The 225,398-nt window shown below is 34.4% G+C and overlaps 10 protein-coding genes and 3 long non-coding RNA genes across 18 annotated transcripts; 7 read left to right on the top strand and 6 right to left on the bottom strand.

Moving 5' to 3' along the window:
* The first annotated feature begins 24,621 nt into the window (after positions 1-24,621).
* On the top strand, positions 24,622-25,348 carry LOC18094981 (uncharacterized). Its single transcript, XR_002979704.2, has 2 exons — positions 24,622-24,853; positions 24,959-25,348. It is a non-coding gene; the product is annotated as an uncharacterized LOC18094981 (long non-coding RNA).
* A 10,655-nt stretch (positions 25,349-36,003) lies between these two features.
* On the bottom strand, positions 36,004-48,251 carry LOC18094979 (myb family transcription factor PHL5). 3 transcript variants are annotated; one of them, XM_024592970.2, is made up of 7 exons: positions 47,718-48,251; positions 47,401-47,614; positions 47,233-47,309; positions 47,090-47,129; positions 36,711-36,780; positions 36,530-36,599; positions 36,004-36,442 (listed from the first exon to the last, which is right to left on the bottom strand). In XM_024592970.2, the coding sequence occupies exons 1-7, from the start codon at positions 48,249-48,251 to the stop codon at positions 36,254-36,256; spliced, it is 1,194 nt and encodes a 397-aa protein (XP_024448738.2). In that variant the 3' UTR covers positions 36,004-36,253. The 3 variants fall into 3 exon arrangements, with proteins under 3 accessions (XP_024448738.2, XP_024448741.2, XP_006369451.3); XM_024592973.2 differs by having other exon boundaries at positions 36,711-36,768; XM_006369389.3 differs by lacking the exon at positions 36,711-36,780 and having other exon boundaries at positions 36,306-36,442.
* Positions 48,252-60,681: 12,430 nt separating this feature from the next.
* LOC18094977 (G-type lectin S-receptor-like serine/threonine-protein kinase LECRK3) lies at positions 60,682-63,306 on the bottom strand. Its single transcript, XM_024592946.2, has one exon. It carries the CDS (start codon positions 63,289-63,291, stop codon positions 60,757-60,759), a length of 2,535 nt encoding a protein of 844 aa, XP_024448714.2. The 5' UTR covers positions 63,292-63,306; the 3' UTR covers positions 60,682-60,756.
* An 18,172-nt stretch (positions 63,307-81,478) lies between these two features.
* On the bottom strand, positions 81,479-84,199 carry LOC18094976 (G-type lectin S-receptor-like serine/threonine-protein kinase LECRK3). Its single transcript, XM_024610233.2, has one exon. The coding sequence runs from the start codon at positions 84,075-84,077 to the stop codon at positions 81,648-81,650; it is 2,430 nt and encodes an 809-aa protein (XP_024466001.1). The 5' UTR covers positions 84,078-84,199; the 3' UTR covers positions 81,479-81,647.
* Positions 84,200-92,396: 8,197 nt separating this feature from the next.
* Positions 92,397-97,283, bottom strand: LOC18094975 (uncharacterized). The gene is made up of 8 exons (XM_052454249.1): positions 96,956-97,283; positions 95,322-95,813; positions 94,675-94,840; positions 94,533-94,583; positions 94,257-94,439; positions 94,028-94,121; positions 93,046-93,767; positions 92,397-92,956 (listed from the first exon to the last, which is right to left on the bottom strand). Exons 2-8 carry the CDS (start codon positions 95,783-95,785, stop codon positions 92,636-92,638), a joined length of 2,001 nt encoding a protein of 666 aa, XP_052310209.1. The 5' UTR covers positions 95,786-95,813; positions 96,956-97,283; the 3' UTR covers positions 92,397-92,635.
* Positions 97,284-100,192: 2,909 nt separating this feature from the next.
* On the top strand, positions 100,193-103,305 carry LOC18094974 (putative box C/D snoRNA protein SPCC613.07). The gene is made up of 5 exons (XM_006369384.3): positions 100,193-100,534; positions 100,833-101,037; positions 101,549-101,617; positions 101,731-101,863; positions 102,167-103,305. Exons 1-5 carry the CDS (start codon positions 100,291-100,293, stop codon positions 102,788-102,790), a joined length of 1,275 nt encoding a protein of 424 aa, XP_006369446.2. The 5' UTR covers positions 100,193-100,290; the 3' UTR covers positions 102,791-103,305.
* Positions 103,306-106,800: 3,495 nt separating this feature from the next.
* Positions 106,801-107,681, top strand: LOC112328897 (uncharacterized). 2 transcript variants are annotated; one of them, XR_002984180.2, is made up of 2 exons: positions 106,801-107,155; positions 107,383-107,681. It is a non-coding gene; the product is annotated as an uncharacterized LOC112328897 (long non-coding RNA). The 2 variants fall into 2 exon arrangements; XR_002984181.2 differs by having other exon boundaries at positions 106,801-107,255.
* A 1,336-nt stretch (positions 107,682-109,017) lies between these two features.
* LOC112326604 (uncharacterized) lies at positions 109,018-109,781 on the top strand. The gene is made up of 2 exons (XR_002980352.2): positions 109,018-109,184; positions 109,400-109,781. It is a non-coding gene; the product is annotated as an uncharacterized LOC112326604 (long non-coding RNA).
* Positions 109,782-110,351: 570 nt separating this feature from the next.
* Positions 110,352-112,357, bottom strand: LOC112326603 (tobamovirus multiplication protein 2A). The gene is made up of 5 exons (XM_024595218.2): positions 112,134-112,357; positions 111,456-111,555; positions 111,264-111,344; positions 110,836-110,940; positions 110,352-110,591 (listed from the first exon to the last, which is right to left on the bottom strand). Exons 1-5 carry the CDS (start codon positions 112,355-112,357, stop codon positions 110,352-110,354), a joined length of 750 nt encoding a protein of 249 aa, XP_024450986.2.
* A 3,262-nt stretch (positions 112,358-115,619) lies between these two features.
* Positions 115,620-117,964, top strand: LOC18109157 (beta-glucosidase 16). Its single transcript, XM_052455665.1, has 6 exons — positions 115,620-115,674; positions 115,854-115,960; positions 116,134-116,203; positions 117,253-117,409; positions 117,619-117,833; positions 117,939-117,964. Exons 1-6 carry the CDS (start codon positions 115,620-115,622, stop codon positions 117,962-117,964), a joined length of 630 nt encoding a protein of 209 aa, XP_052311625.1.
* A 2,535-nt stretch (positions 117,965-120,499) lies between these two features.
* LOC127904374 (D-3-phosphoglycerate dehydrogenase 1, chloroplastic-like) lies at positions 120,500-121,096 on the bottom strand (the record flags this gene model as incomplete). The annotated part of the gene is made up of 1 exon (XM_052447635.1): positions 120,500-121,096. A coding segment is annotated over one exon (420 nt), but the record flags the coding sequence as incomplete, so codon positions are not given.
* An 18,604-nt stretch (positions 121,097-139,700) lies between these two features.
* LOC18094967 (vicianin hydrolase) lies at positions 139,701-206,447 on the top strand. 3 transcript variants are annotated; one of them, XM_006369379.3, is made up of 13 exons: positions 139,701-139,922; positions 140,051-140,120; positions 141,219-141,277; positions 141,389-141,464; positions 141,549-141,626; positions 141,712-141,799; positions 141,900-142,152; positions 142,328-142,446; positions 142,621-142,838; positions 142,944-142,975; positions 143,170-143,272; positions 143,391-143,499; positions 143,762-144,144. In XM_006369379.3, the coding sequence occupies exons 1-12, from the start codon at positions 139,764-139,766 to the stop codon at positions 143,480-143,482; spliced, it is 1,347 nt and encodes a 448-aa protein (XP_006369441.2). In that variant the 5' UTR covers positions 139,701-139,763; the 3' UTR covers positions 143,483-143,499; positions 143,762-144,144. The 3 variants fall into 3 exon arrangements, with proteins under 3 accessions (XP_006369441.2, XP_052303590.1, XP_052303588.1); XM_052447630.1 differs by lacking the exons at positions 140,051-140,120; positions 141,219-141,277; positions 141,389-141,464; ... (7 more) ...; positions 143,391-143,499; positions 143,762-144,144 and adding exons at positions 202,217-202,286; positions 203,521-203,579; positions 203,692-203,767; ... (7 more) ...; positions 205,694-205,802; positions 206,065-206,447 and having other exon boundaries at positions 139,703-139,922; XM_052447628.1 differs by lacking the exons at positions 139,701-139,922; positions 140,051-140,120; positions 141,219-141,277; ... (8 more) ...; positions 143,391-143,499; positions 143,762-144,144 and adding exons at positions 201,869-202,088; positions 202,217-202,286; positions 203,521-203,579; ... (8 more) ...; positions 205,694-205,802; positions 206,065-206,447.
* Positions 206,448-213,333: 6,886 nt separating this feature from the next.
* LOC18094966 (vicianin hydrolase) lies at positions 213,334-218,494 on the top strand. Its single transcript, XM_006369376.3, has 13 exons — positions 213,334-213,509; positions 213,690-213,759; positions 215,366-215,424; positions 215,509-215,584; positions 215,953-216,030; positions 216,119-216,206; positions 216,543-216,795; positions 216,904-217,019; positions 217,141-217,361; positions 217,456-217,487; positions 217,625-217,727; positions 217,826-217,928; positions 218,146-218,494. Exons 1-13 carry the CDS (start codon positions 213,357-213,359, stop codon positions 218,312-218,314), a joined length of 1,521 nt encoding a protein of 506 aa, XP_006369438.2. The 5' UTR covers positions 213,334-213,356; the 3' UTR covers positions 218,315-218,494.
* Positions 218,495-225,398: the final 6,904 nt, after the last annotated feature.

The raw sequence follows: 225,398 nt of genomic DNA, 5'->3' as shown, positions 1-225,398 counted from the left end.
ACCTTAGGGTTGGGCGTTGACCCATCCACGCCCAACTCGGGTTTGGGCGAGCACACATCCAGACCCAACTTGGGGCCCAACTAGGGTGTGCGCGTGGACGCGTTCAGGCCCACCTTGGGGTTGGGCGTGGATGCGTCCAGACCCAACTTGGGTGTGGGCGTGGCTGTGTCCAACCCCACGTGGAGTTGGGCGTGGACGCGCTCAGACTTTTAATTATAATAAAAATAAAAATAATTATAACACAAATAATAATGATGAAATAATATTATTTTTAATACTAATACTTTTAATCATAATAAAAATAATTATATTACAAATAATATATATTTTTTAATATTAATAATATTGTGTTTTCAAATTTATTAATTATTTTATTAATAATATCAATTATAATAAAAATAATAATATTTATAATGTAAATAATTATATTAAGAATTTCAAGGATGATTACAACACAAATAATAATTTTTTTGATATAAATACTTTGAATAATAATTTCAAGGACCTAACTTGGGGTTGGGCACGAACGCGTTCGGACCCAACTTGCTGTTGTTATAGGCAATCAAGCCTTTTGCCAAGACCCAAACGCTAGATGGCGCTTGGATCTGCCCCTCGCATTGGAGTCGCCCAAGCGCCAGGTGGTGCTCAGGTGTACCCAAGCGCCACGTGGCATATAGGTCATAGTAAAGGGCCTGATTATCTTGGGTCTGAGGCAGGACCTGATTGTCTTAGATGTGGCATCATATGCCAACTCAATGGGTCTGGTGTGACCCAATTTTATGGGGTCTTGATAAAAGATTTTAAATATTTTAATTTTTATTATAATTAAAAGTATCACTATAAAAAATATTATTATTTTTGTTATAAATATTTTAATTTTTATTATAATTAAAAGTATTAATATTAAAAATAGTTTTATTTGTATAATGAATAGTATTTGCATTAAAAAATATTATTATTGTTATTAAAATTTAAAATATTCATATAAAAAATAGTATTATTTGTGTTATAAATATTATTATTTTATTTATAATTAATAGTATGAATACTAAAAATATTATCAGTTTTGATATAAATAATATTATTATAATAACAATGGAAAGCGCCACGTGGCGCTTGGTCTACCCTTGCGCCACGCGGCGGTTGGGCTGCCATAGTCAATCCTGCCTTTTGCCAAGACCTAGACGCTAGGTGGCGTTGGGGTCTGCCCCTCGCATTGGAGCCGCCCAAGCGCCAGGTGGCGCTCGGGTTTTCCCAAGCGCCACGTGGCGCTGGGGCTGCCATAGCCAATCGGGCCTTTTGCCAAGACCCAAGCGCCAGGTGGCGCTAGGGTCTGCCCCGCGTACTTGAGCCGCCCAAGGGCCAAGTGGCGCTCGGGTCTGCCCCGCACAAGGGTAGGGTCGCTCATGCGCCATGTTACACTCGGTCTGCCCCGCGCAAGGGCCGGCAGTCGAAGCGCTGACGCCAGGTACCCGCTCCCCATGGCCTGCAGCCCTACCAAAACTTGTGCTGGCAATTTTCTCCCCAACCATCCATTCAATGCCAAATGCACCCTAGCGAAAAAACAACCCCATCTCTCCCCTGCTGCCATTACACCTTAGTGTTTTGTGTCAAGGGCTGAGCTGTCATTACACTGCTCCTATACACAGTGTTTTGTGTCTATGTAAACAGTAACAGGGACATTAAGCCCTTTTAGTATATTACATAATATTTTATTAATTAAATTTTAAATATTCAAATAGATATTTATTATTCAATGTAAAATAAAATAATAACATATATTTGAAGTGTGTGTGTTTTTTACATAATAGAAATATATATTTTCAGTTATATTTGAATTGAAATTGATGATATTTATATTTTATTTATTATTCATTAAATAAGATAATTATAAAAAATAAACTTCTGTAAGTTACATCTTGATTCATCCATTAATAAACAAAATCATCAAATTGGTCATGTCGACAATCCCATGAAAATCAACTTTATTTTATTTTCTTAACTTTCAATTATCTTTCTCTCCACTTTTTTCTCTAACTTTCTCTTTTTTCTTTGAAACTCTCTCTGTTAGTTCTTTTATGCAACTCTGAATTCTCTCATTTACTGCCTTTTCTCTCCAACTTATTCCATTCTTCATGTCCAACTCTCTCTTTCCAAAAAAATCTTTACCGAATTAAACCCATTAATTGTAATTTCTAAACCCTAATTAAAACAAATATTCCTATAATCATATTAAACATGCCAATTCATGTATTGTCAATCCTGTCAGGTTTTGATTGTAATCATTAGGGCTATTCATGTTTTGGTTTGAACTAAAAAAATTAACCGAACAGAGTTACATTGATTTTGAAAAATATAAACCGGACCGGACTGAAATTCAGTTCAAACCGAACCAGTTCGTTAGGTGAAATTCAGTTTTTTTATTGTCATAAAACCAGGAAACCTAATCGGTTTGATGAAATGGGCTTTTGTGCATTTTTAGTTGATCAATAAAGCAAGAGATTATTTTAGGCTATCGAATCTTGAGAAACATACTCAAGCTGGTGGCATACTCCGTCTTGTTGTGATGATGCACTATGTTCCTTGGAAGATGATTCTGGAAGATATGCTAGTGAGGGGGATAGTGACCTGTCTATTTTTCTTTAAAGCACACATGCAGGATTTGCTTATTTTCTGATTTTATCTGTATAGATGTTTGGTCAAGGTATAAATACACTTCATTTCAAGCAAGATTCCTTGTGGTAATCGGGGAGATGAAGATGTGGGTTTGTGTTCAGCCAGAAGTAAAGAGAGAAGAGAAGCTAGGGATGATGTGAGACTTGTGGGTGGCTTAGCTTTTAAGTTTTGAGATAGAGAAGTGGCTGCAGAACGCAGAGCAGTTGAAAACTAGAAAGGAAAAAGAAGAATGAGATGAATTTTTTTTTTTTTTTGGGTGTTTAGGTTAACTTCAGCACTTAACTATTTATACCCTCTTGATTTTTAAAGCTTCTAGGGTTTTTTGTTGATCTGGTTCGGTTTGTCAATTTTAGTTTTAAAACTGAAACCGGACTGGACCTGTTAGAATTTATGGTTTTGAAAATCAATTTAATCGGTTTTTCATCTCAGTTCAATTTTTACGGTTAATTTTTCTTCAGTTTTTTTGGTTGATCAGTTTTTTTAAACACCCTTAGAATCATATTCAAACCATCTACAAATTGTAAAATTGCAAACAAATGTTGATGCTCCTATCACGAGAGAGAAGGTGAGACAAATCACTAGCACAACCATGTTGCAATTCTCATCGTGTTTCATCCTCTATATTGCTCTTTCTAAGCAGATATTTTGGAACAAAGTATTTCTTAATGTGCAGACACAAAAATGATTATGTTTGCACCCTTGCTGCTTTTTTTTTTCTCCTAAGACTTGTTTGATAATCTTAACATAACATGTAGAGAATGGCAAGAGTAGATAATCAAACCACCTACCCTAGTAGAGCTCATCAAATTGCTGGAAGCGGGTGCTTTTTTCTTTCATGATTTGTGATGCAAGGAAGAGAAAGATAAAGATAAAGAAAAAAGATCCAGATACAGAGAGAAATCTACAGTTTATTAATTGGAACCAAATTAAATATAGAACCAAATTCAATTTTTTATGTAATTTAAATTCAATTTGGAATTGTTGTAGGAAATCAAAGGGTCTCCTCTCTAATTTGTTTTTGACTATTTTTTATAATTAGAATTTCATTTGGAATTCAAATCCATACCTTTAAAAGGATTCTTAACATGAAAATTGATTTAACCCTTAAAATTGAATTTAATTTTAGATTCGAACAACTTGTGAGAGTTGCAAAGAATAAAAGAAAAAAAATTAACCAATTTGATCGCGTGGCTTATTAATTGATGGATCAAACTGTAACTTATAAGATGACATTAATTATAGCTTCGGCATCATATTTAAAAAACAAAAAACGTGTTGGATAAAATTATTGGTTGTGTATGCTTATAAATACTTAAATCAATGCTATTAAACTAGGCATCTCTTGGCAGGTTAACTTGGTGACTCTATGATACAGGTTGTGTTTTAAATTAAATTGGATGAGAGTTGATTTGATATAATTCATTCAACTAGATCAAAACCTAATTTGAGATTTTTTTTTTCAAAAATCATCGTTTTAACTTTAAAACAAATTTATATTGTTTTAGATTGATTTGAGTTAACCTGTTCAATTTGTCACTCGAATCTTGGATAAGTTGTTTGACTAAATTTTTGTGATTTTAAAATATAAACAATAAATAAGGAATGTAATATATATATATATATATATATCAAAGGTAAAATTTATGCTTTTATATAATTAAAAAAATTAAACAAAAAAAAAGTTGTGTTTTTAGTTAAAAGTAGAGATGCTTCTCTTTCTCACATATTAGAGTAATATTTTCAAAGAACACTTGATTTTCTTTCAAAGTAAAATATATGTCAACGAACTTAAAAAACAGTTGTGCTTTAATCTTCCTTTGATTCTTAAACCCTTGTTAATATCTTTCTCTATTTTTTAGGGTTAATTTGTTTTGCGTAAAATATTTTAGAAATAAAAAATATTTTACATGAAAATGTTTTCTTGTAATATATTTTTTTAATATTTGACTTAAAAATATTTTTCTATAAAATATTTTACATGCAAAATATTTTTTAATGATGGTGGTGGCGGCAACGAGGTGGTGATAATGGTGAGATGGTCATGATAGTGATTGTGAGATGGTGGTCATGGTGAGGTGGTCATGATGGTGATAAAAGAAAAGGTGATGAGATGATCGTGGTAGTAATGGTGATGATGAGGTGATGATAGTCATTGTAAAAGATATGATGGTGGTGAAAAGGGAGGTGATTGTGTATGAGAGGATGGTAGTGGTGGTGAGATGGAGGTGGTGGTATACATAGTTGGATAATATTATAAGTTGATTATTTTTCATAAAATATATTATGAAAATTCATGAGCTGAAAATATTTTTCAGTAAATGAATTAAGTTAGAAAGTTGTCTATAAAATATTCTATTTTGACTAATTTTTGTATTTTTCTATAAACTATTTTGCAGGAAACAAACATAAAACAATCTAAAAAATATTTTTTGTAAAATATTTTATATAAAATAAACATACCCTTAACATTATAAGAATTTTGAAAAGATTTTAATTCAAAATTAATCAAATATCAAGGAAGGCATTGTTGTATTGAAAGATGGAAAAAAATATCTTGATAATTAATAGTTTTGTTTTTCACTAAATGGAAACTTCAATACTTCATTATTGCTCGTAAGATATGAAGAGACTGTTTGGGAACGCGGTTGAAATGGCGTTCCCTCAAATTTTAATTTTGTTTTTTACTAAAATATTTTTATGTTTTCAGATCATTTTGATGTCTTGATCTCAAAAATAATTTTTAAAACATGAAAAAAAATATTATTTTAATGTATTTCTAAGTAAAAAGTACTTTAAATTGCAACCGCTACCATAATTCTAAATAGGCCCGAATAAAGGGTGTGTAGCTAAAAAAAAGTAAGAGACCGTTTGGGAATGCAGTTGAAACGACGTTCCCTTAAATTTTAATTTTTTTTTTTACTAATTTTTTTTTTATGTATTCAGATCATTTTGATGTGATGATCTCAAAAATAATTTTTAAAACATGAAAAAAATATTATTTTAATATATTTCTAAGTAAAAAGTACTTTAAATCGCAACCGCTATCATAATTCTAAATAGGCCCGAAGAAATGGTATGTAGCTAAAAAAAAGTTATAAAAAGAAAAGAGTACTCGTGAAATGGACCTATGAAAAAATCCCTTGCATCTAGAATGATTTGATGATTTTAGGCGATTCATTACAAAAAATAATAATTAAAAAGTAAATATAAACAAGTTAGACAATGGGCTTGGATATATGGACACGTCGTCGAATTCAGTGAGTGTTTGGGATTATGATTTAATTTATTTTTTTATGGAAATTTGATTTTTTTTCTTTAAATTTTGTTTTTAGTATTTTTGGATCTATTTAATATATTGATATCAAAAATATTTTTTTAAAATATTTTTTTTGATATATTTCTAAGTCAAAAACACTTTAAAAAGTAACCACTATCACACTCTCAAACACCTTCTATGTGGTGGCATGAATCGTTTTATAGAACTTGTTATATCTATATAAGGACACATTGAAAAATCAGATATTGTAATAAACACAACTAAAAATAGAGATATATTTAATATTTTTTCAATTATATAATTGATGGGTCAATATTTTTTTTGTTTTTACATGTATCATCTTTTCTAAAAGAGTATTTAGAGATAGAGTAATAATCTAACACCATCAGGTTCAAACCCTAGATATATATGGGTCTAGCGAGCTGCCCGACACACCATCTTCAAGTTTAGCCGAGCGCCTAGCCCAAACATATGTTGGTTTAGTGAGCTGCCAGACCTATAATTTCGAGCCCATGCTCTTTTTAACTCATAAGATTCTTAGGCTCCATGATTAGACTATGAATTAGAGATATTTTACCCCCTGATAAGTTAGAGATATTAACACTTTAACCTATTCTTTTCAGAAAAAGATAAGTCTCATGAGCTATAAAAGAGACTAGGATATCTCTCAAAGGCAAGTTCTTTTTTTTCTCCACTCCTTGTTGCATATCTATTCTTAGAACTCTTTTCTAAAAAATTATTGCATTTTCTCCAAAATGATATTTGCAGAGAGTTTCTAAATTCACAAGATGAGATCTTTGGCAGATATAAGGTATTACTCCCTAGCCACCTTGACTAGGAAAAACGGTTCAGATTATTAGAATCAAGAGATTAACTCATTATCCAAGATATCAGCTTGCTCCTCAAGTCTATTGGATTAATATGAACCTCGATAATATAGATAAAATTATTTACCCTTTGTTTTATTTGTGTGCATCTACTTATCATTTATAGAAAAAAAGGAAAAAGAAAACTAATAGAATTAACTTATTAATTTTATGTTACTCATTAGTTAGAGTTCTTAAGCTTCTATTTTATCTAAAATCAAATCCTAACTAATGTGTAGGAAAAATATAAATTCACCTACTTAATTACTTTTTTTTTTTTTTTAAATTTTCTGTTATTTTTGTTTCTTGACAGGAAATCAAAAACATTCAAAATAGCAAAATATATGATGATTATTTTGACCATATGAGTCCATGTATTGTATTAAAGATAACTGATATATAAATTGATTTGTAACTGAAGCTTATAAAAATATTTAATTGAATAAAATTTATCAATATAAGTATTAAATAAAAAAAAATAATGTATAAGTACTCCATATAACATTATATTTAAAAAATGAAAATAAAATAATATCAACCTAGTCACACTTAATGAAGAGTTAACTATCACGTCAATATTTTAATAAAAATATTTGACTGAACAATTTTTATGGGTACAAATATTAAAATAAAAAAATTAAAAGAGATAATTAATTGAAAATGGCTTAGCGCATCCAAGGCCTGTACAAGTGATAACCAAATATACAAATCGAATAATAAAAAGAAGCAAAAAAATGCCATTTTATTATATTGTTGGATGCGTTGCTGTGTTTTCTTCCTTCTAATGCGACATGTGTCAATAATTGTTGAATAATTTCACGATGGTCAATTTTTTTTCTTTTTCTCTCCTACTCGAAAAGTATAAGCTCATCCTTTTTCTTTTTAATATTTTAACTTTAGTCCTTTTTCTTTTGATTTTTAGTTTTTGTTATTGGCTCTTTTATTAAATTTTATTTACTTTCAATTTAATTATCAATTCTAATTTGTCATATATAATTTTTTCAATTTGGTCCTTCTTCTTTTAATTTCTTTTTTTTTCTTGGCTCTTTTATCAAGGTTTTTGTGGTTTTTAATTTTATCCTCCGATCCATGTTTGTGGTGTTTTGTTTTTTCTAATATGATTCTCATTCTTTTGATTTTTTTTTAATTTAACCTTTCAATCAAAAACATTGTTCTTGACCTCTAATTTATTTTTAATTTTGATTTTCACTCTTATTATTTTAATTACTATTTTCTTATTTGAAATCCTTTCATGTAATTGATTTTTTCTCTATTTCATCATTTGACATTTGATTTGTTAATGATTGGACTTCTTGTTTTCTCCATGCATATTGCTTTCGGTCTAATAACTCATGTCATGGGTTTTAAAAGTTATCTATTGCATAGTTTTCAAATCTGACCCAAGGCTAACCTGGGACAAGTCCTGTACAGGTTAGGTGGAGTCAACCCAATTCCTTTTATTTTATAAAAATATAAAAATAACATCATTTAAAAAATAATATTGTTGCAGTTTAAATTCAATTCAATTTGGAATTGTTGCAGTAAATCAAAGGATCTCCTTTCTAATTTGTTTTTGCCTATTTTTTTATGATTTGAATTTCACTTGAAATTCAAATCAATACCATCAAAAACATCCTAAATATAAAAATTAATTTAACCCTTAAAATTGAATTTAATTTTAGGTTCAAACAACTTGTGAGAGTTGCAAAGAATAAATTTTTTTTTTGATTTTTAGGAATCATTGACATGACTAATTTGATGTCATTGCTTATTAATTGATGGATCAAGCCATAACTTATAAGAATTTAAAAAATAGTGTTGGATAAAATTAATGGTTGTGTATGCTTATAAATACTTAAATCAATATTATTAAACTAGGCCTTTCTTGGCAGATTAACTTGGTGACTCTCTAACATGGTCGCTGGCTCAGGTTGAGTTTTAAGTTAAATTGAATGAGAGTTGATTTGATATGATCCATTCGATCAAATCAAAACCTGATTTGAGATCTTTTTTTTCTTTTAAAAATCATCATTTTAACTTTAAAAACAAATCTTGAAATGATATTATTTTAGATTAACTCAGGTTAACCTGTTTACTTTGTCACCAGAATCTTTGACAAGTTGTTTGACTAAATTTTTGTGATTTTAAAATATAAAACAATAATTAAGGAATGTAATATCTATATAAAAAAAATCAAATGTTAAATTTATGCTTTTAATTAAAAAAATAAAAAAATAATAATTTGTGTTTTTAGTTAAAAGTAGAGATGCTTGTCTTTCTCAAAAAGATTAGAGTAATATTTTCAAAGTATGCTTGATTTTCTTTCAAAGTAAAATATATGTTAACGGAAAAAAAAAACAGTTGTGCTTTAATCATCTTCCTTTGATTCTTAAACCCTTGTTAATATCTTTGTCTCTATTTTTTAGGGTTAATTTGTTTTGCATAAAATATTTTAGAGGTAAAAAATATTTTACATGCAAAATATTTTTTAATGATGGTAGTGGCAGCAACAAGATGATGGTGGTGGAGGAGATGGTGGTAATAGTGAAATGGTCGTGATGATGATTTTGAGATGGTTGTAATTGTTGTAACCCATTTTTGGGTCCCCACAAAATATATATAAAAATATATAGCCAAATGAGGTTAGAAAAATAACAGGAGGCAGAAGCGCTCAGAAAATGGTTGGAAAATTGGTCGATAAGGTTAAAAATACAAAGATGGAATTTTTGATAATATATTCTTGAAGGAGGAGAGCCCTGTTGACAAGGAAAATTTGAAATTTGAGGAGAAAAGCTCAAATTTAGATGTTTATGGACTTAATTTGATTTTTAAATGAATTTAAAGGGGATTTGATTGCAAGAAAAATTGATTTTTAAGTCAATTTGGGCTTTAATTAGAAGAAATTTAAGTTCTGGGGCCAAAATATATTTTTTAGGAATTTATTAGGTCAAATCAGGGGCTTAATTGCATAAATATTGAAGTTTAAGGGCCAATTGGGGACTTAATTGAAGGAATCCGAAACCAAGGACCAAATTGAAGAAGGCGCGTAAGTATAGGGGCTGGAATTAATTGATTCAGGGGCCTAATTGAAGAAATTGGAAGTTTATTGATCAATTAAGGGCTCAATTGCATAATTCAAAGGCCAAGGACCAAAGTGAAAAACGCGGCCAAATATAGGGACGGGGTTCGAATTCGGCAGGGATGCAATTGAAGGGACAAAAGATAATTGAGGGCTGCTTTGCATATTGACGCGTTTTGGCGTCTTGCAGGATTTAAATGAAACGGCGCGTTTTATCCAAAACGACGCCGTTTCATCCATTCAAAAAAAAAAAAAAAAAAAAAGGGAAAAGGACAGAACGGTGTCGTTTTGAACGACACTGTTCATCTTTCTTCTTCTCCCCGAACATGCAGCGGGGAAGAAGGGAAAAATGGCGCTTTTTTTTTTGAAATTTTTGCCGGCCCCTCTCTCTCGCCTGGAGCCCACCGACCGAACACAATGGCCGACCACCCACCGCGCACCTGCCAGAAAGCCGGGGAGGGGGGCCGAGCGTTGGCAGTCGCGCCCAATGGCCGACCGGCCGGCTGCTCCCCATGCTCCACAGCGAAAAGCCACTCACTTGGCTCTATAAATAACAACCAACACGACAGCAGAAGGGAAAGAGAGGAGAACAGACGGGGGAAGAAGGAGAAAACGAAAAACAGAGGAGAGAGAGAGGAACGGAAAAAACCGAAAGAGAGAGAAAGGGGAGAGGGAGAAGAGAACCGAAAGAAGGGAAAACAGGGGGAAAGAAAACCAAAGAAGGAGAAGAAAAGGGAAGGAAACAGAGGAGAAGGAAAGAGGAAGAATCCCTCTTTCCGCCGCTTGAGACAGCAGCGCCGCTGCTTGGAGTCGCCGCCAGGGAGCAGCGACACCGCTACCAGCCTCCACCACAGAACCGCCAGAAACGCAGCCAGCCACCGCTTCCGCCTCCGCGCCAGGTAACTTTTCTTCCCCTTCTCCCTCGCGTTTATTTTCTCGTTTCGTTCCCTGCATGCAGAACGAGTAGCGTTCTGCATGCAGGGGTGGGGGGAAAATAATTCCCCCCCCGCCCCGTTTTGGCTTGGGCCAGGCGGATCCTGGCCCAGCCCTGTCTTCTGGGCCGGGTCTGGCCCAGAAGATAATGTGTTTTTTGTTTTGGGCCGAGATCGGCCCAACCCATTTTGGGCCGAGATCGGCCCAACAATTTTGGGCTGAGTCCGGCCCAGTCGGTTGGGCCGGACCAGCCCAGCCCATTTAATATTATATATTATATTATATATATTATATTTTTTATTATTTATATAGATATATATATATATATATATATATATATATGAAAAAATTACAAAAATTCTTCAAAAATTATTTCAAAAATATGTGATTTTCTGTAATTTTATTACTGTATTTTGATTAATATTGGTTGGTATTTTATACTGTAAAGATACAAATCCGGTATTAACATACCCGGTTTTCATCAAAACATCAAAGATTTTCAAAATAAAAAATGTCTTTTGCTTTCAAAAATTTTCTAAAATATCTTTGAAAATATTGTTGATTTTTCTGCATTTGCTTTATCAAAGTAGATTAATATTTGGTTGTATTTTTATACCGCAAGGATACAAACCCAGTATTAAAATACCCGATTTGCGTCAAAACGTACAAAATACATATTTAAAAAATGTTTTGTTTTAAAATACGGCCTAGTCTCTCCAACGTATATATATAAATATCATAACATCATATTTTCACACAACAAAAGAAATTTCAAAACGATATATGTATTAGCATGCATTTTGGCTTTAATAACCAGTTTATTCAAGCCATGAGAACTAGGCCAATATTTCAAAAATTCTAAAAAAATCTTTTTGTCTTCTCTTAGTATTTGGGATTACGAATTTATACATAAAACGTATTCTTGATATTAAAAGTATGGTTTTTTACATAGATATTAGAACGGTTAGGTTTTACCCGATAAGATAAGGACCTCCTTATTGAGGAGGACTTTTCTTGAACCGTAGACGGACCAACAACTAGGAAACACAACGAGACCTTGAATTTTATCAGACAAATAAACAATGCAGCTTACCTTAGGTAGGGCGTATTTGGGGTGCTAATACCTTCCCTTTACGCAACCAGTCCCCGTGCCCGATCTCTGAGACCAGTTAGGGTTCCTAGTGACCAAAATACTAGGTGGCGACTCCCACACCATTTTTCACTACTAAGAGACAACGAATTCCTTGTCTCCCCACATTGACCAGATATATATCCCCCATGTTACATTTTTTGTGGGTGGACGATCGCCGCGACGTCGCTCACGTGCGACAGAATGGCGACTCCACTGGGGACCTTATGGACTAAGCTTTGTTTTTGTCTGATTTGTTTTTGTTTTCGTGTGTTTATTGTTAATATGCCTTTCCTTTTGTTATCTGCTTATATGCTTTAAATATTTTTACACATATTGTTCATGCATTTGTATAGAACTGTCTCATACATCTTATAGAACTGTCACATGCATCACATACTTTGATTATTGAGAGCACACACAAACTTTAAGTTAAGTGGGGGACTAGCAGCTTACCTTACGACTGTTAGTCAAGGTTTAAGTTTGTGTAAACCCCAACTCTTTGCTGAGTGCTTAGACTGGTAATAGTTGGTACATGTGACCATCTCATTGCCTACAAGCCCCCATATTGCCTCCACGAGGGCAATCACTGGGACAGCAAGAGACCCTTTTTAGAGACTGAATAGCCAACCTACCCTCGTCAAGCACAAAAGAATTAGAACCGGCTATAGGGTGTATGCTCCATAAAATATATTTTTGCATAAGACAAAACCTAACCATAAGGCATTTTGGTTTTCAGGTCTTTTCAGCTCACATTATATATGCATCATGCATTGTTCTTTATCATACATTCATTTACATTTTTTCACGCATACCAGACCGTGAAACATAGGTCCCACATCCAAAATCCACAACACCCGGTCTCGAGCAAGAATGGAGAACGAAGAAAGAGCTCACTTAGAGTCACATTATCAGACTGAGTTGGAGTCTGTGAAAAATGAAGTTTCTCGACTGACCAATCTGCTTGAGCAACTCTTAAGAGCCAAGAACGGGGAGGGAACGTCTACCCAACCACCTATAGGAGCACCGTCAGTTCATGTCCCGGGGGTATCTCAGAACTTGGGGGCAGATTCAGTGACGGGGCAGCAATTTGCGCCTGCCATTCCCATTCAGCCCCCTCAAGCTCACATCACTGTAGAGGGGCCTTCCGATAATAGGTCCACTGGATTTATGAACAATGACAAGATATCAGCCTTGGAAGAAAGGTTAAGAGCGGTCGAGGGAAATGACTGGTTTGACCCCATGCGAGCGTCTGAAATATGCTTGGTGCCAAACATCACGGTACCAAAAGATTTTAGGATACCGGAGTTTATAAGGTACACTGGGTTGGAATGCCCAAACACTCACCTTCGATCTTATTGCAATAAGATGGCTGAGGTGATTCATGACGATAAGTTACTGATCTACTTTTTCCAAGACAGTCTATCGGGGTCGGCGCTAAGTTGGTACATGAGGCTGGATAATACCAGGATTAAGAAATGGAAGGATTTAGTGGAGGCTTTCCTTAAGCAATACAAGTTCAATTTGGAAATTGCTCCAGATCGAACAAGCCTTATGTCAATGGAAAAGAGAAGCCAAGAGTCAGTAAAGGCTTATGCGCAAAGATGGAGGGACGAGGCCACTCATGTGCAACCTCCTTTGATAGAAACGGAGATGGTGACTTTGTTCGCCAATACATTCAAGGCACCCTACTATGAGCATTTAATGGGTAGTTCAGCTCAGCATTTCTATGATGCTGTACGCATAGCGGAAAGAATAGAGCAAGGGATTAAAGCTGGACGCATAATTGAGCCATTAGAGACAAAGGGTTTTATTGAAAGAAAAATGAAAGGTCCCGTTAACAACTTCGAAGATGGGTCCAATGACAAGATAACGGATTCATATAACCCACAAATACCTACCTCTCATGTGGCCCACATAAACTTTAACAAATCTTTTTCCCCTAATCGAGCAAATAACCAGTCAAACATCCAAAACAACGACCAAAGACCAAACACAAGATACATTGCAGAACAACTACCGCCATTACCCATGCCTTTGAAGGAAATGTATGCCAAACTACTGAGCATTGGACAAATAGCTCCTATCCCTACATTACCACTACAACCACCATTCCCCATCTGGTATAAGCCCGAGTTGACTTGCGAGTACCATGCTGGTATTCCCGGACATTGTCTTGAAACGTGCTACGCTTTCAAGAGCATGTTGTTGAAGCTCATCAAGATAGGATGGGTGTCGTTTGAAGACACACCCAATATCAATTCAAATCTATTGCCTAGTCATGACAAAAGTAATAGGGGATAAAGGGTTGGAAAACCTTGGTCAAGAATCGTCAATAATGAAGAAGGCGAGATCGAAAGAGTAGACAAGGAAACGCAAATGGGGAAGGAAGATGAAGCATTGCCTCGGTTGACTTTCCAGAACGGGTTGACCCAAGAACTTCTCGTAGATTTCAAAATGTAAAACAACTTTATTTGCCTTAGCATGTTTTTGTCATTTGCTTTTGTCATTACTTTTATTTTCTCTATTGGGCAGTCAGGGCTCATGTTTTCAGCCATATTTTATGTTCGTCTTTGAGCCTACCTTTTTTTAATAAATGATGAGATTATGCACTTTTTGAACAAGTTTGAGTGGTTATAAAATGGTTTAATATGAAATTTAAGAAAAGCTAACCCTAAAGTACATCCCTACCTCTGATAGCGTAATGAATGATTAAGTAGTCACTTTATAATCATCTGTAATTGTCTTTATCAACCATAACAATGTGCATTTTGAAAAAAAAAAAAAATCATCATTATCCCTTCACGCACTAAAAAAGTTTATCATTGGCTTAATGAATTTCTTCTCTATAAAAGCCCAGACTAGGATCACACCCCTACACTGGGGGCAAAATGAGTTGTTTTTTGAAAAGTTTTACGTGTTTAAAATTGGTTGGAAGCCCATAGATTTGAAAACCAAGCTAAAGCATTTGACAAAAGCATGACAAAGAGGCAAATACAAGTCATACATTTTGAGAAAAGGACTACTTAGAGAAAGTCGAAGACTTCTTCTCAAAGATATGAGAGGCAGCACGAGAAATGAATCCAGCATACAACTTCAAAAGCAAGCTCATATCAAGAGAGAGTTTCATGAAATAGAAGAAGATGATGGGGCCTATGTTTCAAAACCAGGTACAAATGCATGCATGGCATCTAATCATAAATCATTGCATATATGTTTTTTGGATCATTACAGGAGGAGACCTTAATGCATTCCAACAAAATTGGAGATGAAGAAAGAATCATTGAGTTGATTCTAGAACAACGAGAAGAGAAGATAATAATTTTCAAACCCTGCCATCAGGAGGAACGACATCGAGCAATTGGTTAAAGGGAATCGCCAGATGGGATTCCAGGTTGACCAATTTACAAAATAGATTTTTTGGTTTTTGATTAAAGAAGATCGCCAGAAGGGATCTCATTATTTCAGCTTCGGAAAAAGGAATCGCCAGATGGGATTCCAAGTTGTTTGAGATCGCCAGAAGGGATCTCGTATTTCGATATTGGTTAAAGGAGGTCGCCAGAAGGGACCTCATATTTCATATTGAATAAAAGGAATCGCCAGATGGGATTCCAAGTTGTTTGAGATCGCCAGAAGGGATCTCGTATTTCGATATTGGTCAAAGGAGGTCGCCAGAAGGGACCTCGTATTTCAGCTTTGAATAAAAGGAATCGCCAGATGGGATTCCAAGTTGATGAAGGTCGCCAGATGGGACCTCATATTTCATGTTGGTTAAAAGGAATCGCCAGATTGGGATTCCAAGTTGATTAAAGGAGATCGCCAGAAGGGATCTCGTGTTTCGCTATTTGGAGGTCGCTAGATGGGACCTCGTATTACATGTTGGTTAAAAGGAATCGCCAGATGGGATTCCAAGTTGTTTGGATAAAGGAGATCGCCAGAAGGGGTCTTGTATTTCGATGAAGGTCGCCAGAAGGAACTTCATGTTTTAGCTTTAATAAAAGGAATTGCCCGATGGGATTCCAAGTTATTTGAGATCGCCAGAAAGGATCTCGTACTTCGACATTCATCAAGGAAGGTCGCTAGAAGGGACCTCGTATTGAAACTATTTCTTAGAAAAGCATGGAGTTTACTAAGAATTCTTCCCCTGGGTAGGTCACCCATTATAATGAGACCGCACTTCATCATTTTTCCTGGGTTAGTCACCCATACAATGAGACCATCATTTTTCCTGGGTTCGTCACCCATACAATGAGACCATCATTTTTCCTGGGTTAGTCACCCATACAATGAGACCATCATTTTTCCTGGGTTCGTCACCCATACAATGAGACCATCATTTTTCCTGGGTTAGTCACCCATACAATGAGACCATCATTTTTCCTGGGTTCGTCACCCATACAATGAGACTATCATTTTTCCTGGGTTAGTCACCCATACAATGAGACCATCACTTTTCTTGGGTTAGTCACCCATACAATGAGACCAGCATTTTTCCTGGGTTAGTCACCCATACAATGAGACCATCATTTTTCCTGGGTTCGTCACCCATACAATGAGACCATTATTTTTCTTGGGTAGGTCACCCATACAATGAGACCATTATTTTTCCTGGGTAGGTCACCCATAATAATGAGACCACTCTTTCCTTTTCCCATTCGGGCAGGTCACCCGTCATAATGAGACCACACACGTGTTTTTGTATTTGGGTATGGGTAAAGGAATCGCCAGATGAGATTCCAAGTTTTTGGGGTTAAAGGAGATCACCAGAAGGGATCTCGAGATGACTAAATTTTGATCATAGTTTTTGGGTTAAGGAGGATTGCTGTAAGGACAAAGTTTCAGAGCAATCGAGCTCCGACTAGATCAGTTTCGGGAGCTCAGTTTTGGTTTATCTTTATAAAACTTACTGCGCAAAACCTTTGCTTCGTAAGCATTATAAAGAGGGGGCATCTGTTGTAACCCATTTTTGGGTCCCCACAAAATATATATAAAAATATATAGCCAAATGAGGTTAGAAAAATAACAGGAGGCAGAAGCGCTCAGAAAATGGTTGGAAAATTGGTCGATAAGGTTAAAAATACAAAGATGGAATTTTTGATAATATATTCTTGAAGGAGGAGAGCCCTGTTGACAAGGAAAATTTGAAATTTGAGGAGAAAAGCTCAAATTTAGATGTTTATGGACTTAATTTGATTTTTAAATGAATTTAAAGGGGATTTGATTGCAAGAAAAATTGATTTTTAAGTCAATTTGGGCTTTAATTAGAAGAAATTTAAGTTCTGGGGCCAAAATATATTTTTTAGGAATTTATTAGGTCAAATCAGGGGCTTAATTGCATAAATATTGAAGTTTAAGGGCCAATTGGGGACTTAATTGAAGGAATCCGAAACCAAGGACCAAATTGAAGAAGGCGCGTAAGTATAGGGGCTGGAATTAATTGATTCAGGGGCCTAATTGAAGAAATTGGAAGTTTATTGATCAATTAAGGGCTCAATTGCATAATTCAAAGGCCAAGGACCAAAGTGAAAAACGCGGCCAAATATAGGGACGGGGTTTGAATTCGGCAGGGATGCAATTGAAGGGACAAAAGATAATTGAGGGCTGCTTTGCATATTGACGCGTTTTGGCATCTTGCAGGATTTAAATGAAACGGCGCGTTTTATCCAAAACGACGCCGTTTCATCCATTCAAAAAAAAAAAAAAAAAAGGGAAAAGGACAGAACGGTGTCGTTTTGAACGACACTGTTCATCTTTCTTCTTCTCCCCGAACATGCAGCGGGGAAGAAGGGAAAAATGGCGCTTTTTTTTTTGAAATTTTTGCCGGCCCCTCTCTCTCGCCTGGAGCCCACCGACCGAACACAATGGCCGACCACCCACCGCGCACCTGCCAGAAAGCCGGGGAGGGGGGCCGAGCGTTGGCAGTCGCGCCCAATGGCCGACCGGCCGGCTGCTCCCCATGCTCCACAGCGAAAAGCCACTCACTTGGCTCTATAAATAACAACCAACACGACAGCAGAAGGGAAAGAGAGGAGAACAGACGGGGGAAGAAGGAGAAAACGAAAAACAGAGGAGAGAGAGAGGAACGGAAAAAACCGAAAGAGAGAGAAAGGGGAGAGGGAGAAGAGAACCGAAAGAAGGGAAAACAGGGGGAAAGAAAACCAAAGAAGGAGAAGAAAAGGGAAGGAAACAGAGGAGAAGGAAAGAGGAAGAATCCCTCTTTCCGCCGCTTGAGACAGCAGCGCCGCTGCTTGGAGTCGCCGCCAGGGAGCAGCGACACCGCTACCAGCCTCCACCACAGAACCGCCAGAAACGCAGCCAGCCACCGCTTCCGCCTCCGCGCCAGGTAACTTTTCTTCCCCTTCTCCCTCGCGTTTATTTTCTCGTTTCGTTCCCTGCATGCAGAACGAGTAGCGTTCTGCATGCAGGGGTGGGGGGAAAATAATTCCCCCCCCGCCCCGTTTTGGCTTGGGCCAGGCGGATCCTGGCCCAGCCCTGTCTTCTGGGCCGGGTTTGGCCCATAAGATAATGTGTTTTTTTGTTTTGGGCCGAGATCGGCCCAACAATTTTGGGCTGAGTCCGGCCCAGTCGGTTGGGCCGGACCAGCCCAGCCCATTTAATATTATATATTATATTATATATATTATATTTTTTATTATTTATATAGATATATATATATATATATATATGAAAAAATTACAAAAATTCTTCAAAAATTATTTCAAAAATATGTGATTTTCTGTAATTTTATTACTGTATTTTGATTAATATTGGTTGGTATTTTATACTGTAAAGATACAAATCCGGTATTAACATACCCGGTTTTCATCAAAACATCAAAGATTTTCAAAATAAAAAATGTCTTTTGCTTTCAAAAATTTTCTAAAATATCTTTGAAAATATTGTTGATTTTTCTACATTTGCTTTATCAAAGTAGATTAATATTTGGTTGTATTTTTATACCGCAAGGATACAAACCCAGTATTAAAATACCCGATTTGCGTCAAAACGTACAAAATACATATTTAAAAAATGTTTTGTTTTAAAATACGGCCTAGTCTCTCCAACGTATATATATAAATATTATAACATCATATTTTCACACAACAAAAGAAATTTCAAAACGATATATGTATTAGCATGCATTTTGGCTTTAATAACCAGTTTATTCAAGCCATGAGAACTAGGCCAATATTTCAAAAATTCTAAAAAAATCTTTTTGTCTTCTCTTAGTATTTGGGATTACGAATTTATACATAAAACGTATTCTTGATATTAAAAGTATGGTTTTTTACATAGATATTAGAACGGTTAGGTTTTACCCGATAAGATAAGGACCTCCTTATTGAGGAGGACTTTTCTTGAACCGTAGACGGACCAACAACTAGGAAACACAACGAGACCTTGAATTTTATCAGACAAATAAACAATGCAGCTTACCTTAGGTAGGGCGTATTTGGGGTGCTAATACCTTCCCTTTACGCAACCAGTCCCCGTGCCCGATCTCTGAGACCAGTTAGGGTTCCTAGTGACCAAAATACTAGGTGGCGACTCCCACACCATTTTTCACTACTAAGAGACAACGAATTCCTTGTCTCCCCACATTGACCAGATATATATCCCCCATGTTACATTTTTTGTGGGTGGACGATCGCCGCGACGTCGCTCACGTGCGACAGTAATATTATTAAACTAGGCATCTTTTAGCAGGTTAACTTGGTGACTCTCTGATACAGGTTGGGTTTTAAATTAAACTGGATGAGAGTTGATTTGATATGATCCATTCTGTCAAAGAACCATCTAAACCCAATAGCTTAAGCTGTTAGGTAAGGTCATAGGATATGATTTATATTATTTTCTAACACACCCCCTCAAGTGAAAACCCTTCGGGTTTGAAACTTGCACAGGCCCACATTACATTGTGCTTATTTTTATCAAATAAATGGGGGTGGTGAGATTCAAACTCGTGACCACTTGGTCATCAAGGCTCTGATACCATGTCAAAGAACCATCTCAACGTGAATTTGATGCTTACTAGCAAATACCACATGGTCTCTCTATCCTAGAACTTCACATACATATGTTGTCAGAAATAAATGGGTGTATAAGCTTAAAAGACATCCTGATGGCAGTATTGATCGCTACAAAGCAAGACTTGTAGCTAAGGGGTTTGAACAAATTCCTGGTATTGATTACTTTGATACTTTTTCCCCAATAGTGAAGCCTACTACCATCAGGTCAATCCTCTCTCTTGCAGTCTCGTTCAAATGGAATATTCGGCAATTGGATGTTTCCAATGCCTTTCTGCATGGTATTCTAGATGAAGAAGTATATATGGAACAACCAAAAGGTTATGAAGATCAAACCTTTCCTGATCATGTATGCTATTTACACAAGTCTATTTATGGCCTCAAACAAGCTCCTCGAGCTTGGTTCAAACGCCTCTCACAACAGCTATTTGACTTTGGTTTTTCAGAATCCAAGATGGATTATTCATTGTTTACATACAATTCTGACACTTTACGTGTTTTTGTGTTAGTATACATTGATGATATAATAATCACAGGATCCGACAGTCAAGCAGTTCATTATTTTATTGATCAACTACAGAATGTGTTTCCAATTAAAGACTTGGGTGAATTGAGCTACTTTCTTGGTGTTGAAGCACTTAGGAACCAAGCTGGTTTACATCTGCGACTGACTAAGTATATCACTGATTTGCTCAACAGAACCTACATGCTTGGTGCAAGGCCTCTCCGTTGTCCATCATCTTCTGGCTCCAAACTCTCATCTACTGCTGTTGAACGGTTAGAAAATCCAACTGAATATCGACGAGTTGTAGGGGCTCTTCAATACTGCACAATCACAAGACTAGATATTTCCTACTCAGTAAACCAATTATGCCAGTTTATGCACTCTTCGCGTGAACTGCACTGGATAGCTATCAAGCGTGTCTTACGCTATCTAAAAGGTACTATCGAGTTTGGTCTTCTTTACACTCCAGGGACAATCACAATGCATGCCTACTGTGACTCTGATTGGGCAGGCAATCCTGATGATAGGCGGAGCACCACTGGTTATGGTGTGTTTCTTGGCACTAATCTTATATCTTGGTGCAACAAAAAGAAGAGTGTTGTCTCTCGATCTAGCACAGAGGCTGAATATAGAAGCATGGCTCATACAACTGCTGAATTGTACTAGCTTCGCATGCTTCTTCAAGAATTACATATCACGTTGTCTACTGCCCCAAACTTATGGTGTGATAATGTCAGTGCTATTGCATTAGCTTCTAATCCTGTCTTTCATTCACGCACGAAACACATCGAAATTGACTACCATTTCGTCAGGGAAAAGGTGGTTAATCATGATATTCAAATTCAGCATACCTCAACACAGAACCAAATTGCCGATGTCTTTACAAAAAGTCATACTGCAAATCGATATTGCTTTCTAAGAGACAAACTGTGTGTCTGTTTTCTTCCCCACAGTTTGAGAGGGGATGTTAGAGTATTGAATACCATAACAACCTCAACAAAATCATGAACATAATCAAGCATAGGAGAAAGATCAGAAGAAGATAAAGGAAGATCAGAAGGATGAATAAAGATAATCTGTTATAGTTTAAAATTCAAATACCTGCACTTATTCTATTTTCAAGTTGTACACATATATATGTACATTGTAAAACATTATGAAGAATGTAAAGAATAAATTTCTTCATCTTCTGTCAGTGTATATTTGTTTAATCTTTCACATTCAACCAAATCAAAACCTAATTTGTGATCTTTTTTTTTCTTCAAAAATCATCGTTTTATCTTAAAAAAATAATTCTTAAAATGACATTGTTTTAGTTTGACTCGGATTAACCTGTTCAATTTGTCACTCGAATCTCGGAAAAGTTGTTTGACTAAAGTTTAAATAAAGGAATGTAATATATATATCAAAGGTTAAATTTATGCTGTTAATTAAAAAAATTAAACAAAAAAAATAATAAGTTGTGTTTTTAGTTAAAAGTAGAGATGCTTCTCTTTCTCACAAAGATTAGAGTAATATTTTCAAAGGACACATGATTTTCTTTCAAAGTAAAATATATGCTAACGAACAAAAAAAAAAAAACAGTTGTGCTTTAATCTTCTTTGATTCTTAAACCCTTGTTAATATTTTTGTTTGAAGGTCGAAAATATTTTTTAATAAACATACTAAGTTTGAAAATTAATTATAAAATATTTTATATTAATCTATTTTTATATTTTTTAAAACTATTTTATAAAAACAAACATAAAAAAATTTTAAAAATATTTTTTGATAAAATATTTTATGCAAAATAAACATACCCTTAATATTATAAGAATTTTGAAAAGATTTTAATTCAAAATTAATTGAATGTCAAGGAAGGCATTGTTGTCTTGAAAGGTGGAAAAGATATCTTGATAATTAATAGTTTTGTTTTTTTATATATACTAAATGGAAACTTTAGAACTTCATTATTGCTCGTAAGATATGAAGAACGGGTGTGTAGCTAAAAAAAAGTTCGAGGAAAAAAAAAAGAGTACTCGTGAAATGGACCTATGAAAAAATCCCTTGCATCTAAAAAGATTTGATGATGGAGGCGATCGATCCATTACGAAAAAGAAAAGAAAATAAATTAAAAAAATTAAAAGTAAATATAAACAAGTTAGACAATGGGCATGGACATATTGCTGAAATTAAGTGTCTATTTAGTGCTGCGAATGAACCTATTTTTTTATGAGAAATTGATTTTTTTTATTTTAAATTATTTTTTTAGTGTTTTTGAATTGTTTTAATGTGTTGATATTAAAAATAAATTTTAAAAAATAAAAAATATATTATTTTAATACATTTATAAGAAAAAAACATTTTGAAAAGCAATCGCTACCACATTCTCAAACACCTTTACATGAAACAATTTTTTTTTGGAACCTATTATATAAGGACACATTGAAAAATTAGATATGGTAATAAACACAACTAAAAATAGAAATATATTTAAGATTTGTTCAATTATATAAAATTATATTATGGATGGATCAATATTTTTTGTTTTTACATGCATCTTCTTTTCTAAAAGAGTAACTAAAGATAAAATAATAATTTAACATCATTAGGTTCAGCCAAGCGCTAAGTTCAGATATATATGGGTCTGACAAGTTACCTGACCCACTATCTTTGAGTGCTGAGCCTAGGCATGTATTGATCTAGCGAGTTGTCAGACTGATCATTTCCAGGCCCCTGCTCTTTTTAACTCTGAAAATTTTTAGGATCCATGATTATACCATGAGTCAGAAATATTTTACCCCATGACGAGTCATAATTTTTTTTTTATCATGATAAGTCAGAGATATTTTGCTAATACTTTAACCCATTCTTTCTAGAAAGAGATAAGTCTTGTGTGCTATAAAAGAGATTATGATATATCTCAAAGGCAAGTTCTCTTTTTTCTCCACTCCTTGTTGTATATCTATTCTTAGAACTCTTATCTAAAAAATAATTGCATTTTCTTTGAAATGATATTCATTTAAGTATCGGAAAGTCCCTAAATTCATAAGATATGACCTTTTACAAATATCATGTATTATTCATCAGTCATCTTAACTAGAGATAACGATTCAGATCATCACAATCAAGAGATTTACTCATTATCTAAGATATCGGCTTGACCTTTAAGTCCAAGCTCGTTCATAAGAATAAATAAAGTTACTTACCCTTTGTTTTATTTGGGTGCATGTACTTGTATTTATAAAAAAATAACAAAAAGAAAAGGAAAAGGAAAACTAATAGAATTAACTTATTAATTTTATGTTACTCATCAGTTAGAGTTCTTAAGCTTCTATTTTATCTAAAATCAAATCCTAGCTAATGTGTAAGAAAAATATAAAGTCAAAAGACTACATGCTGCGTGCAAAGACTCTGGCATATTTCAGGTAACATATACTATTTATCATCCCATTAATCATAGCTTTTGATGTTGTTCTCTCCATGCTTGTTTCAACCATTCAAGCAATTATTAATTGCTGAATCTTGCTTGAGTTAAGATTATTGAAGAGACCATTTAAATTTGATTGCTAGAAGGTGGGATATCCTCTTTGATTATCTCCCAACTGTTCAGCTCTGCCCTTTTCTTTTCTTTTTCGAAGAATAGTATAAAGCTCTGCTTTTACTCTTTTATTTATGGAAAAAAGACGAAAAAGAAAGGAATTTTGCAGTTACTAAACCATGGAGTTTCAGATGAACTAACAAGAAATACAAGGAAGCAATTACAAGAATTCTTTGAAATTCCTTTAACAGGGAAGAAACGGTGGAAACAGAAACCAGGATGTCTTGAAGGCTAGGCCAAGCTTATGTTATCTCTGAAGAACAAAAGCTTGATTTGAATGACATGATTTTCCTCGAAGCTCTTCCTATCCAAGACAGAAATCTTGAATTCTGGCCTGCAAAACCTCAAAAATTCAGGTACTAACTATGTTAGTACTAATTTGCAAGCTATCTTACTACATAATTAAGCTATAGCTTGACACATTCTAATGATGTCCTAATTCAAAACAGTCCACATTTTGTCTTTTAGGGAATATTTGGACAAGTATAAGGCAAGTTGTAGTTGACTTAACAAGGTTCATGGCCATGGGGCTTACAATTGACGGTCAAGAGCTTTGCGAGGCTTATCAAGAAGGACTATATCACATAAGGATGAATTGCTACCCTCCTTGTCCTCAGCCAGAACAAGTTATGGGGATAACTCCACTTGCTGATAACTCTGAATCACTCTCTTGCTTGAGGGGGGCAACACACAGGGATGGCAGGTTCTGAAGGATGGTAGTGGGGTATTTGTTGAACCAATACATGGTGCTATTGTTGTAAACACGGGACATATTACTGAGGTAAGGATCTGTTATATTTCACCTGACAGCATCAAAAAGATATAACGTGTTTTGATGAAACTGGAACAGAAGCTTATAAGTATTTAGTAGCTATAAATCATGCAGATAATAAGCAATGGGGTATACAGAGCACCAGATCACAGAGCAGTAGCAAACAAATCAAAGGAGAGGCTGTCCATCGTTACCTTCTGCTATCCCACATCATCGAAGAACTTACCACGTCTGGAAGTGAACCTCTTTACAACACCCTCACCGTGGAAGAGTATTTTCATTCTTTTTACAATCGAAAGCTTGAAGTTTCTGTTGGCGTGAGCTGTCATTGAGAAATTATAGTATCAGTAGAGAAATTATAGGAATCCCCTGATTTAAGGGCAAAACTTTATTCTTGCCTTTAAACGTGTATCGTAAAAAATATAATAGATTTTTGTGCATTAATAAACTTCCAATCTCTGTAAAGAACGATTGTATAGAATATATATTTTCCAAATTCTGTCATGGTATCAGAGCCTGGTTGGCTCTGGGATTTTTCTTTTACTGTTAACCTTTGATCCACATATTCTCAGCTCCCTTCCTTCCTCCCTGTACACCCATGGAGATCATGACTTGAACAACTTTGGTAGTCTTCCAACTCTTTCATCACTGAATTAACCATAAAAATGGCAAATATTTTAACCAAAACTTCAGCCCTTCCAACCGAACTTTCTGCTGTTCCTATTGGGATAAAGCTGGACGACACCAACTATGGACCCTAGTCTCAAGTTGTTGAGATGTATATCTCTGGCAAAGATAAGTTGGGATATATTAATGGTGATTTTCCTCAGCCCCCTTAGACAGATCCTTCCTTTCGAAATGGTGCACAGACAATGCCATTGTCAAAGGATAGCTGATCAATTCCATGGATCCCTCCCTGATTGGTAACTTTATTCGGTTTCCAACAGCAAAATCGATGTAGAATGCTATTGCTACTACCTATTTTGACGGCAGTGATAAATCTCAAGTTTATGCCCACTTAAGATGTGTGACTCGTCTAAAACAAGCTGGTGGTTCTCTGGAAAAAAACTACAATGATCTTCAAGGTCTCTAGCTTGAAATAGATTTTCGCCGTCCAAATCCCATGGAGTGTACTGCTGATATACAAAAGTATAATACAGTACTTTAAGAAGAGTGAGTCTATGTTTTTTTGGATGGTCTCGATAACCGACTTGACACAATTCGAGGTGGTGTATTGCAGATGAGGCCATTTCCCACGGTTGAACAAGCTTATGCCCATGTCCGTAGGGAAGCTGTCCGTCAGGCTGTCATGAACAAAGAAGGTGCTGATGACACTCCAGGAGTTGTGCTGGCTTCAAATCTGGACACCTCAAGACACTCTCACTAGGCAGTGGAAAAATCTGGTATGACAGCTAAGGCATGCACCTCTCATACAAATAAATGCTCTCATTGAACCATCTAGGTGGTGGCCCAGTGGTAAGAGCTTGGGACCAAGAGGTTTGCTCCCTCTGTGATCTCAGGTTCGAGCACTGTGGTTGCTCATATGATGGCCACTGGAAGCTTACATGGTCGTTAACTTTAGGGCCCGTGGGATTAGTTGAGGTGCGCGCAAGCTGGCCTGGACACCCACGTTAAACTAAAAAATAAATGCTCTCATTATGGCAACCAGAGACATACTCGTACAACTGCTTCAAATTGCATGGATATCCTGATTAGTGGACTGAACTCCAAGCCAAGAAAAAAATAGGATACTGCCGGGACAGATGGAACAAGAGGAAAGGCTGTTGTTGCTGAAGCTGCACCAAATCTTTCGTCGATTCCTATTCTTGAAACTCCTTAAGGAACCACGTCAGTCATTGATCAAGGTATTACACTATTTAATTCTCCTCCGGATGTCGAGAACAATGAGTGGATTCTTGACTCTAGGGCCACCGACCACATGACCTTTGATGCTACTGACTTCACGGAGCCTTCCTTGCCACAACGAACCAGCATTGCTAATGCTAACGGAGTTATATCCCCGGTTACAGGGGATGGCACAATCACATTATCCCCTGCGTTGCCTTTATATAATACCATGCTTCTCCCTTCTCTCTCACATAAATTGTTATTTGAGTTACTACTGATCTAAATTATGTGTTACTTATTTACTCTATTTTTTGTTTACTTCAGGATATTCTCATCAAGGAGATAATTAGGCATGGTACTAAAAAAAAAGGGCTATATTACATATATGATTTCAGTACAAACAGGGCAAATCACATGCATCATCCAGTAAGCATCGAAGGGCATCAGATTTGGCTTTGGCATCAACGGTTGGGGCATCCATCCTTTGGTTATATGAAACATTTGTTTCATGAGTTATTCGTAAACATGTCAGATTCTAATCTTAAGTGTGATACTTGTATTATTGTAACGCATCAGTGTTTTACTGTGGACTAAACAGTGCAGTCCACAATAAAACATTATGATTTATTTATTTATTTTTTGTTTGTTTTTACACTATGCCTTTAATTTTTTTTTTGGCTGAGCTGTTTTTTTTGTTTTTAATTTTTTTTGTTTTCTTTTTCATTTTTAATGTCTTTCGGGTTTTTTTTCTTTTTTTCTTTCAATGAATTTTTTTTGTTTAATTTAGTTTGTTAATGTTAATTTTTTTTATTTAGTTATCAGACTTTCATGACACGGATCCCGAGTTTAACGGGTTAACCTGATTTGACAAGTTAACCTGAATTTTTTTTTATGCTTTTTTTTTCGTTTTAATTAATGTTTTTCGTTTAGTTTAGTTTGTTAATGTTGAATTTCTTTCTATTTAACTATCGGCTTTCATGACTCGTATCCCGGGTTTAACAGGTTGACCTGGTTTTGGACTGCACAGTGTAGTCTGCAGTCCAAAGGCTGAGTTGTCTTTTTTTTTCTTGTTTTTTTTTTTTTTCATTTTTTATGCCTTTTGAGTTTTTTTTTTTTGCTTTTTTCTTTGTTTTTTTCTTTTAATGATTTTTTTTTCTTTAATTTAGTTTGTTAATGTTAATTTTTTTTATTTAGTTATCAGACTTTCATGACACAGATCCCGGGTTTGACGAGTTAACATGGTTTGACGAGTTAACCCGAAATTATTTTTTTTTGCTTTTTTTTCGCTTTAATTGATTTTTTTGTTTAGTTTAGTTTGTTAATGTTAAATTTCTTTCTATTTAATTATCAGACCTTCATGACACGTATCCCGGGTTTGACGGGTTAACCTAGTTAATTATGGGTTAACACGTCAATTTGTTTTCCTATTTAGTTATCAAACTTTCATGACGCAAATCCCAGGTTTGACGGGTTAATCTGATTTGAAGGGTTAACCCAGTTAATTCAAATTTTTTTTCTTTTTCTTCACAGTGCAGTCCACAGTAAAAAGGCTCATGCCTTTTGTTTGTTTTTGTTTTTTTTTTCCTTTTTAATTAATTTTTTTTGTTTAATTTAGTTTGTTAATGTTAAAGTTTTTTTCTATTTAGTTATCAAACATTCATTACATGGATCCCGGGTTTGACGGGTTAGCCCAGTTAATTCTGGGTTAACCCGTCAATTGTTTTTTCCTATTTAGTTATCAAACTTTCATGACACGAATTCAAAGTTTAACGGATTAACCTGGTTTAAAGGGTTAACCCAATTAATTCATATTTTTTTTTCTTCATTAGTTTTTTTCTTCCTGTTGGTTTTTTTCTTTGTTTTTTTCTTTTTAATTAATCTATTTAATTATCACACTTTTATGACACGACCTTGCAGCCAGACCCACATCCAAGGCTATTGAGTCTGGTATTGCAGCCAAACCCACTTAAACTTGATTCATGCAAGTTTAATGTTATTATTAATATTATAAATATTACTCTTGGGTCAGGCGTTGCAGCCAAACCCAAGACTCTTGGGTATAACTTTGCAGAAAGACCTAACACTTTTAGATCTTAGTATTTTTTGATATTTTTTATACAAAAAAAATTGACCCGCGGCATCGCGCTGGTCATGCAACTAGTAACAATAGCTAAAAATGCTCAGTGTTTCACTGTGCAAGTCCACAGTGAAACGCTGAGCTGCCTTTTTTTTTTTTTCTTTTTGCTTTGTTATTTTAAGCTGTTTTTTTTTGTTTTTTTTTAATGAATGTTTTTTTGTTTAATTTTTTTGTTAATGTTTAATTTTTTTTATTTAGTTATCAAATTTTCATGATACAGGTTCCGGGTTTGACAGATTAACCCAGATTTGTTTTTCTAGTTTTTCTTTTTAATTAATTTTTTCGAGTGCAGTCCACAGTGAAATGCTTAACTGTCTTTTTTTTTAAACTGTTTTTTTTCTTTTTTTTCTTTTTTTAAGTTGTTTTGTTTTCTTTAATGAATATTTTTTTGTTTAATTTTTTTTTGTTAATGTTTAATTTTTTTCTATTTAGTTATCAAACTTTCATTACACGGGTTTCGGGTTTGACGGGTTAACCCGGATTGTTTTTTGGTTTTTCTTTTTAATTAATTTTTTCGTTTAATTTAGTTTGTTAATGTTAATTTATTTTTATTTAGTTATCAAACTTTCATGACACGGATTCCGAGTTTGACGGGTTAACCCAGCAAATTCCGGGTTAACCCGTATTTTTTTTTCTATTCAGTTATCAAACTTTCATGACACGAATCCCAGATTTGACGTTTCACTGTGCAAGTCCACAGTGAAACGCTTAGCTGTCTTCTTCTTCTTCTTCTTTTTTGCTTTTTACTTTGTTTTTTGAAGTTGTTTTTTTTTCTTTTTTCTTTGTTTTTTTTAAGCTGTTTCTTTTCTTTGTTTTTTTTTAATGAATGTTTTTTTGTTTATTTTTTTTTGTTAATGTTTAATTTTTTTTTCTATTTAGTTATTAAATATTCATGATACAGGTTCTGGGTTTGACGGGTTAATCCAGATTTTTTTTTCTGGTTTTTCTTTTTAATTAATGTTTTCGAGTGCAGTCCACAGTGAAACGCTTAACTGTCTTTTTTTTTGCTTTGTTTTTTTAAGCTGTTTTTTTTTCTTTGCTTTTTTCTTTGTTTTTTTTAATCTGTTTTGTTTTCTTTGTTTTTTTTTTAATGAATATTTTTTTTGTTTCATTTTTTTTGTTAATGTTTAATTTTTTTCTACTTAGTTATCAAACTTTCATTACATGGGTTTCGGGTTTGACGGGTTAACCCAAATTGTTTTTCTTTTTAATTAATTTTTTCGTTTAATTTAGTTTGTTAATGTTAAATTTTTTCTATTTAGTTATCAAACTTTCATGACACGGCTTTCGGGTTTGACGGGTTAACCCAGCTAATTCTGGGTTAACCCATAAATTGTTTTTTTCTATTCAGTTATCAAACTTTCATGACACGAATCTCAGATTTGACGGGTTAACCTGGTTTGAAGGGTTAACCAGTTAATTTAGATTTTTTTTTTCTTTTTCTTCATTAGTTTTTTTCTTCATGTAGGCTTTTCTTTCTTTGTTTGTTTTTTTAAAGTAATATTTTTTTTTGTTTAGTATTTTTGTTTTTTTTGCTTTTTAATTATTATTTTTTTTAAATTTAGTTTGTTAATATTAAGTTTTTTTTCTATTTAGTTATCAAACTTTCATGACACGAATCTCAGGTTTGACGGATTAACCTGGTTTGACGAGTTAACCCAGTTAATTCAGATTTTTTTTTCTTTTTCTTCATTAGTTTTTTTCTTCCTGTAGGTTTTTTTCCTTTTTTTTCTTTTTAATTAATTTTTTTTGTTCATTTTAGTTTATTAATGTTAATTGTTTTCTATTTAGTTATCACACTCTCATGACACGAATCCCAGGTTAACCTGATTTGGTGAGCTAACCCAGTTGATTCAGATTTTTTTCTTTTTCTTTATTAGTTTTTTTCTTCCAATTTCATCTTTAAATATTGTAATTAACTATAACTAAAATACATCAATCTTTTTTCTTCCAATTTCATGACACGAATCATAGGTTTGACAAGTTAAACCAGTTGATTCAGATTTTTTTTCTTTTTCTTAAGTAGTTTTTTTCTTTCAATTTCATTTTTTAATATCGATTTGATTAAGAATTAAACTTTATGATTTGTTTTGTTTACTGGTCATTAAATTATTGTGATCTCATGAGGGGATTTTACTGTACCCCTCCTTGCAAAGCACTATTCATCGGAATAATGCTTTACTTTATTGTTTTTTTCTTTTCAATTAATCTTTTTTTTTTAATTTCATTATGTAATATTAAATTTTTTCCTTTTTAATTATCACACTTTTATAACAAGTCCTTGCAACCAGACTCATATCAAAGGCTTCGGGTTTGATGTTGCAACCAAACTCACTTAAACTTGGGTCATGCAAGTTTAATATTATTATTAATATTATAAATATAACTTTTGGATTAGGAGTAACAGACAGACCCGATGCTCTTAGGTATAACTTTGTAGAAAAACTTAACACTCTTAAATTTTAACTTTTTTTTATATTTTTTATACAAAAAAATTAACCCGCGGCGTAGCACGTGCCACGTCTCTAGTTTTAGCTAAGAGTCATCAAGTACATTATCCTTTGAATATGAATAAAAGCGATGTTTCATTTGCTTTAATTCACTCGAATGTGTGGATCCTTCCCCAGTTTCTACTATGTCTAGTATTCAATGGTTTGTGATCTTTGTAAATGATTGTACTCACATGACGTGACTTTATTTACTGAAACACAAAAATGAAGTCCTCAATGTGTTTCAATATTGTCAACAACATGGACTTTAATTCATGCCCTCAGACCCCTCAGCAAAATGAAATTGTTGAACGAAAAAATTAACATATTCTTGAAACTACTTGGGCACTATTACTTGGCACAAACATGCCTAGCCGATATTGGTCTGATGTGGTTGCCACAATAGTGCATCTCCTCAATCGAATGCCCTCAAAGTATTAAACTTGAAGACCCCGTTTCAAGTGCTTTCGACCCATGTCTCATTGTCTTCAATGTTGATGATCCCCCTATGAATCTTTGGATGTGTCGCCTTTGTCAACCTCCATGAGAACCAACACACTAAATTAGATCCTTTGCGCTATCCGAGGTCTTTTTTCGGGATATGGCTCTCATATATAAAAGGATATTGGTGCTATGATTTAGTCAGTAAACACACTTATGTGACTATGGATGTTACATTTCTAGAGTCTAACACCTTCTTTTCAAAAGCCACGTCAGGGGGAGTACTTAGAAGAAGTGCCAAATTGGTTATAATTTGAATGGTTAATGAAGAAAACATAGATTCTGAGACAAAATTAGATGTGCCAATTACTTCACTAGATGATACAACTACAACAAGCATACTGGGAGATACAACTAAAGCAGATATACAACCTCATCTCTACTTAGTACCTGACTATCCTTCTTCTAAGAATATTCCTGAGGTAAGCTCTCCAACTACATCTCCAAATTCTCATGATATAGATACCACTATTGGTTATACTTTACCTTTCAAGCATAATCTACGCAAACCACCCAATAGATATTCTCTAGAATTTGAATAACGAAGGTCAAAGTATCTAGTTGCAAATTTTATATCTATTAAAAGGCTTTTTGAACCTCTAAAAAAACTTTGTACATGCATTTTCCTCATGTCATGTACCTACAAGTGTTCATGAAGCATTGACTGATCCCAAGTGGACTAAAGTTATAATAGAAGAAATGGATGCTCTGCTTAAAAATGGAACATGGACCTTGGTACCCCTACTCGAAGGAAAAAAGCTGGTGGGGTGCAGATGGGTGTTTTCTATCAAACACAGAATAGATGGATCAATTGAGAGATACAGAACACGACTAGTAGCAAAAGGCTATACATAGACATATAGTGTGGATTATCAAGAGACCTTTTCACCAGTGACCAAGTTGAACACAATTAGGGTGGTGTTATCTCTTACAGCTAATATTGATTGGTCATTACATCAGTTTGATGTAAAAAATGCCTTCTTCCGTGATGATCTTAAAGAGGAAGTTTATATAAATATTCCACCAAGCTACATGGCAACCTTAAAATCCAAGATATTGTGCAAATTGTAGCGAGCACTATATGGATTAAAACAATCACCTCGAGTATGGTTCAGGAGATTTATCTTAGCAATGAAGAAACATGGTTTTCAACAAAGCAACTCAAATCATACGCTATTTCTAAAACATCAACGAGGCAAGGTGATTGCACTAATGGTCTATTTGGATGACATGATTACTACATGAGATAATCCAAAATAAATATCAAGACTCCAGGAGGAGTTGGCTACTAAATTTGAGATGAAGAATCTAGAAGGACTAAAATATTTTCTAGGAATTGAGATTTCTAGATCAAAGCTAGGTATATTTCTTTCCTAATAAAAATATTTTATAGACTTACTATTTAAAGTTGGACTACTAGAGTGCAAACTTGTAGACGCACCAATTGTTTATAATCATAAACTTGGAGAATACACTAACCCAGTACCTATGGATAAAGTGAGGTACTCGAGACTTGTAGGAAAACTTATTTATCTCTCTATCACATGCCCAAATATTTATGTAGTAAGTAGGGGTGTTCAAAAAAACCGACCAACCGATTAAACCGAAAAAACCGAGAAACAATTAACCGAAAATACCCAACCGATAGAAAAAACCGAATAAACCGATTAAAAAATACTCAAAACCACTCGGTCCGGTTCGGTTTCGGTTTCAAAAAGCTTAAGCCGATTGAACCGGACCAAACCGGACCGGTTCAATTGAATCTGAAAAACTTAAAAAACAAGGTATAAAAGCAAACATCCCTAACCCTAATTCATTTCATCACTTTCCAGCCGCCTCCCTCTCCTCTCTTCTCCTCTCTCTCATTTTCTCTCGTGTTAACCTAACATTAAATCCTCTTTTTGAATTTTTACACCAGAGCTTCTCACCTCCTCCTACCATCACTCTCTGGTCTTCCATATGGTAGCGTCATCCACAACCTTCACTTTACTCCTATCATCAACCACAAACAACAACCCACACATCAAGAACCGGTTTCAGTTTTTCAGGCCCGATCTAGATCGTCTTCCATATAGCAGTGCCATCCACAACCTTCACTTTTCTCCAATCAACAACCACCGACAACAACCCACACATCAAGAACCGGTTTCAGTTTTTCAAGCTCGATCTAGATCTTTTCATCTGAATGGAGTCCTTTTTTAATTGAGTGGAAAGTAATAGAAATTTGTGTTTGTGGACTTTATCTGGTGTTGGAAGAGCAGGGATTGCACCTTTTTTGGTGGTTATAATGGCTCCACATGCATTTGCAGATCTAAGCATCTCTTTGATCTTTGATTCATTGTGAAATGAAGAAATTACAGGGCTTTGGTATAACGACAGCAGTAAAAAAAAAGCCTATTTAATTGGTTTCCGGTTTTTCCGGTTTTTAATACTAAAAAACCGACCCGAACCGCACAAAATTAGTTCGGTCTGAACCGGTTCTCGGTTCGGTCTGGGTCATATTGATAAGGAATATTATTTTCCGGTTCGGTTGAATTTTTAAGTTAAAACCGAACCGAACCGAACCGTGAACACCCCTAGCAGTAAGTCAATTCATGCATTGTCCAAATAAAGATCACATGGAAACAATGATTAAAATTCTTCGATACTTGAAGTCTTCTCCTAGAAAGGGAATTATGTTTTCAAAACATAACCATCTAAGGGTAAAAGGATATACATATGTAGACTGGGTAAGAAATATTTTCGATAGAAAATCAACTTTGAGATATTTCACCTTTGTTGGAGGGAATCTTGTTACTTGGAGAAGTAAGAAACAAAAAGTGGTGGCATTGTTGAGTGCTGAGGCTGAATTCCATGGGATGACTAAGGGTCTTTCTGAACTTCTCTTGCTTAAAAGATTGTTAACAGAAATCAGCTTTGCTCCTAACTGTGAAATGGACTTGTTTTTGTGATAATAAAGTTGTTATTGATATCTCATATAATCTAGTTCAACATGATCGGACAAAACATATAAAGATAGATCTATATTTTATTAAATAGAATCTTCAGGCTAGAATCATTTGTTTCTCGTTTGTCAAATTTAAAGACCAACTAGCATATTTACTCACAAAAGCTGTTTGTAGTAAGAATTTCTATAACTCACCTAACAAGTTGAACATCTAAGATTTGTATGCACCAACTTGAGAGGGAGTGTTGGCATGAGCTTGAGAAATTATAGGATCAATAAAGAAATTATAGGAATCACCTGATTTAAGGGTAAAACTTTATTCTTGCCTTTAAACGTGTATTGTAAAAAATAGAATAGATTTTTTTGTGTATTAATAGACTTCTAATCTCTGTAAATAATGATTGTATAGAATATACATTTTTTAAATTATGTCAGTTTCATTCATCGATAGCTTAAAAATCTAATGCCCAACACAACCAACACCAAGTAACCGTTGAATAATTACATTGCTTGTCAAAGTATCGATTTTGTTGCTCTACAGGGATGATTATCTTTCTTATTGTTGTTAAACAATATTAGTCGGTATATATCTCTTTTTCAAAACATGATATACATTGTACGTCCACTGCAAGACCTCAGACTCCTCTTTAGTCTGATGAGATGTACGCAGGGCGGAGCAAGAACAAATTAAAAAAATTATTTTAAAAAAATTAAAATTTCAGTTATTTTTACTAAAATTATAAATATTTACAAGAAAGGAGCTGAGAAAAATATTTTCTTGTAGAGGCGGAGGCCCCTACCAGCCCCTTGCCTCCGCCACTAGATGTACATAAAGACATGCTTGATATATACTTGTGCTGCTAGGTTGATGGGTATCCTCTAGTCCTTCTATAATAGAAGCATGTATGTCTTTAAAATCATTTGAAGGTTGGATGGAATTTTCGGTTATTTTTATGCTTGCAAGATTATTTTTGGTTTAACATTTGAAGGGTAGAAATCCCAGGTTTTAACAGCTTGAACTTTATTTAATTTCAATTTTTGAATTAATGTTTAGTCTTTGAATTTTAAGGGGGGTTTTCAATTTTATTTCCCTTTAGTAATAAAGGATATTCTCGATTAGTTTTTATAACTATATTCATAATTTGAATTCAAGGTATAAGAAAAATCGAATTCAAATATTAGATTATAATATTAAAAGCCTTGGATCAAATTGAAAATAAATCTAAAAGTTTGAGTATCAAAGTATAAAGAATAAAATAGAACATCTGGTTTGAAGTTCTTACAGGAGATGTAAAACATCCAGTTGATATGATAACCAAATAAATTAAAATCCGTAATTAAGAAAGGACAACATGAAAATATATGTTTTTTTGAACAAGGTTGATTATTTCTATCTTTATATAGAAAACCAATATATTGTACTGTATCTGATGATTGAACGACTGCATGGTGAAGACATAAAACATATTGTGTACTTGGGTAGAGGGTTAGTGTGCATCCTCTAGTCGTTTTATAGTTAAAACATTCTTGAATTCAAAATCATCTGATGGGTCGATGGGATTTGAGTTATTTCTGATGCTTCCAAGATCAGTATTTCTTGTTTTTAGTTGCTGGTCTAGCATCTGTTTGAGCTGCCTCCCTTGTTCTTCAATCTGGGACCTTAAATTTCTTTGTATCTAAAAAAGAGAAGTGTAAATGTGAGATCATATCAATGTTTGACAAGAATGAGAAAATAAGGAAAAAATAGAGAAAGAAATGCAAACCTCCAGCTGTTCATGCATGCGCCTCTGCACATCGAGTTGCAGTTGCAATGCTTTAGCAATGTGAGAGCCTCTGAAGATCAACATAAGGAAAAGATTAGCCTAGGTGCTTTAATTGGTATAAGTTTTTTAAAAGAACAATTTTATATGAAAATTTTGGTAAAATATGGATGCAAATACTAACATTTTTTGGTCGAATTTTGTTACTACAATTTTAGGAGTTTTCTCCAATCTTCCAGCATCTGAATCACAAACTGCATGCATGTAAAATATATTATGCAAGATAATTTAATGAGAAAGTGGATATTTTTTTGGTGATATGTAAATTTTTATTAGAAATTGAAGAAGCCAATCGGTGCTTTACAACTATAACAATAATGAATTTTTTAAAAGAAAGAGAATTATGAATAAATATTCCAACACAAGTTAGGGTTGGTTATTTATGATTTGGATAAAAACTCATCCAAATCACTTCAATATCATGCAAATAACATGTTATAACAATATTGATGTGATTTGGTTGAGTTTTTATGTAAGTTGAAAACTAATTAGGTTTATGTGAACTTAAGTTTAGTAAGTTAGGGTTTCTTATTTGATGATTTAAATATGAAATTGTTAGGATTGTTATTATTAATATGGTATTTTTAGTTTATTTTGATAGGTTTTTGTATAATCTAAAAATTAATTGGGTCTAGGTTAAGTTAAAGAGGATAATTTACAATTTTATGAATTTGATGATTTAGTTGTGAAATAATTGGTTTGAATATTCTTGTTAATATGAGATTATCAATTTAATTCTAATGGGTTTTTATGTGATTTAAAAGGTAATTAGTTTTATGTTAAATTAAATTTAGCAATTTGAGGGAGAGGGGGTTTGGTTTGATGTATTAATTGTGAAATTAACAAGGTTATTGTTGTTAATATAAGATTGTAAATTGATTTTAATAGTTTTTTTTATGGGTTTTTGTATAATTTGAGAAATGTAGAGGTTTATGTTATGTGAGATCAGTTGGTAACTTTAGAAGTTCGTTTTGTTTTGATGGTTTAATTATAAAATTGATTAGGATGTTAAGGTTTATTAGAAATCATTAATTGATTTTTATGGGTTCTTATTTAATTTGAGAAATTAATAGGTTTAGGTTATGTGAGAATAGTAATTTTTGGGGTGCTTTTGGTTTTGATTTTTTGGTTGTCAAATTGATTATGAAGTGAAGATTAATTTGGAATTGGTTTGTATATACTTTAAAAGTTAGTAATTTTAGGGTTTTTTCTATTGGTTTGATTGTGAAATTGGTTAGAATGTTGAGGTTTATTTGGAATTGTTACATGAAGTTTATAGATTTTTATTTAATTGAAAAATTTGTTGGTTATATTATGTGAGAATAATATTTTTTTTTTAGAGAGGAGGGGTTTTGGCTTTGATTCTTTAATTATGAATTTGGTTAAGATGTTAAGGTTGATTTGAAATTGTTAGTTCGTTTTATGGGTTTTTGTTTAATTTAAAAAATTTGTAAGTTTATGTTACATAAAAATAATAATTTTAGGAGGTTTTTAGTTTTGATAGTTTAATTATGATATCGGTTAGTATATTAAGGTTTATTTGAACTTGTTAAATAATGTTAATGAATTTTTATTTAGAGTCTGTTTTTTTTGTGAATTTTTTTTTCATATTTTAATACAAAACAAATAATAAAAAAAATCAACGAAGAATATTTTAAAATATTTTAACTTCATAAAGGAAGGAAAAATATTTTCCTCGTACTACAAACTCATTATATTCACCTATATTATCACCACCAACACCGCCACCACCACCATAATTATCACATTGTCATCATCCCATCACTACTACCATCACTATTATTGACAACCACAAACTCCATCTTATCATCACCTATTATAACTAATGTAGGAGATTTTTCTTAAATGCACAATCTTATATTAATGAGCATAATTTTGAATCGGGCTATTGGATTGAATTAAAACTTTGCTCAAAGATTTCAGAGGCCCTGTTTCCTACAACATTAAATCAAAGATTGAGAATGCCTTCAAATAAAATCCATAAGTTACTATTTGGATTTGCAATATTTTCCTAGTTGATTTATAATTTTTTTTAACTATTTGGTTTAGATTGTTTTTTTAATTTTTTTTAGCTTTGTTTAAGATATTTCTCTTAGCATAAATAATGTTATTTAGCTTGTATTTTAACAGAATACTTGAAAAAAAAATTCATTAATAAAATTTTGAATTAAAGTTTTTGTGTGAAGACCTTCTTCACCCAAATTTTGTATTCTTATACTTGCTATTTTTCTTGAGTTATTTCTATCTATGTTAGTTGATATCAAATCCAAATGATTCTTGATGGTTATTTATTATGTATTGTTGAATAACCATAGATGAAAGAGGTGGTCACCAAATAAGATGTGCTTGTGTAGTAGGGGATGTAGATGTTTTCTTTTGGAAAGAAACATTTAGGAACTGGTAATAACAGATATGCATAAATAATTTATAAAATTAACTTGTCGACTAACAATAATAAACATACATAGGCAATTTGAAGAACTATCCCATCAATTAACAAAGTTGATCATGAATCGATGACTAGTTTTGAGAAATTATTTTAGATGCATGAGTAGATGAGACAAATTCTTAATCATGATGAGATGATATTGAAACTAAATTTTTTTAATGATTCTAGTTCATTTATAGATTAGAATCAACCATAAAAATTAAATGAGAATGGGTAAGATGATGCTAAAAGAGAAGATTTCGATGCAAAAATCATGATCTATGATGACCCTGAGTATGCATAAGATGTTCATGCTGATGAGCATAGTGAATTTGGTCTTAATAGTGAAATCATCAAATATAAGAAAACCAAATTAAATGTGGTTTCAGAGGTGATTTTTTATGAAGCATATTGCAGAGGACGTGCCTTACATGTGCTTGAGAAGAATTCTGGAATTGATGAGGTTAAAATTAATGTTTTTGGACTTCAAATAAAATATTTGAAGCAGATGTTCAAAAGTTCTTCATAGTACTAGTAGAGAAACCATCATGCATCTTGTTGGTGATGATATAAAAGATACAGAGGTGTTTGGTCTTTATAGTACTAAGTCTCAGGTTGAGTTAAAGATTGGGAAGGCTATTGCAAAAGTTATTGTAAATGATTTATAAGATTGGTTTTGTTACTAAGGAGCCTAAACATGTTGCTGGTATGTATGATGTTTTTAATATAAAGTATAAGCATGTAAAGGTTAGAAGCTTTTGATTGGATATCCACAAGATTGAGGTAAGTGTAATTTGAACTCAAGAACAAATTCTCTTTAACCTAGAAAGATTGATGCATGAGATTTTTCCCAAATACGCAATCTTATTTTAATAGGCATAACTTTAGATTTGACAGCTTGATTAGGCTAAAATTTGGTCAAAGATTCTAGATGTTTGATTTTCTATAGATTTAAAATTTTATGGTAATCGAAGATTGGAAAGGTCTTCAAATAAAGCCTAACAGTTACTATTTAGATTTGTAATACTCTCCTTATTGATTTATGATTCTTTATTTTATTTGGTTTAAAACTCTTTTATTTTTTTTGGCTTTGTTTAAGATTTTTTTTCTAATATAAATAAGGTTATTTAAATTTTATTTTAGCAAACTACTTGAAAAGAAGTATTTTGTAATAAAATCTTGAATTTCGGTGTTTGTGTGAAGACCATTTTCATCTAAATTTTGTGTTATGCTTATTGTTTTTTTTTTTTTTTATCTTGTTTCCATATACATCAATAACCCTTCGCCACCACCACAACAACCCCATCATGCATCACCACAAACAACTAGCTTATTATCAATATAACCACATTTTATCACCATCTCACTATAATTCTCTAACACCATTATCCTTACAACAACAACTAGCATTACTACCTTATTGTTATGGTTGTCACCACCATTATTTGGTTATTAAAATAAATATTAATTCATCATTATTGTCATCATCTCTACTATCACAACATTTATCATCCTATGATTCATTATCACCAATATTATTAGTATCACAAATATTATAACCTTAACCATCATTAATGTCACCATCATAATTATCATGACCACTATTTTTATTACAAACATTGCAATTTTTTTCATCTTATTACCATCATTAAAAAACCATTAATAAAAAAAAATTTATTTTACATAACTATTTTTCTTGAAACATCTAAACAATAGAAAATAACTTATTTTTTTAAAAAAATATGTTTTCCATAAGAAAAATGCTTTCCTTGAAAAAGAATTTTCCTCAAAACAAACACCCTTATTTGAAAATTTTGTAGGTTTATGTTATGTGAAGGTTGTAATTTTTATAATTTAATATGATTTAGAGAGTTATTAAGTTTAGTTATGTTAGTGTTGTTATTTGGGTTTTTTTATGACTTAATTGTAAAATTGGATAAGATAGCAAGGTTAGTGTCAAATTATTAATCGTTTTTTATAGGTTTAATGTGGAAATTAATTATGCTTTACTTATTCATTTTTTCTACAACTTGAAATTTTTTATTACGATAACGTGTTACATTTAATTTGTCATAGTCAATATGATAGGTCTTGGTCGATGTTGAGGATGAGGACAAGACAAGGTTGAGGCATGGTCGCTGATGCTAATTAAAACAAAGATAGTCATTGTAACAATTTTTATAAGGTTTTAATTTTAGTATTTTGTTTATCATCATTACTTGATTATGTTTATTTTGAATGATGTTGTGTGTGGTCCCGCACCATGTAATCAGGGGACCACCACATTAATTGGCAAGAGACAGCATGGTTGCCTCTTTGACTTAAAACAAAAATGACCACTGTAGCGGCAGAAGTGAATTAAGAGAAAAAAATAGAACAAGGAGCACGAGAGAAAAAAAGAAGAAGAGGCAATTGAATCGTTTGTCTTCATTCTTTGATTTCCAGCTTGTTAATCGTTGGATCGGGCTGAGATTTTGACAGCAGCTTCTAGACACGTTACACTTCATTCTGGACAGTTGGATCGAAGATTGGTGGTGTGAAAGCTAGTTGTTTTGATAAAAAACAAGGTTGTTAGTGTTGTGAGTTTTTCTCAAACACTTCTCTCTTTAATCTTGTTGTATTCCAAGAATAGGTTGTTCTTGATGATATGCATGTTGTAGCCCTTAATTAAATCTGAGGAAGAATACTTATGAACCCATTATTTTTTTATAGTGGAAGTTTTTAGGTGGACTACGGTCTCGTGGTTTTTCCTGCATCGGGTTTTCCACGTAAAAGATTAGAACTTGTGAATTGTGAATTGACAAGATTGGTGTCTGGTTGTTCTTTTTTTCCCCAACAAAGTGGTATTAGAGCACTGGTTGTGTAGATTGAATTTCTTATGCAGTTAAAATGGAAAAGGAAGATTCGGGCATGATAAAGCTCACTTCCTCCAATTATTTTCTATGGAAAACAATTATGGAGGATCACTTATATTGCAATGATTTGGCTTTGTCGCTTGAATGTAAAGGAATAAAGCCTGATTAAATAGATGAAGCAAAATGGAATGGGCTTAATAAAAAAGTGATTGCTAATGTTAGAAAATGGGTTTCTTCTAACTCCATTAATCATATTTCTTAAAAACATGACTGCTATACAGTTTGGAAGATGTTGGAAGAAACCTTTGCTAAGGAGAGTGCACAAAACAAGGTTTTTGTAATTAGAGATTTTGTGAATTTAAAGTACAAAGATGGTGAAGATGCTTCAGTGCACATAAATGAATTCCAAGGGTTCTTGAATCAGCTGTCATTGATGAATCTTGAGTTAGCTGATGAGATGGAAGCACTAATCTTATTGAGTTCATTGCCGGATAGTTGAGAGACTTTGGTGGTGTCACTTAGCAATTCTACTCCGAATGGAAAGATCACTTTGAAGAAAGTGAAGGATAATATTCTCAATTAAGAGAAAAGGAGGAAAGGGACAAGCACTTCCCAGTCCATGCACTTATTACAGAAAGTTGAGGAAGAAGTCAAAGTAGGTTCTCTCATGGTAAGCAAGATAGAGAATCCGACAATAGAAAAGGCAAATAAAAGCCAAGAGGAAGATCTTAGTCAAGGAAGAGAATTAAATGTTATTATTATGACAAGCCTGAACATATTCAAAAAGATTGTAGAAAGTATAAAAGAGATAAAAATGGCAAAGACGAAGATAAGAATGAAGAGAATGGTACAATTGCAGTTGTATTTGATGGTGATGTTGCTATTGTTTGTGATGATGGTTGTGTTAATCTTGTATGTCAGGATACCACCTGGGTTGCAGATTTAATAGCTTTTTATCATGTTACACCCCGACTTGATTTTTACACATCCTACACTGCTAGTGACTTTGGTCAAGTTAGGGTGGGAAATCAAGGGATGACTAGTGTTGTGGACATTGGAGACATTTGATTAAAAACTAATACCGGGTGCAAGTTGCTACTCAAAGATGTTAGACATGTGCATAATACACGCCTACATTTGATCTCTACAGGTACTCTTGATAAAGAAGGCTATCACAATTACTTTAGAGATGATAAATGAAAGCTCTCCAGAAATTCTTTAATTGTTGTTAAAGGGAAGAAAATGGGTCTCTACATGTCACAAGCCAAGGTGATCAAAGGGGAGGTGAATGCAATTGAAGATTTCTCTACTAATTTATAGCATAAACGACTTGGACATTTGAGTGAGAAAAGCCTTGACATCCTTGCCAAGAAGAACTACCTTTCATTAAAAGGTATGAACTTGAACACATGTACTCATTGTTTAGCTGGTAAACAACATAGAGTTGCATTTCAAAGATCACCTTCACATAGAAGATCACATGTTTTTGATTTAGTTTTATTGATGATCACTCAAAGATCATATTGATATTTGCTTTATGATTGATAAGTCTCTTAGATGTGCATTGTACTTTGTTAGTTTTATTGATGATCACTCCAAGAAAATTTGGGCCACTTGTTTGAAATCCAAAGATCAGATGCTTGATGTCTTTAAGAATTTCCATGCCAGAGTTGAAAGAGAAATTGGTAGAAAGCTGAAATGTATTCGAGTTGACAATGATGGTGAATACAGGGGTCCTTTTGAGAAGTACTGCAGGGAACATGGTATCAAGTTGGAGAAAATAGTTCTTAAGACTCCACATCAGAATGGAGTGGCTGAGAGAATAAACATAACCATTGTTGAAAGAATTAGATGTATGCTCTCTCATACAAAATTGCCTAAGTCCTTTTGGGATGAGACAATGAAGACTACAGTTGCCATGATCAACCTTTGTCTGTCAGTTCCTCTTGAATTTGATGTTCCAGATAGAGTATGGAAATGAAATGATATTTCTTATGCATATTTGAGAGTGTTTGGATGCAGAACATTTATACATGTTTCCAGGGATGAAAGGTCTAAGCTTGATATCAAGACAAAATAATGTATTTTCTTAGGCTTTGAAGATGATGAGTTTGGCTATAGGTTGTGAAATCCAAAGGAGAAGAAAATTTTTAGAAGCAGAGATGTTACCTTTTTTGAAGATCAAACTATTGAAGACTTTGAACAGAAGGAGAAAACAGAGTCTACTATTTTTATTCCATCTAATTCGAATCCAAGACCTACTTCACAATTACCTTTGATGCTTGCTAATCATGGGAGGAGATTTGCAAAATCATGATAATGGTGATTTTCTTATTGAGCCATTAGTTGGTGATCCTGAATCAGCTAATGATGATATTGATGCTTTTTTTGAACAAGTTATTCAAGAAGCTCTAGATGAGCCACAATTGAGGAGGTCAACTAGACCTCGCCAACCTTCCACCAAATATTCTCCTCATAAGTATGTGTTGGTTACTGATAGGGGAGAGTCAAAATGCTTTAATGAAGTTATGTCACATGAGAAGAAAAATGAATGGTTGAAAGCAATGCAAAAAGAGATGAAATCCTTGCATGAAAACCATACTTTTGAGTTAGTTAAGCTTCATAAAGGTAAGAGAGCACTAAAATACAAATAGGTGTTCAGGTTGAAAATTGATAAGCATTACTCATAACTAAGGTATAAGGCAAGATTGGTTGTGAAAGGTTTTGGTTAGAAGAAGGGTATTGATTTTGAAGAAATTTTTTCACTAGTGGTCCAGATGTCTTCAATCCCAATTGTGCTTGGTTTAGCTGCTAGTTTGAATCTTGAAGTTGAACAACTTGATGTGAAAACTGTTTTTCTCCATGTTGATTTAGATGAGGAGATCTAAATTGAGCAATCTGAAGGGTTTGAGGCAAAAGGAAAATAGTAGTTAGTTTGCAAGTTGAAAATGAGTTTATATGGGTTAAAGCAAGCTCCAAGGTAGTGGTACAAGAAGTTTGATTCTTTATATATAGGACCACTTCTGATCATTATGTATTTATGAAAAGATTTTCATATGAAAACTTTATTATTCTCTTGTTCTATGTGGATGATATATTGATTGTTGGCCATGATGCTAAAAGGATTCAGATTTTGAAGGAAGAGTTAAGCAAGTCTTTAGCAATGAAAGACTTAGGATCGACAAAACAAATTCTTGGCATGAAGATTACACGTGACAAGAAGAAGGAGAAACTTTGGCTATCTTAGGAGAGATATGTTCAAAAGGTACTTGAGAGATTCAGCATGACCAACTTCAAACCTGTTTGTTCACTTGCAAGCCACTTTAAGCTAAGTTCGAAGCAGTGTCCTTTAAGTGATGAAGAAAGAAATGAGATGAAAAAGGTTCCATATGCATCCGCAATTGGTAGCTTGATGTATGTTATGGTTTGCACAAGGCCGGATATAGCTCATGTTGTTGGTATGGTTAGTCAGTTCCTCTCTAATCCTGGTAAAGAACACTGGTCAGTAGTGAAATGGATACTAAGGTATCTTAAAGGTACTTCTAGTTTCAACTTATGTTTTGGCAATAATAAACATGTGTTAGATGGATACACAGATGCATATATGGCTGGTGATGTAGATTCTAGAAAATCCACATCAGGATACTTGATGAAGTTTGCAGGGGGAGCAGTCTTATGGCAATCAAGGTTGCAAAAATATGTTGCTTTATCTACTATAGAGGCTGAATATATTACTCTTACTAAAGGGGGCAAAAAGCTGTTATGGATGAAGAAGTTCTTATATGAACTTAGTCTAGTTCAAGAGAACTTAGTCTTGCACTGTGACAGTGCAATCCATCTCGGTAAGCATCCTACTTTTCACTCTCGATCAAAGCACATTGAGGTTAGATATCAATGGATTCGAGATGCTATGGAGATGAAGTCATTTGTTGTTGGGAAGATCCATAATGATAACATTGCATCAGATATGATGACCGAGCCTTTATCGAGAGAGAAATTTGAGTTTTGTAGGATGAAAGTAGGTTTGGTAGAGCCTTCTAAATTGAAGTTTACAAGATGATCGCCAGTATGGCGAATTCCTCACATAGTGCGTGAGGGGGAGATTTGTTGTGTGTGGTCTCGCACCATGTAATGAGGGGACCACCACATTAATTGGTAAGAGATAGCATGGCTGCCTCTTTGAATTAAAACATAAATGACCACTATAGCGGCAAAAGTGAATTAAGAGAAAAAAAAAAACAGAACAGGGAGCACGAGAGAAAGAAAGGAAGAAGAGGCGGCTAAATTGTCTGTCTTCATTCTTTGATTTCCAACTTGTTAACCGTTGGATCGGGCTGAGATTTTGACAGCAGCTTTTAGACACGTTACTATTCATTCTGAACGGTTGGATCGAAGATTGGTGGTGTGCAAGCTGGTTGTTTTGACAGAAAACGGGGTTGTCAGTGTTGTGAGTTTTTCTCAAACACTTCTCTCTTTAATTTTGTTGTATTTCAAGAATAGATTGTTCTTGATGATATGCATGTTGTAGCCCTTAGTTAAATATGAGGAAGAATACTTATGAACTCATTATTTGTTGATAGTGAAAGTTTTTAGGTGGACTACGGTCCCGTGATTTTTCCCGCATTGAGTTTTCTACATAAAAATCTTTATGTTGATTTATGTGTTTGATTGCATTATTTTATTTGTGATTTTATTTGTGATTGCACAAAGTGGAAAAATAATTGGGATTTGTGAATTGTGATTTGACTAGATTTGGTTAGATTGGTGTAAGTTGTTCCTTGTTTTCCCAACAAATGTTTATATTTGAAGTATTTTAATAAAGTATATATTCTAATAATTATTATATATATATATATATATATATATATATATATATATATATATATTAAAGAATCATTTATAAAAAAAAAATGAATTTTGCATTGAAACTTGTACATTTCTACTGCTAAATTCGAAACTTGTAAGAGGCACAAACAAAATAACGTGAACAGTAAAATCTACTATAGAATTATACTCCTAAAACTCTATCAACATACCTAAAACTAACCTCCAGAATTAATCCAAAAACTCAGTATGATAATGCATTTATGTTGCTTGTCTTTGGCAGCCGGGGTGTTTTATTTAACATAACATGGAGCAGAAGCATACAAAGGAAATTAATTTAAGAGATCACAAAGTAGAGCTTTCAAGTGAATATACCTTCTTTCGATTCCGGAAGGTATCTTACTGTACGATATTTCTATAAAAAAAAAAGAAAAGAAAGAAATCTACAATGAGATAAGGATGATCGAGAATTCAACAATTAAATTCATTAAAAACTAATGAAGGATAGAAATTCAAACCTGTAAGTGACTTTTAACATGCAAGATTGTCAATCCATGAACGTCCATTTCTCTCAGAATACCCTTTGGAGTAGCCTCTACGTAAACAAATGCCAATAACCAAAGATTATCAATCAATTATCATTGATACTGTTATTTCCTTGTCAAAACATATCAAGTTCCTCTTACTTTCTGCACCTCCAAGTCGATTTACAGATTCAACAAATCGCTTGTGAAGATCTTGAGTCCATCTAACACGTATTTTTCTTTTGATTGTTGCTCCTAATGAAACCGAATTGTTAGCACCGGATGTCATGTCATAAGGAGAATATGCAGGCTGCTTCTGTGGCTGAAAGTGAGAGGTTGGTTTTGTAACTTGAGAGGTGAATGGCTGGTAAGCAACCTGTATAAATAGGAGATGTATATATTGCATCATTCTCCCATCAAGATTAGTCCCAATTCACATGACAGGAAAAAGAATTAATGACAACGTTGAATAAACTTACTTCATGGTTTTGGTGATCCTTGAATCTATTATCAACATGCATTATCCTTCGATTCAAGGCGGCTAATTTATTTGCTGACTTCTGCAGGATAGGAGGAAAAAGGCTACTTCCCGACAAATTCCGATACAAATCTTGGTACGTGTTTTCTGTACTTCTTGGATCTTGATTGTTGTGCAAATTGATCAAGTTGACAGATGATTTAAGATCAAGAATGCTGTTTTGTGGATTAACAACTGAACATTGAGTTTTGCCGACTGGAGAACATGTAGATAAGCTACTTGTATCACATGAAAGGCCCTTGTAGCCTTCTGGTGCATAAGGAGCAGAAGCTGATGATGCAAAATGGCTAGAAATGATGGGTGCTGAAGGTGTACTGGAAGTCCCTGGACTGAACTTGGGTATTGAGCCTTCATGAAGGACTGGTAAATTAAACTGAAAGCAAAAGCCCATGTTCCCATCGGAAGCCATCTGCTTAGAAGTAAATGTTTCCAAACTACAGTTCTGTTCATGAACTTTTCTCTTTTGAGTGTTCATCTGTGATTTATACCAAAAGCACAATATGAAAATATGAAATAAATTTCTGGCTGCAGCTTCGTTTTCTTTCCTGAAAGGACACTAGAGTGTTTGTAGTTTAAATATTATGTTACTTGCCTAGAAGATGAAGAAGGTAAGTGTGGCATACAAGTAATGTTTTGGATTGGGACAGATCAGAATGAGAAATAAAATAGGGCATTAATTACTTTATGAAAAGGATATTCTGTGTCTCTAAACTAATGAGCCAAAGCTACAAATACACAACAATGTATGTCAAGCAATCCTTTTACTCATTCCAAGTCGGATAGGGACGAACAATATTGATTTTGATCCATCCAAGGCACAAACGCTTCAGATAATATATATATAGGCCATGTAAAAGTGGATCTTCATGAACACTATTAGGTGTCTATTTCTATATATATAAAAAAACATTCATCGTTTTTTTCAATCGCTCCAACCCAAAAGAGTTTGAATAAATTTTGCTTAAGCGGAGATATACGTGTTGATTTGAGTTAAAAAGCTAGAGTATACATATTCAAGACTTACATGTAGTTATGACAAAGTCTTGAAATTTTTTTTGTAATACTGTTGGTTAATCTATACTATTTATTGCGATTTTAAGTACGAAAAAAGCCAGTTAATTAGCCCTTAAAAAAATTAAAATCAAACTATTTAGATGATTTTTTCATGATTTCGTAAACCAGAAAAATGGCCAGTATCACCTTTTTGTTGAAACTCAATTGCTAATTAAGCCAATTAGCTAGTTGTTATTGTTAGGTCAAATGGTCAGTATCACCTTTTTTTGGAAACTCTTCTCACTCCTGATATGCTCATGATATAAAACTCAACGTTTTCATCCTTTTTATAAACAATATAAATTATATTTTAAAATTTTACTTAAAAAATTAAGTTTAAATACTTACTCATATAGTGTTAGAATTTTAATAATTAAATAATAATGAATTTAAATTTTATTATTTCTATTTGTTCTTATAATTAAAATTAATTAATAATAAAAAATAATACAAATCTATATAAGTTTAAAATTCAAAATATTTTTAAATAGACACCACGTAAATTGGTTGTTTTAATGATAATAATCAAACTTTTTAAACTATATTCTTGCTTTATAAAGGACATCTCTTAAGCATGTTATCCTTTAACTATAAATAAATTCTCTACGCACGATCCATTTATAATTTTTTTATTTTCCTCTCAAAATAACCTTTAGGAGTTTGAAGAGACAATCTACATTGTATTTGCTCCATTGATGCTCAAGTTGGGTGGGTTTTGAATTTTTATTCATTTTGATCGGCTGGCTATGTATGCATGGCATGTTTTGCTATGTCAAATAGGTGTAATAATTTAATTCAAATTTGATGAAAATCGATTTAAATTAATCTAAATTAATAATATTTTTAAATAATTATTTTATTTGATAATTAAATAATAGGATATGAGTATTATCAAATTCAATCCAAACCTTATCTGAAATATATATATTTTTAATATATATATATATATTGCTATTTTTTTATATTGAATAATAAATACTACTTGGATAATTAATATTCACATCAATATGAATATATAATTTTTTTACTCTATTTATAAATATAATAGAAATCCTATCCGTAAATGTCAATAAATTTAGAGAGAGAGAAAATACACCACACACTCAATAAGTTTATTAAATACCAAAACAAATTACCAATTAGGTATATTAAGTTATTATTATTATTTTGGTTGCAAGAGAGGAGCCCAAGGCATAAGCACAAAACAAACTTATCTGACAATTCTTAAAAACATACAATATCTGTACCATTATTTACACCAAATTTGGGCATGAGAGTATCCCTCTTCGATATACAAGTGAGATTTCCTCTTTCAAATCCTTGTGAATGAACTTACTAATGAGATTAACAAGCATAGCAATCGGCCCCAGATCCACTTGATCCTTGGATAGAACGAGTTTAAGCACTTGATCCTTGGTGTTTAATTTTTGAAGAAAACTTGGTGTTTTTTTTTTTTATTAAGAAAATAGGGTGGTGAAGTCATCTGAAGATTTCTTTAAGGTACATTAATTTACATGCAGCATTTAGGAATAATTTGACAAGCTATGTGTCAGCATACCCTATGGCGTGGCTTGCTAGGTTAGATGAAAGCTCAGGTGTTTCTCCCTCGGACAAATGATGGGTCATAAGTTCCTGGAAATCTGCCGTCTAATCAAATTGCACCAACATCGGTCTAATCTTTGGACCAAAGAAAAGAAATAAACAGTAACTGTTGTGGATGAATGCAAAGCTGCAACTTACAGACAAGAAACTAAGCACGGATTCTTGAAAAGCTTTAATCAAAATGGTTGGACACCATTTTTGTTTGGCATATGTTCTTTGTCGAGAGGAAGTTGTAATATTGTTGGAGGATGGTAGCCAGCAAACAAGCATAGGCAAATCAGAATTATTCAAGTCGATGGCAGCAGTCCAAATCTGTCCTTACCCCATTAACTCATTACTAAATTTGCAGTACAATTTGTCCAATTGTATAGTAAATTTTGCAGTACATTTTTTTTTTTTAATTGTTAAGGCTAGGTTCAGTGTATCTTTACAATGGTCTAGATTCATTGAATTCTATAGTGCTTATTATTTTTCCAATTTTTGTTTAGTGATTGGCTTCTCTCCTATATATATATATATATATATATATATATATATATATATATATATATATATATATATATATATTTCAAATGTTGCTATCCATGTGCGTACACTACAAAATAACTTTCAATGACAATTAAATAATTTAAATGTACCATTAAAATATGAGATTACTATAATAACCCAATTGAATTTAACAATGACATTCGAACCCTTATGAATTTGCCCTACCCTTCTAAAAGCTATGTTGTTTGGAAGTAAAATAATAATTTTATTATGTAAAATATATAATGAAATATTGAGCTCCTTTAACTTTATATATAATATATAATGGATGTGGATTTAAAAGCATGCCAAACGTTAAAAAATAAATATGGAGGAAAAAACATTTATATATAATATTGAATTAGTGGAACTTATAAATGACGTGATGAATTATTCTAATAAATAAATATTTCAGTTGTTTTTTTTATATATTTTGTCTTGATTTTTTTTTTAAAGTGCCTGTATGAATCTTCTCCTTACCCCATTAACTCGACGTGCTTGCTTCTTTTTTTTTTTTTTTTTGCTTTACTAATTGTTTTTACTCATTTCTCATATAAACAAATAGAGACAAAATAAAACTTAGAATGCTTAACCTGTTCGAAGAGTGGCGTAGAGAATGGTTAAGTTAATAAATTAGATACAACCAAAAAAATCTTATAAACCGATTATGAAAGAAAAATAACATGCATTTAGTTTTGGATAGTTAAAATTAATTTTATTAAACACACCTAATAAAGTGAAAGTTCATATACAATGTTAATGAAAAAAAAAATTAGTTAATGTTTGAAGACGTTTTTTTTTTATTTCTAATTAAAATATTCAAAACATATAGCTAGCAAAATCCAATAAAAAATGAAGATATCATATTTTTTTTTATTTAATTGAAATAAATGACGTGTCAAATTAATAAAAAAAATGCCTCTAAGACTTGGAGAAAACTGAGATTAGATTGATGAGATTCATGATAACACAACTATTTGTTTTGAAGTGAAAGATTGAGTTGTGTTAATATTTTATTTTTATATCTATTTTAATTAATTATAAGATGTGATTTTTATAGGCTATATCTTAGAAAAAGTAAGAGACATGTAATATACTTTATTTTAATAATTAATTATCATTAAATATTACATTTTAGCTTTTTTTATTTTTTTTATTTATTGGAATTGATGATATGACATTATTTGGAGCTGATAATGTGTCAATTGTCTATAATTTACCATTATTATCTTTGACTTTTATATATAAGTAGTAGATACATGCATTGTTGTTGGACCTACGTTGAGATTTATCTCAAGAAAAAGTCTTTGTTATTAGGTTATAGGATTAAATTGCGGGTCAATAAGTTAATTATTTTTATTAAAAATATAATTGGGTCAAACTGGCTTGACTGAGTCGATATTATTATTTTGTTTAATTTAAAACTCATCCTACATTAAGCTACAAATCACAAATTTCAAGAATTAATATGGTTTAACATGAATATGTTGGTGAGACTTAGGAAAGGATTTTGTTGATGTTATCCATAATCCCAAGGAAAAACAATGACCGTGAAGGTGAAGTGAGTCTTGAAAGAGGAAGTGTAAGGCTTAGATTTGAATCTATGGGAAAAAGGGAGGTGATTTTTTTTTTAATGATGGCAAACCCTTGTAAGCTCCTTGATGGTACCAAAAATATACCCTTTAAGGTGTGAAAAAATACACATAGCCCTATTAATTTATTAGAAAGTGATTTTTTTTTAGAAAGTGATTTTTATGAAAAGTTGATTATTTTTTTTAATGTTTGGTAATGTTATAAGAAATAAGTTAAAAAATATTTTTAAATATTTAATTATAAAATATAATTCTTAGGTAAATTAAAACGTACAACACATAATTATTTGTTTTGAAGTGAAAGATTGAGTTGTTTAATATTTTATTTTTATATTTATTTTAATTAATTATAAAATGTAATTCTTATAGGTTATATCTTAGAAAATGAAGAGACATGTAATATACTTTATTTTTTTATTTTAATAATTAATTATCACTAAATATTACATTTTAGCTATTTGTTTTATATTTTATTCATTGAAATTGATGATATAACATTATTTAGAGCTGATGATGTGTCAATTGTCTATAATTCACCGTTTATATATATATATATAAAATTGCCTCTCTCTCTCTTTTATTTATAGTTTAATCCAGCTAAAATTCTAATTGTGGGTGGTTTTAGTTATTGTTTTTCATTATCTTTGAGCTATAATTTCTCACTTTCTATATCGACAAATTCCACATTCCACATTCCAAGTAAATTTTATTTAAACCCCTTATCTTTCGATTTAAAATTTTTTTCTGGATTAGTCCTCGAACCAAGTCTAACAACAATGTATATATATATATATATATATATATATATATATATATATATAAAAGATAGAAAAAAATAACCCCTCTCCTTTTTATGCCTAAGATCAGCAGCAAAAATGGCAAAAGATGTTGACCTTTAGGTCATATATTAATATTTATATATTTTAATGATAATAATTAAATAAAAATGGACTAATAATATATTTGGTTGAGTTTAAATTTAAACAGATTTATAAGAAGATCATCAATAAGCATAAATAATTAAATGAAGAAATAAATCAACACAAAGTAAGTGAAAACTTAATTCTTAAGCATTCATTTAGTGTTTATTATGTAAATCTTTATATCTTATTTGATAGCACAAATTAAAATGAATTTACATACTTCACATTATATGCATTATAGAATTGATATGCATTTAGTCAGTTTAAGATTCATCAGGCTTAAGACTGTTAAAATTAGATATTAAGTTGAACCGATCGACCGCTTATTTATCAGGGTCGAACACTTAGGAATCTGCTGGAATCGATCAACCGATTGAATTAACCATTCTGAACTGATCGATCATTTTAGCTGTTAGAGGAACAATGATGGCTATAAAACAACTTTTTTTTTTTCAAAAAACATATATATAGTTTGTCTAATTGAAAAATTAAGCACAAAATTTGAATAGATATCATATAAAAGCTATTTTAGGAGCAAAAAACTTTAAATCATCAATCATAAATCATACTCATATTTATGCATTAAAACCTTCATATTATTCCATAAGAGTATAAATTCACACACTTACTACACTTAAATACATTCATACATTCTAAGTGTTATTGAGTGAGTTATAAAGATATAAGCTTCACTTGTATTATCTACTCTTTGAGAAAGTGTTGTTATATTTCAAACAATTGTAATTCTTAAAGAGTTTATGTGAAAAATTATTGGTCATTGGTGAGGTACATTACCAAGGTGAAGATTCTTGAAGAGGGTGTTTCTTCAAGTGGTGAAAAGGAGTTTGGTGAGGATTCATCAAGGACATTGTAATTTTAGCTTGGATTAGTAAATAATACAATACTCAAGATCGGTTTGGTGCTTAAGGTGTGGATATAGATTTGCCAAACCACGTTAAAAATCGAGTTTGCAATTTCTATCCCCATACTCTTTACTTTAAACACCTTAATTATATTGGTGGTTAGTTATGTTAATTGTGTTTAATTGAGTTAATTGCAATAATTATTATTATTAGTAAAACATCTAATTCACCCCCTTAGTTGTTATTGTTGCCTTAATTCTAGAATAACAATTGGTATCAAAGTATAATTCTTATTTATATAAGTTTTTTTGGATTTTGAGTAGAATGACAACCATTAGTTTTAATGTTCAAAATGAAGGATCATCAACCTCTATGTCCTTTTTCTTTGACGGTAATGACGATGTCTATTGAAAACCTAGGATAATTATATATCTTCAATCTATTAATTATGAATTATGATTTATGACTATCTATTGAAAATGGACCTTACAAGCCTACTAAAATTGAAAATAATATAACATTTCCTAAAGCTATAAGTGATTATACCGATGATGATAAAAAGTTGTTATATATGGATGTTAAAGTTATGCATACTTTGTATTGTGCATTTAGTAGAAGTGAATTCAATAGGATTACATCATGCAATAATGCTAAAGATACATGACATGCATTAAAAATAACACATGAAGAAACGAATCAAGTAAAGGAATGAAAAAATGACATGTTAGTGCATCAATATGAGTTATTTAAAATGCTTCCAAATGAATCCATAACTAGTATATTTGCTAAAATGACAACTATCACTAATAATTTGGATGCTCTTGATAGAACTTATACTAATGTTGATATTGTGAGAAAAATCCTTAGGTCTTTGCCAAAGACTTGGGAAGTAAAGGTGATGGTAATTCGAGAAGCTAAGGACCTCACCAAACTTTTATTAGAATAACTCATTAAATCACTTATGACTCATGAAATCACCATAAAAAAGCAAGAACTAGAAAAAAAGCCAAAGAAGAATTTGGTATTCAAAACCATATACCATATTGATAGTGATTGTCGCACGTGTGCGGCGTCGCGACGATCGTCCTTCACACTCATTGTGTGTGTATCTATCTGGCCAATATGGGGAGACAAGGAATTCTTGTCTTTTTATCAGTGGAAAAAAAAAAAGAATGGGAGTCGCCACCTAGTATTCTGGTCACTAAAAACCCTAACTGGTCTCAGAGATCAGGTACGGAGACTGGTTGCGTAAAGGGAAGGTATTAGCACCTCAAATACGCCCTACCTAAGGTAAGCTGCATTGTTTTATTGTATGATATATGCTACGGTTGTATCATATTTCTAATTATTGGTTTGTCTACGGTTTAAGAAAAATCCTCCTTGATAAGGAGATCCTTATCTTATCGGGTAAAACCTAACCGTCCTAACGTCAATAAAAAAACTACCTTTTTCAATATCGGGAATACGTTTTACAGGAAAATTCGTAATCCCTGATATTAAAAGAAAACAAAATAATTTTTTTAGAATTTTTGAAATATTGGCCAAGTTCTCGTAACTTTAATAAACTGGTTATTAAAGCAAAAAATGCATGCTAAAATATTTTTTTTTGAAGTTCTTCTTTGTTGTATGAAAATACAATATGAGTTTTTTTTAGCTTTGAGAGACTTGGCCGTATGCATGAAAACAAAAACATATATTTTTTTTTAATGTTTTGATGAAAACCGGGTATTTTAATACCGGATTTGTATTTTTACGATATAAAAATACAAACTGATATTAACCCAAAATGGATAGAAAATTACACGAGAAATTCAAAAATGTTTTTAAAAATGTATATATTTTTTTAATTAAATTTTTTTGAACGAGCCGGACCCGGAACAAAATTGGGCAGGAACCGACCCAAATAAAACACAAACTACCTTATATTGGGCTGGACTCAGGCCAGCCGCGTGGACTGGGCTGATGATCCAACCCGTAGCCACCACCATTGGTTACTGTGCTCGCACGCAGAGTAACCCATCAAATATAATTAGCCGGTTACTGTGCATGAGCACAGTAACCGGTTAATTATTTTGCTTGCTTGCGGAAACGTGCACAGTGCACGTTCTGCATGCAAGCAGAGAAACGAAGAAACAAAGATGAGGGGAGGGTGTTACCTGGAACAGAAGACGTTGGGTAGATTAGCTGGCAGTGGAGAGGTGACGGTGGTGTTGCTGCAACGACAGACGGTGGTTGCTGCCAGTGGCTGCTTCTTCTTCTTCCTGCTGCCTTCTGCTTTCTCCGCCCCTCTCGTGTGTTTATTATGTTCTTCGTTGTTTAATCTCTGGCGGTGGCGGTTCTGTCGGTGGTGGCTGGGAGGAACGGTGGAGGCGCTGGTAGAGGTGCAACGGTGGCTCTTCTCCTCCCTCTTCTGTCTTGCTCTTTCACTCTCCTTTCCGTCTCTTTCTGTTCTTCTCTTTTTTTTTTGAAAGCTTCCCCCCTCTGTTTTGTTCTTTTAGCTTCAGTTTTTTCTGTTCCTTCACTCTGCTCGGTCTCCCCTCTCAAGTCGTCCTCTCTCGTTCCTTTTCTCTGTTTCTTTTAACTCTCAAAACCTCCTTGTTGTTTGGTTCTCTCTTCCCCCTGTTTTTTATTCTTCCCTCCTTCTCTATCTTTCGCTCCTTTTCTTCTGTTTTTCCCGAGCTTTCCCCCCTTAAATCTGTCGTTTGCTTCTCTCCTTCTCCAAAATTTTGCCCCCCCTTTCATTGCTAGTTCCTCCTCTGGTATTTATAAGCAGAGGAGGAGAGGATCACCTTACCCCTGCCATGGCGCAGGGTAAGGTGGGTGATGGGAGCTACTGGCAGGGCATGGTTTCCTGTTTTCTTCATCATGGTGGCATGAGGTTATAGGTATGGGTTTTGTGCAAGTGGGAGGGGAAAGAGAGAGGGAAAGAAAAGCGGGAATTTTTTTTCAAAAATCTTCTTCACCCCTGTCACTGCATTCGCAGGGGAGAAGAATATGCACAATGCCGTTTAACGGCACCATGTCTTTTTTTTTTTGGAAGAAAAGGAAATGGATTTGGGAGTGACCCAACATGGGTTATGACAGTGATGATAATGATGATAAAATGAAGGGGAACATTTCACTTATCACAGGAAAATTCCAAAATTTTCTAGGAAAAAAGCAAGGAACAAAAAAATCTCAAACTTTCATTTGTTTTCCCATTCTAACAGGGTAATATTAGTCTTTGTGCACATCATATTTGAACCCTAGTTGACTAGGAAGTCACCAACTTGTGTAGACTGATCATCCTATAGTACAGAGCCTCATGCTGATTGCATTTTGATTTTCTAACAAGCTTTACCTTATGATATTGTTGTTATGGTCTATTTGATAAACTTTTATATAAGAACCTAAGCTATATTTTTATATAAATTCCTCATTGTTGTATTACCTATTGTGTATTTATTGAACGTTATCTACTCACTGAGTTATTGAACTCAGCTTCTTATTATTTATTTTTTTCATTCTTATAGCTTGTTAGCAGGTTAATTTTGTTGGATCTTTAGAACCTGTTTTTTGTTGTTGTAATTAATACTTTTTCTTTACCTCTAGTTAGTTTTCCACAACTACAAATTTGTATTAACTCTTGTATTAAGATAATCAAATTATATTATGAAGTTAGTTTTATTATTACTGTTACGTTGAACTCTGATTGAGTTATTTAAATAATAAATTCGTATGCGAGTTTGGATTCGCATGGATATGAAACCTTGAAGGGGAACCTTATTTATGTGTTAGCTATGGATCCGGGAATCGGGTCGTGATATTAAATAAAACCTCATCTTGACAGCCCAAATGTGATAGTCTTCATCATTAAACACTGGAATTACAGATGAAGCACTGCTGGAAATAGACATGTCTGCACAACAGCTGCCTGAAAAATAAATCACTCAACCTCACTAGTGTTTGCACTCAACATCACTGTGTTTAGCACTCAAACACTCAAAAAACTTGTCTCACCACCCGTAAGAATCCAGCTCTGATACCACTGTTAAATCTGCAGAAAATAAAAGACTAAAACTTGCAGGGAGAAATACATAATTTGAGACTTAAGAGTTGAAGAAAGGCAGAGTACTAAATGAGAATGCCTATTTATAGGCTTACAACCAAACTAAAATTACTAAAAAATCTCAACTACTATCAGATTTTATTGGCACTACATCTACCAACTGAAAACAGAAAATTAAGGAGCAAGAATCTGATTTGAAACAATAACAAAGACTAAGTCTAACTGAGACTGTTTCAAACTTCAGAGGCAAACTCTCATGAGTTCTAACAATCCTGAAAGGTAAGTTTGAAAAACATTATGACATAGTTTGTAGCCTATCTTTATGTCTATAGAGTTTTGGTTGTTATTGTTAAAGGGCTTATAGAAATTCCGTTCTTTTTCTTTCCCTTCATCTGTATACAAGATATTTGCTGAAGGTCATGTCGCAAACTCCTCGAGCACTGAAGCAGCAAGAAACCTTTTCACAGGGTGTGGCAGCACCATAAGTTCTGCACGATACATTAAAGATATATCAATTAATCTTATTTGCTTGCTTAATCAACTGCTGTACTCTTACTTCTAGTTCATATAATTGGGAGTTCAATGGGTAGGTGAGAAGAGTTGAGTCTCTAAAAACTTGTCTTTGAGGTGGTCCATATGTTTTTCCACCCTTAGTTCTTTGCTATAATACCTTCTTGCTCGATTTTGATACAATTTTGACCTTTCATTTCAGCTTTCTTCTATTAATCTCTTACGTTTAAAGACTAAACTTATGGCATACCTGCCCCCGCAGCACTGATGCCACCATATTGGCTATGTAAGGCCAACCAAGACTTGTTTATGGAATCAGAGTGGTAGTTCATCAGCTAACCTTCCTTCTTATTCTTAGATGGCATGACTACTATCCCTAAGCCCACTCTGATTACATGGGATGCATTTCCATTTTGAATTGCTTATGTTTTACCATTATTATCATGAATAACTGCAGAAACACTGGCATCGAGTGCGAGACCTAACTTTCGAGTTATATCCATTCCATATCTCATGCATAGAGAGGATCTTGGGGATGCCACTAATCCCACCATAAATAAAAATCCCTCCTGTTGCCATTAGTGTGCACAGTGATATATATACCAAAGCATGCTTCCTAACAGCCATGTGGAATTTGAAAGCCCCAAATACGGTGAGACAAGATAGAACTACAAATTTTAGAGCATTCATAGTTTTTTTTTTTAATATATCCAAATGCTCTTCTATTTTATATATAGATAAATATACTGCTAGACAAATAATTACCAATAGCCCCAAATAGAAGCTATGTGATTTAATAACTCTAATTATCATGTTAAATGCTAAGATTTATTATCCAAGATTTAAGAGGGGAAAAAAAGGGAGTTTTTCTTTGTGATATATGAAATGACTTTAATTTTTTTAGTTTTCAGTATTTTCTTGCTTTTAATATTAGTAATTTTCTATTTTATCTTGTCTCCTTGGTAATATTTGCTATAACTCACAAATGCATGAAAGAATCTTAGAATATAGTGAGTAAAAGAGAAACATAGTTATTAAACCTGGATCGGGTCGCCCAGTGGCTAAACCGATCCAAGTAAGGTGAAAGACTGACAAGAAAAAAAACGGTCAAGCCCGGTCAACGCGCCGAGTCGACCCATGACTCGGGCAACCCAGCAAAACCTGGTAGAGACCTTCTTTTTTAAAAATGTATTTTTTCTCCTAACCAAATACCTTTTTTCATATTTTTTTAGTTGGTTATTAATCTTTTTCAAAGTTTACTATATAAATACTAGAAGAATGTTTTATTTTTTTAATGTGGGATTTGAAACCCTTTAATATATATACTATATGTTCACAAGAAAAAATTATTTTTTCAATGTGGGATTTGAAGCTTTAGCATATATACTTTATGATCACAAGAAAAAAGTTATGTTTTTTTTAATGTAGGATAAAAAAAAATTTTGGTTTAAATACTTCAACTTAAAAGGATAACATAGTATCTTTTCAATATGGGATAAAAATCTTTTGAAATAATCTTTTAAATTTTATTATTTATAAAATATATAGCCTATATTCACATGGATTTTTTTCTTAATTTTTTCATATGAAATATTAAAACTTTAAATATTTTTATTTTTATTTTTCTGGGTTGATTTGGGTTGACTAGGGTCAATCCATGTAACCCGAGATTCGATTTCTTGGTCAGATCAACTCTTGAGTCGGGTTTGATAACTAAAAAGAAAATAAATAAAATATTATGCAATGCAATGCAAGACTCTAGAAGAGAAGTAAAGCAGGGTCAAAATGAATCTTAGAATATAGTGAATAAAATATTAACCCAAATAAAGTTTACAATAAATTGAATGATGAATGATCAGGTTCATGTTGAACAATAAATTGAAGGGCGTGGAGGCACAGAAACATCAACAACACCCTCAAGCATTTGAGTAACCTTCTTCATGGATGGCCTGAGTGAAGCATCCTCTTGAACGCACCAAATTGCCACCATTACTAACCTCTCTAGCTTCTTCATGTCATTTCTTGCATCCTCGTCATTTTCAACCAACTTGTCCAATTTCTTCTTGCAGTAGCAAGCGTAAACCCAATCCATAAGTGCCTCCTCTTGATCTCCCATTCCAAATGCAACACTTGACTTGCAACAAATCATCTCTAGTAACAGAACACCAAAACTGTAGACATCAACCTTAACTGTGATTGATGCTCTACTAAACCATTCAGGCGCAAAGTACCCGACCGTGCCTCTTATGTTCGTGCGAGCCACTCGAGTTTGCTCTGCCACCAAGAGCTTTGCTAGTCCAAAATCAGAAATCCGAGGTGTATAGAACTCGTCTAGGAGTATATTCTGAGGCTTTATATCACAATGGATGATCTGAGTGCTACACTCTTCATGTAAGTACATTAGGCCTCTTGCAATGCCAAAGGCAATCTGTACTCTTTGGTTCCAATCAGGCCTGGTGATTCCAAATAGTAAGCTTGCCAAGGAACCGTTGGTCATGTACTCGTATACTAGGAGCCGGTGCTCCCCCTCATCGCAGTAACCAAGCAGACGGACTAGATTCTTGTGGTGAGTCTGACCAATCACACTCACTTCTGTCTTAAATTCCTTCTCGCCTTCTTGTTCAAACTTCTCTAACTTCTTGATTGCAACAAACCTCTTGGGATGGGATGCTAATACACCTTTGTACACCGTTCCAAAAGCACCTTTGCCCAATATCTGTTTGAAGCCACCAGTTGCTTGTTCAAGCTCTTTGTATGCATAACTTCTAATATTCGTCGAAGCAACACTTGAAACCGATGAAATGTTCAATAACTTGTTGTGATACGAGAAGTATATGGCAATGCAAATAGCTAATGTCATAACGATATTAATGAACACAGAGCTTCCTAGGAGAATTGACACAATGAGGACCGTTGTCGACTGGTCCTTGTTATTTTGGCGTTGTGATACGAGATAGAGCTCTGTAACATTAACTTTAGGAACCTTCACAAGAGCTGTTCTATTCACATTAGGCTCGCGTCTTCCATTTGACAGAGGATACTTCTTCTTCCAACAACTATTACCATTATGAATAGCAACCGTACAAAAACAGTCATCAAGGCATAGTTGTTTACACGTCTGCAAGTCCACCCCACTTCCAATCTGAAGATCATAATCATCTAGTGGCCAATCTGTATTGTTGTACTCAACAAATTCTACTAGCCCAAGGTTTGATTCCCATCCATTGGGCCGGCAGCTTGGCAGTTCAAAATTCGGCCTGCAACCTTGATTTTTAGCAAATTCATTTAAGTAAGAATAATTTTCTGGGCACAAGCAAGCAGGTTCTCCATTTGTTTCAACACAGATGCTATTGTAGCCACAAGCTCCGCTTCCTACTTCCGTCAGGATTACAGAGCAAATATCTTCAGGAAATCTTTTCACCACACTCCACTTCAAGCCACAATTTTTGCTCTTTGGGCAATGATATTGCCTAAATACTCCATCATAATCAATCCTTGCCATGTGGTAGAAATCTTGACTTGACCCAGTATCATTTTTGGTAAGGTTGTAGACCCATCGGGTGCCATCTGTGACATACATATATCCATTCTCATTAAATACTAACTTAGAATTGCCAGTCATTGTCCCGGTGGCCCAATAAGCACCACGAACAGCTCCAGTTGGCATAGTTACAGTATAAAGGACCAGGTTTCCATCCGGCTGCAAGTGTAGCTGGAAGCGCCCATCAACGTAACTTTCTCGAGAATATCGAGCAGTGAGATTGCTTCCCATGTTAAGCGTTTGACCAGGCAAGATTGTATCAGTTGTTTCATTGAAGGTCTCCCAAATGGGATTATTGTCTCCATCCAGGAGCATAAAGTTGCCACTATCATTCATAGAAGCGCACATAGATTTTGCGCCACCTGTTGAAGGCCGCTCCCATAAACTATTTCCTTGAGGATCATGGAGTACAAGCTTCCCTTCATCAGTCAGTTTTAAAGTAGACCCTTGTGGTGCTGGTTCTGTATGAGCAAACCACACAATGGTTGTTTCAGGTATCTTATTGAACCAGATGGCAAGAAAGAAGTGGTTCTCATTATCGTTGGGCAGTTTCTGAAATCCAATGGCAAATTCTTCATTAGGAGAAAGCCATGAAGGGTTTGCCTCAAGTGAAGATAATGATGAGCCTTTAGGTTGAGAACAGTCAAAGGAAAAAACTTTTGGAATGAAAAGCAGAAGAGAAACAAAGAGAGCTTGAAGAATACGGAGATTTGAGGAAGCCATGCATTCCTTGGTTTCTCGAGAGAGAATTGATTTGGTGTTGTGTAGCTGCTTTGCAGTTTCTGAAATGAAGAGGTGGAACTTCAAGAATTTTGAATTGATCAAATGCTTGAATAGAAAAGTCTTGCAAGACATTTCTAAATTTTCAATAGAAAATGTAACATACAAGTTTTTGTTTCAGTCAAAATGAAATGAATCATCACATAAAATAGAAGGTTCTTCCTTGACATGATCATTAGTAATATCTCATCATTGCTTACATCATCGCCATTTTAATAATTGCAGAGTAAAGACTACCGATATTATGAGCTACTGTCAGCAGGAAAAACATGTAAACCCCTTTAATCCAAGTCAAATAACTATTTTTCGTGGTTATAATAAATACTGAGTCTCTGTCAACTAAACAATTTGTAATTGCGGTCAAACTATTTGTTAAAAAGAAGTAATATTATTCAAGAGCTCACAATTGAATTTTCAACATATTTTCATTGATCCTTAGATGTTGTTTTATATTAACCTTACAAATCTATCTCAGAAAAAATACAGCTATCAAAAGTTATCTAAGGACATAATATATTTTCTTAAATGTATCAACTTACAAGGCATGATTGTAAACTTGGTTGTTGCTGCAAATCACTTCCAGTTTTTTGTGAATTTGAAATTGATTATTGCTTTATGTCACCTTCCTTAATATGCCCTTGCAAAATTGAACTTCCGTCGGCAAGATTAATTTTGGCTTGTAAAGACTCTGTACGTTCCCGGGACAATGGCTTGGTTAGTAAAGTAGCCAGTTGATCTTGAGTGTGTACATGGCTCATTTTAAGAGTTCCTTTCTGAACTTGATCATGAACAAAGTGAAGATCAATTTGTATAAGCTTCATTCTTGAGTAGTGAACCAGATTAAAGCTTAGATGGGTCGCGCTAAGATTTATCACATAGAAGAGAAGGAGGCACTTTTAATGGAAATCCAAGTTCGTGAAGAAGTGCAAGTAGCCACATTGTTTCTGATGTGCCATTTGCAATGGCGCGATATTCTGCTTCCGTAGTAGATCGAGCAACAACTCTTTGTTTTTTTAAACTCCATGAGATGGGATTGTAGCCTAAGAATGTAATGTCATCCAATGTAGAGATTTTATCATCAATGCTGCCAGCCCAATCAGCATCATTGTAGGTTGTTAAACAATGTGCAACAACCTTCTTGATGTAAATGTCGTGGAATATTGTTTTCTTAAGATATCAAAGAAGCCTCTTAGTAGCAGTCCAATGGGTGATTGTTGGCTTGTGCATAAATTGAAAAAGCTTATTCACTACAAAAGAAATGTTTGGACGGGTTAAGAAAAGATATTGTAGACTTTCAATGATGCGCCTATACTCTGTATTGTCCATTGATGTTGTTCCATCCAACAAATGAAGAGATTGAGTAGTTCCAAGATATCATGAACATACTTATGTTGAGAGAGAAATAAACTTGCAGTTGTAGGAATGACATGATTGTTGGCTTGTGCATAAATTGAAAAAGCTTATTCACTACAAAAGAAATGTTTGGACGGGTTAAGGAAAGATATTGTAGACTTTCAATGATGCGCCTATACTCTGTATTGTCCATTGATGTTGTTCCATCCAACAAATGAAGAGATTGAGTAGTAGACATGGGTGTTGAGACATCCTTTGCACCAGCTATTTTTACTCTCCAAGATATCATGAACATACTTATGTTGAGAGAAAAATAAACCTGCAGTGGTAGGAATGACTTTGACTCCTAAAAAGTAGTTAAGTGAGCCTATATCTTTCAAGAAAAAAAAAAAAAAAGAGCACCAAGTGTGTTAACAACATGCACAAATTGATTGTCACTCCCTATAATGACCAAGTCATTAACTTAAACAAGGAAATAGCATATAATGGAGTTATTGCGAGAAACAAATAGCAAAGAATTAGTTGTAGAATTGTGGAACCCGATTTGTAGAAGAGCATTTCATAAAATTGAATACCACATCCTAGGGCCTGTTTGAAACCATAAATTGCTTTCCTTAACCTACGGACATAATCAGGTCTGGACAAATCTTTGAAACCCGGAAGTTGCATCATGTAAACAATTTCAAACAAAGTTCCATGTAAAAAAGCATTGTTTACATCCATTTGTCTCAAAAGCCACCCATTCATGACGGCAATACTCAGCATTGTCCTTTTGGTGGCTAGTTTAACAACCGGGCTAAAAGCTTTCTTATAATCAACTCTAGGACGCTTAAAGCCCTTTGCAACAAGTTGGGCTTTGAATTTATCAACAGAGCCATTTACTTTCTGTTTTACTCTAAATCATAGTTATCAAACCTGACCTGGGGGTTGACCCGGCCAAGGGGTCGAGTCTCGGGTTTCATGAGTCAACTCGGGTCAACTCGGATTAACCCGGAAAATTAAAAAAATATTTAAAATTTTAATATTTCATATGAAAAAATTAAGAAACAACTCATGTGAATATAGACCATACATGTAAATAATTATAAAATTTTATATTGTAAATAATAAAGTTTAAAAGAATATTTTAAAAAGTATTTTATCCTATATTGAAAAGATACTATGTTATCCTTTTAAGTTGAAGTATTTAAATTAAAAAACAATATCCCACATTGAAAAAATATAATTTTTTTCTTATGAACATAGAATATATATTAAAGAGCTTCAAATCTCACATTGAAAAAATAATTTTTTTCTTGTGAACATGGAGTATATATATTAAAGGATTTCAAATTCTATATTGAAAAGATATTATGTTATCTTTTTAAGTTGAAGTATTTAAATAAAAAAAAATTTATCCTATTTAAAAAAAACTTAATTTTTTTTCTTGTGAACATGGAATATATATATATATATATATATATGAAAAGATTTCAAATCCCACATTAAAAAAATATTTTTTTAGAACATAATATATATATATATATTATAAAGGATTGCAAATTCTACATTTAAAAAATAAAATATTTTTTTAATATTTTTTAAAATAAAATATTTTTCTAGTATTTTTTAAATTAAAACATAAAAGAAGACGGTAAAGTGCCATTGCCGGCACTGTAAAATACAAAAGACTTGGTGCCAATAGCGGCCGATGGAAGGGGAAGCTTTTCAATAGTGTAGGACAGAAGTCTTGGGTAAGGGCGAGTATTCAAATAATTCAAGTAAAAAAAAAAAAAACTATTTTAGGAAATTATCTGAACTATTCGTAATTTTTTTTCCATTTATTCAAGTCTTTTTTTTTTTCTTTTACTCGAGATTGTATTATCCAATCGAACACTTGGAGGAAAACTGATTTGCCATCACCATCTCATTAATGTTTTTACCTATTTATTAAAAGAATTACAAATAATCAATTAAAATCAGGCCCAGCAAAAGTTTTGACTAGCCCAGATTAAATAAAAAAAAAAGTTATAAAAAAAAGATAATATATAATATAATTCAGGTAGCCTTGAATTCTTTTAATAATACCTGAATTACTTGAAAAATTACTCATTTTTCATCATTTTTAAGACACGTTACCCAAAATAAATAAAAAGATATTTCAAGTTATTTTATTTTTTTAATAGTACTCACTCCGAGTGAGTTGAAGGAATGGGAAGACAAGAAAAGGAAACAAATATCATTTCCAATGTAACATGTGAGTGATGGGAGTTTTGAGACACATGCAAAGTACTCCATAAAGTACGGACATGTATTTATAGCCAGAGTAGAATGGCATGGTGTATGCGAACGTTCAGAAACAGGTTAAAAAAAAAAAAACAAACCCGGGTCTCGTCCGGATTTGGCCAGGTCAGCCGGGTTCTGAATCGACCCGTCAGGTCAACCGGGTCTAACCAGGTTTTTATACTGGATGATTTTTTGTTTTACCCGGACTAGTCCAGCCAAAGAGTCGATCGGGCCCCGGGTCGACCTGTCGGGCTGATCCGAGTTTATAACTATGCTCTAAATACTCACTTACAACCCACTGGTTTACAATTTTTGGGTGGGGGAATTAAATCCCAAATACCATGGCTTAAAAATAAAAAGAAATTAATTTTTTAAATAAAATAATAATAATAATAAAATCATTAAAAATAATATTTAATCTCATAAATTAAATAGAATAGAATAAAAATAACTAAAGGAAATATTTGTTCTTACCATAAAGCGATAATTTCAGGTTATGTTTTTGCAGCTTCAAAAATAAATAGTCACTTCATTGCTTTGGTGTAGATGCTGTTATTGAAAAATCTCAATTTAATTATTTTTATATACAATCCCATCAATAATTGTGTAAACATGTCTTTGATTAAATTTTTTTCAAACCTAGTTATGCTAAAAAATAAGCCATTATTTAATATTGATGATCTATAATAAATATCGATGATTAATAATAAATTTTATATAATTTGCTCAGGATTTTTTTATTCTCGCTAATTAATCCCAAAGCGAGGTTCCAAGAACTTAAAGAAGGATTTTGTATAATTTGCACAGGATTTTCTATAATTGAACTTAATTAACTAAAAAATGTTCATCATCTTTCTTGGAAATTATTAGCAATGCAATAATCATAATCATAAAAGGTAAAAGGCAACACGTAGAGCGGTAGAGGGAAAAAAGCAAGGAAATTTCTCAAGCGTGTATCGGTAAATATTGAGCTGGAATTTGGAGCGCTAATTTCGTGGTGGTTGCAACAACTGGGTCCCACGCGTTTACATTATTGTTCTGTCGTGGACCGTTCTTCTCCTACACAGTATTTTGTTTAATTTTTAAATATTAAAAGAATTACTCCACTACTATTGTACGTAAACTTGAAAAGTACGTAGAAGTTATTATATCCCTAACATTTGAATGATACTGTTGTCTTGATACATACAAAGAGAATCTTTTGGCAACAGTATTTTAAAATACAGAGTTTGTCGTACTCGAATAATTAATAAACTCAATTTTTTATTGAAAATGAAAAATTATTGTTGATTAAATTAAAGAGAAAATCAAGCTGTACAAGCATGCATATAAATTCACTTGTTTAGATTCAAAATTTATTATAAAAAATGACTGAGAGACAACATCAATCCATATATATTTAAATTGCGGTAAAAATTATTTTTTAATTAAAAATATTTTAAAATAATATTTCAAAATTTATTATTTCTCTCTCTCTCTCTCTTCTATATATATATATATATATATATATATATATATATATATATATATATATATATATATTTGCAGATAAATGGTTAACTCTTTTTACGAAATTGTAATAATTTTATGACAGTTGTTGCATAAAAAATTAATGTAAATTTCAAGATACATTTCATATAAATTACTCACAGTTATTCAATAAATATGGAAACCAAAATCCTTAGCCAATTTCTTACAAAGAAGCAGCATACGAGGCTTCCTAACTAAACACATTTAAACGCATAATAAAATTAATTCTAAATTAAATAATAAAAATAAAACTTGATAATAGATGATCAATATTTCTCAAATATATATCAAAAAATATCTTAAAAATTGTTATTTACAACCAGTGACTAAACTATAATTTTTTTTAGAATTTAGAGACAAAATCATAATTTCCGAAAAGTAAGGATCAAACTGTAATTCTTCCACCTTCAACCCCAAAACATATTTTTCATAATTTCAATATGATTCTTTCTATACAATTCTTCAATATTTACCTACTATCTTTCAAATATTCAAATTTCTTAAGGTATTTACTCATTACAACAAAGAGAGAAGGAAGAAAATGACTAACAATGTCCTTACCTCTATCTTTTTTTTTTTTGATAACCCGGGGTGTTCGGGCCAGCTTACACGCACCACGACTAATCCCCGGACCTAGTGAACACCTTGCAAGCCCAATAGACAGGTAAGGCACCGCGAGAGTGACAGACGTGCACAGAGAGGATCGAACCTGGGTGCAGAGGCAAGGAATTCCTTGCCAGGACCGCTAGGCCACGACCTCAAGTGCTTCCTTACCTCTATCTTTCTGTATATAACAAATGGGCTAGCTAATTAACGGGCCAACATATAAAACATTAATGGGTTATATATTATGGGTGGGGTTTACATTTCCTCCTCGCCTGTTAAAATAAATTCATCCTCGAATTAAAACTTACTAGCTTGATTGAATGAAGAAATAACGATATTTATTACGTATCATCTTCTCAGGTTCTCGTGTTGCTTCATCACTCGAATGAAGCAATCTCATTAGAACAAAGTTTTCTAATTTGTCTATCCACAATTCTCTCCAGTTGAATCTCACATGACATATCTTCTTAAAATGCTACTGTTTATAGCTCTAATATATGTGATGGAGCATGGAGATACTTCTAATATATGTGATGGTGCACAGAGATACATGGAACATTGGATGTTTAGATGAAAAAGCTGGGTGGAAGAGCTAATCCATAAGCAACTGCACCAATTCTCTTCAAAAATTTTGAAGGCCAATATATGTTAGGAGGAATTCTAAAAAAATAAATAATCACCATCAACAAATTTCAATTGCAGTCGTATATGGTCAACATAACTCTTCTGTCTACTTTGTACTTCTTGAGCTTAGTTTGAATTATTTTAATCTTTTCAGAAGTTATTTGCACTATTTCTAGCTTAGTTTCATGTGAGTCATAAAGAGGAGTAGAGAGAGATGGAGATATACCTGGAGGTAGCACAGAGATGACAACAACAGTTTCCAAGCTCGTTGATGACTCCGATGGTCGATCGAAAGGAAGGATTGTGCAGGAACAAGAGGAGCAGAGGGAGAAATATTAGGGCACGTGTTTGGCTTTAGGAAGAAATGGGTGTGGTCAAGTGGATGGGCTCTGGATATTGGGCGGGCGGGCGGGGGGGAGTTTTGTGGAAACTGGGCTTTGGGTTTCATTAAAAGTCACATTTTTGGACAAATAGATCGGATCTGTTAGTGGGTCCATGCATTTATATGCAATTTGGGTTTGTGAGTATCCTATGAAAACACAAGGAATGGACTTTGGCTGAAATTTATAGGTGTTGTATGGCTTTGTGAGGGGATAGCATAAACATCCAAATTTTCACAATTTGAGATAATTTGGTTGTTAATGAAAAAGAACTTCAAATGGGGACTTGTTTTAGAGGAGAGGAGTTGGTAGGCGATTTATAAGATAAGTGGCGGTTTGGAATGCGTGAGGCCAATAAGAGAGTGGTAAGGAAGTATCATGGAGCAAGGTAAGGCCCGTCTCTACAAGATGATGACAACGTCTTTTAGAAACACCCTTTTGTTGGGGGAGTGTAGGGATCAGTAGTGTAGTGGCTTATACCATGATCGGGCAGATAGTTTTTTAAACTTAGAAATTCCCCACCATTGTCCGAGTACAAAGTTTTGATGGTGGACTGAAACCGTTTTTCAACAAGCATTTTAAATTGGGGGAAAATGCTAGAAACAAGAGATTTTGCAAACATTGGATAAAACAATATATATTTGGTATAATAATCCACAAAAATGAGATAATAGTGTGCACAACTGAACCTAGTGATGTGAGCGGGACCCCAAATATCAGTGTATATAATTTCAAGCGGAGAATGACTTTGAAAACTTGTAGAACCAAAAGGTTGTTAATGCGCTTTATTTGTTGAACAAGAAATGCATGAAGATGGGAACTTATTTGTGGAAACATGAAGAGATAATACATTGACAAGATGTTGAACAATTTTAATCGAGGGGTATCCAAAACGCTTGTGCCACCCGCCGATTAAAGTTCATTCATGCACATAAGCAACCTATTTTGGAGTGGAAGAAGCTATCAATGAGTTTGGAAACATGTAAACGTCATTCTCACACGCACCTCTTAGAAGTATTGCCCGCGTAGATCGTTCCTTCACAAGAAAATAAAGTGGGTGAAGTTCAAGAAAAATATTATTGTGTCTGGTGAAGTGATGAATTGAAATGAGATTCTTATGAATATGGGGAACACATCAGATATCATGTAAATGAAAAAAAATTTAGGTGTGGGTGAAGCTAAAGAACCAATATGTGTAATCGCTAAACTTGTACCATCACCAATAAGAACTTCATCAGTGTTGTCATACTCAGAGTGAATGGATAAGTTTTGTAGATCACCCAAAATATTATGAGAGGTTACGGAGTCAATTAACCATTTATTTTCTTGACCATCTAAGGTGCCAGCACAGTTAGTAGTCATTTCAGAATATTGGAGTTTTGGGCAGGTCTTTGTTGTGTGGCCCATTTGGTCACAATATTGACATTTTGGCTGGAAACGTATGTTGTTTGAGGTAGGACAACCTGAAATGTTGTTACACCGTTGGTCTTGAGATGGGCCATTTGAAGAACGGTGCTGGCCTTGTTGACGTGATGGTCTATTTCCTATGTTACTTCCCCTCGGTTGCTGGGTTGGAGAGAAACCAGAACGATGGCTGGTGAAATTTGCAGCAGCCACGAGCCACTATGTAACATCCTCCATCCTCCTCAAGTAGCTCTCTTGCCCAACAAGCAAATTATGGAGATCTTCAAAAGCAAGAGATTTTTCTCTTGCTCGAATAGGAGTGGCGATCTCACGGAATTCGGGACCTAACCCGTGAAGGACATATAGGGTTAAGTCGTCGTCGAAGATGGGGTGATCAATGAGAGCAATCTCATTAGCCAAGCTTTTAACTGTATGAAGATACTCTGGGATCGGTTGATTTTCACGCTAAATCAAGGTCAGTTCTTCCTTGAGTTGCATTGCCCTTGTATGCGATTTGCTTGCATACAGAGTTGATACTTTTTTCCATGCCTCATATAAGGTTTTGGCTATGACAATGAAGGGCGTGATTGTGGGTGAGGTAGATGCAAGAATAGCACTAAGAATTAGCTTATCTTACCTAACCCAACGGTTTTTCATGGCTAGACGGTGGGGTGTCATCGGAAGAGGGGCATTGTGATTCTCCATTGACATAATTCATTAGATCATAACCAATTAGAAGGGCCTCAAATTGCACTCGCCATTAAGAAAAAGATGAGGGTGTGAGTTTTTTATTGATCTGAGTTGTGATGTTGAAAACAACAAGAGGGGGTTCTGGGGGGGAGATAGGTTGATTTGCGAAAGACATGTGTGAAATGAGGATCAAATTCTCGTTGATAGTTTTTAATTTTTTTGTTGATTAAGAAATCAATTGTTTTTCTCTTCATTTTTGCAATTCCATTTTGTCATTCATGAAAATGCAGTCCCAGAAGCTTAAGATATTCTTGAAATGTTGATCTTAAGCATGTGGTCTTCTCTAAGGATGTGGTTCATTCTATTAGTGTTATCTTTGTAAAAAGCAACCACAAAACAGATTTCGAAGATCAAGTTCCAATGTGTTTGTAATAAACATGTCTGGTGCCTTGAGTTTGTTTCATTTCCCATACAAAATGTATATAGATAATTATAGATATGAAAAAAAAAAAAAAAAAAAACTCTATGTGATTACCGTTTGTATATAGTACCACCATGGCCATTACTTAAAAAAATAAAAACAAAATTTCTCTTTTAAACTTTGCACATGGCAAAGTCATTCCTAAAAATCATTTTTGCAAATTCTATCATCGTTAGAAAACATATTTGTCTTAAAAAATTCAAAAAATATTTTTCACATTTTAAGTATTTGATAACAATATTTTTTATAGCGTTTAAAAAAAATAAAAATAAAAATTATATTCATATTTGAATTTAATAATAAGTTTATTAAGTCTGTCCAAAATCAAAACCCCTATCCAGCCGACATACACAATAAACTTGAAAACCCAATCCTGATTTTCTAAAAAAAAATATTTTGTTATTTATTTTTAATTTTTAAATAATATGGGACTTTAGAAATAAAATTCAAAGAATACTAGGTGTTAACTTATAAATTAAAAATTAGAACTTTAATTTAGCTTTTTTTTTTACAAGTCTTTTTGTTTGGAATCAAATCAAAATTTTCATTAATAAATTTTATTTTAAAAGGAATCGATGTTAAAATTCAATTTTTATAAATAATCAAATCGTCAAATCTCTAAAAAGAGAGTAGCGTGGGAAAACTAATTAGAGTCCCTTGGAAATAGCGTGAGAAACAACAATTAAATTATATGTTGCAGTTTGTGTCGTCAAGGCACAACTTAAGTCGTCCTGTATAACAGCAAACTGAATGTCAATTCAGTCCCTATGCTTTCGATTCGAGCACAATTTCATCCCTAAATTGTTAGAGTCAATCCCACAACAGGGAGGATCAGTCTCTGAGGTCCATCCCAAAAGTTCAGCACACTGCTGCCCAACACACCCAAAATAGAGAATAAGCCGCTCCTGATTTGGTGGTTTGGTAGATAAGCAATGCAATTAATTACCTATTTTCCTGTTTAATTAAGATTTTAGCAAATTGTATCAATTTAAAAAATGCTTAATCAATTTTGTTACCAGAAATCAAACCCGAAAAGTGAAGTTTTCATGAAACCTCTGGCTAGAATTATCAGGCTATGAAACACAAATGCTATTTTCTAGAGCTATTAACATTTGTCAATAATATATGTATTAAAATGCCATACCATTAAAATTATGGATATTTTTGATAAATCTAGAAAATAATTTATAAAAAAATTATAATCTCTGAAAATATTTGAGAAATTTAAATAGTTTAAAAAACTGTCAACAATTAAAATTTAAAAAAATCACACAATAGAGAATTCTTAACTGTTGATTTTCTAATATCTTCCTTTGGACATAAGTATAGGCCTACTCAACGGTTGGAAATGGTTGTAGTAGAATTACATAACTCCTAATTTTATAAAGTTTGTCATCTAGTCCATCAAGAAAAATATAAACTCAATCTTCTTGAAGAAGGATGTTATACTTCTGTATATCACTTGCACACTTCGTTGGATTTGGGTAGCGAAAATCAATTTCCCTCCATAAGCCTTAGAGATTATTGTAGTATAATTAAATGGATTCTCCATTTTGTCTCATTCGAGTGACGCGTCTCTTTAAATCATATATCTGAGATTTGTCATTACCATCAAAATAGGTTGTAGCAATTGATTCTCATACCTGTTTGGCAATTGAAAATCAAATATAGTTGCCGATTAGAGAGGGGTCGATCCATTGAGTTAATCAACCAACCCTTCACAATAGAGTTCTCTATCCTCTATCTTCTGAATGTAGAATCATTCGAATCCAGTTGCAGAAGGTCACCATTTATATATCCTAGTTTATCTTTTCCTAAGATATATATTTCAACAATTTGGGATCATAGAGCATAGTTTGTACTATTAAATAATATATTTATCTTGTTTTATTTATTAAGGGTAGAATAGTATTTTCAGCTTAACCTATATATAAGCCTTTTGTATTTAGGTTAAAGCAAGAACAATAATACAAATCAATTGAGGAGAATTCTAGCCTCCTTCTCTTTCATGTTCGTATTTATTTTTGTGTTAATTGAATTGTTTTAACATGGTATCAGAACTGATTTTATGGAACGAGGCTTAATCCCAAACACAGCTTTTGCAGATCCAACTCTGAAAAAAAAATTTGGAGTGGTATTTTGCTTTCTGCTTCTGCAAAATCTGGTATTTTGACTTTCCTTCAGCTTCTACAATTTGGTATTTATGTTCTGTCTTTGCAATTGTTTTGGTATTTTGTCTACTGCAATTTGTGTTGTGTTTTAGAGTAATCGTATAATTTCGAAAAGATATTTGTTGAGTATTTGTGATATTTGGTACTTTGTCTTTCGCTGCTTTTGCATTCTGGTTCTGTTTGTTTGTTAATTATGGCTACCGAAAAAGATGATTCGCTTTAGTCTGTGAGTGTGAGGTTGGACGGAAAGAATTATTCGTACTAGAGTTATGTAATGAGAAATTTCCTTAAGGGTAAAAAGATGTGGGGGTATGTTAGTGGAACTTATGTGATACCTAAGAATACTGAGGAGAGGGATGTTGTTTTGATAGATACATGGGAAGCAAACAATGCAAAGATCATTACTTGGATCAACAATTCTGTTGATCATTCCATAGGTACGCAGTTGGCGAAGTATGAGACAACAAAGGAGGTTTGAGATCATCCGCAAAGGTTATTCACGCAATCAAATTTTGCAAAACAATATTAATTAGAGAATGACATACGAGCTCTTCATCAGAAGAATATGAGTATTCAAGAGTTTTACTCTGCTATGACAGATCTTTGGGATCAATTGGCTCTTACAGAATCGGCAAAATTAAAGGCATGTGGTGCCTATATTGAGCGTAGAGAGTAACAATGTTTGGTATAGTTTTTAACAGCACTTCGCAGTGATTTTGAATGACTTAGAGGTTCAATTCTGCATCGTTCTCCATTGTCTTTTGTTGACTCTATTGTTAGTAAGTTATTGGCTGAAGAAATACGTCTTCAGTCTTCTTCTGAAAAGAAAATTCTTTCTGCTTCAAATCCTTCTGTACTAGTGGTACCCTCTAAGTCATCCTCTAATCATCAGAATAAGCCTTACACAAGAGTTGGCTTTGATGAGTGCAGTTTCTATAAGCAGAAAGGTCATTGGAAGGCTTAGTGTCCCAAGTTGAAACAACAGAATCAAGCTTGGAAGCATGGTAGCCAGTCACAATCTAATGCTCATAGACCACCTCAGAGTTATAAACCACCACACCATAATATTGTAGCAGTAGCTTCATCAAGCTCTATCACCGATCCTAGTACTCTTGCTGAGCAATTTCAGAAGTTTCTCTCCTTACAGCCATAAGCAATTTCTGCTTCTTCTTCCATAGGTCAGTTGCCTCATAGCTCCTCAGGTATGTCACATTCTGAATGGGTCTTAGATTCTGGTGCTTCCCATCATATATCTCCAGATTCTTCATCTTTTACCTTTGCGTCCCCTTCATCCTCCATTCCTGTTATAACTGTTGATGGCACTCCCATGCCTTTAGTAGGTGTTGGTTATGTTGTCACACCTCATTTGTCTCTACCTAATGTTTATCTTATTACGAACCTCAAATTGAATCTTGCTTCTGATGGTCAAATATGTGATTCTTGTGATTATTTAGTCATGTTTTCTGGTTCTTTTTGTTGTGTACAGGATTTGCAAACTCAGAAGCTGATTGGGACAGGCCGTAGGGAGTATGGACTATATATTTTGGATGAGTTAAAAGTGTCAGTTGTCGTCCCCGTCGCTACTACTACTACTGATTTGTCTTCCTTTCGTTTGAGTTCTTCATCTTCTAGTTTTTATTTATGGCATTCACGTTTAGGTCATGTCTCGTCTTCTCGTTTAAGATTTTTTGGCATCCACGGGAGCTTTAGGAAATTTGAAAACTTGTGATATTTCTGATTGTAGTGGATGAAAACTGGCAAAATTTTTCGCTTTACCTTTTAATCGAAGTATTTCTGTTTCTTCTTTACCTTTTGATTTGATTCATTCTGATGTATGAGAACCTTCTCCTATTGCCACAAAAGAAGGGTCTCGATATTATGTTTCATTTATTGATGATCATACTCGTTATTGTTGGGTTTATTTAATGAAACAACGTTCTGAATTCTATGAGATATATACAGCATTTCGAGCTCTTATGAAAACTCAGCATTCTGTTGTAATCAAATGCTTTATGTGTGATTTGGGTGGGGAATACACTTCTAATAAATCAGTTGTTTGCCTTAGATAAAACAATTCACCAAACTTCATGTACAGATACTCCTGAGCAAATAAGTGTTGTTGAAAGAAAATAGAGGCACATTGTTGAAACTGCTCGTTCTCTCTTATTGTCTGCTTCTGTTCCTAGTGAGTTTTGGGGAGAAGTTGTCCTTACTGCTATAAGTTTGATTAATACAATCTCATCTTCTCATACTTCAGGTTTGTCTCCTTTTGAAAAGTTATATGGGCATGTTCCTGATTATTTCTCCTTTAGAGTTTTTGGTCGTACTTCTTTCGTTCTTCGTCCTCATCCAGAACGTAGTAATTTGTCCTCTCATTCTGCTATTTGTGTCTTTCTGGGTTATGGTGAAGGTAAAAAGGGGTATCGTTGTTTTGATCCAATAACTCATAAACTTTATGTGTCTCGTTATGTTGTCTTTCTTGAGCATATACCTTTCTTTTTTATTCCATCCACTACTCATAACTTGACATGACCTGATATTATTCGTATATATCCCTTTTTTGAGGATTCTGATAATATATCATCACAAGTTCCTAATACCTCAGATACCCTTTCTCATGTTCGACCAATTTGTACTCATCATCTTGCATATACTAAACTTTATTCTCTAGCACACCTGAAGCTTCATTCTCATCTACAGCCCCCCAAACTTCATCTAAGATTGTGGATCCACCTCTACATCAATCCATACGCATTCATAAGTCTACAAAACTACTAGATTTTGCTTATTCTTGTTATTCTTCATCATTATTTCCTTTTTAGCTTCTATTTATTGTCTCTCTGAGCCCTTTTCCTATAAAGAGGCAATTCTTGATCCTCTTTGGCAGCAAGCTATGGATGAGGAACTTTCTGCTTTTCATAAGACAGATACTTGGGACTTGGTTCCTCTACCTTTTGGTAAAAGTGTTGTTGGTTGTCGTTGGGTGTATAATATCAAGACTAACTCTAATGGGTCTATTGAGCGATACAAAGCTAAGTTGGTTGCAAAAGGATACTCTCTACAGTATGGTATGAATTATGAGGAGACATTTGCCCCTGTTGTAAAAATGACTACTATCCGTACTCTTATTGCTATAGCTTTGGTTCGTCAATAGCATATCTCACAACTTGATGTTAAAAATGTCTTCTTAAATGGAGATCTTCAAGAAGAAGTTTATATGGCACCTTCTCCTGGTGTTTCACATGACTCTGGGTATGTTTGTAAGCTCAAGAAAATGTTATATGGTCTCAAACAAGCACCTCGTGCTTGGTTTGAGAATTTTCTATTGTGCTCTCATCTCTTGGATTTGTTTCTAGTAGTCATGATTCTGCTCTTTTTATTAAGAGCACTGATGCAGGTCATATCATTTTGTCCTTATATGTTAATGACATGATTATTACTGGTGATGATCTTGATGGTATCTTAGTTTTGAAGACATAGCTGGCTAGACAGTTTGAAATGAAGGATTTGGGTTCTCTTTGATATTTCCTAGGTATTGAGGTAGCTTACTCACCTAGAGGTTACCTTCTTTCTCAATCGAAATATATTGCAGATATTCTTGAGCGAGCTAAATTTACTGATAACAAGACTGCAGAAACTCTCACTACAGTTAACATAATATTCTTCTTCTAATGGTTTGCCTTTGACAGATCCTACTTTATATCATACTATTGTTGGGAGCTTGGTATATCTCACCATTACTCGTCCAGATATTGCATATATTGTTCATGTTGTTAGTCAGTTTGTTGCTTCTCCTACTACTGTTCATTGGACAACTGTTCTTCGTATTTTACAATATCTTCGAGGTACAGTCTTTCAGAGCCTCTTTCTTTCATCCACCTCTTCCTTAGAGCTGCGTGCATACTCTGATGCTGATCATGGCAGTGATCCCACATATCGCAAATCGGTTACTGGTTTCTGTATCTTTTTAGGTGATTCTCTCATCTCTTGGAAGAAACAATCTATTGTTTCTCAATCATCAACCAAAGCAGAATATCGTGCTATGATATCTACTACCAAAGAGATTATTTGGTTACGTTGATTACTTGCGGATATGGGAGTTTCACTTTCTCATCCTACTCCTATGTATTGTGACAACCAGAGTTCTATTCAGATGGCTCACAACTCAGTTTTTCATGAACGAACTAAGCACATTGAGATTGATTGTCATCTTACTCGTCATCATGCAAGCATGGCACCATTACTTTGCCTTGTTTCTTCTTCCTTGCAGATTGCAGATTTCTTTACCAAGTCGCATTCCATTTCTCATTTTCGTTTTCTAGTTGGCAAACTCTCGATGCTTGTAGTTGTCGTATCATGAGTTTGAGGGGAGATATTGAATAATATATTTATCTTGTTTTATTTATTAAGGGTAGAATAGTATTTTCAGCTTAACCTATATATGAGCTCTTTGTATTTAGGTTAAAGCAAGAACAATAATACAAATCAATTGAGGAAAATTCTAGCCTCCTTCTCTTTCATGTTCGTATTTATTTTTGTGTTAATTGAATTGTTTTAACATGTACCATCAAATTTGATATCAATCTATGTAGAAGCAACATCATATGTCACTGCTGAGGTTGGGGTCTGATTCTGAGTCAAAGCCTAAGTTATTCTTGTAGTTAAATCTTCAAGGATAGCAGTAACACCTTGTTGATTTTGTTCCACTAAATCTGTAGGTGTTGTCATCGTCTTCTATTTTGTTGTTATTGTTACAATAGCAACTTTTATTAATTTAAAGGAAAAGAAAGAATGATTTTACATATCACTCTGATGTTAAGAAAAAATAGAATTTTGGAATCTTTCAATTTCACTATACACACACACACACACACACACACACACACATTAGATGTCATGCCCGCGCGATGTTGTGGGCTTGTGACATGCTTGTGTGTTGTTGTGGGTTTGCGGAAAAAGAATATATGGAGAAAAACTATTGCAATTCACAATATTTTCAAGGAAAAAAGTACAAAGCTAAATTCGCAACCAGCTTAATATTAAAAAAATAAAATCGACAAAAGTAATTTTGGAAAAAATTATAAAAAAACGAAAGGGAAAAAAACCAAGCAGTGAAACACTGTAGCAATCTATAGTGTTTCATGAGGAAATCTAAAGTTGTAATTCTCAACCAGCTCAATATTAAAAATAATAAAATCAATAAAGATAATTTTGAAAAAAATCATTAAAAAAAATGTGGGGAACACTGTAGCAATCCACAGTGTTTTAAAGAACAAACTACGAAGCTAAATTCTCAACCAGCTCAATATGAAAAAAAAATCGACAAAGACAATTCTAGAAAAAAATCATAAAAAAAGAAAAAAAAACCATGTGGTGAAACACTGTAGCAATCCATATTGTTTTTTAAAAAAAAAACTACAAAGCTAAATTCTCAACCAGCTCAATATTAAAAAACAATCGACAAAAACAATTCTGAAAAAAAAACACAAAAAAAATGAAAAAAAGAAGAAGACAATTTTGGGAAAAAAATAAAAAAAAAATAGGAAAAAAAAACATATAGGGAAAGTTAAAGCTAAATTCTCAACCATCTAAATATTAAAATCATTTAGGAAAACACTGTAGCAATCTATATTGTTTTGTGAGGAAATATACAATTGTAATTCTTAACCCAGCTCAATATTAAAGAAATAAAATTAACAAAGATAATTTTGAAAAATATCACAAAAAAAACGAAAGGAAAAAAAACCATGCAGGGAAATACTGTAGCAATCTATAATGTTTCATGAGGAAATCTACAGTTGTACTTTTCAACCAGCTCAATACTAAAAATAATAAAATCGATAAAGATAATTTTAAAAAAAATCATAACAAAAAAAATCATGTGGGGAAACATTGAAGCAATCAACGATGTTTTAAAGAAAAAAACTACAAAGCTAAATTTTCAACCAGCTCAATATGAAAAAAATAAATTCAATAAAGACAATTTAAAAAAAAATTGATGAAAAAAGGCATATGGGAAAACACTGTAGCAAGGCAAAAATCATGTGGGGAAACACTATAGCAATCCACAGTGTTTTAAAGAGCTACAAAGTTAAATTCTCAATCAACTCAATATAAAAAAAAATGAAATCGACAAAGATGATTCTGAAAAAAACAAAAAAAAATCATTAAAAAAAACCATGCGAGGAAACACCGTAGCAATCCACAATGTTTTAAAGAAAAAACCTATGAAGCTTAATTCTCAACCAGCTTAATATGAAAAAAATAAAATCGACAAAAACAATTATGGAAAAAAAATAAAACAAAATAAAAAAAGAAGAAGAAAATTTTGGAAAAAAAAGAAAAAAAAAACATGTGGGGAAAGCTAAAGTTAAATTCTTAACCAGCTCAATATTGAAAAAATAAATTCGACAAAGATAATTTAAAAAAAATAAACAAGTGGAGAAACACTGCAGCAAAACAAAAATCATGTGGGGGAAACACTATAGCAATCCACAGTGTTTTTTTTAAATTACGAAGCTAAATTTTCAACCAGTTCAATATTTAAAAAAATTAACAAAGATAATTTTGAAAAAAAAATTAAAACAAAAAAAATTAAAAAAAAAAGAAGAAGAAGTGAATTTTGGGGGAAAAAAAAGTAAAAAAAACATAAGACAAAAAAAAAAAAAAAAAGGGGAATGCAAAAAAAACAAAAGGTTGCGTGGGGAAAGCTACAGTGCTTTCCCCACGCGTTTTAGAGTTTTTTTAATATTAATATATATATCCATAACAAATGAAATATGTGCAGCTATAATGTAAATCGAATACTAAAATCTCTCCTAAAAACTCTCAACTAAATCAATGTACAGCTAATGCCAACATACATTACTTGCAAAGCAAATTTAATGATGAGAAAGCGAGGGGAGAATAATTTGGAACTGGTATTTCTTAGCAGATTGAACTGAAAGGGGAAGGACATGGGGGAGCAGAAACCTGAACGATTCCTTCAAGCATTTGTGTGACTGTCCTCATAGAAGGTCTAAGAGAAGGATCCTCTTGTATGCACCAAATTGACACCATCACTAACGTCTCCAACGTCTTCATGTCATTTTTTGCCTCCTCGTCAGCCTTCACCAGCTCGTCTAATTTTCCTCCTTTATAGCAGTCATGGGCCCAGTCTGCTAGTATGATCTCCTCTTCTTTCTCATTTTCCATATCAAGGCTCTTTCTGCAACAAATGATCTCCAATAGCATGATCCCATAACTATAAACATCCACTTTTGCTGTAATTGGCATGTTCCTGAACCACTCTGGTGCGACATATCCTCGGGTCCCTCTAATAGCTGTATGTGTGCGTGTTTGTTCATTCATTAAGAGCTTTGCCAGTCCAAAGTCTGAGATTCTTGCTGTAAATGTGCCATCAAGGAGTATGTTTTGGGGCTTGATGTCGCAATGGATAATCTGTGTGCTACACTCCTCGTGCAAGTATGTAAGCGCACGTGCAATGCCGAATGCCATTTGAATGCGTTTGTTCCAGTCAGGTCTGGAAATTCCAAATAGGAAACCAGCTAAGGTGCCATTGCTCATAAACTCATAGACCAGAAGCCTGTTTGGCCCTTCATCACAGAATCCAAGCAATCTGACCAAATTCTTGTGGTGAGTCTTTGCTATCGCGCTTGCTTCTGTTTTGAATTCCTTCTCGCCTTCTTGCACCATCCTCTCCAACTTCTTAACTGCAACATAGTTTCTTGAACTCTGTGATGTTAAAAGTCCTTTATATACAGTTCCAAACGAACCTCGTCCAAGCTGCTCTTTAAATCCATCCGTGGCTTCTTTCAGGTCCTTGTACGTAAAACTGCGTAGATTTGTTTCCAGAATGCTAGATGATCTGGTAAGTTTCCTTCTTCTATGGTGTGGTTGGAGCAGAAACAGAGATACTGCTACTATAAATAGGAAAATAAGTAGTGCTGAGCTACCTAGAAGAATTGCTCCTGCCAGAAGTAAAGCTCTTTGATCCTTGTTCCCCGTATTTGACTTTCGCCGAGAGGGTTCGTCTAAAGAAACAGCAGATTTACTTACCTTAACTAGAGCCTTCCCATAGATACTATAGTCTTGTCTACCATTTGAAAGTGGCATTTTCTTCTTCCAACAGGTCCCCTCTTTGATGACAGCAACAACACAGTTACAATCAGAGAGGCACAATCGTCCACAGTCATCTTCATTTAGTGACTGCAATTGTTCGTAGTTTGATGAAGATGGCCAATATGTATTTGGCACCTCTTGCAGTGCATATAAATCCTCTGGCTTTGATTTTCCTTGCTCACAATTTGGCATTAAGTTCAGCTGGCAGCCACCGAACTCGTTGCTGGTATCGAAGAGGGAAAACCCAGGAAGGCATTCACAGATAGGCCTTCGGTTTGTGCCAAGTTTACAGTAGCTGTTATATCCACAAGGACCACCACCCAAGTCACCATTACTATCAGTACATATATTGTCCGGGACAGACCAAATAGCAACCCATGTCTGTCCCCATCTACCATTTGTTTGAGCCCTGGGATGAGCATACAGAGTAAAAGGTCCATCAACATCAAGCGTCGCCCTGTAAAAGTAATCTCCGGCTGGAGACTCTCTTCCCTTGGTGAGGTTAACAACACTTCTACTGTCTAGGAGAACATTGAGTTGACCTGACTTGTCAAAGACTAACTGATAGCCAGAATTCTGTGGTGAAGCACCATCAGAAGTATTGCTCTTAAAATAAGCCTCATATTCATAACCTGTTGGCAAGGCAAGTGTTTTGAGCAAAACACTCCCATCATTTGGTTGCAAGCGAAGCAGGAACCTTCCCTTAGAGTAGCTACTTTCCTTTAGCCGGGACGATAACTTTCCACCAACTTCAAGTATTTGAGTTGGCAGCATGGTATCACGGGGATCCTTGAAGGTTTCCCACAAAGACTTGGAACTATTATCTGTGAGAATAAAGTTGCCGTTGTTGAGTAGGGCAGCATAAGCAACTCCATCTACAGAAGATTGAGGCTTCCATATTTCTCGCCCTTGAGGACTAGTAAGTCTGAAACTACCATCAAGAGTAAGCTCAACCTTCGATCCTTCAGGTGCCATATCATCTCCGTTTGCATACCAAACTAATGTTTTCTCCGGTATTGTATCGAACCAGATGCCAAGCAAGAAAAGTTTTTGATTGTTGATTTGGTGGAATCCAAAAGCAAATTCACCAGAAGGGGACTTCCATGGAACTGATGTATCAGAAGCAATAAGGTATGAACCCGAAGTAACATTAGGAGGAGTTTGGGCAAACACAGAAGGTGTCAGGACAAGAAACAGCAAGAGGTTGAGGGTAGTCCTAAAACAAGGAAAAGCCATTTTTAGAGGAGTTTGGACTTAGCAATGTATCAGTTTGAAGAGCTAATGCAGAATACATATAGAAGAAGCTCTTGAGCTGAGACTTTTCTCCTGAACAGCTCATTACATAATGTTGTGAAGAAAACATAAACTGGTCTGTTAGAGCATTCAAAAGACACATCGATAAAATAACATTTTGAATAGTATATATATAATTTTTTTAATTATGTATATTTTAATAAAATAAAACTATTTGAAAAGTCAACTGTAGAATAATTATTTTTTTAATGATTTTGATTTTTTTTTTCTACATTACTAGATTTAATTAACTTATTCTTTTGTTGGTTTTATTTTGTTAGTTTTGACTCTTTTAAAAGAAGGAATAGCATTTATAAAAAAAAAAAGAGATTTTAGTATTTTGTTTGGCTTTCTCCTTAAATTATAAAAACAAGTAAAGAAAATTTAAAATATTAATTTTTTATTTTTAATTATCGATTTAGTTTCTCCATTATAGATACTCTTACTGTCAGAGACTTGTGGAAAAAGGCAAGGAATCATGGAAAGCCTTTCTTTGTTGACTCATAAGAATGATTATTTTTTTTCCTTAATTTTCAAGAGTTTCTGATTCCTTTTCATACCTTCCTACTAATTTTTTATTATTATTTTGATATACTAATTTTTTTTATTTTGAATTGTTTTAATGTGCTTTAACAAAAATAAATTTTAAAAAATAAAAAATATATATTATTTTAATATATTTTTAAATAAAAAATATTTTAAAAAACAATTATTACTACAATCTTAAATACTTCCTAAAAAAATCATAAGCACGAAGCTTAATATAAATTTAGAATTGGTCTTGTTTCCATTTATGAAAAGCAATTTTTTTTAATTATTTTAATTTTTTTTCATATTTATTTACTATTAAAAAAGTCATTCAATCAAAAATATTTTCCAGTTAAAGAAAATTTATGAATAATTTATTTCTCAATATTATTTAAATTTGATCACTAATATTCTGATCGGTATATATTTTGTTTTGATTTTTTTAATTTTATATCTTAAAAGTTAATTTTATTTTATTTTTATATCAACTTTGATCCCAATTTTTTTATTATTATTTATTTTTTCTCTTATCATTTTTTTAATTGAAATTTTTTTAAATATTAAATTTGGTCCCTATTATTTTGATTTCTATTTATTTTATTTATTATTTATGAAAATATTTTTAAAAAAGTTTATTGAACATAAGCATAAAAATAATTAAAAATATATTAAAACTCATTAAAAAATTAAAAATATATAAAAAATTAAAATAATAAAAATAAATATTTATTATAAATTTAAATATTTTTAGGTTTAAATACAATGAATTTAAAATAAAAATAGTGGTAGAAAAAAAAAAGAAGATAGTCGTTATCAATACCATGAGATATAAAAAGACTACATGTATCATCATAAGTGGTCTCATATCACCAAGGACTAGGTCAAGAGAATTAAAAGGCCATGTGAACCCACTTGCTGTCTCTTTGACGATTATATCGAACAATAACTAATGTCTGGATTTTTCATCGAGAACAATAGTCAAGGCTTAATTTTTTACGAAACTATACAACCTTCTGGACAGCTAACTAATGTCTGGATATTGACCCCTGAATCTATGAAACTATACACTCTTTGTTCCTGACCAATGAATTGCCGGCAATACTACTTAATTAATTACGAAAAAACAAGGAAAGGCCCTAATAAGTTCTGAGAAAAAGCACAAACGATATCTCACTAGTTACATTTCCAGTATTGTCTCGGGGGGGAAAAAAGACACTGAAAATAGAAATGAGTTGTTTTATTTTACCTCTTATTTTAAAATGATTAAAATTCACTCAAAAACTAAATTCATTTTATTATGAGACAATAATCAACACAAATGTGAAACCCAAATTTTTAGTCTAAATTCAATCTAAGTTAACCAAAGATTGTAAGAGAATTGTTTTCCTCTATTCTAATTCTTGTGATTGTCGTGACCTTCCCCTCATTAAACCAAAGATTTTAGTTTTTTATCTTGAGTTTTTTGGATTTAAAAAAGGAGGAAGTAATAAGTACGTGGTTCCCTCTCATGTTACTTTCGATTATGGTTTGTTTATAGAATGATTAAAGAAGAGATTATGGTTTATAAAGATTTGAAGTTTATATTGTTAAGATTGATTCATGATTATTATGGGTTTAAGGTTAAGCCATTGATTTTAGGTGTGTTGTTAAAAATAAGAATTTGTAAATTGATTTGTTACGGGTTAAGAAATTTGTTTCAAATTTGCTGGAAAATCTGGACAGAATGGTCTTGAGGTTGAAGATGACAATTTTATTTTGGTCCTTGATTTATGAAAATTACAATTTAGTCCCTAAACTTTAGAAAATTATAATTTGACCCCTGAAATATATTTTGGAATTTTGGGAAGTATTCTTACGAGGTTAAGGATAATGAATCTCAGTTTGATAATTGATTTATGTAATTTTCAGTTTAGTCCCTTAATTTTGGATATTTACAGTTTAGTCCTTGAACTTTAAAAAAATTACATTTGGTCCATGAAACGTAAATTGAGATTCTGGACAGAATTAAGGATGAATTATGGGTGAAATTTCAGTATGGTTATGTATTTTTGACATTTACAGTTTGATTATCCAATTCTAGTAAAATTATGTTTTGGTCCCTGATTTCTAAAAATTATCATTTTAGTCCCTAAACTTAGGAGACTAAACCTTGTTTTCTTTTATGCATTGGAGTCTTTTATTTGTGTTGTTTTAAGTTGTTTTTTATTATATTTTGTATGTTCATTGTAGGTACTTCTAACAATCCTCAATAGGTTTTTCAAGTCTTTCATCTGATATTGCTTTTACTTCTATATTTTTCGAGTGAGTGAAATAATTTTTAATATGCATGTAGTATAAATAAGTATGTATGTTGATTATATGATGAGTATGACTAATTAATGTCTTCTATATTTATATTTGTTGTTTTTTTTTTCTAAGTACTTATCTATTCTTGAATTTGCACTCGTATTATATTGAACTAAATTCTATTCAGTATGATATACATTGCTTTGATAATTATGTAATATCTATTATGTCTTTATATAGTTCTTGTTAGTAACTTCATGCTAATGAATAGTAGCTAGTCTATGTGCACATAACATTTTGTATACCTAGCTGATGAGGGAGGCATTAGCCTGTGGCGACTGATCCTCCCACAGTGAACACCTTCGGGTGTCATCCAGTCCCTGACATGTATTCTACTACTTTATGATAAGTATGTATATGTATATCAAGATAAATCTACTTGCAAACTATTAATATATAAAATGTATATTAAATGTTATTCCCTCACCGAGTTGGTTGAACTCACTCGTCATTTTTTAATATTATGTTAGGTTCTTAGTTTCTGTTAGCATGTGTACTTTGTCAAGTATTCCTACTCCTTTAGTTTTGGTCGGTATATCTTACTTGTTTCGCGAAGCTTTTTTTTTTTTTAGTTTTGATTCGATGTCTTAGACACTCCACTATTACCCTGTTTTAATTAAGTTTGGATTTTGATAATGTAATCAGTATTGTGAATTATTGTTTTTGTTTTAATTATTGATGAGAAGTTTTGAACTATCATTTAGTTTCATTACTTTTGAATAATATAATATTTTGGGAGATTATGAAATGTTGTGTATTTTTAAATAACTTATTCTTCTGATATGTTCGTTTAGAGGCTTAGTGTAGGTGGGGTGTCCTTACAATACAACTCCTGCGTTACCGATCATGAATCCGAAATTCGGACAGTGACAGCAAACGCATGCAATCGCCATTAAGAAGGTGTTTGGGAATGTAGTTGCGATTGTTTTCAAAATATTTTTCATTCGAAAAAGCATCAAAATAATATTTTAAAAAAAAATCATTTTGACATCAACACATCAAAATGATCTGAAAACACCAAAAAGATATTAATTTGAAGCAAAGAAAAAAATTAAAAAAAATTAAATTTTTTTCAAAAACGATTTTAATACGCAAAAATAGACAGGAATTAAGTAGTTATTGGCCAAATCCAACATTGTTGAAAACCATGTATGAGATGCATCTGGATGCTGGCTGCAGCACACTTGAAGAAGAGATCATTTCAATATGTGCTGGCTAGGATTGCAACTATATATGGCATTTGGAAGTAGTGGAATCAGAGAGTTCATGGCAGCAATACTTTTATCTCCTGAAAGTTTGATCAAAGAGTATCTATCAAATGGTATCATACAGAATGTACTAAACTAAGATTGTTAGAATTAAGCCTTCTTTATTGACCTTTTAAAAATGATTGTTTTAATCTTAAGGAGTTTATGGTTTCTTTCCAAATCCAAACCCCTCATTTTCTTTCTTTTTCTTCACCCTGTCGCACGTGTGCGGTGTCGCAGCGATCATCCTCTCTCAGGTATCGTTGTCTATCTGGAAAATATGAGGAGACAAGAAATTCTTGTCTTTTATCAGGGAAAAATAAAATGGGAGTCGCCACCTAGTTTTTGGTTACTAGGAACCCTAATTGGTCTCAGAGATCAGGTATGGAGACTGGTTGCGTAAAAGAAAGGTATTAGCACCCCAAATACGTCCTACCTAAGGTAAGCTGCATTGTTTAATTGTCTGAGATATGCTAAGGTTTCATTGTATTTCTAATTGTAGGTCTATCTACGGTTTAAGAAAAGTTCTCCTCGGTGAAGAGGTCCTTATCTTATCGGGTAAAGTCTAACATTTCTAATGTCTATAAAAGAACTCTTTTTTTAATATCGGGAATACATTTTACGTATAAATTCATAATCTCAGAAATTAAAACAAAACAAAATATTTTTTTTGGATTTTTTGCAATATTAGCCAAGTTCTCGTGACTTTAATAAACTGGTTATTAAAGCCAAAATGCATGCTAAAATATATTGTTTGAAGTTTTCTTTGTTGTATGAAAATACAATATGATTTTTTAGCTTTGAGAGACTTGGTCGTATGCATGAAAACAAAAAAAATATTTTTTTAATTTTCAATGTTTTGACGAAAACCAAGTATTTTAATACTAGATTTGTATCTTTACAGTATAAAAACACAAATCCATATTAAGCGAATTTCAGTAGAAAAAATACGCGGGAAAAATCACAAATTTTTTTGAAATGATTTTTTTCTTTTGGACTGGGCCGGACCCAAAAAGAAATCAGGTCGGGACCGACTCAAATAAATTAAACACTACCTTATATTGGGCTCGACTCAACCCACCGCGTGGGCTGGGCTGATGATCCAACCCGTAGCCACCATGGTTGGTTATTGTGCTCACACGCACAGTGACCAATCAATTATAATTAGCCGGTCACTTTGCTCGTGCACAGTAACCGGTTAATTATTTTGCTTGCTTGCAGAAACGTGCACAGTGCACGTTCTGCATGCAAGCAAATAACGAAGAAACAGAGACGAGGGGAGGGTGTTACCTGGAACAGAAGACTTTGGGTAGATAAGCTGGCGAGGGTTTATGGTGGCGGTCGGGCGTTGATTCCAGGCGGCGCTGCTGCTGTTTCAAACGGCGGAGAGATAGACCAGAGAGTGAGAGGTCACTGTTCTTCCCTTCTCTCTGTTTTCTTCCCTTTTTCCTGTTATACTTCCCTCTTTTCCTTGTTCCTCTCTTTATCAACAAATGATCCCCTTATTTCCTTCTATCTGTTCTTCCCGAACGTAAAAAATAAAGTGCCCCTCTACCTTCTACTTCCCACTGTTCGTCTCCGTTCTCTCTCCTTTCTCCCTACTGTCTCTTTCGTTCTTTTTTTTTCTTCTCCTCTCCCCCTTCTGTTCTCACCTTCCTCTCCCTTTTTTTCTCTTCTTCTTCTTCAAAATCCCTTCCCCCCCAGTTTTTTTTTCTGTTTTCAACTACTCAAAACACCCGGCCCTCTTTTGTTTTCTCCACTGTTTTTTTCCCTTCTTTCCCTCTGTTTCGGCTTCTCTCTTCTAAAAAACCTCCCTCTGTTTTTCCCTCTTTTCCCCCTGTTTCGGGTTCTCTCTTCTCTCCCAAAATCCTCCTTGTTTTTTTTTGTTTTTCTTCCTCTGTTTGGTCTGGTTTCTTCCCCTCTCAAACCGTCCCTTCTTTCTTTCTCTCCATTCTCTTTCTCTCGGTCTCTTCCTCCTCCACTCAAAAAAAAAAAACCCCTTTCTGTATTTATAGGTGCACAAAGAGAGGGGCACCTTACCCCTGCCATGGAGCAGGGTAAGGTGGCTACCCTGCCACTGTCTTAGCGCAGGGTAAGGGCGAAGCATGGCTGTCCACAGGGCAAGGCTCTCCTGGTTTTTCATCATGGTGGCAAGGTATGTGTGGGTATGGGTCGTGCCAGGTTCCTGGGCAAGTGGGGTGGAGAGAGAGGGAGCAGCGTTGCAGGGGAACAAAATTCTTCTTCTCCTGCCTCTGCGTGTGCAGGGGAAGAAGAAGCACAGTGCCGTTCAAAACGGCACTGTTTCGTGCTCTTCCCTCTTTTTTTTTGAAGGAAACCCCGTTGTTTTGACAAAAACACGCCGTTTCATTTAAAAAAAAAGGCACCAAAACACTATTTTTCAAAACAATCCCTCTATTCGTGCGCTTTTTTCAGTTTGGTTCTTAGTTTCGAATTTCTTCAATCAAGTCCCTAATTGGTCATTAAACTTCAATATTTATGCAATTAAGCCCCTGATTTGACCAAATTAGCTTTTAAAAATTAAAATTTGACCCCAGCACTTTAATTTCTTCAAATTAAAGCCCAAATTGACTTCAGAATCAATTTTTCTTGCAATCAAACCTTCCATAAATTCAATTGAGTCCATAAACATCTGATTTTGGACTTTTCTTCCTCAAATTGAATTTTCTTCATCAATAGAGCTCTCACCAGTCAACGATATAATGTCAAATTCCATCTTTGTATTTTTGAACCTCCTCAACCAATTTTTGACCATTTTCTGGGCGCCCTAACATCTTCTTTTCACTGCTATTATTTTTTTGATATATTTTTTAATTGATTTTTTTCTTTTCTTTTTTTATGCGGGGACCCAAAAATGAGGTTACAACAGATGCCCTCTCTTTACAATACTTACAGAATATACAAAACTAAGATTGTTAGAATTAAGCCTTCTTTATTGACCTTGTAAAAATGATTGTTTTAATCTTCAGGAGTTTATGGTTTCTTTCCAAATCCAAACCCCTCATTTTCTTTCTTTTTCTTCACTCAAAGAATCTCATTTTTAATTTTTATTCTATTTTTATGACACCAACATCCTGTCAGTACATGAACTCTAAATTAGCTAGAAGTTGCGTATTGATTTCTTATGGCAAGAACAGAAGCTAAAATATCACATGATCTCAACATAAATTTAGTGGGTGTATTTGTTGATGGTGTTAGATAGCACGGTAGAAATTATTTTTTAAAATATTTTTTTATTTAGAAATACATCAAAATAATATATTTTTTATTTTTTAAAATTTATTTTTAATATTAGCATATTAAAATAATATAAAAACACTAAAACACTTAATTTAAAACAAAAATAAAGATCAAATTTTAACGAAAAACAAACAAAACTTTAATTACAAACCCATGCACTCCACACTTAGCTCGAAAACAGTACACAATAGAAATGAGGGCAACGGAAATGGGAGTGGGAGACGAAGGTTTTCAGACGACTGCAGCATTTAATCAAGTACAAGCATTCTGCCTTTATACCCCTACCTTTCTAATGCAGCCATTATTGTATCTATGCAAACTAAGAGCAAATAATGATTTATTCCCCAAGTTTTTCACCGAAATAATAATTAATCCGTCTAGTTTCATTACCACAACTCGATAAAAGCTGTGTTAGTTTTCTAGAAAATAGCCGCTTAGGTTTCTTTCAATTAATATATAGACAAAAATATTTTGGAAAGAAAAGTAACTAATTATTTTGCTAAAAAAAAACAGAATAAATAATAATTTACTCAAAAACTAAATACATCCTTTTAATAAAAACATCAAGGAGCAAAACGTTTGTCTCCATGTGTCTGTGTAGGACCATTAAGCATAGCATTCTGGTTTCCTGACCTGCCAACTTCCCTCCATGCAACTTTCATTAACTTGAAATGCAAACCTAGGTTATGACCACAAGGAACTATCGGCCAAATCCACCACTGAAAACTAGCCACTCGAAGAGGTTAGTCCTTCCTCTGCATATTCAGTCTCATAACTGAAGCAATCCCATTTTGCACACGAAAGAGTAAAAATAAAATCTGACAGCTTGCAACAGGCCAAACAATAGCAACAAAGGCAAGCAACAAAAGAACTGACAAGAACATTTTTCACCCAACAATTGAGACATGCAGAAAAGTATATATTTGTAGTTTGCCTCTAATCCAGAGAACATGTTCAAATGCTTTATAGAAAAATGTGAATCTACAAACAGAAGCGCTCAATACAACAAACAAGCCCAGAAAGCCATATATTTCTCACTTTTCCCTGTATTTATCTCTTAGGAAAAACATAATGGTTCTAATGTAAGTATACCTTCTTATATAGCTTCACAAATGACTTGAGCTAGAAACCAGCCCATCCAGCAGGTTGAGTAGCTGGCTTGCTCTCCATAATCTTTGACCCGCCTGAGTGTGCTTCAGTATTAGACCCTGAAATTTGAGAGCTGGCAGCAGGTACAGCTGTAAAACTCTCCGATCCAAAACCCCACGAATCAATATTAGATGTTAATTCAGCAGCCTGCTTATTCTGGTGTGCGTTTCTGGTTCTAACAGACTGTGGACTGTTGCCTTTTGAAACAGGCTTCTGCCGTGACTTGTTATCATCTGCAAATGCTTGCCATGACTTTGACTCTGGGCTTGGGGTACTCCAGTCAGATTTTTCTTGCTGGGATGAGATTAAATATTGTAAAAAAAAAGAAGACAAATGGATCTCTATAACAACTACAATGGTGAAAACATCAATGAAAATAATACCGGAGGACTTGCAGATGGTTGAATTCTAGATGAGGCTTGATATTTATTCGGCGAAGGAGTTCTTGCGGCTAGTGTTTGCTTGAGCTCCTGTATCTCCTGTCTCTGAGATCGACAAATGGCAGATAGCTTTTCAAATTTCGAAGTTATTTCGGCCTTCTCAGAGTTTACCTGCTTCAGCTGCTCTTTAAGCCTCTCTATTTCAGCCTCTAGTGCTTCTTCTTTTCCTTCTTTGTCATTGCTAACTCTTGAGTTGAGCTTATTGCTATCAAATTCAGCAACAAAAGTACTAAAAGCCTCATCTTGAAATAAATGAGTAGCAGCCGGTTTTGATGCTTTTGGCCTCTCCATGCCATGATCCATATCTTTCTGAGAGAAAGTTGATTCAAAGTCCTTGGAAGCACCATCCTCAGGCACATGTGATTTATTATGCACATTCCTCCTACCAGCCACAATGTTATGTACATTTTCCTGCTTTGCAGGGCTAGCGTTTTTGGGAAAACTGCGATTCTCTGACTGATTCCTATCTTGTTGTGATGTGTTATGGCTAGGTTCTTCATCAAATTTAGGTCTGCTCTTGTCTTCGACAAACAGTGAATCCTTTGCGTGAGGCGTTGACCAGAAAGCACCAAGCTGTCCCCCACCTCCCCCACCCCCAGATGAAGGAGGAGGTGGTGGACTTCTTTGAGGCATTGGAGGCGACCTATTTGCAGCTTTTGCAATACCTATTATATTAATCATTTCCACATTTAGCAAGGTCTAAACCAAAAACAATTTGGCTATTCAATTAAAAAAACATCTAAAACTTTTCAAATTTACTCAAATGTAGTAACCAAGATATCGTATATTTTAAAATTCAAAAGTTCAGAATGAATTCAACCAAGTTCAGAACTGATACTTAATTTCATATCAGATAACTCAATCAGGGAAAGGATAACTCTACAGAAAAACAAAACTTTGATTTATCCATGGGAAATGCCCTCACCTCCATGTATACCAGCAGATTGCATTTCAGGTGGTCCGTCAGGCAATGACTTCTGCATATTAACTGGTAGCTGCTCATTAACACGAAACCATACCTGCTTCCATGGGAAAATCCCAGGATCAGTAAGCAGAATGTTAGAATCTCTGCACCAGAAACTTCCATGGATGTAGATGATCTAAAACTAACCTAAGTTTATGGAGATGAATATCCAATCAAGCAAAGCGCTTGCCTGCGTGATGTCTGGTCGGTCATCTGGTGATGCTTGAAGCATGTCTCTGATCAAGTCTGTCACTGGCGAGCTGTATTTGGGTAAATCTGGAATGCGATAGTTCCCATTTAATATTTGCAGCTTTGATTCTCCGTCAAATGCACTCTTGAAGTAGCATATGCGATAGAGCAGACATCCAAGAGCCTGTGTAACGGCAGAGCAACTTTGGATCAGTTGGGAAGGGAAAATTTAAAGGTTACCAAATTTCAATAGAAATATAAGGTCCAATCCACTTACCCATATGTCTACCTTCTCATTTATAAGATCTCTCCGCAACAGATCCCACATCTAAGTCAAGAAAAGGAGGAAAGACATAAATCAAACACTTAAAACACAAAATTTCAGAAATTTTTGTTTCAAAGCACAGATCTCCTTCAACCTCAGGGGCTCTATAGGCAGGTGTTGTGTGCTTCCGAATGTTGTCTTCTTCAATACCCATTTCTTCAGGCTTCTCAAAGCGTTTATGATTTGTAGAGGTGCTCCCAAAATCACATAATTTCCACAATCCATCAGGCCCCAGCAAAAGATTCTCAGCTTTCAAATCTCTGAAAATTGTGAAGAGTGAACTGGTTGCTAAAAACTTACTTAGCATTATCAAATAAGGTAACTTGGAAAGGGGTGAATATTATTAATACAGGATACTTCGATAAAATATTAAAATCTCAAACTAAGGCTTGTTGAGTTCAATGAGTTTATCAAAATTTAGATTACATTCCCAGTTTCTCAGGTTATAAGAACACAGACACAAGTAATAAAATATGGTCAGCCTCGGAGATTGCACTCTCATATCTACAAGTATTTAAAATCAAATTTACTTAATCCACATTAAGCTAATGGATACCAGAGTGCCAACTACAAACAAAGTGTCCACCCAATACAGCCAGAAACAGCAATAGCTACCATTGGTGCAACCATCGGTGCAAGAGAACAATATAAAGTGGAATGCAGATTCTCTAAAGACTAAATATTTTTGGAAAGACGAATTCACACTAACAGACATTAAAATTAAATATCTTAGAACTTTACCGGTGAGCGATTGGCAGAGATTGAGAGTGCATAGCAAAAACAGCATTGCAGACATCTCTAAATATGGAAAGGACTTGTTTCTCCTCAAAATATGCTGCTCCCCTGCTCTCCAGCACATTAACCAGAGATTTTTCGCAAAATTCCATTACAAGGAGTGCTTCCTTTGTTCTTCCCATATCTAAGATGGTATGTGCATAAAGTGTAACAACATTAGGATGCCCTTTGAGCGCCTTCATCACATTGATCTCCTTCATCACCAAGTCTGACAATTCTTCATCATTGTATATCATGTGCTTTAAAGCGTATTGCTTTGATGCATGCACAGCATCTCGAGCTAAATATACACAGGAAAATCCTCCCTCCGCAATGGCATTTCGAACATGAATCTTAAGATTGCCAACATCAACATAGCGACCTTCAAGGCCAGCTGGTTCTTTTTGAGTAAAATGTTTGAACCTCCACATGTTCAATAAAAAAGAGCAAGAAAAAACACTGCACACATTTATAAGAAAAAAGAAATTAGAATTTAACATTTATATAGTGTGAAAACCAAATATAAGCAATCCAAAACAAAGTGCATGATTGTTGTTTGAGAAACAGCATTAAAGCCACAGAATTTCTAAAGATAAGAATAAACCAAAAGACCATGAACTTCTAAGCATAATCCACACATATAACTCCAATCATGCTGTGAGGCATTTCTAATGTCTGCAGACAGACACTTCCAGCTCAACCACAGTAGTTCAATTCAAAATTACATGGCTAGACCACCACAGAAAACACTCAATGAGTATTATGGTAATGGCTAGACCACCACAGAAAACACTCAAGCATAATCCACACGTATGATTTAATTCAAAATTACATGGCGAGCGTGTGTAAATTTGAAATCAACTGTTTACACAGACCATGTTGCCTAAAAAATATTTGAGATGACAACCATATTAAAATTGATGTTAGCACTAGTTGATACAAATATAGTTTTTCCACGAGGTAATTCTCATGCTTACACAGCGCCACTCTCAGCTCAACCACAGTAGTTCATTTCAAAATTACATGGCTACACCACCACACAAAACCCACAATGAAAACGAAAAAAAAACAAGATGCCAACGACGTTACATTGATGATAGTACTAGTTAAGTTGAATAGATTGAGTTGACTAAAGAAAAGAAGCAAACCCATTGATAGATAATTAAGCAAAACAATGACATGCATTTTTAATTTATTCAAATGATCATCACCATCACATTAATCATAAAGGTCCAATTTTTGCATAATTCATGATTGAGTACACAATTAAGAAAAATACAATCTTTCAATATTGATCCCACAAAGACACATACATGCCATTGTTTAAGATCCAACAGTATAACTCTCAAGCTCCAACTCACTAAAAATTAAATCATACGTAAATCATGTACTAGAAAATGGATCTGATATATCCCAATTCAAGATCTGCCATTCAACTCTCAAAAAAGCACATATCACTTTACACAAGATCGATCCATTTACCCAATTATAAATCAAAGATCTCAAGCCCTATACTGCTAAGAAAATATTTCGAAAGAAAAAAACACTACACATCAACGAATAAAACAGAAAAAAGAAACCCAGAAAAGAAAAGAATGTACCTGAGAGAATCAGATAAGATTGTTAAAGAATATTAGCTTAAACTGACTCTCTCAACTTAAAGATCTGAGACTTTTCCTTCTTGGATCTCAAAACATAAGAAACATAATTTCTTTTTTCTTTTTTGGAATTTTGAGAGAGAGTAGACGGAAAATGGGCAGCTAAGGCTAGCCTTTGGAGGGGTATTTAAATAGAGAAAAAAGAGATGTGTAGATACAGAAATAAGTGTGTGTGTGTGTGTGTGTGTGTGTGTGATGGTGGTGGTGAATGGTTGTGGGCGGAGAATTTGACTGAAGCTTTCGGGTTATTAGGAGTGCGTAAACGTGACTTGCCCGCTAATGTGAATATGGTGGTATTTGCTTTCATGTTGGAGTTAACGATAATTTAGCCACTATAATTTATCAATATTAACTAATTAGTCCCCGTCATTTCTTATGAACATGATGAGCTTTATCTTATAGACATTGTTATTAATCTCAAGCTAACCCGACGGATTAACTCGGTAATTCATTGACTTCAAGACTTTGTTCAAACTAGATTTTATATCAAACTAGATTGGGAGCTAAAACTCGATCAAGTAAGCTTGATAGGTCAACTTATTATATTGTTGACATGAAAAAAACTCGGATTGATTTTTAAAAAACTCTAAAATTATTTTGATTTTTTCTTTAAAAAAAACTGAAACAACATGATTTTAAATTGATTTAGGTTGACATGTCCATCAAATAATGAACTATATCATGTTTTTAACTATGTTTTTATAATACTCTCTTTCTAATTCATGAAACCATTTTGAAATATCTTTTCTTTTTTGAAATTGAAAAGCATAGTAGTAAAACAATCAATTTATTGATATTGAAAAACTCAAAAGTATTTCTATCATCTTTTAAATGGTGTTTATGGGTATCTTTATTCCAAACTTGCAATTTTCTTCTAATGAAAAAGAAAAAGAAATAAATTGGAAAGGCATAGAATTGACAAAGGGACTAGATAATAAGCGAATTTAAGAATAAAGGGACAATATAAAAAAAAACACCATAATGATTAGTTAACTAGGTTTGGTAAACTTCAAGGACTAGAAGTCACTCTTCATGCTCCTACTTCTTTAAGACACATGGCTCGTGTTTTTGGGTTGCAAGTTAGATTGTCAATTTTAACGTTGAGTACAACGATGATCAATGATTGTTAAGTATTGTGATATTAATGATTTAAACGTTAATTTGGAGCAATGTGGTCTTGGTGATTAATTAAAGTTCATGGAGGAGATTACAATTAAGCAAATTAATTTGCTTTAAGAATTACAACTATGCAACTTAATCGAGGATGGCTATATTATGGATCCGTAAAAAGAAAGAAATTATTGGGCTTGGGCTATAACTAGTAATACTTATTTAATATAAAAAATAAACATAAAAAAAAATTAAATTTTTTTTTTAAATATATAAAAATATTCTGATCACCCATTTAACATTTTTTTTTGGTTGGTTATCTTTGACAATTGTTAGATCCTGAATTCCTTAGCTAACCAATATGATATTTTTGATTGTTTCTCTAGATAGCTGTCTCCTTGTATTTTTTTTATGAATGAAAGCATGTTTTTTTTTGCTTTAGATTTTGTATATATGTATATATGACTTGTCAGCTTCCTGCCCTGTTTTATTTTGATCTATTATATTTTTATATTTCATCAAAAAAATTAATTATTGATAGTTATTATGCGAGTAATGTGTGTTTTAAATTCCTTTCTTTTGTTAATTTTTAGCACATATTTATGTTCATAATTATAATAATAAAAAAGCTCTATTATTTATATTGTTGGCAAGTAAATCTTAGAGGGGTAAAAGTCACTCCCCCATTCCCATTGGGATAGGTGGGTGTGGTAACACCTAAACCAACTTGTCGGCACATTCCTACTACCTAACAAGAATCTATTTTATCATTGCCGATAAAAAGTAATTATTTTTTTATAGTAAAGTATCTATTTATGATTTTATTAATAAAGAGCACTTGTTCATGACGGATGATTCTCAAGAACACTTCATTGTTGCTGTCGTTGAACAATGACATGGAAAGTGTGACCATTGAGAATAAAGTATGAATTCATACTTTATAATATACATGTATTACTCGATGTTGGAGAATCAAAGCATTCTCCATCCATCTAATTTGATCTGTGATGTAATCTTTTCCTAACTCTGTTTTTTCCAATGTTATTATTAAACTGGTAAAATTTATGGCGTTGATTAGAATCTAGTTAATTCATTTTTTTTTGTTAAAAAAATAATTTAAAGTTAATTTATTTTGATTCAACCGCAACAATCAAAATTCAATTCAACTTTAAAAAAATAATTCAAAACATTGTTACCATCATAGTTTTTAGACCCGGCTCGGTTCAAGGCTCGGGTTCCGGATTTTGACCAGGTCGTCCGGGTCATTTTTTTTTTTAAAAAATCAAAACGACGTCGTTTTAGTAAAAAAACAAAAGTCAATGGGTTGCAATCGAGTTTTTGACCGGGTCTTGCCGGGTCAACCCATTGATATAAATTCGAAGCAATTAACTCAATTCATCAATGTATTTTTTTGACACTTCTAATCGCTTCTAATTTATCTTTAAATGAAGAATCATTCTTCAATATATCATTATATCAAATATTCATACCCAACTCCTCCTTGATTTTGGAAACAAGCTGAGTTTTTATTCTGTATAGTATTTTTCTTACATGGTTATGTTTTATAAAATAAATTTGAGGAAATATATTTCACAAGGGGTTGTTTGCTTGATGAGCAATGGCACGAACTCAAATTGTAAATAGCCCATTTTTGTAAGGATGTAATTCTTTGTTGGGTAGACTATATTCTTGCTCTTACAGGGACTCATCAATATTCCATTTCCACCTCCGTAGTTTTAGATTTTCTTATTTGACCCCTGTAATTTTTAGGAAGCTAACATTTTTCGTAATCTCTTTTATTCTACTTACTTTTTACTTATTTTTCCTCTGAATTTCCCATATATTTTATAATATATCATTAAAATACTTACAAACCTAAAAGAAACTCAAACCCAAAATTCAAAAAATAGCATATTTAATTACTAGGGGTAACATTGGAACTTCTTAGAAACTAGAAGGGTGAAATTAAGAACCTTTATGAGATGCAAATGGAATATTGATGCATCAATAGGGATGCAATTGTAGTTTACCCTTGATTGTTTGTCTCCACAAATAAATTCTCTCTCTGAGTTATAAACCCTAAAAGCCTCCTCCTGATTCGTAAACCCTACTGCTCCAACTCTAAAGCACTCCCCACAATCTTCTCTCTCCCTCTTTGTCCCTTTGTAATGGAGAAGCAGCAACAAGAGGAGGAGCCGTTGTCATTAAACTCAGACCTTAAAAAACAAGAAACTGTATTATGTGAAGAATGCAAAGAAAAACCATCAAAATACAAATGCCCAGGTTGCTCTGTACGCTCTTGCAGCCTCGATTGTGTCAAAGCTCACAAGCAACGCGCTTCCTGTTCTGGAAAACGAAGCCAGACCCACTTTGTCCCTCTATCTCAATTCGATGACAATCTCCTCTTGTCCGGTACTTCTCTTTCTCTCCCTGTTTCTCTTTGTTCAATGAAAGAATGCTTTTTGAGTCTTGTTTGTAGTCGAATTGTAAATTATCCATGTTGGGATGGGTTCTTTTCTTGAGTTTTTTTTTTTTGGATGAATGGTTTCTTGGTGTTTTTCTACTTTGGGTTATAGTATTGAGAATTGTGGATTCTATTTGATTATTCTACTTTGGAGCTCCTTTTGCAAGTTTGGTGCTTTTTTTTGCTTGTTTGATCAGGCGAATTGTTTGGATGGAAATTTACACATTCTGATGCTACCTGCTATAGATTATAATTTGCTTGAGGAAATCAAGAGGGTTGCTGATTCTGCTCGGAGGACGAGAACTAAATTGCACCCACATCCTCCTTATTCTAGATTTCCACCTCACCGTCAAGACCTTAAACGTGCTGCTGCAAGACGGAGGACAAAGCTCCTTTTCCTTCCAAGTGGAATGTCAAAGAGGGAAAAGAACCAGACTCAATACGACCCAAGGTTCGTTTGGTGAAAGCTTATCCTTTTGGAATCTTGCTGATATTTATTCGTAACTTAGCCTGTTTGAATTTGGCTTTCAATGGTTTTATCTGGTGATCTTCTGGGATTTGATATTCTGTCGAATGAAAATTTTGGTTCCATATTGCCATGTTTTTATGTTATCTTGATGTTATATAAATTTTCGAGCTGAGTTATTTTTCTCAAATAAATAGCTGCATTTTTACCATTGAGTACCCAGAGGTTCTTTTGGAGCTAAAGCTCACCAACTTTAGTTGCTTTTTTCTTTCATGTTATTTCTCAATTTTCAGGCTGAAGTGAGAAATAACATTGCATTCGAACTTTGAAATCTGATTTTTGTCTTTTATAGGAAAATAAATATTGAAAAGTTGAAGCTATTGAAGCTACCAACCAAATAGGACCTTTGTCTATTGAAGCTACTGGTTTGAAGAGTTGTATATTTTGACCTGGATTTAATAATTAACCATTATTACTTTCTGATCATTTGTTTCAGGAAGAAATCCATCTCTTGGACAATTGAGTGGCGGTTTCACTCAACTGATGTTGTTTTACATGACCATGGGTAAGTTGTCTGACTATCTTTCATGAGAACTCTCCTCTTTGGTAGTCTTCTGCTGTTTATATCAAGGATGAGCACGGTCCATAAATAACTAAGGCATTTAATTTTTGATACAGAGTACATGAAGACACCGAACTTTTCTCTGTAATTGAGAAGCATTTGAAACCTGGACCATGGAACCATCCATTAAGGCAATTTTGTGATCAGCCTTTGGACTCCCTCAAGTTTTTTATCCGCAAGTATCCAAAGGTATTCTCGATTAATTCTAGCTCCAGGTTATGTGTGTAGATGTGAACGCTTTTCTATGCAAGAATTGATATACATATCTGTTCTTTTATATTCTCATGTTCTACGGTGTTTTTATGGTGTGATTATTTAAGCAACCCGTTATGAAAGATTGTTTTAGCTTGAATGGGTTTAACCCCCTTTCCTCTTTTTTCAAAATAAATTGAAATTGTGTGAGGAAGATGATTTATTTTAACTGTGAAATTTTGTTTCACAATGTCAAGTGTCGACCCAATGTTTCACATTCAAGTTTCTTTTTTTTTTCAGGGACCCAAGTCAACTTTCTGTGAGATTAACACTAAGGCCTCTTTAAGGCAGCAATTAGCCAATGTAGTTATCATGGAACACCCTGTTATTCATGTTTTCCTTCCATCACACAAGTATGATTTTGACGTTGTCAAAGATGTTCGTCTTGTCAATCATAGATTGGATGCTAAGAATTCTGCCAGCAATGATTGCCCAAGTCCAAAAGGCATTGTCTTTAGGGAAGAGCAAATAGAAGATGAAGCCAATATTTGCTCTTCTGATCCCCAAGTTTATGATTTGATGAAAAATGAAATTTTGAGTCCGTCAAATCAAATCTGTCATCATAATGCATCTGTGAAAGCATTAGAAAACATATTTGATGACTCTTTGGCTGTGAGAGAAGCAGCAGCTAATGGTGTGCATTCCAGCTCCAAGAGCGAAGGGACTTTTGAGAATATGGAATTTGACTTTGATCAAGGTTTGATGGATGCATACTCAGATCTCATTGCACAAATTAATCCTGATGACTTTCTTGATTTAGAGGGTGTGTTTTCCAAGGAAGAAGAAGATAGGAATGATCATTTTGGTTCCATGGGGACTTTTTCAGTGGAAGAGGAATTGGAAGAGGGGGAGATTGCAGAATAATTGATTCTGGATTCAAATTAAAATTCCACAAGCAAACTGTAAAAGGAGCACCTGCCAAGATTTCCTCGTCCAGCTGGAGTTAATTTTCACTGCCATTAACCTTTGATGGTTGCAGCTTATCTGTCAAAAGGGCACAGTTTGTTTGATTCTATGGCATAACTCGGAGACAAGATAATACGTGTTTTTCTTCATATGACACATAAAGAGGCCGTTTAATTGGTGCATTGGATCTTGTCACCAGTCATAGCAATAAGATTTTATCAGACTGACAGGGCTATCCCATGCTTGTTTTCTTTTTCCCTACTTCTGAAAGTGCCTGTCTTCCTGATCCACATACAAGCTGCGCCATTCATAAACTAAGATTGTGCATCTTGGGTCGGGTTTTGAGCTTTTATGTTTTGATAGTCAAAACTCCATGGTAAAAATAATTGTTTGTCAATTTATATTTATTTGGATATGATTTCTGCATGTACTTGACTGGTTGGAGATATAGTAGTATACTAGTAAATTGAGCACTGCATGGTGTTTTAGAATTTGATATATTATATTACAATTGTAGATGCGTTGTTGTAGGTGGTGTTTTATGCTAAGATTTTTTGCTTGCATGACGATTTATAAAAGATATGAACTTTACACCTAGGATGTTTCAAGATCAGAAGTAGATACTATACTGTAGATAAAAGGGCATGGCCGCATAGACACCTCAAGAATCTCTTGTAGCATAAAAATTATTGTCCTCACGAAGGGTCACGACTCATACAGCTGGCTCGTTTTACAAGCACCATTAGAGCTATCATCAGCAGTCTCCCCACCCTCCTAAGATCACTTCTTGACGCTTCATCATCTTCAACTAATTTCCAGAGATCTCCTTTACTATAGCATTCACAAGCCCGTTCCACTAGGATTGTTTCTTTCTCCATGTTCACTTCCATACATTTTCTGCTGTAAATAATTTCCAATGACATGACACCAAAACTATAAAGATCAACCTTCTTTCCCTTGATTGTTTAACAGAAGTTTTGAAAGTCCAAAATCAGAAATCTTTGCTGTAAAAGAATAATCAAGAGCATGCTTTGAATGTCACAGGGTATGATTTGCACGCTGCATTCTTCCGTGCATGTACAAGTGGCCTCATGCTATCCCTGGTGCAATCTGTGTTCTTTGTGCCAGCTAAGCCTTAAGAGTTCCAAAGAGGAAGCGTGATAAAGAGCCGTTTCTCATGAACTCATAGACCATGTGTCGTTGCTCTCCTTTGTTGAAGTTGCGAGCAACCGAAACAAATTCTTGTGGTGAATCTGTCCAGTGGTTCTCACCTCACTTGTAAATTCTTGGTGCCTTCTTCGAGCTCTTTGTCCAACCTTTTGACAGCAATATATATAAATACATATATTACATTAAAAAAAACCCTAAAACATACAGTGTTTTACGGTGAATTCTGCACCATTCAATCCACATTAAAACTACTATTTTATTCTTGGTAAGTAAGCTTGGGTTTAAGGATATAAGAGTCTTATACATATGGCTTATTAGTAATTACATTAAAAAATTAAAGAAGGGTATTAATAGGTGATTTCATGTTTTTTTTTTACAGTATAATTATAAAATAACCCTTAAAAATAGTTCTCTTTGGTTCAGGGGCTTTTTAGGTTTTTCATAATTTTTTATGCATGTCAATTACTTAAATGTCTCTAAAAAATGAATTGTCTTATTATAGATGTAAGGTCATTTTAGATTTTTTATTATGGTTTTTTTGTAATTCTCGCATGGGGTTAGAGATAATTTGGTATTTTCAATATATATAAATTAATATTAAAATTCAAATGTGGCTGATGCGTGCTATAAGGAGGCATCATCTATGCCTTATGGGTGGCGGGTGTGGCGCCTACACAACACTGAATGCCTTCTTTCAAGACGATGTTCAATGTGCCTCACCAACCCGTCACGATGGTGAGACTCGTATTTTCCGACGGCATGCAGAGGAGTTTATACAAGGAGTTTTTCCCTTCTTTCCTCTTTTCCCTCTCTCCTCTAAGAAAACTGTGCCAGCTAATGCAAAAAAAAAAAAGTCTAGCTTTTTTGTTTGTTAAGATAAATTAGGTCTTCATTCTTTTGATTACAATGTATTTGATCTTGCATCATTTATTGAGTTAATTTATTTTTTTTAATTTCATCCCTTAATACTTTATTTTTATATTAGGTTTGGTCCTTATTCTTTTAATTGTAATGTATTTGGTCTTGAATTATTTATTAAGTTAATTTTTTTTTCAATTTCACCCCCTAACACTTTGTTTTTATATTAAATTTGGTTTTATTTTTTAATTATGATGTTTTTGGTCTTGAATTCTTTATTATTTTTATATTCTGATTCCATCCTTCTACAATTTGATTCTTGGGATTAGATAATTATTTTTTTTAGTTCTCTTTCTATTATGTCAAGTCATTGATTTTTTTTGTTCTTTACAATACAATGATAATGCTTTAGTATCGTATTTTTACGCTGCAAAAAACTGACCTAACTTGCAGCGAAGCGCGAGCCATCAATCTAATAAAAAGGCTAAAGCTAAAAACAAAAACACTTTGATTAAGTGAAATGATGTTTTTACTCAGTAAAACAAAACCCAAATGCCTTTTGATTCAAAGGGTATTTAAATCTTTTTATATGGAACATCATTCATTAAAGATTTGCGTGGGGTATAATTATCTTATAATTTTTTTAGTATAGTAGAATAACTTAATTACCTTTTAAATAATGTTTTTTAACCTAGGTAAGAGGGCTACTTGGTCTTTCCCTTTTTTAAAAAAAATATGGCAAAATGACATTTTAAGTCATGCATGAAAGGGTATTTTGGTCTTTTCATATAGTGTTTTTTTTTTTAATGAATTCCATATCACTGAGGGCACTTTCATCGTTTAAGTTTGCTCAATTGAATTTTTAATCTAAAAAGCTGTTGGCGCGAGTACAATGCATGGAAGGTGCTTGTGCACTTTAAGCGGTATGTGCAACACCTCTTGGTAACTGAAATTGCCCTCCAACCTTATCATTGGATGTGCCACCACGTCCTTTTCATGGTGGTGCGACGTGTGTTGGTGGAGATGGAGCGATTTATAGCTTTGGGCCTTTTTGTCTTTTTTTTTCTCTCACTCCTAAAAATTACAGGTTTGTCCTCACTTGTTAACTATTTCAACTTCAGTCCTTAATTTTTTTTTCTTAGTCCTTTTATAAATGTTTTATTTGTTTTCAGTTTCATCCTTTAATCCTAATTTATCTTATATTATTTTTCCATTTAATCCATATTCTTTTGATTTTTAATTTTTTTTCCTTGATCATTTTATAAAAGTTTTATTGGTTTTTAATTTCATTATCCAATATAAATTTATGGTATATTGTTTTTTACAATTTGGTCATAATTCTTTTGATTTTTCTATCCTTTTATTAATGTTATTATTCGTTTCAATTTAACCCTTAAATTGAAAGTTTGTTGTTGCCTTCTAATTTATTTTTTATTTTGATTTTAACTTCCATTCTTTTAATTTTTAATTTTTATTTTGAATCTTTATTTTGTGTAATTTTTTTATAATTTTATCCTTCAGTATTTCATTCTTTGGGATTGAGCTTCATAGTTTTTTTATATAGGATGCTTCTGATCTTATGATTTAAGTTACAGATTCTCAGGTTTAAAAAGTTAATGGGATTAACATTTTTTTGGCTTATTGTTTTTTTAGATATCGTCATCCAACATTAGTATTTTTTTAAAAATTAACTTTGTGATTTTCTTCAATTTTTTTTCTTTTTCTACTGTGTTATTTCAATTTTATGATCTAGGATGTGAGTTTGACATGTTAATCCATATTGACTTACCTATTAATATTCAAATTATATATTTATTATGCTAGTTCGGGTGGACTCACACCGATTTTTTTATCTTTTTTTTCACCATATTTCATCATTCCACATGCATATATTTGTTGATCTGGTCCAGCCCAGTCTGTTTTATGTTAGTTGTAGGCGGCCCAAAACAAAAGTGGTAGCGTAGAGCTGCCGGGCACAGGCGACTATATACGCACACCCCTTATGTGGTAAAGGCTGCAAGGCAAAACCCTAAAGATAAGTAGATGCGCTGAAGCTTTTGCACGCTCTCGTAATGCTTCATTCTCACAACGGCAAAGTGTTATTGCATCATCCTAATGATTATCATCAGCCGTCGTGGGAATGAACATTATGAGACTGTGTATACAGATAGATTCATTAAAGCGTATGTTTTTTTTTTAAAATAAGTAAAACAATATGTGTGATTCCTTCCAATTCCATTTGCTTAGTTTATTTTCATCGTCCCTTAAAGAAATTAAGAACAAGTGGCATTGGAGGTATCCCATGTAATGTTTTTTACTGTGTACTTGTCTTTTTTTACATCGTACGGTTTCTGGGCACGAGGATGTCTTGTATTAAGCCATCACCAGACAACAGGTTTTGCCGTTTTGGAATAGATCTGCTGTTAAGGGATGCTGATCTTGTTCTGACGCATCTTTTTAATCTTGATCTATATGATATTGGTTTATAATGAATCTCTTGAATGATTATTTTTTGTTTGCAGGCTGGATTGGCAGGAAGAAATGAATTTTGTCTTAATCATGCAAATCTCGATGGGTCTTAATCCCATGTATTCAGCGATGTCGTGGGTTTTTTCACGAAGGCAAAGCTTTCGAGTTGTAGGTGTTCTTGGAAAATTTTGAGTTAATAGTTGATAGCTTCTTCAATTTTTTTGTATGATGCAAGCTATAGATTTGAATCCTTCCCTTTTTGTTGTAATTACCATAATTGATAGTGATCAAAGTTTATTTTCATTTTACAGTATACAAGCTGGAATATTTATAGAGTACATTCTTGATTTAATTGTGTATGTGTTTTCATAATTCAAAGTTATTTAGTTTACAGTCAAAATTGCCTGCTGGGTGCACGAATTTGTCATATGTTTGTAGATTTGTAGTTGTAAAATTAAATTATGATTCCATTTTGAAGTCGTCTGTAGTACTGAATCTGTATCGGAAGATGAGTTTCTTAGTTCATGTCAAGTATTGTGCAAAGACAAAACTGTAGATGTACCTCTCTCCTACCTCGGCACTCAATGAGGTATCAGGTTTTTTTTTTTTTTTTTTTTTTTTTTTTTTTTTTTTTTTTATGGGGGTTGCATCATCTTGATTGGCTAAAACGTAAGGGTTTTTCATCGCTGACAACAAGAAGAATCTGTGTGAGGTGTGAGCAAGTCCTCTGTCAGATGTTGATGAATGCCTATTTTTTATGTCCTGCCCTGTTCTACGGTTTCTACCGTTTAAATTTTTTTGATTAATTTGGTTCACATGCAAGGTAACTTGTTCCCTTTTCGTATCTGCCTCAAACAAGCTCATTACATACTTGACCACATGAAATCCATTAAACCTACTTGTTGGTCATTACATTATTGTTTAATGTTGCTACATCATAAGAGATGTTACACTTGATATTTTGACGATTTTAAAATTTTTTAGAAAAAAATTAAATATCTAATATCTTGTTTTTAAATTGAAAAATAAAAACTATCAACATAGAAAAAAAGCAGATATTTAATCTTATAATCATTAGAAACCCTAACTAGTCAATATAGTTTTATGATACAAGATTGATTATACAGAAAAAAAAAGTAGGCTCTACCTATATTGTTGGTTTTGTTTTAAATTGCTAAGTACTTGTTTTATTATGTTTTTTTATGGTCTTTCTATAATATTCTTAACTTTAGTGCCAATGAATATTGAGGATTCAAAATAATTCACAATCCTATTGTACATATTTCTTACTCTAGTCACAATGAATAAACCAATAAAATTTGAATTGAAACCAAAACACATTTTTATTATATTTTTAGAGAAAAAAAAAAGACATATATTGCATACTAGATTTGCATTTCACAGTAGAAGTCTACAATCCAAGATTAAGTAAAGTCATAAAAAAAAGTGTGAGAAACTCGTAACTAAATACAAAAGGATCCCGAACTTTTTTTTGGAATTTTCAAATATCTTAAAAGTTTTTTGTTTGGCTAGATATTAAAATTAAAAAAAAATATAAAAAAAAGGTATAAGGATATGTTTTGCCTTAGCAAAAAAAAAAGGGTCAGCTGGGCCTAAGGTCTAGGCCGACTTCAACAGTTTTTTTATTTTTAGACTGGATTTAGCCAAATTATATGGCTGGACTTAATCCAGCCGACCCGGCCCGGCTTGATCACTGGTCCAGCAATAGGTAAGCACGTGTGAATTATAATTCACGCATGCTCGCACAATGACAAGTTAATTAAAATTGCAAAAACAAGGGAAAGAAAAGCTTACCTGGTTTGTTGGAGGCGAAGTCGATGGCTATGGAGCGCTGGTTGGACAATGCTCCTTTCTTCCCCTTTGTTTTTGTTTTCATTTGTTTCTTCTCTTGGTGTTTCTTCTCTCTGGCTTTTGGGTTTTTCCTTCCTCTGCCTCTCTGGTCCTTTTGTTCTGTGTGTTTTCTCTGTTTTTTTCCTCCCCCTAACTCTCTCTATGTTTTTGTTCTTTGTCTCTTTCTTTTTGTCCCCATGGTGAGTGGCTTTTCTCTAGCTTTTATAGGGCGAGAGAATGCCCTGGTGATTCGTCTGATCTCTCCCAGGATAACGATCCTGGAGATGAGGATAAGCACGGTTTGTTCGTCCATGTTTGAGGAAAACAAGGCACGACTGTTGGAGACGACCCATCCTTACATCGGAGAAGCACCGTGTGGGCGAGAGAAACTGATGCCACTAGCAGGTTTGGTAGAAGATAAATTTGATCCACATTTTGGATCAGATTTAGTGCAGTTTTGGTTGAGCCGGTCTCCCCTAGGATGAGAAAGAAGAGGATGAATAATTGGTTTAGAAACGACGGCGTTTGTTTTCTAACTGAAAATCTTTTTTTTAATTTCGCTCCTGGATTAATGCAATTGGGTTCCTGGATTTCTGAGTCATTTACAAAATAGTCCTTGATCTCAAATTTAATCAATTCAGTCCTTAATTGACTCCTCAAACTTTTAATTCTTTCAAAATTACCACTAGAAAAATAAATTAACCCCCTATAGTATCAATGCCTATTCATTTTGGTTCCTGAAATTTAATTTCTTGTAATTGTAACCCAAATTGACCCTGAACTTTGATATTTCTTCGATTAAACCCTTGGTTGCATTAATCAAGCTAATTCAAAGTTTAAGTAAGTCTTTAAACTTATCAATTCTTCTAATTATTGGTCAAATTGACTTCCAATTTTATAATTGCATCTTTATTAGTCATCAAACTTTCAATTTGTGTTGTCTTAACTCAATTCTTAAATTATTATTTAATTTTATTTTTTTGGGAAACTCAAAATTGAGTTATGACTAAATCAATCAAGCAAAATTGCTGGATCACAAATCATATCATGAGAGAGTATAGCTTTCATCTTGTGGTTTTATAAGAAGAAGAAACAGCCAAACTTCAATGTCAATGAACAATTTCCATTGGACCACTAATTTAAGGATAAAATGATAGCACAAATAACTATCTCAGCTTATCCCCCCTGTTTTTCTATTCCCTGTTTTACTAGTAGATCTTGCGACTGTCATCTCTTGTGTTCCTCTAGTTGAGGGTGCAGCAGTAGCTGAGGGTGCAGCAGTAGCTGGGTTCCTCCTCTTCTCAGAATTTCTCCTCGTCATGTCAGGATAAACAACGGTTCTATGGTAATCCAGGTGGTATGAAACTCTGCTCAAATATCTCAAGTATAAAGCCAGTACTATAGCGATGGCCTGTTAAGAATGAAAGAAATATTATTATAATTAATACTAAAAGGGCCGTGTTTAGTAATGAGTTTAGACTGCGTTTAAGAGCATTTTTTTAACGTTCGTTTGGGCTTAAAGATGTTCTTGATACAAAGATATTATATCATCGTACTCAGTACAAAATTCATCTTTGCAAAATCAAGATTTAATCACATTACCAAACACAAAGTGATAATAAAGTTGCCACAAATCAATTTTCTTAATGATTTACCTCTAGAACAAGTGCACCAATAACAACCCATCTGATGATTTTCCAGTTAATAGTAAAAAAGTGGTAAGTTGAGTGGAAACTGCCACTTCTGTCATTAGGAACAACCTGTGTTGAAAAACAAAATCCTGCATCAGATTCTGCAATTGTAATTTGCATGTGGTATACAAGCATATAGTAGATCACAGAATTCAACAGTAACCCTACAATGAAGAGAAAAAGAAAGCAAAAGGGTAGAAATAAGATTGGAATCCATCAGAAATTACATCCTGATGGCATGATGTTCTTTTACAATTGTAAGAAGACCTGGACCTTGCTTCAGCCTTCAAGTAATATGAATTTTCATGACCTTTTGCAGACTACTAGAGACCAATGTTCCAGTTCATCTTGAACTATAATACAACTAATCAAGAGCAATGCAGTGACATTACCTGTTCCCAGTTGTGATTAAAGAGCATGAAGGAAGCTACTCCAACTTGAGCCACGAAAAGCGCAACTAGGAGCAAAGAGTACTAATAACTGTTAAGAAATCGCTAATCAAACCCAGAGGATTTCTTGACAGATATGAAGCAAAACGAGGGATAATTACACATCAATATTAATCACAAATCACTTGAGGATACAAAGCATAGACAACATGGGCTCCTGGTTGCGGTTCCTATGCACCCGACACTGGAAATGATGACGAGGGATGCGCCAATTACTAGTAGAAGATAAATAAACCTGGAAAAGTTTGATATAACGGTAGTTTTCATAAGGAAAAATTAGAGAGAAGGAAAAACAGGAAATCAAGTCAGAGGAATGGCAGAATTATAAGGCATTCAATACTTATAATTAGCCAGATACACAACAAAAAGCAGAATCCATGTCAAGATACCTAACACTAATTGTAGGATTAGTGCGAAAAGCTTGAAGGAGCTGAAGAATTCCCTTTTTTTTGTTTTGTATCATAGATTTATGGATTTGCACTAATGATTGAACAAAGAAGGTAAGGTTAACATGGAAATCAAGGTCCAAATTGATTTTCACATATCTCAGCATCGCATCTAGCAGAGAAAATTCCCATATTTCCTGTGATACGATCTTTTCTCTTTTGTCTATGAATCAATGAACACTTACTAGGAATAATAATGAACAGATGCAAATATAAAACATGTCCAATAGGTTATCCTTCGTAAATACATATGATTGACCAATAAGAACCAAAAACTTAGAGATGACAAAGGAACTAGAACGAAATGAACTGGTTATGATATAAAGGAGTGCTACTTATTCAACAACTTATTAATTGATTGGCTTACCAAGCAGCAGGAAGTTTATTAGACAGCCATTTGGATATATCTTGATCAGAACCCAGCAGTGCTCTAGCAATCTCATGCTTCGTATGAACATGAGGTGGTGGTGCTGCGGCTTTCAGTTTTAATAAACAATATAGCGCATATGACACTATGGCTAGACCAGATAGGGTGAAAAAGGAGTTGATCAACTGAAAGAAGAATGCAACCAATGGTGATTTTCTTGCCATTTTCAAAGACAGATACTAAGAAGAAGGAGGAGAAGAAGATTTAAATACCACACTCTTAATTATTGTTAGTTTTGTGTGACAGAATTAAACATGATATTAGTTCTTCATGGCCAGCTCAAGTTAAGGTAACAATTCTTGCAAAAAAAGAGCATTAGAGGCTGTGAGGTGTAACACTGAAAAAATTCTTGAATTTTAGCTGTACGTTTCTTTTTAGTCCAAGGTATAGAAATTTATTGATATTGGTTAAAATAGCTGGTTCTGTGCGTGAATATTACCTTATTAAGAACCAAGATATCTATTCACTGGTTTTTCATGCTTATCTAGCAAGGTTTCATAGCTAATGTTTACAAGAACTGTTTACCAATGGTGAGGCCCATTAATGCACCCACCAAAGATTATCTTTTATACGTGTATAAGCCGTGTGAATTTGTGCAGGCCGAAATGGATTGGGGAAAAGAAGAAGAAGCTAGATACATATTAATATTCACCACAACATTTAATTATCATTTTTCTTTATGAATAATTACCATTTTGCTCGTTCAAAGAAAAAAGAATGGCATTGGTGTAGAGATATAATGATTTTCACAATGATACACCGAATTGTTATGAGGTTGATTAATTAGTAACAATTTGGTTTTTTTACATTTTAAATACACAATATATACAATGTAATAACTATATTCCTTAAAAGGTAAAATATTTTAAAAGATTGCATCCGAGAAATTTGGTCTTTTTAACTTTTAAAAACACAATATAAAAATTATATTACCCTTGGAAACAAAAATTATTAAATTTGCATCCTAAAGCTTTCCTGTCTTTTTATTATTATTATTATTATAATAAACATGTTGAGAGGGGAGATTTAATCTTTTGAGTAATATACGTATTATTAAAAAAAATTATCAAATCACGCGCTAGCGAGGAGGCGACATTTGCGCCCTTCAAGCGGCGCGTGTGAAGTCGACCCTCCACCAAACTCCGTCTTTTGGAGTGGCTTTGGAAGTGCCTCACCATCCTCTTTCCAATGGTGCCGCACGTGTTCATGAATAAAATAGTGGTTAGATTTCTGTAGACTTTTTTCTTCTCATCCCACTTTTCTCTCTTTTTTCCTTGTCAAAATATAAAGTTGTCATTTAAATTATTTTTTATTTTAAATTTGATCATTAATTTTTTTATTGCTATTTGTTTTATTTTTAATTTCTATCTGTTCTTTCACTTTTTTTTCAATTTCACCCATCATCATTTAGTTTTATTTAATTTTTATATCAAATTTGATCCTTATTCTTTTAATTGCTATTTGTTTATTTTTAATCATTTTCCTAATTGAAATTGTTGTAAATTTCATCCCTCAATATTTGATTTCAAATTATTTTTATATCAAATTTAGTCCTCATTCTTTTAATTGTTATTTCTTTTGTTTTGGATCCTTTTTTATTGTATTTTTTTTTAATTTAATCCCTTAGCATTTTGATGATTTATAATTTTTCTTCATTAATTTTTAACATTTGCCTTCTATGAAGTTAGTCCCGAGCTCATAACTAATGTCACGAGTTTTAAAGGTTAACACAGGTTGACTCTAATTTTTTTTCTTAGGCCTTTTTTTTTATTTTTTTTTTCTAATTTCATCCTTTAACATTTGATTTATTAGGAATTGATCCTTGTGTTTTTTTTTTTTTCAATCTTCTTTCTATAGGGTTATTTCAATCTTGTGTCTATGATCACATGATTAACAAGTTAACTTAAGTTGACTCAGATATTTTTTTTTAATTTTTTTTAATTCCGCCCTTCAACATTAGGTTATTTGATAATTGAACTTCATAATTTTATTTAGTTTTTTTTCGATGGAGTTGCCCAAGTATCATGACCAAGTCACACATCTGACATGTTAATTTAGATGAGATCGATTCGGGGTTTTTAGCCTTTTTTATGTTGTTAATTTTTTTGTAAGCTTTTTTTTTTTTGTCGTTGCTTTTTTTCTCATAATATTTGTATTAGTTGAGTTTATTAAATACAATCGAGCCAATAACCCACATTTTAGGGAGGTTCCCTTTCTAGCTCATATTAAAATAACTATTTTGATCGAGATATGTAAAAAAAAAAAGAGAATTATGAGATACCTTTTTTACTCTTATTTCTCTTTTTGTAATTGATATATTACCCAACTCCCTGCACATTCATTTTTTTATGGTAAAAAAATATTTTATTTGACTAGTAACAAAGCACGAATCAACTGACTAGGCCAATCTAATAAAAAATTATTAAAAACAACCATTAATGAGGAAATAGATAAAACCAAATATTAAAATTTTCGAACTTAAAAAGGTAATAAATCTTTATTCACAAACCATATTATAATTGAATAAAATCTCTAAATAAAGCAAAAGAAAAAAAACACATAAAATAATTCAAAAATCAAATCCACACATAAAAATTATATATGTATTTGCAAAATAAATAATAAAAATACTGAGTTTGGTATAGGTGGAGGATGGTTCAGTACTTGAGTTAAAGCTTGAAAATTAATTAATAAATTTCTATTCACAAATCATAATGCTATCGAATAAAGTCTCCAAACAAAGGCAAAACAAAAAAAAGGGAAAGAAACTCATAAAACAAAATCCAAAAGTAAACCCGCATAAAAGAAACTATATATATATATATATATATGCTGGGTTGGGTATATTAAAATGAAAATGCTGGGTTGGGTATAGATCGATCAAGGATGGTTCAAACTCAAACTGCCCTGTTAAAAAAGATTATGAAGAGTACAAAGATTGATCATGCCGTGCGTCATTCTTTTTATTTCTATAATTATTCAATGGAGATCAATAAGGATTGGAAAAATTTATATTTTCAGTCTACTAGAAATTCATCCAAATGCATTTATATAACATGTCTAAAATGATGACCAGCATTTTCTTTCCTTCCTTCCTTCCTTCCTTCCTTCTTTCTATACTTCGCAATTTTTACTCTTCTGGTGGTAGGTGATATCACGATTTGAAGTTACATATGTGAGATGTGTTCATGGAATATACGAATGACTCTTAGGACATATATGCAATTTTAGAAGTTTTTCTATGATTTCAATCAATCCCATACTAGTTTATCGATCAATAAACTAGAAGGACAAAGAAGCTTGTAGTTACAAAATGCTTCAACCAACAATATTTTCTTTAATTAGTTGTTTTTCTTGACTAGAAAAACTATGATACCCTCTCTAGCTATAAAAATGCAAGAAAATCATGCATGTATGATTCACACGATGCCAAGATCAACCCAGAAAACTGCTACCAGCTTATCCTCTAATCCTGATGGCAGTTAAGGTAATTAATTACTATGGGAGCATACAAAAGAAAAGATGCCACGTTCCCGGCATGCTCCTAATATATATATGTAAATGGAGGGTTTAGAGAATGTTTGTATAACAAAAGGCAATTAATTACCATGGAAATTAAAGGCCTTCTTCACCTGTTTTTCATTTTCTTGGTTTTGTCAGTGGTTCACAGTAGCGAAGATGGCTTGAAGGATTCCAACTTGGCTGCCATTAATCGTAGCAACTTCCCGGCAGGTTTCATATTTGGGACTGCATCATCTGCTTATCAGGTTTAGGATTTGTTTCCTTTAATAATATTGTTTATAATTTCTTAGACTCCATCTGTTTAGAAATTAATTGAAAGGCCCAAATGAATTTTGGGCACATGTAAAGACAAAATGTTCCTATACATCTCCCATGATTAACGCTGGGTTTATATATTAAATTATGCGAGCTTTTTCAGTATGAAGGTGCTGCAAATGAAGATGGTAAAGGACCAAGTGTATGGGAAACCTTCACTAAAAACTTCCCTGGTTTCTCCCTCATTGCATGTGTATTACATTCATGAACAAGGAAGGCTTTTAGAGTTTTCTTCTCAACCACTTCCAACTACGATATGAACAATGAAATGAATAATTAGTTAAAAACTCAAAGAAGTTGCAGAAAAAAGGCTTTTAGAGTTTTCTTCTCCTTCTGTATATTCGTTTTGCCTTTTCTTATAGAATACTTTACTTCCATCCCTTGCATGGTTTTTGAATTATCCGAATTTTCATACATTATTTCGGGTAAAATTCTTGGGATTCTTTGAACAGAAAAATCGGGTAATTATCCGAAGTGAAATTTAAAAAATTCGGGTAAAGGAAAAAAATCGGGGGACTGCGTATTATCCAAAATTATTTTGTTTATTTATTTTATTAATATATAAGTAAATTGCTTAAAGCCCAATATTATTGTCTAAAGCCTGAATTCTTGAAAGTCTGTTGGGCCAAAAAGATGTTCAAATTATTTAGAAAATTAGAGAAGTTCTTGAATTTTCTAAAATATAATTAAAAAAAAAACCTATTTCGGAGAATCAAAAATAAAATTTGAGTTGTAGAATTTTGAGATTTGTTTTTTTGGAGAATTTAATTTTTTTTCGAAATTGTCAATTTCCCCCCCAATTATCCAAATGCTTGCCTTTACTATCAATGGTATAACAATATGATTTGAGAGGGTATTTTTTATTTTAAGTTATAAAAGCTTCTTTGATTTTTTTTTTTGGAAAACGGAAAAAAATTGGAAACCAGTTGTTAAGATTTTCAAAATCAAACAAAATGGTTCTCGAAAATTATAATAGCATTTGGTCATTTTGCCTTTTCAACTAAAGAAATCCGAAACATACTATGTTCCAGTTTTCTGTTTCCATCTTTAAAAATTCGAAAACCAGAACGTAAAATTAAACCGCAAATGATACCGAAATAATCAATGTTATTAAGAACTTTAACTCGCTATGCTCGACTTTAATTAATTGTTCGTCAATTACTTAGTCGATTCTAGGTGCAGGAATGATTTTAGTGACTAGCTATGCGGACTTATGCTTTAGCCAATTTGGAGATAACCATGAATGAGCCACTGACCTTCGCTACTGACACTGGTACCTTGGAGTGGGTCTCCTCTGAGTGCATTGGTGGTGTTTCTAGCACTGAGCCATATATAGTAGGGCACAATATGCTTCTTGCTCATGCAGCTGCAGTCCAAAGGTTTAATGAACATGGGCATAAATACCTAATTGAGAAATGTTTATGTTAGGCTAATTTGAGTTCATGATATCTTAAAGGCTAATTTGAGTTTCTTTTTTTGAACTTAACCACTAAACAGTTTGTTCTACACCCAAATGACGTCTTCTCCTTATTTATGGAGATTGTGACTAATTGCAAGTTTTCGTTAATTCCTTTTTTCCTTTTTGAAGGTTTATGGAGCCTTTAAAATCTGGTAGATATCCAGTTGAAATGGCCAGCTACGTTCAAGAACGACTGCCTCAATTTTATGAAGAACAATCTTTAATGCTTAAAGGGTCTCTTGATTTTATTGGAATAGATTACTATACTTCAACTTATGCAAGTGATATTCCTTGCAATACTGAAAATTTAAGCTATTCGACGGACTATTGCGTTAACCTTACAAGTAAGTAATATCAATGTGTTTCCTTGATTATTTTTCTTAATATTCACCAGAATTTGTTTATTATTCTTTGAGACGTAAATTATACTAAATAATTTGTTGGATCAGGCGAACGAAATGGAATTCCAATTTGACCACAGTTAATGCCTTAACAAAGTGTTTTCCTCATTTGTATATGGAGGCTTTTTTTCATTGTTTCATAGCTTGAACCCAATTATTAATTTATTTGGAATTCAGATAATCCCAGACCTGGACTAATTTAGGCTAAAAACAAAAAACTTGGTTGACTTAGTGGTTCTAGACCTGATCCAATCAAAACTTGCCACCAACTTTTTGAATTATTTTTTTTTTGTTTAATTTTTTTTAATTAAAATGATATCGTTTTGATTTTTTTAAAAAAACTTAGAGTTCAACTCAGGTTGACCCTTTTGAATCATGATCTGAGCTTTATTCTATATCAAATCCTGGGTTGGGTTTTTTTTTAAAAAATTATGTATTAAAATGACTAAGAATAAAGATCTTTTCGAGGAAAGAACAAAGATTTTTGAAAACTCATAATAGATTTCCTTGGTAAGGTTTTAATAAGTCTTATAATCAACATTTTGGACATGACTTTTCTGTTGGGATGAACCCATTTTTGTGCAGGCTTGGTCGTCAGAATGGCTTATGAACCCATTTATTTTAGGTTAAATATTAAATAAAAGAAAGATAATAAATACCAATACAAGGTCCAGATCACGAGACGTGGGCTTCATGCATGGTAATTGCAGGCCCCAGAGACAGGTGAATTTTCATTTTCGAAAAGGTCAAGAGGATTTAAAGGCCATGTGAGCCCATGCCCCACTGGCAGTCTTTCTGATTTCTGACGATTATTTCGAACAATAATTGAAACAAACAACACTCCGTAGCTGAGATGCCCCTCTTATCACATTCCTTTTTTCCTCCCAGCAGTCCACCACATCACACATCTCTTCGTTGTAGGCGAAAACCGAGAGAACGTACTTCCATCTGTCGATTTTTTGCTTCTTGTGTTGACAACGATATAGCCTTTATTTTTTAAAATAATTAAATAATAAAATAGGATAGAATTTAGATTTGGTTTCATCCACATTTATATAAGTATATATACTACTATTAAATTATCTATTAGATAGCATTTAATTACTATATATATCTAGATAGAAAAGAGAAAAATAATGAGAACAAAATATATGTTTCCCTGTATTTATTGTTGATTTGAAATTATATAAATCTACTTCAAAACTATTCAAAAGTAAATATATTTTATATTCTTACCTTTTTTTTTCTTTGAACAAACATATTTTTCTCTTCTTGTGACAGGGATATGATGTTTATTTTTATTAATATAGATGTTTGGATTAGTTTGTGTGTACATCAACTAATCTTATAGGTTTTAAAGTTAATAATTATATAAATTTTCAATAACTAATTAAACAGAGATGTTTTTTTGGAAGTGAGAGATGTCACCGTCTTTAATTTCAGTCTGTTGATAATTTGAATTTTAGGTGGCAGCTTTACAATTTTAGGTGATTATGGCATGGGCGGTAAATATTTCAGAACTCTCTGTAAACCACCGACAAATATAGTACGTCGGTGATAGCGATGGTAAACACCGTCAGAATATATCCGTTGGTGATTGTGGAATGAGTGGTAATTTTTTTGCAACTCTCGGTAAAATACCGACGGCCTAGTTCCGTTTGCAAGGCCGTCGGTATTTATTTTAAATATTTTTTAAAAAAATTATTTATTAATAGTAAAAAAACTAATTAACCAAATAAATAGCCAAATAAAATTGTATTAAACATTAAAAATATAAAAATAATGTTAAATAATATTCATCCAAATATTCATTACAAATTTAATGTGTTTCAAAAACAAAATTAAACTAGAATAACGGCGGCGGCGGCGGAGGAGGAGGAGGCTGGTTGTTCCCGGGACCGTATGGCGAAGAAAGGGTTGCACATGTATCATCACTCATCCTTGATCTCATCTCTATGACCATTTGACGGAGATGATCATAATCCGTCGAGAATCGTTCATATTGTTGTTTCAAGGCCACAAACTCCTCAGACTGGGTGCTCGATATTGATGGAGAGAGCTCCCAGCGATTGAGACACTACGGGCAACCACAAGTTTTCGGCCGTAGTGTTGAAGAGCCTGTAGACCCGATTTTTATCGGGTCCACCAGACGATCCTACCTCCATCCACAAATCCATATCGAAATCTGGATGGATCAAAAGATCGTCCCCATATCTCTCCCTCAACCGGCTATTATAGATCTCCTGAATTTTTTTTTAAAAAAATATTCAAGTCAAGAAAATAATAACTTACGAAATAAAATGATTGAACGAATATACCAAAAAGTGTTGAGCACGGTTGTCCACAAAAAAAAGGGATGATCTTGAAAATAAAATAACTAAAAGAAAAAGATTTAAAGATAATTCATAAATTTTGGCAGTGCAATATATATATATATATATATAGACACACTTCCTATAAACTATGCCTTTCTTAAAGGATATAATTAAAAACATTTCAAATTTTTAGGATTAAAGTGAAGAACTTTTTAAACCCTGCCAAGTTACAATCATCGAACCTTGCTCCTCGAATAGAATTTTTGAAAATCAACTACCACATGCATTGGTGGATACCATAATGAGGTCTCATAGAGATCCACTTATCACTTGAATTTAGATATTGCTATTAAGCATAGTTTTAAAACCCAACCCGGTGATCAACCCGGTATAATGATCGGGTCACGGGTCAGATGAGTTGACCCGGGTCAACCTAAAAAAAGGGGTTCAAGAATGACGAAATTGTGCGCCCTACAACTTAAGAAACACAAATTCTTCAACTGCTGGTATCTCCCCGATCCTCTTTAGCGCTTCCTTGCTGGGTTTTTCATCCACACTAACGGTCATTACTGCTTGTTTTTGTGGAGCGATCTTGCCAATGCTCATGAAACTCACATTTACAGTCTCCTCGCCAAGGATATTCCCCACACTGCCAATCATACCTGGTTGATCAACCTGACTGCAAAGTATGAGGCTGCCTTCCATGCTCACATCAACACCAAATGAATCTACCTTGGTGAGGTGGGGCTTCCTGTCTTTCACTCTTCCCTCCACTTTAATCTCACCAGAGTCAAAAATTACAGTGGCAAATTTAGATTCCACATTGGCAATTTGGACCTGGATGAACTCAAGTGGATTCTCAGGTGAACCATCCAACAGAAAAATCTTATGTTATCCTCAGTCCTCCACTTAAAATTAAGCTTTCAAATTTTGCCCAACAACTAAAACCTGAAATAAAAAGGAAGAAAACTAACTAAAACCAAAATCTTACCAAAAGAATTAATCAAAATAATCTCACCATGTCCCTGTTTTTCGGCCGCTGAATTGACACTTAATACCCATTAGGAAGAGGCACCAAACACCTTGGATTTGGATTTTTTGAGAAGGTTTTGAGATTGTGGGGTTAGATTTTTGTAGATCTCCGAGAGAGAATGTGAGAGATTGAAAATTGTTTGAGTATAAGAAGAAGATACTGGCGGAAACGAGTAAGATAGCAAGAGCAAAGATGAAAGGGTATTTTCTTTCTTTGACCAGATTTTGGACAGATATCATCGCCATATGCTTTCTTTTTATGAGCTTTTGGGAGAGAAAGAGTTTAAGCAACTAGCAAGGATCGAGATCCATAGAGGTTGTGGGTCAGAGACAGAGAGAGACAATGACATTCAATCAGAGAGAGACGATGGCTTTCAATCAAATTGAGTGTTTAGGAAAAAACGATGTCGTTTTGTTCGTGTATATATATATATATATATAATAAGGCCGGGTCTCAGCCGGGTTTACCCGGGTCGGCCGGGTTCCGGGTCGACCCATCGGGTCGACCGGGTCTCACCGGGCCAATTCCCAGGCTGTTTTTTGCTTAGACCCGGCCCGGCTCCAGACCCGGGTCGGCCGGGTCCCGGGTCGACCCACCGGGCCGGGCCGGGTTTTAAAACTATGCTATTAAGACAGTTTATAGCCATGGTTGAATCAACTTTTCATTAAATTTTATAATTTTTTTTAAATTAATTTTTTATTTTTTTTATCTTTTTTATTTGATAATATTAAAAATAAATTAAAAAAATTAATTTATATATTTCTAAATAAAAAATACTTTAAAAAATAATCTCTAGTATTTTTAACCAAATTCTATATATATATATATATATATATATATATATATATATATATATATAGAGAGAGAGAGAGAGAGAGAGAGAGAGAGAGAGAGAGAGAGAGAGAGAGAGAGAGAGAGAGAGACCTCATCAAGTTTTCCATGAGCCTTAGCTGCAAAAGCTTATATTTTTGGGCACAGGAAAAAAAATCGAATGGGACCCAAGGATGCAAGAAAATGAGCTGACATGAATAGTGTTTGGATTTTGACAGGATTGGTGCCAGTTCTTTGAATGGAGTGATGGCTACACTATTCGTTTTGGAATTGTCTATATATAGACTACAAGAATGGACTGAAAAAGGCATCCCAAGAAATCAGCCTCGTGGTTCATGCATCGATATTCTGCACAGTGGAAAGCGTGCAAAATCAATAACTAAAGCTACGTGGCTTGTAAAAACAAAGCTGAACCTTTATGCTATCTTGTTTTTTGAGAAATTATTTTTTAAATGTTTTTTGTATTTATTTGTTATTAAAAAAATTAATCAACGAAAAATACTTTTTAGTTAAAGAAAAATTTGACTTAATTTTCAGGAAAGTGTTTTTCTAGAAAATTTGAACGGAAAACACCTTCCAAAAATTGTGAAAAATTTAAAAAAATCATATTATTTGCTAATTATATCAAATTTGGTATTCAAACTTTTGATTGTTGTATATATTTTATTTTTAGTATTTATTTTCAATTTTATCTCTTAAAATTTAATTTTTATATTAACTTTGGTCCTCATTTTTATAATTGTTATTTGTTTTTTTCTTATTATTTTTTTATTAATATTTTTTATCTATCAAATTTGATCCTCATTCTTTTGATTGTTACTTATTTTATTTGAAATAATTTATGAAATTTTAATTATTATTATTTTAATTTCTTCATCTTTCATTTTTTTTATTTTTTAGATTTGATCTCTATTATTTTGATTATTATTTATTTTATTTGAGATAATTTATGAATTTTTTTTTAATTTCATTTTCATTCAACTTTTTAATTTGTAAGATTTGTTCCTTATTATTTTAATAAACTTGAGAAAAATAAAACATTAATAAGTTATTTTTCAGCTCATTTTTCATGACATAACCAAATATTGGAAAGTGTTTTCCAACTTATTTTCTATTAAACTACTAAACATCAGAAAATAATTCACTTTCCCGGAATTCACTTTAAAAAAAAATACTTTTCAGCAAATAAACGGGGCCTTAGTGTTGATTTACATGCATGGTTGGGAGACTTGGATTGATTAGGAATGAAAAGTTGAAAATGTTTACATGTAAAGTATAAATGATGTTAAGAAATAATATTTAACTTGTTTTATTTATTAAAAATAAATAATATTTTTAATTTAATCTATATATAATCATTTGTTTATATTTAGATTAAAACAAAAACTTTAAACTAAATAGATGAATAAGAACTCTAGTTTTTTCTCTTTTATATTTATATTTTTTTATGTTAATTTGAATTACTTTAACAAATATATATTCTAATATTTCAAGATTTTTAACTTGTAAAACTAAATGTATATATGTGATGAAGTTGTTGTAAACTTCATTAAGAAATTGTCTCTCTAAGACTATTCACTTGCTAAATGAAAGGTTGTGATGAAGTTGTTGTAAACTTCATTAAGAAATTGTCTCTCTAAGACTATTCACTTGCTAAATGAAAGGTTGGTTTTTTTTTCTTTTCCATTCCTTCCCTTTTTATTTTAATTTTATTATTTTTTTCATAATTTCATTCTTAAATTGTTTAAGGTTTAAGTTTTTTTTTAACCGGTCAAGTTAATTGGATCATATCAAAACGACTTTTATATGATTTAATTTTAAACTTAGACTAAGTAAGAAGTCAGGTTGATAAGTTTTTTTTTTTGTCAATTTCATCCTTTTTGTCAATTTCATTCTGATGCCTTTTTGGATCAGCCAATCGAATGAGTCATGACATGAAAACTCTCAAGTGGTTTAAGTTTAAACTCAAGATAGGCAATAAAGTTGGGTCGAGAGGTTTTTTTATATTAATTTCTTTTTTTTCCTTAATTTCATCCTTAGATCCTTTTTACAAGTCGATCATAATGTTTTTAGATTGACGAAGTCGACTGAATCATATTGAGACAACCCTCCACACGATTTAATTTTAAATCAAGAATAAGCAAGGAGTGAGGTCGAGAGTTTGTTTTTTCAATTTATTCCTTATTTTTTTTTTAATAGTCGACTGGATCATATTAAATCAATTCACATATATATTACTATTTTATTTATATTAAATAATAAATATATAAGTTTTTGAGACTCAATAAATATAATATAAATATCTAAATATTTTACTCGAATAAAATATAAACATAAAGAAACTGATCCCTATATTACATATTACGAACTTAAAAACCTATCCACCGCATACTAAAAATAACACCTCGAAGCATATCATTGCAAGGTCCAGATCACGAGGCGTGGGCTTCATGTATGGTAATTGCAGGCCCCAGAGACAGATGAGTTTTCATTTTCGAAAAGGTCAAGAGTATTTAAAGGCCATGTGAACCCATGCCCCAGTGGCAGTCCTTCTGACGATTATATCGAACAATATATGTAAATCTCCTTTAAAACTATTCAAAAATAAATTTATTTTATATTTTTATTTTTTTTCTTTGAACAAACGTGTTTTTCTCTTTTTATATTCTTACTTTTGTTTTCATGACTTGATGGAATACAAAATTATCATTTAAAAAAAACTTGAGTCTTCAGATTTTAAAATTAATCTAAGTAATTTCATGGAAACAGATATTTATGAACTACATATTCTATTTTTTTTTAAACCCTTCTAAGAGGACTAATCAATATTGAAAAATAGAATGGTTCTATTTTATGGGATATGATTTTTTATTTAGAAAATGTTTGGCATTCTGTTTTAAAATATTTTTGAAAAAATATAAATTTTTTATTTTTTTTATTTTTAAATTATTTTAATTTGTTGATATCAAAAATAATTTTTAAAAAATAAAAAAAATATTATTTAAATATATTTTAAAATTAAATTTTTTTTGAAAAATACCATAATTTATAAAGATTTATTTTGAAGTGAGAGATGTCACCGTCTTTAATTTCAGTCTGCTTAAAATCTGAATTTTTTGTCTGTCTGTCTCCAATCAGTGCAGAGACATTGTTTACTTGTACTAGTATGTAGGCTAGATAACTTGAATGTGTTTTGCTGCGGGTCCGATTTTTTATTTTTTTTTGAAGCGAGAAAAAACTATAGTTTTAAAATTTAGATTGGTCTGACAGGTTGATTCGAGATCCGACTGATCCGGAACTAGAATTGGATCAGGTTTAATAAAAAATAAGGGAAGTCATGACCCGGGATGACCCAACCAACTAAGCCGGTTGACTTGGTGACCCGGCACGATCCAATCAAAAACCTGGTTGTAAATTGTTGATTTTTTTTATCAAAACGATGTCGTTTTAATTTTTTTAAAATGGTTGATCCGGTCAAAACCCGACACCCAGTCAAAACCCGTGACTCGGGCCTTGGACCGGGTCGGCCACCGGGCCGGATTTAAAAACACTGGAAAAAACAATTTCTAAGTATTGTAAGTATATATATATATTTTTTAAAAAATTAACTACCAAATAGAAAAGAAAATGAAAAAAAATAACGACTTTTAATTCCCAAAAATCAAATTGATGAAAGATAAAACCAGAAAAGAAAAATCAATGAAAAACAATATCAGCAAACTCGGGTGATGAAATTAAAATAAAATAAAATTAAAAATCCAATGATGAAATTGAAAAAAATCAAAATACACTATTTTAAAGCTATGCTCGACCCGATAGGTTAACTCATGACCCAAGGGATCCGGAGCTTAGGCTGGCCCCAGTTTCGGAAGAAATTGTAACAAAGCATGAAAAAACATTTGATTCTTATATTTAATTCAAAAGCAGAAATCCTTAGAAAAAATTGAATTGAATAAAGCCTTGAAAAAAAGCTTTGGATGACACGTGTTTTTATCAAAACGAATGGAAAATCTCATAGTAAGTGAAAAAAAGCATGACTCAAAAAGAGAGGTAAAAATACTAAACACATTTAAATTAATCTTTTAAACCCAGGTTAATCTCTCAAAATCACAAACCATTGAATTCCACACCTAGGCTGAACTAAGAAGCTTCATACAAAACAAATTTAATGTTGATGGGTGAGATAAATCAATTTAATTAAAAAACATATTTTTAAAAGAATAAGATCTAACAAAAAGCACAGAAAAACCAAGGCAACACCAGGTCAATTTAATGTTGAATGATGAAATTAATTAATGTAATTTAATTTTTAAAAAATCCTTTTAAAACAGGCAAATCTAGCAAATTCCAAAAGCAAAATCCCGAGGCAACCCGTGTTACTCCAAAAAAGTTAGAAAAGTCTTATTGAAAGCGGAAAAAAAATACCAAATGATGAAACAAAAAAAAGATTAAAAAAAGAAATGAAAAAACCAAGCAAATCTGGGTGCACCTCCTAATCCTAGATTAATATCTTAAACTCGCAACCAGTTAAGGTCTAGACCCGTGCTCAATCAAGAAGGTCGACACCTGAAAAATTTAATGTTGAAGGATTAAATCGCAAAATAAAATTAAACTAATAAAATTTTAAAGTTTAAAAATTTGATAGAAAAAAAATCCATGGAGAATGAAATAAAAAAACAAACTAATTCTATAAATCATTTTAGATTAAATAAATAAAAATTAAAAGAATGATAACCAAATTAAATATATGAAAATATCTATGGGGGATGAAATTAAAAAAATAAAACAAATTTCATAAATTATTTAAAATAAGAAAAATACTAACCCAAAGACCAAGGAAAAAATCTGGAAAAAAAAAATTAACTGAAAGGTTGAACTGAATTTTTTAAATACCAAATCTAAAAGAAAAAAAAATTTATAGGAATTGAAATTGAAAATATTTTTTTATAAATTATTTTAAATAAAATAAATATTAATCAAAAGATTTAAAACTAAATCGGACACTCTGCATTGATTTTGTTTTCTTGCATATTGCGCTTCTTTAAGATGAAAGAGAAAAAAGAAAAAAAAAAACAGTTGCTGACAGCAAACCAGAAACGGGGCAGAAACACGCACTGTCTAGTCAGGTAGGCATCGTTGAGAGTATTTCACCGCCACCTTGAAAGCCACCATGTAAAACCGCTGGATCCACAACGCCTATAATTTAAATAATTTAAACAATATTATGTAACTGATAGAAAACGTAACGCCCATAATTGTTGTGTAATTTCATTAATTTATTGTTCAATTAAATATGAAAGCACAAAATATCCAAAAGTGATAGATACCATTATACCGTACAAAAAATCATGTCCAGACCAATCCGCCCCCAACCGAATCTGCAATGCCCATTGATACTCCGTGAAAATACAAAAACACCCTTAATATCAACACCTCTTGGGTTTTGTGAAGAAGGCCTTAAAATTCGTTATACTGTTAAAATCCACTATGCAATGAATCTAAAACCATATTACCATTAATTTTGGAGAAGATACTGGATATATATATATATATATATATATATATATATATATATATATATATAGACACACACAGAGAGACAGACAAATTAAATCATGGAGGCTTGAGTCGCACCGACATGGATCACTAGTAAATTATAACTTAGTTACTTTAGTTTAATAAAATTAATTAATCCAACTTTATATTTATTCCACAGATTGTATAATTTGTTTATGATTTAGTTCTTTCTTATTTTTTTTTAATTTTCAATTAGTTTTTTCTTCTTGTTTTTGAAAATTAAGGATACATAATAAAAACAGGCAAGATAGGAAAAGTTCATCTGGAAAGAAGGTGGTTTTGGAAAAAAAAAAAAATCTGAAATTGAGGATGATTAATGCTAATCATAGAAATATTTATTTATTTTTATATTACAAAGATTGATTAATTAGTTTTGATAGAATATAAAACTAAGTTAATGATGGGTTTTTTCTTGAAAAATAACATAATTTGATAAAAATTTTAGAAAAATAATGTAGGTTGGAAAAATATTTAGAAAATAGTATAGTTTAAACACAACAACATTACTGAATATCGATTTTGCACACAACCGTTATTTTCAATATTTTCAATAGTAGTTATTTAGCCAAGTTTCAAGAAGCATGTAGTTTTGCAAATTAATTAACTTTAACAAAGTTCATCTTAAAATTTTATGAAAATTTAATAGTAAAAAAAAAAAGAAGAGAATAATTATCAAGAAAAAAGAAGAAGAGAGAAAGCATAAACATCAGCATCTAGTGGTATTGTAAAAGATTCCCAGTCTAAATAGGTGGTAGTTGAGATTTTTTCTCAATTTTTACTTGGATATAAAGTTAAATGTGGCAAAAGTTGTCGATATTCATTTATTGATTCATACCCATATATTTCAAAGCATATAATTGATAAATGAATCAGTGTAAGTTAAGATATGGATTAATATACATGCATCATATATGAGTTGATTAAAAATTATATGAACTTTAGATTTGGGTTTGGTTATAGATTCGCCTAAAAACATTTGTATATCAAAGAATTATTATGAGAGAATTTAGTTCCACACCGAATCTCACTTTAGTCTATGAAAGTTTTGTAAAATTAAATTTTATTCCTATATTTAATTTCTCATACAAATAGGTTCACATTTGGAAGTTATTTCTTATCTCATTTTAGTCCTTGAATAAAAATAGTTTTATAATTTAGAGATATATACTCCAGCAAGTTGAATGTTAATCACATTGAGAGGCTTGAAACAAATATCGTCGAGATACTATACAAACTTGAGATGATATTCCCTCCATTATTTTTTGACTTAATGGAGCATTTCCCCATACATTTACCGTTCGAGGCAAAAGTTGGAGGACCGGTCCAGTATAAATGGATCACTACCAGAAAATTGATAAATACAAACGGAAATACCGATGGAATATTTCCGTCGGTAAATTTCCGAGAGATTTTACCGACGGAAATATTCCCTCGGTATATACCGAGGGAATTACCGTGGGAAAAAAAATTAAAACAAAGCAAAAAAAAATGATGACGTGTCATTTTTACCAACAGAATTACCGACGGAATTGTCCGTCGGTATTTTCCAGAGAGCTTCAAAACTGTTCACTTTCCAATTGCACTATTAATTGTTGTTCTTTATGGACAAAATCACCGACGGATTGAAAAGTCGTCGGTGTTATTTGACGGTTTTATGAAAAAAATCAATTAATTTAAAATTTTCATTTAAATATTACAGACGGAATCACCGACGGATTGAAAAATCGTCGGTAATTTTTTGGCGGTTTCTATAAACTTTTTACGAAATTGAAAATTTAAATTAAATATTACCGATGGAATTACCGACGGAATAATTAAAAAATATTAATATTCAATTATCCGTTGGTAAATCCGTCGGTAACGCGCCCCAATAAAAAGCCTGAATCCCTTTATTTCACAAGAGACAGACCCATTTCTTATTATTATTCTTCTTTTTCTTGTTCTTCTACTTCTTCTTCTTCTTCTTCTTCTTCACTATATGTAAAAAACATCATTAAGGTATGTCTTCTTCTTCTTCACTATATGTAAAAAACATCATTTCTTATCTATTTCTTTCTCTTCTTTTCTCTCCTCATCTCCTTCTCTTTTCCTCCATGCTTGGGTATGTCTTCTTATTCTTCCTTCTTTTATCCTCTTAGTTTTTTTTAATTAATATGCTTAACGAAATTTTTTTTCTCTCCTTAGCTTCACTTGCAACTACATTAAGGTAAGATTTTTCTTTTTTCTTATTTTTTCATGATTTTTTTCACTATATTTGTTTTTTTATTTTATTTTTAATTGTTTTTGTTCTTAATAATTGTATAAATGTTGTTGTGAGATTTTTTTTTTCATATGAGATCAATTTTTAGTAGATTTATTTATAGGATTTTTAAATTTTTAGCAATTGCAACTTCATTTTTTTCATATGAATTTTTTTAGTTGAATTTATTTTTTTGTTTTATTTTTTTGTTGCAAATTTGTTTGAGTTGATTTTCTTATTCTTTTTTTCAAGCATTTTGAGTATATATTATACAGTGTTAATTTATGTTAATTTAATTATTTTATAATTTTATAAAATGAATTTTTTTTTAAAATGTTTTTAAATCATTACCGACGGAATTACTGACGGAAATTCCGTCGGTAAATCCGCTGGTAATAAAAAAATATTATTACTGAGGGTTATACCGACTAAATGAAGCGGATAAATTTATTTTTTTTATTACCAACGGATTTACCAACGGACAAAAAATTACCGATGAAAGATTCACCGACGGAGCATTTCCGTTGGTGATTCCGTCGGTAAATTAATTACCGACGGAATATGTGTCTTACGCCGACGGAAAAATTCTGTCTGTAAAACTGTTAAATCTTGTAGTGGATGTATCCATTCGAACGGTTAGATATTACAGTTGCAATGTAATTCATATATAAAAGTATTTTCTTTGTTTTTCTTAATTGAAAATATTTGATTAATTCAATGCATGTACTTGTTCAATCTCAAGAAAAAAGTTAAGAACAAGGCGCATGTTGAGACTTCGATATGTGAGGTCTATATTGTTGAGGAGATCTCAATATTTATCTCGTACTATAGAGAACGAGAATCAATCGCGTTACACGACATGATGATGGTGGTGAAGTGCCTTCCAGTGGGAACTTGTCAATATTCTCCAATCCTGGACGACCCACACCTAAAAATGCCACAAGGAGAAGATATTTGTCAAAAATAGAGTTCAAACAAGCACACAATTATGTTCTATTTAACTGTGATGAGTTGAGACCTTTTATTTAGTAAGTATATGTACTACTAATTAAACTTTGTTAAGAATGTACTATTTATATATTATAATATCATAAACTCATATAATTTGGAACAACCTTGCAGACAACATCGACAATATTTACTGTCCAATAACTCATAGCTGACCGAATCTCAAATCTTTCAATTACAAGATGAACAATTTGCCACGTGGTTCAGAACACATGTAAGTACTATCACAAACTCATTATCTCTTGCAAAGTTACTATATGTCATTACAAAATTCTTGTTTACTGTTCATTGCTGTACATTATATACAAGGTTTATCAAATGAAAAGGAGTGCTGCTAAGTCATTGTCTGTGTCGCACGTGTGCAGCGTCGCGACGATTGTCCACTACTCAATGGAAAATGTAATGGTCTATCTGGCAAATATGGGGAGACAAGAAATTCTTGTCTTTTATCAGTAAAAAATTTGAATGGGAGTCACCACCTAGTATTCTGGTCACTAGGAACCCTAACTAGTCTCAAAGATGGGGTACGAAGACTGGTTGCGTAAAGGGAATGTATTAGCACCCCAAATATGCCCTACCTAAGGTAAGATGCATTGTTTTATTGTCTGATAAAATCTAAGGTCTTGTTGTGGTTTCTAATTGTTGGTCCTGTCTATCTGAGATTTAAGAAAAGCCATCCTCTGTAAGGAGGTTCTTATCTTAATAGGGTAAAACCTAATCGTTCTAGCGTACAAAAAAAAGAATTTAATATCCAAAATACATATTACGTGTAATGTCGTACCCCGGATACTAAAAGACAAACACAATAAAATTTTTCTTGTTTTTGAAATTTTGGCCAATGTTCTCTTGACTTTAATAAACTGGTTATTAAAGCTAAAATGCATGCTAAAACATTGTTTTTTTGATGTATGAAAAACACAATATGATTTTTTTAGCTTTGAGACACTTGACCGTATGCATAAAAACATTTTTTTTCTTTTTTCAAATTGTTTTTTGTATTTTGGAAGTTTTGATGAAAACAGGGTATTTTAATACAGGATTTGTATTTTTACGACATAAAATACAGACCGATATTAAAAAAAAGGCGTATAGAAAAAGATGGAAAAGTCACAAAATTTTGAAAATTTGTTTTTTGAACCGGGCCGGATTTGCCCAATTTTATGGGCTGGGCCGAACCCGACCCAAATGGATGGGCTGGGCTCAGCCCAACAAAAAAAGGAATTGTGGATCACTCTTTGCTGTTCACATGCAGCGTGAACACCGGGGGGGGGGTGACTGGAGAAGGAAGGTAATGGTGGGCGCAACTAACCGGATGTCGACCAGCTGCTCGCGGTGTTAACAGTGGGGGTGCTGTCGTTGCGGTGGCCGGCGGTGCTTCTCCTTCTTCTTCCTTTCCCTCCTCTGTTTTTTTTTCTTTCCTTTCCTCTTCCTCTTTTCCCTCTTCTCTCTTCGTTGTTCTCTCCCTCTTTCGGTCTTCCCCCCTCACCTTTTGTTCTCTCTTCTTATGCTATCCTCCTCTGTATTAATAGATAAAAACGGAGGGGAGAGAGAGGCCGGGGCGGCCACTGTGCTGCCGCCCCACGACTGCCCGAGGAGGCACGTCTCCTCCGTTTCTCCAACACGTGGGAGGCCACGGGTCAGCTTAGCAAGTGGGTGCTTTGGGTCAGCATCTTTTTGAGCTTTTTAGAGGAAGAAAAGCCGGTTAAAACAAGGGAACAAAACTTTCTTCTTCCCCTATTTTCTGCGCATCTAGGGGAAGAAGAAATGCTACAGTGCCGTTCAAAACGGCACCATTTTGGGCTCTTTTTTTTAACAGTGTATGAAACGACGCCCTTTTAGCCAAAACACGCAATTTCATTTAAATAAAAACGACGCCAAACTTATGTCAAAGTCCAAATCATTCTTTAATTTTTAATTTGTTCAATCAAGTCCTATATTGCAATTTTGATTTAAAAATCAATGCAATTGCATCCCTGCCAAAAATCAAACAGCGACCCTGAAGTTGGCCGCCTTTTCACTTTGGTCCTTGGTCTTGAATTTATGCAATTTGACCCTTAATTGATTAATAAACTTCTAATTTCTTTAATTTGGCCCCTGATTCGGTTTAATTACAGCCTCTCTATTTACGCGTGTTTTTCATTTTGGTCCTTGGTTTTGAATTTCTTTAATTAAGTCCCTAATTGGCCATCAAACTTCAATATTTATGCAATTAAGCCCCTGATTTGACCAAATTAACTCTCAAAAATTATAATTTGACCCTAGAACTTTAATTTCTTTCAATTAAAACCCAAATTAACTCCAAAATAAATTTTTCTTGCAATCAAACCCTTTAGAAATTCAATTAAACCTTCAATAAAATTTAATTGAGTCCATAAACATCTGATTTTGAACTTTTCTTCCTCAAATTGAATTTTCTTCATCAATAGGGCTCTCATCAGTCAACGATATACTGTCAAATTTTAATCTTTGTATTTTTGAACCTCCTCAACCAAATTTTGACCATTTTCTGAGCGTTCTGGCATCCTCTTTTCACTATTATACTTTTTTGATAATATTTTTGTATTTTTTGAATAGAGAAAAAATGTGAATTGGGGAATAACCCAAAAATGGGTTATGACAGTCTTCACTAAGCTTGGTCCCTGAAAGAAAAGTTAAGTGCTACAACGGGTATTTTGTCAATGAATATGTGTTCCATATTGAAGAATACGGGCATGGAAGAAAGACATACAACAATGGTGTTTGTGTTAAGTGATCGACTTGTAGTGAGTTAGAAGTTGACTACAACTGTAGATTAGAAGAGGTTGTCGAACTGCAATATCATAGCGAGTAGAATATAGTGTTTTTATTCAAATGCTATTGGTATGACACCATTGACAGAGAAATCAGAGTTGATCCTTATTATGGTCTGGTCGAAATCAACTCAAAAACTAGACTACGCAACGTAAAAGATGTCTTTGTTTTCGCAAAGCAATGTCAACAAGTTTATTACACATACACCCTTTCTTTTAAAAAGGATCGATCAAGAGTTGATTGGTTATCCGTTTTAAAAATGAAACCCAGGGGTCGTGTCGAGGCTGTTCAGGAAGAGAACAAAGACACAAGTGTGCAAGATGAAGTCTTTCAAGTTAGTGAGTTGGTTGAACCATATCGAGTTGCTCCTTCGCTTGACTTGGAAGAAAATTCAAATTTTCGTGTTTTCGATGATAGTCTTGTTGATGTTGACGCAAAGGACTTAAATGTTTTTTTGAGGTGTAGCGAACAAGCAAACATATATGTTGTTTTGTTGTATGAAAATACGATGTGATGATTATTTTTTATCTTTGAGAGACTTGGCCATATGGATGAAAACAAAATATTTTTTTTTGTTTTATAATTTTTTGCAATGTTTTGACGAAAACCGAGTATTTTAATACTGGATTTGTATCTTTATGGTATAAAAATACAAACCAAAATTATGCAAAATAGATAGAAAAAATACATGAAAATTTTTTAGAAAGATTTTTTGGAATTTTTTATTTTTTTTTTAAAAATGAACAGTGGATTACTCTCCACTGTTCACATGCAACGTGAACAGTGGAGACCACTGAAGAAGAAGAAGAAGAAGAAAAAGGGGAAGTGGAAGGAGACTGACATGCCGTGGAAGCTTGGTTGCGACGAGGAGGTTCGGCCGGTGGCTTAGTAGGCTTTGGTGGAGGGAATGGTGGCCGGTGGCAGTTGCTGTTGACGGAAGAAGAAAAGTTGCAAAGGAGAGAGGCTCGGCGGTGCGCTCACTATATGAGGTGGTCTGGCGGTTGATTGTGATGGAGATGGAGGTGTTCAAGCCGGTGGTGACGATGTTGATGGCTGAACACCGCGGTGGAGAGAGAGAGAGAGAGAGAGAGAGAGAGAGAGAGAGAGAGTCTGCTGGCAGGAGAAACCGGGTTAGGAAGGCTTGTTTTTGGACCCAAATTTATCCACCTTTGGAGCATGAAAATCACATCTATTTATAGGTGGTGGAAGAGGGACACTTTGTCTCTTCTAGTGCCAAATTTCGGCCTTTGGTTCGACTCGAAAGCACTCCAACCATTGCTTCAAAGAAGCAATGATGAACTGCCAGTTTTGTGCAGGAAAATGACTGGTTGGGTTGGCTACTTTAGGGTGGTGCCGCCGCCTCGTCAGCCTCGATCAGCTCGAAAGGTTTATACTAGTGTGTAGTCAGGTATCTCAGGATTGTTTTCATGCAAGTTGCATATAATTTAGGGAAGAAACGAGGCGTCAAATGCCTTGGGAATGAGGCCCTTCGGGTAGGCCCTCCGAAGAAGATAAACAGTAACATTCTTGCCAATTACGCTTTAGTCCTTCAATTTGTGATTTATCTCTAATTACACCTCTGATTGGCTTCAAACTTTCAATTTTGTTCAATCTCACCCCTGAAGAACATCAATTCAAGCCCCGGATTTCAACGCCTTTTTCCTTTTTGGTCCTTGGTTTTAGATTTATTCAATTAAGTTCCTAATTGGTCAATAAACTTCCAATTTCTTCAATTTAACCCCTGATTCGATCAATTTTAGTCCCTTTATTTATGCCCCTTTTCCAATTTGGTCCTTGGTTTTATATTTCTTCAATCAAGTCCCTAATTGACCATTTAACTTCAATATCTATACAATTAAGCCCCTCATTTGACCAAATCAACTCTCAAAAATTCTAATTTGACCCAAGAACTTTAATTTCTTTCAATTAAAGCCTAAATTGACTTAAAAATCAATTTTTCTTGTAATCAAACCCTATATACATTCAATTAAACCTCTAATCAAATTTAATTGAGTCCATAAACATCTGATTTTAGACTTTTTTCCTCAAATTGAATTTTTCTTTGTCAACAGGGCTTTTAATCTGTAAAAAATATACTGTTATATTTTAATCTTTGAATTTTTGAGCCTCCTTAACTAACATCTAGCAATTTTTTGGGCGCTCTAACATCCTCTTCTCACTGTTATTATTTTTTTGGATTTTTTTTTGTTTTTAGTTCAAATATTTTTTAATTATTTTGGAAGAGAAAAAGTAAATTTGGGGAATAATCCAAAAATGGGTTATGACAATATTTTGCACACAAACTATTTATTTTATAAGTGTTAACTGTTGTTATTGTTTTGTGCGATGGGCAGTTTGTAGTTTAAGTGTTTGCAGGAAGATAAATAGGCAATACAAACATAATCTTTCATGCACAGTGCATAGTCACCGACGTTTATACTGACAGATTAACCGTCCATCGGCATCTCACAAAGAGTTGCATAAATATTGACTCTACAGACGGACACAGTCCGTCGACATTTCACAGAGAGCTGTGGAAATGCCACAATCACTGACGTGGATACCGATGGACTGTATCTGTCAGCATTTGTCGGTAGTTCACAATTACCAACAAAATCACCGACGCGAATTCCATAGGGCGGGAATTAATGCTTCTCTAGTCGCGTGCACTTGCTAACAAAATTACCGACAGACTGCGAAAAATATGGAGGGTAAATAAAAAATTCTGGTGCGAAATCCAAAATTTACTGACGGATTTTCGAAACATCACCAACGAAATAATTAAAAATAATATTATTTAAATTGGTCGTCGGTGAATCCGTCGGGAAAACTCTATAAATCCTAGCGACCGCCCCTCAGTTCATTTTTTCATCGGCTTCGTTCCAAAGCTTTTGTTTTCATTTTTTTTCTCTCATTTCCTTCAAAACTTTTGTTTTTTTAGCTTGTAATCTCTACTTGAATCTTCAGCAAATTAAAAGGTATGTATTTCCATTTAATATGCTTAATGATTTTATTTTATTTTTATTTTCTTTGTTTTAGCTATTGTTATTTTTGTTGTGTTTTTTGTTTTGGTGTATTTTTATAATGTCAATAAAGTCTTGAAATAAACACATTATTAAGGTAAGCATTTTTCATTCCAAAAGTCTATAGTTTTTTTTTTTAATTTGTTCAATATATTTTATTGTTTGTATTGCCATAATAATTGAATACTTTGTTGGAATTTAATTGTTATTGTTGAATTTACCTTGTAATTAGTAATTGAATATATAAGAATAAATTTAATTATTTTATCTCAATTTTACTATATTATTGCATGCTACGTGTTTAATTATTTCCATTAATTTTAATTGTTATTTGTATAGATGTTAGGTTATATATAAGACTTTTGAATGGGGTCAATTGGTTGTGGCTATTGTCAATAGTTGCAGGTTTGAAAACTTTGGGTTGTCTCCAGTGTGCTACCGAATTTTTTTTTTTTTAACAATCAAATTTAATTATGTAATTATTCGTATAAAATTATGTAGATGTGTAGAACGAAATCAACAGCTCGTCACTCACAGATGGTCGCAGCTAGTTCTTCTAGCAGCGACGATGACATGTCCTTAGGTGCCAATCAAGAAGAGGCACCTGCACCGCCTACTGATGCTGCCTCTTCCAGCGTGGTTTCACAGCGCAGAGGCGGTGTGCCTTCACAGCGGAATCAATTCACCCGCAAGTACGAGGCATAGTGGAAGGATGACCTTTCAATGTAAGTTTATTTTGATTTTAGTTTTTTTATTATTATAACCTAATTTATGAACAACTAATCAATATTTCATTAATTTAATTTATTTTCAAGTTCACAAAATTGAGGCCGCCCGAGTAATATCATCAGTGTTTAAATCGTCGATGGAGATTCCATTATTTCAATGGAGTCAGGTATCCAGACATCCTGAATGGATACCTTATATCGATGCATGGTTTGACAAATTTGAGGTTGATGGTAATTTATAATTTCCAACTTATTTTTAATAAATTTTTAATATAATTGTAAATAAATTATTATTTTTATTTTAAATAAATTATTTATACACAACAAAAATTCGAGTGGGACAGCGCGTTTGACAATGTTGTGAGGAGGGTGTGGGAAAATCACGCGGCAACTAGGTAACATCGAAAACAATACGATAATTTTTTTTTAAAATTTATGTTTTAAAATCTAATTTGTCACTATGAAAGTAGGTTGTGTGATTTTTGGTATGAAGCATAAAAAAAAGCAAAAAAAAAAACGCGAGAGATAATGGACTCTAAGGCTGGAACAACGTAGCGGTTTGGAGGGATTTCAAACCGCTATACATCCTAGGAGATATATGGCCGCAATATATTGAGCACGTGATGTTTGAGCAGTTCACACGAAGCTCACAGTCTAGTGCTGGCAACCGAAACCGGTAAATTCATGGTTCGGTGACAACGCACACTGACGACCCCGTTCCGTTTGATGCATATGCGAAATGAATGATAAGACTAATTTAAATGAAATATATCGTTAATTAATTTGTTGTTACTTAATTAATTTTTTTTTCTTACAGGCTACGTCTCTTGGACGTGAGCCGAGCCCAATGGAGTTGTTTGTAGAGACGCATGTGCGGAGTGATGACCGCTAAAAGGGGGTGCAACAGTTCATTGACAACCGCGCTCAACATTTTGTGGTATGTTCGTTCTACCATTTTATTTTGTAAGTTATTATTTTTATTGAATTGAATATAATGATTTCTTTTTTCATTTTCAGAAGACTTATAATAGCTGGTTGAGGGAGAGATATGGGGACAATCCTTCGACCCATCCAGATTTCGATCCAGATTTGTGGATGGAGGTAGGATCGTCTAATGGACCCGATAAAAATCGGGTGTGCGGGATCTCCAACACTACGACCGAGAACTTGCGGGCGACCCGTAGTGTGTCAACTGTTGGGAGCACCCAATCAGTATCGAGCACCCAATCTAAGGAGTTCGTGGCCTTGCAGCAACACATTGCTCATCTTACCAAAAAATACGAGCAACTATTAGCGACTTATGAACAACACACGGCTCATCTTATCGAGAAATACGAGCAACTCTCGGCGAATTATGAACAACTTTGCCAAATGGTCATGAACATGACATCACAGAGTGGTGATACATGTGCGCCCCATTTTTGGTCGTATGGTCCCAGGAACAACCAGTGTCGTCCTCCTGTTCCTCCAGCTCTGCCATTGTGCTGATTTAAATTTTTTTTTGGAAAAACATTCAATTTGTAATGAATATTATTTAACTTTATTTTTTTTATTTTTGATGTTTAATAAAATTTTATTTGCATAATTGGTTTTTTTACTATTAATTTAGATGATTTTATATTATTTATTCTAAGTAATTTTTTTTTTAAATTTAAAAATCCCCACTGATGGATTTGCAGACGGATAGCGTCCGTCGGCATTTTACCGAGAGATGAAAAATATTTACTGGAAATGTCACAATCACCGACGTCTTCATAGACGGATAGAGTCCATTGACATTTTACTGAGAGATGAAAAATATTTACTGAAAATGCCACAATCACCGACGTCTTCACATACGGATAGAGTTCGTCGACATTTTACCGAGAGCTGAAAAATATTACTGGATATGCCACTATCACCGACGAAATATATCCGTCGGTATATTTCCAGCGAGAATTTTTTTTGGCGTGCATTTTTCGTCTGTAAAACCTTCGGTAATATTTTTTTTTACCAACAGACTTAGCGATGAAATGTGGGATTACCGAAGAAAGACATGCCGACAGACACTTTTAATCGGTAAAAAATTTACCGACGAAGTCTGAATCTCATACTGACGGATTTGGTCCGTCGGTAAAACTGTGAAATCTTGTAGTGAGTTTGACACATAAAAATCCACTTGGCACAAATAATCTTTGATATATTATTGTTGATAGGATAAGATGGATAGATACATTATGAGAATAGTTTCCATCAAGAATTAATAGTAATTCAAAATGGGTCATAAGGCACCTTTTGTAACAATATAAAGGGGCTTGAAGTGAAGTTCTAGCATTCAAGTTATCGAGTAATGGCAAATATTCAAGGAGCCTTCCTCCTCCCTTTGGTAGTCGTTGCTGGCTTGTTAGCTAGCACTCACGGTGCAAAACCAAGCCGTTACTCAATGCCCTTCAATAGGACAAGTTTTCCAAAAGATTTCACGTTTGGAGCTGGCACTGCTGCTTATCAGGTACACAGCACACACACTTAGAGTCAGTGCAATGAACTTGTTGCTGCGTTTAATTGTACGGTGAACCTTGGGCATTTTCTTGCTTTCATATGCTTGTATTTACCCCTTACTTTTTCTGTGTTTCTAAGTCTGAAGGAGCTGCATATATTGATGGAAAGGGACCAAGTATTTGGGACACCTTCACCAAACAGCATCCAGGTCCATTTCTCTAAACTCGGCTTCTCGGCTTTTATATGCCATTTTCTTATCCATTTAATGGCATAGATTTCAAGATCGATAACGATCCTGCAATATGGTCACTTGAAGAATCGTTTTCTTCTGAAAAAATGAAAACAAAATTGTTTAGAAACAAATGTATATTGACCAAACCAAAATGTCAATGCAAGACAAAATTCATTTTGATTTAGGATTGATCACAAGACCAAAGAGAGAGAGAAAGAAATGGTCACAGAATTGTTCCTGGACAACAAAAAAATATATCCTCAGATCGACACTTTTGCATATAGCATCTTAATTCTATGATTTAAAGCCAAAGCACAAAACACTATTACTTGATTTTAATTGTACAAAACAGATATTTTTACAGTCACAATTTATCATGTCCCTCTGTTTTTCTTTCAACATCTCTCTCCTCGGGTTCGTGTGGTGCATGTTTTAAAACTTTACTTGGATGAAGCCTGGATTACAGGTGGAGAAGAATGACTTGCGTAGATTTATATTAATTTTATATATATTTTTTAAAAAATTAAAAAATTAATAGTTGGATTAAACCCGGGTCAAACTATAGTGAATCTTAATAATGTATGGGAGTGATATATTTTTTTTTTTATTATTATAAGCAAATGCTGTCAAAGGTGAGGTTTTGAACTCAAGATCTCTCCCCTTCGATATTGTACCATTAAGGTACAAGTCGCTGTTGATGGAAGGTGGTTTTCCATTAAAAAACAGAACCTTGTGACTTTTCAAGCAACAAGTACAAATGATTACGACAATGTTTTTGAGGTGACCATATTCATGTGTGCGTGAAAAATCTTCTTACTGTAGTGAGACAATTGATATCACTTGATTTGACCAATTAGTTAAACTATGTTAAATAATAACAACAATGATAGCTCTTTTACAAGCATAAAATCTAAATTTAAATAATTAAGCTTAATTAGTCAAAGTTTCAATGATTGAATGTCATTATTGAATATCCTTTGAAAGATTAATTTTTTATTATCATGAAATTTGGATTTTAGTTTGTATTTTTGGGTTGAACTTGGATTAAAAATAAAAATTATGATGTATCTGCAGAGAAAATTTGGGACCATAGCACAGGAAATGTAGCCATCGACTTTTATCATCGATATAAGGTATGGCCAGTCAATTTTCCACCATGTATATCTTCGTATCTTATAGCAAACTTGTACATATATATTCTAAAAAAAATCCGTTTTACTAATATTTAGTATAAAATGTCACAGGAGGACATACAATTGATGAAAAAAATTGGCTTGGACTCTTTTAGGTTCTCCATCTCTTGGTCAAGAGTGCTACCGAGTACGAAAATCACTCAAATCAATTTCTTCGGCATCACAATTATGTTCATATGATATTCATAATTGATTCTTCTTTCATTTTCAGAGGGAAAAATTAGTGGAGGAGTGAACCCTCTGGGTGTCAGATTCTACAACAATCTCATCAATGAGCTCTTAGCTAATGGTGATTATCCGATATCTACCTTGCGGTACTCCAAGCTCTACCATTGATTGCTTTTGGTTTCTGATTAATGTTTAATTATGCACAGGCATAACACCTTTTGTAACATTGTTTCACTGGGATCTTCCACAAGCACTTGACGATGAGTATTCCGGATTCCTAAGCTCCAAAGCTGTGTAAGATAACAATATAGGCGAATGTAATTTTAATCTAATTAGTATTGTCATAATGTTCAAAATCATATCACTTAATTAACTGGTAAAATTAATGTATTAGGGATGATTACCTTGGCTATGCGGAATTTTGCTTCAAAACATTTGGCGATCGAGTGAAGCACTGGTGCACATTTAATGAGCCATACTCGTTTAGCAACAATGGCTACAATGGCGGTACTTTCGCTCCAGGCCGTTGCTCTAACTTTGCCGGAAACTGCACGCTCGGTAACTCCGGTACCGAACCCTACATGGTAGCCCATAACTTGATTCTTGGACATGCAGCTGCTGTGAAATTGTACAGGGAGAAATATCAGGTTTGCGTGCATACCTGGAGCTGCGTGTAAGGAAATCCATAATTATTTCATAATAAATCATGATGCACTATAAATAAATTAAACAAAGCAAAAGTGAGACTTCTTGACAAAAAAAGGGGATGCCCATGCAAGAAAAGGCTGTGAACTTCAGGGGATATTACATTTTTAATTGCAGGTTTCTCAAAAGGGAAAAATTGGGATCACTATAGTGACAAACTGGTTTATACCAAAATCTCCAAAATCAGAGGAAGATATCAAAGCAGCCTATAGAGAACTTGATTTTCTGTTTGGTTGGTAAGTTCTTGACACTAATTTCCATCTCGCTAGTTAGTCTCTCCCTGTGATTTTTCGATGCCTGCTCATCATAACGTGCTCTTACCCTTTTTCTTAAAAATCCTAGGCGGTTGCATCACATTTTGGCTATCATGATAGCAACAGTTACACCTTAATTGTCACAAAACTGTGCAGGTTTGCGAATCCACTTACTTACGGAGATTATCCTGAGACCATGAAAGCTATAGTGGGACATCGACTACCCAAATTTACTAAAGAGGAATCTGCTTTGGTAAAAGGGTCAATAGATTTTCTTGGTGTGAATTACTACACTACAAATTATGCAGCAAACAATCCAGCTCCTAATAAAATCAACTTTAGTTACACTGGAGATTCCCAAACCATTCTCTCAAGTAAGCTAAAAAAATAAAATTTATTCTCATTTAATTGTTTTTCTTCTTTTAAGCCTTAATATATATAAATACACTCTAAAGGGTCATTTTAATTTTTTACCCCAGCTTCCAAGGGTGGACATCCTATCGGAACACCGGTACTTTCTTTCCCAATTCTATGCTTCATATGATCATAATTAATCTATCACCTTCCACTGAGCCCAAATGAAAGCAAAATGGGAAGGATTTTCTTCTATATATAAATGTTCCTATTTTTACACATTAATTAGTTTGTCCGAAAAGAACTGGGCGTAATTATTTGCTAAGGAAATTCTATGTTATTGTTTCACAGACAGCTTTGAATTGGCTATTCATCTATCCGAAGGGAATTTATGACCTTATGCTGTATGTAAGGGACAAGTACAAGAACCCTCCGGTTTACATTACTGAGAATGGTAATAATTAAGAGCAGTTGTGCATCTTTAATACTTTATGACAAGTGTCTATTATTATGGATTTTTTTCTTAATAATATCCAGAGCTGATATTTTGTTGAATCTTCCTTAATTTACAGGTCTTGCTGATGCAAATAATGCATCATTGCCAGTTAAAGAAGCTCTGAGAGATGGGCTAAGAATAAGATACTTAGCTAGCCATCTACAATAGCTTTCAAAAGCCATCAAGTGAGTCCTCATTCTCTGATAAATGTTATAGCTTTCTGTTTTCAAAAACATTAAAATAGATGATTAATTGCCGAACATCGAACAAAATAATTAGGTTGGAGTACACCAGGGAAGGTTTTATTTTAAAAAATTCAAAACAAATTAACTTTTTTTTTTCTTTTGAAAAATTCTGGAAAGAGAAGTCACAATTTACACCAAAATAACCCTTAGGCACTAGCATTGATGTTGAAGAAGAGTAGTCATGGTTTTCTTTTTGGTGCAGGGAGGGAGCTAATGTGAAGGGATACTATCAATGGGCATTTTGGGACGATTTTGAATGGGATGCTGGATATACCGTCCGTTTTGGCATGATTTATATTGATTTCAAGAACAATTTAAAGAGATATATGAAATACTCGGCTTATTGGTTCAAGATGTTCCTCCTACACTAAGTTGTTGAGGTTGAGTTGGTTAGCCCTAGCTCGGTCATCTTAATTTGTCGCTTTATGAGTGATTAGAGAAGTTTAGACAAGGAGAATCTTCCGTACAATATGAGAACGATATCTGTCACTCGTCTCTTGTGTTTTCTTGTAATAATTCCCATGTTTTTTCTATGGCGTGGCTTGTTCAATAAAGAAAGAGAAGTCATCCTTCTGTCTTTTACAACATGTGAGAAATCCTATATTTCCATTTGCTTTATAAACTTCTCAATTTGAATGTTTTTAGGAAAAATCTGAACAGAAAAGAATTCTACTGCGAACAGACTTTTCTTTGTGCCTAAACATCAATTATTGGTGGCAAACTATGCCTAATCTCGATTGATGATGTACTTAAAAGGGCCCCCAAACTCATGTACACCCTTGCTTCCTGCATTTATCTGCTTCGAATGATTTTACTAGTGAACAACAAGATTTCCATATAAACAAGGATAGGCCATTTCCCTCGAAGGATTTTGTATACTACTTTATAAACCCTAAATCTGTTTAAGAGTTATTCCTCTCAAGCCCATCCTAAATTTGTCAGGGCATGCTTTAATTAGGGTCTGGATAGCTGGGAACCGAAATACCGAAGGTCTTGAGAGCATTATCTTTCAACATCGTTCTTAATTTGTCAGGGCATGCTTTAATTAGGGTAATAGCCCACGCTATTATGTTCGGAGAATCGTGCCTAGGTCCACAAAAGGACGGGCTAATTAGGAAGCCTTTATTTTCGTACACTGTGGACTTTGCTAATTTTTCTCCAAAGGAGTGATTATTAATGAATCGCGTTTGCGTGTGTGAAAAACCTGGCCTCAACTGGAGGAATGTGTTGTAATTCATAGGTGGATGAGCCTTGTGTCTAAATCTAATATTTTTAGGTTAGTCATGAGTTCAAGTGGATGGGAGATTGATAAACTGTTAAATTTATTGTTTTTGTTCTTAGTTTAGTGTTAAACCTAATTGGTTTATAAAACATTATAGGTCCATGTTTGTGATATTTGTTTCCCTGTATCTATAGATATATAAAAACTCTCGTAGTAGCTTATCAAATTTTTATTTTATTAATGATGTGTAAGGGATATTTATTTTTCATTAATATCGTGTAAGAGATATTTATTTTTCATTAATACCATTAGGAGAAAATGACTCTACAACTCCTTCACTCTATCAAAATAATAAGATTGAGGGATTAAAAATACCTCATGAATCACCCAAGTAAAGGGTTCATAATTTCTATTCTCTAAATATTTGTACTTTTATTCTTAGAGCATTTACCATACAAAAACAAGAATAAACATGGTTGTTCTTAAAACTTAAAGCTCATTCTAGCATTTAATATAATGTTTTACTAAAAGTTACTGATTTTATCATCGGAAGGTACCTAAACCCCATAAAAAAGACTATTTTACAGGTGTTAAGCTTTCAACCACAAATCATCTACTTCGTGAGCTTTGAAGAAGAGAATATAGACGTGAACTTGTGATTAACTACTATTCAAACACCAAATAACCTCAATCTAGAGCATATAGAATTTTGGAACATCATCATTTAGTGCCGTCTATGAGAAATTTGATAAGAGCCATTAATTGCTCTTCTATAATTGCTTTATTGACATCCCTAATTATCATCAATGATAAATAATCAAGACACTCCTGAAATAGGATGTGTAACAGACCTTCTTGCCACAACAGACACTTCTATCCAACCAATCTTTAAACAACTTATCAACTAAGTGCAACTCTTCTCCCAAGCTGTGTTGGTAGCTCGAGAGTCAAATCAGACTTTGTCATCTCAACAAATATTGGTATCTGCAACAATACCCTTCTTTACAGCTCCACAACAGCAAGTTGCACCTAGCGCTCACAAACAATTGTACAATCTAGAGGAGTTTGGGCAGAATAATATGCTGGGGGTTTTTCAACATTAACGGTCACCAAACCGTTCTAGATGGCATTTGTGTTAATACAATACACATGCACATAGTGAGTATTCTAGAGTCTTATTTGGCCATCATAGGATGGGGTCTAGCCATTGATCTCGTCGTTCCATGCCAAAAACCTCAAGCTCCCTAGAACTTTATAGATATAAGAGTGGAAAGCAGTCTGTAAGGAAATATATGCATCAAGATTGTTAAATAATATTTATGTAGTCTTATTTGTTAAGGGTAGAATAGTATTTTCAGTTTAATCTATATATACTTTCTTTGTATTTAGGTTAACACTAAGCACTCATAATAATAAACAGATCATTAAGAATTCTAGCCTACTTTTTGTGTTTGATCTTAATTATTTTAACAAAGATGTCTACACCCCTATCAAATTCGAGATTATCCAATGTTGTGCACTCGTGTCATTTTAGTCGTTAAGTCTTCTAAGATGGCAACATTGAATTTTCATGTTGCACATGCTCCACTAGCTCATTCACATTCATCATGGTAATCTATGCCTAGTTTGCATGACTTTAATAAACTAGTTATTAAAGCCGAAAAGCATGCTAAAACATATATTATTATATTTGTTGTTACTCATTTTTGGACCCCACGTGCTGGAGACGGTGTATACCTCTTTTGAACCGAGTGGAGGAGTGTAACTCATGTTTGGTGCAAGATTGACAAAAGCAGAGAAGGAAGAAATGTTTGTCGAACCCTGTTTGAGCTGTTTTCTACCCTCTTTATCCTTCCCCTTTGCTGCCAAAATCGTCAGGTTTTTTAGAGTGACTAGGAGTCTTCATAATGCTAAATTCGTTCCTTCTTTATCTTGTTTTTAAGGTTGGATAAATCCCTTAGAATTTGCACTAAAAAAACTAATTCTACTGCTGTCGCAATTTTTTGTTCCAACTTAGGCTCTGATTCTGACTTGGTTTCGTACGATATCTGACCATCCTAGCTATATTCTGTCACTCATGACATGTTTAAGAATTGACCTACACTTTTATTGGGTCCTAGGCTCACTGTTCTTATGGCAGACTCTCAGTCAGATTTGGATACTCGGCATTGTCAATTTCCTGAATCAGATCAGGAAACCCTTTTTGACCAACCACATTGCGGCCAGATTCTGTTCTACAAAATGAATTTATCTTACTTTGAACTCTTCATGAAAGTTGTAGACCTGTATGCATAGATGAATTTAGGTTTTCGAATCTTCTGATTTCAATGCCAGAAGCTTAAGATATTCCCATGAGAATATCTAATGAGAAAGTAGAGATTTCTGCCACGAGAAGGATTCTGACTTGAGTTTTGCACTAAAGACTCTACTTCCATCATAATTTTGTTGTTCACTGTCCTTAGGTCAGATCCTCAGTCAGATTTGGGATGCTCAACATTGGCAGTTTCCGAATCAGATCAGGAAATCCTTTTGACCAACCAGGTTGCGGCTAGATTATGCTCTTTAAAACAAATGTATCTCATTTTAGATCCTTCATGATAGTTGTAGTTCTACAAGTGTAGATGAATTTGGGTTTTTGAATCGCTTGGTTTCGATAACAGAAGCTTAAGATATTTCCTTTTGAAATCTAACGTGAAAGTACAGAATCCTGCTGTAAGAAGGTTTCCAACCGAGTTTGGTTTCAATTATGTTCTTCAAAATGAATTTATCTCACTTTGAACCCTTCATGAAAGTTGCAGACCTGTACGCGTAGATGAATTTAGGTTTTTGAATTTCCTGATTTGGATATCAGAAGCGTAAGATATTCCTATGTGAATATCTAATGAGAAAGTAGATAATTCTGCCGCGAGAAGGATCCTGACCCGAGTTTTGCACTAAAGACTCTATTTCCATCACAATTTTGTTGTTCGCTGTTCTTAGGTCATACTCTCAGTCATATCAGGATGCTTGGCGTTGTCAGTTTCTGAATCAGATCAGGAGAACCTTTTTGACTAACCAGATTGCAGCCAGATTCTGTTCTTTAAAACAATTTTATCTCATTTCGAATCTTTTATCAAATTTGTAGTCCTGAATGCGTAGATGAATTTGAGCTTTTGAATCGCTTGATTTCGATATCAGAAGCTCAAGATATTCCCTTTCGAATATCTAGTGTGAAAGTAGGGAATCCTGCCGTGAGAAGGATTTTTGCCCGAGTTTGCAGGGACACAATTGCAAGATGCTTAAAGTTTGAAGACCAATTGCAAGCCAATTTGGACCAAGGATTAAATGGAAAAGGTGCTAAAATAAAGGAGTTGATTGAAGATAAAGTTAGAAGAAATTTTCCGGATGAAGAAATTAAAGAACGAGGATTAGATCAGAAAAGGAAAATAAGGGAGTTGATCACGTTGCTGTCATTTTTAAACAAGACACCGCCGTATTACCCTTTGTTTTGACACAAACCGCACAACCCCTTCATAAAAATATAATTAACATAACACCGTCCATTTGCATTGTGAGAACAGTGCCTCCCCATCTGCAATTCTTTTCTTTTCTCTGCACAGCTATCCTGGTTGTTTTCTTTCCTTTTATCTGTAACTTCCTGCTGGTTTCCATGATTCTCTCGCTTGATTTTGGAGCTGCAGATCACGTATTTTTTAGTTTCAATCCAAAGGATACAGTAGCTTTTGTGCCTCCTCTGTGCCAGCTGCAAAATGACACGGAGAGAAAAACCTCACCATCATCTAATGGTTGGGATTTTATCCCTAACATGGATGGCTGGGATGAGGTGTTAATGTGGAAAGTAATGACTGATAATCACAGAATCAGAACCAAAATATTTTAGTTTCCTATTGTTGCTTTATTTGATCACCCGGGATTACATCCTAGAATTAATGTAATATTCGTTTCGTAATAAGAGCTGTGATTAGGCTATATAAACCTCCTCTGCTAGGAGGAAGAAAAAAAGAGCAGGAAAGGGAGAGAGCAGAAAAACAAAAAAAGAGATCGCGAGAGGAGAGAATAACACATATAAGAGGGAAACAAAGGGTTTCTTTCTTTGATACTTTCGTCACTGTGAAAGAAAAGAAAAGGAAAACAGAAAGGAAGGAGGCGGAGAGTAGAAAGTAGAGAAAACAAATGGAAAAGATTAAGTTTTCTTAAGATTATCAAAAGCCAAAACCACCAGGGATTGCCTTTTGGTCTCTGCTCCATTCCCTACAATAAGATCTGCAGAACAAAGGAGAGGGAAAGAAGAGAAAACCGAAGCTAAAACTAGTAGAGAAAAAGGGACGAAGACACAGAGCTAAACGTAGGAGACAGACACAAACAGAGAACAAAGGGAAAAGGGCTGGAACAGACGAACACGGATAGACCAGCCAGCACGCATTCAACATCGCTACAACTCCTTCGTCTTTCTCCAGGTTTGTTATTCAGTTTCTGCATGCATTTCTTAGTTGCATCTGTTACTGTTCAAGTGAAATTTAATTCACTTGAACAGTGACCAACCAAGGCACGCGTGAGGAAACTCACGCATGCCTTTGTGCCCAGCCAGGTCACTGGTTTGGGCCAGTGACCCGGCTAGGCCTGCTGGGTTCAGCCCAGCCACATGGACCGAGCTGGACCGAGCCCAAAAAAAAAACGAGTAATATCGTTGTTTTTTTTCGTGTATTTATTTCGTGGTTTTCTTGTATTTTTATATTGTAAAAATACAAATCTCGTATTTAGAATACCCGGTTTTTGATGCAATGTGACAAATACACACACACACACACACACACACACACACACACACACACACACACACACACATATATATATATATATATATATATATATATATAATGTTTTCAAACATATTTTGAATTTCTTTTTTGTTTACAAAAACAAATATTTGAAGTTAAAAAAAAAAGTGTTTTAGCATGGATTTCTTAAACACAAAAAATATTTTCTTGCATTTTTGGTTTTTACAACATGTTTGTAAATTCCAAAGGGTGTTGGCCAATATTCCAAAAAAATACAAAAATCTTATTTTGGGGGGAATTCATCTATTATTCACCGTTAATGTTTGGATAAAGAAATCCCAAAGGGAAGAATATCCAAAATATTATTGGGAATAACTTGTTATTATTCACTGTTAATATTTGGATAAAGAAACCCTAAGTGGTAAATATCGAAAATAATTTTCTAGGAATAATAAGTCATCACACATCCTTGAAAGAAGCCTTGATTATAATTGAGGACATTTCAATTTTTAACTCCATGGTTTACGAGCCGTGAGAGTATGAAACACTAAGGCAAAAATAAGCTTTTAAAGCGCCCTCAATTTCCTTAGATTTCTAAATTTTTGTCCCTCCTCCTTGCGATTTACGAGTCGCAAACTCTTGAAATACAAAGGGAAAAATGAGCTTTTAAAGCACATGGAATATCCTTGGATTTCTATCTTAATAAATTTAGTTTGAATCAAACACAGATTTCAAGAGATCTGCATTGGTTCTCTTTGGCACTTTGTAGACATATCTAAAGGTATGATCCATATTGGCCAAGGATTCTTGCTTTTAGACTTTGAACCCAAATCCATTCATCATAGCAAACCTATCCTAGGAAAACTAATTAAGAGAACACCAGCACCATAGCAATTATAAGGAAAACTAAACACCAAGCAGCTTACCTTAGGTACGGCGTACTAGGGGTGCTAATACCTTCCCTTTACGCAACCAGTCCCTTGCATTAGAATCTCTGAAAGACCAGTTAGGGTTCCTAGTGACCATAATACTAGGTGGCGACTCCCTTATTCACAAAACAAAGACCCCAAAATCAATCCCCGCTCATGGGGAGGGTCGCCGTGACGTCGAGCTCTCACGAGGGTGCTACAGGATGACGACTCCACTTGGGAGCCTTGGACTAGGCTTGGTAATTTTTTTTGTTGATGTTATGTTTTTACTATGAATGATACTTTGTTTAAAAGCTTTAGCATGCATCTTTACATCCTATGATACATGGTATATTGGATATGGGTAAGACCTTATGGCATCCTATCATGCATCACTTTATTTTTTTTTTGAGGGCACACATTAAACTTTAAGTTAAGTGGGGGACTAACAGCTTGCCTTATGACTTAAGTCAAAGTTTAAGTTTGTGTAAACCCCAACTCTTTGCTGAGTGTTTAGACTGGCAGTGATTGATACATGTACCATCCCACTATCTGCTGAGCTCCCATATTGCCTTTACGAGGGTGATCACTGGGACAACAAGAGACCCTCTTTAGAGACCAAGTAGTAAACCTACCCTATGTCTCATATAAAGGAACTAGAACCTATCCTTAGGGTGCATGCTCCATAATATCTTTTGCATCAAAACAAGTCTAACCCCAAGGCATCTTGAATTGCAGGACTTGTGAATGAAATGGCCACAATTGCTAAATTTTCCATCATAGAATATGAGAAAAATTCTGAACTGTCACAATTGACTGAAAGAAATTGCCTTAGAAGTGATGCTAAGAAGCTATAACCAATCAAGAACCTGAATTGTATTATGAATGAGGTGAACAAGTTAACGGCTCACTTTCAGAATGTGGATAAGGATGCATTTTTTTAGAAAATACGGATGCCTGGTGGAGATTGCAAAGGTAGAAGTTTTAAGCCCAGCTGTGCGAGCTCTAGTTCACTTTTGGGATCCAGACTACCGATGTTTTTCTTTTGGGAGCATAGACCTATGTCCCACTATGGAGGAATATGGGATGTTGACTGAGTTTCCAAACCCTATGTATAGGATTTATTTTCCTATGAGATCGGATAAGATCATTCCCGAACTGTTAAAGCTGCTCAAAATCTCCAACTTGGAAAAGTTTTTGGAAAAGAATGCTATCGGTCTGAAATGGAAGATGCTAGAAATTGAACTGGAAAAGAAGTCAGGATCAGAAAAGGAGAGATTGATTGCCTTGGGCATATTTGGCCTTGTGTTGTTCCCAAGCCAAACAAGAGTGGTAAGCCTGGATGCCGCTACTACTTATATAGAATATGAGAACACACAAGTCAATCTGGTGGCTGCTATTTTAGTTGAAACCATCTTGACACTTAACCACTGTAGGAGGACTAGAAAAGGAGCAATGAGATGTTGCACGCAATTGTTATATATCTGGATGGTTAGCCATATTGAAATGAAAAAAGCCTGTCTTTAATATTTTTTGGTGGTTCAACCAAAGACCATTGAGGATAGTGGAAGAAGAAGAATGGGGAGATTTAGACAACCAAGGCTGGGTAGACAAACTAGAAGGTTTACCTAGTAGTGATTTCAAGTGGAGGGCTCCATGGGTCACAACAGTGAATGTCCTAATGAGTTGTGGGCAAAGACGTTGGGTGCCATTGGTAGGGGTTATAGGTTACGTGAGTTATGCTCCTGCCCTGGTGGTAAGGCAACTTGGGGGCATGCGGTTTATTCCAAGGACTATGGGAATTGCTCAATTCTTTGGTTTGTTCAAAGATCTCATCGCATAAAAAGTTTTGGAGATCATCAAACAAGATTGAAAGCATCTGGTTTTGGTTGAGATGGAAGGTTTGAGGGATCCAATGCAAGTGAAGGATATGCAAGACGGAGAGACTTAGCTGCTTCAGCCATGCCTTGTGTAGAGGTCAAATCTCCCCAAATTGTAGAAGATCCTATTAAGAGGAAAAGGGTCAACAATGAAGAGGAGTTGAGAAGACAAGTGGAAAAACTTCAGATAGAGTTGAGCAAAAGCAGAAAAGACAAGGCAATGTTGCAAGAAATGATGCTGGAAGGGGATAAAAGAAGAGCCTTTCTAGATGAGCAAATACAATCTAGAGATGCGAGAATAATAAAGCTTGAGTTAAAGCTGGGTGAGGAGAAGATTGCTAGGGAAGAAAATGAGAAGGAGCTAGAAGGAACGAGCTTGGATTGGATGCAAAGTTGCTCTGAACTTGAAGCATTGAAGATTGACTTTGAAGAGTGCCAAGGAAGCGCAGAGTATTACCAAAAGAAATTTGCACAAGTCCATTTTGAGTTGATGGATAAAATTGGGAAGTATGAGGACTTGAACAAGAAATATGTGGAGTTGGAAAGCCGTTTGATGGGGTTTGCAAAAGAGGAAAGTAAAAGAAAAGGTTTTGAGGCTGTTGAAGCAGAGTTAGCAGTTAAGAAGAATGAGATAAAAGTTCTGAGGATAAAGCTTGACAAGGAACGCGAAAAGGTGAAGTATTTGGACGAGAAGCTAGCAGCAATGGAAAAACACAAGGATCAAATTGACACCAACAATACTGCTTTGAACAAAACCAATATGTTGCTCATAGAAAAGATGACTAAAACAGATGAGCAAATGGATGAAGCTGCCGCACATGCTTGGATTGTTAGAATCAATTTGTGAAATGTAGGAGGGGACATCATTCGTTATCGCCGAAGTCTAGCAGAAACCGATGCCTTTCTTGTGAAAATTGAGAACCGCGGCTTTGCCTTCTTACCTTTGGCCAGAGAGGTGGTAGAGGAAGTAGATTAATATTTTGTATTTCCTCTATATTTCTAAAATGTAATGAACTTATCAAGCATTAATGAAAAGGGCGTTGACCCATCTTTTATGCAAAATCTGTCTCTTGGTGAAAATGATTCAAGCAAACAACTCGAAAAGCAGCACTCCTAGCAAAGCAATGTGATAAGACAACCTATGTTTTATGATGTGGTGGCTATTTTTTGTTCATGAAAAGGCTGCATCCATACCCAATATACAAAGCATTCTTATCACAATCATGCATTATGTCATGCATTTTCTCATACATTTATGCACATATTCTCTAGACTGATAAACATAGGTCCCCCTTCTAGAATCCATAACACTCGACAAAGGAAAAGGATGGAAAACGAAGAAAGATCACAACTAGAAGCTCCGTACCAAAGAGAGCTTGAAGGAGTTCGAAATGATATGGCGCACTTGACCAGTTTGCTCGAGCAAATGTTGAGAGCCAGAGATGGAGAGGCAACGTCTACTCAACCTGATGAAGCACCACCTGCAGCTCAAATCCCTGTTGCACCTCAGAATACGGGGGCAAATACACCAAATAAGCAGCATCCTGATCCCACTCGGCCCATCCAAATCCCTATTATAATGGATTTAACAACCGAGGATCCACAAGACGTCAGATTCTTTGATCATGTAGGGTATGATAAGTGGACTGCACTAGAATAGAGGTTAAGGGCAGTTGAAGGAAATGATTTATTTGACCCAGTTAGGGCTGCTGAAGTATGTTTGGTGCCTAACATCGTAATTCCAAAGAAGTTCAGGGTGCCAGAGTTTGTTAAGTATACCAGGATGGAATGCCCAAAGGCCCATCTTCGTTCCTACTATAACAAGATGGCAGAAGTTATCCACGATGATACATTGTTAATTTACTTCTTCCAGGATAGTCTGACAGGATCGACCCTCAGCTGGTATATGAGGCTGGACAATGCTATGATCAAGAAATGGACGGACCTGGTAGACGCTTTCTTAAAGCAACACAAGTTCAATATTGAGATTGCTCCTGATAGGACCAGTCTGATTACCATGGAGAAAGGAACTCAAGAGTTTGTGAGGGCTTATGCTCAAAGGTGGCGAGACCAAGCTATCAATGTACAACCTCCACTAATAGAGACGGAGATGGTGACACTGTTTGCCAATACTTTTAGGGCTCCATACTATGAACACCTTATGGGTAGCTCAGCCCAGCATTTCTATGATGTTATGAGAATTGCTGAGAGGATTGAACAAGGAATCCGAAGTGGGAGAATTGCGGAACCTATAGAGAAGAGGAGTTTCGTTGGGAAAAGGAAAGAAAATGAGGTGAATAACCTAGAAGGTGGATAAAAAGGGAAAAGCAAAAACTACCAAAACTACCAAACACCTACCTCCCAAGTCACCAATATCAACTTTTCCAAACCCTCTATCCCAAACTAACCCAATCAAATAAAATTCCCAGCAAATAACCAAAGAAATTACCAAAGTAGAGACAACCGACAACCAGAAGAACAATTACCACCTTTACCAATAACCTTAAAAGAGTTGTATGCTAAGTTGTTGAGTATTGGACAGATAGCTCCCCTACCAATACCACCTATACAACCTCCTTTCCCTACCTGGTACAACCCCGAGGTGACTTATGAATACCATGCTCGTAACGCGGATCATAGCATCGAGGTTTGCTTTGCTTTTAAGAAGAAGGTGTTGCAACTGATCAAAGTTGGATAGGTCACTTTTGAGGATTCACCTAATGTGAATTCAAACCTTTTACCCAAATATGTTGTACGTGGTAGTGGAGTGAATACTATAGAGGTCGGTAGCAAAGAAAAGGTGCTAAGAGTGACCATGGCAAGGCTGTACGAGATGTTGGTACAATCTGGACATTTGGAGAAACCATCTAAACGTTGCATGAGGGAAGGTGATTTTTTCCCATTCCATAAAAAGAGAGGGCATCGCATTGATGAGTGTATTAAGTTTCATCAAAAGGTTACGAGAATGCTGACTCTAGGAGAGCTAAGGATTGAGGTTGTGAAGGATAATAGAGAGATAAAGATGATAGAGAATTTGGAGAAGTGTAGGGTCCAATCAACGACTAATGGGCTCTCGAAGTTGGTATTGACTAAGCCCTCATATGCAAACAAAGTAGACTATAGAGCGATGCCTGGAGATTATGGTTATACCTCAAATATGGAAACTCCCTTGCCGTTGTTCCATACTGAGATAAATGGACTAACCCAGAGTGGTCGTTGTTTCACGTATGAGGAGTTAGAGAAATAAAGAAAAGCTAAGGGCAAAGAGGCAATGAACTTTGATAAAGAGCTTGAGGTAAATAAAATTGTGACTGAGGAAGAGATAAATGAGTTTTTGAAATTGATGAAGCATGGTGAGTACTGTATAGTGGATCAGTTGAAGAAGACCCCTGCCAAGATCTCCATCATGTCATTAATACTCAGCTTCGAGCTGCATCGCGATGCTTTGCAAAAGGTACTGAATGAGGCTTACATACCCTAAGATATTGAATAGAAGACTATGGAACATCTAGTAGGGAGGATCCATGCTGCCAATTACTTGTATTTCACGGAAGATGAGCTGGATGCTGAACGAATGGGACATAACAAGCCCCTGTATGTCACGGTCCGATGCAAAGATTGTCTCATCGGTAAAGTTCTCATTGACAACGGCTCAGCCCTTAATGTGTTACCAAGGCATATGCTGGATGAAATGTTGGTAGATCCCTCACACATGCAGCCTAATATGATGACAGCTAGAGCGTACGATGACTCGTCATGGCAAGTGATAGGGAGAATTGAGGTCGAACTAGTTGTGGGTCCACAAGTCTTCCTAGTAACCTTTCAAGTGATGGATACCTTTCCTATAGTATGTTGCTAGGAAGGCCATGGATACATTCTGCGGGAGCTGTCACCTCCTCGTTGCATCAATGTTTGAAGTATATTGCCAATGGTGTTTTGGTTACTATTAAGGCCGAGGAGACTATATCAATGGTAAGAAATGTGGCGGTTCCATTCATTGAAGCTGAAGATTGTAGGGATGGAAATCTTCATGCATTTGAGGTTATGAATACCGAGTGGGTGCCCGAGAACACTATGGTGAGGAAACCAGAAATCTCGGAGGCCATCAAAATGGTCCCTAAAAGCTTTTTGAAGCACAAGACTCCTTTCCCTTATGACGTCGAGAAAGGAAAACTTGAATGGGTTGATATAATAAGCTGAAAGTTGCAGAACAGAGGTTTGGGCTTGGATATAAGCCTAAGAAAAAGGATTACAAGTAAGCTGCTGGTGCAAGAAGGGAGAAGAAATTGGCTAGGATTGAAGGAAGGAAGCCTGAAAAAGAAAACTTAGCCATCCCTCAAATCAAGATTTCATTCCCAAAGGCCGCATATGTGATGCAACCTGATAAGGGAAATGGAAACCTTCTTCAGAAGTTTTCTTCAATGAACATAAACACTCTGGAGGAAGATCAAGTCGAGGACATTGCTGAGAAGATTGAATCCGGAAGAAGGGATGAAGAGCTGCCGCAATTAACCATCTACACTGTGGAAGAAGTTGCCGCCAGGACTTTCGTTCGAAAGCTAGCCGAAGGAGAGAAGTTCCAGAATTGGGAGACCCAAGAAGCTCAATTGGTGTTCAAAATGTAATCAACAATGATTGTTGGATTATAACAGTTTGCCTTTTTCCATTTTGTTTTGTTTTTATTTATTGACAATCGAGGCTCAAGATGTCAATTGGATTTTATCTTTGTTCTTGAGCCAATCTTTTCCTTTTAATGAGATCATGCATTTCCAAAATTCATTTTGATGTCTTACTGTGCATTTGCACATCACTTCCCGCTTTCAGGAACCCTAAAAGCGGATCTTCCACAACGACACCTTCACTTTACATTGAGAATGAATGGCCAAACTTTAAAGAACACATAATAGTTGTAGAAGAGAAAGAATGGGAGGAAAATAACATTAGGAAATTCACAAAATTAATAGACCAGCACGAACAAGCTTGGAGGCCCGCTAAAGAGGAGCTTGAAACCATAAATGTGGGTAATGAGGAAATCAAGAGAGAGTTGAAGATAGGGACTTTGATCACCCCTAAAGAGAAAGAAGAGTTGACTGCACTGCTCCGAGATTACATAGATGTCTTTGCCTAGTCCTATGAGGATATGCCTGGTTTGGATACAAATATCGTAGTACATAGGATACCACTGGTGGAAGGATGCAAGCCGATTAAGCAGAAGTTGAGGACAACTCATCCGGAGGTCTTAATCAAAGTAAAGGCAGAAATCGAAAAACAATGGAACACTGGTTTTTTGGAAGTAGTCAAGTATCCACAATGGGTGTCAAACATAGTGGTGGTACCCAAAAAGGAAGGTAAAATCAGAGTTTGTGTGGACTTTAGGGACTTAAACCGGGCTAGCCCTAAAGATAATTTTCCTTTACCACACATAGATATGTTAGTTGATAATGCAACACGCAGCTCTACATATTCCTTTATGGATGGATTTTCGGGCTATAATCAGATAAAAATGGCGCAAGAGGATAAGGAGAAGACAACCTTTGTAACACCATGGGGAACCTTTTGCTACAAAGTCATGCCATTTGGTTTAAAGAATGTCGGGCCACCTACCACTGGGCTATGATGACTTTTTTTCATGACATGATGCACAAAGAGATTGAAGTATACATGGATGACATGATTTCTAAATCTAGAGAGGGAGAGAATCATGTCCAAATATTGAAGAAATTGTTTGAAAGACTAAGGAAATATAAGTTGAGGCTTAACCCAGCGAAGTGTTCATTCGGGGTGAAATCAGGGAAGTTGTTGGGATTTGTGGTGAGTGACAAAGGGATAGAAGTGGATCTCGACAAAGTCAAGGCTATTCAATGTATGCCACCTCCTAAGACTGAGAGGGATGTGAAAGGTTTCTTAAGAAGGTTAAATTACATCGCTCAGTTTATATCCCAATTAACCACGACTTGTGACCCAATCTTTCGTTTGTTAAGGAAGAAGAATCCTGGAATTTGGAATGAAGAGTGCGAAGAGGCTTTTGAGAAAATCAAACAATACTTACTAAATCCACCCCTGCATGTTCCTCCTATACCAGAAAAGCTGTTGATATTGTACCTAACAGTAACTGAAACAACAATGGTAAATGTGCTTGGACAACATGATAAAACTGGAAGGAAGGAAAAAACCATTTATTACCAAAGCAAGAAGTTCACGAAATGTGAGTCTAGGTATACTGTGATTGAGAAGCTGTGTTGCGCATTAACATGGGCTGAAAAGAGATTACGTCGGTATATGTTGTATCACACTATGTGGTTAATTTCCAAATTAAACCCATTGAGGTACATTTGTGAAAAGCCCTATCTATCGAGCTGAATTGCAAGATGGCAAGTTCTATTGGCTGAGTATGACATAGTATATATGACAAGGAAAGCCATAAAAGGGAGTGTTATTGTCGATCACTTGGCCGACCATGCTATGGAAGATTATGAGTCAATACACTTTGACTTTCCTGATGAAGATGTGATTTTAGTTGAGGAAGGGAAATCAGATTGTTGGGTTACGTACTTTGATGGTGTTGTAAATGTATGTGGTAACGAAGCTAGTGCAGTTATAATCTCCCCAGATAAGAAACAATATCCGGTTTCAGTTAAGTTGCAGTTCGGGTGCACCAATAACACGACTGAGTATGAAGCTTGCATTCTCGGTTTAGAGGCTGTATTGGAGCTGAACATTAGAAAGATAGATGTGTATAGAGACTCAATGCTGATCATCTACCAAGTGAAAGGAGAATGGCAAACCAAGGAAGAGAAGTTAAGGCCATACTAAGAGTACCTGTCTAAACTAGCTGGAGAATTTGAGGAAATCGAGTTCACCCATCTAGGAAGGGAAGGAAACCAGTTTGTGGATGCTTTGGCCACACTAGCATTTATGACCAGAATAGACTTTAGGCACAAGGTATAGCCGGTACATATTAATATCAGAAATAACCCAGCTCATTGTTGCTTAGTCGAAAGAGAAGTAGATGGAAACCCTTGGTACTATGATATCAAGAATTTCATCCAAAACCAGACATATCCCATGAGGGCATCCAAAATCGACAAGAAGACCTTGAAGAGGTTGACAATGAATTTTTATCTTGATGGAAAGATTTTGTATAAGAAATCATTCGACGGGACTTTGTTGAGATGTTTGGATGAAGTTGAGGCAAAAAACGCGTTACGGGAAGTCCATGAACGGATTTGCTCAACCCATGCTAATGGACACGTGATGGCTAGAAAGATATAAAGAGCCAGTTACTTCTGGATGACATTAGAGAAGGATTGCATCGACTATGTCTGAAAATGTCATTAGTGCCAGGTATAGGGTGACAAAATCAACGCCCCTCAAGCTCCTCTGTTTAACTTGACATCTCCATGGCCCTTCACGATATGGGGAATTGATGTGATTGGACCTATCAACCCAAAAGCCAGCAATGGTCATAGGTTTATTCTCATGGCTATCGACTACTTTACAAAATGGGAAGAAGCCTGTTCATTTGCTCATGTGACGCAAAAAGATTATAACCCCAAAAGCCAGCAATGGTCATAAGTTTATTCTCATGGCTATCGACTACTTTACAAAATGGGAAGAAGCCTGTTCATTTGCTCATGTGACGCAAAAAGTGGTGAAGAAATTTATTGAGAGATTTGATCTGTCGTATGGTCCACCAGAAAAGATTATAACTAATAATGCCCAAAACTTCAATGGCAAGATGATAATAGAACTCTACGTTAAACGAAAAATGAAGCATTCCAACTCCTCGTCGTATAGACCAAAGATGAATGGTGCGGTAGAAGCTGCTAACAAGAATGTCAAGAAGATTATTCAAAAGATGGTAGTCACCTACAAGGATTGGCATGAGATGTTGCCATTTGCCCTTCATGCGTATCGCACCGCAGTCCGAACCTCAATAGGAGTCACCCCGTACACGTTGGTATATGGAATGGAGGCGGTGATGCCTTTAGAAGTGGAAATCCCCTCATTGAGAGTATTGGTAGACTCTGAGTTGGAAGAGGTAGAATGGGCAAAAGTTAGATATGAACAATTGAATCTGATCAGTGAAAAGAGGATAGCCGCAATCTGTCATCATCAACTCTACCAAAGAAGGATGGCCAAATCATACGACAAGAAGGTCCAACCTTGAGGATTCCACGAAGGAGATCTTGTACTGAAGAAAATATTACCTTTACCAGGAGAAGATTAGAGTAAATGGGCGCCAAACTATGAGGGCCCATACATGGTGAATAAAGCATTCTCGGGAGAAGCTTTGCTGTTATCTAGAATGGATGGAGAAGATCTAGTTAGACTTGTGAATTCTGATTCCGTAAAGAAATATTACGCTTGATGTATTTCGTAATTTCCCAATCAATAAAATAAAGTTCGGCTATGAATTCTCTCTGTAAAAAACGTTTTCTTCATAAAGTGCATGATCTCATAGCATTTGAAAATGTTTTTTTACGCATGACTAAGAAGATGACTCCATTTGTTCTAACCCAATTTTGGCTCATTGTGATCTCTTGTTTCAGCCATGAATGATAACATCTTTCCTTTTGCGTAATCAGTCCCGTACCATAGAATCTCTTGTAGCCTTGAACAAGACCTTTTCGCATAAAAGAACAAGATGACAAAGATCTATTCTTTTTCCATATCGAGGGATAATTTTTAATCAGTCGCCGCGATGTCCGGGTGTGACAGAATGACGACTCCACTAGGGACTTTAGGACTAAGCTTTGGTATTTGTCTTTTTATTGCTAAACAATATTTGTCGTACTGCTTTTTTTTTTTTCATGTTGTGGCTATGTTGAGTTTATCAAGTTTTATTTTTTGCTCTTTTTACTGTTTTAGCATGCATAGTAGTTATTCATGTTTATCATGCATATATATTGGATATGGATCTAAGGCCTTCACACATCACTCATCTCATTTTTAAAATACGCATGATATCAATTTTAAGATAAGTGGAGGAGTAATGACACTCCAATGGCTTTAGCCTGGGTAAGGCTCGCGAAACTATCCAGCTCTCATATGATTGTTTGCTCGACAGTGGTCGATATGCCGAACTGATATTATTCAGGGCCTCTATCTTCACGCTGCTTGTAAACCTCATATCAACCTTTTGAGGATGATCACTATGCATGCGAAAGACCGTTGAGACTAGATAACAAAATCACCCTAATGCATTTAATGACTAGAACCGATCCTTTAGGTTGATCCCTGCGTAATTTCACTGAGATAAGCTTAAACGTGTAAGCATCTTTATTACAGGGCTTTCGGGTGACATAATGGCCGTTATTCCTAAGATAACAATTGTTGAGTATGGACTCAAGTTTAAATCCATGCAAATGACCGAGGGAGACTGTCCTAGACTGGATGTCGGTGAGATACCGCTACTTAAAGACATTAGATGCATAATAAAAGACACCCAGAATGTGGCTAAAAGTTTAGATGACAAAAGGCTAAATAGATCTCCTCTCGGCATTGCAATGAATATTAGATTCTGATCTGACCACACATCCATAGAATAACGATCGATTATATCACCCCTTAAAGGGCGAATCCATACCTAATATGTTGCATTCATCTTCATGCATGTTTGAACATACACTAATGAACTGACATAATACTGCACTCTAAGCGAAATATAAGTCCCCTATTGAAACACACCTATAACACTCGACTGTGAAAAAGACAAATGGAAAACGAAGAAAAAACCCAGTTGGAAGCCCAACACCGAAAAGAGATGGAAAGTCTTAGAGAAGAAGTCACAAGGCTTACTAGCCTACTCGAACAGGCCTTGAGATCTAAACCTGAAGAAGCAAAATTTACAGCTCAGCCTGAACCTATGCTCGCAAATCCACAGAATCTGGGAGCAAATGAGGTGTCTCAATAGGCTATGTATTCCCAATTTGCTCAACAAACATATCCCATAACAATGTCATCTACCATTGACCTTACAATAAAGGAATCTTAAAAGAACAAGATGGCAAAAGAAGATGGCCTGGACAAATGGCTGCTCTAGAACAAAGGCTGATGGCATTCGAGGAAACTAGCCTACATGACCATATAAAAGTTGTCAAGATGTGTTTGGTACCTAACGTAGTCATTCCTAAGAAGTTTAGGGTGCTAGAGTTTATCAAATATATAGGAACTCAATGCCCTGTAACTCATCTCAAGGCCTACTGTAACAAAATGGCTGAGGTGGTCTATGACGAGAAACTGTTGTTTCACTTCTTTCAAGACAGTTTGAGTGACATTGCTCATACATGGTATATGTGGTTGGACAATGCCAAGATAAAAAAATAGAAGGACTTAGTTGATGCCTTCATTAGGCAATATAAGTTCAATATGGATGCGGGCTCTGATAAGTCGAACTTGCAAGCTATGGAAAAGGACAACAAGTAGTCCATAAGAGAATACACTTATAGGTGGCGTGAGATAGCCGCACAGGCTAATCCTCCTTTGTTGGAAAAGGAGATGATCAATTTGTTTGTCAACACTTTCAAAGCACCATACTTTGAATACCTCGTGGGAAGCTCTGTACAATATTTTTCTGACTTCGTTACTATAGCTGAGAGGATTGAACAAGCCATCTGTTTAGGAAGGATTGTTGACTTGATTGAGAGAAATGTTTCACTGGAGAAAGGAAAGAAACCAAGGTTCACAATGTCAAAGGTAGTTACCAAAATGAGAGAAAGAACTACCAAAACAAAGACATCTAGAAATCACTCATCTTGAAGACGAAGCTACAGTGTCATTAGGCCAAGACTAGTCTATGTGTGACCTCAATTGACTATTAGAAAGGTGTTCCTGTCAAGGAATTCATAGGAGAGGGACGGTTGGAAGATTCCAGAAATTCCAATCGATGATTGCTAAGTGTTTAGCCCTTTTATGTGTCACCTTGCTAGTATAAGGTCTTTGTTGCTTTTTTAGAATTTCAATGAAATAATGAGTTTGTCCTTCGATTGTCTATCTTCCTTTGATTTACAACCAAAATATCTTGAAAAAGATTTCCTCTAAGAACTCACAAATACACTTTTGAAGCCTCGTGTAATCTCATAGACTTAATTCACCTCTTTTACCAAAATCAGTTTCCCCATTGAAGTTTTGAAAAATTGAACTTGCATTTTGATTTCAAAAATGATTTGATTGTTATTTAAAACGATATTTTTGACATTCTACTTGTAGAATAACATATGAATCAAGCAACTCCTTCATTGAGGTGACTAAGCTCTAAACCAAAATGCACAAATAAAAAATGAAACGTCACCCTTACCCCGTGACTCTTGAACCATGTGTTTTAAATGTATGCATAATGGTATGTAGTGGACTTGTTGTTCATAGACTCATGATATGCATTTCTTTGTGAAATTCCAAATCATCACACTGGACGAGGTCAAAGTTTATTGGTCTTAAATGCTTGTGCTTGAAATGAGGAAAGGCCATCTATGTTATTACTTTCACATTCTAAAAGAGTATATCCCTTGCGGTCCTATTTTAAGCCTGAATAATGTTTCTTTCATGAAAAATCCCGACTAGGATCACATCCCACACTGGAGGCAAGTGAAAATTTCAATGAGAAAAGATGAAAAAACCGTGAGAAAGCCAAAAAGGAAAAAGAGCCCAAGAAACTCAATGACTAGGGGGCATGCCCAAATCACAAGAAAGAGTGATAACCAAGATAAAGTGAGTATGCTCTAGTAAAGCAATGAAAAAGCAAACAAAAAAATAGCGGAAAAAGAAAAGATGAATAACACAATAAGTCGAACTGGTGATAGCGATTTTTTCTCAAACAAAAAGAAAAGTTTTTCTCAAACAAAACCTCGAGCTTTTTCTCGAGCCCTTCACTTTGGAAACCAATAAGAAACAAAAGGTCACCTCATGATGTACTTTCACCAAATACAATAACACCAAATACAAGAGCAAATAATATCTTTTTCAAGAAAAAATCAAGGAGTTGCAAGATTTCAAAAGCAAATGCTTTTAAACTTACATCAAAACAATTTTTGTTTTCAAAATGCAAGATCAAGATTTCAAGATTCATTCTGGACAAATATTCCTTCACCAAACTAAAAATGGGAGAAATGAGAAAATGGTCGCTTAAAAAACCATTATTTGGCAGAGTTGTTGACAAAACACACCTAAAGGCAATGACCAGTACAAGGGGGCAACATTATATTTATAAGGAAAAATCGATCCCTTCTAGAAAGAGAGATGAACATTTCCTACAACAAGACAAGGGGGCATCTTGGTTTATAAAAGGCAGCTTGATCCTTTTAGCAAGTGACAACAAATGTTTTTAAAAGTGAGAGGGGATTAATGAATGATCCTCTCAAATTATTTGACGAGATGAAAAATCTCTAGCAAGTAAGTGGGCCACGACGGGCACCATAAAGGCTAAGCTGTGTAAACGAATCTGGGAAGAGACTTACATGGGCCACCACGAGTAGGCTAAAGCTAAACGATAAAGATGACCCAAATCAGAGATAGCAAGTCGTCATCAATCAAGCAAACAAGAAGATTAAGAAGAAATGGGGGCCTATATTTCAAATAAGGTAAAGATGCATGCATATCATCTAAACTTTAAGACATTGGACAACGAGTTTTGCAAACTTCGCAAGAGAAATCTCTGACGAGATCCATCAAATGGAAGGCCACCTTGAAATGGCCAAGTTTGAAATCGCTTTTGGAAATTTTTCACATTTGAGAAATTTTAACCTAGGCAGGCCGCCCACGAGAATTACGCCACAAAAAAAATCTCTTTGTATTTTTCCACCACCTTTTCTCAACCATCCAAGGTAGTGCGTTTCCTAACCCTACCTCCTTTCGAGCGAGCCTATGAGCCCTCGCTTTTTTTCGAGCGCGCCTTTGAGCCCTCAACCATTTAAGGTAGTGTGTTTCCTAACCTTACCCCCTTTCGAGCGCGCCTTCAAGCCCTCGACCATTCTTTTAAGTGCGCCTTCGAGCCCTCACCTCCTTTAAGTGCGCCTTCGAGCCCTCACCTCTTTTTAAGTGCACCTTCGAGCCCTCGACCATCCTTTTGAGTGCGCTGACACGATCAAAAGATTGATGTCTTCTCCCAAGTGTAGGAGTGTCGAAGTAATAAATAACCCGGCAAGACCGGGTTCGAACCACAAGGAGGTTAACTATATAAATTATAAATAACAACAACAACAACAACAACAACAATAATAATAATAAGTTAAAGAGAGCTTTGAGATGTGATATTGATGTAAGGATTAAACAAGGATAAAATAATTGTCAAGGTTAGAGGATCCACTAATGGTATTTCAAACAAGTATAGTATAAACTCTTTTTACTAGTCAACTGGAAACCACACACAAAGGAGGTTCCAATCGGATTATAAATTGTTAACATGATTACATTAGTTATCTTATTCGAATAATGCTAATACTTGTAAATGTTGTCAGGCATTCATGATTATAACTTATGTTAACAACAAATCAAGTTCCTTTCATAGCACAGGTGTCGATTATACCATACGGTTGGGCTATGAAAGTGCCAAGTATTTGTTGTACCAAGGGTTATACAACATAAATCTAGATTAACCATTTAACAAGCAAAGTATTCAAAGTGAACAAGATAACAAATATAAAACATGTTAGTATCAAACATTAAGATCCATGTTGAGTTTATATTATACTTATTCTTACACCATTAGTATAACCTTTTCACCTTGACATGATAAACTTAGCTAAACATAATGAAAGAGAGAAACATAAATAAACAAGGAGAGGAAATGAAAAGCATAAGCAAGAGATTAATATAAGCAAAACTTAAGCATTACAAAATAGAGAGAGTAAGAGCATGATCTTGATCTCAAAACCAAGATGCCTAAATACATGGCAAATGCCTCCTTTTATAGGCCAAAATTTGGAACTATTGATTTGTTGACTAATTGTTGAGTGGGTGGCCACATCTTGACTTGGTAACAATCCTTATCTTCTTATCTGCCAAAAATGTCATTGATAACGTCATAATTTGAACAGACTTAAATCATGAAAGTTCTAGGAAATTGTCTTAGCTTTTCAAGAAAAAAAGGTTGAGGTCATTTGGACTTCTAGAACTCGAGATATGGGCTGAACACTGAACAATATCTGGGCTGCAAGATAGATTCGGACTTCTCCGTTGTTGATACAATTTGGACTTGAAAACGGCCTTTTTAAATCTTGGACTCCTCATGAAAGTTTTAGGCCTATGTCTTAGTTTTCCATCCAAATAAGGAAGACCTAAATCCAAGATCTACAGCTCCAGATATGACCCAATGACCGAACAATGTTCCAGTTTGGACTGAACCATCATCTCTTTTCTAAGTTTGGCCCTCTCTTTGTCCTTTCAATTTCCGTACTTAAACTCATTAATCAATCCTTTCATTTATGTGATAGGCCTGCATTTAAGATGAACATTTGGTATCAGACTTGTTATTATAAAACATGCTTTAGTTAAGGAGTTATTGATACTTTAAGTGCAAAATGATGATATAAAACCTTGATAAAAATGCACTTTTAAGTACTAATCACACCCCTCAACCAGCTTATTACTAGTCCCTAGTAATCAAAGCATTAAAATAGAAAAACAATTTGCAAATTCAACAAAGCGAGGCATTCATCATTCAACTTCCATTAATCTATCCAGATAAACAAACTCTCTTTAAATTTATATATCTGCTCAATACCTCTTAAACAAAATATTAATAAACCTTTCTTTTTATATGCTCAATGTATGAAAACATAGATGATGGGGCTTTTATTGGGAGAAAACAATATTTTGTTCTAATGTTTAAGGTTAACTTCCTTAGGTTGGGATTATTATCTTCTTCTTTTTTCTTTTTTTTTCGATATATATACATATACTTAAAACACAATGCATCTTTAACCCATGTAACGAGCTTTCAGCTAATTACTCCAAGACCAGTTGGTCTTAGGGCATTAGGTGTTGAGACACCCCTACGAGCTTAGTAACTCGGGTTGCAGATACTGATACGTAGATAGTGCAATGTTTGATTCCCTTAAGCTTTTCTCCTTAACCCATGTAACAAGCTTTGGGCTAATAGCTCCCAAGTCAGTTGACTTTAGGGTATTAGGTGTTAAAACACCCCTTCGGGCTTAATTGCTTAGGTTAGGGAGGCTACGAAACCAAACTTATCTACGTTTTTATTATCATCAATATTATTAATTTTTTTTTTGCAAATTATATACTATCCATTTTCCTTAGTTGTTACATTTAACAAAAGAACATAAATAATGTAATAATCCAATGTGCAACCCACAATCATATGTTAGAGTGTGTGTGTGAAAATGAAGGTTTAAGAATACTTGTTAAATGAGTATATGAGCAGAATTAAGTGATAACAATGCGAGAGTTTGTAAACCTGAATATTTCAAGAAGTATTCTGATAGGCCTTGATAAGACTATTTATTAAGATGTGTCTCAAGAGTCAATAAAATTCCTCCTTACTCTGCCATCCTAATAACAGTTTTGTCAAATGGTTTTAATACTAGCAAAAGCCGTTAGTTTTTTTTTTAATGTCAACTACTATCCCCCCCCAACCAGAACGAGACAATGTCCTCAATGTCATAAGGTAGAAAGATAGAGTATAGAAGACATCACCTGAAACAACGAACACTGACAAACCTGAAACACACTTAAACAAATATAAGAAATAACAAAACAAAATAATATGCTATTAATAAAACCAAAAGACACAAGGATTCACAAACGAAGGCTCAAATCCAATCTAAGCTTTTTACGGCTTTCCTTAGTTGATCAATTTATGCGACTCATGGAAGGATCAATTACAGGGATGAAAGATTGTAGTTGGTCAATCAATTGTTCAGCAGTAGCAGCAGAGATTATGATTTGTCATGCCGAAGATGTTAGAAATTCCTGTTCCACAACTTGATCAAGAAAAGACAACAAATTATCATAAAAACCATTAACATTTAACAAACCTATGGGTTTATGGTGAATGTGCAGTTGGGCCCAAGAGGAAATATGAAAGATCTCTTCCAATATGCCCAGACTACCTGGTAAAGCAATGAAGGCATCAACATGGTTAAACATTGCATTCAATCGATCAGACATTGTGGAGACCTGTAGTTCCTCTCCAATTGTTTTTCCAATGATGTCCCCTTTTGCTAAAGCTTTGGGGACGACCCCCAAAACTTGACTACCTCCTAAAAATGCAGCTATTGACACACCCCCCATTAACCCAAGGCTGCCTCCTCCATACACTAAATGAATCTTTCTCTCAGCTAGTACTTGACCAAGATGATTTGCTGATTCTAAAAACTCCTTTTCTTTCCCAGGACTGGATCCACTGAAAACACAAATATTTCTTATGTGATGACTTGAGGAACCTGCCATTTCTACACGCTTCTATATTGTTGAATGTATGGGTTGAGTAGAAATGAAGGGAAGGAAGAGAAGATTTTATAGATGAGAAATTAAAAATGCAATCATACCACCTATATGTAGGCCAGCTGGAGTCTCTCTCTCTCTCTATTTATTTATTTTGAAAAAAAAACATGCGTATGTACAGGTAGTTGAGATTGTGGCTCACATCTTCCCTTGGTTTTACGTCCAAGAACGACTTAAACGCCCTCTATGGGTCGGGGATAGGCTTCCCATCCAGTTTTCTTAAAAACTGGCAAACATGGTTTTTTTTAGTCAGATTCCCAAGACTATATCAAGCATGTTCTTTATGGAATTGTGGCCATAAATCATGAATTACACGATGCACATCTCCACTAGGATGCGTCTCAAGAGTCAATAGAAGATTATCTAAAGACCCCTTACTCAGGCCATCCTTAATGAATTGTATTTTATCTTCACGGTTTACAGATACCATTCCTAAAGAACGACATGTTGCATTTTCAAGTCCCTGGCACATCTGTGATAGACTTTCAGTCGTTTTACACGATGTTTCTTTGCAAAAGTGCTTTTACCTGTTCCATGCATGTATGAGATGAAAGAATTGGAGGACTCACCTAATAATCAGACCTTTGCTTCAATTAGCCAGCGAATATCTTCAGGAATTCCATGATTCATTAACAACCTCAATCTTTCACACCTAGCACGGTAAATTTTTGTAATCGCATTCTGAGGCAGAGCGGGAAAGTACTTTTTTAATTTTTCAAGAGTGGTGTTCATTTTCAAATAAGAATTGGAGAAGAGATTCAAATAAAGGAGAAAGAGCAAAGAATTGCACAAATATATACATATATCAGTTATTATGGAAAACTAAAAGAACCGACTTAAGTCACGGAGTACCGTTATCTGCCATTTGACCGGGGTGAGAGAGACTAGCAAAACAAAATTCACACCAAAAAGAAACACAAAACAATGTGAGAAAAAGAATCAATCTTTATATACAGGATCACTCAATTCAATAGAGTCATTTTCAATTGAAAAATTGTCAAAATAAACTTTCAAACGATGTCCATTTACCTTGAAAACATTGCCATTCTTTGGATTCTCAATATCACAGGCCCCATATGGATACACATGTTTCACAATAAATGGACCGCTCCATCTTGATCTTAGCTTTCCAAGAAATAAATGGAGTCGAGAATTATAAAGCAAAACTTTTTGACCAACATCATATGTTTTTCTCAAGATTCTCTTGTCATGAAACTCTTTGATTCTTGCTTTATGAAATTTTGAATTCTCATATGCATCATTTCTTATTTCCTCAAGCTCATTTATTTGTAATTTTCGTAGCTTACTAGCATCATCAAGGTTAGAATTGAAAGCTTTAATAGCCCAATAAGCTTTATGTTCAAGTTTCACAGGCAAGTGACAAGGTTTTCCATAGACTAATCTATAAGGTGACATACCTAATGATGTTTTATAAGCAGTTCGATAAGCCCAAAGTGCATCATTAAGTCTTAAAGACTAGTCTTTTCTATTAGGGTTCACTGTTTTCTCCAATATCTGTTTGATCTCCCTATTAGCAAGCTCTACTTGTCCACTTGTCTGAGGGTGATAAGGGGTGGCAACTTTGTGTGTGATTCCATATTTCTTCATTAAAGACTCAAATGGCTTGTTGCAGAAATGTGTTCCACCATCACTTATCATGGCTTGAGGGATTCCAAATCGACTCAAAAAATTTTCTTTCAAAAACTTTATCACTGTTTTATGGTCATTGTTTCGACTTGGAATTGCCTCTATCCATTTTGAAACATAATCTACTACGACTAATATGTACAAGAAACCAAATGATGGAGGAAATAGACCCATGAAATCTATACCCCAACAGTCAAAGATCTCAATGACAAGAATAGGATTTAAAGGCATCATGTGATGTTTTGAAATAGATCTCAACTTTTGACAATTTTCACAAGTCTTGCAGAATGCATGTGAGTCCTTGAACATGGTGGACTAGTAAAATCCACTTTGTAAGATTTTTGCAGTGGTCTTTCTTGATGAGAAATGACCCTTACATGCCTCAAAATGACAAAATTTAATGACACTACTTACCTCATTGTTAGGAATGCATCTTCAAAATATTTGATCAGGACAATATTTGAATAAATAAGAGTCATCCCAATAAAAGTTCTTCACTTCGTTCAAGAACTTTCTTTTATCTTGGGTACTCCAATGAGCTGGCAATTGTTCTGAAATAAGAAAATTGACAATATTAGCAAACCAAGGCATTGTAGAGACATAAAATAAAGATTCATCAGTAAAGTAGTCATCAATTGGTGTGATGTCAGATCTCGAATCTGTTGTCAATCTTGACAAATGATCTGCGACAACATTTTCGGTGCCTTTCTTGTCTTTGATTGTGATATCAAATTCTTGAAGTAACAAAATCCACCGCACCAATCTAGCCTTAGAATCTTTCTTAGAAAGAAGATATTTCAATGCTTCATGATCACTAAAAACAACAACAGGTGAGCCAACAAGATAAGACCTGAATTTTTCACATGCAAATACTACTGCAAGTAATTCTTTTTGAGTGGTGGTGTAATTCATTTGAGCACTATTTAAAGTTTTACTTGCATAGTAAATCATATAAGGTTTCTTATCTTTTCTTTGTCCCAAGACAGCACCCACGGCATAATCACTAGCGTCACACATTATTTCAAAACGTAATGACCAATCAGGAGGTTGAATGACATGAGCAGAAGTAAGCAAGTTTTTAAGTTTAACAAAGGCTTCTTCACAATGTTCAGTCCATTAAAAAATATTATCCTTTGTTAGAAGGTTACTCAAGGGCTTAGATATTACACTAAAATCTTTGATGAACCTTCTATAAAAACCAGCATGTCCTAAGAATGATCTAACATCTTTAACAGATTTTGGTGTTGGTAAGTTAGCAATTAACTCGATTTTAGATTTATCAACCTCAATTCCTTTCGATGAAACAATGTGACCAAGTACAATGCCGTTTGTTACTATAAAGTGACATTTTTCCCAATTCAGTACAAGATTCTTCTCTTCACACCTGCTCAAAACCTTTTCTAAGTTAGTCAAACAATCATCAAATGAATCGCCAAAAACAGAAAAATCATCCATAAAAATTTCAAGAAAATGTTCAACCATATCACTAAATATACTGAACATGCATCTTTGAAACGTGACTGGTGCATTACATAATCCAAAAGGCATCCTTCGATATGCAAAAGTACCAAATGGACATGTGAAAGTAGTCTTCTCTTGATCTTCCAATGCAATTTCAATTTGGTTATAACCTAAATAGCCATCTAGGAAACAATAATCATGACCTGCAAATCTTTCTAGGATTTGATCCATGAAAGGTAAAGGAAAATGATCTTTTCTAGTCATTGAATTAGGTTTCCTATAGTCAATGCACATGCGCCAACCAGTAATAGTCCTAGTTAGAATTAACTCATTTTTCTCATTTGTTATCACAGTGACTCCAGACATCTTGGGTAGAACTTGGGTTGGACTTACCCATTTGCTGTCAGAAATAAGATAAATGATTCCATTATCTAGAAGCTTAATGACTTCATTTTTCACTACTTCTTTCATATTAGGATTAAGCCTTCATTGCATTTTCTAGAGGGTTTAGCATTTTCCTCCAAATAAATCCTTTGTGTGCAAATCAAAGGACTAATTCCTTTTATGTCAGTTATGGTCCATCCTAATGCATTTTTGTGCATTTTTAGAGTTTGTAATAACTTACCTTCTTGATGTGCATTAAGTTTGGAAGAGATTATTACCATTTGAGATTGAATGGTAACGACTTCAAATCAGGTTTTGGTGGTTGAACACTTGAAGGTATGGACTCAATTGATCGTGGTGGCAATTCCTCAATTTTTGGTCTCCAACTATTTGCCTTTGATTCTTCCTGAAAATAAACCATTTGCAAATCATCAAATTCATCAATCTCAGTTTCACTAAAAGTGGTTTGAAATTGTTCATGAACTAATTTTTTAGTAAAGTCCAGTTCCTGTAAATCATTATCATCTCCAGGTTGCTTGCAAATGTTGAAAATATTCATCTCCAATGTCATGTTTCCAAATGATAGCTTCATCAGTCCATTCCTACAATTGATCAATGCATTAGAAGTTGCAAGAAACGGACGTCCTAAAATAACAAGAAATGAATTACATGCTTCAACAGGTTGTGTGTCCAAGACAATAAAATCCACAAGATAAATGAATTTATCAACTTGTAATAACACATCTTCAATTATTCCTCTAGGCACTTTTACAGATCTATCGGCAAGTAAAAGAGTTACAAAAGTTGGTTTTAACTCACCTAGATTGAGACTTTGAAAAACTGAATATGGAAGAAAATTCACACTAGCTCCAAGATCAAGTAAAGCTCTTTTAATTTTATGTTCTCCAATAAAGCATGAAATTGTAGGACTACCAGGGTCTTTATATTTCAAAGCATTATTGTTCTGAAGAATGTCACTTACTTGTTCGGCTAAAAAGGCTTTCTTTTTTACATTCAGTTTTCTCTTCACAGTGCACAGATATTTCAAAAATTTAGCATAAGAAGAAACTTGTTTAATAGGATCCAGCAAAGGTATATCGATCCTTACCTGTTTGAAAGTTTCATAGATTTCAGAGTTGTGATTGACTTTCCTTTGTTTGGTCATGGCATGAGGAAATGGAAGTGCTGGCGGGAAATCAGTCTTTTCTTTGCAATGTTCAAATTCAACCCCTTCCATATCCTCAGAGATTGACTCATCATCTTTCTCACAAGGTTCAAGAATGGGTTTTTCAATAACCTTACCACTGCGAAGAGTGATGACTGATTTGGCTTGATCCATGTGTTGGCTTCCAAAACTACTTGCATTTGCATTGTATTGCCCCTTTGGATTTTATTGTGGTTGAGATGGAAACTTACCTTTCTCTTGAAAACTGAGAGCAGATGTCAATTTTGCAAGAGTATCTTTAAAATCTATCATGCTTTGAGCAAGTTGAGTGTTGATTGTCTCATGCTTTTCAATGAATGCATGCAATGTTTCCTCAAGATTTCTTCTAGGAGGTAGAACATAAGGAGGTGCATATCCATGAGAATTTTAGAAATTATAGTGTGCTTGAAACGGTGGTTGTGAAGTTTGTGCATTATTGTTATCACTCTTCCAATTGAAATTTGGGTGATTTCTCCAACCAGGGTTGTATGTTTGTGAGTATGGGTTATGATTGGGCCTTTGGAAACTGTTTAAAGCATGGGCTTGTTCATGGAGACATTCCTTAAAAGAAGGCAAAGTTGGACAACCATTGGTTGAATGTTCATTGGTTTCACAGATTTGACACACAATGTCTTGAACAGATTTTAATTGACCACTCTTTTTTAATTCTAGTGCCTCGACTTTTCTATCTAAAGATGAAAACTTGGCTTGGAGGTCATGATATTCCCTAAGGTTGTACATACCTCCACTAGATGTATGAGGTTGGGTTTTACTTGGTGCCTCATAAGTGCCTGTAGTGTCCCAATTTTGAGCATTTCAGCTAGCAAGTCTAGGTACTCCATTGCTTCATTAGGGTCTTTATCCTCAAAAGTTCCATTGCACATCAATTCAACCATTTGCCTATCTCTAGGAGTTAACCCTTCATAAAAATATGAAACCAATCTCCATGTTTCAAAACCATGGTGAGGGCAAGTATTAAGCAAGTCTCGATATCTATCCCAACATTGGTAAAATGTTTCTCCTGGTTTTTGAGTGAAAGTGATGATTTGTCTTTTGAAAGAGTTTGTTCTGTGAGATGAAAAAAACTTCTTTAAAAATTGTTGTTGCATTTCATCCCAAGCACGAATAGATCCTGGTCTCAAATTTTGTAGTCATGTTTTAGCTTTATCTTTTAATGAAAAAGGAAAAAGCTTTAATCTAATGGTGTTCATGCTATAATTTGAGTCATTATAGGTGTTACAAACCTCCTCAAATTCTCTTAAATGCAAATATGAATTTTCTAAATCTAAGCCATGAAAAGAAGGTAAAAGTTGAACAATGTCTGGCTTAAAATTAAAATGAGATGCATCAGGAGAAAAAACTATGCATGAGGGTGCACTTGTTCTTGTAGGGTTCATGTGGTCTTTAAGTGTTCTCACACGATTATTCTCATTATTCTCATTATGAAGCGATTGATTATCTTCTCCGGCCATATTTTCTGAAAATGATGAGGATACCCTACAAAGTCTATCGCTTAATGTACGTGACCAAACTCTCATGCACGTGTAAGAAAAGAATAAAAGGAAGAAAAGAAAAGAAAAAGAAACAAAACAAAACAAAACAAAAGGTAGATAAAATGAAAAGTGAAAAGAGAAAATAAAATAAATACTATAATTTGTACAAGAATTTACCTCCCCGGCAACGGCGCCAAAAACTTGACACGACTAAAAGATTGATGTCTTCTCCTAAGTGTAAGAGTGTCGAAGTAATAAATAACCCGGCAAGATCGGGGTTGAACCATAGGGAGGTTAACTATATAAATTATAAATAACAACAACAACAACAACAACAATAATAATAAGTTAAAGAGAGCTTTGATATGTGATATTGATGTAAGGATTAAACAAGGATAAAAATAATTGTCAAGGTTAGAGGATCCACTAATGGTATTTCAAACAAGTATAGTATAAACTCTTTTTACTAGTCAACTGGAAACCACACACAAAGGAGGTTCCAATCGGATTATAAATTGTTAACATGATTACATTAGTTATCTTATTCGAATAATGCAAATACTTGTAAATGTTGTCAGACATTCATGATTATAACTTATGTTAACAACAAATCAAGTTCCTTTCATAGCACATGTGTCGGTTATACCATACAGTTGGGCTATGAAAGTGCCAAGTATTTGTTGTACCAAGGGTTATACAACATAAATCTAGATTAACCATTTAACAAGCAAAGTATTCAAAGTGAACAAGATAACAAATATAAAACATGTTAGTATCAAACATTAAGATCCATGTTGAGTTTATATTATACTTATTCTTACACCATTAGTGTAACCTTTTCACCTTGACATGATAAACTTAGCTAAACATAATGAAAGAAAGAAACATAAATAAACAAGGAGAGGAAATCAAAAGCATAAGCAAGAGATTAATATAAGCAAAACTTAAGCATTACAAAATAGAGAGAGCAAGAGCATGATCTTGATCTCAAAACCAAGATGCCTAAATACATGGCAAATGCCTCATTTTATAGGCCAAAATTTGGAACTATTGATTTGTTGACTAATTGTTGAGTGGGTGGCCACATCTTGACTTGGTAACAATCCTTATCTTCTTATCTGCCAAAAATGTCATTGATAACGTCATAATTTGAACAGACTTAAATCATGAAAGTTCTAGGAAATTGTCTCAGTTTTCCAGGAAAAAAGGTTGAGGTCATTTGGACTTCTAGAACTCTAGATATGGGCTAAATACTGAACAGTATCTGGGTTGCAGGACAAATTCGGACTTCTCCGTTGTTGCTATAATTTGGACTTGAAAACGGCCTTTTTAAATCTTGGACTCCCATGAAAGTTTTAGGCCTATGTCTTAGCTTTCCATCCATATAAGTCAGATCTAAATCCAAGATCTACAGCTCCAGATATGACCCAATGACCGAACAATGTTCCAGTTTGGACTGAACCAACATCTCTTTTCTAAGTTTGGCCCTCTCTTTGTCCTTTCAATTTCCGTACTTAAACTCATCAATCAATCCTTTCATTTATGTGATAGGCCTGCATTTAAGATGAACATTTACCATAAATTAAAGGTATCTTATGGTATCAGACTTGTTATTATAAAACATGCTTTAGTTAAAGAGTTATTGATACTTCAAGTGCAAAATGATGATATAAAACCTTGATAAAAATGCACTTTTAAGTACTAATCATGCCCCTTTGAGCCCTCATTTCCTTTCTCTTTTTACTTGGGTAGGTCACCCATTACAATGAGACCCTTCCTTCCTTTCTTAGGCAGGTCACTCATTACAATGAGACCCTTTCGTGGGTAGGTCACCCATTACAATGAGACCCCTTTTTTTTCTTGGGTAGGTCACCCGTTACAATGAGACCCTTTCTTTGTATTTTTACTTGGGTAGGTCACCCATTACAATGAGACCCCTTCTTTTTCTTGGGTAGTTCACCCGTTACAATGAGACCCTTTCTTTGTATTTTTACTTAGGTAGGTCACCCATTACAATGAGCCCCTTTCTTTGTATTTTTTCACCGGGTAGGTCACCCATTACAATGAGACCATTTAAAAAAAAATAAAAACTCAATAAAAAGAAAGTAAGAAAAAGAGGAAGGGTTTTCATAATTATTCTTCTTTACAAAACTTACTATACAAAGTCAAAAGAAAATAAATTTTCTAATGCCTTTCCACCGTAAGCATTGTAAAGAGGGGACAATTGTTGTAACCTAATTTTAGCCCATTGGCTTTTTAATTTAATTTTACTAGGTTTAAAATGTAAAATTAAAAGATCAAATATTTATTTCGATGAAAAGTGTGATTTGTCAACTTGCGTGAAAACTAGGGACTACAATGTGCTTTTGTTATTCTATCTTTATCTTCAAGATAATCATTGTCTTCAAGATAATCATACTTATCCGCTTTCAAATTTGATTCTTAATCAAATTCAAACTTCAAAAAAGAGAACGAGTTTGATTGAAACTTTGTTTTTCACACGCGAAGGGACTCTGGCACTATAAATATAAATCTCAGTGTATGCAAAAAGGGGGGGAGACGATATAGAGACATTAAAAAAAAAAAACAGGAGAGAAAATAAAAGAATTTACAATAAAAACATAGGGGGAGGCGATATAGAGACATTACAAAAAAAAAAGCAGGAGAGAAATAAAAGAATTTACAATAAAAACATAAAAAAAGGGGCACGGCTAAACCTATATTAGCAGCCGCCGGCCCCCCTCGGTCTTTTTTCCCTTCTTCCCGGCCACAGGAACCCTCACAGGAACCACTCCCTCACCCTTACTTTTAAAAGAACACCCTTTAGTCTCTCTCTCTTGAACCAGCCGCCCCCCTCAACCCGTTCTCTATTTTCTCTTCACCACCTTCTTCAGCCTCACTTCCTTCCCTCCCCGCCAACTGAAGCCTCAACCACTGGGAGTATGCACCAGCCATGGTAGCAGCATCATCTTTGGCTTAGGCAACATAACCACTCCATTGCAGCGGCACACCCCGGCAAATGGCACACCCTCAGCCCAGTTATGAGAAGTTCCTTTCCACTGTGACCGGCTTCCCTATATCTCGGCCGATGCTACTCCATCTCTCTTCTCCCCCTGTGACAACAACTCCAACTAGCATGCAGCCCCATCGTGATCTCTTGTTTCATCCACAAATGATAGCGACAACACTGTGAGCAGCAGCAACACAACAACCACACACTCTCCCAGCCTCTATTGAAGCAACATTTAGAAGCTCTCATTCGCAATAATAGCACCTTGTAAACTCCATTCAGCAGCGAGAATTCTTCATCATCGCCTCGCGACCTCGTCTCTGCACTAGATAAGCTCTTCTCGTCTCTATGCATGCATAACATAACTCACTTCATACTATGCATGTGAAATTTAATTCACCGGTCATGTTCGTTCGTTTCCATGTGAAATTTTATTCCACGCGTCCCTCACGTTCATTTCCAGCCACAGCAACGCCAGTTGAGATCTCCTTTTCTTTTCCTGTTTTGCTAAACTAATTAGCATGTTATTGCTGCTTGCATGCGTGAATTATTCACGCATGCATGCAACAGTGGCCAACCGGGTTACTAGCTTAGGCCGGTGACTGGGCTGGCTGCTGGGTTTAGCCCAACCCATACAGCTAGGCTAGATCCAGTCCAAAAAAATAGTTTTCCTTTCTCTTAATCCAAATTTTTCAGATTTATTCATTGGCGCCTGAGTCAGGAATACTATACTTTTTGGGTTACATGATTTTTACCAACGCCAGAGTTGGAAATATTCGTAGGAATTGTTCACTAACGCCAGAGTCAGGAACATGAAAGGAAGAATAGAAAAGGAAAAAGAGAACAAATTCTTAGCATTTTTAGACAAAACCAGCAATGTAGCTTGCCTTAGGTAGGACGCTTAAGGGGTGATAGCATCTTCCCTTTTGCGTAACCAGTCCTGTACCATAAAATCTCTATTGACCAATCAGGGTTCCTAGTGACCATAATATTAGGTGGCGACTTCTTGAACAAGACATTTTCCTATAAAAGAACAAGATGCCAGAGATCTGTTCTTTTTCCATATCGAGGGATAACTTTAAATCGGTCGCCGCGATGTCCGGGTGTGACACCATCAATTCCCAAATTGGAAGGAACCAAACCAAATTTAAACTTGACATATATTGCACACCACACTGAGGGCAAAAAAAAGTGCACATAGGGGTCCATACTGAACCAAATCCCAAAGGGGTATCATCATAAAACTTATGAAACACCTTTTATGAGAATTGCTTGAGATAGTATATGATGATTGCATTGAAAGTTCCAGTTTTCATGAACAAAACCAAATCTTTTGAGTTTTCCTCTTAAAATAATTTCTTAAAAATGGAAAAGGCAATTAAAACATCGGCAAAAGTATAATAAAAGGCAATATTCAATGGAGCAAGAAAGGGCCCTATAAGGAACTATAGGAAATATAGCGCGTGGAGCATATTCCGGTTCAAGAGAACAGGTCGGGCAAACAAATGGAAACATGAGCTCGAAGAAGTCTACAACGGAAAAGGGGACCTATGTTTCCAAAATAGTTAGCAAAAACACGCATGCTATATTGTCATTACACTAACCTGGCAAGAAAGGTGTGACGAAAGCCAAATTAGTTCCAAGTTTTTGGGAATCGCTAAGAGACAAAATCTCAAGTCAACGGAGCTACGAAAAAGAATATGAATTGGGAACCAGCACTGCTTCATTCCTCAAGGTAAGATGATTTCTTTTGAAGTTCAAAACGGACAGGTCACCCTATATCAAGGTGATTTTTTTTAGAAAAAACATGGAGTATTTCTAAAAATCTTAAGACAGGCAGGTCACCCGATATTGAGACCATTATTTAGAAAAAGCATAGATTTTTCTAAAAATTTTAAAATAGGCAGGTCATCTGATATTAAGATCGTTTCCTAGAAAAAAAACGTGGAGTTTTTCTAAAACAATCTTTAAAACGGGCAGGTTTCCAGATATTGAGACCCCTTTTAAAATCCTTTTCAATTTGCATTTGAGTAGGTCACCCATCACAATTAGACCATCTTCCACTTGGGTAGGTCACCCATCACAATGAGACCATCATTTTTTCTGGGTAGGTCACGCATTAGAATGAGACCATTCTCTATTTTTTTTACTTGGGTAGGTCACCCATTACAATGAGGCCATTCTTCCCCCTGGGTAGGTCACCCATTACAATGAGACCATCTTGCATTTGGGTAGGTCACCCGTCACAATGAGACCATCTTGCATTTTGGGTAGGTCACCCGTCACAATGAGACCAAAATGGGTGTGTGTGGGCAGGTCGCCCGTGAAATTAGACCAAGGTAGGAGTGCGTGGGTGGTCACCCCTGAAAATAGAACAAAATGAGTGTGTGGGCAGGTTGCCCGTTAAAATAGACCAGGGTGAGTGTGTGTGGGCTGGTCGCCCGTGAAATTTTCTTCAAAAAGGGCAGGTCACCCATGATAACGAGACCATTTTCTTTTAAAAAAGTGAATCACTCAGGAAGCCAGGAAGACCTTTTGTTTCTTTACAAGCTTACTATGCAAAACATTGAGGAGTTTTGCTTTGTAAGCATTGTAAAGATGGGGCATCTGTTGTTACTCATTTTTGGACCCCACGTGCTGGAGACGGCGTATACCTCTTTTGAACCGAGTGCAAGAGTGTAGCTTATGTTTGCTGCAAGATTGACAAAAGTAGAGAAGGAAGAAATTTTTGTTGAACCCTATTTAAGCAGTTTTCTGCCCTCTTTATCCTTCCTCTTTGCTGCCAAAATCATCAGGTTTCTTAGACTGACTAGGAGTCTTCATAATGCTAAATTTGTTCCTTCTTTATCTTCTTTTTAAGGTTGGATAAATCCCTCAGAATTTGCACTAAAAAAACTGATTCTACTGGTGTCGTAATTTTTTGTTCCAACTTAGGCTCAGATTCTGACTTGGTTTTGTACGATATCTGACCATCCTAGCTATATTCTGTCACTCATGACATGTTGAAGAATTGACCTACACCTTTATTGGGTCCTAGGGCTAACTATTTGGATGCTCGGCATTGTCAGTTTCCTGAATTAGATCAGAAAACCCTTTTTGACCAACCACATTGCGGCCAGATTCTGTTCTTGAAAATGAATTTATCTCACTTTGAACCCTTCATGAAAGTTGTAGACCTGTACGCGTAGATGAATTTAGGTTTTTTAATCTCCTGATTTCAATATCAGAAGCTCAAGATATTACCGTGAGAATATCTAATGAGAAAGTAGAGATTTATGCCGCGAGAAGGATTCTGACCCACGTTTTGTACTAAAGACTCTGCTTCCATCATAATTTTGTTGTTCACTATCCTTAGGTCAGAACCTCAGTTAGATTTGGGATGCTCGACATTGGAAGTTTCCGAATTAGATCAGGAAATCCTTTTGACCGACGAGGTTGCGGCTAGATTCTGCTCTTCAAAATGAATTTATCTCATTTTGGATCCCTCATGAAAGTAGTAGTTCTACAAGTGTAGATGAATTTAGGTTTTTGAATCTCTTGATTTCGATATCAGAAGCACAAGATATTCCCATGTGAATATCTAATGAGAAAATAGAGAATTCTGCCGCGAGAAGGATCTTGACCCGAGTTTTGTACTAAAGACTATATTTCCATCACAATTTTTCTGTTCGTTGTTCTTAGGTCATACTCTCAGTCATATCAGGATGCTCAGCTTTGTCAGTTTCTGAATCAGATCAGGAGACCCTTTTTGACCAACTAGATTGTGGCCAGATTCTGTTCTTTAAAACGATGTTATCTCACTTTGAATCTTTCATCAAATTTGTAGTCCTGAACGCGTAGATGAATTTGGGATTTTGAATCGCTTGATTTCGATATCAGAAGCTCAAGATATTCCCGTTTGAATATCTAGTGTGAAAGTAGGGAATCCTGCCGTGAGAAGGATTTTTGCCCGAGTTTGCAGGGACACAATTGCAATATGCTTAAAGTTTGAAGACCAATTCCAGGCCAATTTGAAGCCACTTCTTTTGAATTTCCTTTTAAAAAAAAATATTTGAAGTTTAAAAAAAAATGTGTTTTAGCATGGATTTCTTAAACACAAAAAATATTTTCTTGCATTTTTGGATTTTACAACATGTTTGTAAAGGGTGTTAGCCAATATTCCAAAAAATACAAAAATCTTATTTTGGGGGGAATTCATCTATTATTCACCGTTAATATTTGGATAAAAAAATCCCGAAGGGAAGAATATCCAAAATATTTTTGGGAATAACTTGTTATTATTCATTGTTAATATTTGGATAAAGAAACGCTAAGTGGTAAATATTCAAATTAATTTTCTAGGAATAATAAGTCATCACACATCCTTGAAAGAAGCCTTGATTATAATTGAGGACATTTCAATTTTTGACTCCATGGTTTACGAGCCGTGAGAGTATGAAATACTAAGGCAAAAATAGGCTTTTAAAGCGCCCTGAATTTCCTTAGATTTCTAAATTTTTGTCCCTCCTCCTTGCGATTTACGAGTCGCAAACTCTTGAAATACAAAGGGAAAAATGAGCTTTTAAAGCACATGGAATATCATTGGATTTCTATCTTAATAAATTTAGTTTGAATCAAACACAGATTTCAAGAGATCTGCATTGGTTCTCCTTGGCACTTTGTAGACATATCTAAAGGTATGATCCATATTGGCCAAGGATTCTTGCTTTTAGACTTTGAACCCAAATCCATTCATCATAGCAAACTTATCCTAGGAAAACTAATTAAGAGAACACCAACACCATAGCAATTATAAGAAAAACCAAACACCAAGCAGCTTACCTTAGGTAGGGCGTACTACGGGTGCTAATACCTTCCCTTTACGCAACCAGTCCCTTGCCTTAGAATCTCTGAAAGACCAGTTAGGGTTTCTAGTGACCATAATACTAAGTGGCGACTCCCTTATTCACAAAACAAAGACCCTGAAATCAATCCCCGCTTACGGGGAGGGTCGCCGCGACGTCGAGCTCTCGCGAGGGTGCGACAATATTTTTATTTTTTATTGTATGAAAATAGAATACAGTGATTTTTTTTCTTCCCTTTGAGAGACTTGGCCGTATGCATGAAAACAAAAAAAAATTGTTTTATAATTTTTTTGCAATGTTTTGACGAAAATCGAATATTTTAATACTGGATTTGTATCTTTACGGTATAAAAATATAAACCAATATTAAGAAAAATTGATGAAAAAATATGCGAGAAAATCACAAATTTTTGAAAGGATTTTTTAGAATTTTTAAAACTTTACATATATATAAAATATTATAATTACGTGGGCTGGGCCGGCCAGCTAACTGGGCTGGACTCAGCCCAAAAAGGTTAGGCTGATCTCGGCCCAACAATCCTCTTTATTTCTTTGGTCTAGGCCGGACTCGACCCAGACATCAGGGCTGGGCCAGAACCGGCCTGACCCAGAAAAGAAAACGGAGGGGGGGGATTACTTTCCCCCTCCCATCCTCCTGCTTGCAGAATGATGTTTGTTCTAGATGCAGGAGGAGATGAAGCCGAAGATGAAGGAGTTGTTGGATGGGAAAGAAGAGGTACATGTCGTGGAGAAGGCGGTGCCTTGCTGGTTTGGCTGAGGACGTGGCTTATGGACAGAAGCTCCGGGCGGTGGTGCTACTGTTTCAAATAGCGAAGAGAGAGGTTACTGCTCTTCCCCTCTCCTCTGGTGTTTCATTTTGCTTTCTCTTCTTTCGTTGTCAAGCGGTTTCCCCTTTTGTACTCCCTGCTCTCCCCTGTTTCTTTCTCTCTCAAACCCCCCATGTTTCAAACTTCCCTGTCTTCTTTCCTTGCTCTCTCTCTTTCGTCCCTCCTTCCTTTTTTTGTTCCTATTTCTTCACCTCCCTGTTTCAAGCCCGTCTTCTTTCCTTCCTCTCTCTCCTTCGTCTGTTTTTCCCTCCTTTCTTCTCCCTTGTGCTGGTGTTGAGAGTGGTATTTATAGCGCAAAGGGGAGCGGGATCGACCCTATCCCCGCCCTATCATCGCGCATGGGTAGCGAGGCCTTCCTGCCCTGTCATGGCACCGGACGAGGTGGCCAATGGGTGTGGCTTGCAGGGCACGGCTCCCCCGGTTTCTCATAATGAGGGGGTGTGGGGTTTTAGGCTTTGGTAGAGCACGCGTGGAGAGAGAGAGAGGCAGGAAGAAGTAAAGAAGAAAAAAACAAAAATTGTATCTTCCCTTGCTGCACGTCCAGGGGAAGAAGAAGAAGGAACAGTGTCGCTTAAAACGACACTATTTTGTTCTTTAAAAAAAAAAACATGAAACGGCGTCGTTTTGGACAAAATGCATCCCTGCCAAATATATACTGTTAAAATTTCAATCTTTGTACTTTTGAACCTCCTTAATCAATTTTTCTAATCATTTTTTGGGCACTCCGGCATCCTACTGCTATTATTCAAATATATAATGTTAAAATTTCAATCTTTGTATTTTTGAACCTCCTTAATCAATTTTTCTGATAATTTTTTGGGCACTCTGGCATCCTACTACTATTATTATTTTTCCAATTTCTTCCAACTATATATTTTCATTTTTTTTTCCTTTTTTATGCGAAGACCCAAAAATGGTTTACAACACCCTTCTAGATGGCGTTTGTGTCAATACAATACATGTGCACATAGCGAGTATTCTAGAGTCTTATTTGGCCATCATAGGATGGGGTCCAACCATTGATCTCGTCGTTCCACGCCAAAAACCTCAAGCTCCTTAGAACTTTATAGATATAAGAGTGGAAAGCAGCTATGATTTCTGCTCGTCCCGCCCTTCTTCATCAAATGGCCAACGAACCCTGAGACAAAGTGTTTCCCCTTGTGGACAGCACTCCTCTGGTCCTTCTCGGTCCGTCTCACCCCCCTCTGGCCCTCCAAGATCAACAATTACTCTGGCAGATGTTGTTACTTCTAATTGTGAAGCTAGGGTTCGCACGAAGCATCGAAAGAGGGATTTACAGCGCACACCCCTAGTTGCTCTTCCATCATCTTCCACTCAACCCCATGAGCACCCTATCAGAATGAAGATCAACATTATTAGAATGAAGTTCAAATCATTCATGTTTAAACTCCCTTGTATTCAGCAACAGTTCAAACTTCCTTAAGACTAGGAGTCTTCGTCTTATCCTTCCTTGTATTTAGGTGTTGATTAGTTTCTCTTAAACCTATATATGTACAGCTTGGTTGATTAATAAAACACAACAACAACAGTGTATAAATTGTTCCTTCTATTATGGTATCAGAGCTGCCTAATTCTATTCTTCATTAGTTTCTTCTTTCTTCTGTCACAAACCGTCAATCCTCTTGTTCAAAACATAAACATGACCACACAAATCGACTCAGCAGCTACTATCTCTTCTTCCAGCCTTCCACACCATGAGGTTCCTCTCATTACAATAAATACCACTGCACAAACACCTCTCAAACTCACATCCACAAACTACATTTCCTGGAAGCTTCAGTTTGAAACTTTATTCATTGGATATGATCTCATTGGATACATCGATGGATCAACACCCTGCCCTCCCAACACCATTATTGCAGACAACATCACCACAACAAATCCCTCTCATAAACTTTGGGTTCGTCACGATAAGCTTCTGCTTAATGCCTTGATTGGCTCTATTTCTCCTACCATTATTCCTTTTATTGCTTGTGCAGGGACTGCTCAAGAAGCATGGACCATATTTGCCAACACGTATGTTAAACCTTCACGTGGCCGCATCAAACAAGTTAAAAACCAGCTCAAAAATCCATCCAAAGGATCTCGGACCATTACTGAATTTCTTCACTCTGTCAAAGCCAGTGCTGATGAACTGGCTATATTAGGTGCACCCATGGATCCAGAAGACCTCACTGAAAAAATTTTGGATGGTCTCGATGATGACTACAAAGAACTTGTTCGTGCAGTTCAAACACGTGACACTTCCATTTCATTTGATGAACTGCATGAGAAGCTTCTTTCTTTTGAAGCCACGTCCTCCTCCCATGCAACACCCCTTCCCATTACAGCCAATCCTACACAAAAGACTTCTCATGCATGGCGTGGTAATCATCCAACCTCCACTTTTCGCCCTCCTCATCCATCCCCTGCCAATCCACAATATTGGCGTTCTTCCCCTCCCACCACTTTCAGGCCTCCCTTCACCTCAAACACTCGCCCTGCCTATCGTCCTACTCGCCCTTCCCTGCGACAATATCAAGGCTTCTGCCAAATATATGGCATTCAGGGTCACACAGCCAAACGTTGTCCTTCATTTCAGCTCATTTTGATTCCTGCCTCCAATACTGAGCTTTCAGCAGCACATAACTCAGCTTCCCCTTGGCAACCACGTGTAAACTTTGTTGCCAACACCTCATCCACCTCTCCTACATGGTTACTCGATAGTGGTGCCTCTCACCATGTGACAACAGATTTGGAGAATTTATCTCTGCACTCTCCTTACATTGGATCCGATGATGTTATGATAGGCGATGGTACCACTCTTCCAATTACCCACACCGGTTCTTCACATTTATCAGTTTTGTATCACTAACAATGTTTCTGTCGAGTTCTTACCATCCTTGTTCTTTGTGAAGGATCTTCAAACGGGGGCAATTCTCTTCCAGGGCAATATTAAGGACGGAGTGTATGAATGGCCGGCTTTCAAACCACAGTCTCCACCTCTTCTAGCCTTCTCCACCACCAAAACCACATGCACGACCTGGCATAGTCGCTTAGGACATCCAGCATTTCCTATTTTAAAACACATCCTCACTAGTTCTCATTTAGAATCGTCTTCATCTATCACTTCTGATTTCTCATGTAATGAATGCCTCTGCAATAAAAGTCATAAGTTACCATTCTTTAATTCCTCACTTATATCCACACATCCTTTGCAAATTGTTTTCTCAGATGTTTGGACGTCTCCAATTCTGTTTTCTGATGGCTTCAAATACTATGTTATATTTGTTGATCACTTTACCAAATATGTCTGGTTTTATCCCCTTAAACGCAAATCTGATGTTCATGAAGTTTTTACACGTTATAAAGCCATTGTTGAGAATTATTTTCAACACCGCATTCTCACTCTCTACACTGATAATGGGGGAGAGTATCTAGGCCTCATAAATTTTCTTTCTAAAGCTGGGATCACTCATATGACCACACCACCTCATACCCCTGAGCTAAATGGATATTCTGAACGCAGGCACTGTCATATTGTTGAGACTGGTTTCACGCTACTCTCGTATGCATCCCTTCCATTAACATTCTGGAACTATGCCTTTAGTAATGTTGTTTACCTCATTAATAGGATGCCTACCCCAACTTTAAATCTCTCAAGTCCATTTGAATTAATTTTCAAAACAGCACCCACCTATTCCAGGTTAAAAAGTTTCGGCTGCTTATGCTATCCATGGATTCGTCCATATTCATCCCACAAATTAGAACCCAAATCCAAACCCTATGTTTTATTGGCTACTCATTATCTCAACATGCATATCTTTGTTTTGAACCATCCACTTCCAAAACTTTTGTCTCTCGTCATGTCAAGTTTGTTGAGTCTGTTTTTCCTTATACTAATCTCCACAGCATGCTTCCACGTCCCACTTCCACTACAACAGTTTCATGGTTGCCACCAGTTCTTACAGTCTTTGTTCCCCTTTCATCCCAGCCGCATTCTTACACTCCAGTCGTCCCTACGCCAGAATTGCCTCCTGCTGCTGCTACCTCATCACCAACTTTATCAGCTGACTCTCCAACACCTCCCTCCCCTGTCTCACAACCAGCCTCTCCACCACCTCCTCGCCATTCCATGACTACCCGTGCCAAAAATAATATCCTCAAACCTATTCAAAAACTAAACCTTCACACACAGTTAATCTCTTCCCCCAATTCAGAACCATCAACTGTTGCCCAGGCTCTCCAAGATTCCAACTGGAGAAATGCTATGTCAGACGAATATAATGCCCTTGTTCGCAATGGAACATGGGAACTTGTCTGTCCAACTAATGTGAACCTTGTAGGCTGTAAGTGGATATTTCGCATCAAGTGCAATCCTGATGGCTCTGTTAACAGGTTCAAAGCGCGCCTTGTGGCCAAAGGCTTTCATCAGAGACCGGGTGTGGATTATCTAGAGACCTTCAGTCCAGTAATTAAGCCAACCACTATTCGTCTGGTGCTCAGTATTGCAGTTGCAAATGGTTGGTCTCTTCGCCAATTAGATATCAACAATGCATTCCTCCAAGGTACCTTAACAGAAACAGTTTACATGGCTCAGCCACCTGGCTTCATTGACTCTGATAATTCCACTCATGTGTGTAAACTTCACAAGGCTATCTACGACCTCAAACAAGCTCCCAGGGCTTGGTATCAGGAGTTACGTAAATTTCTCATGGATTCTGGTTTCAGAAATTCACATTCTGATACTTCTTTGTTCATTCTGCAACTTGATACTAAACTGATATACCTTTTAGTGTATGTAGATGATATTATACTAATGGGTAATAATGCAGACCTTGTATCTCAGTTTGTTGCTTGTCTAGCTAAAAGGTTTTTTCTCAAAGATCTTGGCAATCTTTCCTACTTCCTTGGTGTAGAAGTTATTCCTCAACGTCAAGGCATTCTCCTTTCCCAGCGTCGATATATCTAGGAGCTGCTTGATAAAACACACATGGAAATGTCAAAACCTGTTCTTACTCCACTGCCAACGCAATCATCTTCACTCACATTATCCTCAGGATCGCTTCTCTCAGATCCCACTGAGTACAGAATAATTGTAGGCAGCCTTCAATACTTATCACTCACTCGTCCGGATATTTCTTTTGTTGTTAATAGAATGTCCCAGTTCATGCATGCTCCAATTGATGAGCACGTGGAATTGTGTTAAAAGGATTTTGCGTTATCTATGTGGCACACCACATGATGGCCTTCTTCTTAAACGTAACTCTCCACTCTCCCTTTATGATGTATCAGACTCACTTCACGCCTTCTCGGATGCTGACTGGGCAGGTAACAAAGATGACTACTCTTCTACCAGTGCCAACCTTGTTTATCTTGGCAACAATCTCATTTCCTGGAGCTCCAAGAAATAAAAAACTATAGCCAGGTCCTCTACTGAAGCAGAATATAGATCAGTTGCTGCTACTGCAGCTGAACTGTGTTGGATTCGTTCCTTACTCTCAGAGCTTTGCGTTACATTGCTCCACATTCCAGTCATCTACTGCAATAATATTGGAGCCACACAATTAAGTTCCAATCCGGTTTTTCATTCCAGGATGAAGCATGTAGCCATTGACTATCACTTTCTACGTGACCAAGTGCAAACTGGTGTTCTATGTGTGGCACACGTTTCCTCAGCAGATCAGCTTGCTGATATTCTCACTAAACCTCTGCCTCGATCTCAATTTCAGAATTTACGTGACAAGATTGGCCTCTCTAGTCATGGCCTATCTTGAGGGGGCATATCAGAATGAAGATCAACATTATCAGAATGAAGTTCAAATCATTCATGTTTAAACTCTCTTGTATTCAGCAACAGTTCAAACTTCCTTAAGACTAGGATTCTTCTTCTTATCCTTCCTTGTATTTAGGTGTTGATTAGTTTCTCTTAAACCTATATATGTACAGTTTGGTTGATTAATAAAACACAACAACAACAGTGTATAAACTGTTCCTTCTATTACACCCCTCACCCTCCCCTATCTCTACTAGACCACGTCGTGGTCCATCGGCTGAGACTGGTTCTCTGAGCTCTCGGTTCGGCACTGGTATCCCTAACAATGGGCCGACGGTTGGAACTGCTACTTCACCGACTCCCTCAATGCAGGGTAAAGCCACTTCAGGGAACCCTGACCCTTCTTCATCCCATCCCCACACAAGTACTACCATTCCACCGTCCCATCCTCTAGTGCATTTTACTGATTACACTGCTACATCGTCTTGCTCTTTCTTAGAAACAGATTTGGGTGTGTACAAAGATTTGTGGCTGTTTAGTCTAATTGGGTTCATAGTTGGGAAGTTCCCAGGATATTTGTCCATCTTTAAATATGTTACCTCTGCCTGGCAATGTCATGTGAATTTCTCTATGCATGATTCTGGGTGGCTTATTTTCAAGTTTATTTCTGAATTGGACATGCTTGCTGTGCTAAGTGGAGGGCCTTACCATGTGTTTGGCCGACCCTTGATATTGAAACTTATGCCTGATTATTTTGATTTTGACACTTCTGATATGATTCGGTAGCTTTGACTCTGCTACCACATTACCTCCAAAGAGGCAATACTTGACAAGGAGCAAAGTCGCTGCCTCCTCTGCCATTGGATGCTCAGGCATGTTTGGAAAGAGGGGTCCTTCCAACAGCTCCTCCTCGGCTGACTTCAGGATCCAGGGCAGCTCAGCTTCAACTCCATCCTCCTCCCTTTGATATATTATGTTCTTGCAGAATATTGGTCAAGGAATATCTCCTTGTGTCTATTTTGGGTTATTATAGTATTGTTTTCTGGTGTTGCCTTTGTCGGCCTGTTTTCTTGGTGCAGTCATATATTCCTGCCTGTTGCGGTGATGTTTTATGTTTTGTTCTTGCCTGTTTTGCTGGTGCAGGTGCAATTCTGGCACTGTATGTAGCCTCTTCATTTTGGCTTCTTGTTTAATCCTGCTGGATTGATGTTAGTTCTCATTTGCTGATCCTGCATGCCTGCTCTTTATTGCGGGCTTGTTGCCCCTGGTTTTTTATGCTACATTTGTCTTGCATTGGCTTTGTGGGAGTCTGATCCTCTCGGTTTTGTTTGGGGGTTGCCCCACTGTTGGTTGCTATTTCTTGCCCTGTTCTCCTGGGAGATACATTGTGTTCCCTAGTTTGCTTACTGTTTGGCTTGTTGCTGGATGTGGCTTGCTGGTTGTTGGTTGCTGGCTGTTGCTTGCTCCTCTCTGCCTTGCTTGTCAGGCCTGTTGCTTGCTGTTTGGTTGTAGCTGGATGTGGCTTGCTGGTTGCTGCTTGCTGGCTTGCTGCTTGTTGCTTTTGCTGTAGAAGCCTGTTCCCCCTTTTTGGGATGTTTGGCTGGTCTGCTGGATCGGACCTTTTGTTTGTATAAGGGAGCATGTTCCCTAGTGATTTTCAGTGTGCTTGTCCTAGGGAGGCTGTTCCCCTGCACACGCCTTTGTGTTGTACTTGTTTTGCAAGCTAAGCTTGCTTTGGTTTCTTTGCTTTATGGTCCGGTTGCTTGTTCAGGGGAGGTTGTTCCCCAGCACAAGCCTTTTGTTTTCTTATGTTCAGCAAGATCTTCTTGCTTTAGTTTTCCAAGGGCATATGTTCTCCTTGGCTGCTGCTGCTGTCTGTAATGTTCTGTTGGATTCCAGCTTGTATTGCAAGCTTGTCTTGCTATTTTTGATCTATATACTTCTTACATTTGATCCAAAAAAAAGAGTGGAAAACAGCTTGCAAGGAAATATATGCATCAAGATTGTTATATAATATTTATGTAGTCTTATTTATTAAGGGTAGAATAGTATTTTCAGTTTAATCTATATATATTTTCTTTGTATTTAGGTTAACATTAAGCACTCATAATAAATAGATCATTGAGAATTCTAGTCTACTTTTTGTGTTTGATCTTAATTATTTTAACAAAGATGTCTATATCCCTATCAAATTCGAGATTATCCAGTGTTGTGCACTCGTGTCATTTTAGTCATTAAGTCTTCTAAGATGGCATCATTGAATTTTCATGTTGCCCATGCTCCACTAGCTCATTCGCATTCATCATGGTTACCAGTCACCTCTGGTTTTTCTCGCCAACAATTTAGGAGCACTGAATATGCTATTGAATCTTAGGATCTCTTCTCTAATACCATTATATATGTGTGTGTGTGTGTGTGTTAGGCTGAAAATCTGGTCTTCCTGCAATAACACTCATGTAATCGCTCAAATCTAATCCTTATAATTACACTGAACATATATATCAGAATAGCTCACGCCAACAATGAGAGAGAGAGAGAGAGAGAGAGAGAGAGATTAGAAGTACTACTAAAATTGGAACTACAAAAAATTACGGGTGACATTTCCCTCATGATACGCAGTTTCGTTAATGATTCTCACTATAGATTCTTTAAATTCGGTGATAGCAAACAATTTTCTTGGTTATGCGAAGTGTGATAGCCCAAACAATGTGAAAAGTCAAAACACACTACCAGAAATTTGTTTAATACCAACGGAATTGCCGACGGAATAATTATGTCGGTAATTTGGGGTTGCCATTACCGAAAAACTTTACTCCGTCGGTAATTTCATCTGTAACTACCGACGGCCAACATTTGTCGGTATATACCGACGAAATTACAGATGAAATGTTGAGAATTAAAAAAAAAAGGGGCGGTTCGCTTACGTGGAGGTTGTTGGGGTTATTTTTTACCGACGAAATCACCGAGAGATTCAAAACATCAGCTTCGTACGGTGACGTGATCGATTCATTGATGGAAATGCCGACGGACTCACCGAGGGATTCAAAACGTCAGCTCCATATGGTGACGTGACCGATTCACCGATGAAAATACCGACAGACGCGCCGACGAATTCAAAATAGCAGCACCGTACGGTGACGTGCCCTGTTTGCCGACAGATTAGACGACGGCTTCACATACATAATAATCTGTTGGGGAAGCCGTCGGCAAAAGTTAATATATCCCCTCAAACTCGACCCTATCCTTCCCTATTTCTCCTTCTTCTTCCTCATCTCAACTCTCCCCAACTGCAAACAACCAGCGCCCCCCCCCAAAAAAAAATCTCCCTCTTCTCAGCACAACAAGTCATATATCTTGAAGTCTTCTTGTCACAGCATCCGTGTTGGGATTTACCGACAGATTTTTATCAGTTTTTGTAAGTAATTCTATCTTTTTAAATTTTAACATTTAAATATCACGGTTTTTATTGTTTTGTTAGTATATGTATTTTGTTAGTAGATGTACATGTTTTATTGTTATTTCTCAAACAAACTTGTAGTATATGAATGTATAATTTTATACTTGTTATGGTTTGTTTTAGATTTTGTAAGATTGTAATTGTTTGTAAATTGTTGAAACTTTATTGAATTACCAAATTATATGTGTTGTTTTGAAATAATTAATAGCTTGTTTAATGGGTCCGTTTTAATTTTTATCATCAATGGTATTGCGGAGTTGTAATTTCCGTAAATTGATATATATGTTTAATTTGTTTGGACATTGATAATTGATAATGAATATTTAATATTTATGAGAAGTTGTAATTGGTTTGTTGGATAATCTCGAGGTAAACCAATATTTTTGCAAATATATTTACCTAACATAGTTAATTAATACATGTTGTCATCATAATTTTATAGAGATTCGATAGAAGTCATGGATGATCGTTCATGGATGTATCAAGATTCACCCCAAGGATTGCGGAGGATGGATTATTGTAATGGGGTTCAGGTTTTATTAATTTCACAACATATATTCCCAGAAATTTTATTGGAGGCGGTATTAGGTGTCCGTGCAGGAAGTGTTAAAATAAAAAGTATCTGCATCCAGATGTTGTAACGATGCATCTTCTACACAAAGGGTTTATGGAGAATTACCAGTGTTGGTATGCACACGGAGAAGTATTTGTTAGTAAGAGGAGAATGGAAGAAAGGGTGGTTGGGTCAACTTCTAGTGCTAGCAACGTGCATGAAGCGGCAAATGACAACACTAATCCTTACAGGAATATGGTTATGGATGCAATGAGAATGAATCAAGGTAATGTCAGTCAATGTCCAATTGTAGAAGAAGAACCTAATGCAGATGTAGCTAGTTTTTTTGATTTGTTGAAAGATTCTGACGAACTATTATGGGATGGCTGCACAAACCATATTAAATTATCGGTCGTAGCACAGGTGTTCACCATCAAGTCAGATCACGAGTTGAGTGAGGCCGGGTTTGACAAGATTATTGAATGGGCGAGAAGCATTTTACCTGAAGGGAACAGGCTGAAAGAGAACTTCTATGCTGCGAAGTCCATGATGAAACCCCTCGGTTTAGGATACCAGAAAATTGACATGTGCCCTAACTTCTACATGTTATACTACCTTGAAAATGCTGAGATGACCGAGTGCATGACATGCGAGCATTCTCGTTACAAACCCAGAACTGGTAGGGGAAAGACACTAGTGGCATATAAAAAACTTAGATACTTCCCAATCACATGTAGACTGCAGAGGTTATTCATGTCACCAAGGACTGCTGAGCACATGACATGGCACCAATCACATTATGCGGTTGATGGAGTGATGGTGCATCCTTCTGACGGCGAAGCGTGGAAACACTTTAATAGTGTGCATCCTCACTTTTCAGCTGAATCAAGGAACGTGCGTTTTGGGTTGTGTACAGACAGATTCAACCCATTCGGGTCATTTGCTGCTCCTTATTCTTGTTGGTCGGTCATACCGACGGTTTATAACTTGCCACCGGGGATGTGTATGACGCCGGAGTTCATGTTTTTATCTATGGTCATACCAAGTCCAAGCAGCCCAGTCCGGAATATAGATGTTTGTCTTCGACCGTTGATTGATGAGTTGGCACTGTTGTGGTCCTCCGGAGCTTTGACTTATGATATATCGAGGAAACAAAATTTCCTTATGAGGGCGGCTTTGATGTGGACTATCAATGATTTTCCAGCTTATGGAATGCTTTCTTGTTGGAGCACGCATGGGAAACTAGCATGTCCATACTGCATGGAAAACAACAAGGCATTCACGCTAACAAACAGAGGTAAAGCTTCTTTTTTTATTGTCACCGTCGTTTCTTGCCACATAATCACAGGTACAGAAAGAACATAAAAGATTTCTTTGTTGGCAGAGTTGATAAGGATGTTGCACCCCCGCGTCTTTCTAGTGAAGAATTGCATGATGTTGTATCAGAGTACGGTGACATTGTGTTTGGTCTCCAATCAGGTAAGCAGAAGTTCCCTGGTTTTGGTTTAACCCATAATTGGGTAAAATGAAGTATCTTTTGGGAGCTTCCTTATTGGAAGACCAATCTTCTTTCGCCATAACCTTTACATCATGCATATTGAAAAGAACATGTTTGAGAACATTTTCAACACCATCATGGATGTGAAGGGGAAGACAAAGGACAACATCAAGGCTAGATTAGATGTAGCTTTGTTTTGTAACCGTCAAAATATGGAGTTGGTTCGTGATGAGTCACGGGTCGCAAAACCAAGAGCAAGCTTCGTGTTAGAGAAAAACGCACAACTACTAGTCTACAAATGGCTTAAGAGTCTACGTTTTCCGGATGGACATGCCTCGAACATATCAAGGCTGGTTAATATGGAGGAATGCAGATTGTATGGAATGAAGAGTCATGACTGCCATGTGTTTATGCAAACACTCATCCCATTAGCTTTTCATGATTTATTGCCAAAGGGGATATAGAATGCACTCACGGAGATCAATCATTTCTTTAGAGATATATGTTCCATCAAGTTGAATGTTGATCACATTGAGAGGCTTGAAACGAATATCGTCGAGACACTATGCAAACTTGAGATGATATTCTCTCCATCATTTTTTTTACTCAATGGAGCATCTCCCCATACATCTACAGTTCGAGGTAAAAGTTGGAGGACCGGTCTAGTATAGATAGATGTACCCATTCGAATGGTTAGATATTACAGTTGCAATGCAATTCATATATAAAAGTATTTTATTTGTTTTTCTTAATTGAAAATATTTGATTAATTCAATGCAGGTACTTGTTCAATCTCAAGAAAAAGGTTAAGAACAAGGCGCATGTTGAGGCTTCGATATGTGAGGCCTATATTGTTGAGGAGATCTCAACATTTATCTCGTACTATTTCGAACCTCATTTGAGAACGAGAATCAATCGCGTTCCACGGCATGATGATGGTGGTGAAGTGTCTTCCAGTGGGAACTTGTCAATATTCTCCAATCCTAGACGACCCACACATAAAAATGTCGTAAGAGGAAGATATTTGTCAGAAATAGAGTTCAAACAAGCACACAATTATGTTCTATTTAACTGTGATGAGCTGAGACCTTTTATTCAGTAAGTGTATATATGTGTAATACTAATTAAACTTTGTCAATAATATACTGTTAATTAAATATTGTAATATAATACACTCATTACCACTTGCAGGGAACATCGACAATATTTGTTGTCCAATAACTCACAGCTGACCGAATCCCAGATCTTTCAATTACAAGATGAACAATTTACCACATGGTTCAGAACACATGTAAGCACTATCACAAACTCATTCTCACTTGCAAAATTATTTTATGCATGTCATTACGTGATTCTCGTTTACTGTTCATTGATGTACATTATATACAAGGTTTATCAAATGAGAAGAAGTGCTGCTAAGTCATTGTCTTCACTAAGCCTAGGCCCTGAAAGAAAAGTTTAATGCTACAACGGGTATTTTATCAATGGATATGTTTTTCATACTGAAGAATACGGGCATGGAAGAAAGACATACAACAGCGGTATTTGTGTTAAGGGATCGACTAGTAGTGAGTTAGAAGTTGACTACTATGGTAGATTAGAAGAGGTTGTCGAATTGCAATATCATAGCGAGCAGAATAGAGTGTTTTTATTCAAATGCTATTGGTATGACACGACTAACAGAGGAAACAGAGTTGATCCACACTATGGTCTGGTCGAAATCAACTCAAAAGCTAGACTATGCAACGTAAACGATGTCTTTGTTTTCGCAAAGCAATGTCTACAAGTTTATTACACATACACCCCTTCTTTTAGAAAGGATCGATCAAGAGTGGATTGGATGTCCGTTTTAAAAACGAAACCTAGGGGTCGTGTCGAGCTTGTTCAGGATGAGAATGAAGACACAAGTGTGCGAGATGAAGTCTTTCAAGTTAGTGAGTTGGTTGAACCATATCAAGTTGCTCCTTCGATTGACTTGGAAGAAAATTCAAATTTTCATGTTCTCGATGATAATCTTGTTGATGTTGATGCAGAAGAGTTGAATGTTGTTTTGAGCTCCAGCGGACAAGCAAATGTCGATGAAGATGATGATATCCATATTGAAGATTGTGATGAAGGTGATGACTATTCAATTGACGACGAAGAAGAAGAAAATTCTGACTAACTATCAGAATGAAACCCTGTGTAAAACATTTTTTTCATGTAATATATATTATGTATTGTTTAAGCAGTGTTGTTATTGTTTTGTGCGATGTACTGTTTATCATTTAAGTGTTTGCAGGAAGGTAAATAGGCAATCCAAAGATAATCTTTCCTGTACAATGCCACAATTACCGACGACCCTACCGACGGACTAAGGTCCGTCGGCATTTCACAAAGAGTTCAAAAATAATTACTTCAAATGCAACAATTACCGACGTCCATACCGACGGAATAATATCTGTCGGCATTTCACAGAGAGTTCGAAAAAAATTACTTGAAAATGCCACAATCACCGACGACTGGACCGACGAAATAAAGTATGTCGGTCAGTTGTCTGTGGGTAATATTACCGACAAAATCACCGACGGACTATGCGAATTCCAAAGGGCGGTGCATTAAATGCATCTTTGACCACATGAGTTTGCCGACGGAATTATCGACGGACAGCGAAAAATATGGAGGGTAATTAAAAATGTTGGTGCGAAATTCAAAAATTACCAACGGATTTTCAAAACGTCACCGACATAATAAATTAAAATAATATTTTTTTATATATCCGTCAGTGAATCCGTCAGTAAAACTGCCTATAAATCCCAGCGTCCGCCCCTTCAATTCATTTTTTCATCTCTTCCATTCTTCACCTTTAATTTCGATTTTTTTTCCTCTCATTTCTCCAAGGCTTTCACCTACAATCTCTAGCAAGTGTTCTTGTGAATCTTCATCAGATTAAAAGGTATGTGTTTCCTCTATTTCATTTTACTTTAAGGGTTTTTTTTTTTGTTTTAGCTATTTTTATGTTTTTTATGTTTTTTGTTTTGGTGTATTTTTATAATGTAGATAAAGTCTTGAAATCAATACATTATTAAGGTATGCATGTTTCATTCCTAAATTCTATAGTTGTTTTTTAATTTATTGAATATATTTTATTGTTGTATTGGCATAATTATTGAATAATTTGTTGAATTGTAATTGTTAATATTGAATTTATCTTAGAATTAGTAATTGAATATGTTGGAATAATTAGTAATTTTACTACATTATTGCATGATTTGTGTTTAATTATTTGCATTAATTTTAATTGTTAGTCTAGAGTTTTTTTTTGAAATTATTGAATATTTTTTATTGTTTGTATTTATATAATGATTGAATATGTTGTTAATGTTGAATTTACCTTGTAATTAGTATGAATGTTATATGTATAGATGTTATGTTATATACAATATTAGTATAGATGGAGTCAATTGGTTGTGGCTTTTGTCAATATTTGCAGGTTTGTGGATTTGGGTAGTATCCAGTATAGGAGAGGTGCTGTCGATTTTTTTTTAACATTCGAATTTAATTATATAATTATTCGTATACAATTGTGTAGATGCGTAGAATGAAAACCAGAGCTGGTCGCTCATATATGGTCGCAGCTAGTTCTTCTAGCAGCAAGGATGACGTATCCTTAGGTGCCTCTCAAGAAGCGGCACCTACGCCACCTGCACCGTCAACCGATGCTGCCTCTTCCAGCGCGGGTTCACAGCGTAGAGGTGGCGTGCCTTCATAGCAGAATCAGTTCACCCGCAAGTACGAGGCACAGTGGAAAGACGACCTTTCAATGTAAGTTTGTTAAGGTTATAGTTTTTTCTTTTAAATTATAACATAATTTATGAACAACTAATCAATATTTCATGAATTTAATTTATTTTCAAGTTCACAACATTGAGGCCGCCCGAGTAATATCATCGGCGTTTAAATCGTCGATGGAGATTCCATTATTTCAATGGAGTCAAGTATCCAGACATCCTGAATAGATAACTCAAATCGATGCATGGTTTAGCAGATTTGAGGTTGGTGTTAATTTCTAATTTCCAGCTTATTTCTAATAATTTATTAATATAATTGTAAATAAATTATCATTTTTATTTATCTAATTATTTATACACAACACAAATTCGCCTGGGACAGGGCGCATGACAAGTTGTGAGGAGGGTGTGGGAAAATCACGCGGCAACTAGGTAACATCGAAAACAATACAAGATTTTTTTAGAAAAAAATTTATGTTTCAACTTCTAATTTCTCGCTATGGAAGTAGGTTGCGTGATTTTTGATATGAAGCACAAAAAAAGGCAAAAAAAACCGCGAGAGATAGCGGTCTCCAAGGCTAGAACGATGTGGCGGTTTGGAGGGATTTCAAACCGATATACATCCCGGAAGAAATATGGCCGCGCTATCTTGAGCACGTGACGTCTGAGCGGTTCACACGACGCTCACAGTCCGGTGCTGGCAACCGGAATCGACCAATTCATGGCCGGTGACAACGCACACCGGCGGCTCTGTTCCGTTTGCTGCACATGCGAAACGGATGGTAAGATTAATTTAAATGAAATATATCGTTAAATTAATTTGTTGTTAATTAATATTTTTTCATTATAGGCTACGTCTCTTGGATGTGAGCCGAGCCCGAAGGAGCTGTTTGTGGAGACGCACGTGTGGAGTCAAGACCGCCAAAAGGGGGCACAACAGTTCGTTAACAACCGCGCTCAACACTTCGTGGTATGTTTGTTCAACCATTTTATTTTGTAAGTTATTATTTTTATTGAATTGAATATGATGATTACTTTTTTTATTTTTAGGAGACCTATAATAGTTGGTTGAGGGAGAGATATGTGGACGATCCTTTGACCCATCCGAAATTCGATCCGGATTTGTGGATGGAGGTTGGATCGTCTGGTGGACCCGATAAAAATCGGGTTTACGGGCTCTCCAATACTACGGCCGAGAACTTGCGGGCGACCCGTAGTGTTTCAACCGTTGGGAGCTCCCAATCAGTATCAAGCACCCAATCTAAGGAGTTTGTGGCCTTGCAACAACACACGGCTCAGCTCACCGAAAAATACAACCACCAATCAGCGACGTATTCACAACTCAAAGCGGAGAATGCACAACAAAAAGCAGAGGATGCACAACGGTATGCACAACAAAAAGCGGAGCATGACCAGCTTCGCGAATTTGTCATGAACATGGCATCACAAAGTGGTGATACATGTGCGCCTCCTCCTTTTTGGCCGTATAACAACCAGCCTCCTCCTCCTCCTTTAGCTCCACCATTATGTTAATTTGTAATGAATATTATTTAACTTTAATAGTTAATTTAATATTTTTTTTAAACACATTCAGTTTGTAATGAATATTATTTAACTTTATTTCTTTTGTTTTTGATGTTTAATAAAAAATTTATTTGCATAATTGGTTTTTATTACCATTAATTTATATAATTTTATATTATGTATTCTAAATAATTTTTAAAAAACATATTTAAAAATAATCACAAAGGGTTTTACCGACAGAATATATCCATCGACATTTGACAGTAGCTGCCACAGTCACCAATGAATTTACAGACGGATATATTCGGTCGATATTTCGTACTCACCGTCAACTTTACCGACGGACTGAATCCGTCGGTATTTTACAGTGCCTGCCACAATGACTGACGAATGTACAGACGGATATCTTAGGTTGGTATTCCAAACATTCACCGACAATTATACCGATGGTTTTCATCCGTCGGTATGTCACACTATCACCGACGGGCTAAATCCATCAGTATATTTCAAGCGGGAAACTTTTTTTTTACGCGCAATTTCCATCTGTAAAACCATCAGCAAATGTTTTTTTATTTTTCCGACCGATATAGCGACGGAATATGGTATTACCGATGAAAGAAAAGCCGACAGACGTATTCCGTCGGTGAGGACGTCAGGAAATAAATTACTGACGATACCATAATCATACATCGACGGAATATGTCCGTCGGTAAAACTGTAAAATCTTGTAGTGACAAAACATTTTTCATTCAATCTCTATGAATATACATTTATAAGAAAGTAAATGAAAACGAAAAAAGATTTGAAAATCATGGACTATTAATGCTTTGTCTAGTTTTGTTATAAAATTAACCGATTTGTCTCGCTGGTCACGATCTGTGAAACAAAAAAAAAATGCTAGGAGTAGACAAGAATATTGTAAAAGATAGACCAAATTGCCAAGAAAAGATTTTAGAATAGAAGTCTAAACAGCTAGTCGTATTCTATTACATAATATGACATCCATATCGAGAAAGGATTTAAAATAATATATGAAACATGATATGTTTTGGAAATTGAACAAGATTTTATGGATTTTAAAATAATATAGTTGTACATTTAAAAAATATTCAAACAATAAAAATATTAAAATAATTTAATATTGAATAATAAAATTAAATAAATAAAAAATAAATTCAAGTTATTGAAAGTTGAAATAAAAAAAAAATAACAAAAAAAACAAAACACTATTTTAATAAATAATATTTTACGGATATATCTGCAATGATCTAGATACACCTATTAGTATTTCGTTAATGCGAGTTTTGGAATAGCTCTCAACCCTGATCTCCGTGCACTCGAATCTCACAACGCTCATAATTAATGCCTAGCTTGTATAAAACATGACAACAATATATATATATATATATATATATATATATATATATATATATATATATATATATATATATATATCAAACCTTCCTGGGTAGTAATGGCTATATAGTCTAGCACAAATAATCTTTGATATATTATCGTTGATAGGATAGATATCATTATGAGAATAGTCTCCATCAAGAATTAATAATAATTCAAAATGAGTGAAAAGGCATCTTTTGTAACAATATAAAGGGGCTTGAAGTGAAGTTCTAGCATTCAAGTTATCGAGTAATGGCAAATATTCAAGGAGCCTTCCTCCTCCCTTTCGTAGTAGTTGCTGGCTTGTTAGCTTGCACTCACGGTGCAAAACCAAGCCGTTACTCAATGCCCTTCAATAGGACAAGTTTTCCAAAAGATTTCACGTTTGGAGCGGGCACTGCTGCTTATCAGGTACACAGCACACAAACTTAGAGTCAGTGCAATGAACTTGTTGCTGCGTTTAATTATGCGGTGAACCTTAAGCATTTTCTTGCTTTCATATGCTTGTATTTACCCCTTACTTTTTCTGTGTTTCTAAGTCTGAAGGAGCTGCATATATTGATGGAAAGGGACCAAGTATTTGGGACACCTTCACCAAACAGCATCCAGGTCCATTTCTCTAAACTCGGCTTCTCGGCTTTTATATGCCATTTTCTTATCCATTTAATGGCATAGATTTCAAGATCGATAACGATCCTGCAATATGGTCACTTGAAGAATCGTTTTTCTTCTGGAAAAATGAAAAAAAAATTGTTTAGAAACAAATGTAAGACAAAATTCCTTTTGATTTAGGATTGATAACAAAAAACAAGTTGTTCCTGCTCACACGACCAAAGAGAGAGAGAAAGAAATGGTCACAGAATTATTCCTGGACAACAAAAAAATATCCTCAGATCGACACTTTTGCATATAGCATCTTAATTCTATGATTTAAAGCCAAAGCACAAAACACTATTACTTGATTTTAATTATACAAACTTGTCATTAATTGTCACAAGATATTTTTACAGTCATAATTTATCATGTCCCTCTGTTTTTCTTTCAACATCTCTCTCCTCGGGTTCGTGTGGTGCATGTTTTAAAACTTTACTTGGATGAAGCCTGGATTACTATTCGTGAAGATTGACTTGTTTTATATATTTTTTTAAAAAAATTATTTTGATAAAAAAATTAATAAATTGATGGTTGGGTTAAACCATGGTGAATCTTAATAATGTATTTGAGTGATTATTATTATTATAAGCAAATGCTGTCAAAGGTGAGGTTTTGAACTCGAGACCCCCCCCCCCCCTCGATATTGTACCATTAAGGTGCAAGTCCATTGGCTGTTGATGGAAGTTGGTTTTCCATTAAAAAACAGAACCTTGTGACTTTTCAAGCAACAAGTACTATGAATAAATCAAGACAAGTACAAATGATTCGTAGGAAAAAAAAACTATATTACTGAGACAATTACTGTGAATAAATCAAGATAAGTAAAAATGATTGAATTGTATTTTTTATTTTTTTTCAGAATATATTGGTCTGGATTTCGGATCGGCAGGTCTTAAGTTGACTTATGGGGCAATCCAAGTTTTAAAACTATGAATAGAAATCGTATTTGGACCTAATTGATCAAAGAATCAATGCAATATTACCGAGACATACAACAATGTTTTTGAGGTGAATTCATGTGTGTGTGAAAAATCTTGTTACTATCTTAATTAGTCAAAGTTTCAATGATTGAATGTCATTATTGAATATCCTTTGAAAGATTAATTTTTTATTATCATGAAATTTGGATTTTAGTTTGTATTTTTGGGTTGAACTTGGGTTAAAAATAAAAATTATGATGAACTTGCAGAGAAAATTTGGGACCATAGCACAGGAAATGTAGCCATCGATTTTTATCATCGATATAAGGTATGGCCAGTCAATTTTCCACCATGTATATCTTCGTATCTTATAGCAAACTTATACATATATATTCTAAAAAAATTCCGTTTTACTAATATTTAGTATAAAATGGTCACAGGAGGACATACAATTGATGAAAAAAATTGGCTTGGACTCTTTTAGGTTCTCCATCTCTTGGTCAAGAGTGCTACCGAGTACGAAAATCACTCAAATCAATTTCTTCGGCATCACAATTATGTTCATATGATATTCATAATTGATTCTTCTTTCATTTTCAGAGGGAAAAATTAGTGGAGGAGTGAACCCTCTGGGTGTCAGATTCTACAACAATCTCATCAATGAGCTCTTAGCTAATGGTGATTATCCGATATCTACCTTGCGGTACTCCAAGCTCTACCATTGATTGCTTTTGGTTTCTGATTAATGTTTAATTATGCACAGGCATAACACCTTTTGTAACATTGTTTCACTGGGATCTTCCACAAGCACTTGACGATGAGTATTCCGGATTCCTAAGCTCCAAAGCTGTGTAAGATAACAATATAGGCGAATGTAATTTTAATCTAATTAGTATTGTCATAATGTTCAAAATCATATCACTTAATTAACTGGTAAAATTAATGTATTAGGGATGATTACCTTGGCTATGCGGAATTTTGCTTCAAAACATTTGGCGATCGAGTGAAGCACTGGTGCACATTTAATGAGCCATACTCGTTTAGCAACAATGGCTACAATGGCGGTACTTTCGCTCCAGGCCGTTGCTCTAACTTTGCCGGAAACTGCACGCTCGGTAACTCCGGTACCGAACCCTACATGGTAGCCCATAACTTGATTCTTGGACATGCAGCTGCTGTGAAATTGTACAGGGAGAAATATCAGGTTTGCGTGCATACCTGGAGCTGCGTGTAAGGAAATCCATAATTATTTCATAATAAATCATGATGCACTATAAATAAATTAAACAAAGCAAAAGTGAGACTTCTTGACAAAAAAAGGGGATGCCCATGCAAGAAAAGGCTGTGAACTTCAGGGGATATTACATTTTTAATTGCAGGTTTCTCAAAAGGGAAAAATTGGGATCACTATAGTGACAAACTGGTTTATACCAAAATCTCCAAAATCAGAGGAAGATATCAAAGCAGCCTATAGAGAACTTGATTTTCTGTTTGGTTGGTAAGTTCTTGACACTAATTTTCATCTCGCTAGTTAGTCTCTCCCTGTGATTTTTCGATGCCTGCTCATCATAACGTGCTCTTACCCTTTTTCTTAAAAATCCTAGGCGGTTGCATCACATTTTGGCTATCATGATAGCAACAGTTACACCTTAATTGTCACAAAACTGTGCAGGTTTGCGAATCCACTTACTTACGGAGATTATCCTGAGACCATGAAAGCTATAGTGGGACATCGACTACCCAAATTTACTAAAGAGGAATCTGCTTTGGTAAAAGGGTCAATAGATTTTCTTGGTGTGAATTACTACACTACAAATTATGCAGCAAACAATCCAGCTCCTAATAAAATCAACTTTAGTTACACTGGAGATTCCCAAACCATTCTCTCAAGTAAGCTAAAAAAATAAAATTTATTCTCATTTAATTGTTTTTCTTCTTTTAAGCCTTAATATATATAAATACACTCTAAAGGGTCATTTTAATTTTTTACCCCAGCTTCCAAGGGTGGACATCCTATCGGAACACCGGTACTTTCTTTCCCAATTCTATGCTTCATATGATCATAATTAATCTATCACCTTCCACTGAGCCCAAATGAAAGCAAAATGGGAAGGATTTTCTTCTATATATAAATGTTCCTATTTTTACACATTAATTAGTTTGTCCGAAAAGAACTGGGCGTAATTATTTGCTAAGGAAATTCTATGTTATTGTTTCACAGACAGCTTTGAATTGGCTATTCATCTATCCGAAGGGAATTTATGACCTTATGCTGTATGTAAGGGACAAGTACAAGAACCCTCCGGTTTACATTACTGAGAATGGTAATAATTAAGAGCAGTTGTGCATCTTTAATACTTTATGACAAGTGTCTATTATTATGGATTTTTTTCTTAATAATATCCAGAGCTGATATTTTGTTGAATCTTCCTTAATTTACAGGTCTTGCTGATGCAAATAATGCATCATTGCCAGTTAAAGAAGCTCTGAAAGATGGGCTAAGAATAAGATACTTAGCTAGCCATCTACAATATCTTTCAAAAGCCATCAAGTGAGTCCTCATTCTCTGATATATGTTATCGCTTTCTGTTTTCAAAAACATTAAAATAGATGATTAATTGCCAAACATCAAACAAAATAATTAGGTTGGAGTACACCAGGGAAGGTTTTATTTTAAAAAATTCAAAACAAATTAACTTTTTTTTTTCTTTTGAAAAATTCTGGAAAGAGAAGTCACAATTTACACCAAAATAACCCTTAGGCACTAGCATTGATGTTGAAGAAGACTAGTCATGGTTTTCCTTTTGGTGCAGGGAGGGAGCTAATGTGAAGGGATACTATCAATGGGCATTTTGGGACGATTTTGAATGGGATGCTGGATATACCGTCCGTTTTGGCATGATTTATATTGATTTCAAGAACAATTTAAAGAGATATATGAAATACTCGGCTTATTGGTTCAAGATGTTCCTCCTACACTAAGTTGTTGAGGTTGAGTTGGTTAGCCCTAGCTCGGTCATCTTAATTTGTCGCTTTATGAGTGATTAGAGAAGTTTAGACAAGGAGAATCTTCCGTACAATATGAGAACGATATCTGTCACTCGTCTCTTGTGTTTTCTTGTAATAATTCCCATGTTTTTTCTATGGCGTGGCTTGTTCAATAAAGAAAGAGAAGTCATCCTTCTGTCTTTTACAACATGTGAGAAATCCTATATTTCCATTTGCTTTATAAACTTCTCAATTTGAATGTTTTTAGGAAAAATCTGAACAGAAAAGAATTCTATTGCGAACAGACTTTTCTTTGTGCCTAAACATCAATTATTGGTGGCAAACTATGCCTAATCTCGATTGATGATGTACTTAAAAGGGCCCCCAAACTCATGTACACCCTTGCGTCCTGCATTTATCTGCTTCGAATGATTTTACTAGTGAACAAGAAGATTTCCATATAAACAAGGATAGGCCATTTCCCTCGAAGGATTTTGTATACTACTTTATAAAACCTAAATCTGTTTAAGAGTTATTCCTCTCAAGCCCATCCTAAATTTATTCAATATTCAGTTCAAAAAGAGAGAGAACAAATTGTTTGGTATTTACTCTCCACTTCTAACTGTCCACTTCTAGTAGCGTGAATTATTCTTAGTCCCCTCCAGTAGGACTTGGTGGCTTTCATCATCAAGAGTTACTTGGGGTTTGTATACCCGACTGTAATTCTTAATTTGTTTTCTCTTACCATCCTTTTGTTAAGCAGGAGTTATATTCTATTAAACCCTTCTCACCTTAATCAATCCTTGCTTGATAGAGAAATGAGTAGATAGATCGTTTATCAATCATATTCGAAAACAATGAGAGAAGAAATTGTTGCATCTGGTGTTTAATTTCGAGACTTGGGCTTCAAAAATCAAGTTAAAGGCTTTCGGAGTTATTGCCCCTTTTAGCTTCGAAGAGCCCAACATTAGTAATAAAACACCTCCCCACCTGCACACACGGCAATATGCCATGGCTAAATTTCAAAAATCCGTTCCTAAGACGTGTTGATTCTGTCAAGTGGCTTGCTACAGCATGGACATGGCACTTAGTATTGAAGGAAATTAAGAAACTCGTTTGCCAGTCAATCCAATCCTTTTATTCCTATATTCATAGAGACACGCTAGTGTCTTAATGCTTATAAAACATGCTGATGTGGGACAGTACCATAGGTTGGCAATTTTGCTGGCCTAGATACTTATCTTGCTTGTTGATCATATTTCCATCTTTCGTTTGTTTTGCAGGGTCTGGATAGCTGGGAACCGAAATACCAAAGGTCTTAAGGGCATTATCTTTCAACATCGTTCTTAATTTGTCAGGGCATGCTTTAATTAGGGTAATAGCCCACCCTATTATGTTCGGAGAATCGTGCCTAGGTCCACAAAAGGACGGGCTAATTAGTAAGCCTTTATTTTCGTACACTGTGGACTTTGCTAATTTTTCTCCAAAGGAGTGATTATTAATGAATCTCGTTTGCGCGTGTGAAAAACCTGGCCTCAGCCGGAGGAATGTTCATAGGTGGATGAGCCTTGTGTCTAAATCTAATATTTTTAGGTTAGTCATGAGTTCAAGTTGATGGGAGATTGATAAACTGTTAAATTTATTGTTTTTGTGCTTAGTTTAGTGTTAAACCTAATTAGTTTAGAAATCATTATAGGTACATGTATGGGTTATAAGATCCATTTATTTATTCTCATGATGTTTAATTGGAAATGTTCATATCAGGAATATTTGTTTTCCCATATCTATAGATATATAAAAACTCTCCTAGTAGCTTATTAAATTTTTATTTTATTAATGATGTGTAAGAGATATTTTTTTCTTTATTAATATCGTGTAAGAGATATTTATTCCCTATTAATACCATCAGGAGAAAATAACTCTCTAACTCCTTCACTCCATCAAAATGATAAGGTTCAGGGATTATAAATACCTCATGAATCATCCAAGTAAAAGGTTCATAATTTCTATTCTCTAAATATCTGTACTTTTATTCTTAGAGCATTTACCATACGAAAACAAGAATAAACATGCTTGTTCTTATAACTTAAAGCTCATTCTAGCATTTAATATAATCATTTACTAAAAGTTACTGACTTTATTATCAGAGGATACCTAAACCCCATAAAAAAGACTATATTTTACAGGTGTTAAGCTTTCAACCACCAATCATCTACTTCGTGAGCTTTAAAGAAGAGAATATTGACTTGAACTTGTGATTAACTACTATTCAAAAACCAAATAGCCTCAATCTAGAGCATATAGAATTTTGGAACATCATCATTTAGTACCGCCTATGAGAAATTTGATAAGAGTCATTAATTAATCTTCTATAATTGCTTTATTAACATCTATAATCATCATCAATGATAGATAATCAAGACACTCCTGGAATAGGACGTGTAACAGACCTCCTTGCCACAACACACTTATATCCAACCAAACTTTAAACAATTTATCAACTAAATGCAACTCTTCACTCAAGCTGTATTGGTAGCTCGAGAGTCAAATCAGACTTTGTCATCTCAATAAATCTTGGTACCTGCAACAATACCCTTCCTTACAGCTCCACAGCAGTAAGTTGCACCCAGTGCTCACAGACAACTATACTATCCAGAGGAATTTGGGCAGAATAATATGCTGGGGGGTTTTCAACATTAACGGTCACCAAACCCTTCTAGATGATGTTTGTGTCAATACAATACACATGCACATAGCGAGTATTCTAGAGTATTATTTGGCCATCATAGGATGGGGTCTAGCCATTGATCTCGTCGTTCTACACCAAAAACCTCAAGCTCCCTATAACTTTATAGATATAAGAGTGGAAAGCAGCCTGCAAGGAAATAAATGCATATGCATCAAGATGTCTACACCCCTATCAAATTCAAGATTATCCAGTGTTGTGTACTCTTGTCATTTTAGTCGTTAAGTCTTCTAAGATGGCAGCATTGAATTTTCATGTTGCCCATGCTCCACTAGCTCATTCGCATTCATCATGGTTTCCAGTCACCTCTGGATTTTCTTGCCAGCAATTTAGGAGCACCGAATATGCTATTGAATCTTAGGATCTCTTCTCTAATACCATTACATATGTGTGTGTGTGTGTGTTAGGCTGAAAATATAGTCGTCATGCAACAACACTCATGTAATCGCTCAAATCTAATCCTTATAATTACTCTAAACATTATACATACAATTAAATGGTGTGGGGAAATCACGGTTTCCGCACACCCAAATGCATTGTGGATTACAACATTAATCCACATTGCATTTCGTTTTTTTTTTCACGTTTTTTTTTTTTTCACTTTTTCTCTCTTTTTTTCAACTTTTCCTTTTTTTCTTTTTTTTCTTTTTTTTTTCAAAAGTACTTTCCTTTTTTTCCAACTTCCCTCTTTTTCATTTTTTTCATTTATTTTTTTTCTAAAATTATCTTTGTTGATTTTACTTTTTTTTTCATAGAAGTTTTATTTATTTTCAATTTCATCCTTCCATCTCAATTTGTTATATATTATTTTTTTCCAATTTGATCCATATTCTTTTGATTTCTAATTTTTTTTCTTAGCCCTTTTGTCAATGTTGTAGTGGTTTTTTATTTCATCCTTCAATCTAAATTGATGGTATTATGTTTTCCAATTTGATTCTCATTGTTTGATTTCTAATTTTTTTCTTAGCCCTTTTGTCAATGTTGTAGTGGTTTTTAATTTCATCCTTCAATCTAAATTGATAGTATTATTTTTTTCCAATTTGATCCATATTCTTTCAATTACTATGGATTGTTACAGTGTTTTTTCCCACATGATTGTTTTTCTGTTTTGTTATGTTTTTTCCTAAAATTATCTTTGTCAATTTTATTTTTTAAATATTAAGCTGGTTAAGAATTGCAATTACAAGTAAATACAAGTTTTTCCTCACAAAACACTATGGATTGATACAATTTTTCCTCACATGGTTTTTTTCCAGTTTCTTTTGTGTTTTCTTTTTCTGTAATTTTTTTTTTCTAAAATTATCTTCGTCAATTTTTTTTTTAATATTGAGTTGGTGAGAGTTTAGCTTTGTAATAAAGTTTAATCATATGGGGAAAGCACTGTAGCTTTCCTCATAAAATATTGTTGAGAATTACAATTACAAGTCATTACAAATAAGGCTAAATCATGTGGGGAAGCACTGTAGCTTTCATCACAAAACACTGTGAATTGCTACAGTGTTTCCAACATGATTTCTTTTCCTTTTTTTTGGTGTTTTTTTTTATTTTTTTCTAAAATTGTCTCTGTCGATTTGATTTTTTTAATATTGAGCTGATTAAGAATTTAGCTTTGTAGTTTTTTTTCTTTAAAACACTGTGAATTGTTGCAGTGTTTTCCCATATGATTTTTTCCAAAATTATCTTTGTCGATTTTTTTTTTTAATATTGAGTTGGTTAAGAATTATAATTACAATAAAGCTAAATCATATGGGGAAAGCGTTGTAGTTTTTCTCACACTCTCAAGTGCAAAGGAAGCGCAAGCGCCTTTTAGGCAGCGCATGTTATATGGAAAAAGTCATTTCGTTGTGTCATTGAAAGTGTCATCGTGTCCTCTTCCATTTAGAGTGGCATGTGTTGGCTTTGGTGGTCCGGTTTGTCGCTAGTGGACATTTGTTTTTCTTCTTCTTTTCTCTCTTATCCCCCAAAAATTACAGCTTAACCCTCTTTGTTGTTGGTATTTTAACTTCAGTCCTTGTTCTTTTAATTTTTATTTTTTGTTCTTGACTCTTTTATAAAAGTTTTATTTATTTTCAATTTCATCCTTCCGTCTCAATTTGTTCTATATTATTTGTTTCCAATTTGATCCATATTCTTTTGATTTCTAATTTTTTTAGCCCTTTTGTCAATGTTGTAGTGGTTTTTAATTTCATCCTTCAATCTAAATTGATGGTATTATGTTTTCCAATTTGATTCTCATTGTTTTGATTTCTAATTTTTTTTTAGCCTTTTTGTCAATGTTGTAGTGGTTTTTAATTTCATCCTTCAATCTAAATTGATGGTATTATGTTTTCCAATTTGATTCTCATTGTTTTGATTTCTAATTTTTTTCTTAGCCCTTTTGTCAATGTTGTAGTGGTTTTTAATTTCATCCTTCAATCTAAATTGATGGTATTATTTTTTTCCAATTTGATCCATATTCTTTCAATTACTATGGATTGTTACAGTGTTTTTTCCCACATGATTGTTTTTCTGTTTTGTTATGTTTTTTCCTAAAATTATCTTTGTCAATTTTATTTTTTAAATATTAAGCTGGTTAAGAATTGCAATTACAAGTAAATACAAGTTTTTCCTCACAAAACACTATGGATTGATACAATTTTTCCTCACATGGTTTTTTTCCAGTTTCTTTTGTGTTTTCTTTTTCTGTAATTTTTTTTTTCTAAAATTATCTTCGTCAATTTTTTTTTTAATATTGAGTTGGTGAGAGTTTAGCTTTGTAATAAAGCTTAATCATATGGGGAAAGCACTGTAGCTTTCCTCACAAAATATTGTTGAGAATTACAATTACAAGTCATTACAAATAAGGCTAAATCATGTGGGGAAGCACTGTAGCTTTCATCACAAAACACTGTGAATTGCTACAATGTTTCCAACATGATTTCTTTTTCTTTTTTTTGATGTTTTTTTTTTTCTAAAATTGTCTCTGTCGATTTGATTTTTTTAATATTGAGCTGATTAAGAATTTAGCTTTGTAGTTTTTTTCTTTAAAACACTGTGAATTATTTTATGATTTTTTTAATATTGAGCTGATTAAGAATTTAGCTTTGTAGTTTTTTTTCTTTAAAACACTGTGAATTATTGCAGTGTTTTTCCATATGATTGTTTTATGATTTTTTCCAAAATTATCTTTGTCGATTTTTTTTTAATATTGAGTTGGTTAAGAATTATAATTACAATAAAGCTAAATCATATAGGGAAAGCGTTGTAGTTTTTCTTACACAATACTATGGATTGCTATAGTATTTCTCTAAATGGTTTTTTATTTTATTTTATTGGGGAAAGCACTGTAGTTTTCCTCACAAAACTTTGTCATTTTCTACAACGTTTTTCCTCATCGGTTTTTTTCCTTCCAAAATTATCTTTGTTTTTTTTTAATATTACGTTGGTAGAGAATTTAGCTTTGTAATTTTTTTTGCTTTTTATTAACAGAAAAGCTAAATCATAGGGCGAAAGCGCTATATCTTTCCTTCCAAAACACTGTGAATTACTACAAATCATTTTGTTCAGTCTCTAAGTTTTTTATCACGAACACAACTTTTTTTTTCCGTCATGAAATATTGGCTCCATCATACATTTAGTTTCTATTACTTATCTAGCGTTGGTTCACAATTATAACACTATTAAATATATTTGTTTTATAAACTCGCGGCAGCGTGCAGGCATGCATCTTGTATATATCAGAATAGCTCACGCCAACAACAAGAGAGAGAGAGAGAGAGAGAGAGAGAGAGAGATCAGAAGTAATACTAAAATTGGAACTACAAAAAATTAAGGATGACATTTCCCTCCTGATACTCAGTTTCGTTAATGATTCTCGCTATAGATTCTTTAAATTCGGTGATAGCAAACAATTTTCTTGGTTATGCGAAGTGTGATAGCATTTATAAGAAAGTAAATGAAAACGAAAAAAGATTTGAAAATCATGGACTATTAATGCTTTGTCTAGTTTTGTTATAAAATTAACCGATTTGTCTTGCTGGTCACGATCTGTGAAACAAAAAAAAAATGCTAGTAGTAGACAAGAATATCGTAAAAGATAGACCAAATTGCCAAGAAAAGATTTTAGAATAGAAGTCTAAACAGCTAGTCGTATTCTATTACATAATATGACATCCATATCGAGAAAGGATTTAAAATAATATATGAAACAAGATGCATGTCGCACGTGTGAATTTAGAATAGAAGTCTAAACAGCTAGATATGTTCTGGAAATTGTACAAGATTTTATGGATTTTAAAATAAATTAGTTGTACATTTAATTATGATTTGACTATCTCCATCAATTCAATAAATTGGGCAGTGTAGAGGCATTGTTGATCAGTAAAGTCAGCAATGGCAATTAGAGGTCCTTTACTAGTTTTGTTCCTGGCATTAATTTGCTTGGTAGCAACCACCCATGGTGCAAAACCAAGCCCTCTTGTGCCATTTAGCCGAAGCAGTTTCCCACCTGGTTTTTTGTTCGGAGCTGGATCTGCTGCCTATCAGGTTTAAGTCCAATAATTTTTTTCTCACAAGAATTTTCCCTGAATAACAATTAGTGTTATGAAAAAAAAATCTTCTATCAGGCTTTACAAAAAATAAAAAGAGTGAAACTAGAAAACATGAACAAATTTTGTAGTGAACTCCATTTTGAATGTTCATAATTATTTTCTTTAATTCACACAGATTGAAGGAGCAGCACTGATTGACGGAAGGGGATTTAGCATATGGGATAAATTCACGAGGGAACATCCAGGTTTGTGACTGTGATGTTAATGCATGGTGATCTTTTTTTCGTATATAATAATGTACTTCAAATATTCTTCTTCGTCTTATTTTTATTCTTTAATTTTTTTATGTATAGTTGATAATAATGTAGTTCAAATGTTCAAATATTTATTTATTTTTTCAAATCTTTGCTCAAGGTTAAAAATAAATAAATAAAACTTTATTTGACTGAAGTTAGATAATTTGTTTATTTTTCATTAAATGTCCTATCGAGATATATAAATAATTTTAAGCTTGGTTAAATTCCTTCTCCTACAATGTGGAAGTGTGTGTGTGTGTGTGTGTATATAGCCTCTATGTATTTTTTTCTTATTGTTAACAGTTTATATTTATGAACCATGTTTGAAGCAAAACATACAAGAAAATAAATACATAAATAATATGATCTTTTATTATTTAAATACTCGGATCTTGTGCCCCAAAATCTTTAGATCAAGTGCTGATTTATAATTTTTTATCCCCCTTCTGTTCTACAGTCATTCCTTACCCTTTTCTTTTTTTGCCCCAAAATCTTTAGATCAAGTGCTGATTTATAATTTTTTATCCCCCTTCTGTTCTACAGTCATTCCTTACCCTTTTTCTTTTTTCTATTTTTTCTCCATTTAATTTGTCTATATACTATTTAAACGTTGGGTTTTAATGGTTGCTGTTTTCTCATTATATACATGCAACAGAGAAGGATTACTCTTTATTGTGTAGCATAAAATCCCATTAATATACAGTAACATCTCTATATTCCATATTTCAAGATTTTAAGATGAATGAATAAGAAAAAAAATATTAATGTAATAATTCCATCTCTATATGCATCAATGTGCAGCAATTTTATTTTTTATTTTTTTTTACGGTGAGGATATCAGATCCAACTCGGTATTGTATTTTGAAACCCAAAAATTGTTCGGTCGTACACCAAGCCCCTTTTCCGAGTTTGTGGCGTTACAGATTATAATAGATTTGGCACCCAATCCATAAAAAATGAAGGATGTTTTAGTTCTCAATTGAGAAACCTTTTTTTCTCTTTTTTTTTTTCATTTACAAAATTAAGATAGGAGTTTTAGTAGAGGGATAGATTTTTCATTTTCCCATAAAATCTTAGATTATATTAAAAATATATTTAGAGTGTGTTTGTGAGTGTAGTAATGGATACTTTTCAAAGTATTTTTTACTCGAAAATGCATTAAAATAAGTATTTTTATTTTTAAAAAAATTATTTTTTATATCAGTACATCAAAACGATCTAAAAACACCTAAAAATATTAATTTAAAGCAAATTTAAAAAAAATATTTTTAAAATACAAAAACAAACAAACTCTTAATCTATTTGAAAAAAATAGTGAAGCGTTATTTTATTTAGTGTTAAGACAGAATTTACAAAAGACTGGGTCAAAATTGCTGAATTCTGCTAGTATGTTAGTTGAGTAAAAAACAGATATTGTTTCCAAAAAACAGAAAAAAATATAGATTGTTAGGAATTTTTTTTTTTTAATCGAGTAATCCGACTAATAAGTCATTGGTTTTAATATAATATTATTGTTATTATCTATGTTCTTAATAATTCTATGGTTGATTGACAGAAAAGATTTGGGATCGCAGCAATGGAGATGTAGCAAGTGATTTTTATCACAAGTTCAAGGTGTTCCCGGTCACTATTTATATTAAACAACAAATTGCTATATTCTTTGCTTAACCTTAACCAAATTTGATTGAAATGTTACAGGATGACATAAAATTGATGAAACGTGTTGGCTTGGATACCTTCAGACTTTCCTTTTCTTGGAGCAGAATATTGCCGAGTGAGATTTCCAAGTCTCTTTTCCCTATTAATTACATTTTCCTCTTCACGAGTGAAATCTAATATTATGTATTGTCAAAGAATCATCTCAACTCAATAGTTTAAATTGTTAGGTAAAGTTTCAGGATATGATTTATATTATTCTCTAACACACCCCCTTAAGTGAAAGTCTTTTGTCCACATTATCTTATACTTAATTTTTATTAAATAAATGGGGATGGTGAGATTAATTCGAACTCATGACGGTTTGGCCATCAAGACTCTGATATTATATCAAAGAACCATATCAATCCAATAGCTTAAGTTGTTAGGTGAGATCCCAGAATATAATTTATATTATTCTCTAACATATATCACTTTTATTTTCAGAGGGAAAAGTTAGTCGAGGAGTGAACCCACTGGGTGTTAAGTTCTACAACAACGTCATCAACGAGCTTCTTCACAATGGTCAAATTCCCATCTATATTGTTTTTCTAATTCTCTCTATAAAATCAGTGTGTGTGTATTTTTATTTACTTTTTACTAATATGAGCAGGTATAAAACCCCTTGTGACGTTACTCCATTATGATCCTCCACAAAGTCTCTATGATGAGTACGGTGGATTCCTAAGCTCCAAGATAGTGTACGTGTGTTGTTAGATCCATATATTAGTGAAAAATCTTGCAGCATCATTCAATAGTGAAAAAAAATATTGTGTTTATATAAATAAATGAACTCATAGTTGATCAATAATCTACAATTCATATATGATGTTCGATATACACACTACAAGTTCAACTATTTAACAAAATAGTTGCACAATTTTCAAACAATATATATAACAATTAGAAAAAGATGAGTAACCTTTTCCGTGTCTTTACCACAAAAAAGACAAAGCAAAGATGATTTTGATCAGAGAATGAATTCCCACAAAAACAACTTCCTAAAGTTATTACTAACTTTCAAATTTTTTGAGCAGAGATGATTTTGCAGAGTATGCAGACTTTTGCTTCAAAACATTTGGTGATCGAGTGAAATATTGGATAACAATGAACGAACCAAATGGGCTGGCTATTAATGGTTACACTTTCGGTTCCTTTGCACCCGGTCGATGTTCTAAAACTCTTGGAAACTGCCCTGGGGGCAACTCTGCCGTCGAGCCCTATGTTGCTGCCCACAACATGATTCTTAGCCATGGAGCTGCCGTTAAAGTATACAAGGACAAGTACCAGGTTTGTATCCTTCAAAATTATTGAACTAAGCTTTATCTTTTAACATTTAAGAACTATTAAAGCGTTTAGTACTCAAAGTTTCAATGAGCTTGCTTGGATTTTGTGCAGGCTATTCAAAAGGGGCAAATTGGAATTACAATCGTAAGCCATTGGTTCGTACCAAAATTTAATACAACTGCTGACCGCATAGCTGTTTCCAGAGCTTTGGATTTCATGTTTGGATGGTAATTTAATACTTAACGACTCAGTAGAATTTCGAATTCTTTTCTTTAATGATGATTAATGAATTAGTGCCTAAAACATCATATTATTGATATTGATCAATTTCATTTTTATACTTTATAGGTTTGCACATCCAATTACATTTGGTGATTACCCCGATAGCATGAGATCTTTGGTTGGAAATCGACTGCCCAAATTTACCAAAGAACAGTCTGCAATGCTAAAAGGATCCCTCGATTTTCTTGGCTTAAACTACTATACAACAAATTATGCAGAAAGCATTCCTTTGAAAGCTACCGGGGCTAACCTTAGTTATACTGACGATAGGCGTGTCAGTCAAACTAGTATGCTCAATTTTCTGTGCCTTGTTTTAATTAGGGTTTATTTGACGAAATATATATATTAATTTATCTCACAAATATGTTTTTGTCATCACAGCTGAGAAAAATGGAGTTCCCATCGGCACACCGGTACGGTTTTTTATTTGTTTATTTTTTTTAGATTTCCGAATATATAGAGATTAAGGGCAAAGGATTTTGAATCATTCACTGCCTTACAGAATCTAATTAATAAGAAGATTAATTATGGTGTAAATGATGTGCTGCAGACTGACTTGAACTGGCTTTACGTCTACCCGAGGGGAATACAAGATGTTCTGCTGTACATCAAATATAATTACAAAAATCCACCAGTTTTTATTACTGAAAATGGTAAGACATGCAGCTGCTATTTTATTTTTTATTTTTCAATAATTTAAACTAACTAACATGGTTTTGTCAACGACTGACTAATGTGTTCTTCTTGGCAGGAATTGCTGAAAATGCGTCGCGACCGATTGCCTTTGCCCTCAAGGATAGTTGGAGAATAAGATACCACAGTGCCCACCTCTCATATCTTTTGAAAGCTATCCAGTTAGTATATATTTCAACATCTTAATTTTAATTATCATGTACATTAATTCCTGGAACGTCATTTCTAGGGCAAAACATATAAAAAAATTTCTGAATTATGGACCTTCTAATTTACACTTTTTATAGTTTCTTTCTTAGTATAAAAACTATTGGATATATCTGGATTAAGATGTAGTTAAGATGGATGTTAAGCTATTGGTTGAACATTGGCATGCAGGAAGGGAGCTAACGTGAAGGCATACTATATATGGTCATTTTTGGACGACTTCGAATGGGATGCTGGCTACACTGTTCGCTTCGGTGTGACTTACGTTGATTTCAAGAATAATTTGAAACGATATCTGAAAAGTTCAGCTAGATGGTTCCAGCTCTTGCTTAAAAAGTAAAACGTTAATTAATTGGCTGTCTAGATCATGTTTGTGAGTGAGCAACGTGAGGAGATCAGAATCAACCGTGAATTCGTTCCATTCAATAAGGTTTTCTGTATTGTATTCCGTCAAGAAAAAATAAATTCTTGTTTTTTTGTATGCAGAATCAAATTAGTAAATTGCTTCTCCTTTTATTCTTATAGTATTTAATTAGAAAACAATACTATAGGATAAGCTACTCTAAAAACAAAAGACTATAGGACAAGCAAGTAGGAAAACTAAATTTTCATATTCAAATCTTGCACAAAAGCAAAATCATTAGAGAAAGAGACGAACAGTATATTGAAGGGCTTGCAGACGTGGTCAATTTTACAAACTTTCCTCCTAAGATTACCATCAAGTAAATTAAAATTATTTTTTAATATTAAATTTACTTAATAGTAAGAAATTAATCAGATAGCTTAATCTAATTAATTTACTCATAATCTCATCGATTCCTCTTAGGTTTAAGAGACATTGAATTTATTTATTTGAATTGAAATGATATTTATTTTACTTTGATAATTAACAGATTTATAGAAATGGATGTCTAGACCTTTAAATTGAGATAACGACATATAAATTTATTATTTTTATTTTTAGAATTTTGTTTCTTTAATTTTGTTATTCAATCCCCCGTTCTTTTTTATTTCAGTATATTGTAGGAAGATTAAACAAATTTTGCATTGGGTTCGACCTTGTTTTCATTATCATACTATGAATTTATTTTGTTTATGATACTAAAGTCAGAATTATATTTTGAAGATTCCAACGACCTACCAAATTTTGGCACCGTTGCCAAAGAAGTTTTTATTTAATTTTTCTTCAATAGTGAACTTCTTTATGCTAAGATCTTTCCATACAGGTGCACTGGTATTCGATCCTAAAATTGAAAGAATAACTAAGACAAATAAAAAGACCACAAGATAAGAAAATAACTCATCAAGCTCATCAAATCTGAGTGCAAATTCTAAAAAAGAACTAGAAGTGGAAATGCCAAAAACAAAAAACATGGTAAAACGAAGGATATTAAGGGAGTTATCAACTCCCAACATGAACCACCAGTCTTTACGCATTGAATCTTTAAATATTAATGTAGCTTTGAAGTTAAAATCCGGTTTGATTTATTTTCTATTTATTTTTTTTTGTGGCCTTGTAAGTGAGGATCCCAGCAATTACTTTAAAGAATTTCATGTGATTAGCGGTTTGCTCAATCATGAATCTGCAAAGAGTAAAAAATAAATTAATTAAACTAAGGATTTTTCCACTTTTTTTTGGCAGACAATGCAATGATTGGTTTTATTATCTTTCATCTGAATTTATTACCAGGAATGATCTAAAAAAAAAGTTTATAAATCTAATGACTCAAATCATTAATTTGATAGATTAACCAAAATTTTATTTTTTTAACGATGTAAAGATAAGCGTTTGCTCCACCAGCAGCATAACCTGGATCACTTAACCATTACTTAAACTCTAAAGACAATGAAACCGCATCACCACGTAAATGGTCTTTTTCATAAAAGGAAACGCATAACTACACAAATGGTCCCTTTTTTTTTAGCCCACAATTGATGGAATCAGGCCGCGAAAGCTATATCTCTCCTATCTACTGGGCATTTTGGAAAATTTCAGAAACTTTGATAAGGAGTGGGCTTACCTCCAATAGTTTCCTCATCTCTTCAATGGTTTGAACTTTAAATCAAGAAAGAAATGACTTTGAATATTATATTAGGCCCATGGTTGAGCCTGAGGAAATCCTGGAGTTGTTTCGTGAGGTTTGTGTCGGTAGTTAAGTGCTTGTCTTGGAAGCCAACGGCTGCTAATCATAATTAGAATTTGGCTCGCTTATTTATATTTTGAAGTGTTATTTATTTGAAAATATATAAAATAATATTTTTTATTATTATTTTTAATATTAACATATTAAAACAATCTAAAAAAATAATTTAAAACAAAATAAATTTATTTTTTTAAGATATGATCATCCACCAAAACAAGCGACATCATAATAGATCATGATTCTCGTAGAGTTTGGCTGATTTAATTTTTATTTTAAATTAATTTTTTAAAGTAAAATAATATTGTTATGGTTTTTTTTAAATAAAAGCATATACTAGATTGATTTATTGGACCTAATAATCAATGCACTCAACTCATGAACATGGTTTTAAATCAAGTTGGGTTATATAACTAAGATGCTAATGACCGAGGAAAAAAAAACAGAAGCTATGGCTGGGAGACTAAAATTGAGGATCTGTATGGTAGATTGATCAGTTCATTTTGGGCCGTTCAGTTAGGGTATGGCTATTCCCTTACGGTATTTTCAAAATGAATGCTTAAGGCCCAAAGGTTCTGCAGCTTGATCTTAATTTCAATATCATCATCCCTTACGGTAACTTGTTGAGTATTATGCTGGAATACCTTGAAATCTGGGTGCTTTTATTTAGTGCACTTGGAATGAAGATGATTTTTATGGTCTTTTAAGATGATTTTGATGTGAAAATAACAAAACCATGTTTTTATCCTAACTGGTATCTTCTTTTTTAGCTTTTTTTCCCGTTAATTTATCCCCTATGCCTTTGTAAGACTGGCCTTATCCGCTTGTCTATCGGCGTTTTTTTGCAGTTAATCAATCAGAAAAACTGAACCGAATGTTTTGAGCCTCTCGTCTATCTTTGATCGAAGATAGGAATCCTCCAGCTCTCTATATGATCAAAACATTACACTGCTACTGCTCTCTAGCTTTCTTTCTAATTTCAACCATCTCCGACGATGTTTATTAGGATTGATTGAACTAGGAGCTGATAGTAATATATGGAACAAGAATCTGAAGTATATTATTGTACTAGGAACGAGGCAGCTGGGACTTTTAATTGGATAAGAAACCTAGCTAGGAACCTCAGTTTTATATGCTGGACACAACTCATAAACCTAAGCTCAAATGTCGCCTTCATGCATGTACCTGTCTGTGAATCCATATGATCTTTGAGGTGCAAATGGAATTTGTGAATTATGAAAATCTTTGCTAATAGAGATCAGAGCTAGTGATTTTCTATTTAGGGAGCTGGCGAATGACCATAATTTATTTATTTATTTAGAATAAATATGGCCATAATTTAGTGGTCCTAAGGAAACATGTCCCGAAGACCAGTAAAAGAACCCAGGACTAGAACAAGGGAAGCTGATTTATCACATGGGAGAGACAACACTCACATGAAAGTAAATAGGCCTTCATTTTCCTTGCATGTCCGAAGACCAGTAAAAGAACCCAGGACTAGAACAAGGGAAGCTGATTTATCACATGGGAGAGACAACACTCACATGAAAGTAAATAGGCCTTCATTTTCCTTGCCTCCGCAGTTCATAACAATCTCTGTTGCTTCCTTATTTTCTAGTCATCTTGATCTACCCTACCTATCCACTTAGTCAGAATCTTCATCACATTGGCTACAATGTGAAGACAATAAAAACAAAGTGTCAAAAAGTTCATGTGGGCTATTAAATGAGGACCTCCAATGTGTTTGTGAGAATACAAGATGACTCGGTTCGAAAAAGAAAAAGAAAACAGAAAGAATAAACCTCAAGAACACTGCCCGCCCATTGAATTGGTAAAAATTTTGTGTCCAGACAAGTTTTTGTACCAATTTCACCCATAAACAATTGTTATTTTCAATTAGGACCGTTTGTTAGAATTCCCTAAATAAAAAAAATGACAAAAGGTTCCCTTGCCAAAAAGGATGCGATTTGGATGAAACCCATGATCAAATTTCGAAACTTAGTTAAGAATTCTTAAGACTTTGAGGGATAAAATTGATATAAAAATTTCTTTAGGGACAATGTTGAGACTATCTATATGGGGTCATTTTCTAGGTTTGCCAGAAACTTGAATACAAGATGACAAGCTTGATTACTGGTCAAAATTGCCCTAACGATGCATTATTTAGGTCTTTTCCTGTGTATGGTGGTGCCGTGTGCGCTCAAACGTGCCAAACAAATGACCCACAGTATGTTTTCTTTTTTATCCAATCAGAAAAATGGTGTCCGCTCCATGATTGGCATTAATCAGAGACAAGCATGCATCTCGAAAATTCATGCTACAACTTGCGGTTCATTGCATGCCCACAGATGGACTCAACTGGGGTTTAATTATTAATTTCTATTGAATTATTTACTATATAATCAACGTGGATAAATTAATTATATAGTTTTTGCATCATTTGACTAAGCTTAAATTATTGCTCTGGCATGGTTTCCCCCTAAAGATTTATATATCATTGATTTAATTTATTTTACGGAGATCTTCAAATCTGTGGATGGACTCTTGATTTCCAGTTATCACATGGTTAACGACTCCAATTAATACTTTAGCATTGATTGTGAAAGAAGCCACCTGAAATTCTGAACTCCAATGAAATTGTTAATACTTATAATTATCAATAATTAATTATTATTTTTTGGGTAAAACAATGATGAGATAATTAATCTTGCATTTTAAGTCTTGCCATGGTTATCTCAGAAATTAGAAAAAAGAAAAAGACAATGGTACTTTGGTTGACATTAATTGTTGTTGTTCAGGAGAATGGCAAAACAGATTACATGAAAATTGTCTGAAATCTCACTTATTAAATATTTTAAAAAGGTTTTATTTATAATTTTACACAATGCTAGCTATACTTGGCGGCTCTAAGACAGAATGAGGTAGCTCCATGCATGCTGTTTTTCTTTCTTTATTTGTTTTCTTTCCCGCATTTACTCTTACAACATACTCTACGAACACAAACTGGTTTCCTCCCGCCGCCGCCGCCGCCGTCGTCGTCCAGTGAGCAACTTGCTCACTATATCATAAATCGGTGTAAAATTGCTCCAATCATCGTGGTGGCTCTTGGGTAATTGACGTCCTATCTCTTTAATTATAGCAAAGAAATATTTTTAATCAACAAACACACATGCACTTGTGAAGACAAGGACACGAGAGATTTACTCTGATGAGTGAGACGTTTGTATTTCTTTTCATGCTATTTTCATTCTTCAAAGAAATTAATTAAAATAGTTTTAAAAAATTTAACAAGCATATTCTTGTTCTTATTTATTTTTATCATAAGATGTTTACGAAATGGCTGAAAATCATAACTAAAGCACTCTCTAAAAACTGCAGATTCCACCTCGATTCTTGGGAGCTTGTCCTGGATCCGAACATGTTACATTGGAGAAAGAATAATGGCGGATTACATAATTAATGTATTTCCTTCACTAATTCCCACATGAAACGATGACATGGAAAGAATAAATAACAATGGTGATTTTTCTTTTTCGTCCAATAATATTGTCTTCATCATCTCTCTGTGAAGATGACTTGTGTGCTGACCAAGATAGTTCTGAGGCGTCACATTATTATACAAGTGGTACCAGGTAGGGACCTAGATTATGTGGTGCCATTGTTTACTGTTAAAACAAGCATCCAAAGCTGTAAACACAAATCATTTTCTTCTTATATACGTCAGGAGAAAAACTCGTACTATTCGTTTGAATTATACCATTGGATGTGCTGATCTTAAAAATAATTTTAGATTTTATTTCAAATTAATTTTTTTGTATATTTTAAAACGTTTTAATACGCTGATCTCAAAAATGATTTTTAAAAAATAAAAAAATATTATTTTAATACATTTCAACACGAAAAATATTTTGAAAAACAATTACAACCAGATTTTCAAAGAAGCTTTAAGTGCAGGCCCACATGAAAAGAAATGTATTTGTTTCGTTAACCAAAAATACCGTCACAAAGGTTATAGAAATTTAGATCCAAAATAGCTTTCCTCACCTTTATAACTCAAATTACCCAAGAGGCAAGATTATAAAATTTAGTATAAGCTAGCTAATAAGGCAAGATTATAAAAAATAATATCTTAATATAAAAGTTTAAGATAATAGATGAGGTTATAAAATTAATTTTATAGCATTTTTTAAAATATTTTCTTAAATAAAAACCTTTTAAATTTGAAGTACTTTGTATTTAATTTAATTAAAAATAATATGGTGATGTGATTCATGCACATGATCACATTATTTTGTGATTAGTTATATTAATTTAATTATAAAGAATGGAAGGGTGAAATTCAAGTTATTAACAATTTAGTTATTAAATCTGTAATATTATATTAAAAAAACAATTTCAACTTCAAATTTTAAATTATTAAATTATTAAATAAATTTTTAAAAATAATTTTAAACCCATTGAGTTTATGCCTCTTAGAATATTCTAAAAATATCTTTTTAATTCCATCCTTATCCATTTCATAAATATTTGACTCAGACTTTGGTACAAAGATTCAAATGTCTGTCAGATGAAGTTGTGAAAAATAAAATTCTATTAAACTCTTTAATTTTTATTTGGAGTCAATCTCTGATCGGATTAGAAAATATATATAGTCAATGTTATTATGAAAAAGCTAGCTAAAAAAATATTGTAAAGAAAAATCATTTAAAATTACCTGAAACCTATCTAGATCATAAAGCATGAGGAAACAAATATATATATATATATATATATATATATATATAAAAATTAAATGAAACCAGCATCATTAGGCTAGAACCAAGAAAATAAGATGAAGTGTTTATTTGAAAGGATAAACCAAAATTCAGAGATCATAAATGCACATGGGAGCGGAGGGAGACAATACCCACATGATAGAAATAAGCACTCCACTGTTTGCAGACAACTTAACTATGATAGGAAGACAGAGTTGAGTCTGCAACAAAACAAAAAACTTTACTAGGGCACTTCACCAGCACAATTTTGTAGGCTTCTCAAGGGGAAAAAAAAAAAAGAAGAAGAAACTTTTGGAAATTGATAATGAACTTGCGTTGATTTGTGAATAATGTTAAGTAAAAAGTAAAAGAAAACAAAAAACAAAGATTATTATAACCTTCTTTTAATAAAATCATGCATCAGATAAATAATATGATTGTTGATGTAAAAAACAAGGGTTTTAATTTCTTAGATTTCCTGAAAATGGTGAGTGGAATAAGGGTTTAAAAGGTACAAGAGATTAATATA

This window comes from Populus trichocarpa, chromosome 1 (assembly GCF_000002775.5).
Source record: "Populus trichocarpa isolate Nisqually-1 chromosome 1, P.trichocarpa_v4.1, whole genome shotgun sequence".
Lineage (NCBI taxonomy): Eukaryota > Viridiplantae > Streptophyta > Magnoliopsida > Malpighiales > Salicaceae > Populus > Populus trichocarpa.
The sequence above is the reverse complement of the archived record's forward strand: the minus strand, read 5'-3'. Positions and strand labels throughout refer to the sequence as shown.

Coding starts and splice junctions, on each gene's coding strand:
- LOC18094979 (XM_024592970.2), bottom strand. CDS start 48,251: ATGAACACTCAAAAGAGAAAAGTTCATGAACAGAACTGTAGTTTGGAA. Junction 36,781..47,089: donor CCTTCCGGAATCGAAAGAAG/GTATATTCACTT, acceptor ACATGCATGCAG/TTTGTGATTCAGATGCTGGA. Junction 36,443..36,529: donor GCATGCATGAACAGCTGGAG/GTTTGCATTTCT, acceptor TCTCTTTTTTAG/ATACAAAGAAATTTAAGGTC.
- LOC18094977 (XM_024592946.2), bottom strand. CDS start 63,291: ATGTCTTGCAAGACTTTTCTATTCAAGCATTTGATCAATTCAAAATTC.
- LOC18094976 (XM_024610233.2), bottom strand. CDS start 84,077: ATGGCTTTTCCTTGTTTTAGGACTACCCTCAACCTCTTGCTGTTTCTT.
- LOC18094975 (XM_052454249.1), bottom strand. CDS start 95,785: ATGTGGAGGTTCAAACATTTTACTCAAAAAGAACCAGCTGGCCTTGAA. Junction 93,768..94,027: donor ATCTGCTGGTATACATGGAG/GTGAGGGCATTT, acceptor TTAATATAATAG/GTATTGCAAAAGCTGCAAAT. Junction 92,957..93,045: donor AACCATCTGCAAGTCCTCCG/GTATTATTTTCA, acceptor ATCTCATCCCAG/CAAGAAAAATCTGACTGGAG.
- LOC18094974 (XM_006369384.3), top strand. CDS start 100,291: ATGGAGAAGCAGCAACAAGAGGAGGAGCCGTTGTCATTAAACTCAGAC. Junction 101,038..101,548: donor CAGACTCAATACGACCCAAG/GTTCGTTTGGTG, acceptor CATTTGTTTCAG/GAAGAAATCCATCTCTTGGA. Junction 101,864..102,166: donor TTATCCGCAAGTATCCAAAG/GTATTCTCGATT, acceptor TTTTTTTTTCAG/GGACCCAAGTCAACTTTCTG.
- LOC112326603 (XM_024595218.2), bottom strand. CDS start 112,357: ATGGCAAGAAAATCACCATTGGTTGCATTCTTCTTTCAGTTGATCAAC. Junction 111,556..112,133: donor AATAAACTTCCTGCTGCTTG/GTAAGCCAATCA, acceptor AAACTTTTCCAG/GTTTATTTATCTTCTACTAG. Junction 111,345..111,455: donor GCCCATGTTGTCTATGCTTT/GTATCCTCAAGT, acceptor AACAGTTATTAG/TACTCTTTGCTCCTAGTTGC.
- LOC18109157 (XM_052455665.1), top strand. CDS start 115,620: ATGCCAAGATCAACCCAGAAAACTGCTACCAGCTTATCCTCTAATCCT. Junction 115,961..116,133: donor CTGCATCATCTGCTTATCAG/GTTTAGGATTTG, acceptor GAGCTTTTTCAG/TATGAAGGTGCTGCAAATGA. Junction 117,410..117,618: donor CATGCAGCTGCAGTCCAAAG/GTTTAATGAACA, acceptor TCCTTTTTGAAG/GTTTATGGAGCCTTTAAAAT.
- LOC18094967 (XM_052447630.1), top strand. CDS start 139,764: ATGGCAAATATTCAAGGAGCCTTCCTCCTCCCTTTGGTAGTCGTTGCT. Junction 205,279..205,472: donor GACATCCTATCGGAACACCG/GTACTTTCTTTC, acceptor ATTGTTTCACAG/ACAGCTTTGAATTGGCTATT. Junction 205,803..206,064: donor TATCTTTCAAAAGCCATCAA/GTGAGTCCTCAT, acceptor CTTTTGGTGCAG/GGAGGGAGCTAATGTGAAGG.
- LOC18094966 (XM_006369376.3), top strand. CDS start 213,357: ATGGCAATTAGAGGTCCTTTACTAGTTTTGTTCCTGGCATTAATTTGC. Junction 217,488..217,624: donor GAGTTCCCATCGGCACACCG/GTACGGTTTTTT, acceptor GATGTGCTGCAG/ACTGACTTGAACTGGCTTTA. Junction 217,728..217,825: donor AGTTTTTATTACTGAAAATG/GTAAGACATGCA, acceptor TCTTCTTGGCAG/GAATTGCTGAAAATGCGTCG.